Source organism: Salmo salar, chromosome ssa25, assembly GCF_905237065.1.
Source record: "Salmo salar chromosome ssa25, Ssal_v3.1, whole genome shotgun sequence".
NCBI lineage: Eukaryota > Metazoa > Chordata > Actinopteri > Salmoniformes > Salmonidae > Salmo > Salmo salar.
The window spans coordinates 40534703-40751439 of NC_059466.1; the positions used below are offsets into that span (position 1 = coordinate 40534703).

The 216737-nt window shown below is 43.4% G+C and overlaps 10 protein-coding genes, 1 long non-coding RNA gene and 1 other non-coding gene across 22 annotated transcripts; 8 read left to right on the plus strand and 4 right to left on the minus strand.

Annotated features, from left to right (window-relative positions):
• Window positions 1–1098: 1098 nt before the first annotated feature.
• Window positions 1099–16522, minus strand: zgc:92313 (serine protease). Its single transcript, XM_014174338.2, has 6 exons — window positions 16127–16522; window positions 14608–14720; window positions 14375–14454; window positions 3770–4041; window positions 1985–2145; window positions 1099–1909 (listed from the first exon to the last, which is right to left on the minus strand). Exons 1-6 carry the CDS (start codon window positions 16173–16175, stop codon window positions 1655–1657), a joined length of 930 nt encoding a protein of 309 aa, XP_014029813.1. The 5' UTR covers window positions 16176–16522; the 3' UTR covers window positions 1099–1654.
• Window positions 16523–21635: 5113 nt separating this feature from the next.
• LOC106586753 (cell surface A33 antigen) lies at window positions 21636–28433 on the plus strand. The gene is made up of 7 exons (XM_014174337.2): window positions 21636–21839; window positions 22535–22707; window positions 24199–24415; window positions 24703–24867; window positions 25038–25154; window positions 25538–25664; window positions 26448–28433. Exons 1-7 carry the CDS (start codon window positions 21815–21817, stop codon window positions 27301–27303), a joined length of 1680 nt encoding a protein of 559 aa, XP_014029812.2. The 5' UTR covers window positions 21636–21814; the 3' UTR covers window positions 27304–28433.
• A 327-nt stretch (window positions 28434–28760) lies between these two features.
• LOC106586752 (immunoglobulin-like domain-containing receptor 2) lies at window positions 28761–52860 on the plus strand. Of its 5 annotated transcripts, none has more exons than XM_014174335.2 (9): window positions 28761–28920; window positions 34373–34702; window positions 35642–35761; window positions 42825–42881; window positions 43667–43813; window positions 43916–44080; window positions 47222–47426; window positions 47642–48362; window positions 51705–52860. In XM_014174335.2, exons 1-9 carry the CDS (start codon window positions 28878–28880, stop codon window positions 51738–51740), a joined length of 1824 nt encoding a protein of 607 aa, XP_014029810.2. In that variant the 5' UTR covers window positions 28761–28877; the 3' UTR covers window positions 51741–52860. The 5 variants fall into 5 exon arrangements, with proteins under 5 accessions (XP_014029810.2, XP_014029811.2, XP_045563584.1 ...); XM_014174336.2 differs by having other exon boundaries at window positions 47225–47426; XM_045707628.1 differs by lacking the exon at window positions 43667–43813.
• Window positions 52861–55141: 2281 nt separating this feature from the next.
• ildr1b (immunoglobulin-like domain containing receptor 1b) lies at window positions 55142–65086 on the plus strand. 2 transcript variants are annotated; one of them, XM_045707488.1, is made up of 9 exons: window positions 55142–55443; window positions 57764–57934; window positions 58408–58557; window positions 58672–58791; window positions 62122–62268; window positions 62345–62467; window positions 62788–63701; window positions 64014–64074; window positions 64117–65086. In XM_045707488.1, exons 1-8 carry the CDS (start codon window positions 55320–55322, stop codon window positions 64050–64052), a joined length of 1788 nt encoding a protein of 595 aa, XP_045563444.1. In that variant the 5' UTR covers window positions 55142–55319; the 3' UTR covers window positions 64053–64074; window positions 64117–65086. The 2 variants fall into 2 exon arrangements, with proteins under 2 accessions (XP_045563444.1, XP_014029806.2); XM_014174331.2 differs by having other exon boundaries at window positions 64014–65086.
• Window positions 65087–69897: 4811 nt separating this feature from the next.
• On the plus strand, window positions 69898–100848 carry LOC106586750 (NADP-dependent malic enzyme, mitochondrial). 2 transcript variants are annotated; one of them, XM_014174329.2, is made up of 15 exons: window positions 69898–70087; window positions 70690–70910; window positions 88716–88846; window positions 90054–90203; window positions 91751–91826; window positions 91976–92137; window positions 92513–92616; window positions 92748–92857; window positions 93337–93434; window positions 93647–93760; window positions 95950–96055; window positions 97663–97805; window positions 98025–98198; window positions 98510–98608; window positions 98841–100848. In XM_014174329.2, exons 2-15 carry the CDS (start codon window positions 70695–70697, stop codon window positions 99000–99002), a joined length of 1845 nt encoding a protein of 614 aa, XP_014029804.2. In that variant the 5' UTR covers window positions 69898–70087; window positions 70690–70694; the 3' UTR covers window positions 99003–100848. The 2 variants fall into 2 exon arrangements, with proteins under 2 accessions (XP_014029804.2, XP_014029805.2); XM_014174330.2 differs by lacking the exons at window positions 69898–70087; window positions 70690–70910 and adding an exon at window positions 75000–75029.
• Window positions 100849–109512: 8664 nt separating this feature from the next.
• nxpe3 (neurexophilin and PC-esterase domain family, member 3) lies at window positions 109513–121864 on the minus strand. The gene is made up of 6 exons (XM_014174328.2): window positions 121578–121864; window positions 120451–120630; window positions 114621–115402; window positions 114403–114473; window positions 111597–111818; window positions 109513–111496 (listed from the first exon to the last, which is right to left on the minus strand). Exons 2-6 carry the CDS (start codon window positions 120598–120600, stop codon window positions 110946–110948), a joined length of 1776 nt encoding a protein of 591 aa, XP_014029803.2. The 5' UTR covers window positions 120601–120630; window positions 121578–121864; the 3' UTR covers window positions 109513–110945.
• A 2556-nt stretch (window positions 121865–124420) lies between these two features.
• LOC100195969 (centrosomal protein 97) lies at window positions 124421–133106 on the minus strand. Its single transcript, NM_001140998.1, is given in 4 exon segments — window positions 124421–125215; window positions 131626–131690; window positions 131887–132029; window positions 133036–133106. Coding segments are annotated over 4 exon segments (309 nt in total). The 5' UTR covers window positions 133094–133106; the 3' UTR covers window positions 124421–125172.
• A 155-nt stretch (window positions 133107–133261) lies between these two features.
• LOC106586748 (60S ribosomal protein L24) lies at window positions 133262–136340 on the plus strand. The gene is made up of 6 exons (XM_014174327.2): window positions 133262–133341; window positions 133468–133543; window positions 133872–133982; window positions 134520–134656; window positions 135009–135072; window positions 136189–136340. The coding sequence occupies exons 1-6, from the start codon at window positions 133337–133339 to the stop codon at window positions 136267–136269; spliced, it is 474 nt and encodes a 157-aa protein (XP_014029802.1). The 5' UTR covers window positions 133262–133336; the 3' UTR covers window positions 136270–136340.
• On the plus strand, window positions 134080–134259 carry LOC123730662 (small nucleolar RNA SNORA23). The gene has a single exon (XR_006762097.1). It is a non-coding gene; the product is annotated as a small nucleolar RNA SNORA23 (small nucleolar RNA).
• Window positions 136341–139186: 2846 nt separating the features above from the next.
• On the minus strand, window positions 139187–144825 carry LOC106586746 (mitochondrial pyruvate carrier 2). The gene is made up of 5 exons (XM_014174326.1): window positions 144410–144825; window positions 140991–141031; window positions 140792–140876; window positions 140569–140680; window positions 139187–140300 (listed from the first exon to the last, which is right to left on the minus strand). The coding sequence occupies exons 1-5, from the start codon at window positions 144501–144503 to the stop codon at window positions 140243–140245; spliced, it is 390 nt and encodes a 129-aa protein (XP_014029801.1). The 5' UTR covers window positions 144504–144825; the 3' UTR covers window positions 139187–140242.
• A 237-nt stretch (window positions 144826–145062) lies between these two features.
• On the plus strand, window positions 145063–205876 carry LOC106586745 (DDB1- and CUL4-associated factor 6). 5 transcript variants are annotated; one of them, XM_014174319.2, is made up of 21 exons: window positions 145063–145999; window positions 155736–155797; window positions 159659–159751; window positions 160954–161139; window positions 161355–161468; window positions 161890–162025; window positions 162862–163073; window positions 165392–165485; window positions 178826–178948; window positions 179139–179462; window positions 180441–180608; window positions 193810–193869; window positions 195570–195795; window positions 196108–196352; window positions 196539–196920; window positions 197074–197115; window positions 198802–198940; window positions 203709–203865; window positions 204163–204251; window positions 204756–204861; window positions 205459–205876. In XM_014174319.2, the coding sequence occupies exons 1-21, from the start codon at window positions 145912–145914 to the stop codon at window positions 205515–205517; spliced, it is 3105 nt and encodes a 1034-aa protein (XP_014029794.1). In that variant the 5' UTR covers window positions 145063–145911; the 3' UTR covers window positions 205518–205876. The 5 variants fall into 5 exon arrangements, with proteins under 5 accessions (XP_014029794.1, XP_014029795.1, XP_014029796.1 ...); XM_014174320.2 differs by having other exon boundaries at window positions 197086–197115; XM_014174321.2 differs by lacking the exon at window positions 197074–197115 and having other exon boundaries at window positions 205459–205875.
• On the plus strand, window positions 170624–172918 carry LOC106586747 (uncharacterized). Its single transcript, XR_001324245.2, has 2 exons — window positions 170624–171430; window positions 171999–172918. It is a non-coding gene; the product is annotated as an uncharacterized lncRNA (long non-coding RNA).
• Window positions 205877–216737: the final 10861 nt, after the last annotated feature.

Consider the following 216737-nt stretch of genomic DNA (forward strand, 5'->3'; position numbering starts at 1 on the left):
GGTGGAGGAGGAATAATGGTCTGGGGCTGTTTTTCATGGTTCGGGCTAGGCCGCTTAGTTCCAGTGAAGGGAAATCTTAATGCTACAGCATATAATGACATCCTAGACCATTCTGTGCTTTCAACTTTGTGGCAACAGATTGCGGAAGGCCCTTTCCTGTTTCAGCATGACAGTGCCCCCGTGCACAAAGCGAGGTCCATACAGAAATGGTTTGAGATCGGTGTGGAAGAACTTGACTGGCCTGCACAGAACCGGACCTCAACCCCATCGAACACCTTTGGGATAAATTGGAACGTCGACTGTGAGCCAGGCCTAATCGCCCAACGTCAGTGCCCGACCTCACGAATGCTCGTGGCTAAATGGAAGTAAGTCCCCGCATCAATGTTCCAACATCTAGTAGAAAGCCTTCCCAGAAGAATGGAGGCTGTTATAGCAACACAATGCCCATGATTTTGGAATGAGATAGTCGACGAGCAGGTGTCCACACACTACATGTCCAAAAGTATCAGACTTGGATGAGTTAGGGTGGGTAATGAAGAAAATGGGGAAAAAAAGAAAGAAAAAGCAATTGTGTAGTTGCCCATCTTTCATTAGCAGTTGCAATAAACAAAAAAAGAGGAATAGCTTCCAACTTATATTTTGCCCATGTAGGGATTTAAAGCTCTGAAAAATTAAAGCTGAAGTTTTCAAAAGACAGACAAGGAGCCGAGTAAATCTAATTTAGAAAAGGCCTTGATCGAATCTCATTTGTCTTTCCTTGATTCTTCTCATAGGGCATTGGAGGAGAAGTTCTGAGATACCTTCTCCTTCAATGACCCATGATGAGAGGATGTGAGGAGTCAAGGAAAGACCATAGAGATTCATCCAACTTCAGAAATGCATCCTTGCATCCTCATTCCCTTAATAATTACAGATCTATAACTTGGATGGATAGGTGTAATCTAGGTCACTACCCTACCTTCACTCACTCAGATGGAATTACTTAACAGAAGAAGGATGATGCATTTCTTAAGCATTCAAACAGTGCCCAGGTGACAGGAGGAGAACAAAGACAATGGAGATTCTAGAAAGCATGTAGTGACAATTCTTAGAAATTACTGACATTTAATCATTTATTTACATTCATTCAAAATATAAACTTAAAGCTTAATGTTACATTTTACATGACATGTTAAAATGTGTGCTAAAATAGATCGACAAACATATGGCTTTACATGTCATTAGTTATAAATACCCATAATATCACCCTGTTTTTTCTGCTGATTAGCGATATGTTATATATTCAGAATCACTTGTATTTGTGAGGAGTTGCATATACATATCTTACCATCATTAAAACGTAGTATAGTTTATTCTACCACAGGTTCGGCCCTTTCCTTTAAAGCAAAATTCCATGAAATTTGACACATTTACCTGGTTTTAAACGCAACTTGTCCCAGAAAAGTGGAAATTCTGCTTACTTGGGAAATAAGTGGCCATACTTTGAGTCAGTTTGGTCAAAAAGTTGTTTTGGCATGTTATTAATATGGTAAATAAAAATTAAAGCTGAATATTACCTAAAACAATAATCTACTACAGCCAAGTTAAGTGTAAAACAAGGTTCATGTCAAATTACATATAATGTCCCTTTAAGATCTGGCTCTTTTAGGAAGCCCTATCTAAGCAGCTGGCCCATCAGTAAAGTGGCCAGGGAGCTAGCCAGCACGGTGGAGCTGGCCCAGTTAGGACCGGCCCGTCCGTACAGACGGATCCCTGGTATGTTGCTTTGGATGAAGCTGGAGAAGGTGGACACCTTGGCGTAGACACCGGGGTGGTTGGCATGGGCACAGCCCAGGCCAAAACTCACCACCCCGGCCTGCACCCAGGTCCCGTTCACCATTTGGCAGACCAGGGGTCCTCCAGAGTCCCCCTGTGGAGAAAGAGGGAGATGGGTGAGAAAAAGCGTACGTTAGTCTACTATGACACACTGGTGAGGCGTACGTACCTGACATGAGTCCTTGCCCCCCTCTTGATAACCGGCACAAATCATGTCATAACGGATGTCCACTTTCTCCGATGGGCTAAGGTCATACATCATCTGACAGGAAGACGTCGAGATGATTGGCACCTGCACTTGCTGCAGTGTTCCCACTCCACCCAGAGAGACTGAGAGACGGCCAGGGAAGTTGAGGGAGAGTGAGTAGGTAGGTCAAATAAAAGGAGGGAGAGAATGCCTACACCAACAACACATTTGGGTTCACAATTGTACCTTTTCTGAGATTTCTGCCAAGCAAGGAGGGGAATTTATTTACACACAATTAAAACTTAGGACACCTACTCATTCCAGGGTATTTATTTTGACTATGTTGTCTACATTGTAGAATAATAGTGAAGACATCAAAACTATGGAATCATGTATGAACCAAAAAAGGGTTAAACAAATCCAAATATTTGAGATTTGAGATTCTTCAAAGTAGCCACCCATTGCATTTATGACAGCTTTGCACTCTCAACCAGCATCATGAGGTAGTCACCTGGAATGCATTTCAATTAACAGGTGTGCCTTGTTAAGGAAAGAAATTCCAGAAATGAATGTGTTTGAGACAGTTGTGTTATGGCAAGAACAACTCAAATTAGCAGAGAAAAATGACAGTCCATTACTTTAAGACATGGTCAGTCAATGCGGAAACTGGCTCTCATGAGGACCGCACCAGGAAAGGAAGACAGAGTTACCTCTCCTGCAGAGAATAAGTTCATTAGACTTACCAACCTCAAATTGCAGCCCAAATAAATGATTCAGAGTTCAAGTAACAGACATCAACTGTTCAGAGGAGACTGCATGAATCAGGCCTTCATCGTCGAATTGCTGCAACGAAACCACTACTTAAGGACACCAATGAGAAGAAGAGACTTGCTTGGGCCAAGAAACACAAGCAATTGACATTAGACCGGTGGAAATCTGTCCAAATTAGAGATTTTTGGTTCCAACCACCATGTCTTTGTGAGACGAGGAGTAGGTGAACGGATGATCTCTGCATGTGTGGTTCCACTGTGAAGCATGGAGGTGGTGGTGTGATGGTATTTTGCTGGTGACACTGTCAGTGATTTATTTCGAATTCAAGGCACACTTAACCAGTATGTCTACCACAGCATTCTGCAGTGATACGCCATCCCATCTGGTTTGCGCTTAGTGGGACTATCATTTGTTTTTCAACAGGATAATGACCCAACACATCTCCAGGCTGTGTAAGGGCTATTTGACCAAGAAGGAGAGTGATGAGTGCTGCATCAGATGACCTCGCCTCCACAGTCACCCGACCTCAACCCAATTGAGATGGTTTGGAGGAGTTAGAATGCTGGGTTAAGGAAAAGCAGCCAACAAGTGCTCAGCATTTGTGGAAACTCCTTCAAGACTGTTGGAAAATCATTCCAGGTGAAGCTGGTTGAGAGAATGCCAAGAGTGTGCAAAGCTGTCAAGGCAAACTTTGAAGAATATAAAATATATTTTGATTTGTTTAACACTTTTTTGGTTACTACATGATTCCATGTGTGTTACTTCCTAGTGTTGAAGTCTTCACTATTATTCAACAATGTAGAAAAGTGTAAAAATAAAAACGTTTGAATGAGTAGCTGTGAGTCAGTCACCGTGACAGGCTTAGACTACTGCACATGGCCCATTGACAGATAATCATGGGAGGACAGAGAGTTGACCACTGTGACAAAGAGGTTGAGGCTCCTTTAAGTGGAAGTTAGATTTTGCCGCTATATACGTAATGCCTTATTCTCTTACCCCCGTCGCGGATGTTTCCCCAGCCTGTGATGTAGCAGGGCAGGTCCCCGGGGAACAGTGTCCCAGCATCAGGAAGACAGACAGGATGGACAAACCCCGACCAGACGATGGGTCTCTGCAGCTGCACCAAGGCCATGTCCTGTCCCGAATTTGGGTCAGAGTAGCCGGACGGGATCACGACGCGCTCCACGAGGTGCGACATCTCGTTGGGGTTCCAGCTGTTGAGCCGGTGACGGCCAACATAGAGGATGTAGCCCGACACGTCTAACGGACTGGGAGAGGAGAGAGTTACAACACCTTACAGCTAACAACTGAAATGAGTCTTCTCATTTCCCTACCCACCCAGACATCACACACAGTTTAGAGGACGATACGTTTTCTGTTTTCCCTTCGATGTTTTAACAGTATTATGCTCCAATCCCAATTTAAGGCCCACTCAGTGATCTTCACAGCCGTTCTCCTAATTTGAATTATTGAATAGGCATTTATACCTGTTTATACATGCCAAAGTCAATCAATCAAGGTATTACTTTTATTTAAAACGTATTATGAGGCTAGACGCACCACCCACATTGTGCGGGGGCTCCCACTCCATTCACTGAGTGTGAAAGCCTTATAGCCGAGCTATCTTATGCAAGCATCTACAAAAACACTGGATCTTATGTATGTGTAGACAGGAGACGAAACTGGGTTAGGACAATAGGTGCCAAAGTGACAGGAAGTCACTCCAGGCATACGTTCTCTAACGGTTACCCCAAGTTGGAAAAGCAAGCGCATTTGACTGTCGGCCCAAATGATGCATGTCCTACCTCTACACACACAAAACAGGAACCTTTCTCCCAGAAACAGGCCCCAAAAAGAACAGCTCTATCACTGGTTTGCAGAATATGACATACTGCTGTCTCCAGTTAAGCTAAGAGGAACCAGTTAGCTTCTATCAGCTCTTAGCTGAGTGCCCAGACACCATGGGGTCATGCTATACAGAACAGTTAGAAAAGGCCTCTTATTAATGCACACACTTCTCTATCTTATAGGAGTTTGTTAAAGAAACTCTCAAGCTCGATGCCTAGGCTTAAAGAATGATATTTTAGTATACAAGCATTAGTAAAAGTTTAACAGAAAATGCCCTCACGGAACTCCCCCAAGATTCTCAAAAGTAGACACCAGCGGCGTTCAGTGCAATTCAAGATTAGGGAGGACAACTTGTATTTTCAGAAGCAAGGCCTCATTTCTATTACAGCATATTGGATGACTGTCATTCATATTCCATTTACCCAGCAGAAATGGAACGTCGATGGGTTAAGGCTACTACAGGATACTCAAATTTGCCATATACCATCATGAGGTTCCTACAACCTAGCCCACACATTTAAGTTTATAATGTACGTGCACAAGTAGAGAGAAATTGGAGTTAAGGTGACAGAGTGACACATTCAATACCGCCTTGCACACTTGTCTGCATCTAGATAATCTGGGGTGTATTCATTAGTCAAAACGAGTTTCAGTTAGGTCCCTCCCATTTAGTTTCCTTACGTTTAAGATTTTTTTTTGCTACAGAATAGGGAGAATGAATACACCCGTTATCGAAGTTCACCTTCATAACTTTGCTCATTGTATAATTCTTTCTAGCATCTACGCGCTCTCCTCTCACCCAATCCACATCAATGGGGCTGTAGAGGAGCGGGGGTCAAGTTCCTCAAGGTCCACATCACTAAGGAATTAACATTGTCCACATGCTTCAGGAGGTGGAAAAGATTTGGCACGGGCCCTGAGATCCTCCAAAAGTTCTACAGCTGCATCTTGACTGGCTGCATCACCGCTTGGTACAGCAACAGCAAGGCACCTGACCACAAAGCGCACTGAGTAGGGCTGGGAATTGCCAGGAACCTCACAATACTTAGGTGCCAATATGATTTGTATTGGAATTCTATATGTATTGCGATTCGATGTTCCAAACATATTGCTCACCACATGTCTGCTGCAGAGGGACAAGATAATTAGTTCTGATCAATCATGGAAATAAACATGATGAAAACAAAGTTGGCTCCCTCAGGATTGGTGGGTCCACTGCGGGACAATTGAGCTAATGCAATTAGCATGAGGTTGTAAGTAACAAGAACATTTCCCAGGACATAGACATATTGGATATACACTGCTCAAAAAAATAAAGGGAACACTTAAACAACACAATGTAACTCCAAGTCAATCACACTTCTGTGAAATCAAACTGTCCACTTAGGAAGCAACACTGATTGACAATACATTTCACATGCTGTTGTGCAAATGGAATAGACAACCGGTGGAAATTATAGGCAATTAGCAAGACACCCCCAATAAAGGAGTGGTTCTGCAGGTGGGAACCACAGACCACTTCTCAGTTCCTATGCTTCCTGGCTGATGTTTTGGTCACTTTTGAATGCTGGCGGTGCTTTCACTCTAGTGGTAGCATGACACGGAGTCTACAACCCACACAAGTGGCTCAGGTAGTGCAGCTCATCCAGGATGGCACATCAATGCGAGCTATGGCAAGAAGGTTTGCTGTGTCTGTCAGCGTAGTGTCCAGAGCATGGAGGCGCTACCAGGAGACAGGCCAGTACATCAGGAGACGTGGAGGAGGCCGTAGGAGGGCAACAACCCAGCAGCAGGACCGCTACCTCCGCCTTTGTGCAAGGAGGAGCAGGAGAAGCACTGCCAGAGCCCTGCAAAATGACCTCCAGCAGGCCACAAATGTGCATGTGTCTGCTCAAACGGTCAGAAACAGACTCCATGAGGGTGGTATGAGGGCCCGACGTCCACAGGTGGGGGTTGTGCTTACAGCACAACACCGTGCAGGACGTTTGGCATTTGCCAGAGAACACCAAGATTGGCAAATTCGCCACTGGCGTCCTGTGCTCTTCACAGATGAAAGCAGGTTCACACTGAGCACATGTGACAGACGTGACAGAGTCTGGAGATGCCGTGGAGAACGTTCTGCTGCCTGCAACATCCTCCAGCATGACCGGTTTGGCGGTGGTCAGTCATGGTGTGGGGTGGCATTTCTTTGGGGGGGCCGCACAGCCCTCCATGTGCTCGCCAGAGGTAGCCTGACTGCCATTAGGTACCGAGATGAGATCCTCAGACCCCTTGTGAGACCATATGCTGGTGCGGTTGGCCCTGGGTTCCTCCTAATGCAAGACAATGCTAGACCTCATGTGGCTGGAGTGTGTCAGCAGTTCCTGCAAGAGGAAGGCATTGATGCTATGGACTGGCCCGCCCGTTCCCCAGACCTGAATCCAATTGAGCACATCTGGGACATCATGTCTCGCTCCATCCACCAACGCCACGTTGCACCACAGACTGTCCAGGAGTTGGCGGATGCTTTAGTCCAGGTCTGGGAGGAGATCCCTCAGGAGACCATCCGCCACCTCATCAGGAGCATGCCCAGGCGTTGTAGGGAGGTCATACAGGCACGTGGAGGCCACACACACTATTGAGCCTCATTTTGACTTGTTTTAAGGACATTACATCAAAGTTGGATCAGCCTGTAGTGTGGTTTTCCACTTTAATTTTGAGTGGGACTCCAAATCCAGACCTCCATGGGTTGATAAATTGGATTTCCATTGATTGTTTTGTGTGATTTTGTTGTCAGCACATTCAACTATGTAAAGAAAAAAGTATTTAATAAGATTATTTCTTTCATTCAGATCTAGGATGTGTTGTTTAAGTGTTCGCTTTATTTTTTTGAGCAGTATATTTGTTTTTCTTTGTATTATCTTTTACCAGATCTAATGTGTTATTCTTCTACATTCTTTTAACATTTCCACAAACTCCTATGTGTTTCCTTTCAAATGGTACCAAGAATATGCATATCCTTGCTTCTTGGCCTGAGCTACAGGCAGTTAGATTTGGGTGTCATTTTATGCGAAAAATTTAAAAAAAGGAGCCGATCCTTAAGAGGTTTTAAGAAGATGGAGAACAAGCTATGAAGAAAAACACGAGTTTTAGTGCGATACAGCGTGTGGTGTAGTGGAGAGTATATGCCATATACCCACTTATTTTTCAGTGGGCATTGCATATACTCACTTCATAATCCCCAATGATATGTATTAGTGTAATGGAGGTATAAAACATATCAACTAATTAGGGCTGTTGGAACAGATTGGAATGTTTGGTGTAAAATGTAGAGAAACTATTATTTCTTCACATTTTAAGCGTGGCAATGTACACAGCAGTATTTCCTAAATGCAATTTGCGGGAACAGTTGTAAATAGCGCACCGCACATGCAAGCAGGACAGAGATGGACATATCATGGACAGAGAAGGACATATCATGGAAAAAGAGAAGGACTCTGAATACTATCTGAATGCACTCTGTCACTGTTTCTCATAGGAATTCACACAGGGCGCCTTTCATTCGCCGGGCGAAATTGTCAACATTTGAGTGTACCCACTTCTCCAGCACTGGGTACAACCAACTAGTCACAAAGAATATCCCAATATGTAGAGGCCTAACTGTATATATTTTTCTTCCCCATCACATCACTTTAAGCTACACACGACCGCAGCTCCCCGGGATAGCCGCGCAGATGAAATATTAATCCGCGCAGAGAAGCACGAGATTGAACTTCTCAACTTCCTAGAGCTTTCCCCCCGTAGTTAACACTGTCTACATTTCCCTTTACTGTGGGACTTATCGAATCCATGCAATTAGCCACTTTCAAAGCAACATACCGAAAAACACTATGCAAAAGATTTTGTTGTAGGCAGGACATATTGGAGTAGGATCCTATTGCATTGACAGGCACGACTCAGGGCCGTACTCTACACAGGCCAGTGCGCTGTAACCAATCAGAGCTGCAGTAGGCCTATATGCAAATAGACCATTGCCATATGGATCTGTGCCATTCACTTTGATCTGGACTGTGTTTACAGCATGAGCGGTTGTGAGTAGATGTGCATGTTGAGATCAAAGCGAGAGCTGCATGTAGCCACTTGTGCACATTTGTTCATATCATTTGCTAGTTAGTGAGTTGTTAGCCCAGTTATAGATAATTTGTAGTTAGCAATGGGGGAGTGGTTACTTCCTACAAGAGCTGAAAACATGTACATTTCTAGACATCTTTGAAAAGTGAGTCGGGTAAAGAGCTTTGTTTTAAAGGGGCCGTGTTGTATTTTAAAACAGGATTGAACAAGCTAAATAGCCAATAGGCAGAGGGTAGCATAATTTGTCTGATTCTCTGTAATAATGGTATGAGAATAATACATTTTATTTTGTAAAGTGGGTTCTTGCATCAAACATTCAGTCATTTCCTTGTCTGAAGGACAAGTGGTTAAACAGGTTCATGTCAAGCCCTGATGTTTTTTTCAAAAGTAGTTGTACATTGAACACCACACATTGGCTGCTACTGTAGGCTGACTGATAGAACAGCTATTTCTGTGTTAAAATGTTATGGGATGCATTTTCTCCATTGTTTTTGACGGTAGGCCACTGTTATGCCTACATTATGATCTCACAGCCTACTTGACCACTGTCAAACTAACTTAAAGTAGGTACAGCCTCAGTGTTCACAGTAAACACATGCTGGAAGTTGAGCAGAATTTTCACAACTTTCAAGTTCACACTCAGCAGACCTGCAATTTGCTCAGTGCTCCCAATTCTTTTTCCGAAGGAACATGTGTGAGTATGGCCCAGTGCATCACTGGGGCCCGAGCAACCTGCCATACAGGACCTCTATAACGAATTGTCAAAAAGACTCCAGCCACCCTTGCAAAATACTATTATTCTCTCTGCTACCGCACGGCAAATGGTACCAGTGCACCAAGTCCGGAATCAACAGGACCTTGAATAGCTTCTACCCCCAAACTATAAGACTGCTAAATAGCTAATCAAATGGCTACCCTTTTTTGGTACTAACTCTTGCAGTCTATACACACACAGCTGCCTATTATCTATCTTGTGGTCTAGTCACTTCACCCCTGCCTATATGTACATAGTTGCCTCTACCTCGGCTCGTACCCTGCATATCGACTCGGTACTGGTACTCCCTGTATACAGCCATGTTATTACCTCGTACCCCTGCATATCGACTCGGTACTCCCTGTATACAGCCATGTTATAACCTCGTACCCCTGCATATCGACTCGGTACTCCCTGTATACAGCCATGTTATTACCTCGTACACCTGCATATCGACTCGGTACTGGTACTCCCTGTATACAGCCATGTTATTACCTCGTACCCCTGCATATCGACTCGGTACTGGTACTCCCTGTATACAGCCATGTTATAACCTCGTACCCCTGCATATCGACTCGGTACTGGTACTCCCTGTATAGAGCCATGTTATAACCTCGTACCCCTGCATATCGACTCGGTACTCCCTGTATACAGCCATGTTATAACCTCGTACCCCTGCATATCGACTCGGTACTCCCTGTATACAGCCATGTTATAACCTCGTACCCCTGCATATCGACTCGGTACTCCCTGTATACAGCCATGTTATAACCTCGTAACCCCTGCATATCGACTCGGTACTGGTACTCCCTGTATACAGCCATGTTATTATTACCTCGTACCCCTGCATATCGACTCGGTACTGGTACTCCCTGTATACAGCCATGTTATATTACCTCGTACCCCCTGCATATCGACTCGGTACTGGTACTCCCTGTATACAGCCATGTTATTATTACCTCGTACCCCTGCATATCGACTCGGTACTGGTACTCCCTGTATACAGCCATGTTATTATTACCTCGTACCCCTGCATATCGACTCGGTACTGGTACTCCCTGTATACAGCCATGTTATTATTACCTCGTACCCCTGCATATCGACTCGGTACTGGTACTCCCTGTATACAGCCATGTTATTATTACCTCGTACCCCTGCATATCGACTCGGTACTGGTACTCCCTGTATACAGCCATGTTATTATTACCTCGTACCCCTGCATATCGACTCGGTACTGGTACTCCCTGTATACAGCCATGTTATTATTACCTCGTACCCCTGCATATCGACTCGGTACTGGTACTCCCTGTATACAGCCATGTTATTATTACCTCGTACCCCTGCATATCGACTCGGTACTGGTACTCCCTGTATACAGCCATGTTATTATTACCTCGTACCCCTGCATATCGACTCGGTACTGGTACTCCCTGTATACAGCCATGTTATTATTACCTCGTACCCCTGCATATCGACTCGGTACTGGTACTCCCTGTATACAGCCATGTTATTATTACCTCGTACCCCTGCATATCGACTCGGTACTGGTACTCCCTGTATACAGCCATGTTATTATTACCTCGTACCCCTGCATATCGACTCGGTACTGGTACTCCCTGTATACAGCCATGTTATTATTACCTCGTACCCCTGCATATCGACTCGGTACTGGTACTCCCTGTATACAGCCATGTTATTATTACCTCGTACCCCTGCATATCGACTCGGTACTGGTACTCCCTGTATACAGCCATGTTATTATTACCTCGTACCCCTGCATATCGACTCGGTACTGGTACTCCCTGTATACAGCCATGTTATTATTACCTCGTACCCCTGCATATCGACTCGGTACTGGTACTCCCTGTATACAGCCATGTTATTACCTCGTACCCCTGCATATCGACTCGGTACTGGTACTCCCTGTATACAGCCATGTTATTACCTCGTACCCCTGCATATCGACTCGGTACTGGTACTCCCTGTATACAGCCATGTTATTACCTCGTACCCCTGCATATCGACTCGGTACTCCCTGTATACAGCCATGTTATAACCTCGTACCCCTGCATATCGACTCAGTACTGGTACTCCCTGTATACAGCCATGTTATAACCTCGTACCACTGCACATCGACTCGGTACTGGTACTCCCTGTATAGAGCCATGGTATTGTCACTCGTTATTGTTCTTCACTATTTATTCCTTGCGTCACTATTCTAAAAAATATTGAATTCTGCATTGTTTGAAAAGGACCCTTAAGTAAGCATTTCACTGTTAGTCTACACCTGTTGTTTTACAAAGCATGTGACAAATACAATTTGATCTTTCCCTTCGCTTTTGGACTTCAGTGCACAACAGCTGTGTGACCAGGCGCAAAAACCTCTCTAAGCCAAACCTTCATACTATAACCGCTACACAGCCTAAATCGTTGTCACCATATTAACGTTATAGTCAAACTACGCGTTTGTAAATCCACAATCCAATCCAGGTGTACAATCACGCAGTATAGTGTAGCCTACAGCAAGTAGTTACACCGACAGGCCCCGTTGGCAATACATCTATAAAACCCAAAGCTTACCTTGACTTGAAAAAGTTGCAGTGTTGGCTAGCCTTAGCATGCTAGCTAACAAATAGCGTTCCTCTCCGAGTCAGGTTGCATTAGCTAAGTTAGTTTACCTTTCACTAAGAAAAACATGCAATGAAATATTGCTCTGCTGCTTCTCCTTAAATTAAGACATTTCTTGGTTCAAAACTCTTCAACTATCAGGATTCTACACTAACTTTTTCCACAGGTGGAACCAACTTCAGGTGGTGGCACCAACAGATGATTTGGTCGCACAAATCTATAACATCATTTGTTTTGGGTTTCCTGACAATTATATCTGGCACACAAGCCTAAGATCACCATGCGCAATGCCAAGCGTCGGCTGGAGCGGTGTAAAACGCGCTGCCATTGGACTCTGGAGCAGTGGAAACGCGTTATTTGGCATGATGAATCATGCTTCACTATCTGGCAGTCCGACGGACAAATCTGGGTTTGGCGGATGCCAGGAAAACGCTACCTTCCCGAATGCATAGTGCATAGTTTGAAGGAGGAAATGATGGTCTGGGCTAGGCCCCTTAGTTCCAGTGAAGGGAAATCTTAACGCTACAGCATACAATGACATCCTAGATCATTCTGTGCTTGCAACTTTGTGGCAACAGTTTGAGGAAGGCCCTTTCCCGTTTCAGCATGACAGTGCCCCCGTGCACAAAGCGAGGTCCATGCAGGAATGGTTTGTCGAGATCGTTGTGGAAGAACTTGACTGGCCTGCACAGAGCCCTGACCTCAACTCCATCGAACACCTTTGGGATGAATTGGAACGCTGACTGTGAGCCAGGCCTAATCGCCCAACATCAGTGCCTGACCTCACTAATGCTCGTGGCTGAATGGCAGCAAGTCCCCACAGCAATATTCCAACATCTAGTGGAAAGCCTTCCCAGAAGAGTGGAGGCTGTTAAAGCAGCAAAGGGGGGAACCAACTCCCTATTAATTCCCATGATTTTGGAACGTGAAGTTCGACGAGCAGGTGTGCACATACTTTGTCATGTAGTGCATGTCTGAATGCATTTATTTTTATTTAACTAGGCAAGTCAGTTAAGAACAAATTCTTATTTACAATGACTGCCTACCAAAAGGCAAAAGTCCTCATGCCACAGACTGCAATAATAAATAAATAAAAATATTTATGACAAAACACATCGACAAGAATAATGTCGGCATTGCCTGACTAAATAGACAGCAAGCTAGTCAGTCTTGCCATTTGAGATGTTGTAGTTATTGTATTATTTTTTAAATGAGAAAGCAACCCCTTCTAATGGAACACTTTGTATAGAAAACCAATTTGAAGCCAACATTTGATTTGGTCTTGCTCATAACAACCGCACATGATTTGACCGAAAGAGCATCAGACTAGCCCAACACCCTTACATTTTTAAGGTAGGCTTGTCCATGACAGTTGAATTTGCGATGAGCCATACAGTTAAGACTGAACTTCTTAAATACCTGGTTTTCATACTCCATTCTTGCCATAGCATTTACAGGTAGATATAACTTGAAACATCTTTCTCTCCATGCAACAACCAGCAATTTAAAAGCTGAGCATTCGATGCCCGAAAGATTATCCAGGTTATACGTGTGCGACAATTAAATCGACATAACAAACAACTTTGGGTATCCATCTTATTTTTTTTCAGCAATTATGTAGCCTAGATTAAAAATAGCATTATAATATTTTTGTTCACTTGCCCTAGCAGCCATCTTAGGGGGATGATCAACTGGCCCACAGCGTTTTCAAAAACTCCCCATGTATGTCGAGCCCTAACACAAACAGACAGGGGTATTCCCGTGCCGTCGTCGCCTCTTCCCGAAAGTTGGTATATTTTTTGTCAATTGCACATTACTGTTTGAATAAAAACATTTGCAAATAATTCCTGTGTATGTCTATGGAATAGGGTGAGAACCTATTAAAATCAATGTACTCTGAGGATGGAAAACAGCTATCCTCGGACAACACCATGGCCCTATCCTGGAAGGTGCTGTTCAGGCTACTGTAGACCATTGTACTCTGTACTGTACTGAACTGTAGACCAATGTACTCTGAGGATGGAAAACAGCTGTCCTCGGACAGCACCATGGCCCTATCCTGGAAGGTGCTGTTCAGGCTACTGTAGACCATTGCAAAAGGGTGTTTTAATCCGTTATTTGGTTTCATGTGACTATATTTAGTATAGTTCTATCTAAAAAGGATAGCTTTTTTAATGTTTCACTATTGTTTTTATGTAATTCACTGAGTAGGATGGTCCTCCCCTTCCTCCTCTGAGGAGCCTCCACTGGTGGACACTTACTTTGGGAAGCAGTGGGCAGCAGACAGCACCCACTCCTGAGTGATGATGGTGCCCCCACAGACATGGCCATCCTTCAGTGTCTAAAGACCAAGAGGGGGGAAAGAGGTTAAGGTGAATCATCAAGTCTTATTCCCCCCCTCCCCATTATGACCAACAAACGCACACACTAAAACCAGACAAACAAGTCTTCATGCATTTTGTTCATTCCATACCTTGACTCAGCGCTAACCTACCTGAATATCCACTTGCCACGGCCATGCCCCCATTGATGCATCTACTCCTCCCACAATCCTGCTACCCATGGGTGGTTGACCACACTCTTCCTGAGCATGGCAAACCATGACACCTGAGAACAGTAGACGAAAAGGGAATTAGACTAGTTGTTGAAAAAGTACCCAATTGTCATACTTGAGAAAGTAAAGATACCTTAATAGAAAATGACTCAAGTAAAAGTCACCCAGTATAATACTACTTGAGTAAACGTCAAAGTATGTTTTTAAATATCGAAAGTAAAAGTATAAATAATTTCAAATTCCTTATGTTAAGAAAACCAGATGGCACCATTTTTGTTTTTTTAATTTACAGATAGCCAGAGGCACACTCATACATCATTTACAAATGAAGAATTTGTCTTTAGAGATTCTTCTAGATCAGAGGCAGTAGGGATGACCAGAGATGTTCACTTGATACGCGTGTGACTAACAATTTTAGGTGTTAGGGAAAGTATGAAGTAAAAAGTACCTTATTTTCTTTAGGAATGTAGTTTAGTAAAAGTTGTCAAATATAAATTGTAAAGTCAAATTCAGATACTCAAAACAACTACTTAAGTATTACTTTAAAGTATACCATTACCAACAAAATATTGTAGTTTTGAAACTGCAGTCGACTGTGGTATTTTGGACCCAGTATTTGCAGCATATTGCAGTTATACTGCACTCTGACTGCCATATTTTTTGTAAGGGTTTTTACTTAAGTACTTTACACCACTTAGCAGGACAAGAAAATTGTCTAATTCATGCACTTATCAAGAGAACATCCCTGGTCATCCCTACTGCCTCTGATCTGGAATAATCACTAAAGACAAATTCTTAATTTGTAAATTATGTATGAGTGTGCCACTTACTTTTGATACTTAAGTATATTTAAGCAATTACATGTACTTTTGATACTTAGGTAAATGTAAAACCAAATACTTTTACTCAAGTAGTATTTTACTAGGCGACTTTCACTTTTGTCATTTTCTGTTAAGGTATTTTTACTTTGACTCAAGTATGACAGTTGGGTACTTTTTTCACCACTGCCTTTAAATTGATACATATGCCTACTTGAGGACTCTGTCGAGTAGGGATAGCCTAGGCCCAAAGTGCAGATACTAAGTTTGATAACAAAATAACCACACAAACAGAACCGTCATTCTGTTACCAAACTTAGTATGTGCACTGTTCTTCAAGTTGATGTTTTCGTGAAATTCTTTGTGGAAATTGTTAAAAGTAATCATTGTGCTTAGTTGCATGGGTCGCTTAACTTTGCAATCGAAGTGTTTGACACATTTATAGCAAAACATCTGAGTATCAGCGTCACTCCTGCCGTGGAAATGCCCGTAGTCAATGTTGCGGGAGTAGCCAAAACAAAGGTAACCAAATACAGAGGCCTGTTTTCTTTGTAACCCGCAAATGAGTCGATTGAAATTACACACAACTGACCTACTTCACTGACATGACCAGGTTATAGCATAAATATATGAAAACTCACCTGTGAAACACCAAAGAAGCCTAACATAAAAGTCTGAATTCTGTATCATTTTCGAGGGACACGAGACTTTCAGGTAGCCTCAAACTTCCCCCCAAAAACGGTAGTATTCTTGATTAGTCTTGTGTTCTAAATCAAATCGTCCGCACAGGAACTAATTTTCATGGAAACTCACTTTCCACAATAGCTGCGTTGAAATTCTTCAGAACGTGTGAATGGTTAAAAACACGTATGAAAATGTGTACAAATTAAATGTATGCCTTGCGAAAACAAAGATAACAATACGGTTACTGACAACCTCTTGGTTTATGCCTCCATTTAATACAAGGTTTGGAGAACCAGACCTGTGTACCAAGTCCGTCAGAAAATCTTGAACGCTGGGACAGGCATTTGATTGTCCCATTCGTTTATCACGTGAGCAAAGCACCTGTGATCCTACAGGGGAAGGTGTGGCAGGGGGTGTATTCCTTACGCCGATTCTGTTGCAAAATGTTTACAAAATGTTTGCAACAGAAATCGTTTATTCCAAACGGAAAACGTTTTGCAACAAAGAACGAGAGTTTCTATTGGACAAATTCAGGTAGGTCTCCTGTATTCAGACCCAGAGTTGGCTCTAGAAAATGTATCCTCCATATTTATTCCTCTGGCAGATTAACACACCCATTTTAAACAATTGAGAGCTCATTCAGATGAGAAATCAGGCCTGGGCCAAAGCAAGGAAAACTGACTCTGTAGTGGACTTGCAATCTTTCAAACAATTGAGAAACAGATGTACTATCTTGATTATGAAAGCAAAATAAAGCTACTTTTTAAGCGCCATCTTTGACTCTGCTGGTGATCCTTCTACATTCTGGAAAACAGTAAATGCACTGACAAGTACAAATTCAACTTCTTCCCTGTCTAAGCAAGTTCTGTCTGACTGGCATCATAACTGAGAAGAATGGGATAAGTGATTATTTTTTATAATATTTTTTATCTCTGTAGGGTTTCTATTTGAGAGAAACAATGGTTTAATTGACCCGGGTCAGTCAATCGACTACTCTTCCCTCTGCCAGCCTCTAGCTGACTCGACGGTTAACCTGTCAACTTCTAGTGAAGCTTTGTTTTCATTTCAACAATTTACTATATGTAATGTGCCAGATGAAAAAACCTGGCAATTATATCTGGTACTATCGCCAAGGTTTGGAAGGCGACCCATCTACTCCCCCTTCACAAAGGTGGTGACCCTTCTGAACTAAATAATTATTGCCCTATTTATAAACTTCCTTGCCTAAATAAAATATCAGAATCATTGATTAATTCTCCGCTAATATCTTTCTTATCTTTGAAATGTATTCTAAAATTACATCAGTCGAGTTTTAGACCAGGTCATAGCACTATCTCTGCTGCATCCCTAGATAATAAATGATGTGGTTAACTGTATGGATAAAAGGCAACATTGTGCTGTCCTCTTCATTGACCAGTCAAAGGCTTTCCATAGTGTTGATCACTCACTGCTAATTCAGAGGCTTTCCTCAATTGTAACTGGTTGAAAAATGACTTGACAGATAGAACTCAATGTGTATCTACTGATGGTATTAAATCAGGTTTCCTGGATATTAAGAAGTGTGTCCCGCAGGGGTTGATTCTGGGTCCTGTACTTCTTACTGGTTACAATATCGACTTGTCTGTAAAAAAAAAATGCAACCTGCACTTGTATGCTGATGATACTGTTGTGTATACTATTGTCCCCATGGTTGACCAGGCTCTATCTGAACTACAGTCTGCCTTCATTGTATTATGATACTGTTGTGTATACTATTGTCCCACGGTTGACCAGGCTCTATCTGAACTACAGTCTGCCTTCATTGTATTATGATACTGTTGTGTCTGTTATTGTCCCCATGGTTGACCAGGCTCTATCTGAACTACAGTCTGCCTTCATTGTATTATGATACTGTTGTGTCTGTTATTGTCCCCATGGTTGACCAGGCTCTATCTGAACTACAGTCTGCCTTCATTGTATTATGATACTGTTGTGTCTGTTATTGTCCCACGGTTGACCAGGCTCTATCTGAACTACAGTCTGCCTTCATTGTATTATGATACTGTTGTGTCTGTTATTGTCCCCATGGTTGACCAGGCTCTATCTGAACTACAGTCTGCCTTCATTGTATTATGATACTGTTGTGTCTGTTATTGTCCCACGGTTGACCAGGCTCTATCTGAACTACAGTCTGCCTTCATTGTATTATGATACTGTTGTGTCTGTTATTGTCCCACGGTTGACCAGGCTCTATCTGAACTACAGTCTGCCTTCATTGTATTATGATACTGTTGTGTCTGTTATTGTCCCATGGTTGACCAGGCTCTATCTGAACTACAGTCTGCCTTCATTGTAGTATGATACTGTTGTGTCTGTTATTGTCCCCATGGTTGACCAGGCTCTATCTGAACTACAGCCTGCCTTCATTGTATTATGATACTGTTGTGTCTGTTATTGTCCCATGGTTGACCAGGCTCTATCTGAACTACAGCCTGCCTTCATTGTGTAACAGAAAAACTTTATTGACCTGAAATTAGTATTGAATACAGGTAAAACTAAGTATAAGTTGTTCTCTAGAGCGCTTAAAAGTAACTCTGATGATTTTACCATATGTACTCTGGCTGGTGTCCATATTGATCATGTCCCTTCTTACAAATATCTGGGCATCTGGATAGATGAAAAGCTGTCTTTTAAAAATCATATTGATGAGCTAGTTAAGGATCGGCCCCTTTTTTTAAATTTTTGCCTAAAATGACGTACCCAAATCTAACTGCCTGTAGCTCAGGCCCTGAAGCAAGGATATGCATATTCTTGGTACCATTTGAAAGGAAATACTTTGAAGTTTTTGGAAATGTGAAAGGAATGTAGTTGAATGTAACACAATAGATAATACAAAGAAAAAAACCAACCATTCTTTTGTATTTTTTTGTACCAACATTTTTGAAATGCAAAAGAAAGGCAATAATGTTTTATTCCAGTCCAGGTGCAATTTAGATTTTGGCCACTATATGGCATCAGTGTATGTGGAACGTTTTAGACTGATCCAATGAACCATTGCATTTCTGTTCAACATTTTGTATCAAGACTGCCCAAATGTGCCTAATTTGTGTATTAATAACTTTTCATGTTCAAAATGGTGCACTCTCCTCAAACAATAGCATGGCATTATTTCACTGTAATAGCTACAGTAAATTGGACAGTGCAGTTAGATTAACAAGAATTTAAGCTTTCTGACTATATCAGATATGTCTATGTCCTGGGAAATGTTCATGTTATTAGCCTACATTAGCTCAACTGTCCCGTGGAAGGGACACCGATCCCGAAGAAGATTTATGTTAAGAAGCTGAGAATAAAAATGGGCTTGTTTTTCTAGAAATACATCCTGTCTTGTGCTACATACAGTGAGGGGAAAAAGTATTTGATCCCCTGCTGATTTTGTACGTTTGCCCACTGACAAAGAAATGATCAGTCTAATTTTAATGGTAGGTTTATTTGAACAGTGAGAGACAGAATAACAACAAATAAGTCCAGAAAAACGCATGTCAAAAATGTTATAAATTGATTTGCATTTTAATGAGGGAAATAAGTATTTGACCCCTCTGCAAAACATGGCTTGGTACTTGGTGGCAAAACCCTTGTTGGCAATCACAGAGGTCAGACGTTTCTTGTAGTAGGCCACCAGGTTTGCACACATCTCAGGAGGGATTTTGTCCCACTCCTCTTTGCAGATCTTCTCCAAGTCATTAATGTTTCGAGGCTGACGTTTGGCAACTCGAACCTTCAGCTCCCTCCACAGATTTTCTATGGGATTAAGGTCTGGAGACTGGCTAGGCCACTCCAGGACCTTAATGTGCTTCTTCTTGAGCCACTCCTTTGTTGCCTTGGCCATGTGTTTTGGGTCATTGTCATGCTGGAATACCCATCCACAACCCATTTTCAATGCCCTGGCTGAGGGAAGGAGGTTCTCACCCAAGATTTGACGGTACATGGCCCCGTCCATCGTCCCTTTGATGCGGTGAAGTTGTGCTGTCCCCTTAGCAGAAAAACACCCCCAAAGCATAATGTTTCCACCTCCATGTTTGACGGTGGGGATGGTGTTCTTGGGGTCATAGGCAGCATTCCTCCTCCTCCAAACACGGCGAGTTGAGTTGATGCCAAAGAGCTCCATTTTGGTCTCATCTGACCACAACACTTTCACCCAGTTGTCCTCTGAATCATTCAGATGTTCATTGGCAAACTTCAGACGGGCATGTATATGTGTTTTCTTGAGCAGGGGGACCTTGCGTGCGCTGTAGGATTTCAGTCCTTCACGGCGTAGTGTGTTTCCAATTGTTTTCTTGGTGACTATGGTCCCACCTGCCTTGAGGTCATTGACAAGATCCTCCCGTGTAGTTCTGGGCTGATTCCTCACCGTTCTCATGATCATTGCAACTCCACGAGGTGAGATCTTGCATGGAGCCCCAGGCCGAGGGAGATTGACAGTTCTTTTGTGTTTCTTCCATTTGCGAATAATCGTACCAACTGTTGTCACCTTCTCACCAAGCTGCTTGGCAATGGTCTTGTAGCCCATTCCAGCCTTGTGTAGGTCTACAATCTTGTCCCTGACATCCTTGGAGAGCTCTTTGGTCTTGGCCATGGTGGAGAGTTTGGAATCTGATTGGTTGATTGCTTCTGTGGACAGATGTCTTTTATACAGGTAACAAACTGAGATTAGGAGCACTGGACTTATTTGTTGTTATTCTGTCTCTCACTGTTCAAATAAACCTACCATTAAAATTATAGACTGATCATTTCTTTGTCAGTGGGCAAACGTACAAAATCAGCAGGGGATCAAATACTTTTTTCCCTCACTGTAGTAGAAAGCAGATTATTCAGTCGACATTCCTGTCGGTCCTAGACTATGGCGACATCACCTATATGAACGCAGCTGCCACTTCCTTAAAGCCATTAGATGCAGTTTATCATAGCGCACTGTGCTTTAGTACGAGCAACAATTTGAATACTCATCACTGCATTCTCTACCAGAAAGTTGGTTGGCCCTCTTTGATGTCACATAGGTTGATATATTGCTATGTTCTCATGTATAAAGCCCTTTTACAAAAAGTCCCACTGTACCTAACATCATTACTCAACTTTAGACATCTCTAGAAAATCCTTTGGTCTCTACTGAGTTAGGTAAATCAGCTTTTAGTTTTCCTCCACCTTATTTGTGGAACAATCTTCAAAATGTTCTTAAATGTGATGTTCTGGTGCCTCTAGGGTAATTCAGAAAGACGATTGAGGACCTTATTACTGATGAATGTGTTTGTTTTTTATGACCGTGTTTTTCTTTCTTTCTGCTTGCATTTTGTAGTTAGATTTGAGTTTTTTTTGGTAATTTAAGTAATTCAGGGCTCATCTGTAAAAGAGATCTTGGTCTCAGTATGACTCCCTGATAACATAAAGGTTAAAAAAATTAAAAGGTCCCTCCCGCTTTTTTTCCTTTTGCTTCCGTTTGGTTCTTAGATGGTAAACGGTTTCCGTTGCGAGACGTAATAAACACACCCCAGGTGCCTGCGGTTTGGTTTACCTGAGTGAGGTGCGCTTGGAGCACCAATATTGGACATTTGACACCTGAGAGGACTGCAACACTATTTCTGTGGGTGATTGAAAAGGGGACATCGACAATGATACTATTTTTCATACTTGCAGGTATGTGTAGCCATCTCGATTTCTTTTGTAATCTTTCAGTTATTAATTCCAAAACGGTCAACACCTTTTCCCCCAGACTACTGTAGGGGGGAAGTCACTGGCAATCAAATCATATGGATAGATTTACTACATCACAGCTGCTTTGCTTCGTCTATCCCTATCTTGTATGTCATGTTGCAGTTTCAACACCCTTGTTAATCATTAACCACATGAAAAGATAATACAAATATTCTCTCCCGGAACTAAGGGAAGAAATGTGCCATTTATTACATTTTCTAAATTTTCTATATCATGTATTTGATGGATTTAGGACGTTTGTTGTTCTTGTCCTGTGCTTGAAGGAGATTGTTTTGTTAGGGGTATTTTACTTTGAATAGGCCTAGTATGTCACGATTCAGTGTGTTGAATCAACGGCAAACATAATCACTTCCCCAAACCTGTCTAAGATATTTCCACTTTTGCTTGACAGGCTGTAGGTTCATCTTTAACTAGCAACTGTTTTAAAAAAAATGATGTCATAATTTATGTGTTCAGTATATTCTTGTCCAGTGTGTGTAATTCTTTGTCAGAATTTTACATTTCAAAATTCCATAGGCCTATACAATGATATGCAACTGGTATACAATACATTTGAAAGTGATTTAGAGAAATATGTGAGTATTGAGATGAATAGAATACATCTGATTTCTTTTTAGTTTTTTCCTCTGCCAGAGGCCTACAGGTGACCATTGGACAACCTACATATGAGGTTGCGCGAGGCGATGATGTCACCCTGGTGTGTAGTTTCATTCGTGCTGTACAATCCAACCCCTCCACGTTGGTTATCATCACATGGTCCATGGAGGCTGATAGCCCTGTTGATCCGAAGGTCAGTCAGAAGACAAGAGATGGCTCAATTTGATAAATGTAAAAGCTTTGCTACTATTGTTTCTACTGTTCTACTGTTTCTCGACAGACAGAAACACAAAGTTAAATGCTGAAATAAAGATCATTAGAAGGACAACAGATGGGTCAAGTAGAAGGTTTTCAGGTGCACATGATAAGCTAATATCGCCCTTAGAAGACTAAATACAGCCGACTTTTATTTAATCATTATTTTGAGAAGGAGTCATGCTGAGACCACAGTCTCTTTTAAAGACGGGCCTTATAAAAGAATATACACATCAATACACAACTAAAATCAAAACTGACATACAAAACACAAACATAGAAAACAAACATTCTTCAGTAAAAAGGTCCTCAATCAGCCGTCTGAATGGCCCTAGAGGCACCAAATCATCACATTTTAGAGAGTTTTGGAAATTATATCACAAGTAAGGTGCAAAAAAACCAACTAAAAGCAGATTTAGCTAACTTAGTGGAGATGGAAGGGAGCTCTAGAATTAGCCACCCCTGAGACCGGGTCTGGTAACCCGTACGTCTATGGGTTAATAATGAAGTAAGGTACGGCGGAAGTTTGTGTAAGAGGGCTTTATAAATAAAAAGAGTGCAATGCATCAATCTACAAGACTTCAAAGAGGACCAGCCTACTTTCTGATACAGAATGCAGTGATGTGTACTGAACCAATCGCCCGTAATAAAGCATAGTGTTCTATGATAAACTGCTGCCAATGGATTCAATACAATGGCAGCTGCATGCATATAGACGATATCGCCAAAATCTATAACCGGCATGAATGTTGACTAAATTATTTGTTTTCTGCCATGTAAGGAAAGGCATGCTCTATTCCAGCCTGGTCTCATAAACTAGACGTAACATTGTAAACTAAAATCTGTCACTCAGATTAGAGTGATATGTTACGTTTGGTATGGTTAAATAAGACAGAAGGTTACTTAAGGCAAACTTGAAAGGAGGATGGGTGTTTGGTTGGGGTGGATAGGTGGACGTGTAATGTGAACGTCTAGCAACCCAAAGGTAGTGTGTTTGAATCTCATAATGGACAACTTGAGCATTTTAGTAACTTTGCAACTACTTCCTACTTTTTAGCTACTTTGCAACTACTTAGCATGTTAACCAACCCTTTAACCTAACCCCTACCCTTTTGCCGAACTAACGTTAGCTCCCTAGCTAACATTAGCTTTAGCCACCTAGCCACATAACTAACGTTAGCCACAACAAATTGCATTTTGTAACATATCATATGAAATGGATGGTGGACATCCACAAATTAGTACATACCATACAAAAAGTAGCATATTTTACTAATTTGTGTCCCGGATTTACATTTACTATGTTACGTCTAGCCCATGTTACCTATTCCTATAAAGGAAGCCCTTTTGACCACTGAGTGTGTGCATTGCAGTGTGTAGGCTATGTGCAGAATGTGTTCAGTATTTTGTGTCTCCCTGATTCGTGTAGATTGTTATTACCACATTCTACTCTATCAACAATCAAGTGGACATCAAGCCTTCCTATAAGGAGCGAGCAGTGCTGACCCATGACATCACTGGAGGGCAGAGCACCCTGACCCTCAGCAAGGTGTCCATGCAGGAGAACAGGCTGTGGCAGTGCAGGGTGCAGATCCCTGGAGACGAGGAGGGGACGCCTTCCGCCACCACCGAACTAGTGGTTCTTGGTAAGACAGTGGTAGATGTTGACCTGTAGTCCATGTAGACAAATAGTAGTATGATAGTTTGAAGTCTGGTGTGGGTGAAAAGGTTTCATCTGTTTAAAGATGGAACGGATAACTTTAATTCTGTGTCTTGTCATGTCAAAGGAAAAGGAAAATACTGCTTAGATGTTCTCAAAGTTTTCTTCAGCAAGATGGCTCTCTAGGGTGTTCATTAGGACTCCACTGCCCTCTACTGGACTACTTATTTTTATTAAACCCCAATATGATGGGATGTCTGCTTCCCTCTCCAGTGGCTCCCTCTGTGCCCGTCATCAGAGTGCAGGGCGAAGCAGAGTACTGGAACAACATCAACCTGACATGTGTGTCTGAGGAGGGCTCCCCCGCCCCGACCTATAGCTGGAAAACAAACGATGTCAGGAATACTCCCAGAGTATTCCCACCGAGGACCACTGATAGTATGTTTTGTGTGTTTGTGTGTGTTTGGTGTTCATCTTTACTTCAAGCAAGCCATAGAATAATGGCAGGGCCGCAGAGGTTATTACCAAAACTTCCTAATTTGTTTATCAGTGTGTACGTGCAGCTCTCCTCTCTGAATTTTAACTTCCTGATTCCTCCATTCTTTCAGAGAATGGTGTTCTATCTCTGTTTAATATCTCCATGGAGACTTCCGGTTTCTTCATCTGCACCGCGACCAACCAGGTCCGCTCTGCCAGCTCAAACTTCACCCTCACTGTCATGCCCCGTGAGTATTGAGTATACCCTGTGGGTATTGAGTATACCCTGTGAGTATTGAGTATACCCTGTGAGTATTGAGTATACCCTGTGGGTATTGAGTATACCCTGTGAGTATTGAGTATACCCTGTGGGTATTGAGTATACCCTGTGGGTATTGAGTATACCCTGTGAGAATTGAGTATACCCTGTGAGTATTGAGTATTGCGCTTGCTATTTGTTTGGCGGTGAAATGGGGAAGGTATAGCGATGACTGAATCAAGGCATCTGCAACTCAAGTCACATTTATCAACAAGACTCCCAGGCTTGCCATCAAACTCCTTTTTCCTCATCCCTCTCTCTTCTTATTTTCCACCTCCTCCTGTTGTGACACTCTACTGCGTCCCTCTTTAGCCTCCATGAAGATCGGGTCCACAGCAGCCATCATTGGAGGGGTCCTAGCTGGGGTCCTGGTCCTGGGGATTGTCATATACTGCTGCAGGAAGAAGAGGAACAAATCTAAACAGGAGAATGTTCAAGGGTAAATAGCTGTTCTGCTCTTCTTTTTGGGTCAGGACGGTGTTGTGGACTTTTGGATGAGGGGTTTGTTGTGGTTGAAAGGATAAGGTTGGCCTGTTCTAGTTTCTGTACTTTTTTGTTGTTGTGTTTCTTTGTCTCTCTCTCATGTCTCTCTCTCATGTCTCTCGCTCATGTCTCTCGCTCATGTCTCTCGCTCATGTCTCTCGCTCATGTCTCTCTCTCTCACTCATGTCTCTCGCTCATGTCTCTCTCTCGCTCATGTCTGTCTCGCTCTCCAGCTCATGTCTGTCTCTCTCTTTCTCTCTTTCTAGCTCATGTCTCCCTGTTGTTCTCTAACTATCTCATGTCTCCCTGTCGACTCTCTCACATCTCCCTGTCATCTCTCTCTCTCTCTCTCTCGCTTTCTCTCTCTCTCTCTCTCTTTCATGTCTTCCTGTTGTCTCGCTCTTGCTCTGTCTGTCTGTCTGTCTGTCTGTCTGTCTGTCTGTCTGTCTGTCTGTCTGTCTGTCTGTCTGTCTGTCTGTCTGTCTGTCTGTCTGTCTGTCTGTCTGTCTCTGTCTCTGTCTCTGTCTCTGTCTCTGTCTCTGTCTTCTGTCTGTCTGTCTGTCTGTCTGTCTGTCTGTCTGTCTGTCTGTCTGTCTCTCTCTCTCTCTCTCTCTATCTCTCTCATGTCTGTCGTCTGTCTCTCTCGCATGTCTGTCGTCTCTCTCTCTCTCTCTCTCTCTCTCTCTCTCTCTCTCTCTCTCTCTCTCTCTCATGGCTGCCTGTCGTCTCTGTCTCTCAGAGTTCCAGAAGCGGTGAAGTTCCATGACACGCCCACACTCAAAGTTGGGGCAGGTTACCGGGACGACATTCCGGAAGACAGGACTGAGGGGAGCATCATGCTGCATGACCAATACGAGACGAAAGGGGAGATGGAGCACGATGACCAAAGTGTTAGAACAGATTGCAGTGATGGCCGTAAGGAGAAGTCTGATGACAACTGCAACAACTATGGAGATCAGCGCGATCGCTATGGTGGCAGCCGCGATCGCCTCGACGACCAGCGCGATCGCTATGGTGGCAGCCGTGATCGCCTTGACGACCAGCGTGTTCGATATGGTGGCAGTCGTGATCGCCTTGACGACCCACCTGTTCGCTTTAGTGGCAGCCGCGATCGCCTTGACAACCCGCCCGTTCGCTATGGTGGCAGTCGTGATCGCCTTGACGACCCGCCTGTTGTTCGCCATGGTGGCAGCCGTGATCGCCTTGACGACCCGCCTGTTCGCTATGGTGGCAGCCGTGATCGCCTTGACGACCCACCTGTTCGCTTTAGTGGCAGCCGCGATCGCCTTGACAACCCGCCCGTTCGCTATGGTGGCAGTCGTGATCGCCTTGACGACCCGCCTGTTGTTCGCCATGGTGGCAGCCGTGATCGCCTTGACGACCCGCCTGTTCGCTATGGTGGCAGCCGTGATCGCCTTGACGACCCGCCTGTTCGCTATGGTGGCAGCCGTGATCGCCTTGACGACCCGCCTGTTGTTCGCCATGGTGGCAGCCGTGATCGCCTCGACGACCCGCCTGTTGTTCGCCATGGTGGCAGCCGTGATCGCCTTGACGACCAGCATGATCGGTACAATGACCAGTACGACGAATCATAAGATTACCAACATGTCCTCACACTATTTCCAGGTTGTCCAAGGGAATTACAGCCATCCTCCCCAATGCTAATCTGCTGGTACACGGAGCCTACTTCAGTAGTATCCAATGCTGGTGCACTACCCTATAATCTCCCCTTTGATTCGAATGCCTCACAAACAATCATTAATGTTCTGCTATTTCCAGGCTGTTGCTAACTGCCCAAGGTGCTCAGTGATTTGGACATTTACTCAATCAAAATAATACCAGATCCTGGTGCACGTGATAACTGGAATTTGGAAAATACAAAAATGATTTTATTTGATAAACAAACTAGGCCTAGGCTTGGTCTTGGTATTTGATTAGCATCCCCATTAACTGTTGCAAAAGCAGCAGCTACTCTTCCTGGGGTTCACACAAAACATTAAACATAATACAGAACATTAATAGACAAGAACAGCTCAAGGACAGAAGTTAATTTGACAAGAACAGCTCAAAGAAAGAAGATAATATGATGAGATGAGACCAAATTCCAAACTGAAACATGGCCGATGGGTCACTTCTACATGGCCCTGTAAAGAGCTGAAAGGACTGGATCAAGATCTGTGTCTAGGTGGTGAAGGCCTCTCTTCAACAGCTACTGTGTCTTAGTCTCCTACATGAGGCTAACAGAAAGCTATTACCATGCTATTCAGAAGAACTCCTTTCAGATCTTTCAGGGAGGTTGATGAATTACCTTGTGGTTGGTGTGAACCAACTGGACCTAAATCAAATTTGACCATGAAAACAAGTGCCCTTGGGTTGTATGACCCCATGTGGTCAATATCTGTTGAGTATGTGTGTAATTATTGAATTGTTTTGACCCTGTGTTACATCTTTTAATTATTACTTTGTGGTGAAAGTAGGCTACATCAAATCATTTTTTTTATAACGCACTGATTTCCTGTTTTATTTGCTAGTAATTACTCCAATCAATAAATGAACTGTATGGTGTATGGCAATGAAGAAAATTATGTAATTACGACATTTTTATTAATTTAAATTAATCATATATATATATATATATATATATATATATATATATATATATATATATATATATATATATATATAAAACAAGATAATAAAGGGAAGAAGTGGAAGAAAAACTGAACTAAAGTCTCAGGATTATTTTTGTTTCGTTTCTTTATTCCACAGGATCACACCCGTTTTATTAATAAAATATATATTTTCTCCCTTTTAAAACCAGACTCTTCTACCTCATTCCATGGGTAAAATCACCAGTTGGAGCAGGTTTAAGATTTTTTTTTGGGGGGGGGGGGAGATTAGTTTAGATGTATTGTTTTGAATCCCAAATATATTTAAATATGTGCTTGTAATAGTATTATAGGTAAAATGGTGGTAAACCATGTTTGTTTGAATGTAGTTTTTGGTCTGGAGAGGGGGTTAAAGTGGTACCCTCCCCCTAGTCTCTGATTGACGCTTCGCCTCTCCCGGTGTTCTTATCAACACTCAGCGGACAAAGAATGAGTCAAACAACAGGCAGGAGGAAAATGAGGATTCATTCTCTCTGATTGCGAAACTTTTTATTCAAAAAATGAACTGGCTGCTAGATCGATGGATTATTTTGTGCTTAACAGGTATATGTTCGTTTTTGTGTGTGTTTGTTTCCTCACTCAACATGTTTTGTCATCTGTCTGAGAAAGCCATGGACGCAACAGGTTGATCTCACTAGCTCAGGGTTTATTCCAGCGTCTAACGGGTCTCTCCACCTCTCTACCTCTACCTCTCTGCCTTACCTAAAACCTCAATATGACTATTGGACTCTTTATTTAGATTTATATAAACAGACCTTCGGCTGGCCACTTGTTTTGGGGGGTTCGTCTGAATTGCTTTAATTTATTAGATGGAATATTTGCGGTAATGATAGGCTTTAGCTACTCTTGTTTTCGCTTTTATGTTTTGTCATAAATTACAGGAGGAATGTGTGGAGTAAGAAATATACTATAGTAAAATCACGGTTATATCATTTAAATAGGTGCTGTTATTCAGACAATATCCATGATATGCAGGCAGTCCAATGGGTCACATAGATATCTACTAGGCAGAGAATAATAACTTAATAACTTACTCTGAGGGTCTACTATGAAAAATTATTTGATATCAGTCTGATACAGAGAATATTTGTGGAGTGGTCTATGTTGTGTTAACCTAATTTTTCACCTTTCATTTGGTAAAGATTTTTCAGGAGAATTATACAAAACGATTCTGTGTCTAGTGTATAAACCCGACAGGAAGTCAAGTCAGTGGTGGAATGCCTGGCAGGAAAATGGTGTCAGTTGTTGGAGGAAAGGGTCTGATGTGGTCAGGAAGCATGGAGTGACTCAGAGATTTAATCAGGAAGAGCCCAGTAGACTTGAATGATAAACCTGAGTTTTGTGTAGTAGCCCCCTTATCAAGAAAACCCTTTTTAATGGTGTATGTTAGGTAGTTGCATGCCTTTTTGGTATTTTGTTGTTGTGAATATGAATTAGAGAAGAGTGTTATGTTGTTGTGAAATGAATCAGGACCATAGGTACAAATGTAGGCCTATGTCATCATTTTTTGTCACACTTGTGGGTGTTTTTAGAAGTTTACAAATGTGTTTTGGAGTGTCTGGTTTCATGCATGAACACTTTTTGTGTTCTCCAACAGAGAGATGCTGAGACAGGCTTACACCTTGGAGCAAAGGTTCCACAATACAGTGACAATGTTTTTCTTGGTTGTACGTGAACCCTGTGGTTACCAAGGTGTCTCACCCTGTCCATTCTCTCTGTCCCGATCTTCCCTCACTACACTGTAAGGACCTCTTCTAACGGTTTGGTTCAAATCTCTAACAGCTAATTGGCTGTTCACACCCGACTGGACCAGACAAGATTATTTCATTGGTTGGAGTCCTCCCATCCCCCTCCTCCATTCTACTGTCCACACAGGATTCTCCAGGATGGGGGGGTTTACTAATGCCAAACAATGGGCCAATGGGCCATGAACAAAAGGACAAAGGGAGGACCACAGCTACCCCGGGGAAGGGATTTAGGAGCACGGATCTTCTCCCTGCTGTCTCTCTCCTCACACTTTCTTTTTCTCCATCCGTCTCATATTCAAAATGAAAACAAACACAAACAAACAGAACTGTAACTTCTTTCTCACAATTTCAATTCAATTCAATTTGATAATATGGCATGATGTAACAATGTAGTTATTGCCAAAGCTTACTTTGGAAATGTACAATATTAAAATAATAATAATCAGTATGGTCAACGGGACAACAGTAACAACAATAACCAAGGGTCAAAATAACCATACATTCAACAATAACAATAAGCATACAGTAGAGTACATGTGCAGGTTGATTGGTCTGTCAGACACTGTCCCTCATCTTATGGCAGGCAGCAATGTAGTGCGCTGCCAACCCACAGCTCTCTGCGTCCTCCCCCAACAGGACGGGTAGCCTATTCTCATCAGAGATGTCTTTAAAACCTTGAATAAGTGTTTCAAATTTGAGGAAATAACACTCTAATTGTTTTGTCAAGAAATGCAGTTCTGTCTCAGGTTCTGCTGTGGTGCAGTGGTTGCACAGCCTTTCCTCTACAGGGAGCCAGGTTTTCCTGTGTCTACCCTTCTCAATGGCAAGGCTGTGCTCACTGAGCCTGTACTTTGTCAAGGTTTTTCGAAAGTTTTGATCAGTAACCATGGTCAAATAGTTTGCCACCGTGTACCATCGATTTAGGGCCGGATAGCACTGCATTATGCTTTGTGCTTGTGTTTCCCGATAATTAATGTAGTTTTGTTTAGACTGTGTTGTAATGTGGTTTATTCTGATTGATTGGATGTTCTGGTCCTGAGGCTTCAGTGTGTTAGTATAACAGGTTTGTGAACAGCTGGATGAGAGGACTTTTTTCTTTGCTCAGCTCTTTGCATTGCAGGGCTTGGTAATGATATGAGAGGGGGTCACTGTATTTCCTCTGTCCTCTTTCTCTCTCTCTCTCTCTCTCTCTCTCTCTCTGTCCTCTGCCCTCTCTCTCTCTCTCTCTCTCTCTCTCTCTGTCCTCTGTCTCTCTCTCTCTCTCTCTCTCTCTCTGTCCTCTGTCTCTCTCTCTCTCTCTCTCTCTCTGTCTCTGTCTCTCTCTCTCTCTCTCTCTCTCTCTCTCTGTCTCTCTCTGTCTCTGTCTCTGTCTCTGTCCTCTGTCTCTCTCTCTCTCTCTCTCTCTCTGTCTCTGTCTCTGTCTCTGTCTCTGTCTCTTTCTCATTTGTTTTGCTCTCTCCAGAGGTAACACATCTTCTTCAGACTCTGTAGGAGGAGTGGGTGAACCGTTGGAATAGGGTCAGATATTTATCTTCCATTAGTCACAACTTCTAAATGGAACTCTAGAACATTTGAAGGCCATCATCATGAGTCACCCTGGCTCCTCTTTAGTACATAGTGTAAAACGGCTTCCCTCCTTGTCTCATTCCCTTCATATGCACTAAACTGCTCCTAAGGAGAGAGCCACTGGGTAGAACCCTTTGTTGTGATTTCCTCTTTTCAAGGAAATGTTTGGAGTCAGTTCCTGCTGCATGCCCCACCCAGACCTAATGGGACTGGGAAATGTTTGGAGTCAGTTCCTGCTGCATGCCCCACCCAGACCTAATGGGACTGGGAAATGTTTGGAGTCAGTTCCTGCTGCATGCCCCACCCAGACCTAATGGGACTGGGAAATGTTTGGAGTCAGTTCCTGCTGCATGCCCCACCCAGACCTAATGGGACTGGGAAATGTTTGGAGTCTGTTCCTGCTGCATGCCCCACCCAGACCTAATGGGACTGGGAAATGTTTGGAGTCTGTTCCTGCTGCATGCCCCACCCAGACCTAATGGGACTGGGAAATGTTTGGAGTCTGTTCCTGCTGCATGCCCCACCCAGACCTAATGGGACTGGGAAATGTTTGGAGTCTGTTCCTGCTGCATGCCCCACCCAGACCTAATGGGACTGGGAAATGTTTGGAGTCTTGTCCTGCTGCATGCCCCACCCAGACCTAACGGGACTGGGAAATGTTTGGAGTCAGTTCCTGCTGCCTGCCCCACCCAGACCTAACGGGACTGGGAAATGTTTGGAGTCTGTTCCTGCTGCATGCCCCACCCAGACCTAATGGGACTGGGAAATGTTTGGAGTCAGTTCCTGCTGCATGCCCCACCCAGACCTAATGGGACTGGGAAATGTTTGGAGTCTGTTCCTGCTGCATGCCCCACCCAGACCTAATGGGACTGGGAAATGTTTGGAGTCAGTTCCTGCTGCATGCCCCACCCAGACCTAACGGGACTGGGAAATGTTTGGAGTCTTGTCCTGCTGCCTACCCCACCCAGACCTAACGGGACTGGGAAATGTTTGGAGTCAGTTCCTGCTGCCTACCCCACCCAGAACTAACGGGACAGGTTGGAGCTGTAGACTGATCTGTCACTGGCCCCCTCACTGTTCCTCTTTATTATGATAACCCCCTACCTCCCTACTGCAATCCTGCCCCCCACGCACGGCGGAATGTAGTCTCTGTGACCGCCCGTGTACAGGAGAGAGGAACCCCCATCCCATCTCTCTCTCATCCCCTTTAGATATTGTGCAAATCACCACTTGGTAATCTCCCAGTTGGAGACTGAGATGCAGTCATCATTACACACACACACACACACACACACACACACACACACACACACACACACACACACACACACACACACACACACACACACACACACAGACAGTAGCCAGTCCATCTCACGATCTTATATTCTCTCTGTTCTCAGCCTTTTATCTGAACCACTGAACATCAGGAGCATTCCACCTCTGCAGTCTGTCTCTGATCGGCTCTGTCCTCTCTGTGGTGTAGAAAACAAACAAACCCCCTCGTGAGTTTAGTGGTCTGGAATCCCCCTTAACCTTTTGGATGTGCAATTGGTATGTAAGGGAGAGTTGGTGTCACGCCCTGACCATAGAGAGCCCTTGGTTCTCTATGGTGTTGTAGGTCAGGGCGTGACTAGGGGGTGTTCTAGTCTTTTCATTTCTATGTTGGTGCTCTTGGTATGGTTCCCAATTAGAGGCAGCTGATGTTCGTTGTCTCTAATTGGGGATCATACTTAAGTTCTCCACTGTTCCCACCTGGGTTGTGGAATATTGTTTGTGTTAGTGTGTTTAGCACTATGGCTTTCACGTTCGTTTTATGTTTGTTTATGGTTTTGGTAGTTTGACTATATAATAAAGTATGTGGAATTCAACTCACGCTGCGCCTTGGTCCGCTCTGTACGACGATCGGGACAGTTGGACTGAAAAAATATGGGTAGAGGCTATATAATAATAATGATAATGATAATAATAATTATACATGGGACTTATATAGTACTTTTTAAAGAGCCAAAGATGCTTGGTTAAAGTGATGATGGACTGGGGCTTTGGAGAGCATTCAACTGTGAAGTCTAATCTCTCCTTGCCATTTGCATGTTTCACTGGCTTTTCAAAATATACTGTATGTTAAAGGCCTTATATGCAGACTGCTGTTAGTAAGCATTTCACTGTCAGTCCACACCTGTTGTTTATGAAGCATCTGACTAATAGAATTTGATTTGATTTTGATTTGGAAATGTAATTTGATATGTAGAATGGGACACATCACCGTGCCTTCGTACTCCTCCATCTATAGGTATGTGTAGTGGTCTCTGCCCTCTCTTATCCTGAACCACCTCGTGTGTTTTTAACCTTCCTGTCAAAATACAATCTGGAATTTTTTTGACTATTGGAATTAATAACTTCTACCCCTCTCTTTTCTCTCTCATTTTCTTCCATTGTGTGTGTGTGTGTGTGTGTGTGTGTGTGTGTGTGTGTGTGTGTGTGTGTGTGTGTGTGTGTGTGGTGTGTGTCCATGTCCGTGTGTGGTGTGTGTCCATGTCCGTGTTCGGTGTGTGTCCATGTCCGTGTTCGTTGTGTGTGTCCGTGTCCGTGTTCATTGTTTGTGTCCGTGTTCATTGTGTGTGCGTCTGTGTGTGTGTGTGTGTGTGTGTGTGTGTGTGTCCGTGTTCGTTGTGTGTCAGTCTGTGTGTGTGCTGGGGTGCAGGTGACCGTTCGGGAGGAGAGGCGTTTCGCCATGCTCTTCCAGTCCGTGGTACTCCAGTGCCAGTACCACACGCCCTCCACACAGACCCCTGTGGTGCAGTGGTGGTACAAGTCCTACTGCCGTGACCGCACACAAGACTCCTTCACCATCCCCGAGAGCCTGGGGGTCCATGGGTCCGAGCTGGGCGCCACGGCCCAACTAGAGTGCTCCGACAGCAGCCGCACCGTCCGCATCGTAGCCTCCGGCCAGGGTGCCTCCATGACGCTGGCTGAGCACTACAAGGGCCGAGATATTGCCATTGTCAACAGTACTGTGAATATTTCTAATGTGTGTGTGTGTCACTTGTCCCAGTCTCTAGACTGTGTGATCCGTCTCCCAACAGGAAATGTGACTGCTTGTGCTTGGCGTTTCCTGTTCCTCAAATAGTACTTCTCTTTCTGTCCCTCACAATACACCAGGCTCCACAACACACACACACACACACACACACACACACACACACACACACACACACACACACACACATTAAAGGGATATTTCACCCAAATTACACATTAGTTACCCTGTGAGCAGTATATGGGCAAAGTATGACAGCAATCCATGCTTTGGTTTCGTTTCCCTGGCACTTTCCAAATGCAAACATTTTAGCATTTTTGGTACAAATCCCATTCCAGTCATGGGACCCATTTTTCAAATCATCTATAAGTTACTTTGTTAAGATTCACAATACATTTGAGATTTTTGAGGGTGATTTCAACATGATGCGCAAAAAAATGCTAATATCGGTGCCATGACTCGAATGAGGTTTGTGCCACAAATCCTAAAATATTAGCATTTGGAAACAGTGCCAGGGAAACTAAACCAAAGCATGGATTGCTGTCATACCTTGCCCATAGACGGCTTACAAGGTAAGGAAACCAATGTGTAATTTGGGTGAAATATCCCCTTAACGACACTGGCCCCTGTTCACAATGGAGTGGCCCTCTCTTATCCTGAACCACCCCATTGAGCTCATAATCAAAAGGAAACACACACCTTTGTTCTGCCTTTCAAAGAGAGCACCAACCTTTTGTGTTCCTTTTAGCTTAACACCCTCCTGTTTCATAAATCATAATAGAAATCTGTAGGATGTATGAATGTGTCAAATGTCAATGTATCTTTGAGGATTGTTCAGTACATTGTTTGACTAAGGGTATATAATCCTATGACAGTATGCCGTTGTGTATCTGACCCTGTCCCTGTCCAGAGGCGGACCTGCGGATCGGGGACCTGCAGTGGGGCGACAGCGGCGTGTACTTCTGTAAGATAGTCATCGCTGACGACCTGGAGGGGAAGAACGAGGGCCAGGTGGAGTTACTGGTGCTGGGTGAGTGACCACAGGAAGTGAACCCCTCAGCACACAGGAAGTAAACATTCAACACAGGATGTCAAACCACCTCAACATCAAAGAGGAAGGGATAGAACGGAAATGAACATTCTGTTGATGCTATCTGTCCTACTTTTTTGAGGTCCTCTCTTTTTTTTCCCACCTTTATTTAACCAGGTAGGCTAGTTGAGAACAAGTTCTCATTTACAACTGCGACTTGGCCAAGATAAAGCAAAGCAGTGCGACACAAACAACAACACAGAGTTACACATGGAATAAACAAACATACAGTCAATAACACAATAGAAAAGTCTATATACAGTGTGTGCAAATGAGGTAAGATTAGGGAGGTAAGGCAATAAATAGGCCATAGTGGCGAAATAATTACAATTTAGCAATTAAACACTGGAGTGATAGATTGGATGTGCTATTTACAGATGGGCTATGTACAGGTGCAGTGATCTGTGAGCTGCTCTGACAGTTGATGCTTAAAGTTAATGAGCGAGATATGAGTCTCCAGCTTCAGTGATTTTTGCAATTTGTTCCAGTCATTGGCAACAGAGAACTGGAAGGAAAGGTGGCCAAAGTAGGAATTGGCTTTGGGGGTGACCAGTGAAATATACCTGCTGGAGCGCATGCTACGGGTGGGTGCTGCTATGGTGACCAGTGAGCTGAGATAAAGGCGGGGCTTTATATAGCAAAGACTTATTGATGACCTGGAGCTAGTGGGTTTGGCGATCAATATGAAGCGAGGGCCAGCCGACGAGAGCATACAGGTCGCAGTGGTGGGTAGTATATGGGGCTTTGGTGACAAAATGGATGGCACCGTGATAGACTGCATCCAATTTGCTGAGTAGAGTGTTGGAGGCTATTTTGTAAATGACATCGCCGAAGTCAAGGATCGGTAGGATAGTCAGTTTTACGAGGATATGTTTTGGAGCATGAGTGAAGGATTCTTTGTTGTGAAATAGGAAGCCGATTCTAGATTTAATTTTGGATTGGAGATGCTTAATGTGAGTCTGGAAGGAGAGTTTACAGTCTAACCAGACACCTAGGTAGTTGTCCACATATTCTAAGTCAGAACCGTCCAGAGTAGTGATGCTAGGCGGCGGGCAGGTGCGGGCAGCGATCGGTTAAAGAGCATGCATTTAGTTTTACTTGCATTTAAGAGCAGTTGGAGGCCACGGAAGGAGAGTTGTATGGCATTGAAGCTCATCTGGAGGTTAATTAACACAGTGTCCAAAGAAGGGCCAGAAGTATACAGAATGTGTTGTCTGCGTAGAGGTGGATCAGAGAATCACCAGCAGCAAGAGTGACATCATTGATATATACAGAGAAAAGAGTCGGCCCGAGAATTGAACCCTGTGGCACCCCCATAGAAACTGCCAGAGGTCTGGACAACAGGCCCTCCGATTTGACACACTGAACTCGTCTGAGAAGTAGTTGGTGAATCAGGCGAGGCAGTCATTTGAGAAACCAAGGCTGTTGAGTCTGCCGATAAGAATGCTTTGATTGACAGAGTCGAAGCCTTGGCCAGGTCGATGAATTCGGCTTTTAGCGATGGCGGTTATGATATCGTTTCGGACCTTGAGCATGGCTGAGGTGCACCCATGACCAGCTCAGAAACCAGATTGCATAGCGGAGAAGGTACAGTGGGATATGAAGTGGTCGGTGATCTGTTTGTTAACTTGGCTTTCGAAGACCTTAGAAAGGCAGGGGATGATAGATATAGGTCTGTAGCAGTTTGGGTCTAGAGTGTCTCCCCCTTTGAAGAGGGGGATGACCGCGGCAGCTTTCCAATCTTTGGGGATCTCAGACGATACGAAAGAGATGTTGAACAGGCTAATAATAGCGGTTGCAACAATTGTGGCGGATAATTTTAGAAAGAGAGGGTCCAGATTGTCTAGCCCAGCTGAGGGGTCCAGATTTTGCAGCTCTTTCAGAACATCAGCTCTCTGGATTTGGGTGAAGAAGAAATGGGGGAGGCTTGGGAAAGTTGCTGTGGGGGGTGCAGAACTGTTGACCATAGGGGTAGCCAGGTGGAAAGCATGGCCAGCCGTAGAAAAATGCTTATTGAAATTCTCAATTATTATCGTTGATTTATCGGTGCTGACAGTGTTTCCTAGTCTCAGTGCAGTGGGCAGCTGGGAGGAGGTACTCTTATTCTCCATGGACTTTACAGTGTCCCAGAATTTTGGGGAGTTTGTGCTACAGGATGCAAATTTCTGTTTGAAAAAGGATTGTCTGAAAGGATTTGGAAGTTGGGAGTTGTATTTATTGTCTTCTCTTACTTTCTGAACCTAACCACAGCACCTAGTGTAAGTAAGTGTTTGTTTGATATGGTTCGTAATGATGTGCTTTAATACAAATGTCCTGGCTCTAGAAGGCGTCTACATTCCAAAGTGCACTTACAACTGCTGCCATGACAACGCCGCTACTCTGCACGGTTCTGATCCTCTCTGAGAGGACCTGTTGTTTGGCTGAGCTTACCGTTGTAGAACAACAGACATAACCCTGACATAGCCATATATAAACCTTTATAACCTCAAATATAGTGTCAGTATAGGCCAGGTAGACATAGGCTACATAACAGAGAGCTCACAACATACAGTATCTATGTGGAATAAGGTAATTACACATACATTACACATACATTACAGACAGTAGTTCTAGTTAATTGCTGTGAGCTATGTAATCCACTTCTTAAGGTGTTTCCATGGAAACATTTTTTGGGGGGGCGAGACTAAAACATGTAAAGGGTCAGTGGTGTAGCATGTAAATGTTATTTTATTTAACCAAGCCAGTTAAGAACAAATTCTTATTTACAATGACGGCATACCGGGGAACAGTGGGTTAACTGACTTGTCCAGGGGCAGAATGACACATTTTTACCTTGTCAGCTCAGGGATTCGATCAAGCAACCTTTCAGTTACTGGCCCAATGCTCTAACCACTAGGCTACCTGCTACCTGCCACCCCTGATGGTCAGTGGTGTCGCATGTTAAGGGTCAGTGGTGTCGCATGTTAAGGGTCAGTGGTGTCGCATGTTAAGGGTCAGTGGTGTCGCATGTTAAGGGTCAGTGGTGTGGTGGGACAGCAGACGAGCTGACTTTGGCTTTGTACACACACCACCAGAGTTTGAGTTGTTGAACCCATTTTAATTCCTTCAGAGTTCGTCTGTTTATGTGTTAGAACCCTCCTCCTACTCCTCTCACCGAGTGGGGCCAGTCTCCCTTCTCTTTCTCAGGTTACTGTCTGCTGTATTTATATGACTGTTGAGGGCTAGGAGAGCTCAGTGCATAACACAAGGATGACTGTGCCAACATGGTGGGACTAAACGGTCTCCTTCTACATTCGTTCCTCTTTCTCTTCACTTCCCTCCTTTTCTCCTTCTGTTCTCTTTCTCTTCACTTCCCTCCTTTTCTCCTTCTCCTGTTCTCCCTTTCTCTCAGCTTCCCTCCTTTTCTCCTTCTCCTGTTCTCCCTTTCTCTCAGCTTCCCTCCCTCTCTCCTTCTCCTGTTCTCCCTTTCTCTCAGCTTCCCTCCCTCTCTCCTTCTCCTGTTCTCCCTTTCTCTCAGCTTCCCTCCCTCTCTCCTTCTGTTCTCTTTCTCTTCACTTCCCTCCCTCTCTCCTTCTCCTCTCCTCTCTTTCTCATAACTACATTTTTCACAGCTTTTTATTTTTTGGTATTCTACTCTGAAGCACCTCATTTTCCTCTACCCGTTCTTCCCCCTGTCTTCTAATCATTGTTTCTTCTCTCCTTCTCTCTCTCCCTTCCTCCTCTCATCCCTCACCTTCCCCTCTGAGGCACATAGTTTCTCCCCTCCCTCCCTTCCTGTCGTCACTAGTTACCACAACAACAAAGTCATAAACCTTGCCTTTTTCTACAATTTATCTTCTTAAAATGTGATTTTAAACTTAACCTTAACCCTAACCTTAACCCCAATGCTAACCTTATGCCTAACCCTAACCTTAACCACAATGCTAACCTTATGCCTAACCCTAACCTTAAATTAAGACCAAAAAGCAAATGTTTGTTTACATACATTTTTACGATATAGCCAATTTTGACTTTGTGGCTGTGGTAACTAGTGGAAACCCTCCGTCTCCTCCTTCAGCTCCTTCCCCTCTCAGAGGCACATAGTTTCTCCCCTCTCTCAGGTTACTGAGCTCAGCTGGGTTTATATGACTAAGTGCCAGAGCAGGGTGGTAGGATCTGTGTGTGTGTGTGTGTGTGTGTGTGTGTGTGTGTGTGTGTGTGTGTGTGTGTGTGTGTGTGTGTGTGTGTGTGTGTGTGTGTGTGTGTGTGTGTGTGTGTGTGTGTGTGTGTGTGTGTGTGTGTGTGTGTGTGTGTGTGTGTGTGTGTGTGTGTGTGTGTGTGTGTTTTATCAGACGAGAGGAGTGTGACATTTCTCTCCATGACTACTGCCTACTCAGCATGGGCTGGAGCCTGTCTGGCCGTGGGAGTTTAGTCTGCCCTGACATCTAGCAGACCTGTTGAACTAAAGAGGCCATTCACACTCAATTTAGTATTTATATGTAGGCCTACACAAACACACTTCATGTGTGTAAACCAGGTATTTTAGCATCCCCGTTGAACCTGTCTAAAGAGATAAACGTAGAGATTAGTTATCTTATTTTGCCGTTTGGGTGAGGGCATGGTCCCATTTCAACACCATTCTTTCTTTCTATTTATCCCTATATTTCTCTCTCTCTCCATTTCCCTTTATTCTTCTCTCACTCTCTGTCTTTATCTTCCTTAACCAGTCTGTCTCCTCCTCTGTGTGTCTCTCTCACTCTGTCTTTATCTCCCTTAACCATTCTGTCTCCTCCTCTGTGTGTCTCTCTCACTCTGTCTTTATCTCCCTTAACCATTCTGTCTCCTCCTCTGTGTCTCTCTCACTCTCTGTCTTTATCTCCCTTAACCATTCTGTCTCCTGTGTCTCTCTCACTCTGTCTTTATCTCCCTTAGCCATTCTGTCTCCTCCTCTGTGTGTCTCTCTCACTCTGTCTTTATCTCCCTTAGCCATTCTGTCTCTTGTGCCTCTCTCACTCTCTGTCTTTATCTCCCTTAACCATTCTGTCTCCTGTGTCTCTCTCACTCTGTCTTTATCTCCCTTAACCATTCTGTCTCCTCCTCTGTGTGTCTCTCTCACTCTGTCTTTATCTCCCTTAACCATTCTGTCTCCTGTGTCTCTCTCACTCTGTCTTCATCTCCCTTAACCATTCTGTCTCCTGTGTCTCTCTCACTCTGTCTTCATCTCCCTTAACCATTCTGTCTCCTCCTCTGTGTGTCTCTCTCATTCTGTCTTCATCTCCCTTAACCATTCTGTCTCTTCCTCTGTGTGTCTCTCTCACTCTGTCTTTATCTCCCTTAACCATTCTGTCTCCTGTGTCTCTCTCACTCTCTGTCTTTATCTCCCTTAACCATTCTGTCTCCTCCTCTGTGTCTCTCTCACTCTGTCTTTATCTCCCTTAACCATTCTGTCTCCTCCTCTGTGTGTCTCTCTCACTCTGTCTTTATCTCCCTTAACCATTCTGTCTCCTGTGTCTCTCTCACTCTGTCTTCATCTCCCTTAACCATTCTGTCTCCTGTGTCTCTCTCACTCTGTCTTCATCTCCCTTAACCATTCTGTCTCCTCCTCTGTGTCTCTCTCACTCTCTGTCTTTATCTCCCTTAACCATTCTGTCTCCTGTGTCTCTCTCACTCTGTCTTTATCTCCCTTAACCATTCTGTCTCCTCCTCTGTGTGTCTCTCTCACTCTGTCTTTATCTCCCTTAACCATTCTGTCTCCTGTGTCTCTCACTCTCTGTCTTTATCTCCCTTAACCATTCTGTCTCCTCCTCTGTGTCTCTCTCACTCTGTCTTTATCTCCCTTAACCATTCTGTCTCCTGTGTCTCTCTCACTCTCTGTCTTTATCTCCCTTAACCATTCTGTCTCCTCCTCTGTGTCTCTCTCATTCTGTCTTTATCTCCCTTAACCATTCTGTCTCCTGTGTCTCTCTCACTCTGTCTTCATCTCCCTTAACCATTCTGTCTCCTCCTCTGTGTGTCTCTCTCACTCTGTCTTTATCTCCCTTAACCATTCTGTCTCCTCCTCTGTGTGTCTCTCTCACTCTGTCTTTATCTCCCTTAACCATTCTGTCTCCTCCTCTGTGTGCCTCTCTCACTCTCTGTCTTTATCTCCCTTAACCACTATGTCTCTTCCTCTGTGTGCCACTCTCACTCTCACCGTTTAGCAGAAACAAAGCAGCCGTTGTTACCATGGCGATAGCGTTCGTCTGACCCTCTTTCCCCTATGAGCTCTAATGATTAATTGGTGTCCCAGAATGCTTCAGTGAAGTGTCTGTCCCCGTTACACTGGGCTCTGACCCCCCCCCCAGTCTGTGGTAGTGTGTGAAGTGTCTGACCACGTTACACTGGGCTCTGATCCCCCCCCCAGTCTGTGGTAGTGTGTGTGAAGTGTCTGTCCCCGTTACACTGGGCTCCGATCCCCCCCCCAGTCTGTGGTAGTGTGTGTGAAGTGTCTGTCCCCGTTACACTGGGCTCTGATCCCCCCCCCCAGTCTGTGGTAGTGTGTGTGAAGTGTCTGTCCCCGTTACACTGGGCTCTGATCCCCCCCAGTCTGTGGTAGTGTGTGTGAAGTGTCTGTCCCCATTACACTCGGTTCCCATTTTCCCATCCCCCCCAGTCTGTGGTAGTGTGTGTGAAGTGTCTGTCCCCATTACACTCGGTTCCCATTTTCCCATCCCCACTAGACTGGGGTAGTGGGTGTGGAGATCTATTAGCATGACACTTTGAACTTTGAACTTTGTCTTCACTCCTATTAACTTGAATCATGGGAAATGATTAATGATGATGATGATCACTTTGGCTTTAGAATCAGGTATTAAAGAATAGTTTGACTGTTCTCTTCCTTGACTTTTCTTTCAATTAATCTGTCTGGTTATCTCTATGCATGACTCTTAGTCAATAACTCCATCTGTTTGCCTCACCTTTGACCTCTGCCCACTGCTACTTCCTGTCTGCAGCGCCTCACCTCTTGCTCTCCTTCTCTCTGCAGGTAGGACAGGTGTGCGGGACGATCTCCTGCCTGAGTTTGATGTGGAGATTATGCCAGGTACGGCTGCCTGCTTCCTCACCCACTGGCTACTGTGTGTGTGTGTGTGTGTGTGTGTGTGTGTGTGTGTGTGTGTGTGTGTGTGTGTGTGTGTGTGTGTGTGTGTGTGTGTGTGTGTGTGTGTGTCTTTTCACCCCACCTGTTCCTTCCTTACCTGTTCCCTTCGGTGGCATCACCTGCTCTGCCTCTGCTCACCCTGTTCTCTCACTGTCCAATCAGCTTCTGGGAATCTTGAATGACTTAACAACTGCAGAGTAAAGGACAAATCAGCTCGTTGCCTCATCTTATATTCTGCCTCTGCACAGTCAAGCATTAACTCACTCTCACTGTCACAATAATATTCTTGCTACAGGACTTATTCACAAGAAACCCTACGCCCTCTCTCTTTTGAAGATGAGATCTCCCTCTGGAGAGGTCCACTTGGGATGTGTGTTTTCACAAGGGGCTGACTAAAGTGGCGTGTTTGACGTTTTTTGGTCACGGCCAGAGGAAGTTCATCATTAGTGTTGGGATGCTTTAGTGATGTGAGGCTGTGATAAGCCAGCAAGCCCTGCCTCTCTACACCCTGAACATTGGAGGGTTATTATTACCATAAATGTCAATGGTTTTTACGGATGTGGAGAGAGGACAGACATGCAGAAGATGTAACTGTAGTAAGTAACATGTAGTAACAAGATGTGTATCTCTACTGTTTGTGGGATCTGTAGTCTCATTGATCTGTGTCTGTGTTCCAGAGTGGGTGTTTGTGGGATCTGTAGTCTCATTGATCTGTGTCTGTGTTCCAGAGTGGGTGTTTGTGGGATCTGTAGTCCTGGGCAGTATCCTGTTCCTGTTGTTGATGGGGATCTGCTGGTGTCAGTGCTGCCCTCACTCTTGCTGCTGCTACCTCCGCTGCTGCTGCTGCCCCGATACCTGCTGCTGCCCACGTCACCGTGAGACACACACACACACACACACACACACACACACACACACACACGGTCTTACATTCACTAGCGGTCTTACACAGTCTTACATGTGTCTGTGTTTTCCAGTCTATGAGGCAGGAAAGATGGTGAAGAGGGCCCAGCCTCCCCAGGTTGTTGTGTACCCCCCTTACTGCATCTCTGGGGTCCCCACCATGGTCCCCTTCGCCACGCCATCCCTCACGGAACCTAAGATGGTCTCCCTCCCCTCAGTGGAGAACAACCTGGCTGGGGGTGAGTGACCCGCCCCACACCTGGGCTCGTCCTGTCCGACTGCAGGAACTGGACAAGCCACTGTGCATTGTGGGAAATGTAGTTTTGCATGCTATGTCATGGTAACAATAACTACCGTTTGTAGAGGGTCTTCTGAGTTAACTAACCCTCTTCTTATGTTGGTCCTCATCTTCTGTCCCAAACCTGGGTGGAGTTGTCGATGACCGTGTGTGTGTGTGTGTGTGTGTGTGTGTGTGCATACGTGTTTTTGTTTGTGTAAGTGTGTTTTCACTGTGCCCGTAGTGCCTTTGATCCTTGATATAAGTGTGTGCGTCCATGTCCACAGTACGCAGTGGCTATCGTCTCCAGCCCAATCACAGTATGAGGGTTCTGTACTACATAGAGAAGGAGCTGGGACAGTTTCCCTCTGCCAAGATGGTGTGTGTGTGTGTGTGTGTGTGTGTGGGGATGGGTTGGTGTGTGTGTGTGGGGGGATGGGTTGGTGTGTGTGTGGTGATGGGTTGGTGTGTGTGTGTGTGGGGGGGGGATGGGGGGTTGGTGTGTGTGTGTGTGTGTGGGGATGGGTTGGTGTGTGTGTGGGGGGGGTGGGTTTGGGTTGGTGTGTGTGTGGTGTGGGGATGGGTTGGTGTGTGTGTGTGGGGGATGGGTTGGTGTGTGTGTGGTGATGGGTTGGTGTGTGTGTGTGTGGGGGGGATGGGGGGTTGGTGTGTGTGTGTGTGTGTGGGGATGGGTTGGTGTGTGTGTGGGGGGTGGTGTGGGTTTGGGTTGGTGTGTGTGTGGTGTGGGGATGGGTTGGTGTGTGTGTGGGGGGGTGGTGTGGGTTTGGGTTGGTGTGTGTGTGGTGTGGGGATGGGTTGGTGTGTGTGTGTGGGGGATGGGTTGGTGTGTGTGTGGTGATGGGTTGGTGTGTGTGTGTGTGGGGGGGGATGGGGGGGTTGGTGTGTGTGTGTGTGTGTGGGGATGGGTTGGTGTGTGTGTGGGGGTGGTGTGGGTTTGGGTTGGTGTGTGTGTGGTGTGGGGATGGGTTGGTGTGTGTGTGTGGGGGGGGTGGTGGTGTGGGGATGGGTTGGTGTGTGTGTGTGTGTGTGTGTGTATGTCTGTGGGGATGGGTAGGTGTGTGTGTGTGGTGATGGGTTGGTGTGTGTGTGTGTGGGGATGGGGGGGGTTGGTGTGTGTTTGTGTGTATCATTGTTAGTAGAGGTTGGTTTCATCCTCATCAGAAACCTTTCATTACATTCTCTATTAAATATTCATTTCCCCATTTGTAACAAACCAACCCTGATTACACTAAAAGTCATCAATACCATCTGCTGAGAGAATCCATCTGTGTCGAATCAGTCAAATGTTGTTTGGTAACATTTGAAGGACTACCTATAAACTACTTATAAACCATCATAAAAAAATGTGATTAGCCATTTGTAAACTTCTTTCTGTCAACATTAGTAAGTACAAACTTGTTTTCTGTGTTATCGTAATGTTATAAAGTAGACTTTCATATAGTTATACCATGAGATCAGACCGACCGTTGGGGTGGGATGGTGATGTCTACAGAACACCTTTGGCCATGGATGAAGATTTACTGTCGTTGAAAGACATCAGTGCACCCTCTGGGAGGACAGCTCCCGCTCAACTCAGTCCAAGTTCTTCTCTGTCCTGGCACCCCAATGGTGGAACCAGCTTCCACCTGAAGCTAGGTCGGCAGAGTCCCTGCCCATCTTCCAAAAAACATCTGAAACCCTACCTCTTCAAAGAGTATCTTAAATAATCCTTCCCCTCACAACAACCCCCCCCAAAAAAAAACACTTAACCAGCACTTGACTCTACTGATAGCTACGATATTGAGGAACATTTACTTTCTCTGCCTGTGATATGTGGTTGTTCCACCGAGCTATCTTAAGATGAATGCACTAACTGTAAGTCCCTCTGGATAAGAGCATCTGTTAAATTGCAACAAAAAATATATATATATTCTTGTAAATTGACTGGACTGTTGCTTTTTCATCAGAAACTATAATATTGTATGGTTCTGTATTTCGCATGTTAAGTTCATTAACATACCAGTGGCAGTGTAAGAAGGTATCCATAGTACTTTCTTGTAAGCACACAGACATTTGTGGAGTGCAGTGTAAAGCATATTGTCATTCGAAATTCCAAGATAGCGGACGAAAGCTGGATGTGTTCCATGGAATCAATTCTCATTTTATGCATTCTGTTTCTATGTGACATATCGTCACTTCATAATTGGCTCAGATACCTTCTATAATGTCTCTTCCAAACTAAGAGCATGGAAAATAATCCTGCAGCAACAGGAAATGTAAATTATTGTGTGGATTATAATTAATGGACATTTCTGGCGTGGTTGATACATTTTTTGTTAGGAAAAATCAGTGGAAATTACAAACTTTAGAAGCCTTTTTAAACCTTGAATACTCTACAAGTTTTCATTTCCTGCTGGGTGATCAAATTCAGGCAGGTCACCCGTGATACTAGTCAGTATTCGACATCCATCCATGTCTGTGGACATCGGGAGATGATGTTGAAACCGGCCACTAGGGGGCAACAGTGAGCGCTGTTACCTTCAAATCGATTTGGGTTGTGGACGGGGATTCCTTTGGAATCTGCCTCTGATTCCAAAGGTTGAATGGTCAAATCCAGCGATAGAAAGTTGTTTTTAAAATGTTTGTTTTAAGCCAATCACAAACCTTAACCCTTAGCTTAACCATTCGAAGTTAATGCCTAACCTTAAAAAAATCGAAATTTGACTTAAACACTTAGAAATTTGACGTCTGGAACAACTTAGAAATGTGACGTTTGAGAAACATGGATGAACATCTCATTCTGATGTGAGACTGTGAGAACTTGTAATTAAGATCCTACATCTGTACGATGAGGGCCATCAGCAAAAGCATTTGCTTTGGAATTAACCAATCTATATTTACACAGATGTCTATGGCTATCAGATGTTTGCATTAGGGGTGATATTTGATGATGTGTCTGTGATTGGATTAGAAGTGTTGAAGCATAAACATGCTGTAAATAGAACACTGCTGCAAAGAAATGTGCTGTGGAAACAGTTAATTTATAACATTGAAAAAATGTCTTGAAAGCAGTAACATTCTCCATAGTGATGTGTTGTCCCAGCAGCCAGTAGCCTATCAGAGCTCAGCTCTCTGCATGAGGGATGGGACACGGATTTCCGGCAGACCTATCGGACAGTCCAGATGAAAGCTCTCCCACCCATCGCTGACCTCGATGACCAATCAGAGCTCATGGCAGCTCCTGTGCACAACAGTCGTCGACCCAGGCATTACCGTGGCAACCACACTGATGATGAGCAAGACAGCAGGTACCACTGAGTTTGAACTGTATCTAAAGTACTCACATTTTCTGACCCGGTGTGTGTGTGTGTGAGAGAGAGAATAGGATGTTGTATAGATATTGGATATTTCATTGCTGATTATATTGTATTCAACGTAGGACTAAAATGCTAGTTAACACTGTCTGTCTGCATTTGTGTATCTGTTATATACTCTGATTCCCCCTGTCTTCCCTGTTTTCCAGGTGGAACCCTCGCTCTGTGCACCTGGAAAGGAGGACATTGGGCTCCAGAGGGCGTACTGGCTCTCTGGATGAGCTGGAGGAATTTGCTATGTCCTATGGCCCCCGTGCCCGGAGGGGTGACCCCCGTGACCAGGACAGGGACTACGACCTGGAACTACGGGGGCGAGAGCACTACCCCCCGTACCGGGACCACAGCCCCTCACGCCGTTTCCACGGAGACAGGGATGATGACTGGCACCCCCGCCGCAGCCCGCCTCCGCAGAAGAAGAGGGACATGTGGGACGATCTTCCCTCTCGCCCCCACCAGCACACACAGGGGCGGAGGGGTTACGATGACGCCTTCCTCAACAACTTATTGGAGCGCAAGGCGAGGGGGAGAGCAGGAGAGAAGGGGGAGAGAGGAAAGGGGCGAGTTGACGAGGACAGTGACACTCCCTCCAAGGGCAGTTCAAAGGGCAAGGGCAGCGACGGTTTCTACAGCCGGTCACCTACCAACAGGCCCGAGGAGGATGACCCTTTGCCTCCATACTCAGAGCTAGAGATGGAAAGGTACCGGATGGTCAACCCAACCGCTGAACGTTACCGCATGGTCGAATCTCCCTCAGAACGATACAGCACCACTGACCAGGCCATGCAATCGTTCTCCTATACCCGTCCCCCTAAAGGACTGGCTCACACCATACAGGGGGGCAGAGAGGACAGGGACAACAACCGAAATATGGTGAGTTACCTGTAGGAGGGGCATGTTGAAGAACACCCTACCACTCTCAGGTTATCACAGCTACAAGAGCTCAGAGGTAGAAAGCCCAGTAGGTCTAACAGACCGCCAACTTTAAACCCATGATGGTTAGATCATCTTCATTTGTGGGTGTTGTTTTTTTTAACTATATTGAACAAAAATATAAGCTCAACGTGTAATGTGTTGGTCCCATGTTTCATGAGCTGAAATAAAAGATCCCAGAAATGTTCGATAAGCACAAAAAGCTTATTTTTCTGAAATGTTGTGCACAAATTTGTTTACATCCCTGTTAGTTAGTCAGCATTTCTCCTTTACCAAGATAATCAATCCAGCTGACAGGTGTGGCATATCAAGAAGCTTGTGCTGGGGACAGTAAAAGGCCACTCTAAAATGTGCAGTTTTGTCACACAATGCCACAGATGTCTCAAGTTGAGGGAGTGTGCAATTGGCATACTGACTGCAAGAATGTCCACCAGAGCTGTTGCCAGAGAACTGAATGTTAATTTCTCTACCATAAGCCGCCTCTAACGTTGTTTTAGAGAATTTGGCTGTACGTCCAACCGGCCTCAGAACCGCAGACCACATGTAACCATGCCAGCCCACATCCGGTTTCTTCACCTGCGGGATTGTCTGAGACCAGCGACCCGGACAGCTGATGAAACTGAGAAGTATTTCTGTCTGTAATAAAGCCCTTTTGTGGGGAAAAAGCGAATTCTGATTTGCTGGGCCTGGCTCTCCAGTGGGTGGGCCAACGCCCTCCCAGCACCAACCGTGGCTGCGCCCCTGCCCGTGAAATTCATAGATTAGGGGCTAATTCATTTAAATTGACAGATTTCCTTTTTTGAACTGTAATGCAGTAAAATTGTTGAAATTGTTACATGTTGCGTTTATATTTTTGTTCAGTATTTACAGTGCGTTTGGAAAGTATTCAGATCCCTTGACTTCTTCCACATTTTGTTACATTACAGCCTTATTCTAAAATGGATTAAAAAGTTTTCCCCCTCATTAACCTACACACAATACCCCATAATGACAAAGCAAAAACTTTATTTTAGCAACTAAAAAACAAAAACATCTGAAATGTCACATTTACATAAGTATTCAGACCCTTAACTCAAACAAACAATTATTTCAACACATACAACTAACTCACAAAAAATACAAAATGGAAATACATTATTAGTATACTTATACATTGCATTCAAGAAAGTATTCAGACCCTTCAATTTTTCCCCATTTTGTTACAGCCTTATTCTAAAATGGATTACATTGTTTTTCCCCCTCATCAATCTACACACACTATCCCATAATGACAAAGAAAAAATTGTTCTTCAGAAATTGACAAATGTATAAAAATAAAATTCAGAAATATCACATTAACTTAAGTATTTAGACCCTTTACTCAGTACTTTGTTGAAGCACCTTTGGCAGCGATTACAGCCTTGAGTCTTCTTGGGTATGATGCTGCAAGTTTGGCACACCTGTATTTGGGGAGATTCTCCCATTTCTCTCAGCAGATCCTCTCAAGCTCTGTCAGGTTGGATGGGTAGAGTCGCTGCACAGCTTTTTCAGGTCTCTCCAGATATATTCGATCGGGTTCAAGTCCGGGCTCTGGCTGGGCCACTCAAGGACATTGAGAGACTTGTCCCGAAACCAGTCCTGTGTTATCTTGGCTGTGTGCTTAGGGTCATTGTCCTGTTGGAAGGTAAATGTTCACCCCAGTCTGAGCTCCTGAGCACTCTGGGGTAAGTTTTCATCAAGGATTTCTCTGTACTTTGCTCCGTTCAACTTTCCCTCGATCCTGACTAGTCTCCCAGTCCCTGCCGCTGAAAAACATCCCCACAGCGTGACGCTGCCATCACCATGCTTCACCGTAAGGATGGTGCCAGGTTTCCTCCAGATGTGACGCTTGGAATTCAGGCCAAAGAGTTCAATCTTGGTTTCTCATGGTCTGAGAGTCCTTTAGGTGCCTTTTGGCAAACTCCAAGCTGGCTGTCATGTCCCTTTTACTGAGGAGTGGCTTCTTTCTGACCCCTCTACCATAAAGGCCTGATTGGTGGAGTGCTGCAGAAATGGTTATCCTTCTGGAAGGTTCTCCCATCTCCACAGAGGAACTCTGGAGCTCTGTCAGAGTGACCATCGGGTTCTTGGTCACCTCCCTGACCAAGGCCCTTCTCCCCCGATTGCTCAGTTTGGCCTGGCAGCCAACTCTAGGAAGAGACTTGCTGGTTCCAAACTTCTTCCACTTAAGAATGATGGAGGCCTCTATGTTCTTGAGGACCTTCAATGCTGTCTCTGAGCTCTACAGACAAGTCCTTTGGGGGCTTGATTTCCGCTCTGACATGCACTGTCAGCTGTGGAACCTTATAAAGACAGGTGTGTGCCTTTCCAAATCATGTCCAATTAATTGAATTTATCACAGGTGGACTTTCTACAATCTACAATCTCAAGGATGATCAATGGAAACCGGATGCACCTGAGCTCAATTTCGAGTCTCATAGCAAAGGGTCTGAATTCTTATGTAAATAAAGTATTTCAGTTTTTTGGTTTGTATACATTTGCAAACATTTCTAAAAACCCGTTTTCGCTTTTCCATTATGAGGCATTTTTTAAAATGTATTTAACCTTTGTTTAACTAGGCAAGTCAGTTAAGAACAATTCTTATTTACAATGACGGCCAAACCCTAACCCGGACCACACTGAGCCAATTGCGCACCGCCCTATGGGACTCCCTATCATGGCCGGTTGTGATACAGCCTGGAATCGAAACAGGGTCTGTAGTGACGCCTCTAGCACTGAGATGCAATGCCTTAGACCGCTGCACTACTCAGGAGCCATTATTGTGTGTAGATTGATGAGGAAAAACATTAATTTAATCAATTTTAGAATAAAGCTGTAACGTAACAAAATGTGGTAAAAGGGAAGGGGTCTGAATACATTCCAAATGCGCTGTATAAATCAAAACATTTTCTAACAGTATTTCATATTGATTGGTTGTTATGTGAAAAGAGAGGCGGAAAGCACTATTTTGATGTTGTAATTTAGATCAATATTTCGTAAATAATGTAGTCAAGAAAACATCCTCAAGTTTAATGCTTTATTTCAAAGGTAAAAGGTCAAATCTTAATACCAAAAATAATGCATGTTCTGTATGTGATTGTATCATGTTCTCGTGGTACTCACTCGCAGACATTACTAACAGAGCATGAGCTGCATGATTGCTGTGGATTCCCACATTGCCTCACTGACCAGGCCTGACTAATCGAGCATGAGTGGCATGATTGCATGGTCTCTAACATGGCTCTTGGTGTTTTTCTTTAACAGACCCCTGCTCTGAGCAGAGACTCTCTCATAGTGTGACACACCAGAGAGAACTCAAGCCTGTGCCTGCACAGCACTGCCAGCATTGAGAATCACACATCACTCACTTAAAACATCATGCATCAGCCTGGGAGTGACTAACTGATCACCCTCATCATCATCAACCTGAAGAGGCTTATCCAATAGAAGGTTTCCATCCACAGAAGGGAGGCACCTTGCATGGATCACGAGAAGACAATGGAACGTGCATTGTTTATGCATTGATTTAAGGAACATTTGGACACCATTTTGTTTGTATGTGTGTTGAGCATACATGCATTATATACACTCCATTTGAATGGGTATGTATGGCTGCAACGTGGGTGTGAAGCATTTGTGTGGATGTGTACTGTACTGTATGTCCATATTTAGGTTTATCTGTGAAACTCAAACCAAGCATTCCACAGAGCAGTCCCCCTCTCTCACCTATAAAGCACAGTGAAAGTTAGTTCCCGTGAAGTTACGCTGACAGCAATGATACGATTAGGGTTATTGGTAGGTATCGATCGATAGGTATTGATTAGGTGTGGAGGCAGAGCTAGGATAAGGGGTTAAAAAAAAGGAAAGCGGTCATTAAAGAAACTTCATATGATCAATTCATGTGTGTTAAGTTCAGGATTGTTTTCATCAATTCATGTGTGTTAAGTTCAGGATTGTTTTCATCAATTCATGTGTGTTAAGTTCAGGATTGTTTTCATCAATTCATGTGTGTTAATAAGTTCAGGATTGTTTTCATCAATTCTAAACAACTATATATGCCAACTTGCCATTATATTTGTAAGTCCAATGCTCCCCCATGTGTCATACATTTCATCAGACTATAAGAAACATATAATAGGTGTCAATTGTGCCATAAAAAAGACAACTCAGGTTCACCTTGTGTGTGTGTGTGTGTGTCATGTACTGTACCTACTGTAAATGTACTGTACCTACTGAGCTTGAATTTATATTACAGATTTGCAATTGCACTGTAATAGTATTCTTTATTAGCCCACAGTATTAATTGGACATGCCCTTATTGGCCACAGGTAACTGTGTTTTTAAACTGTGCCATTCAGCCATAGCATATGTTTGTATTTCACTTGTTTGACATTGATTTTGATATAAACACACTATCTTAGATTGTGCCATTGTGTGTGATTACTATGCCCTTTTATGATTGTTTACATTGGATATGGAGCATGTGTTTCTTATCGCTATCTATGTTAACCGCTTAATACACACACAGTGCTTGCTCATTACTTTATTTACACACACAAACACCACAGACGTAAACACCTCTTCCAAGCCTTTTCTGTCAATGGCCATTTATTTAGCACATTTTCACACATGCAGATGTGCTTTTACAACGATGTATACATCATTATCTCTTATTCCATAAGTCACATCAGTGACTGAAATGTCTGTCCCTTCTGAATGTGGGGCAGCACTGAGCACTGGTCACTACGCTGACCATGACAAGTAGGGTGAAACAGGAAATATAACAGGATTCTAAATTCCACCAGGATAGACCAAGATGCGTGTGTTCCAGGATGACATCACAATACCAGGAAGGAAGCTTTCGCTTCAGCATCTGGCCATGACAGGTGCAGAATACCTCTTCACTGTACGAATGGCGTACATTTAATTTATAAAGCACATTTTACAAGGTTTCTAAGCCTTTTACATTGGATCCAGAAGAGCTGTTGAGAGTGGAACTCAAGCTGGCCTGTTTTTGTGTTGAGTGAATAAAGCTTGATTGCATGTTGGAGAGAGAGTTGAAAAAACTATTAACACAAAAGCGCTCCAAGGCTTGTTTAACGTCACCACCCTTCAATGCTGGTACTTGGTCAAACTTTATTAAGCGACTGTCTACCACCAATATGAATACAGCCTTAGAACAGAACCACAACAACAGTATGAATACAGCCTTAGAATAGAACCACACCAACAGTATGAATACAGCCTTAGAATAGAACCACAACAACAGTATGAATACAGCCTTAGAATAGAACCACACCAACAGTATGAATACAGCCTTAGAATAGAACCACACCAACAGTATGAATACAGCCTTAGAATAGAACCACACCAACAGTATGAATACAGCCTTAGAATAGAACCACAACAACAGTATGAATACAGCCTTAGAATAGAACCACACCAACAGTATGAATACAGCCTTAGAACAGAACCACAACAACAGTATGAATACAGCCTTAGAATAGAACCACACCAACAGTCCCTGAACCCCCCAGCAACAATCAATCCTCTTTTCAGAGAAGGATGGTCTGCGACATTGCTGTGAACTCCTCTCCAGTCTCCACAGTGCTGTGGCTTGGGCCTTTTCTACCAGCATGTAGATATCCCAGTTCACATGGAAATCCTGCAGGCTCCAGTGTTTTGTGTGTCTAAGGACTGTTGACGTGGAATTTCCACACTGCTGAAAGTGCAAACAAGCTTGGCATTAAGAAACAAACCCTGGACAGACACTGAAGAAAGAGGACATAGCTGGGGCCACTTCATTGTAATTCGATATTGCAGAGCTGAATAGGCTGGCTGACAGTCCACAACTACTGCACAATATGCTGAATCATCCACCTAATGTTGTAAATGAAGTTCTGGTTGCGTCAACGGTTGCATAGTACTGGAGTTCTCAAAAGGCCAAACTCTGTATTTATTCAATTATCTGGATACATCCTTTAATGTAATTTGATTCACATGTGTCTAGATTATTCTAGATTGCCTTGCCTCAACCAGGGTACAAATACAAGCCTACAATATGTGCTGAGGAGTATTTCTGTCTGTAATAAAGCCCTTTTGTAGGGGAAAACTAATTCTGATTGGCTGGGCCTGGCTCCCCAGTGAGTGAGCTTGGCTGCCAAGTGGGTGGGCCTATGCCCTCCAAGGCCCACCTATGCCCTCCAAGGCCCACCCATGGCTGCACCCCTGCCCAGTCATGTGAAATCCATAGATTATGGCCTAATTTATTTATTTAATTTCAATTGACTGATTTCCTTATAAGAACTGTAACTCAGTAAAATCTTTGAAATTGTTGCATGTTGCGTTTATACATTAGATATAATCAGATGTGTGTACAAAGAAGACATACATCTGATGTGTGTACAGTCTGGTGTTGATCTTGACTTGACATTAGAAAGATCGCTACTTTTACTATTCTGGGCCTATAGGAACATATACCCGATTTTCTCAAGGCCCTCTGTGTATAAAGGCATTTCCAGAGGGGGTTTATCTTGTTAAGATAATCCATTTCAAATGTCCTAGTACGGCGAACTATTTGATACATTTAGGCGTTTATGTATTAAAAAGTCGTTTCCACGTGCACGAGCCTTCCATATCACTCCCAAGTTGTTTTGTCTTGCACCTGTTCCGGCTCGAGGTGGGGTCAGTGACGTCACCTGAAGCTGGGGGATGGGATTGGGAACGCACCGATGATCTCCGCCTGGGAAAGTTGCCTCGACACCTGTAGGAGAGTAGTTTCACCACAAAAACGAGGAACTTGAAGACTTATATTTACATAAAATGAAGAAAATGCGCTGATGAAGTGTTGCTTTGACAAATGTTGCATGGTTTTATCAAATGAATTGTTTGTATCGATTGACTAAAGGTTGGTCGTCTTTTAGAAGCTTCCGCGTTGGATTGGTGAAGAACAAAATGGGAAATATTATCTTGCTTGCGCTTCTGCTTGGTTTCCTGCCAACAGGTAAGGTTTTTAATCTAAAACCGCTTTAAGATACGACTCTAACGTGTATTGGGCTTTATTACTTACAAAACACAATTGAATTGTAAATTGTCTTAATTCTTTCAAAAATAAGCATGTTAGAATAAGTTAATAATCGACAAGTGTAAACATGACAAGGCCAACAAGTCGCGGTCACGTGACCGTAGGGTGTTTACAAGTTGCCAAGCAGATGGGTGTTCAGGACAGTTAATTTACAACGTTAAACGTTGCTATAAATTATTGTATCCGAGTACTAATATGCACTCCTGTATACAAATTAAACAGTTTGAAAAACAGTTTCTCTTAATCATTTGAATGCACACATTTTTTTTCTCTTTAAGTTTTACATTTACATCATTTAGCAGACGCTTTTATCCAGAGCAACTTACAAATTGGTGCATTCACCTTATGATATCCAGTGGAACAACCACTTTACAATAGTACATCTATATCTTTTTTGGGGGGGGGTTAGAAGGATTACTATATCCTATCCCAGGTATTCCTTAAAGAGGTGGGGTTTCAGGTGTCTCCGGAAGGTGGTGATTGACTCCGCTGTCCTGGCGTCGTGAGGGAGCTTGTTCCACCATTGGGGTGCCAGAGCAGCGAACAGTTTTGACTGGGCTGAGCGGGAACTGTGCTTCCTCAGAGGTAGGGAGGCGAGCAGGCCAGAGGTGGATGAACGCAGTGCCCTTGTTTGGGTGTAGGGACTGATCAGAGCCTGAAGGTACGGAGTTGCCGTTCCCCTCACAGCTCCGTAGCCAAGCACCATGGTCTTGTAGCAGATGCGAGCTTCAACAGGAAGCCAGTGGAGTGTGCGGAGGAGCGGGGTGACGTGAGAGAACTTGGGAAGGTTGAACACCAGACGGGCTGCGGCGTTCTGGATGAGTTGTAGGGGTTGAATGGCACAGGCAGGGAGCCCAGCCAACAGGGAGTTGCAGTAATCCAGATGGGAGATGACAAGTGCCTGGATTAGGACCTGCGCCGCTTCCTGTGTAAGGCAGGGTCGTACTCTGCGAATGTTGTATAGCATGAACCTACAGGATCGGGTCACCGCCTTGATGTTAGCGGAGAACGACAGGGTGTTGTCCAGGGTCACGCCGAGGCTCTTAGCACTCTGGGAGGAGGACACAATGGAGTTGTCCACCGTGATGGCGAGATCATGGAAAGGGCAGGCCTTCCCCGGGAGGAAGAGCAGCTCCGTCTTGCCGAAGTTCAGCTTGAGGTGGTGATCCGTCATCCACACTGATATGTCTGCCAGACATGCAGAGATGCGATTCGCCACCTGGTTATCAGAAGGGGGAAAGGAGAAGATTAATTGTGTGTCGTCTGCGTAGCAATGATAGGAGAGACCATGTGAGGATATGACAGAGCCAAGTGACTTGGTGTATAGCGAGAATAGGAGAGGGCCTAGAACAGAGCCCTGGGGGACACCAGTGGTGAGAGCGCATGGTGCGGAGACAGATTCTCGCCACGCCACCTGGTAGGAGCGACCTGTCAGGTAGGACGCAATCCAAGCGTGGGCCGCGCCGGGAGATGCCCAACTCGGAGAGGGTGGAGAGGAGGATCTGATGGTTCACAGTATCAAAGGCAGCAGATAGGTCTAGAAGGATGAGAGCAGAGGAGAGAGAGAGTTAGCTTTAGCAGTGCGGAGAGCCTCCGTGACACAGAGAAGAGCAGTCTCAGTTGAATGACCAGCCTTGAAACCTGACTGATTTGGATCGAGAAGGTCATTCTGAGAGAGATAGCAGCAGAGCTGGCCAAGGACGGCACGTTCAAGAGTTTTGGAGAGAAAAGAAAGAAGGGATACTGGTCTGTAGTTTTTGACATCGGAGGGATCGAGTGTAGGTTTTTTTCAGAAGGGGTGCAACTCTCGCTCTCTTGAAGATGGAAGGGACGTAGCCAGCGGTCAAGGATGAGTTGATGAGCGAGGTGAGGTAAGGGAGAAGGTCTCCGGAAATGGTCTGGAGAAGAGAGGAGGGGATAGGGTCAAGCGGGCAGGTTGTTGGGCGGCCGGCCGTCACAAGACGCAAGATTTAATCTGGAGAGAGAGGGGAGAAAGAGGTCAAAGCATAGGGTAGGGCAATGTGAGCAGGACCAGCGGTGTCGTTTGACTTAGCAAACGAGGATCGGATGTCGTCGACCTTCTTTTCAAAATGGTTGACAAAGTCATCTGCAGAGAGTGAGGAGGGGAGGGGGAGGAGGATTCAGGAGGGAGGAGAAGGTGGCAAAGAGCTTCCTAGTGTTGTTTTATTTATTTATTATTTTGTTGTATCTCATTCTTTCTCGCAACTCTGTCTTTCAGAGGTGTTTTCCATCCAGGTGTTTGTTCCTCAGACAGAGAGGAGTACGGCTCTCTTTGCCTCGGTCATCATACGCTGTGACTACTCCACCTCCGCCAATGCACAGGAAGTCCTGGTCACCTGGCGCTACAAGTCCTTCTGCAAGGACCCCGTGCTGGAATTCTACTCCACAGGTGAGATATTAAAGGACAGGTAAATGAGTGAGGGCTGCACGGACACTAGTGTAGCCCTCCTTCTGTCTTTCCGTTATCATAGTCTTCTTGTAATGGGGCTGTGGCGATTGTGATGTCATAAATGGAACTGCAGAGCTTGTGAGGTAACAACAGGGCTGTGGAGATTGATGTCATACTGCAGTGAAGTTTGTAATGTAATAATGGAACTGTGTAGTTTGATGTCATAAGGTGCTGTGGTGATTGTGATGTCATGCTTTGGAGAATGTGCTGTCATAATGGGAATATGATGATTTGGATGTCATAATGGAGCAGCAGCGATTGTGATGTCAGAATTGTATAGTGATGCCATAATGAGGCTTTGAAGATTGTATGATGTCATAGTGGTACTGTTGAGATTGGGACACCAATGCGATAATGGAGATGTTGGTGTATAGTGATGCCATCATAATACTTCCATTCTCCTCCTGCTGTAGCCTATCAGGCTGCTCTGCAGCTGGGCCAGGACCCAGCCAATGACTGTCCAGACCGCCAGCGCACCATTCGCACAGTCATCCAGAAGAAGGGAACCAATGAGGCCACCCTGGGCTCTGAGTATCGGGAGCGCAAGATATCCATCCAAAACAGTGAGTGTGACCCCAACATAATGAAAGAGATGATTTGTAAATGTTGCATTAAATGTTATCATGCACATGTACAGTAAGTGCTTGGGTGTGCGCGCGCCCCCCTGCCCTCCACAGAGGCCGACCTGGTTATGAATGAGGTGATGTGGTGGGATAACGGTGTGTACTTCTGCTCCATCGATGCACCGGGAGACACTACAGGAGACTCAGACCGCGAGGTCAAACTCATTGTTTACCGTAAGTGACTGCAACTGTTTTTTGCTTTTTCAGGATGCGTTTAACCATCCTCATTTTCACTTATGTATTTGCATGTCCCACCAATGCATTGCTCTCCTGGGGGAACCATGGGGTGCCTGTGGCGCATCATTAAAATGCGCCCTCAGGCTTGAGGACCAACTGTGCAGCTAATGTGTTACACAATAGTGGATCATGTTTCATTCTTCCATAACAATTTTTTATTTTTTTTTACACCCTTTTCCCCAAAAAATGTTGTGGTATCGAATTGTCCCATCGCTACAACTCCCATACGGACTCGGGAGAGGCGAAGGTTGAGAGCCGTGCGTCCTCCGAAACACAACCCAGCCAAGCTGCACTGCTTCTTGACACAATGCCCGCTTAACCCGAAAGCCAGCCGCACCAATGTGTCAGAGGAAACACTGTACACCTGGCGACCGTGTCAGCGTGCACTGCGCCTGGCCCGCCACAGGAGTTACTAGAGCGCGATGGGACAAGGACATGCCGGCCTAACCTGGATGACGCTGGGCCAATTGTGCGCCGCCTCATGGGTCTCCCAGTCATGGCCGGCTGCGACACAGCCTGGAATTGAGCCAGGATCTGTAGTGACACAGCTAGCACTGCGATGTAGTGCCGTCGACCACTGCGCCACTCGGGAGTTCCTTCCATAACGATGTTATCTTCCTCCAATTCATTCGAGGTTCATACAGTGAGGGGGAAAAGTATTTGATCCCCTGCTGATTTTGTACGTTTGCCCACTGACAAAGAAATGATCAGTCTATAATTTTAATGGTAGGTTTATTCGAACAGTGAGAGACAGAATAACAACAACAAAAATCCAGAAGAACGCATGTCAAAACTGTTATAAAATGATTTGCATTTTAATGAGGGAAATAAGTATTTGACCCATCTGCAAAACATGACTTAGTACTTGGTGGCAAAACCCTTGTTGGCAATCACAGAGGTCAGACGTTTGTTGTAGTTGGCCACCAGGTTTGCACACATCTCAGGAGGGATTTTGTCCCACTCCTCTTTGCAGATGTTCTCCAAGTCATTAAGGTTTCGAGGCTGACGTTTGGCAACTCGAACCTTCAGCTCCCTCCACAGATTTTCTATGGGATTAAGGTCTGGAGACTGGCTAGGCCACTCCAGGACCTTAATGTGCTTCTTCTTGAGCCACTCCTTTGTTGCCTTGGCCATGTGTTTTGGGTCATTGTCATGCTGGAATACCCATCCACGACCCATTTTCAATGCCCTGGCTGAGGGAAGGAGGTTCTCACCCAAGATTTGACGGTACATGGCCCTGTCCATCGTCCCTTTGATGCGGTGAAGTTGTCCTGTCCCCTTAGCAGAAAAACACCCCCAAAGCATAATGTTTCCACCTCCATGTTTGACGGTGGGGATGGTGTTCTTGGGGTCATAGGCAGCATTCCTCCTCCTCCAAACACGGCGAGTTGAGTTGATGCCAAAGAGCTCCATTTTGGTCTCATCTGACACAACACTTTCACCCAGTTGTCCTCTGAATCATTCAGATGTTCATTGGCAAACTTCAGACGGGCATGTATATGTTCTTTCTTGAACAGGGGGACCTTGCGGGCGCTGCAGGATTTCAGTCCTTCATGGCGTAGTGTGTTACCAATTGTTTTCTTGGTGACTATGGTCCCAGCTGCCTTGAGATCATTGACAAGATCCTCCTGTGTAGTTCTGGGCTGATTCCTCACCGTTCTCATGATCATTGCAACTCCACGAGGTGAGATCATGCGTGGAGCCCCAGGCCGAGGAAGATTGACAGTTCTTTTGTGTTTCTTCCATTTGCGAATAATCGCACCAACTGTTGTCACCTGCTCACCAAGCTGCTTGGCGATGGTATTGTAGCCCATTCCAGCCTTGTGTAGGTCTACAATCTTGTCCCTGACATCCTTGGAGAGCTCTTTGGTCTTGGCCATGGTGGAGAGTTTGGAATCTGATTGGTTGATTGCTTCTGTGGACAGATGTCTTTTATACAGGTAACAAGCTGAGATTAGGAGCACTCCCTTTAAGAGTGTGCTCCTAATCTCAGCTCGTTACCTGTATAAAAGACACCTGGGAGCCAGAAATCTTTCTGATTGAGAGGGGGTCACTACTTATTTCCCTCATTAAAATGCAAATCAATTTATAACATTTTTGACATGCGTTTTTCTGGATTTTTTTGTTGTTATTCTGTCTCTCACTGTTCAAATAAACCTACCATTAAAATTATAGACTGATAATTTCTTTGTCAGTGGGCAAACGTACAAAATCAGCAGGGGATCAAATACTTTTTTCCCTCACTGAATGTTCTCTATGTAAAACATGCATTCAACAAACTGTACACCACTTAATGGCCTATTTTGAATAAGAAATAATGTCACTCGCATTCTATCAGTGTAGAGACTTGGCGCTGTTGTCTGTGGCACTTTAAATACAATGTGAGTAACACAGCAAAAAAAATTACATTGGCCAATCCCAAATCAACTCCACTATTCACTTCTGTAGATCTGAAAGGATGGCATAGGTACAGTATAAACAAAATGATAGTATCTCCTAACACCGCATGCAGCGGAGGCACGCGTCAACACACAAATTGAAGTGAGCGGGGCGAAGGGAAGGGGTCAATTTGGGATTCTGCAAAAAATGTGGCAAAGAAATTAACTTCATATCCTGAATAGAAAGCCTTGTGTTTGGGTCACAAACACATTACTGAGTACCACTCTTTATATTTTCAAGCATGTTGGTGGCTTCATCATGTTATGGGTATGCTTGTCATCGGCAAGGACTAGGGAGTTTTTTTTTAGGATAAAACAAAACGGAATAGATCTAAGCACAGGCAAAATCCTAGAAGAAGACCTGGTTCAGTCTGCTTTCCAACAGACACTGGGCGACATTCACCTTTCAGCAGGACACAAGCCAAAGTTGCTTACCAAGACAACATTGAATGTTCCTTAATGGCCTAGTTACAGTTTTGACATAAATCAGCTTGAAAATCTATGTCAAGACTTGAAAATGGCTGTCTAGCACAGATCAACAACCAACTTGACAGAGTTTGAAGAATTTAAAAAATAATAATTTGCAAATATTGTACAATCCAGGTGTGTTAAGCTCTTAGACTTACCAAGAATGACTCAGTTGTAATCACTGTCATTTTCAATACATTTGCAAAAATGTTTTGGGGTATTGTGTGTGTAGATTGATGAGAGAAAAATAATAATTTTGAGTTCAGGCTGTAACACAACAAAATGTCACATGTCACTTGGGTATGAATACTTTCTGAAGTCACTGTATGTGTCCAGCATGACCTCTTGACCTCTGTTCCAGATTGGCTGACGGTGCTGTTCATCATCATTGGGGCTCTGCTGCTCATCATGCTGTTCTGTATCTGCTGTTGTCAGTGCTGCCCCCAGAAGTGCTGCTGCTACATCCGCTGTCCCTGCTGCCCACAGACCTGCTGCTGCCCTGAGAAAGGTACCACACACACACGATCGAGCGCGCGCACACACTCATAGTGATACTCTTATTCACACCTCTCCTCTCTCCCAAGTGGTGATGCAGCACAGGATGATACAAGAGGCCCAGAAGGCCATGGCCCCCTGGATGCACGGCCAGCCTATCTACGCACCCATCAGCAACCACTCCTCCCAGGGCAACCCAGTGATGTACTCAGGTCAGTCTTATAATGGTGCTAATGTTGTACCCTGCATGCTGTGTAACTATCTACTGAACTCAGGTCAATGTTATAATGTTGTACCCTCAAGGTTCTCCCAAAGAATGTAAGAGAGGTGATGTGCCACCTTGTGGACTGGCTGTGCCACTATGTCAATAGAGAAATAAAAAAATCTCTGACCCCCCCCCCTGGCTGTACTCAGCAGCACCACCTTAAAAAATCCTGGGGAGAACCCTGACCGTGCATGCTGTGAAACGATCTACTGGTCTCAGGTCAGTCTTATAACAGTGCTAATGCTGTGTGATTCGCTATGTCTCCAGCCTCCTTCTCCGATGGGTACCCTACCAAGCCCAACTTTGCCATGGCCCCGATGGGCCCCTCGCCCCTCCAGCAGCAGCCTCCCCCTATCCCCCAACACCAAATGCCCCAACACCAATACGGTATCTACCACGGTAACGGCAGCATGCACGGCGGGAGCGCGCACGGCACCAACCAGATGCTGGACTTCCTGGAGAGCCAGATGAGGGGGGTTCACAGCCAGATGCCCCCTCCCCCTCATCAGCACTTGTCCCCTCAGGCCCACCAGTACCAGCCCCAGGGAGGCCCCCAGGGGGTCCCCTTCACGGCCGGCCCCCCCAGCATGCTGTCTGCCCTGGATGAGATGGGGATGAGGGGGGTGGAGAGGAGAGTGATCACCTTGCCCCCTATTGTCCAGCGGCTCCCCAGTTTCTCCTCTCGCAGGGGTACTGGAGGGGGAGGAGGGACCAATGGCGCACCCAGAATATCCAGCCAATCCAGCGGCAGCACCAACCGCACTGGTGGTGGCGGCGGTGGGCGTTACAGTGACAACCGGCGTGACAAACACGACTCCACCCCTCCGCGGCAAGGCATCCTGCGTAGCTACAGCGATGAGTCAGACTGGGACGACCGGAGGGGAGGGCCGAAGAGGGAGGGGCAAGGCTCGGCCGGAAGGAGGACGGGGGGGTCTGGATCGGCGCCACGGTCCCGTAGTCGTGATGACATGATGGAGGAGCTGCGTCGGTCAGCCCTTGCCAGGCAAGACAGGAGCCACTCACCTCCTGCCCGTCGACAACGGTCCTGGAGCTCGGATGAGGAAGACAGCAGGAGGGGAGGGAAAAGGGGAGGCAAGGGGAAGCTGTGGCCAGAGAAACCCCCCAGCTACTCCTCCATCGAGATCCAGCAAGGCAACAAGAGGAACTACGACCGCTACTCAGTAAGAAACAAACACGAGTGCTGATGTACGACTCACACCCATATAACATTGTTTACTCACACATACAGATCAGGATCGTACTGTCCTGTAACAGACACTGCACTAACAGGATGGTGCACACACATCCACAGACATTCACATGCACTCATTTTACCACACAAATGTCAACACTACTGAACACCCTCTCTCTCTCTCCCCATCTCTCTCTCTCTCTCTCCCCATCTCTCTCTCTCTCCCCATCTCTCTCTCTCTCTCTCTCTCTCTCTCTCTCTCTCTCTCTCTCTCTCCCCCATCTCTTTCTTTCTCTTCCAGGATAAGAGCTCTCGTAGTGGTACCAGTGTGGTGATCTGAAACCTGTCTGTCTGTCTGTCTGTCTGTCTGTCTGTCTGTCTGTCTGTCTGTCTGTCTGTCTGTCTGTCTGTCTGTCTGTCTGTCTGTCTGTCTGAAACCTGCCTGCCTGTCTCCCTTTTCCTCAGTGTAAACTGATGGTTTGTGTCTCCACAAACTGTTTGTCTGTCGGTCTGTCTCCACTGTCTGTCGGTCTTTGGACGAGAAGTGACACAGTGGAAGAGAAGTTAAGAAAATTGGTTGTAAACCAAAAGGATTATTGAGCGTAATTCAGAGTCCAGAGACGCGATAGTCCGGCATCCCATTGTGACATAACTACGGGTCTCTGAGACCACTGCCCAAACGAGCATCTGCCCAAAGTTCCCAACCAACACGGCTCTGCGTATGTTAATTTGAATGTCTTGACAATTGGAGAAATTGCTTGAGCCACGCTGAGAAAAGTATGAAAGCTAATGTTCCAATATTCTAGATCACGCATACACGTTTTGGACTCTGATAGACGCTATAGAATGTATTGTAATAAGGTGACTCAGGTGCCTTTATACCTGTACAGGCGTAGAGGTTAAACAGTACTTATGTAATATTGTGCTATACTTTATATAGAATGGGATTGAAGGGCAAGGTGTATATGGAGGGAGGGAGGGAGGGAGGGAGGGAGGGCTAGAATACTGGAATCTTAAGGCACATATTTTACCTGTTGAAATCCATGTGAATGTTTTTATTTTAGAATACTTTTTTTACACAATTTACCTATGAGACAATGTAAAACACAGCACTATCACGTCAATTGTAAGAAATATAATTAGTTTTTTTATTGTACATTTCATCAAGTGTGTATCTGTTTTCTTATTTTAAATAGTTGTATACAATGTTTTGTTGTAGATTCTGTAGTGTGACTGTTTCTTGTTCAGTTTTCCTAAAGTGCCTCTCTGTTTACAGTTGTCTGTTGTATTTTAGTCGGTGGTGGGATAAATTATTCCGTTGGTCTTGTACTTGGGATTTTGTACTTGGGATTTAAATGAAGTCAATTGAAATTATCATTCATCTTGCTTTGAGTGGCATGTTCGAGAGTATGGTGAGTCTGTTCTACAGTACCAGTCAAAAGTTTGGACACCTACTCATTCCAGGGTTTTTCTTTTTACTATTTTCTACATTGTTGAATAATAGTGAAGACATCAAAATAAATATGGAATCATGCAGTAACCAAAAAAGTGTTAAACAAACCAAAATATATTTGAGATTCTTCAAAGTAGCCACCCTTTGCCTTGATGACAGCTTTGTACACTGTGGCATTCTCTCAACCAGCTTCACGAGGTAGTCACCTGGAATGCATTTCAATTAACAGGTATGCCTTGTTAATTTGTGGAATTTCTTTCCTTAATGCGTTTGAGCCAATCAGTTTTGTTGTGACAAGGTAGGGTTGGTATATGACAGATGGAGATGCTTTAGTTAAACAAAGTGTCTGCTAAGTGTGTAGACAATTGCATTTAAAAAAAACGAACACTTTTTAAATAAAATAGTTTTAGAGAACTTTATTTTTCATAAAAAAATGTATCTTCACTGGTTCCTCAGATGATATTATAAACTAATAATACACTGAACAAAAATATAAATGCAAAATGTAACGTGTTGGTTTCATGAGCTAAAATAAGATCCCAGAAATTTTCCAGACACACAAAAAACATATTTCTCTCAAATATTGGCCTCAAATTTGCAGTGGTGGAAAAAGTACCCAATTGTCATACTTGAGTAAAAGTAAAGATACCTTCATAGAAAATGACTCGAGTGAAAGTCACCCTAGAAAAATACTACTTGGCTTAAAGTCTAAAAGTATTTGTTTTTAAATATACGTAAGTAGTAAAAGTATAAATAAATTAAAATTGCTTATCATAATATCAGACGGCATGGTGTTCTTTTTTAACGGAGAGCCAGGGGCACACTACAACACGCAGACATTGTCAAACTAAGCGTTTAGTGAGTCCTCCAGATCAGAGGCCGTAGGGGTGACCAGGAATGTTCTCTTTCCTGTCCTGCTTAGTATTGAATATGTAACAAGTACTTTTGGGTGTCAGGGAAAATGTATGGAGTAAAAAGTACATTATTTTCTTTAGGAATGTAGTAAACTAAAACATAAAAAGTAAAGTACAGATACCTAAAAAACTTAAGTAGTACTTTAAAGTATTTTTATTTAAGTACTTCAAATCCAATTGTATTGGTCACATACACATGGTTAGCAGATGTTATTGCGAGTGTAGCAAAATGCTTATGCTTCTAGATCTGACAGGGCAGCATTATTTAACAGGTAATATCTAACAATTCCACAACAAACCCTAATATCTAACAAATTCCACAACACAACCTAATAAACACAATCTAGTGAAGGAATGGGATGAGAATAGATACAGTTGAACTTTACATACACTTAGGTTGGAATCATTAAAACTAGTTTTTCAACCACTCCACAAATTTCTTGTAAACAAAACTATAGTTTTGGCAAGTCTGTTCGGACTTCTACTTTGTGCATCACACAAGTACTTTTTCCAGCAATTGTTTACAGACAGATTATTTCACTTATAATTCACTGTATCACAATTCCAGTGGGTCAGAAGTTTACATACACAAAGTTGACTGTGCCTTTAAACAGCTTGGAAAATTCCAGAGAATGATGTCAAAGCAAATTGGAGTGGGTCTAGGGTGACAGGTAGGTGGTGTTAGGATCCTTGACTAGTCTTTCAAAGCACTTCATGATGACGGAAGTGCTATGGGGCGATAGACATTTTGTTCAGTTCACTTTACACCACTGCAAATTTGTTTACATCCATGTTGGTGAGCATTTCTCCTTTGCCAAGATATGCCACACCTGTGAGATGGATGGATTATCACAAAGCTGGTTAAACAGCATGATCATGACACAGACACCTTGTGCTGGGGACAATAAAAGGCCACTTGAAATGTGAAGTTTTGTCACACAACACAATGCCACAGATGTATGATGTTTTGAGGGAGTGTGCAATTGGCATGCTGACTACAGGAATGTCCACCAGAGCTGTTGCCAGATAATGAAATGTTCATTTCTCTATCTTAAGCCGCCTCAACGTCATTTTAGAGAATTTGGCAGTACATCCAACCAGCCTCACAACCACAGACCGTGTATGGTGTCGTGTGGGTGAACCGTGGCGATGGGTTTATGGTATGGGCACGCATAAGCTACGGACAACTAACACAATTGCATTTTATCGATGGCAATCTGAATGCACAGAGATACCGTGATGAGATCCTAAGGCCCATTGTCTTGCCATTCTTCCACCACCATCACCTCATGTTTCAGCATGATCAAATCAAAGTTTATTTGGCACGTGCGCTGAATACAACAGGTGTAGACCTTACAGTGAAATGCTTACTTACAGGCTCTAAACAACAGTGCAATTTTTAAGTTAATAATGCACAGCCCCTTTGACACTTCTCTGTAAACAAATTTGCAAATCAGCATTGAAAAAAGGCGCAAATTTAAATTTGTTCCACCTGAGCGAGTCTGACCACAAGTCAGAGACCACTATGATGACACATCAAATGGGTTTGATGGCTCGCGTGAAAAGAGCAGGAATAGGCTTTTGTAGGCTACAGTCCAAGCTATGTCTTCCACTGGTACGACTGCTGTCGGCATCCAAAGATTATCCAATTTGAATAAACACCTAGAGGTAAGGATGACAGCAGTGGTTTAGTCTACGGTGATACGGATATCACTTATTGATATCTACATAGCGCATTGATGTGAATCACACTGCTGTTCTCTCATTTAGCTATTTGCGACTTACGGATTGTGGTTGTGGATGAATGTTCACAAATCTAAACGTTCATTTGAACCCAATAATGGTTGAATTCAAGAAGTTGAAGCTGCCTATCAATCATTGTTTTTGAAACCAGTGGACAGCCAGTGACAGGGCTCTTGCAAAAGCTGCACAGGGTGGATCTCAGCCTATGGAATAAAAGTGGGGCTTTTATTGCTCAATCTAATACATGCTGATAAAACATTTTTTAGGCCTAATGGACACATGTTCAAACTCACGCTCTTTTGATAGACTTAAAGGGGCATTCTGTAGTTGCTTTTGGATGTATAAATCATATATCTCCCTTTGATTCTTGAAAAATGTAATTTATAAATGCCTCATGAGCTTAGTTCAACTGTCATACTCCATGAGAACCCAGAATAAGATCTTGTTTTTCTCCTATGTTTGTAAACATTATATAGCCTCATAAAATGGTTAAAACCATTTTGATATCATGGATGGTCAGTCCTTGCATCCATACTGTAGCTCTGTCTATTAATCTGAGACTGGTTACATTTCTCTAGGCCCATCCCTCAGCTTTTTACCAAAACAGAGGCGGGGAAACTGTTTTGTTCTTGTTTCATCTGTTGATTTGCCCTTTAAACGGCTGTATATTATCAAGATATCAAAGTTCCAACATGCAGCATATGGCATTCATTTTTCACATGTAAATAACACTTTTCAGTAGTGCTCAAAGCGTGCCATTCCATGAGCACAGCATTTATTTATCAACTGGAATCAATGAGCCCAATCAGTCCTCCATGACAACACGATCATAAACAACAGAGTAGGGCTGGCTAATAAATCCTTAGTTTTGGGGTTATTCTCAGGTAAAATAATTTGACTAATCTATACTTCCATATTTCCAAGTCCTTTTCTTGAAGATCAAGGGGTATAACATTTATTGGAATGACTGGAATTCTGATAGATTTTGGTTTTTAACGTAAAGATGTAATTTAATCATGTTATTATATGTAGTAGAAAGTGATGGGTTAGAAGAAGCCTACATAACCAACCCATATAGTAAAACTGAACATCCATATATGTTCAGCTATGTAAACTTTAACATTGATTTATCCTGCAATAGATGTGGTTCAATTGGTAACAAACGTTTTTGTCTTCAAATGCCTCTTAAGGGGAAAGTAATCTAAAAGTAACTGAATGTAATCATATTAGGTTACTGAGTTTGGGTAATCCAAAAGTTACATTACTAATTACAATTTTGGACCTGTAACTGTAAAGGATTACATTTAGAAAGTAACCTTCCCAACCCTGCTTGAGACATAATGTACATTAAATGCTAGTAGAGTTATTATATTTTCCCAGCAAATTCATTCTTTGTTCAGTACTTCTCTGCAGGGCGGTGCACTCCTTGGAACGTCTGCACTAATTCTCAATGTCTCTGGGTGTAACATAAATCTAAATCCGGAGGTTCTTATTGTAAGCAATAACATCTGGCTGGTGACTCAGCATTGCAGACTGGACCAGAAACTCCCTAGCAGGGCAATAAAGTACCATATATAATTGGGAAATATATTTTTGTCTAAGGGGGGAAAAATAACTTAACAGAGATGGATTTGACTGTCTTCTGTCATTTATTCTCAACATCTGTTTTTCACTCGCACTGCAGCGGTCTGTATGACCATAATTATGACGGCAAGATGTAGTGTGTTTTCACATTTATTTCACTTTTGTTTTATCTATTTCACTTGCTTTGGCAATGTAAACATACGTTTCCCATGCCAAGAAAGCCCATCAATTGAAATTGAATAAATAGCATCTATTTAATTCAGTTATGTGGACATGATCAAATACACTACTCCTACGCTAGTACTCTATTTAAAAAGGAAGAGCTACAACTATGGCAATGGTAAATACAGTACACAGAAACAGCGTAGAGCGCAGAGTGGGGGGTGGAAGGGAGAGTCCAGAATATTTTTGTGTGACAACGATCTTCCATGAGCAACATTTTGCTTAACACGATTGGTCGGCTGTGACGAAATGGGCGGTTCTACAGGAAGGCGAACGCCTACGGTCTCTGGGAAAGCGTCAACGTCAAATAAACTTGTATCAGCTGTTTAGACCGTTCTACTCACATCAACTGATTAAAACGTCAGCGACGAAGAGAGACCGTCGTCTGCTACCCCAAACCCTAAAAGGATTGAGATTTTTTCAGATAGGAACTCGAGGGCAGCGTCAAACCGTATTCAGGTAGCGAGCGACGCATTTTGTTTTGTAAATAAATCAATTTCTGTGTGCTGTTGTCTATATTTGGAGATGAAGCTATAACGTTACATTGCTCAACTATAGTAGGCCTACGTGGAACATAAACCTGCCCATTAGGATGGATACTGGTAAACACTGAATTTACAATGCCAGCATCATCGTGGCACCTGCTGTTTGTGTTTAAATATTTTGCCTCACCTCGCCATGAAGTGATATATTCGAGGCATAACGTCGTTAACTATATGTAGAGGGCAACCTTGCTGAACTTGATTAGGCTATGCATGTTGCATGCATGGAATTCTAGGTCGTCTGTCTTGTGATTTAGGACAGTCATCATCATCAACCGATATGTAACCATGGCAGCGCTTGACTTGGACTTGAACTCACCGTTGCTGAGTACAGGCATCTCAACATTTCTACTGCTTCATCTCCTGTTCCTCTTATAGCATATTAGCTCAAAAGTATTGTGGAGCTCCTGCACCTAAATATAAACAGTACTGGCACCCAAAATGAGTACCGGCACTTATACAGTCAAGCACTGTATGTAACCGGTGTCACAGCCACTCTCCCACCCTCTCTCTTCACAGGAAATATGAACTCCCTACCGGGAAGGAGTGTGTCACTGTGCAGAATCACCACAGTGGGCGCTATGAGGGTCCTCGTGGGTGCACCAGGTCACCCTGTCACGATGGCCCGTGCGACTAGCCTTGAGGCCGTCAGAGTGTGTCACTCGGGCTCGAGCTGCAAGGGCAGCGTCAACACCAAGAAGCGTGGTTATGACATTACCAGGAACCCACACCTGAACAAGGTAAAGCCCTGGATCAAGGTCCCCCAACTGGCGGCCGTGATTTTATTTGGCCCCCCAAGTTTTCTGAGCAAAAATGTTTTAATATTTATTTTAATAAAATTGTTGGACATAAAAAACTGTTAAAACACCAGCAGATCAGCTCCAAATGATTTTAATTTTGGAAATCTGTTCCAAAGTATTCCCACACATCATAGAGAGATATACACTGAGTGTACAAAATATTAAAGTGGAACTGACAGCGTTTTAATTACTTTGCAGATATTAAACAAACCGGTGTCACAGCCATAATATCAGTAAAAAATATAAAATTCCCAGTTTTATGCTACAAAACAAACTTTATCAGAGTTTTTTTAAAATTGTTTTTTTCACTCAAAATTCCATTACATACAGTAAGGAATTGTTGGAAAAATAAAGTGCATTTGGATAGTATTCAGACACCTTGACTTTTTAAAAATGTTGTTACGTTACAGCCTTATTCTAAAATGTATTAAATTGTTTTTTCCCCTCATCAATATACACACACACAATACTCCATAATGACAAAGCAAAAACAGGTTTTTAGAAATGTTTGCAAATGTATTAAAAATAAATAACTAAAATAATCAATTTACATAAGTATTCCTTTACTCAGTACTTTGTTGAAGCACCTTTGGCAGCGAATACAGCCTCAAGTCTTCTTGGGTATGACGCTACAAGCTTGGCACACCTGTATTTGGGGAGTTTCTCCCATTCTTCTCTGCAGATCCTCTCAAGATCTGTCAGGTTGGATGGGGAGCGTCGCTGCACAGCTATTTTCAGGTCTCTCCAGAGATGTTAGATCTGATTCAAGTCCGGGCTCTGGCTAGGCCACTCAAGGACATTCAGAGACTTGTCCCGAAGCCACTCCTGCGTTGTCTTGGCTGTGTGCTTAGGGTCATTGTCCTGTTGGAAGGTGAACCTTCGCCCCCAGTCTGAGGTCCTGAGCGCTCTGGAGCAGGTTTTCATCAATGATCTCTCTGTACTTTGTTCCGTTCATCTTTCCTTCAATCCTGACTAGTCTCCCAATGACTGCCGCTGAAAAACATCCCCACAGCGTGATGCTGCCACCACCATGCTTCACCGTAAGGATAGTGGCAGGTTTCCTCCAGATGTGACGCATAGCATTCAGGCCAAAAAGTTCATTCTTGGTTTCATCAGACCAGAAAATCTTGTTTCTCATGGTCTGCGAGTCCTTTAGGTGCCTTTCGGTAAACTCCAAGCAGGCTGTCGTGTGCCTTTTATTGAGGAGTGGCTTCTGTCTGGCCACTCTAACATAAAGGCCTGATTTTGTCATTTTTTTATTTCACTTTTATTTAACCAGGTATGCCAGTTGAGAACAAGTTCTCATTTACAACTGCGACCTGGCCAAGATAAAGCAAAGCAGTGCGACACAAACAACAACACAGAGTTACACATAGAATAAACCATCATACAGTCAATAACACAATAGAAAAATCTATATACAGTGTGTGCAAATGAGGTAAGATAAGGGAGGTAAGGCAATAAATAGGCCATAGTGGCGAAATAATTACAATTTAGCAATTAAACACAAGTAGAGATACTGGGGTGCAAAGGAGCAAAAAAATAAATAACAGTATAGGGATGAGGTAGTTGGATGGGCTGTTTACAGATGGGCTATGTACAGATGCAGTGATCTGTGAGCTGCTCTGACAGCTGGTGCTTAAAGTTAGAGAGGGAGGTATGAGTCTCCAGCTTCAGTGATTTTTGCAATTCGTTCCAGTCATTGGCAGCAGAGAACTGGAAGGAAAGGCAGCCAAAGGAGGAATTGGCTTTGGGGCTGACCAGTGAAATATACCTGCTGGAGCACTTGCTACGGGTGGGTGCCGCTATGGTGACCAGTGAGCTGAGATAAGGCGGGGCTTTACCTAGCAAATGACCTGGAGCCAGTGGGTTTGGTGACGAATATGAAGCGAGGGCCAGCCAACGAGAGCATACAGGTCACAGTGGTGGGTAGTATATGGGGATTTGGTGACAAAACGGATGGCACTGTGATAGACTGCATCCAATTTGCTGAGTAGAGTGTTGGAGGCTATTTTGTAAATGACATCGCCGAAGTGAAGGATCGGTAGGATAGTCAGTCTTATGAGGGTATGTTTGGCAGCATGAGTGAAGGATGTTTTGTTGCGAAATAGGAAGCCGATTGTAGATTACATTTTGTTGGTGTGCTGCAGAGATAGTTGTCCTTCGGGAAGGTTCTCCCATCTCCACAAAGGAACTCTGGAGCTCTGTCAGAGTGACCATCGGGTTCTTGGTCACCTCCAAGACCAAGGCCCTTCTCCCCCAATTGTTCAGTTTGGGTAGGTGGCCAGCTCTAGGAAGAGTCTTGGTGGTTCCAAACTTCTTACATTTAAGAATGATTGAGGCCACTGGGTTCTTGGGGACCTGTAATGCTGCAGAAATATTTTGGTATCCAACCCCAGATCTGTGCCTAGACACAATCCTGTCTCCGAGCTCTACGGACAATTCCTTCGACCTCATGGCTTGGTTTTTCCTCTGACATGCACTGTCAACTGTGGGACCTTATATAGACAGGTGTGTGCCTTTCCAAATCATGTCCAGTCAATTGAATTTACCACAGGTGGATTCCAATCAAGTTGTAGAAACATCTCAAGGATAATCAATGGAAACAGGATGCACCTGAGCTCAATTTCGAGTCTCATTGCAAAGGGTCTGAATGCTTATGTTAATAAGGTATTTATCTTTTCGCTTTGTCATTGTGGGCTATTGTGTGTAGATTGATGAGGTAAACATTTAATTTAATACATTTTAGAATAAGGCTGTAAACGAAGAAAATGTGAAGGGATCTGAATACTTTCCGAATGCATTGTAAATCAATCTGACACACACAGACAGACAGACAGACAGACAGACAGACAGACTAATCGAGTTAAAGTAAACCTGTCAGATAGCGTAGCAGTTACAGGCCTTAAAGTAAACTCCTTAAGGAAACAGCTGACTAGCGACCACAATTACACCAAAAATGTCTAAACCTGTTTTTGCTTTGTCATTATGGGGTTTTGTGTGTAGATTGATGAGGGGCATTTTTTATTGAATCAATTTTAGAATAAGGCTGTAAAGTAACAAAATGAGAAAACAATGTCCGAATGTACTGTAAATGGATGCAGTTCAATGATTAATATAATTCACCAATACATTTCTAATATTGCTGTCAGGTTGTAAATCAAAGCTGGCCTGGTACATTGTTTGTTACCTGCACCCTTTCGGGATGTACTGTTTCAGTTTCAATGACTCAATATGTTGAACAAAAACAGCCTACTGTAACTCAGGCTGGGAATGTCAATATAATCAAACTAGCGAAGGCAAAGATCACAAGTCAGTCATAACATGGCTAATAGAGTAGCACACGTGTCAAAACACAAGGCGTGACACATTTCTATCCGGCCCGCACAATGATTTGGGTTGTCAATTAATTTTGGCCCGCTACCATACCGTCCGCGTTGTGCTGCACTACAAGTCACAGCAAGACAAACGGTGCTGTATCATATCATCACTGAACAAATCTTCTACCAGACCTAAAGTTTAAACATGTTGTATGCTAAATGTCCTTGCCAAGTTTCAGTTCCAACAGGTTTTTACATTTTTTTATATAACTAAGCAAATCATTTTGGGCCAACCCCTAACCCGGACGATGCTGGGCCAATTGTGCGCTGCCCTATGGGACTCCCAATCACGGCCGGTTGTGATACAGCCTGGAATCGAATCTGTAGTGATGCCTCTAGCACTGAGATGCAGTGCCTTAGACCACTGCGCCACTCGGGAGCCCAAACATGAATTTCTTTCTTTGACTCTCGCTTCTCCCGGAGCACAAAAAACACAATTTAAATCCCCAGTCTGTGAGCTCTCTGAATTTGTAGAATCCTCGCTCTGGGTTTCCCTTGACGATCTGGATTTTGTAGATAGATTCCAAATTAAAGGTCCATGACAAAAGGAGACAAACAAAAAGCAAACTCACTGCGGAGTAACATATTCAAAACAATTCACAACAAATAAATTCCATTCGCAGAAAACCACTTGGCGTCCTCTCTCCCGGCTATCCTGAACGACATGGATATTCCAAAGGTATTAGTCTGTTCGTTGAAAAGAGTCACATCTTGTTTGAGAAGAGGATTTAAATCAAACTAAAATCAAATAAAAAAAGGTTCAATATCCCATTTTGTCTGGAACTATCAGACAACAGTGTAGACTACTCCAGCACCGCTGATATTCGGGTCATTGCTGTAGCATACAGAAAATGTTATCTTGTTCGTCAAAAAGTTAAAAGATAAAGGATTCACATGCAGACACACAAGCGAGTATAAATTAGTCAACAGTTGAGTCCTCGACTTTATGAAATTACAGCCTGATGTGTTCGCATCAGGTAATTCAACTTCAATTGTGCTGCTTTCATGTGTCCCGTTTACAACGCGCAACAGAGATATACATTTTACAGAAATGCCACAATCCTAGCTAGGCTACTAAAATGTGGCAGTCTGGCTTCGTTTAAAAAATTATAACCAAAAACCTAAACCTGCAACAAAACACCATGCAAAGGACAAACATGTAGGCCTTTTAAAACAACATTTGAGCAGTAGCCTAGGCTGGCTACTCAACTACAAGAGGTTTTGAGTGCACCTTACAGCAATGCTGCATTCATTATTTATTTAGCAAGCTGAAAACACAGAGTCTAACCTTAGCTAGCTAGCTACTAGGAGGATGTGATGTCATTGGAGTAGTGAGTGAGTGACCAACTTTTTCCCCTCATATCGTTTTTCGGTGGCTACTTCTTGAGATGCAGGTGTCATTTGGTTAGCTAGCAAGAAATGTGAATCGATTTTGCTAGCTAGCTATGCTGAACTTGAACGACTGTTATCCACAGTTAGTATATCTCTTAGTTGTCAATAAAATGTATTTGTTATCAATCAAATGGGTGGGCAGGCAAGTTCCCATTCAGTTGTCAAAACGTGGGCAAGCTGCAGAAGGACGAGCAGGCTACTATTCCCCATCGTTTATTAGTGTAAATTTTGACGACCAACTAGCTGAAAATGTTTGAGAGGTTTTATCAAATGTTCTCTTGTTAGACTTTAGCTCATCACGTTCTGGCTGGCATTAGCTAGTTGTTGATCTTGCTGTTGTTGATGTACATTGGCAACTGAGGGAGAGAGAGACTACCTTTTCATGGGTGTTTCATCAATAGGACTGTGAAGTTCCTGTAAGTAAGAGGGCTCCCGTGGTATTTACATGGACTGTGTATATGTGCCATTCAGAGGGTGAATGGGCAAGACAAAATATTTAAGTGCCTTTAAAAGGGGTATGGTAGTAGGTGCCAGGCGCACTGGTTTGTGTCAAGAACTGCAACGCTGCTGGGTTTTTCACACAACAGTTTCCCGTTTGTATCAAGAATGGTCCACCATCCAAAGGACATTCAGCCATCTTGACACAAACTGAATGAATAAAAAGCACCCTAAGGAAAAGCAAAGCTTTAAAGATGCACCAAAGACCTAGTACACAACCAGTCCAGAAACACACCGCAGTCATTTTGTTATGTAAGACATTGGTTTCAACACACAAATAAAAATCTCTGGAGAGTTCCCACTAATCAGTTCCCATTAATAAGTGCTTTAGGTTATGGGTGTGTCAAGGGTTGTCTGGTGTGGGAAATCATAGTAATTAGGTTATTCAATTATTGCATCTGTGCTCCTAGAGTGTGCGTCTCTCCTTTTCTTTTTCAAGTCATAGTAACAGACATTTATTTTATTTCACCTTTATTTAACCAGGTAGGCAATATGAGAACAAGTTCTCATTTACAATTGCGACCTGGCCAAGATAAAGCAAAGCAGTTCGACAACATACAACAACACAGAGTTACACATGGAGTAAAACAAATATACAGTCAATAATACAGTAGAAAAATAAGTCTATGTACAATGTGAGCAAATGAGGTGCGATAAGGGAGGTAAAGGCAAAAAAAGTCCATGGTGGCAAAGTAAATACAATATAGCATGTAAAACACTGGAATGGTAGATTTGTAGTAGAAGAAAGTGCAAAGTAGAAATAGAGATAACGGGGTGCAAATGAGCAAAATAAAATAAATAAATACAGTAGGGGAAGAGGTAGATGTTTGGGCTAAATTATAGATGGGCTATGTACAGGTGCAGTGATCTGTGAGCTGCTCTGATAGCTGGTGCTTAAAGCTAGTGAGGGAGATGAGTGTTTCCAGTTTCAGAGATTTTTGTAGTTCGTTCCAGTCATTGGCAGCAGAGAACTGGAAAGAGAGACGGCCAAAGGAGGAATTGGCTTTGGGGGTGACCAGAGAGATATACCTGCTGGAGCGCGTGCTACAGGTGGGTGCTGCTATGGTGACCAGTGAGCGGAGATAAGGGGGGACTTTACCTAGCAGGGTCTTGTAGATGACCTGGAGCCAGTGGGTTTGGTGACGAATATGAAGCGAGGGCCAGCCAACGAGAGCATACAGGTCACAGTGGTGGGTAGTATATGGGGATTTGGTGACAAAACGGATGGCACTGTGATAGTCTGCATCCAGTTTGTTGAATAGGGTATTGGAGGCTATTTTGTAAATGACATCGCCAAAGTCAAGGATCGGTAGGATGGTCAGTCTTATGAGGGTATGTTTGGCAGCATGAGTGAAGGATGCTTTGTTGCGAAATAGGAAACCAATTATTGATTTAACTTTGGATTGGAGATGTTTGATGTGAGTCTGGAAGGAGAGTTTACAGTCTAACCAGACACCTAGGTCTTTGTAGTTGTCCACATATTCTAAGTCAGAACCGTCCAGAGTAGTGATGCAGGACAGGCGGGCAGGTGCAGGCAGCGATCGGTTGAAGAGCATGCATTTAGTTTTACTTGTATTTAGGAGCAGTTGGAGGCCACGGAAGGAGAGTTGTATGGCATTGAAGCTCGTCTGGAGGGTTGTTAACACAGTGTCCAAAGAAGGGCCAGAAGTATACAGAATGGTGTCGTCTGCGTAGAGGTGGATCAGAGACTCACCAGCAGCAAGAGCGACATCATTGATGTATACAGAGAAAAGAGTTGGCCCAAGAATTGAACCCTGTGGCACCCCCATAGAGACTGCCAGAGGTCCGGACAACAGGCCCTCCGATTTGACACACTGAACTCTATCAGAGAAGTAGTTGGTGAACCAGGCGATGCAATCATTATAAAAACCAAGGCTATTGAGTCTGCCGATGACGATGTGGTGATTGATAGAGTCGAAAGCTTTGGCCAGGTCAATGAAAACGGCAGCACAGTATTGTTTCTTATCGATGGCGGTTACGATATCGTTTAGGACCTTGAGTGTGGCTGAGGTGCACCCATGACCAGCTCTGAAACCAGATTGCATAGCGGAGAAGGTGCGGTGGGATTCGAAATGGTCGGTAATCTGTTTGTTGACTTGGCTTTCGAAGACCTTAGAAAGGCCGGGTAGGATGGATATAGGTCTATAGCAATTTGGGTCAAGAGAGTCCCCTCCTTTCAAGAGGGGGATGACAGCAGCTGCTTTCCAATCTATGGGAATCTCAGATGACACGAAAGAGAGGTTGAACAGGCTAGTAATAGGGGTTGCAATAATTTCGGCAGATAATTTTTGAAAGAAAGGGTCCAGATTGTCTAGCCCGGCTGATTTGTAGGGGTCCAGATTTTGCAGCTCTTTCAGAACATCAGCTGAATGGATTTGGGAGAAGGAGAAATGGGGAAGGCTTGGGCGAGTAGCTGTGGGGGGTGCAGTGCTGTTGACTGCAGTAGGAGTAGCCAGGTGGAAAGCATGGCCAGCCATAGAAAAATGCTTATTGAAATTCTCAATTATAGTGGGTTTATCGGAGTTTCCTATCCTCAGTGCAGTGGGCAGTTGGGAGGAGGTGTTCTTATTCTCCATGGACTTTACAATGTCCCAGAACTTTTTTAAATTTGTGTTGCAGGAAGCACATTTCTGCTTGAAAAAGCTAGCCTTAGCTTTTCTAACTGCCTGTGTATATTGGTTTCTAACTTCGGTGAAAAGTTGCATATCACAGGGGCTGTTTGATGCTAATGCAGAACGCCATAGGATGTTTTTGTGTTGGTTAAGGGCAGTCAGGTCTGGGGAGATCCAAGGGCTATATCTGTTCCTGGTTCTAAATTTCTTGAATGGGGCATGCTTATTTAAGATGGTGAGGAAGGCATTTAAAAAAAATAACCAGGCATCCTCTACTGACGGGATGAGGTCAGTATCCTTCCAGGATACCAGGGCCAGGTCGATTAGAAAGGCCTGTTCACTGAAATGTTTCAGGGAGCGTTTGACAGTGATGAGTGGAGGTCGTTTGACCGTAGACCCATTACGGATGCAGGCAATGAGGCAGTGATCGCTGAGATCTTGGTTGAAAACAGCAGAGGTGTATTTAGAGGGCAAATTGGTTAGGATGATATCTATGAGGGTGCCAGTGTTTACAGCTTTGGGGTGGTACCTGGTGGGTTCATTAATAATTTGTGTGAGATTAAGGGCGTCAAGCTTGGATTGTAGGATGGCTGGGGTGTTAAGCATGTCCCAGTTTAGGTCACCTAGTAGCACGAGCTCTGAAGATAGATGGGGGGCAATCAGTTCACATATAGTGTTCAGAGCACAGCTGGGGGCCGAGGGTGGTCTATAGCAGGCGGCAACGGTGAGAGACTTGTTTTGAGAGATGGATTTTTAAAAGTAGAAGTTCAAATTGTTTGGGTACAGACCTGGATAGTAGGACAGAACTCTGCAGGCTATCTCTGCAGTAGATTGCAACACCGCCCCCTTTGGTCGTTCTATCTTGTCTGAAAGCGTTGTAGTTAGGGATGAAGATTTCAGAGTTTTTGGTGGACTTCCTAATCCAGGATTCAGACACGGCTAGGACATCCGGGTTGGCAGAGTGTGCTAAAACAAACTTAGGGAGGAGGATTCTAATGTTAACATGCATGAAACCAAGGCTATTACGGTTACAGAAGTCATCAAAAGAAAGAGCCTGGGGAGTAGGAGTGGAGCTAGGCACTGCAGGGCCTGGATTCACCTCTACATCACCAGAGGAACAGAGAAGTATGAGGGTAAGGGTATGGATAAAAGCTATAAGAATTGGTCGTCTGTGACGTCCGGAATAGAGAGAAAAAGGAGCAGGTTTCTGGGGGCGAAAAAATAGCTTCATGGTATAATGTACAGACAAAGGTATGGTAGGATGTGAGTACAGTGGAGGTAAACCTAGGCATTTAGTGATAATGAGAGAGATATTGTCTCTAGAAACATCATTGAAACCAGAAGATGTCATAGCATGTGTGGGTGGAGGAACTGAGAGGTTGGATAAGGTATAATGAGCCGGGCTAGAGGCTCTACAGTGAAATAAGCCAATAAACACTAACCAGAACAGCAATGGACAAGGCATATTGACATTAAGGAGAGGCATGCTTAGCCGAGTGATCAAAGGGTCCAGTGAGAGTTAGATAGCTAGCCGAGCCATAGGTAGCAAGCTGGTAGAAGATGGAGGAGGTCTGTTTTTAGCCACCTCGTGCGATTCCGTCTGTAGATTAGTGGGGTTCCGTGTGGTAGGGGGGACCAGTCCAATTGACAAAATAGTTAGTTATAGTGGCCCAAGAAAATTTTCCGATAGACCTATTCAGATAACAGCCGATAAGACGGCTAACGATTAGCGGGCCGCAGATGGGCATTCGGGTTACGTCGCGATGGAGGGGCCAGTTGGATAACTCCCTCGGGCAGATAACGTCGGTGGTCCAGTCGTGAAGGCCCGATGGGGCTCGATGGGGCAGTAAAACGGGTCCGGATAGGTGATTGTAGCCCAGGAGAGGCTGATGGAACTCTTCAGCTGGCTAGCTCCGGAATAGCCCAGGAGTGGCTGATGAAACGCTTCAGCTGGCTAGCTCCAGAATAATTTATGTTAACTCCGGGACCAACGTTGCCAATAGTCACTCAGGTAGCAGCTAGCTAGCTGCAAGATCCAGGTGTAAATGTCCAGAGCCTGTGGTAGAAATCCGGGGATATGGAGAGAGAATAGGTCCGGTAAGCTCTGGTCTGGGTCGCGCTGTACAAAAATTGGCGATAGCTTTTCGAGCTAATGGATAGCTGAGGACCGCTAACCGTGGCTAGCTGAACTACAACGTTAGCCAGTGAACTGGCTAACCTCTGGCTAACTTCTGTTGTGGATTTCAGATTTGAGGTAAATAATACTTTTATTTTTTAAATTGGTGAGGCGGGTTGCAGGAGAGTGTTTTGAGGTTGAGTTTTTAGAAAAAAAATATGTAAAAAGATATGCGAAGAAAATATGTAAATATATATATACACGGGACACGACAAGAGGAAGACAAAGGACGTCTGAACTGCTACGTCATCTTGGGAACAAGATGAATGTAGCGGGGATGGCAACTAGATTTAGTCGCTGGCCGATTCTTTTGGCAGCTGATGGTTAGGGGGGCGGAACATAATTATAATAATTTAGAACACTGCAAATTGACCTCAACTAAGCCTACAAAGAGATTGTATTTAAAATAACAATCATTTCATACCTTGATTACATTGAGACATATATTTATATATGTACAGTTGAAGTCGGAAGTTTACATACACTTAGGTTGGAGTCATTTAAACTCGTTTTTCAACCACTCCACAAATTTCTTGTAAACAAACTATAGTTTTGGCAAGTCGGTTAGGACATCTACTTTGTGCATGACAAGTCATTTTTCCAACAATTGTTTACAGACAGATTATTTCACTTATAATTCACTGTATCACCATACCAGTGGGTCAGAAGTTTGCATACACTAAGTTGACTGTGCTTTTAAACAGCTTGGATAATTCCAGAAAATGATGTCATGCCTTTAGAAGCTTCTGATAGGCTAATTGACATCATTTGAGTCAATTGGAGGTGTACCTGTGGATGTATTTCAAGACCTACCTTCAAACTCAGTGCCTCTTTGCTTGACATCATGGGAAAATCAAAAGAAATCAGCCAAGACCTCAGAACAAAAGTTGTAAACCTCCAAAAGTCTGGTTCATCCTTGGGAGCAATTTCCAAACGCCCGAAGGTACCACGTTCATCTGTACAAACAATAGTACGCAAGTATAAACACTATGGGACCACACAGCCGTCATACCGCTCAGGAAGGAGACGCGTTCTGTCTCCTAGAGATGAATGTACTTTGGTGCGAAAGTGGACCTTGTGAAGATGCTGGAGGAAACGGGTACAAAAGTATCTATATCCACAGTAAAACGAGTCCTTTATCGACATAACCTGAAAGGCCACTCAGTAAGGAAGAAGCCACTGCTCCAAAACCGCCATAGAAAAGCCAGACTACGTTTTGCAACTGCACATGGTGACAAAGATCGTACTTTTTTGAGAAATGTCCTCTGGTCTGATGAAACAAAAATAGAACTGTTTGGCCATAATGACCATCGTTATGTTTGGAGGAAAAAGGGAGAGGCTTGCAAGCCGAACACCATCCCAACCGTGAAGCACGGGGGTGGCAGCATCATGATGTGGGGGTGCTTTGCTGCAGGAGAGACTGGTGCACTTCACAAAATAAATGGCATCATGAAGGAGGTAAATTATGTGGATATATTGAAGCAACATCTCAAGACATCAGTCAGGATTAGGATTAGTCAAGCTTGGTCACAAATGGGTCTTCCAAATGGACAATGACCACAAGCATACTTCCAAAGTTGTGGCAAAATGGCTTAAGGACAACAAAGTCAAGGTATTGGAGTGGCCATCACAAAGCCCTGACCTCAATCCCATAGAAAATTTGTGGGCAGAACAGAAAAAGCGTGTGCGAGCAAGGAGGCCTACAAACCCGACTCAGTTACACCAGCTCTGTCAGGAGGAATGGGCCAAAATTCAGTTATTGTGGGAAGCTTGTGGAAGGCTACCCGAAACATTTGTCCCAAGTTAAACAATTTAAAGGCAATGCTACCAAATACTAATTGAGTGTATGTAAACTTCTGACCCACTGGGAATGTGATGAAAGAAATACAAGCTGAAATAAATAATTCTCTCTACTATTATTCAGACATTTCACAGTCATAAAATAAAGTGGTGATCCTAACTGACCTAAGACGGGGAATTTTTACTAGAATTAAACATCAGGAATTGTGAAAAACTAAGTTTAAATGTATGTGACTAAGGTGTATGTAAACATCCGACTTCAACTGTATATATTTTTTTTTGGGGGGGGATACTCGGGCTGAATTCCTGGTTATTTTCCGGGGGTGGGGGGGGCAAAACAAAACTTGTGCGCTTGTTGCCAACCCCTAACAAAGGTTGAAGAATGAAATGCAAATATGTTTCTGATCATGTTTGCCCTTGCAGATGTAAGTTCAAATGGGCCCTGGGTTCTCTGTAGCCTCTCTATAGGCTGTCTGTTAGAGCTGGGACGATAAACAGAAAGTTATCGACACTGACCCAACCGACCACTTATCGTGGACATTTTGCTGATATCGTTCATTGCAATAAACAACCAATAGAGACCTACTAGAACAATTTGAAGTTTGAACAGAAATACGTTTGCTAATATAGGTGATTGCTAATAGGACAATTGATAGGTACAACATTAAAAGTAGTAGTAGTTTTAAGGGTAATATTAGGCTCTCCATAGCCTCTCTATATCCTCTCCATAGCCTCTCTGTATCCTCTCTATATCCTCTCTATATCCTCTCTATAGGCTCTCTATTGGTTGTCTATATCCTCTCTGTATCCTCTCTATATCCTCTCTATATCCTCTCTATAGGCTCTCTATTGGTTGTCTATATCCTCTCTATATCCTCTCTATATCCTCTCCATAGCCTCTCTGTATCCTCTCTATATCCTCTCTATATCCTCTCTATAGGCTCTCTATTGGTTGTCTATATCCTCTCTATATCCTCTCTATATCCTCTCCATAGCCTCTCTATATCCTCTCTATATCCTCTCTATAGGCTCTCTATTGGTTGTCTATATCTTCTCTATATCCTCTCTATAGGCTCTCTATCGTCTCTCTATAGGCTCTCTATTGGCTCTCTATAGGCTATGTATAGGCCCTCTATGCCTCTCTATATCCTCTCTATATCCTCTCTATGCCTCTCTATATCCTCTCTATAGCCTCTCTATATCCTCTCTATGCCTCTCTATATCCTCTCTATAGCCTCTCTATATCCTCTCTATGCCTCTCTATATCCTCTTTATAGCCTCTCTATATCCTCTCCATGCCTCCCTATATCCTCTCTATATCCTCTCTATAGCCTCTATATCCTCTCTATGCCTCTCTATATCCTCTCTATAGCCTCTCTATATCCTCTCTATGCCTCTCTATATCCTCTCTATATCTTCTCTATGCCTCTCTATAGCCTCTCTATATCCTCTCTATAGCCTCTCTATAGCCTCTCTATAGCCTCTCTATAGCCTCTCTATACCCTCTCTATGCCTCTCTATAGCCTCTCAATAGGCTGTCTATAGCCTCTCTATAGGCTGTCTATAGCCTCTCTATAGCCTCTATAGCTCCTCTATATCCTCTCTATAGGCTCTCAATAGCCTCTCTATAGGCTGTCTATAACCTGGTGCTTATTGGGTCATGTAACACACACAGTAGGATAGTGCTTCAGGTTAGTAATCACAACTGGTATTATCTTTTAACGAGGTTAAATAAACTTAAGAAAGTTACATTGTTAGCTCTTGTAGATCTCAGTCCGGATGTTAAAGTCACTTCCATTAATCTTAACATTTGTAATTGTAGTTCTATAACTGAACTATGAACTATGTAGTCCATCAGCTCCTATACACACATTGTCCGGGGATTTCAGGTTATTGTGTTGATGCCAATAAGGCTAAACTGAACAGGAATTGTCCATTGTTAAATCTGCTATTCTGCACTTTCTGTGAGGGAAAAACCTCAAAACACCTGGTAGCCTTTTTACAGCATGTTTTGTACACCATGCATTTAAATTGTATAGTGCAGAGACCTTTATGTTAACCAGAACACAAGTGTTTTTAGTAGGATCTTTATCTGCATTCTACAGTACTCTTTCGCTCTCTTTCTCTCTCTCTCTCTGGAGGTCAGTGTAGACTGAAGGTGTAATTGCGGTTGCTGGTCAGCTGTTTCCTTAAGGAGTTTACTTTAGGGCCTGTAACTGCTACGCTATCTGACAGGTTTACTTTAACTCGATTAGTGTGTGTGTGTGTGTGTGTGTGTGTGTGTGTGTGTGTGTGTGTGTGTGTGTGTGTGTGTGTGTGTGTGTGTGTGTGTGTGTGTGTGTGTGTGTGTGTGTGTGTGTGTGTGTGTGTGTGTGTGTGTGTGTGTCAGATTGATTTACAGTGCATTCGGAAAGTATTCAGACCCCTTGACTTTTTCCACATTTTGTTACGTTACAGCCTTATTCTAAAATTGATTCAATTAAATGTTTTTCTCATCACTCAGTCAAATTTATTTATGAAGCCCTTTTTAAATCAGCCGATGTCACAAAGTGCTATACAGAACCGCCTAAAACCCCAAACAGCAAGCAATGCAGATGTAGAAGCACGGTAGCTAGGAAAAACTCCCTAGAAAGGCAGGAGGGTGCAACAGGTCATCACCTCAGGAGTAAATGTCATTTGGCTTTTCATTTTTTTTTACCTTTATTTAACTAGGCAAGTCAGTTAAGAACAAATTCTTATTTACAATGACGGCCTAGGAACAGTGGGTTAACTGCCTTGTTCAGGGGCAGAATGACAGATTTTTACCTTGTCAGCTCAGGGATTTGATCTAGCACCCTTTCGGTTACTGGCCCAATGCTCTAACCACTAGGCTACCTGCCGCCTCATAGCAGAGCATTCAGAGTTCGAGATAGCAGGTGCGGTAGAGAGAGAGTCAAACAGCAGGTCTGGGACAAGGTAGCACGTCCCGTGAACAGGTCAGCGTTCCATAGCCGCAGGCAGAACAGTTGAAACTGGAGAAGCAGCACGACCAGGTGAATTTGTGGCAGCAAGGAGTCATCAGGCCAGGTGGTCGTGAGGCATGGTCCCAGGGCTCAGGTCCTCCGGGACGGAGAGAGAGAGAATTAGAGGGAGTGTACTTAAATTCACATAAGACACCTGATAAGACAGGAGAATTACAACAGATATAACAGAATGACCCTAGCCCCCCGACACATAAACTATTGCAGCATAGATACTGGAGGCTGAAATAGGAGGGGTCTGGAGACACTGTGGCCCCATCCGACAATACCCCCGGACAGGGCCAACCAGGCAGGATATAACCCCACCCACTTTGCCAAAGCACAGCCCCCACACCACTAGAGGGATATCCGCAGTCCACCAACTTACTACCCTGAGAGAAGGCTGAGTATAGCCCACGACGATCTCCCCCACGGCAAGAACCCGAGGGTTCAATCTACACATAATAGCCCATGATGACAAAGCGAAAACAGAAATACCTTATTTACATAAGTATTCAGACCCTTTGCTATGAGACTCGAAATTGAGCTCAGGTGCATCCTGTTTCCATTGATCATCCTTGAGATGTTTCTACAACTTGAGTCCACCTGTGGTAAATTCAATTGATTGGACATGATTTGGAAAGGCACACACCTGTCTATATAAGGTCCCACAGTTGACAGTGCATGTCAGAGCAAAAACCAAGCCATGAGGTCAAAGGAATTGTCCGTAGAGCTCGGAGACAGGGTTGTGTCGATGCACAGATCTGGGGAAGGGTACAAAAAAGAATTCTGACGCATTGAAAGTCCCCATGAATACAGTGGCCTCAATCATTCTTAAATGGAAGAAGTTTGGAACCACCAAGACTCTTCCTAAAGCTAGCCGCCCGGCAAAACTGAGCAATCGGGGGAGAAGGGCCTTGGTCAGGTAGGTGACCAAGAACCCGATGGTCACTCTGACAGACCTCCAGAGTTCTTCTATGGAGATGGAAGAATCTTCAAGAAGAACATCCATCTCTACAACACTCCACCAATCAGGCCTTTAAGGTAGAGTGGCCAGACGGATGCCACTCCTCAGTAAAAGGCTCATGACAGCCCGCTTGGAGTTTGCCAAAAGGCACCTAAAAGACTCTCAGACCACGAGAAACAATCTCTGATCTGATGAAATCAAGATTGAACTCTTCGTCCTGAATGCCAAGCGTCACATCTGGAGGAAACCTGGCACCATCCCTATGGTGAAGTATGGTGGCAGCAACATCATGCTGTGTGGATGTTTTTCAACGACAGGTACTCGGAGACTAGTCAGGTTTGAGGAAAAGATGATCGGAGCAAAGTACAGAGAGATCCTTGATGAAAACCAGCTCCAGATTGTCAGGACCTCAGACTGGGGCGAAGGTTCACCTTACAACAGGACAACGACCCTAAGCACACAGCCAAGACAACGCAGGAGTGGCTTCGGGACAAGTATCTGAAAGTCCTTGAGTGGCCCAGCCAGAGCCCGGACTTAAACCTGATTGAATATCTCTGGTGAGACCTGAAAATAGCTGTGCAGTGATGCTCAAATACCAACCTGACAGAGGATCTGCAGAGAAGAATGGAAGAAACTCCCCAAATACAGGTGTGCCAAGCTTGTAGTGTCATACCCAAGAAGACTCAAGGCTGTAATCGCTGCCAAAGGTGATTCAACAAAGTACTGAGTAAAGGGTCTAAATACTTAAGGTAATGTGATATTTCTGAATTTTATTTTTATACATTTGTCAATTTCTGAAGAACAATTTTTTCTTTGTCATTATGGGATAGTGTGTGTAGATTGATGAGGGGGAAAAACAATGTAATCCATTTTAGAATAAGGCTGTAACAAAATGGGGAAAAATTGAAGGGTCTGAATACTTTCTTGAATGCAATGTATAAGTATACTAATAATGTATTTCCATTTTGTATTTTTTGTGAGTTAGTTGTATGTGTTGAAATAATTATGTTTGTTTGCACTATAATTTAGTTTGTGTGAAGCTAAATTGTAGAATGATAATGATCATTAATCTTATCAAACTCCCGCTTCATACCAACTCTAACGCAGTCCTATTCACCTTTCAGCGTATTGAATGATTTGACGATGGGTCACACCATCAAACAGTTCTTAGGTTCCTTAAACAATGCGCTCTCAAGTTCAGTTCATATTCCCCACACTGAAATGAGGAAGTGGATTAGGTTCCATTTGAAGGTTAACATCTCATAGTTGGAGAGTGTCACTGTGATTGACACATTCATAGGCGTTTATTATTAATGGAAACCAAACCACAGGTGCAAGTGTCACATTACACTATCACAACTTTACATAGTGACACTGGTATATTTACTGTAGCAAGTTGGTGAACAGTTTTTATTTTGTTATTTATTTCCATGACGGTCCTCTGGCTTTCAGAATAATTCTTTCCATTGAAGAAAGAAGAGGTAGAGCGAGTGTGTGAGAAAGAGGAAAGAAGATATTAGAAGGGAGTTCACAGGGGAGGGAATTCAGGCTCCTATCCCATTGGACAGAATAAATAGATGACCTCCACTCCCCCAAATGCTCAAACACACCTCTTCAGAATACTGACATGACAAAGTAGAGTGGCACTAACCACAACCAGATCAGCCCGCTGAGCAACCATAAGAATTTCCCTTCATGCAATAGGCCTAATAAAGGAATGCTAAAGACATGATCAGAACCACAACATAGCTAAAGCACCACAGCTTCTTTATCGAAAGACAATAATTGTAAATATCTGATAGCTGGGTGTTTATGTGAGCAACAGCTAGCTAGACCAATGCTACAACATTGGAGCGATCGATCCTAATGTTGGATGTGTGGTCCTCCATCCCCCCCGTAGGGCATGGCCTTCACCCTGCAGGAGCGCCTGCAGCTGGGCATCCACGGCCTGCTGCCCCCAGTCTTCCTCTCCCAGGACGTCCAGGTGCTCCGCATCATGAGGAGCTACGAGGGCCGCAACCCCCTCGACAAGTGAGCACACTCAGATACAAATAATACACTTACATATACAACAAACAAACACACAGGCACACAACACACAATGGCTAAAAATGCACATACAGACAGAAATACAGAAACTTTCCTACCCCTCATTATCACTAATCACTGCACGATCACCACTATTACTATTATCACTATCGTCACTATTGCTATGATCACTATCACTAAAAACTATCAACACTATCAACTCTATCATCATTATCACCACTATTGCTATCACATTTAGCACTATTACTATAATCACCATCATCACTATTACTATCACTATTACTAGCATCACTATCATCACTATCACTAATAACACTATCATCACTATTACTATCATCACTATCATCACTATTACTAGCATCACTATCACTAGCATCACTATCACTAATAACACTATTATCACTATTATTGTCATCACTATTACTATCATCACTATTACTAGCATCACTATTACTATAACTAATAACGCTATCGTCACTATCATCACTATAACTAATAACATTATCATCACTATTATTGTCAACAGTGTCACTAATAACATATTATCACTAACACAAAAAATTAGCAACACTATCAACTCTATCATCACTATTACTATTATCACTATCACCACTATTACTATTATCACTATCACCACTATTACTATTATCACTATCACCACTATTACTATTATCACTATAACCACTATTACTATCACATTCATCACTATTACTATAATCACCATCATCACTATTACTATCATCACTATCATTGCTATCACTAATAACACTATCATCACCATTACTATCATTACTATTAGTATCATCACTATCATCACGATTACTAGCATCACTATCACTAATAACTACCACTGTCATCAATATCACTATCATCACTATCGTTATCACTATCATCACTATCACTTCCAGCTCTGTTTCACCTTGTCCTACATTTCCTGTTGCTATCTCTCGCTCTCTCTATTTCTCTCTTTCTCTCTCGCCCTATCTCTATTTCTATTTCTCTCTCTCTCGCTCTCTCTATTTCTCTCTTTCTCTCTCGCCCTATCTCTATTTCTATTTCTCTCTCTCTCGCTCTCTCTCTATTTCTCTCTTTCTCTCTTGCCCTATCTCTATTTCTCTCTCTCTCGCTCTCTCTCTATTTCTCTCTCTATTTCTCTCTCTCTCTATTTCTCTCTCTCGCTCTCTCTCAGGTACATCTTGCTAATGACTTTGCAGGACAGGAATGAGAAGTTGTTTTACCGCCTGCTGACATCTGATGTAGAGGAGTTCATGCCCATCGTCTATACGCCTACAGTAGGGCTGGCCTGCCAACAGTACGGACTGGCCTTCAGGAGACCACGGTAGGCATGACACACTGACACACACACGTACAGACAACACACACACACTTACACACACATGTACAGACACACACACACACACACACACACACACACACACACACACACACACACACACACACACACACACACACACACACACACAGAGAGAGAGAGACAGGGCAATGTTGTGTGATAATAGTGGCTCAGTGGTTCTGAAGTGTTAGCATGCACAGTTGAAGTCAGAAGTTTGCAAACACTTAGGTTGGAGTCAGTAAAACTCATTTTTCACTGTATTTTCACGGCCGGATAAAAAACGTACCCGATTTAATCTGGTTATTACTCCTGCCCAGAAACTAGAATATGCATATAATTGTTTGATTTGGATAGAAAACACCCTAAAGTTTCTAAAACTGTTTGAATGGTGTCTGTGAGTATAACAGAACTCATATGGCAGGCCAAAACCTGAGAAGATTCTATACAGGAAGTGCCCTCTCTGACCATTTCTTGGCCTTCTATAGTCTCTTTATCGAAAACAGAGGATCTCTGCTGTAACGTGACATTTTCTAAGACTCCCGTAGGCTCTCAGAAGGCGCCAGAACAGGGAATGATGACTCTGCAGTCCCTGGGCGAAAAACAGTAGGGCTTTTGGATAGTGGTCGATCTGAGAACAATGACATGGGCGTGAAGAGTCCATTTTACATTTTCAGTCTTTGAACGAAAACAACGTCTCCGGTCGGAATATTATCGCTGTTTTACGAGAAAAATTGCATAAAAATTGATTTTAAACAGCGTTTGACATGCTTCGAAGTACGGTAATGGAATATTTAGAAATTTTTTGTCACGATATACGCCGGCGCGTCACTTTTCGCGAATTCAAAGTATATGTGGTTGTGAACATCACGGAGTGTTCTTTTGCTTTAGCAGGTCTTTTTTGTAACAATTCATCTCGTGTTTTTCCCAATACCAAATTAAGAGCTTCATCCACACATTGTGGCGAATAGCCTCTTCTTAGAAACATAGTGCGCATCTCCGCTGCTTTTGCTAGATAATCCTCTGTGGAGTGGCATATACGGCGCAGTCTGAAAAACTGGCTTCTAGGAAGTCCTCTTTTTAAGATGACTCTGTTTTTCATATGATGTACCCAATGATTAATGAAAACTTGATATGTCCTCATTGTGGTTTTATGGACGTGTTTAATGCGTCTTATTTATACACTTTTGTAGTGTTTGTGAAATGCATATTGTTATGTTTGGTAGCACTTATTTATTTTATTTTTCCTTTGCCTCCAACCCCTTTCCACGCGTGGAACTGATGTGGGTGGGGCTAGGTATACATAGAGGTGCTGTTTTCAGAAAATTCACAAAAGCTCTGATGAAGGCCGTTAGGCCGATACGTAAGCTTATTAAATATCAGTGATTCTATCAAGAGCAGTGTGCGGTTTCCTTTTTCCTTCATCCTGTTTCAACTTTTGCCATGCACCTGCAATAAGATTGCTCAGATGTGCGAGTGCCTTTTGAATTTTGATACGGTGTATGTAAACTTCTGACGTCAACTGTATCCCACAGAGGTCTCTTCATCACCATCCATGATAAAGGTCACATCGCCACCATGCTCAACTCCTGGCCTGAGGAGAACATCAAGGTGAGGAGTACCACACACACACACACACACAAGCTTTGCTTTACTGCATGGTACAGGATGTGGACAGGAGGGTGTAAACAGCATAAGGCTCTTAGCTGGAGACTAGAAGTTTCACCAGGTGAACCAAACCGTGTTTGTGTATTCCACAGGCCATTGTGGTGACGGACGGAGAGCGTATACTGGGTCTGGGGGACCTGGGAAGTTACGGCATGGGCATCCCCGTGGGCAAACTGGCCCTGTACACAGCCTGCGGAGGAGTGCCACCCCAACAGTGTCTGCCAGTGCTACTGGATGTGGGCACTGACAACCAGGTACTTCAACTGGGACACTCCATGAGGAAACACCCAGGCCTCCGTTGGCTAATATCATGGTCCTTATCATTTGACCCAGCCATATAGAAAAGGCAGTATCTTACCTAGTGAACTAAATGTGTTACTAGAAGTTGTTTGGAATTCAGGGCTCCACTATCACTTAGTTACTTCCCTTATTTCCCTAGAGGTCCTCATCCATAGGTTGGCATTTATTGAGATGACTCATATAGTGAGTCATATATTGAGGCAGCTCTGCAGAGTGGTCACTAGCTTGCACAGCCACACCACAAAGTCATAAAATCGGATTTTAAACCTAACCTTAACCCTGCTCCTTGTCGTAGAGTGTGAAGGTGATGATGTTTAATCTTTGATCAGGCGCTCCTGGAAGACCCCCTGTACATCGGTCTAAAGCACAAGAGGGTCAGAGGAAAAGAGTATGATGATCTCATCGATGAGTTCATGCAGGCAGTTACTGACAAGTGGGTAGTGTGTGTGTGTGTGTGTGTGTGTGTGTGTGTGTGTGTGTGTGTGTGTGTGTGTGTGTGTGTGTGTGTGTGTGTGGCTGTGTAATTTGACTATCTGACCGACCGTTCACTACTCTGCGCTGCAGGTACGGGATGAACTGTCTGATCCAGTTTGAGGACTTTGCCAACTCCAACGCCTTCCGCCTCCTCAACAAGTACCGCAACCACTACTGCACCTTCAACGATGACATCCAAGGTAATCTCTCTCTCCCTCTCTCTCTACTCCCACCCCCTACCCGCTAGACCGGGGTGGGCAATTTTTTTTACTCAAGGGCCATATCAGGATTTCAAAATTCAGCGGAGCACCACTCAGAATTTTTTTCCGGACTGATTTGTTAGTCAAAAGCAATTTGCGGGCCAGATAGAGGGCAGTAATTTGAAAACGTAAAAGTCCATTATAATTTCGACGTACTTTCTATTTAGTTTCAGACGTTCAAGAGTGACCTATAGTGTTTTTTAACCCAAAATAATAAATACAACTTCTTCTTTTTTTTTTGCAAACCTTGCAGTTATTGGGATTTGTAGGCTGTGTGGCTCACTGATGACCTCCTGATGACACATTATATAATTTTTTGTTTTGTTGAAAGATATATGTGCAAAACCATTCCGATCACAACTTTACAACCCATCCCTGGTGTTTGTCACCCTCTCTAACTCGCTCTCTCCCTCTCCCAGGGACAGCCTCAGTAGCAGTAGCTGGAGTCTTGGCTGCTCTGAAGATCACCAAGAACAAACTGTCAGACCATACCTTTGTGTTCCAGGGAGCAGGGGAGGTAAGAGGACAAACGTGCTGATCTGTGTTAATTATAAACTCTTTGTCCAAAACGTATTAACGTTTGGAAACCTCACTCTCTTGAATCAAGCCTTGAAGGTAACAAAAGCATGCATATGAAATGGATTTATAATCATCATGTTGTATGGCAATGATTGGTTAGATTGGTTGGCAGCAAGATGCATCATGGGACAATGTGTCTTTTTTGACCAGGCTGCACTGGGCATCGCCCACCTGCTGATCATGGCCATGGCGAAGGAGGGAGTGTCCGCCACAAACGCCGCAAAGAAGATCTGGATGGTCGACTCCAGGGGCCTCATCGTCAAGGTAATAACTGCAATACCATAATATCATAGCTAATCAATGTTCCCTCAAAACATTTTCGGCAATGAGCAAATTTCAGATCTGCTGAGCGCAATCTAGAAGAAAAAGAAACGCACACCTATTAAGGCGAGGTGCTGGCTAGCGGAGTAGAAAACTTGAAAATAAGGGAGAGCCGCACACTCTAGGAGCTCAGATGCAAAAATGTAATGTCCAACGTTTCCACAGCCAAGCTGTGTTCATCAGGGTATGATCACAAACACTGCGAGATGACTCGTTTATATAGTGTCAAAAGACACACAGGTGTCTGTAATCATGGCCAAGTGTGGCCTAATATCATTGGTTAATTCTCAAATATAAAAATGCCATAAAAAGAACAGCATACAAAAAAACAAATGGATAGCATACGATCATAGATTCATTTTAGACTACACAAGCTTACAAACAATTACAATGGCAAAGTCACAATAATCACAAGAATGGCTTAAGATCAAAGTCTATGTTGAGACCGAAGGGTGTAAGGGTCTTTAAATTAAAGATCCAGGCAGCCTCTCGTTTTAACAACAAATTATCAAGGTCACCCCCTCTCCTAGGGAAGGTGACATGTTCGATGCCAATATAACGCAGAGACGAAATCGAGTGGTTTGCTTCCAAAAAGTGGGCAACAACTGGGTAAGTCAAGTTTTTGCACCTAATGGTGCTACGATGCTCTGAGATACGTACTTTTAATTCACGCTTTGTTTTACCCACATCATTTTTACCACAAGGACAAGTTATAAGATAAATAACTGCCTTAGTGGAACACGTAATAACACCTTTGATTGGGATCGATTTCCCTGTTTGGGGGTGTTTGAAGGATCTACATTTATAGTGCCATTGCATTGAGCACAGCCATTACACTTGTAATTTCCATCCAGTAGGGGCGCAAATAGACTTTCAGGAATATCTTGGGGTGGTAAATCAGAGTGTACCAATTGGTCGCTGAGATTTCTGCCCCGCGAGAATACGACCAAGGGAAGGTCCGAAAACACATTATCGAGACTATCATCGTATTTTAGAATGTGCCAATGTTTGTGAACAATTCCCTTAATTTGTTCAGAGCGCTTTGAATAATGGGTAGTTAGAACGCAAGAATGCGTCTTTTTGCGAGACTGACCTTGAAAAAGGTCATGTCTCGTTTTGTTTTGAATTTTATCAATGGCAATAATAATCTGATCATTTCTGTACCCCCGCTCCTTGAACTTTCTTTGCGTCTCAGCCATATTTCTGTCGAAATCTGATTGTTTTTTGCAAATTCTTTTGATTCGACAGAATTGGCTGTAGGGCAAACTATTTTTCAAGGGAAGTGGGTGACAACTGTCAGCCCTCAACAAACTGTTACGATCAGTAGGTTTCCTGTAAAGATCAGTGTATAGAACATTATCCTCACACAAAATCAGAAGGTCAAGGAAACTGATTTGACGTGTATCAGATTGCATAGTAAATCTCAAATATTCAGAACAGGAGTTAAGAAAAGCATGGAATGCCTGGAGCTGTTTTGCATCACCCCTCCATAGTTTGCTGAGCGCAAACTTGAACATTGTTAAAATTCTGTGCAACTTCCAGCACATGTTTACTGTGAACACTGAGGCAGTACCAGCTTTAAGTTACAGTTTCAGACAGTGGTAAAGTAGGCTACTATGGCTATTTGATCATAACGTTAGGTTACCAGAGGGGCCTATCATTCAGCCTACAGTAGCAGCCAATGTGTGGTGTTCAATGTAGGCTGACATTCCATGAGACTTTTGAAAAAAACACGCAGGGCATAACATTAACCTGTTTATCCACTTGTCCTTGAGACAAGGAGGTGACTGAAAATATTGTTTGATGCAAGAAACCATTATACAAAATAAAATGCATTGTTATTCCCATTGCATTATTACAGAGCTTAGAGGGAACATTGCTCCTAATACACTTCAATAGCTTCAAAACACTGATCTGATAAGCATTCTCCTGAGCTGTCCATCTAGATATGTAGGATGCAACATCCTAGAGTTTCAGATAGAAATATCATATGTAGAACAGTCATGCTGCACTGTCATGTAGAATAGGGAATGTCAGTCATTTATATCAGCAACATTCACAACATTGCTCCCTTGTGAACTGGATCCAGTAGTATGTCAGATTTACTGATGTCATCATTATGCGACCCACAGGGCAGAGGAAACCTGAACCATGAGAAGGAGGAGTTTGCCCATGACCACGCCCACATCAAGACCCTGGAGGAGGTGGTGCACACCATCAAGCCCACTGCCATCATCGGTCAGTCCCTATGATCACCTACTGGCTCAGCTGTACTCACCTGTGTATCTAGGGCTCACCTGGGTTATGTACTAGGGCCTAAATAAGAAAACATTTTGAGTGCCACCTTTGTCTCAGAAAATGTCCCCCTATTTCGTGCCCACAGAACACGTCCCTGGTTTCTCTTGACCTTACTTTTTTTGTAGATGGTATTTTATTAGGATCCCCATTAGCTGTTGCAAAAGCAGCAGCTACTCTTCCTGGGGTTCACACAAAACATGAAACATAATACAGAACAGTAATAGACAAGAACAGCTCAAGGACAAAACTACATAGATTTTTTTGTAAAGGCACATGTAGCCTACATATCAATACATATATACAAACTATCTAGGTCAAATAGGGGAGAGGTGTTGTGCCCTGAGGTGTTGCTTTATCTGGTTTTTGAAACCAGGTTTACTGTTATTTTGAGCAATATGAGATGGAAGGAAGTTCCATGCAATAATGGCTCTATATGATACTGTACGTTTTCTTGAATTTGTTCTGGATTTGGGGACTGTGAAAAGACCCCTGGTGGCATGTCTAGTGGGTTAAGTGTGTATGTCAGAGCTGTGTGAAAGTTGACTATGCAAATATTTTGAATTTTCAACACATTGTCTATTTTTTTAAATAAGTGATGCAGTAAGTCTCTCCTCAACTCTTAGCCAAGAGAGACTGGCATGCGTAGTATTACACAACATGTTCTTCATAATGCCACTAAGCTCAGAAGCTGAATTGAAATGGACAGATAATCAACATTGCAGAGCATCTCAGGAACATATGTATGTTTTGTTCTCATTTTAATTGAACCTTTATTTAACTAGTCAAGTCAGTTAAGAACAAATTCTTATTTACAATGACGGCCTACCAAAAGGCAAAAGGCTTCCTGCGGGGACGGGGGCTGGGATTAAAAAAAAGCATATATATATATAGAAAAATATAGAAAAAAACACACATCACGACAAGAGAGACAACACAACACTACATAAAGAGAGACCTAAGACAACAACACAGCATGGTAGCAACACAACATGACAACAGCATGGTAGCAACACAACATAACAACATGGTGGCAGCACAAAACATGGTACAAACATTATTGGGCACAGACAACAGCACAAAGGGCAAGAAGGTAGAGACAACAATACATCACACAAAGCAGCCACAACTGTCAGTAAGAGTGCCCATGATTGAGTCTGAATGAAGAGTTTGAGATAAAACTGTCCAGTTTGAGTGTTTGTTGCAGCTCGTTCCAGTTGCTAGCTGCAGCGAACTGAGAAGAGGAGCGACCAAGGGATGTGTGTGCTTTGGGGACCTTTAACAGAATGTGACTGGCAGAACAGGTGTTGAATGTGGAGGATGAGGACTGCAGTAGATATCCCAGATAGGGGGGAGTGAGGCCTGATTATCTGTCTGTTTTTAAATAAGCATCAACCAGTGGGTCTTGCAACGGGTATATAGAGATATAGACCAGTTTACAGAGGAGTATAGAGTGCAGTGATGTGTCCTATAAGGAGCATTGGTGGCAAATCTGATGGCCGAATGGTAAAGAACATTACTCGTAATCAGTACTCTTTTCCTGTGTGCAGGAGTGGCAGCCATTGCAGGGGCGTTTACTGAAAACATTATCAAGGACATGGCGTCCTTCAACGAGAGGCCCATCATCTTTGCCCTGAGCAACCCCACCAGCAAGGCAGAGTGCACCGCCGAGCAGTGCTACCAACTCACCGAGGTACTGTGACTCTGACCCTAACCTAGAGAATGGAGATTCGCTCTCTGTTCCCTTGTTTGAGTGCCGCTGAATGTACGCTTACTAAATATTCTTGTTGTCATAGAAATAGAATGACCTGAAATAGAATGATTGCTCTCTCATGCTCTTTCTCTCTCTCTCTCTCTCTCTCTCTCATGCGCTCTCTCTCTCTCACTCTCTCCCTCTCTCCCTCTCTCCCAGGGGCGGGGCATCTTTGCGAGTGGCAGCCCTTTTAGTAAAGTGACCCTGGCTGATGGGCGCTCCTTCATCCCCGGCCAGGGGAACAACGCCTACGTGTTCCCTGGCGTGGCGCTTGGCGTCATCGCCTGCGGGGTGCGCCAAATCTCTGACGACATCTTCCTCACCACAGCTGAGGTAACTGTTTCTTTTATTTTGACATTTTCAACAAAAGACAAACTTTTGTAAAACATTTCAATGAAAGACAAATAAAGATCCCTAACTGCCGAGGTAAAGGGGAAGAGACTTGATCAAGAGAAATACACACACACACACACACAGTCACACACACACACATTTTTTTCAAGTTATTTTAATGTCACATCTCAATTTCTATTTTCCTTTATCTTCTCTTTCTGTCACCCATAATCCCCTTTCCCCTCCTCATTTATTCACGTATTTTTTTCATTTCCTGTTTCTCGCTCTCTGTCTCTCTCTCTTTTACTCAGGCGATAGCTGACATGGTAACAGAGGAGCACCTAGCCGAAGGGAGACTCTACCCTCCCCTCAACAGCATCAGAGAGGTGTCCTTTAAGATCGCTGTCAAGGTTGGAGACTGACACCTCCCCACAAACCATTATCAATACCAGCATTACATTACCAGTTCCCACCTCCACGCCGATTTGTTACTGCAGAGAAAGACACTTTCTCCATATCAATACATCAGCACTCTAACTCATTTCCCTTTCTCTCTACCAATCTCTCTACCAATCTCTCTACCAATCTCTACACCAATCTCTACACCAATCTCTCTAACCAATCTCTCTACCAATCTCTCAGGTTGTGGACTATGCGTACAGACACAACATCGCCTCCCTGTACCCGGAGCCCAAGGACAAGGAGGCGTTTGTGCTCTCCCACGTCTACAGCCCAGACTACGACTCCTTCATCCAGGACACCTACAACTGGCCCCAGGACGCCATGAAAGTCCAGAACGTGTGAACTCCATCTCCCATCAGCCACCTCTATCTCTGTTGTTCGATTGTGCTCAGTACAGCAGAAGGGAGCCACATATCAGAAAACGCGCCGCTGCCTCTTCTCTCCAGCACTCGCATATTTTCGCCAATCATCACTCAACACCTTCTGAAGTTAGGTCATCAATACGAGACACTCCTTTGCCCCTAGACACTCCCCAGTGCCCATAGAAATGTACATTGTAGTTGGAGATGACCAATGCTTAGCCAGCACAGAGATCCTTTGAGGGGTATTTTTGAAGGTTCATTATTTTGAAGCCTCCTTTGTCTTTTGTAATTTTTTTGTCATATCGACAACAGTGTATCCATACAGTCATACTGCCAGGTTATAGTGCCACATCATTTCATGTATAAATTGAGGCAACCCTCAAACTGTTCTATACATTCTATTTCTATGTTCCTTTATTCTAATCTGGAGACAGACTATTGACATCACCACAACACCATGTTATTCTATCTGTGTCCTGTGTCACCAAGGCCCTAATAACACACTCTATTGAGCTTTCTAGGCCTGGTCCAGTCTGTGTGGTCTAGCTTCAGTAACTAACAGGCTAAACTCTAAAATAAATTCCATAGAAGTATTACAAAAGGCTAGGTCTCTCAGGCATCTATTGTAGGCTGCATCTCAGGAGTCTTACCTGGCTTTCTTCCCTTGACTCCTTTACTTCATTTTTACGGCATCTGCAAAAGTGGACATTTGAAATCAAATTCCCATTAGGCATTCACTATATCGCCTTCACCTGTCCATTGTTTTTGAATCAGTCAGGATGAAAGGAGATGTGGGACGAGGACCCCAGTTTTAGACTATTAAGATGGGCCCCTTGTCTGGACATAAACGCACAAACCCTGATAGTGCCTGCCTCTGTTTGACCTTCTGACCTCACAATGTTATATCCTGCAGAGTCTTGTCTTTGGTTGGAGGATTCTATCAGATATTAGTAAGGAATGTTCACTACCTCCTCATTGATTTTCAAGCGTAACTCCATTATATTATTAAGTGGTATCTTGCTCCCTGTTGTCACTGCATACTTTAGGCTACACTCCTGCCAAAGCCTGGGTTAGGACAGGGCTAGATAGACAATCTATAGAATTCAAGCCTTGTACGGTAAGCATGCATATGAAATGGCTTGATTATCTTGTTGCATGGCAGTGATTGGTTAGATTGCTTGGCAGCAGGATGCATCATGGGACTATGTCTATTTTACCCAGGTTGCACTGGGTGTAACCCACTTGCTGATAATGACCATGGCACCACGGATGCCGCAAATACCAAAAAATATAAGGTTATAAGGGATATTTTATAAAAAATATATATAAATTAGGACTTTTAATTTATTTTCAAAAACACTGCCTGTTCATCTTATATTTTTCCTCTAGACTTTGTCACTGATTGCCTGTTGATAGGCGAGTGTCAGCAGAGTTTTAACAAGATGCATAGCTACATGGTTTTAGCCCCAATGTCACTACCAGTAGGAACTGACTTCAGGTCTGTGAGGTGCCGAAAGTTTATGTACAGAGGAATCTTTGGCAAGCACGGTGATTAGATATATGATTGCCTCTTTAAGTATGTTTTTTATGTAATGGAGGGGCTGCTTATTTGAGTGTTGTTTTGTATAAAGCTTTGCCTGTTTCGGTTTAGGTGTTTTTGCCAAAGGTAAGAACAGAAATAGGGTGAATCTTATCTTTCCTTTTCCCCCAGAGAATGCACTACGAGTGATGCACTACGAAATGAATTATATTTCAGTTTTTTAAGGAAAGACTAAATGTTTTTGAAGGGAATAAAATTCACTTTTAAGTGAATATTGTAAACAAAACTACTGAGTGTTTTATTGATGATTAACAATACGTGTGTGTGTGTCACGTGTGTGTGTCGTGTGTGTGTGTCACGTGTGTGTGTGTGTCATGTGTGTGTCACGTGTGTGTGTGTGTGTTGTGATGAAAGGGGATAGGAAGCAGTTGATGTCTACTAGTGATGTGCGGAATAACTCATAACCCGCAGGTTTAGGGTCATGAAATATTGTGGATGAAAGGTAGGTGGTGGGTGGTAGGCAGTTTGAGTAGAGAGAAAACAATACCTTATATCCAATCCATAAATATATCATTTTTGTGCAATTTACTGAACAAAAATATAAAGGTGTTGGGGTAGGTTCCTTGTTCCTTGTCAATCATTGGATTATTGCTGAAATCAGCAATCAGACAATATCTTCTTTAAGTAAATCAATCAAACCTTTACTAATGCAATTGCAGACAGAAGTTGACAACGGAAACAGCACGCATGTTTCAGAGTAAGAATAAAAAAGGTCAAAGTTGCTTTAATATGCTTGCAGTCAACCCATAGTGATGTAACTGCCTACGTCAACACCTTCTACTCATGACACCAAGCCCATGCATATACAGTTATACAAACTTGCAGGAGAAAACAATAGTTCAGTGTTTTCTAAGGGCTCAGCAGTAATTTTCCATTCCCGTGTGGCTTACAGTGGTATGTTTGACTCGTCTCTTATCTATTTACTCCCCTGCAGGGGTCTGTGTCTATGTATCTCTTTTAGCCTTGAGGCACTTTCTCACAGACACCCTGTTTTGACCGCTATGGCTCACACATCTGCTCAGACCGTTTCAATAAGAGGCAGAGACCAGAAAAGAACTGTGGAACAGTATTAAACCTTATAATGCATATATTGCTCATCTGTGGTCCAGGACCCTATACATGTAGTAGGGGAGGGTCTTATAGCCCTTCCCCTTCTATTAATACAACAAAAGCATAATCCATTATTATAATACATCAATCATTTGGTGCAGCCCCTAACATAACCCCAAGGTGACCCCCATCAAAGGCAACATGTAAAGTGTTGGTCCCATGTTTCATTAGCTGAAATAAAGGATCCCTGAAATGTTCCATACGTACAAAAATCTTATTTCTCTACATTTTTTGTGCACACGTTTGTTTACATCCCTTTTAGTGAGCATTTCTCTTGTGCCAAGATAATCTATCCACCTGACAGGTGTGGCATGTCAAGAAGCTGATTAAACAGCATGATCATTACACAGATGCACCTTGTGCTGTGGACAAAAGTTTTGAGGGAGCGTGCAATTGGCATGCTGACTTCAGGAATGCTTTGGTCATAGAACCCCTTGCCACCACGATTAGATCACATGACCAAATTAAAGGAATTATAATTAAGCAATAAGGCATGAGGGGGTGTGGTATATGGCCAATATACCACGGCTAAGGGCTGTTCTTAGCCACGACACAGTGCGGAGTGCCTGGATGCAGCCCTTAGCCGTGGTATATTGGCCATATACCACAAACCCCCGAGGTGCCTTATTGCTATTATAAACTGGTTACCAACGTAGTTAGAGCAGTAACAACAAATGTTTTGTCTGATATACCACGGCTTTCAGCCAATCAGCATTCAGGGCTCGAACCACCCAGTTTATAATTGGAAAAGAATACCATGATATATCATTATATGTGGGATGATGTCTAGCCCAATATCCAAGACTCCTCACACTCAATTCCAGTCCTCCTGTCATTGCTTGAAGAGTTTGGTAAACTATCTGGTTATAAAGTTAATTGGTCCAAGACAGAGATGATGCCTGTATCTATCTTTAACCCCAAGCCTTAACAAGACCAACTCAAATGGAAATGATCCTTGATGAATATTAAGTACTTAGGATTTTTCATACCCTGTACTGTACATGATTTGTATAAATTGATCAACATTCCAGTAATTGAAAAGGTTACCAATGACTTGAAAAGAATGGACTTCCTTCCTATTTCTCTTCTGGGCAGAATTCATGTAATCAAAATGTCAATATTACCCCATTTTTTTTATTTGTGTCAGAATCTTCCAATTTCACAACGAATCACTCAAAATGAGTTTGCAGATCCTGTATCCTCCATATAAGGCGGGTGGTCTGAATTTACCTAACCTAAAACTTTACTCTTATTGGGCAGCCCAACTTGCCCAAGTTAAGCAATGTTTTTCTCCCTTATTAAGTTATTGAGCTCCATTTTTATGGAATGGTCTGCCTACCCATGTGAGAGATGCAGACTCGGTCTCAACCTTTAAGTCTTTATTGAAGACTCATCTCTTCAGTAGGTCCTATGATTGAGTGTAGTCTGGCCCAGAAGTGTGAAGGAGAACGGAAAGACACTGGAGCAACGAACCGCCCTTGCTGTCTCTGCCTGGCCGGTTCCCCACTGGGATTCTCTACCTCTAACCCTATTACAGGGGCTGAGTCACTGGCTTACTGGTGATCTTCCATGCCGTCCCTAGGAGGGGTGCGTCACTTGAGTGGGTTGAGTCACTGACGTGGTCTTCCTGTCTGGGTTGGCGCCCCCCCTTGGGTTGTGCCGTGGCGGAGATCTTTGTGGGCTATACTCGGCCTTGTCTCAGGATGGTAAGTCGGTGGTTGAAGGTATCCCTCTAGTGGTGTGGAGGCTGTGCTTTGGCAAAGTGGGTGGGGGTATATCCTGCCTGTTTGGCCCTGTCCGGGGGTATCATTGGATGGGGCCACAGTGTCTCCTGACCACTCCTGTCTCAGCCTCCAGTATTTATGCTGCAGTAGTTTATGTGTCGGGGGGCTAGGGTCAGTCTGTTATATCTGGAGTATTTCTCCTGTCTTATCCGGTGTCCTGTATGCTCTCTCTAATTCTCTCTTTCTTTCTTTCTCTCTCTCGGAGGACCTGAGCCCGAGGACCATGCCTCAGGACTACCTGGCATGATGACTCCTTGCTGTCCCCAGTCCACCTGGCCGTGCTGCTGCTCCAGTTTCAACTGTTCTGCCTGCGGCTATGGAACCCTGACCTGTTCGCCGGACGTGCTACCTGTCCCAGACCTGCTGTTTTCAACTCTCTAGAGACAGCAGGAGCGGTAGAGATACTCTCAATGATCGGCTATGAAAAGCCAACTGACATTACTCCTGAGGTGCTGACCTGTTGCACCCTCGACAACTAATGTGATTATTATTATTTGACCATGCTGGTCATTTATGAACATTTGAACATCTTGGCCATGTTCTGTTATAATCTCCACCGGCACAACCAGAAGAGGACTGGCCACCCCTCATAGCCTCGTTCCTCTCTAGGTTTCTTCCTAGGTTTTGGCCTTTCTAGGGAGTTTTTCCTAGCCACCGTGCTTCTACACCTGCATTGCTTGCTGTTTGGGGTTTTAGGCTGGGTTTCTGTACAGCACTTTGAGATATCAGCTGATGTAAGAAGGGCTATATAAATACATTTTATTTTATTTTATTGGGCAAGGCTAGAACCCTTTGACATTTTACTATATGAGTTGAAATACCTGGCCTATTTTAGCCTGCAAGAGATAAAGAAGATTACGAATAACCCAGTCATTTTATGGAAAACAACTAATAAATGACTGGGTTACAATGCATCTCTCTCCCCCTTTGCTCCCATATGGAGAAATGCAAATCATTTTATAACATTTATGACATGCAATTTTCTGGATTTTTTTGTTGTTATTCTGTCTCTCACTGTTCAAATAAACCGACAATTAAAATTATAGACTGATCATTTCTTTGTCAGTGGGCAAACGTACAAAATCAGCAGGGGATCAAATACTTTTTTCCCTCACTGTATACTGACGAGGAGGCACACAAAGGTATGTAAATTGGTATTGGTTTGTCGCATAATGTTATGCAGATCACATGTAGGCTATAATCACATTTTTATTAATGGTATCTCTAAAACCTTATAAACTCAGCAAAAAAAGAAACGTCCATTTTTCAGGACCCTGTCTTTCAAAGATAATTCGTAAAAATCCAAATAACTTCACAGATCTTCATTGTAAAGGGTTTAAACACTGTTCCCTATGCTTGTTCAATGTACCATAATTAATGAACATGCACCTGTGGAACGGTCGTTAAGACACTAACAGATTACAGATGGTAGGCAATTAAGGTCACAGTTATGAAAACTTAGGACACTAAAGAGGCCTTTCTAGTGACTCTGAAAAACACCAAAATAAAGATACCCAGGGTCCCTGCTCATCTGCGTGAACGTGCCTTAGGCATGCTGCAAGGGGGCATGAGGACTGCAGATGTGGCCAGGGCAATAAATTGCAATGTCCGTACTGTGAGACGCCTAAGACAGCGCTACAGGGAGACAGGACGGACAGCTGATTGCCCTCGCAGTGGTAGACCACGTGTAACAACACCTGCACAGGATCGGTACATCTGAACATCACACCTGCGGGACAGGTACAGGATGGCAACAACAACTGCCCGAGTTACACCAGGAATGCACAATCCCTCCATCAGTGCTCAGGGTCCCTGCTCATCTGCGTGAACGGGCCTTAGGCATGCTGCAAGGGGGCATGAGGACTGCAGATGTGGCAATAGGCTGAGAGAGGCTGGACTGAGGGCTTGTAGGCCTGTAGTAAGGCAGGTCCTCACCAGACATCCCCGGCAACAACGTCGCCTATGGGCACAAACCCACCGTCGCTGGACCAGACAGGACTGGCAAAAAGTGCTCTTCACTGACGAGTCGCGGTTTTGTCTCACCAGGGGTGATGGTCGGATTCACGCTTATCGTCGAAGGAATGAGCGTTACACCGAGGCCTGTACTCTGGAGCGGGATCAATTTGGAGGTGGAGGGTCCATCATGGTCTGTCACAGCATCATCGGATTGAGCTTGTTGTCATGCAGGCAATCTCAACGCTGTGCGTTACAGGGAAGACATCCTCCTCCCTCATGTGGTACCCTTCCTGCAGGCTCATCCTGACATGACCCTCCAGCATGACAATGCCACCAGCCATACTGCTCGTTCTGTGCGTGATTTCCTGCAAGACAGGAATGTCAGTGTTTTGCCATGGCCAGCGAAGAGCCCAGATCTCAATCCCATTGAGCACATCTGGGACCTGTTGGATCGGAGGGTGAGGGCTAGGGCCATTCCCCCCAGAAATGTCCGGGAACTTACTGTTACTTTTGATTTTGACCCACCCTTTGTTCAGGGACACATTATTCATTTTCTGTTAGTCACATGTCTGTGGAACTTGTTCAGTTTATGTCTCAGTTGTTGAATCTTATGTTCATGCAAATATTTACACGTTAAGTTTGCTGAAAATAAACACAGTTGACAGTGAGAGGACTTTTCTGTTTTTGCTGATTCTAGGACTCAGTCACAGCAGCCATCTTCCTCCTCCCTGACCTCTTCAATGAAGATCCCAGAGATCTCTACATTATGGACAAGGTATGGGTATGAAAACCGTTGTCAAAAGTGAACAGTTCTTTCATTCACATTTACCACAAAAACCAAGGTTTGAATACTGTTGTGTGCACGTTTTGTTAATCATCTGTATAATTATAATTTTGTATTCAGACTTCACCATCCCTACACCACTGATGAATATAACTGGAAACCTTTTCGATCACCATGCAGTGTAAAATCATTCTGGCTATGGATACGAAGGATATCAGCACATTAACACGCCAGAGGATATACTGATTGAACTTGGAGCTCTGCTGGGGAGTTTACCTCATATATTAGATTGCAGAATTCTGCTTTGCCCTAAAATCATAATAAACATTGACAACTAAAATATTGTGTTATTCTTGTTGTTATGCTGATTAATAATAATAGTGGGGGTGGGGGTTAAAAAACAAACTCCAAAAGGTTATTCGAGGAACCATTAAAGGGGGTTCTTTGAAGAACACTTTTAGGCGTCATCCAGGTTAGGGGAGGGTTTGGCGGGACGGCTTTTCCTTGTCCCATCGCGCTCTAACGACTCCTTGTGGCGGGCCGAGCACCTGCAAGCTGACTTCAGTCGCCAGTTGCAAGGTGTTTCATCCGACACATTGGTGAGGCTGGCTTCCAGGTTAAGCGAGCAGTGTATCAAGAAGCAGTACGGCTTGGCAGGGTCGTGTTTTGGAGGACGCATGGCTCTTGACCTTCACCTCTCCTGAGTCCGTAGGGGAGTTGCAGCGATGGGACAAGACTGTAACATATCAATTGTATATCACGAAAAAGGGGTAAAAAATTCAAAATAAAAGTGAGCACAGCACAGCGGTGAGTCCAAAAATGTCTTGCTTGCTGCTGCATAAATTATGTAACATGCCAGGGAGATATGTATACTGTAGCTAAGAAAGTAATACTAACTGTATGTTGTGTAGAAAGCTGTTAGTGGCCCATGTGCCTCACCCTAATAACGTAGTGCCTTTCCCCCTCATAACTTAGGCTACTATTCTGAATTGGTGGTGCACATGTAGCCTATAGCCTGTTTTAGAGAAATGTAATCATTGAATATTGTAAGAGCTTTCATTGTCTGCTTATATGCCCTCTTTATTTATCCTATGGTTCTGACTTGTTGTACAGGGAGAATACTGTAAAAACGGCCCATGTTCTGAATTCCGGTCGCTGTACATTTTAAAAGTGCTGAACCAATAGTTATATTGACTACGTCCGTTTTAGCTCACTCAATAATGTCTTCATCGAAATTACGAAATTAATGAAAGATCTAAGACTGTATGGTTTCTGGCATTCCAAAAAGTTAATGCTTGTGTGTGTGTGTATGTGTGTGTGCGACCACACACCATTTGTGCAGACAGCAAAAAGTGCTTGCTTGTAAAATCTTCAAGTAACCGTTGACCTACTTCAGAGAAACGGCATTTAGGATATTTCCTGTTGTCTAGCACCTCACTAGAGGACTAGCATAAGCAGCTGTTGCTACAGAACAAGACAACCAAATTCACAGTTAGTCTGTACCCTTAACCCCAATTTCGTCTCGTTCTCCACACACGTACACATACCATGATCCCATGTTTTGCATCTGCTTGCATAAGATAGCTTGATTATATAACGCTTCGCATCGAGCCCTCGACCTTCCACCTCAGAGTGGAGGGTCGACCAGCTTCATTATTGCAATTCTTATTAATAAAGATTTATTGTTTGAGGAATTAACTAAGTTTCTCCTTATTGGTTAGAATTTCCACTACATGTTTTTTTTTTAAAGGCAGTAAATGAGGCTGAATGAACTGTGTCGCTGCCAGACAAGGCTCTGCTGATAGCCAGGTGTAGCGGTGGTAAGGATTAAGTCCATGGTGCTGAAAAGAAAGCTCTGATGTTGTGACAGCTTTAATGTAGGCCCCAACGATTTGTGGGCACCGTTTGTCAGAGTTAAAGAGCAATTAATGTATTGTTTAATGGCTTTGCTGGCATGCATCTAAAACATATTGTAACGACCCGGTATTGTGTTCTGTGTTTGTGGATGTGTTATGGTTCTCATGGCTAATAGCAGGGGTTAAATATGTCAGGACAGAGGGAAAGGTTGGGGGGGTATGATGGGTAATCCCGTGGGATTTGGAAATGCATAAATAGGGATTACTGTCTCATCTTCTTTCTTTTCTGTTCGGAGCCCGACATGGTATAATTGTGTACGTTCGGCATTTAGCGGCGTGGGCTGTGGCCTGAACAATAGCCCAGTTTAGGAATAAACCTGTGTTCTGACCTGTACACCTAGAGTCCGTCTCTTTTCCCTTTATGACCCAGCCGGGTCATTACAATATATATATATATATATATATATATTTGCCCCACCAAGATTTACATGCTAAAATCCCCACTGGATTACAGGATTTCTGTTAAGATCTTTGACCGTAAAAATGTGTTTTACCTTCTGGAAGGACATCTGCCGCTCGTTAATTGATGACACCTATGACCAAATGTTATCGTCTGAAGTAGAGAGAGGACACCAATGAGCAATTCATTAGATTAAATTAAGTTACATCTCTCTCCTCTGTTTGCTTACACTATTACTCCAACATAGCATTTGGTTTATTAATTGGTCCTCACTATTTTCTGAGAGATTGGAAAGAGTTGGGAAAGCGTTCCTCTTTGCTTCAGACACGACTGAGAGGAGGGCATCAGTCATGTTGATATTTAGCTAATTATTTTCCACAACAAAATGGTAGCACACATGCGATATTACTTTATCCCATGATGAATGAATGACAGGTACACGCTTGAATTCATCAGATGTACTTTAGGATTATGTATTGTGTTGTTATGGATGATGCCATAATGATTGCTTAGGATTCAAACCAATGAATCAAACAGCTACACAAGCAAGCACCACGCAGCTGCAGGTAACACGCGCAGGGTACACGAGCAAGCGGTGCACACGTACTAACTAAAAACAGACAGTTTTGAGCTATCTTGTATATGAATTATCCAATATTTGATATCAACGGCGGAAGTACAGTATGTGTCAAGTAGACAATTGCCTATATTTCTTGACTATCGAACAATTGCGATGGATTACTTGCTGAAGCTAGCTAAAGCTAGCTAAAGCTTAGCTAACTCCAAGCGTACATCAAGCTAGCTAACTATCTGGATATAAGAACATTTGTTAATGTGGGGGGGGGGGGGCAGGAATGAAAGTACTTGTTCAACGAAGACTGGTCGTAAGTTCTTCTCGTGGACTAGCTAGCTAGTCAGACCTTATATCTTCCTTCATAAATAAATCACCAATCACTTTATTGCAATTGTTCAATGGGAGATATATTTGAATTGTGGCAAGTTAACAGTTATGGTAACTGGTAGAAAGTGAGGTAACACTTGGCAATAGCGAAGCTTGACAAACGGTAACATGTTAAAGCATTCCAGCTGTGGTGTATGGCATAGGCAATAATACTGCTGTAACCGTTAGCTACAAAATGGCATCACTTTGAGACTGCCTAACAAGTCTTAAAAGGGTAAACAGTTACATGATAAAAGTTATTCCTATATTTAAATAATGTCACATTTTGATGTAAACTGTTTCAGAAGTACTTGAAAAATAACACTGGATAAGAAGAATAAAGCCAGTTCTGGAGGAAGGCTGTCTGCTGGTTGATGACCTTGCCGTTTCCATCAGCATCTGATTCAGGCCTGTAAACTTCTTGATGGATGACAAAAACCAGCAGACAAAGTCCTCAAGGGTTACGTTTTTTGAACATCCTTGGATATGGAATACATAGGAAAGCACATGATTTGGTACAGAACTGAGTTAACAAATATTCATCTGTTAGGTTGTAGGCTAAATCGTGGCGACATGCCTTGGGCATTTCCTAGAGGCCCACACTAAACCAAACAGATTAATTTGACATGACAGAGCTGGATTCACATTGAGGTTTGTAACCATAAGCCCATTGTTTGGTATTATTTTCCTCATATTCACTTTTGTCAAAGTACCTTTGACACTTTGCTCCTGTTTCTGTATAACCAAACATATTTGATATTTAGAGTGAGAATTAATTAATGCAAGTCTAACGTACAGGATTTGGCAAATGTGTCATTTTCCATGCATTTGTTATACTGCATTTCCCACTCTCAATCTCCCCTACTGCACTGCAATAGCCTATATTTACTTATTGCACTCTATGGCAGCTGATATTCCATTCAAGTGTATTGAACAGAATTAGTTGAAATCTGCAGCTTTTTTTTTAACAATCTGTGGGTCACAATTCAATAACATGGCTGTTTCCCATAAAACAAAACACTGAATGTCAAACTATTGCATAAACCTTTTCACACACACATTTCTTTAAATAACCCTTTGAAACAAGAACCCTTTGAACTGTTGGCCATTCAACTTTAAATACAGCAGGTGGGGTCAAAATCAGTAATCTGTTCATAGTTGACTGATTCAATCAGTCCCGTTGTTTATCTCCCCATCTCTCCTGGTTTATTTGTGAGTGTGAGATGGTTCATAAAAACACTAGGTCACTTCACAACAGCGGATCCCATATACAGGAAGCAGGTACACAGCAGATAGGGCTTAGGCTACATCAGGCCATGCTCGCAGTAAACAGGTGAGCTTTGTGATTACACTATAAGTAACTCTTGTAAACATAACCACACTCCCCATCTCACACTAATTTTTAATCTTCCATACTCTTTTCCTTTCCCGGGCTAGCTCTTCTCTGGGCATACGTAAGAGAGGATAGTGTCAATCATGTTCTTGACAATGACTGGAGGCGGGTGGAGAGCATGGGGGAGGTTGTGAGCAAGGGTCATCTCCCAGGCATCCACCAGCAAGACATCCAGACCCCTGAACATGGCCCTGAGCACCCCGTCCAGCTGTGCTGAGAACCAGTCACTATTGTACAGGCTCACCTCCGGGTCCAGGGCTTGGAGGTTGGCTGAACGCACCACTATCAGGGTCCCCGGAGCCCGGTCCAGAAGCCGCACCACTGCCCGTCGAATGTGGCGTAGTCTGCGTATGTAGACCTCTACAGGGAAGGTGCTAAAATGGGCCCAAACGCTGAGGACCACCACGGTATCTGGGCCTCCCGCCAGGCCGTCCAGCTCGTTAGCTACATAGCGCATCTCACTGGCAATGACAGTGGAGAAGCGTATTGGAGGACCGTGACAGCGGTACCTCAGCAGGATGTTGTGGGTGCTGTCCACTGCCATGAAGGGCCCCACATTCCTAGGACTGTGAAGGTTGAACTCCTTCAGCTCTGTGATAAAGAGGAAGTTGGACAAACAGAACAGAGTTATGAAGCACACGAGACAGTGCACAGTGAGAGATGTCATTGGGCTTTAGCAGACAGCACTCACCTGGGACAAAGGCGTTGAGGTACTCAAACCACTGTCTAGCAGTGGAATCTCCATACATGTACACCACCTTGCCCTTCAGACACTGAGTAATGGCAGAGGAGTCGTTAAACTGATGCATTGCGACACCACCCAGCGCCCGCCATGACCCTTGGAAGTAATACCCAGAGGGAGTGACCCTGATAGGCTCCGCTCTCACACTGCTGCTCTCCATCTCTGGTTTGTCTGAAAGAGGAGCCAGCATGATGCGCTAGCTAACATAACCTTACAAGTACAGTGCCTTCAAAGTATTCATACCACTTCACTTATTCCAGATTTTGTTGCGTTACAGCCTAAATTCAAAATGGGGAGGGGGTTCTCACCCATTTACACGGGCGGCAGGTAGCCAGATGGTTAGAGCGTTGGACTTGTAACCGAAATGTTGCAAGATCCCCGAGCTGACATGGTAAAAATCTGTCGTTCTGCCCCTGAACAAGGCACTGTTCCTAGGCCGTCATTGAAAATAAGAATCTGTTCTTAACTGACTTTCCTAGTTAAATAAATGGTCAAATAGAACACACAATACCTAATAACGACAAAGTGAAAATGTTTATAGAAGTGCTTGCAAATGTATTGAAAATTAAATACAGAAACATCTCATAACATAAGTATTCACACCCTTTTGTCAATAAATGTTACAATCACCTTTGGCAGTGATTACAGCTGTGAGTCTTTCTGGGTAAGTCTCTAAGAGCTTTGCATACCTGGATTGTATAATATTTGCAGATTATTCTTTAAGAAATGTGATTTGTTGTTGATCATTGCTAGTCAACCATTTACAGGTCTTGCCATAGATTTCCAAGTAGATTTAAGTCAAAACTGTAACTCGGCCACTTGTGAACATTCATTGTCTTCTTGGTAAGCACCTCCAGGGTAGATCTGGCCTTGTTTTAGGTTATTGTCCTACCTAAAGGTGAATTAATCTCAGTGTCTGGTTGAAAGATGACTGAACCAGGTTTTCCTCTAGGATTGTGCCTGTGCTTAGCTCCACTCTGTTTATTTTTTATCCTGTAACTCCCCAATTACAACCATACCCATAACATGAAGCAGCCACCACTATGCTTGAAAATATGAAGATTGGTACTCAGTCATTTGTTGTAGTGGATTTGCCCCAAACATAACACTTTGTATTCAGGACACAAAGTGTATTGCTTTGCCATGTTTTTTGCAGTATTACTTTAGTGCCTTGTTGCAAACAGGATGCATGTGCATTCTTCCTTCTTCTCACTCAGTCATCTTCAGTTTTCTCCTATCACACCCATTAAACTCTGTAACTGTTTTCAAATTACCATTGGCCTCATGGTGAAATCCTCAAGTGGTTTCCTTCCTCTCTGGACAACTGAGTTAGGAAGGACGTCGGTATCTTTGTAGTGACTGGGTGTATTGATATACCATTCAAAGTGGTATTAATAACTTCACCATGCTGAAAGGGATTTTGAATGTCTGCTTTTTTTCCCTCCTTTCTTTTTTTTAACCCATCTACCAATGGGTGCCCTTCTTTATGCCAGGAATTAGAAAACCTCCCTGGACTTTGTGGTTGAATCTGTGTTTGAAATTCAGAGTGAGTCCATCTAACGTGTGCCTTGTTAAGCACATTTTTACTCCTGAACTTACTTAGGCTTTCCATAACAAAAGGGGTTGAATACTTATTGACTCAAGACATTTCAGCTTTTGATTTATTCATTTATAGACATTTCAACAAAAAAAACTAATTCCACTTCGACATTATCGTGTGTCAGCCAGTGACAAAAAAAATCTCAATTTAATCCATTTTAAATTCAGGCTGTAACACAACAAAATGTGGAAAAAGTCAAGGGGTGTGAATATTTTCTGAAGGCACTGTAGATTGATACAAAACACACACAAATACTGCATACCCACAAATCCAGTACAAAACTGACTATAAACTGGGTGGTTCGAGCACTGAATGCTGATTGGCTGACAGCCGTGGTATATCAGACCGTATACCATAGGTATGACAAAACATGTGTTTTTACTGCTCTAATTACATTGGTAACCAGTTTATAATAGCAATCAATTAGGCACCTCGGGGGTTTGTGGTATATGGCCAATATACCACGGTTAAAAGCTGTATCCAGGCACTCCACGTTGCGTCGTGGTTAAGAACAGTCCTTAGCCGTGGTGTATTGGTCATATACCACACCCTCTCTGGCCTTATTGCTTAAGCATACCATGCAATAGCATGCAGATCAAAAACAACAGTGTCCCAAAACATAGCCCTGGGGTACCCCTTGTCTGTCAATAGTCAGCTTGGATAGTCACACAAGGGGTTCCCAGGGCTCTGTGCTGGTGCAGCTCTTTTTCCTCATTTGCATGCACCCACTTGGTATGCTGGTTTTTCGTTACACTTTCCAACAAATCCTAAACCTCCCACCTAGCCAGCAGATCCGACCTGCTTTCTTATAGCTGCACTAGGGTCGGACAGCATTCCTGTGTATATTAAGACACTGCGGAGCCGGTGCAAGATATGGCTCAGAAAATGTACCAAGTAGTCATTCAATCTTCTTGGTGTAACAGTTGGGATAATGGGACAGTTCAGTGTACAATGCATTTCTCATCCCTGGATTGAGGTACGTTTTCTGAGCCATATCTTGCGCCGGGCTCCGCAGTGTCTTAATATACACAAGAATGCTGTCCGACCCTAGTGTAGCTGTAAGAAAGCGGGTCAGATCTGCTGGCTACCTCCCACCCTACAAACAAGCACAGGGATGCACACTGGCATGTGTGCAGCATCCCCTTGCTGTCTTACCTTTCTTCTCAGGCTGCACAATGACACTGTCAGACCCGGAAGCATGAACACGGACTTTGATGTTTACACCACTGAGAAAAATCAATGAGACTTATTTTGTTAAAAAAAATCATACACCCGAAACAAACCTTGTAATTGTACATGTTACTAACTAAGGCACAACTACTACATAGGTCTAACATACAGTCCTCACATACTCTCATCTACCACTCACTAACCTCTGGAAGAGCAGTGACTCTTTGTTTGTGAGCAGGTGTTTTTGGTAGCCTCCTTTGGCGTGGTTGATCCGTGTGTCACAGCTAAGCAGTTTTGGCTTGTAGCAGTACCATGGTTCACCTGTGTGGGGGTCCGTGTAATTGCACAGCGGCTGCCGGGTGGTTGGCAGGCACAGGTTGCACACAGTGGTCTCAGACAGGAATCCAGAGCGGAACAGACTCTTGAAGAAGACGCGGTCGGGATGTTCCTCTCGTAACCGACGCAGCACAGCAACTGCCTCACTAGGATGGACCAGTGTCACCTCTACCCGTACAGACCCCTCCCATAGTAAAGGGAACACGGCTGAGTAGAGCCCATTCCGGTGGTCCAGCACCTGTCCTGCAACACCCGCCCCCAACTCTGGGGAATGCAGCCGGGCCAGCAGGAAGTCCCCACCATGACGCTTGGGACGCCCCTGGAAGTCATGCATATGGACTAGCGCCTCTAGCTGATCTCCCACACGCCACTCTCTCCCACCCCCTCCTGGCAGGATCACAAACAGACTGTGTGCAGGGTCGCTGGTCTGCCGCAGGGGTCTAGGTGTCAGCCGAGGCTGAGGCTCTGGCCACGCGATGGACTCCAGGAGGTAACGCTGCTCCAGAGCCTCCTCGGCTGAGGGCTCCAGGCCCAGGTGGCCACAGTAGCTCCGGTTGTGATCCACAGGAGGTTGTTCCTCTGTGGTGAAGGCTGAATGGATGTGGCTCTGGAACTGGTAGAGTGTCGACACTGTTTGGCAGTTGAGCTTCTGCAGAGGAGAAGAGGAAAGGTCACCAAGAGGGAGGGTAGTAATGGAGGATGGTGATTAAAAGACACGCCCCCCTCAGAGAGAAACACAGCTGCATGTGAGCTCTCACATTTTTCAACATGTTTTTTTCAAACGGATAGATTTGGAGTTAGATAAACTTGGATTTTTCAGCAAGTACATATGCAGGATGCTACCCTCCACAGCATGGCCTTCGCTCCAGATCAAAACTCCAAACTAATTTTGACCAAAATTAACCGGACAGATTACTGCTTCCAAGGTTATTTTTCCAAGCTATACGGAGGGTGCTCTAGCAAACAAACAGCAGGGACCTGAGGACACCGTCAAACCTGGAACTGAGTGACTAGTGTTTGGTCTGATGCTATTTTGAAAGCCAAGAAGAAAAAGAAAAAAGGAAAAGTACATTACAATGACATATTTTACTTTATGGGGACTGAATGTGGAGTTAAGGCTGCCAAGTTTGCAAGGACAGACCAGATACAAATTCAATTAGCACTGAGGTGTGAAGTAAAAGGTGTTGAGGCCTTTGGGCCCAACAAGTGTCAGGAGTCTTTGAAGCGTCCTCTGAAGCCCCCTCCTGCTGTTCAAAGACCATACACTGGCATTTTCTACAAGAAATCTGCCTCCAGAAATAAAAGCTTCTCCCAAGTGGGTGTGACACCTACTCCCGTTGCCTGCTGCTTGGATTCCACCTGGCGATCTGTTCACCGTCTGCCCTTGCCTGTCTCCCCCTGTCTGGTACAGGTACCCCCACCACACTCACCCCTCTCTCCCGAGCTTTCACTCGCCACCAGCACTCACGCACTGTTGGTGCAAGTGACAATGAACTTACAATGGCTAGCCCCAAGTCGTTTTATATATATAAAAAAATCTTCTTCTTGTGCACTCCTGCATACTTTGTTGACTACAAACTTTCTTTACCCATCTGTGGGACAGACTGTTTGTTCCCACACTCGGGACTTTGACTCTATTGGTTACATTGACTTTTGGCCTCCCATCCTATTCTAACCACCTCTCGTCAGCTTTGTATTCATGTTACCTGATGAAATTGCTTTACAATATGATATTTTTGCCATGTGATGCACATCCAGATGTCATAAATCAACACTGCAGAGGTCTCCCTGTTCTATGCCGTGCCTTGATTGTATTACTGTTGATGATATCTGGAAATGTGCATGTACACCGTGGCCCATCTACTGTTGCTAGGCCCAATTCTGACTTGTGCTCTAATATCTGCTTCACTGATTTCTGCTCTCGTAAAAGTCTGGGTTTTCTGCACGTTAACACTAGAAGATTATTACCTAAAATGGATCCATTGAAAGTGTGGGTTCACAGCTCCAATCCAGATGTGTTGGTCATTACTGAGACGTGTTTTTTATTTAACCAGGCAAGTCAGTTAAGAACAAATTCTTATTCACAATGACGGCCTAGGAACAGTGGGTTAACTGCCTTGTTCAGGGGCAGAATGACTGATTTTTACCTTGTCAGCTCTGAGATTCGATCTAGCAACCTCTTGGTTACTGGCCAACACTCTAACCAAGGAAGGAAGAGTGTTTTGAATACTGATGTTAACCTTTCTGGTTATAACCTTGTTCGGCAAGACAGATCTTCCAAAGGTGGGGGAGTGGCAATCTTTACCAAGGATCACCTTCAGTGCTCGGTTGTCTCCACCAAGTCTGTACCCAAACAATTTCATTTACTGGTTTTAAGAACTAAACTTTCAAATAGCTCTTTGTTGACTGTTGCTGGGTGCTATCGTCCTCCATCAGCACTGGCCTGTACCCTAAGCTCTCTCCTGGCCCCTTACACTAAGTCTGAATTTGTCCTGCTTGGTGACCTAAACTGGGACCTGCTTAAACCACCTGACCAAGTCCTAAAGCAATGGGACTCCCTAAATCTTTCTCAGATTATTACCAATTCCACAAGGTATGACTCCAAACACAGAGAAAAGGCTACTCTCCTCGATATTATCCTCACATAATCCTGATAGGTAGCAGTCTGGTGTTTTCTGTAATGACCTTAGTGATCACTGTTTTACAGACTGTGTTTGTAATGGCTGCTCAGTGAAACGACCTGTCGTGATTTGTCATAGACGCATGCTAAAAAACTTTAATGAGCAAGCCTTCCTTCATGAACTGGCCACTGTAAAATGGTATAGAATCAGCTTGTCGAAGACACTTGAACCTTCTTTTTTTATATTTTCAGTGGTATTGTTAATAAACACGCCCCCATAATGAAAATGAGAATTAAAAACAGGTTCAGCGACTGGTTCGACCGTGATCTTGCGGAGTTACTCCACCTCAAGAATTGCATTTGGCTAAAGGCTCGGCACACGCATACTCAGGCTGACTGGCTATTGTTCAGGCAAATGAGAAATAAGCGCACTCAGGCTATCGGGAAGGCCAAAGTTAGTGACTTTAAGGAGCACTTCTCTCTCACTGGGTCAAACACCAGGAAGTTCTGGAAAATGGATAAAGATCTGGAGAATAAACCCTCCTCCTCACAGCTGCCCATGTCCCTTAATGTTGATGTGGTTGTTACTGACAAGAAGCACATGGCTGAGCTCTTTAATCACCACTTCATTAAGTCAGGATTCCTATTTGACTCAGCCATGCCTCCTTGCCCGTCCAACATTTCCTCATCTCCCACCCCTTCTAATGCGACTATCCCTGATGCTTCTCCCTCTTTTCCCCCTGCCCCGGTACAAAGTTTCTCCCTGCAGGAAGTCACTGAGTCCGAGGTGCTAAAGGAGCTCTTTAAATTTGACCCCCAAAAAACATCTGGGTCAGATGGTTTAGAGCCTTTCTTCTTTAAGGTTGCTGCCCCCATCATCGCCAAGCCTGTCTCTCCTTTCTGGGGACGTTCCCATTGCTTGGAAGGCAGCCACGGTCGGTCCTTTATTTAAAGGGGGAGATCAAGCTGATCCTAACTGTTATAGGCCTAATTCTATTTTTCCCTGTTATTCAAAAGTGTTGGGAAAACTTGTCAATAATCAACTGACTGGATTTCTTGATGTCTATAGTATTCTCTCGGGTCTGCAATCTGGTTTCCGCTCAGGTTATGGATGCGTCACTGCAACCTTAAAAGGTCCTCAATGATGTCACCATTGCCCTTGATTCAAAGCAATATTGTGCTGCTATTTTTATTGACTTGGCCAAAGCTTTTGATACGGTAGACCATTCCATTCTTGTGGGCCGGCTTAGGAGTATTAGTGTCTCTGAGGGGTCTTTGGGCTGGTTTGCTAACTACCTCTCTCAAAGAGTGCAGTGTATAAAGTTTGAAAATCTGCTGTCTCAGCCACTGCCTGTCACCAAGGGAGTACACCAAGGCTTGATCCTAGGCCCCACGCTCTTCTCAATTTACATCAACAACATAGCTCAGAGCAGTAGGAAGCTCTCTCATCCATTTATATGCAGATGATACTCAGCTGGCCCCTCCCTAGATTTTGTGTAAAATGCTCTAAAACAAAGCTTTCTTAGTGTCCAACAATCTTTCTCTACACCTCCAAAATAAAGTTAATGTGGTTTGGTAAGAAAAATGCCCCTCCACCCACAGGTGTCATTACTACCTCTGAGGGTTTAGAGCTTGAGGTAGTCACCTCATACAAGTACTTGGGAGTATGGCTAGACGGTGCACTGTCCTTCTCTCAGCACATATCAAAGCTGCAGGCTAAAGTTAAATCTAGACTTGGTTTCCTCTATTGTAGTCGCTCCTCTTTTACCCCAGCTGCCAAACCAACCCTGATTCAGATGACCATCCTACACATGCTAGATTATGGAGACATAATTTACAGATCAGAACGGTAAGGGTGCTCTCGAGCGCCTAGATGTTCTTTACCATTCGGCCATCAGATTTGCCACCAATGCTCCTTATAGGACACATCACTGCACTCTATACTCCTCTGTAAACTTGTCATCTCTGTAGACCCGTCACAAGACCCACTGGTTGATGCTTATTTATAAAACCCTCTTAGGCCTCATTCCCCCCTATCTGGGATATCTACTGCAGTCCTCATCCTCCACATTCAACACCCGTTCTGCCAGTCACATTCTGTTAAAGGTCCCCAAAGCACACACATCCCTGGGTCGCTCCTCTTTTCAGTTTGCTGCAGCTAGCGACTGGAACGAGCTGCAACAAACACTCAAACTGGACAGTTTTATCTCAATCTCTTCATTCAAAGACTCAATCATGGACACTCTTACTGACCGTTGTGGCTGCTTTGTGTGATGTATTGTTATCTCTACCTTCTTGCCCTTTGTGCTGTTGTCTGCGCCCAATAATGTTTGTACCATGTTTTGTGTTGCTACCATGTTGTGTTGTCACCTTGTTGTTATGTTGCTACCTTGCTGTGTTGTCATGTGTTGCTGCCTTGCTATGTTGTTGTCTTAGGTCTCTCTTGTTGTGATGCGTGTTTTGTCCATTATTTATATTGTATTTATTTTTTATCCCAGGCCCCCGTTCCCGCAGGAGGCCTTCTGCCTTTTGGTAGGCCGCCATCATTGTAAATAAGAATTTGTTCTTAACTGACTTTCCTAGTTAAATAAAAGGTTAAATTAAACAAATGTGGGAGAAAGGAAGAAACATCAAAGCACATCTCACTGCTGAAGTGGTTGTTCAGCTTATAGGCCTATTGCTGTTCCATTTTGTTGACATTGTCCTTAATATAATTGCTAATGATAAACAACAAATTCATCACAAAGGGGAAAAGGAGTTAAGAAACAATAGAGGAGGTAGTGAAAAGTAAGGGAGTTGCTGAGCTTTGACTGGATGGTTTCATACAAGGAAAACAACAGTTCTCTCTCTCTCTCTGCTCCACAATAGAGCTAGAGTTCCTTAAGGCCCAGCTGAAAAAACTAACTGAGCCCCTCCGCACTTAGAAATAGGGAAGACAGAGTTGTGGTGATCCTTCAGAATGCTTTGTCCAACCCCCACCAATCTGAACCCTTCTAACCTAGTGAACGTAAAGCCCCACCCCAACCCTTACTAGAGCAACTCCAACAAACATACCTTTCCCCCCTTCCCCTCCTCACCTCAAGAGTGTGAATGTTGCGCAACAGGAAGATGATTCCTGACAGGGCCAGCAAAAGGAAGATAGGCGTGTATTTGGACAGGTTCTTCCAAACAGTGCCTCCTTTCTGCCTCCCATGATCAGGCCCAGTCTCACGGTCTGCTGTCACCATGGCAACGGTGTCATGCCACTACCAGTCCCCCTGATATAAGCAAAGTCATAAAGGAGTCAGAAGCCAACAGAGGGAAAGTGTTAGCATTTACATAGAGCATGGAACCCTAGGTTAACAATTCAGATTTCCTGTTTTATGAAGCACTCACATTGACCTCACTTTTCATTATAATCAATCTACAGTCAGAAAGGGAAAACACTTGCTGAGTCATACATCACTGAAATGTTAGCTCTGGGGTGGAGAATCCAGGTTCGTTTGAGGGAATATCTTGGTATTCCAAAGTTCAGTACACTACTCAAACCTACTAGCCAGCAGTATAGCTCACAAAGCACTTTACAGTTACTACCGCTGCAGCAATGTCCCGCCAGTAAGTTAATACTTTGTTCAGGCAAAAATATCTGTATCACGAGTGTGCTGCTATATTCTAAGATTTGTAATCCACTTGTTCTTGTCACATGACTGGAAGTCGGTGAATTGATTTGTTGATGTTGCATATTCGGGAACAGCCAGAGCCATAGGACTGCTAACTATGTCTATACGGGGCAGACCATGCAATGATTTACCCTTATGAGTCCATGCTAACTGCAGTTGGCTACATACTCTAGCATTGGTACTAACCTACCACCAGTGTCCGTGGATCATTTTCCCCAAACACATTTATCAGTAAAAAAAATAGACAGTGATGTCAACAGATGGAGGGCAGAACGGGCTGTCCACTTTAGATGCAGTGTTTGCTCAGCTGCAAGTCATAGCTGTATAGAGGAACGAATATAATTAGTTGGAAATTTATTAACCACCAAGCTAACAATTGTAGTATTCTTAGCAGCTAACGCTAGCTAAATGTGTGTAGCCAATACGATTTCTGTGTTGGCTCTTCTAGCTAGCCAGCCAGCCAGCTAGCAAGCTTGCTTATGCTTGCTTGCTACTTGTACATGCACATATCTGACGTGAGATTGCGAAATATGGCAAATGCTTACTTAGTTGAACTGAAAGTTGCGTTGCTTGAGATGATCTCACTGTCACACGATGTGCCTTTGTGCGGCTCTGCCAAACATACCATTTGCTGTGATTATACCAATCATATTCATGTTCACCACTGCGCGTATCTGCTCATTGTGTCGTTTTACGAATCTGTCAGATTTCAGAACGAGATTCATCCCTTTAAATTTTTGATGAAAACCAACATCGCCTTCCGGAGAAATGCAGTTACCCCAAGCAGTGCTGTAGATATGATAGAACGTCACCTCACGATCATATCAGTACAAAGCCCTCCCCTTTTTGGCTAGGCTTAAAGCACATATACTGGAAATCAAGTGTAGACTGTTATTTTTTTATACCTTAGTGGTGGAGACCACATGTTTTTTTGTTCTGTGAATTTATTTGACCCAGTGAATTTATTTGACCGCTATTTTGGTTGTTAGAATATACAAATTATGCCGTTGCTTTTATCCATGTAAACTAAACTGTAGGTTGGCTGGCCTGCAATGGATGTTATTCAATTATGTATAACATTACTGACTGCTGATCTATCTGGGTTATACTGTCACCATGGGGCATCAGTGAAAAGGCAGAATGAGTGCTTTCACAGACGGACCCAGAAAGTGAAAGTTCCCGTTATATTGATTTAATTCTCACACAGAAAAGGAAACGAGGCACATTGGGCGATGGTTTAGATGGAGTTGGGGTAATATACGTTTGGTGTTTAAGGGGTTTGGAATTGGCCTGAGGAGGGTTGTGGTCTGTGAAAGGGAGATAGATACAAGAAGAAAAGGGACAGATAAAATAAATACAGATACATAAAGTAAGCATGACAGACAAGGAAGCGTCAGGTGACCAAAGATGGAGGGTAAAAAAAAACATGCTTAGACAGGGGTCGAAAGAAATTAAGGTTAAGGTTAGATTAACGCCTCGATCACACCAACAGTGATTTGCATTTCGGTACACCAAAAGTACATTGATTTCCAGTAGAACGCTGCGTTTGCCTTGCAGCGTTGCGGAGGCAGTTGCAGTGCGTTCTGTGTGGTGCATATGTTGGGATTTATCGAACGTATTCGTCAAACTGTATGTGTAGACGGCTTGACAGAAATGGTAGCAGAAGGTGAATGTTGAACCTTTCCACACATATCCAGATGATGCTACTGTAGGTACCGTACCATTTTGCCCAAAAACAATGTCGGTGTGATCGAGGCTTGTTAGGTTTAGGTATACAAGTGACTTCAGAAAGTATTCACACCCCTTGACTTTTCCACATTTTGTTGTGTTACAGCCTTAATTTAAAATGGATTAAATTGAGATTTTGTGTCAATGGCCTACACACAATACCCCATAATGTCAAAGTGGAATTGTTTGTAGAAATGTTTACAAATTAATACAAAATGAAAAGCTGAAATGTCTTGAGTCAATAAGTATTGCACCCCTTTGTTATGGCAAGCCTAAATAAGTTCAGGAGTAAAAAATGTGCTTAACAAGTCACATATATTACATGAACTTATTCTGTGTGAAATAAGTGTTTAACATGATTTTTGAATGACGACCTCATCTCTGTACCCCACATACAATTATCTGTAAGGTTCCTCAGTTAGGTAGTGAATTTCAAACAGATTCAACCACAAAGACCAGGGAGGTTTTTCCAATGCTTTGCAAAGATGGGCACCTATTGGTATTTTTTTGTTGCAGATATTGAATATCCCTTTGAGTATGGTGAAGTCATTAATTACACTTTGGATGGTGTATCAATTCACCCAGTCACTACAAAGATACAGGCGTCCTTCCTAACTCATTTGCCAAAGAGGAAGGAATTTCACCATGAGGCCAATGGTGACTTTAAAACAGTTACAAAGTGTAAGGAATATGATAGGAGAAACCTGAGGAGGGATCAACAACATTGTAGTTACTCCACAATACTAACCTAAATGACAGAGTGAAAAGAAGGAAGCTTGTACAGAATAAAAATACTCCAAAACATGCATCTTGTTTGCAACAAGGCACTAAAGTAATACTGCAAAAATGTGGCAAAGTAATTCACTTTATGTCCTGAATACAAAGCATTATGTTTGGGACAAATCCAACACATCACTGAGTACTGCTCTTCATATTTTCAAGCATGGTGGTGGATGCATCATGTTATGGGTATGCTTGTCATAGGCAAGGACTACAGACGTTTTTAGGATAAAAATAAATGGAATAGAACCTAGCACAAGCAAAATCCTAGAGGAAAACCTGGTTCAGTCGGCTTTCCAACAGACACTGGGAGATTAATTCACCTTTCAGCAGGACAATAACCTAAAACACAAGGCCAAATATTGCTAACCAAGACAACATTGAATGTTCCTGAGTGGCCTAGTAAAAGTTTTGACTTAAATCGGTTTGAAAATCTATGGCAAGACTTAAAAATGGCTGTCTAGCAATGATCAACAACCAATTTGACAGAGCTTGAAGACGTTTAAAAAGAATAATGGGCAAATACTGTACAATCCAGGTGTGGGAAACTCTTACAGACTTATCCAGAAAGACTCACAGCGAAAATCGCTGCCAAAGGTGATTGTAACATGTGTTGACTCAGGGGTTTGAAAACTTATGAGAAATTTCTGTATTTCATTTTCAAAACATTTGCTAAAAAAAAATAATCTAAAAACATGTTTTCACTTTGTCATTATGCAGTATTGTGTGTAGATGGGTGAGAAAAATATATATTTAATCCATTTTGAATTCAGGCTGTAACAAAATGTGGAATAAGTCAAGTGAGTTGAATACTTTCTGAAGGAACTGTAGTTTCAGTGAGTTTAGGGAAAAGCCATACTCAATTTAACAAACCAATGTTAAAGAAAACATTTTATTGTGTAAACATAGAGCACCAGATTTTTTCAAATCTTTTTTACAATTTGCATTTAACCTGGAGATACATTTCAGTGTCTAGTACAAACCATTCTCAGCAACTAAACTACCTTCTCAGCAAGCTGTGATATTTACATTCACGCCAAATCATCTAGTCCAGACCTGGTCCTCTCACTCACCTGCAGGAATACAAGGATAGATTGAGGCATTTGAATACAGGAGAAATTGGAATTACATTTGGAGCCAAGCTGTCTAGCCTGAACTGTAGCCAATCTGTTTCTACTTAAAGGTAGATTGACATTGAAGAGATTTGGGACGACCGAGTAGCGGCACTTATATATGTGAATTGTAGTCTGATACTCCTGGAGAATCTTGTCTTCCGCCGTGCAATCCCTTAACATCTGGACACACCACGGATGACCATTAAATCACAGCAATATAAGATTGCGTGTCGGCCGCGTGGGGGTGCCGGGAGTTGGAACTGCCATTCCCGCGTTCCCCCAACGTCAGTGAAGCAAGCATTAGCCAAACTGACTGACAGATCATGACAATGAACAACGTAGCATTGTCCAAGAGAATTAAAGGGAGAAAAATCATCTGGGCTATACAAACATATCCACATCCTTGAGTCCATATACCACTCGTTATATGGATGTGAGTCAGTAAGTTCTTAGAGGCGCTGTTAGAGCCATCAATAACATTCATCAGCACAGGTGGACTGAGTTTATGGGCAGTCTCTTAGCTAATCCCAGAAGACCAGGAGAGGGATAGGCACTTCAGATTGGACCTCCCAGTGTGTGTTGCTGCTCTGTGTCTTCACTCTGGGTGGTGTTCTGAGTGTTGGAGTCAGGCTGTTCCATGTCGGCCGGTGAGAGGGGTGAGGGGGGCTGTGGTGTGCCTGTTCTGTCGCTGGCACCCCCCTCCTCCGCCTCTCTCTGTTGCACAGAGGACAGGTACTGCTCCAGCAGACTGCAGTCCTGACTGTCCCCCCCACCACCAGGAGCCAGGGACCCCCCCAAGGCCAGCGCCCGCACAGTCTCCATAGAGTTGCCCGTCCCACAGCTCAGGAAGGTGTCTTCCTGCCCCGCCTGCTGTTCACCTGTGAACTGGAAGCCCGAGTCCGGGAAGGAGAGGTCTGTGCAGGCCGGGTCTGCAGTGCTGAAGTCCACAGGCAGGGGGAGCTGAAGAGCTAGAGGGCCACAGAGCCCGGAGGTCAGGGCTGGAGCAGGAGATGACCCAGCCTGAGCCACACTGGCCAGCTGCCCCTCCACAGTACGCTGCCACTGCTGCATGGACTGAAGCTGCAGAGAGATGGGGAGAAGGAGTGAGAAAGGGTGTGTGAGCGTGAATCTGATTGATCCATGACCTTGTTTATCACTAATCTCAGTTAACCCAGAACTAAAGTCTTGTGTAATTGGTCAGATGCTTGATTTAGTTCTGGTTCAAGCCATAAGTGTTAAGAGATGAGATGAAGAGCTCCACCCTCTCTCTTTGCAAGTTGATTGGTCCAAAGCACCATAACTAATGCTGCTCGTGATCTCACGCATCCCGTTGTATCGTGACACCTTTACGGTACCATTTATGTTTACGTAGTCAGTCCACGAGAGAGTAGTGTATTACTGACCTGACCCCATAGGAAGTTCACAGCCTCCTCCTGTACCAGTCTCTGTAACCGCTCCTCTTCGTGGTGCTGGCGCACCCTGTACACAAACAACAAAGTATTAGTTGGAAGTACTTGACATATTAATTTGCCTGATATACATGATATTCAACATAAAAGGCTAGATACCTTCATCCTTCATAACTATCTGGCTGTGCCATTAGAAGTGTTGAAAGACTGAAGTTACCTGTTGCAGGGACAACATATCCCCCCCAAGGCATCCAATGTTCTAATAGCTAAAGCTATATTCTGATGCAATTGCACGCTCCCTCAGAACTTGAGACATCTGTGGCATTGTGTTGTGTGACAAAACTGCACATTTTAAGAGTGGCCTTTTATTGTCCCCAGCATAAGGGGGACCTGTGTAATGATAATGTAGTTTAATCAGCTTCTTGACATGCCACACCTGTCAGGTGGATGGATTATCTTGGCAAAGGAGAAGTGCTCACTAACAGGGAAGTAAACAAACTTGTGCACAACATTTGAGAGAAATAAGCTTTTTGTGCGTATGAAAAATGTCTGGGATCTTTTATTTCAGCTCATGAAACCAACACTTTACATGTTGCCTTTATATTTTTGTTCAGTATATATTCTGAAGCGTGGCTAAAGACAAGGCTCTTTGTGCACTGCTTACAAAAGGCTAAATGTCTGCTCTTTCTAGTGACAATGGTTTTGTATGGAGATTGTCTTGCCAGTTTCTCTAGAAATGACAGGAGGTTGGGGAGGACGGGCTTGTGGTAATGGCTGGAGAGGAATTAGTGTAATAGTATCAAATAGATGGTTTCCATGCGTTTGATGTCATTCCATTTGCGCCGTTCCAACCATTATTATGAGCCGTCATCTCCTCAGCAGCCTCCACTGCTAGAAACCTACTTCTCTAGCCTGACGTGGTGGTCCGTGTCGACATTCCAATTCTCTACCCTTCTTTGAGAAGTGTACACTCCCCTTCATGTATTTAAAAAGATAGGACTGGTGTGAGGAATATTGTGGAAACTCCCTCCAGCCATGTATGCACCAATCCAATGCTTTAAAATGCATGAGGGGGAGTGAACAAGTGCACACTTCTGGAGAAGGGCAGAGAATCAGAAAGCAGCCCTTGGATTGATTGGGGTCTCTTCCGTACCTCTCCAACTCTCCAGACAGGAAGATTATGTGCTCCTGCATCCTGCGCAGGCGGATCTCACACCGGACCTCTTTGGCCAGAGGGTGGCTACGCCGAGCCCACATTCCCCTCCACCATGCCTGGATCCTGACGGCTGCCCTGTCCGTCTCACAGTGGCCCAGCCTATCACATCTCACCACCGCTTCCTCTTCCTGCTTCGATCCCACCCTCACCTCTGCAGCAACGCAGTTTGAGTATGCTCCCTGGAGCGGAGCGCTGTCATTGGTCTGTGATTGGTCACCTGCCGTCACAGGTGTACTGGCGGTTGAGGTTAAGGCACAGGTGAGGTGGCTGTCAGCCGACACCCTTTCTCCCTTTACCTCCTTCTCCTTCACTCTATTCTCCTCCATCTCCATCTCCCTTTCCAAGGGTGCGTGTTGGGTCTTTTCAGGAGAGGTCTTTTTGGGACGGATGGGGTGTTCAGGCGCCAGTGAGTCAGGCTCAAATGTCTCAGTTTCGTCCTCGCTGTCAGAGTGGGCGGGGTCAGAGGTGACAGGTAGAAAGGTGGACTCAGAGGAGAGCAGACTGCCGGTGAGTTTATCTTCGTCCGTCTGGCTCTGAACGTCCTCCAGGTAGAGGCGGTCCTCCACACCCCTGGGGCCACGGAGAGGAGGTGCGCCCGCCTGGGAGGCTTCGCACCCCAGCCAGGTGTTTATCTGCAGGATCGCTGGCTCTGGACACACACACAGAAGAGAGAGGAAAATTGGAGATTTACACACTAGACACACACTGAGAGTTACAGAATTTACAGAAACAAAAAAACACAAAACAGGTAGAGTTCATCATCTGCTACCTGTCTGTCTGGCTGGTGGGGCAGTCACAGGCATTGTGGCTCTGTCTGACTCTCTGGCTTCCCCTAGTGGGGGCACATGACAGGGGCTGTGAGTGTCCACATCTAGCTGGGTGGGGCCGGGAGGGCTGGGGGAACCCCCTTGGGTCTGCTGCTGGAGCTGCCTCTGGTGGAACCTGTTGATATACACAGGACCCCTGGTTAAAGTAATGGGATTCAAAGGAGAGAGGATCCCTTAAAAGAAACATTGCGGTACTTAATTCTTTTTTTTTTTTAAGTTAAATGACCAAAACTAAGCAGAAAAGACACAGAGGCACATTGATCCAGTTTAGGGTCAGCTGGTTTGTAACAATGGGTTGGATTTATAGCTAGAGCTTTTTCCAAGTGATCACAGGGAGGAGAACATATCCACTGCCAGTGTGATAGTTGACCTCATCGAACAGCTGTTGGCCTCACAGCCCAGTTGTGGATGTATCGTCCTACCTCTGCCAGTTGTGGATGTATCGTCCTACCTCTGCCAGCTGTGGATGTATCGTCCTACCTCTGCCAGCTGTGGATGTATCGTCCTACCTCTGCCAGCTGTGGATGTATCGTCCTACCTCTGCCAGCTGTGGATGTATCGTCCTACCTCTGCCAGCTGTGGATGTATCGTCCTACCTCTGCCAGCTGTGGATGTATTGTCCTACCTCTGCCAGCTGTGGATGTATTGTCCTACCTCTGCTTGCTGAGGATCTTCTCCAGCTTGGCATCCTCGGCTGTCTCCAGGGTTGACGTGGAGGTCAAAGGGCACACGGTGGCAAGGTACTGGACCAGTTGCACGTGCTGACCTGGCCGGTACGAGCGACCTTTGCCCTGGCTGTACAGCCACTCCGCCTTCAACCTGAGATCGCAAACAATAGAGACATTATTGACCAGCAATGATAGTGATCATTACTCAACACTGATGTTATAACTGCATAGTACGACACAGCAACCTTGCAGTCACCAGCCCATTTCTCTACCCAGGGATTGACATTATGGTCTGAAAGGCACTCGCCCTTTGGGCAAGTCAGGAGTAGATTTTGGTTGCCTGAAGATTATGATCACTTGCCTGAAAATGTAACAAGCTATTTTCACCTACACACAAGGGAGGAACCAAAAAGGCCAGACTACTTGCATTTTGTTTGTTACCAGTAAAATAAAATCACCCGCCCAATGCGGCAACCTCAAAGCTGGCTCAACATGCTCGACTGCTCAGATTACTTGCACCGGGCAATAGGGCAAACCCCTCTTGAGGATACCTTAGGATAGGGGGCGCCGCAGCGCATTTTGAAAAAAAATCGTTCCCATTTTCAACGGCCTACTAATCAAACTCAGAAGCTAGGTCATGCATATACTTATTATATATGGATAGAAAACATTCTAAAGTTTCTAAAACTGTTTGAATGGTGTCTGTGAGTATAACAGAACTCAAATGGCAGTCAAAACCCCGAGACCGATTGAAACAGGAAGTGGAATTCAGAATTGTGGACTCGACTTCTCATCTTTCCCTATAAATCACACCGTTAACCATGGTTCAGTGAGCACTTCCTATTGCTTCCACTAGATGTCGCCAGTCTTTTCACAGTGGTTTGAGCCTTATACAGTCGAAACTCAGTGAATGAGACTCATTGGAAATTGGTCACAGGGGATGGGCCATCACCATTATGACGCCGGCGGCCATGTCTACCCCCACCTTTGGAAACGGTTTTAAAGGCAATGAAATCATCCCCCTCGAATCTTATTGGCTCTCTTGGTGTTACAGGCCTTGAAGATTAATGTTTTACAACGTTTGACATGTTTGAACGAACCTACAGGCGGGAGAATCTCATTTTATCCGGAACTTCAGCCCTGCGCTTGGAGAGAGCCCTAGGACGCGCTACCAACAGCAGGCTAATGGAACGTGAAGTATGGACTTTTTCGACCGAAAATACATCTGTTGTGGACCTGGGATGCTTTCTGATGAAGACAACTAAAGGTAGGCGATTATTGACAATATTATACAAGATGAGATGTGGCATGCGATTGTTCCAAGATGGCGCCGAGCTCTGTATATTAGCTCATTTTCTGAGTATCGCATCGCAAAGTGTGATTACCCAGTAAAGTTAATTTAAAATCTGGTATGACAGGTGTTCTCAAGAGATATTCATCTATAAATGTTAGATTGACAATATAAATGTAAAAAATCGTTATCGGATAGTAATTTAGGGAATTGTAGCATTGTTTACCGGGACGCATTTGAGGGGAAATTATTTAGTCAACGTCAGACGCCGATGTAAAATGCTGTTTTTATATATAAATATGACCTTTATTGAACAAAAGAATGCATGCATTGTATAACATGATGTCCTAGGTGTGTCATCTGATGAAGTTTGTAAAAGGTTAGTGCTGCATTTAGCTGTTTTTTGATTATATGTGATGCAAGTGGTTGGTCGGAAAATGGCTATGAAGCTGCTTTTTACGATGGACTCATCTAACATAATCTAATGATTTGCTTTTCCTGTAAAACCTTTTTTCGGACGACGGGATTCAGGAGAGGTGTATCTATAAAAAAAAAAAAAAAAATTATTATTATTTTTTATGCTAATTGGCGATATGATTTTTCGCTGGATTTTGATCCCGCTGACGGGATGAGACGCTGGAGAGGTTAATGTCAATCAATGCTACCCTCCTTTCCCTGCATAGTTAGCATTTTTAACTTCACTGGAGTTCTGGACCTGGTCTCACCCTTCTTTCTGTGACACCAAGTATCCGTCCAGGATCTTCAGGTTCAGGCACCAGCTCATGATGTACGGCCGGTAGTCGTATCCAGGCAACGAGGGGGTTGCCATGATGCAGGGGTTACTCATAATGGAGAGCTGTTCCAGGTCATGGAGGGGTGCCAGGTAGGAGACCTGTGGGAGGCAGAGAGAGAGAGAAAGAAATAGAGACAAGCAAGTGAGAGAGAAGTAGGAAAGAGATTATTGTTAAAAGCAGAGCAGGTGAGAGTGCAAAGAGAGAAAGTAGAGAGTGCAAAGGGACAAAAAAGCAGGGTCTTTACCTCATTGAGGTCTCTGATCTCATTCTCTGCCAAGGAGAGGATGGACAGATGGGCAGGCAAATGAGTGGGGACAGTCCGTAGCGTAGTAATGCTGTTACCATGAAGGAGAAGGGTCTGCAAGAGAAATAGCAGCCTGTCAATCAACACCACAGAAAAACTGTCCTGCTTAATGCTCCAGAATTCTATCTGCATCCCCATAACTCTGAAAAGTCATGAGGCAAGACCTGTTCTCACCTTTAAGGCTAACAGCTTGGTAAGATCACCAATGTTGGAGATGTTGTTGTCAGACACGTCCAAGTGTTGGAGAGCCACACAGCTGTTGAGCTGCTCAATGACCTGAGTGAAAAGTGGATATCCAAACTGCATGATCAGGAGACAAAATGAACACATTATGGAGGGAGTACATTGTCCACTTTCTTCCCCTCACCTTGATGTTGTTGCCTGACAGGTTGAGCCACTCCAGGTGTGGCAGGTCTCTCAGCCCTTCAATATAGCCAATACTGTTATTGGGCAGGTTCAGAACTCTCAGCTCGGTTAGACGACACACACCCATCATCCGCACCAGGCGGTTACCAGCAACTGATAGCTGCCCAGCACAGAACAGAGAGATGCAGAATAAGACTGCAAGACAATATAGAGGGAACTAATCCAATTCAATTTGGTGCATTGCAAGTTTGCAACAACTAGTAAATGCCCATTTACAAATAATCTGAGGAATTCAACAATGTTCAACAATTAAGTTGACCAGATTCCATCAAATGTGCTTGGATAGAAAGGTCTACCTGTTGGAGGCCTCGGCTCCTCTCCAGATGGTCCAGTTTCATGATGTGGTTCCGGTCCAGAATGAGTGTGTGTGTTTCATCAGAGCAGGTGAAACTGGGCTCCAGTTTCTGCAGACCCTGCGCTGACAGGTCCACCACTGGACCTAAAGGGGAAACAGAGACAAACATAAAAACATGGGCGTGGATGGATGTATAATCTATTATGCACATGTTGGTAGTATCACCATGAACACGAACGATACATAGAAACAGTATGAGCCATACAGCGGAGGACAACAGCAACTAGGGAGGCAAGCTTATAAATCTACTATGTACATACTGTAGACACAGCCTCAAGCAAGATACGGAAAAGGATCCAACTGAAACATGGAAGCCATCTTGGAGAACTGCAGTTGATCACTATCATACATTTTATTCATACTGGGCAGACTATTAGTCTGAGGGATGTTGATTCATTCACCTTCAGTCTGTTGATTGATTTGCTAATATAGCAGTACTTAAAGAACATAAATAAATTCTGGGTGTGAAAATCCAGCATGTTATTGGGATTATTGGTCAGACAGTGAAAACAATTTCAAATATGCAATGCAGCATAGCTCTACTGAAAACACTCCAGTCCTGAACGCATGACTTTGGACTATTAGATAATGAAAGGATGGGTAGCTAGCTACAGTCAGTAGTTCGAGCTAGCTAATGTAGGACAGAACCAATCATTGAAACATACGTATGTTCACTAAATCGTTGCCCTACAAAGTCAAACGTCACACAAAGGGAGCTGTCATGCACTCACCAGTTGTGTCAAAAGTAAAATCTGATACTCCCATTTCGCGCAGAATATACGAGGCTGCACCAAACTCGCTACGCCAGCCTGCTTGCCAAAGCACAACTGTCTTGTTAGAGACCTCCGGCGAAAACAACAGAAAAAACGCTTAGAATTGATTGGAATATGTAGTTCAAAAATGTCCGTTTGTCATTAAAGGACCACTATGCTTGGCTTAAAAAACAACAATTCGCTTTACTGCAGTGCAGGGCGCTGTTGATAATCAGGTGGGAAAGAGATCTCAATAGCTTTACACTTGATAGCAATCCCAATATGAAACGAAAAAAAAGCATGATGGTACAAACATATCTATAAAAAAAGAAAAATACCTTCATTTTGTTCAATTTGTTGATCGGGTCCTTTGGCTTGCCTTTCTATCATCGCCATACTTCCCGCTTGTGTCAACACCAAGCAACCGATCTAGTTGCTGATTGGTCAAATACTTTTTTATAAACAAAATTCATATTTGAAAATCAAAATACTGATCCTGACTGGATGTAATGAAAAAAATACATGATGTGTAAATAGAAATCCCTAGATTCTTTAAATAAATAATTATGAAATCTCACCTATAACTTCGTTTCCGTTTCCGCCATCTTTCTTTCCGGTTTTGTGTCCTCCTCAGCCATCATGAAGTGAGTTTACGGAATAATATCTATTGCCATCAAATGTTTAAATGAACACTTTTACCAATAAAAATGACCTATTTTACACAAGTACACGTTGATCATCTATTCATGATTTATCTTAATCTGCTGCAGGGTCGAGCTGTGCAGTTTCAGCGGGTATAAAATATACCCCGGCCATGGCGTCCGATACGCCAGGATAGACGGAAAGGTACGGCGAAATGGCTACTCTTCCTTCCTCTAATGCCTTTTAGTAATGTTTGGTTTCTCACGGTTAGCCGCAATAAGCCGTGGTCGACATTGTGTTAATTGTAACAGTAGAAGTGTTCATGTAGTGTTTGTACTCTGTTCTTGGTCTGTCCCGTGGACACTGACTATGCTAGAGCTTCAGCTAGCTAGGTAACGTTAGAATCCAATTTCTTTATCCACGTCAGGTATAACATTACAACTAGCTAGACATGTAAGTTACATATCAACGTTGCCGAATATACTACATCTCACTAATGTGTAGTTTAACACCCCCTATGTGTCTTTCCCAGGTTTTCCAGTTCCTGAATGCTAAGTGTGAGTCTGCCTTCCTGGCTAAGAGGAACCCCAGACAGATCAACTGGACTGTGCTGTATAGGCGCAAACACAAGAAGGGCCAATCTGTAAGTACCTAGCTAGTTATTGTCAATCATTTCCCCCCCCAAACGCAGATTATACAACCTTAGTTCTGACATGGTGTTCCTTTTTGTTTTTGGCTGGGGTGTGACGTGTGCGTGGTTGTCATCTGCGTTATGTACCGTCGCCAGGCTGTGTCTTACAGCTTGTCGGCAGTGCTCACTCAACACACCTGTGGCCATAGAGCCACTGGAGATCATAGTACTGGCTCTGTGAAGTCTTTGACTCCTTACCACTGGTCAGCCTCCATACTCTCCTACAAACGTTTATGTGAGAAAGATGTTAGGGGTTTGCAGTAATGTGAATACATCTGTGTGATTGTTACTGTTCATTTAGCAAGAAGCGGTACTGTCAATGACTTTTCATATAGGTCTAGTTCAGCTACACGAGTGACATTTAAATGTCTGTATTTCTTCTGTGTTGTGCCTATTGATACGCACCAACACTACCAAACTGCCCATAACTGATCCTGAATGTGGCCATGATGTTCCTGACTGCATGTTGTCTATTTCCTGTGCTAACAGGAAGAGGTGACAAAGAAGCGCACACGTCGTGCCGTGAAGTTCCAGAGGGCCATCACCGGCGCCTCCCTGGCTGAGATCATGGCCAAGAGGAACCAGAAGCCTGAGGTCCGCAAGGCCCAGCGTGAGCAGGCCATCAGGTGAGGACCCGACTCAACCCCACCAGAACCACGCTTCACCAGAAACGTTTCTTTAGATGTAAAATGGCAATGGCTGGCATGTTGGTGCCAAATAAGTGAACTGTCTACTGGGGCACTTATTGTGTGGTGTTCAAAAAGTAAGTTTCTGTCAAGTTTAACATGTGAAGCACATGTAGCTGCTGTTCACACTGTGACACTGTCACCTTACTGTGATACTGTTTTAAATGTAAGATGGAACGGTGAATTGTCAGTCAGGTTTCATTCACCCATCACTTGTTATTTCTGCAGTCTGGACTCGTGTCTTGTTTTGCTTGTGTGGAATGGGTCTAATTTATATCATTCTGGTCTCCAGAGCTGCCAAGGAGGCCAAGAAGGCAAAGCAGACAACCAAGAAGCCCTCTGCCGCTGGTGCTAAGGTAAGATGGATATATAGTCATGTTTATATGATGGTGTGAATCTGATTGTTCAGAAGCCTGTCAGAAAGTAAGAAACCTTTATGACCTGCATTTATAAAACACAGCAAGGATTCTCTTTTTTCATTTATCTGTGAAATTCGGATTTCTACATTTTTAAAGGGACAATCGGCAGTTGCGAAATACATTTTTGTACTTATAAATGGATGTTGTTACTTATTTCTTGAATATCACTTGTCATGAGTGTAGTTTAACTGCCGTACCTAATCAGAACCTAAAATATGTAATTTTACTCCAATTTTGGTAAACAAAGTATATAAAACACTATACAGCCTCAACATGGTTAAAACTCTAATTGTGTTATCATGGATGGTCAGTCCTGGCATCCATAGGTCTGTCTATGAATTTGAGTTGTTGGATTTTTTTCAGCCCATCCCTCAGCTTTTTACTGAAACGAACAGGCTGTAAGTGTTTCAACTGCTCATTGCCGCTTTAAAGGTACACTCAGGCTTACAAAGTAAAAATTGGCAGTATTGGGTCGACTTCCGCAACTAGGCGTATAGCAAGATGCTGCACGTTCTCCTCAGCAGTTGTCATGTTGCAGAAGAGGGAAGGGGGAAATGGCTTTTTAGTTACTCAATTGCATCCTCTTACATCGCTCTCTGCTCCCGAGTGGTGCAGCGGGTTAAGGCACTGCATCTGTGCTAGAGGCATCACTACGGACCCTGGTTCGATCCCGGGCTGTATCACAACTTGCTGTGATCGGGAGTCCCAAAGGGCGGTGCACAATTGGTCCAGCGTCGTCCAGGTTAGGTTAGGGGAGGGGTTGGCCGTGGTAGGCCATTATTGTAAAATAAGAATTTGGTCTTAAGTGACTTGCCGTGTTAAATCAAATATATTTGCATCACATTGCTGTTCTTGGACACCTCATATTGCTGAACATCTGCCTTAAATGGCACCTATGGCTTTAATTTATGCTTGGAATTCTAATGGTACCAAGTGGTTTATCAAGAGCTGTGATGAACTGCATAACCCTAGCACTGTGGTCAGGTACTGAATTGGATTCCAAAGGTGGTTAGTACTTTGTCTAATCTATGAGTACTTTGTCTCCCTCTGTAGGCCCCTGCCAAAGCTGCACCCAAACCCAAGGTGGCAAAGCAAATGAAGGTCAATGCACCTCGTGTTGGAGGAAAACGCTAAACCTTTTTGCTTTGTTGGTTGTGAAATAAACTTTATTGGTAAATAAAGATGTTTGGGCTGTGTGATCTCAAGTTTGTCGGTACTTTTGTTTTCTATATTTGTGTAATTGACAGTTGTCTGACCTGGTAAGGTCATACACCCTGAACTGTCTTTCCTTACTAGTGTTTTATGTTTCAATATCACGTGAATATGTACAGTGAAAAGCCTTTCTTGCAAGCTCTAAGCCCAACAATGTAATACTAAAAATAAGGTAGAATAAAAACACACGCTATACAAACAAGAACACAAAGTAAGCATACTAAATACAGGGTCGGTTCGAGTACGATTTATAATGTGCAGGGATACTGGATCGACGAGGTAGATGGTGCCTTCAGGAAGTATTTATACTGCTTGACTGACTCCACATTTTGTTACATCCTGAATTCAAAATTAATGTAAAGGTGTCACCCATCTACACACTGCCCCATAATGACAAAGTGAAAACATGTTTATATAAAAGTCTCTAAGCTCTTCAAGCGCAGTGAAATTGGTAGTTGATCGTTGCTAGACAGCCATTTACAAGTCTTGTCGTAGATATAAGTCAGAACTAACTCGGCTGCTCGTGAACATTCACTGTGTTCTTGGTAAGCAACACCTGTGTAGATTTGGCCTTGTGTTTTAGGTTGTCATACTGAAAGGTGAATTCTTCTCCCAAGGATTTTGCCTGTGCTTAGCTCCATTCAGTTTTCCTTTTCATCTCAACTCCCCAGTCCTTAACAATTTATAAGCATACCCATAACAGGATGCATGTTTTGGAATATTTTTTATTCTCTGTTCAGGTTTCCTTTTCACTCTGTCAATTAGGTTAGTATTGTGGAGTAACTACAATGTTGAGCCGCTATCAGGTTTCTCTTCAACTCTGTAACGGTTTCAAATTTGCCATTGGCCTCATGGTGAAATCCGTGAGCGGTTTCTTTCTCCATCAACTGAGTTAGGAAGGAGACGAGACGCCTGTATCTTTGTAGTGACTGGGTGTATTGATACATCATCCAAAGTGTAATTAACTTCATGCTCAAATGGATATTCAATGTCAGGTATTTTTTTCTTTTTTACCTATCTACCAATGGGTGCACTTCTTCACGAGACATTGGAAAACCTCCCTGGTCTTTGTTGTTAAATCTGTTTGAAATGCACTGCTCAACTGAAGACCTTACAGTTAATTTTGTGTGGGGTACAGAGATGAGGTAGTCATTCAAAAATCATGTTAAACACTATTATTCTACACAGAGTCCACGCAACATGAGACTTAAGTGATTTTTTTTTTTTACTCCTGAACTTTAGGCTTGCCATTTAATGGATTGAATACTTATTGACTCAAGACATTTCAGCTTTTCATTTTTATTAATTTGTAAACATCTGTAAAAAAACAAAACAATTCCACTTTGACATTATGGGGTATTGTGTGTAGGCCAGTGACACTCAATTTAATCCATTTTAAATTCAGGCTGTAACACAGTGTGGGAAAAGTCAAGGGCTGTGAATACTGTATGTATAGGGGAAGGTGACTAGGCAGCAGCATGTATGTATGTGAGTGGTTGTGTGTAGAGTCAGTATAAATGTATGTGTGTTGGAGTATTAGTGTACGTAGAGACTGCAAATATAAGAATACAATACAAAGGTCAACTCAGTCCATGTAGCCATTTTGTTAGCTTTTTAGTTAGGTATTTAGCAGTCTAATGGTATGGGGATAGAAGCTGTTCAGGAGCCTGTTGGTGTCAGACTTGATGCACCGGTAGTGCTTGCCGTGCGGAAGCAGAGAACATATGATCTAATGATTTTCCGGGCCTTTCTTTCACACCGCCTGATATACAGGTCTTGGATGGCACCGAGCTCGACCCCTTCACGTGTATGTGGACCATTTTAAGTTCTTAGTGATTTGGACACCAAGGAACTTGAAGCTCCGTCGATGTGGGCGGTCTTCCCCCCTCCCCCCCATTTTCATGTAGCACCGTGTTCAGGGTCAGCGTGGCGGAGATGTTGCCTACCCTCACCACCTGGGGTCGGCCCATCAGGAAGTCCAGGATCCAGTTGTAGAGGGAGGTGTTCAGTCCCAGGGTCCTAAGTATGGTGATGAGCTTGGAGGGGACAATGGTGTTGAATGCCGAGCTGTAGTCAATGAACAGCATTTTCACATAGGTATTCCTCCTATCTAGGTGGGTGAGGGCAGTGTGGAGTGCAATTGAGATTGCGTCGTCTATGGATCTGTTGGGGCGCTATGCAAATTGGAGTGGGTCTAGTGTCAACTGTCTGATTTAGTTGGTGTTAAGACTCAACTTCCACCTAGTACAGCCAGGGGAGTATGGGTCTCTGGTTCCTCGAGGTTTCTTCCTTCTGTGGAGTTTTTCCCTTAATAACACTGCTTCTACTGGCATTTTAGTTGTCTAGGTTACCGTAAAGCACAGGCTGCATTTACAAGCAGCCCAATTCTGAAGTTTTTACAAATCAGATCAGCACTGAAAAAGATCTGATTGGTCAGAAGACCAATTAGTGGAGAAAAAAAAGAAATCAGAATTGGGCTGCCTGTGTAAACACAGCCTTAGTGACATGTTGAAAAGGTGTTGCGTATACAAAGGTGGACCAATCAATTGTCAACTTGGTATTTTTCTTATTTTTGATCCAATCTTTAGCATGTAAAATTGTTTTTCACAGTATAATGGTCTAGTTGGAAGAACAAGTAAAAAAAAAAAAATATGCACATTTTGTAGAGGCATGAATGTTTCAGTTGGTTCCCACCCTTGTGGGACACTTGTGCCAAGTCACATATGCCTCAATTCACAAGTCAGGTCCAAACACATTTTCAACTCAAGAGATTCTGCATACTCTCCCTGTCCAAACAATCTTTATCTATCATACACTTTCTGCTCAGGAATGAAACTGCTTCAGAATATGCCAAGATTTTTAATTCAACAGTTAGAACAAATAAGGGCATATCCATTACATACAGACACTTTAGATATAACCTCGACATACATAAGTGCCTGTTCATGTTTCAGTAAATTATGGACCAATGTAATTTGCCAGTTATTGCTATATTATTTTAGAGATCAATGAACAAATTGACTTAAATTCTCATCTAGTTACAGTAACAGATTATGCGTCTCCCAACTACTGAGAACCAACCAATATGAGACGAGGACCTTGACTACAGGGCCAATACAGGTTGTCCTTCTTGGGTCCAAGTACCACACTAGATTTAGCCCCCAAGAATGCCACACAGGACGCATTACCAAAAGGTTCCTCATAATGTTCAGGGGCAAAAGGTGGTGATTTCCTATTACTTTTGGCATTTGAAAGTCTACAGTTAAAAGCTATATGAAATGTTTTTTTTTTACCTGATTTATTGGTTAAAGCATTTACAACACGTGGAAGGAACAGTCACATGGTATGCATGTACGGTTTAATAATCCTACTGATATAGAAATAGTTACCAAAATGATTGATGAAAATAGTTGAATAAGCATATGGGATGAATGTGACATCTCATTTTTAAATTTGGGGAGACATTCTTTTTAACCACATTCAACACAGATCCAAGACCTTCCTTGTTTGGAAACCACTCCATGAGGAATGATTACTCAAAGAAATAACAGAAAAAAAGCAACACTTCCCAAAAATTGAATGCTAAACATTAATCATGAACAAATTAAATACATTTGAGAACATAGTCATACAATTTGTTGCATGAATTAAAACTTAAAAATACTACATCTTGTGCGTAGATGACAAACATTTGAGTGTTTTGGTAAGGGTTAATATGCCATTATAACCCTGAAGAAATCCAGGCAAATGACATGATCTACAGCAAGGAAACATTGTTTTTTTTCTACTGTAAAATTGAGTGAGGATGGAAGAGGGATGGAGGGGCTTAGAGGGACTGGGTTTGTGCCGGTGATTAGCTCCCTTACGGTCCATGGAGATGGACTGGTGACATAATTCAAGACTCTGCTGGGGCAGCCTCCTCCTTTGCTAGTGCCTTCTTCCCTTGTTCATACCTGTATTGTGAAAGGGGATAAGGGAAGAGAGAGGAAAAGAAACTTGAGGTTTATGTACATTTATTCAAATACATTTGCCCTTATACGTCAAGGAAATAAAAGCTAAACACTAAAAAAAGAAAGTAAAAAACAGTTCTTATGAGCCTCCAGGTTGATTCCTAAAGAACTTACAAAGGACAGAAAAATGTATTGTGGCTGTTTATGGCGAAGCCAAATCTATAGGTCAGGTCTTCATTCTATTTCTGCACTCTAAGAGAGGTTCACTTACTGGAAGATCCTGTAGAGCTGGGATATTCCAGCACTACCCACAAATAAATTGACAGCAAAGAGGTTCCAGTTCTTTGGAATGATGACCAAAGAGTATCTGGACCAGGTCAGACCTGAGAAAGTGGGAAAAGTGATTAGTCAATGAGTGAAGTTGTTTATTTGACTGAAGGATTAATTTACACTATACCTGTCACTCACGGAATAATATAGGAACTCCACTATACCTGTGGCTGTCAGTACAGCAGACTGGGATACGCTCAGTTTCTCAGCTGGTCGACTCATATCTGCCAGACCAGCCCCGACCAGACCCTATAGAGATGAGTAGAGGCATGGGACTTGAAATTTGTTTCATTAGACAATGCCTTCAAACATGTTTACATTTAGATAAGGCAGTAGCTCAAGCTTAGGAAATTCAGCCCTTACCCATTTGAACATCGGGGCCCAGAAGAAAATAGTCTTTGGACCTGGAATTAGAGAAGACACAATCCATGAGAAAATTGATTACAGAACAGATTATAAAATATCCGACAATTCTCAGCAAATTCTCAGTTCAGGGCAGGGAAATCTTAAACACTTAATATGAGTGATGCTATTTTCATTGTTCTGCTATCTATCCCATTGGTAACCAAATAAAGGCTAAATGACCTCTCCTAAGTAACATCTCACACTCCATGAATAAGATGATACTCAGAGATTTGTTTTTTTTAACACCTGTAAGCTAGAGCAAAAAATGGCCTTAAATGATAACAAAAAGTAAAAAAAAAAAAAGTATTATTATTATTTATTTTTTTTACATAGTGGTGCAGCCAGTCCACACGGTGGCACAGTGCCCTTCTTTGGGGAGAACCCTGGCGTGGACAAAAAGCTTCCACATGCAATACGCTAAGAACACCATTGTCTGCTCTGAATCTAATCGACCATCTCCATCAGAAAACACTTGCCTCCGACTGCACAATGAGGAGGGAAGAGAACTCTGTTTTAACCAATCATCTTGCAGGGAGTTGGGCACCACCCCTCATGTGGTCAAAACTTTCTTCCCTTGTAGCTGTGTTCTGTTCTCCAATAGCAATGATAGAGTGCTGACAACTTTAGTCTGAACTTTAGTCTGCATTGAAAGATAAACATTATTGACTATAAAGGAAGAGTTCATGCAGTGATAAGTCAACAAGAATAAAATCAGGGCATTAGTCCTCCTAGCCAGCAATCATTGTCTTACACCAATTTAAGTTACAATTCAAGCATTAGGCTAATTATTTTTTCTCCACATATTTTTACCAACAAGAATAGATGTAAAAACAAGGGTTGGCTGTGTCAGCTGATGCCACATTCACATTATCAGTTTGAAGTGACTCAAGTCCTATTTTTTTGCATATCCGATTCTAATCTGTCCTTTTTCCTGCAGTCTGAACAGCTAAAAAGCACACGGAATCGGATACTTCAACACACATTTCAAACCACCTACGTAGGCGGTTTGAAGTCAGATATAAATCTGATTCCTGTTAATGCGACTTGTGTCTGAACGGTCAAATCCGATGGTTTCTAGATTTATTTGGCATATCGTGTTGCTTGCTAGTTCTGTTGACAGTTTGACAAGAACGTGGTAGCTCACTAGCTTGTTAATTGTTCACAAACAAATGAGTGAATGTGCTAGAAAGAAACAGCTACCTTAGGAGCTAGAAACAGAGCTGCCATGTCTATTGTCGCCATTTTGTACTTAGCTAGCTAGTTGACTGCTGTGGCTAGCTAAAACATACTTGTTTTGAAAGTTGGATTATCTTATCATTTGAGGCTATAAAAGTGTTTTTACACTGTGGTTTTAACAATTCAAAGTAACTGGGAAACGTCCATGACAGGTATTGTCGTCACCTAAGCTTGCTACATAACTTCTGAGTGATAGGAAGCACGAGCACCACCACCGATCAGCCTACACCACTGCACACACACCCGTCATTATTATGACAACTAGTGTAGCCATGTCAGCAAATGACTGCTGTCTGAACACACACAAATCCAATTTGGTCACTTGCTGTTTGGACAGTCAGTATTCCAAAATGGATAACATACTACATACATACACACATTATTTGAGCATTAAGGCCTGCAATGCGACACCATTCAAAAAATGCCATCTGTTTTTTTTGTCGATTGTGGTGGAAAAAGCAGTCTCAGGCGCCACTCCAGAATCTCCCATAAGTGTTCAATTGGGTTGAGATCTGATGACAGGCAGACCGACACACACTTTAAACCCCCTATGCTCCTTTGGCTGAGTTTACACAGGCAGCCCATTTCTGAAATTTGTTCCACTAATTGCTCTTTTGACCAATTACATCAGATCTTTTTCAGAGCAGATTTGATGGGTCAAAATACTAATTAGTGAAAAAGATCCAAATTGGGCTGGCTGCCTGTCTAAACACAGCCAAGATAATGGCCATCAGGGCATTATTATACATGACCCTAAGCATGATGGGATGTTAATGGCTTAATTAACTCAGAAACCACACCTGTGTGGAAGCACCTGCTTTCAATATACTTTGTATCCCATATTTACTCAAGTGTTTAGTTTAGTTTGGCAATTACCTGTAGGCCTACATAGGATGCTATGCAACAGGTTTGACGAGTGTTACAGGTTTGGCCAATCACATTTTTTTCTGCCAAAGGCACATACATGTAACTGCCAAAATAAAGGAAACACAAACTTAGTGTCTTAATAGGGGCCACCCCGAGCCGCTTCAATGCACCTTGGCATAGATTGTGTCTGGAACTCTATTGGGAGGAATGCAACACCATTCTTCCACAAGAAATTCCATAATTTGGTGTTTTGTTGATGGTGGTGCAAAATGCTGTCTCAGGCACCGCTCCAGAATCTCCCATAAGTGTTCAATTGGATTGAGACACACACACACTTCAAACCCCTCTTTCAAAGTCGCTGAGATCTGTTCTTCTAGCCATGGTAGCAACTGGGCATTTTTATACATGACCCTAAGCAGGATGGAATATTTTATTTGCTTAAATAGCTCAGGGACCACACCTGCTTACTTTGGATCCCTAAAATACCAAGATGTCCTTTATTTTGTCAGTTCCCTGTAGTACACTGCATTATATAGTGCAAATAGTGATTGTTGGCATCATTAATAAAAAACCCTTAAGGACAAATGTATGGGACGAATAACACATCCTATCACCTGTGCAGAATCGAGAGTCTGTCCTCTCACAAGATATATACAGGTTATAGAAAGGACAAGATTCTATAAGGACAAAGGTTAGTTAACAGCGGTAGCTAAATTTACTGGTGTAGGAGTGTTTAAAGACTGCAAATGTTTACAAGCAGGTCGCTCTCAACATTGATTTCCTAAAAACATGCAACTACTTATTCTGCAAGGAACCATGCAAATGTTAAATGAAATTGCTATGCTTAGCTTCCATTCGCTTTGCATGCAATCCCTCTCACTCACAAAACTCCACGCGACCACCTGCAACCAATGAGGTCTATGCTTGCAAACACGCCCATGTAGCCAGGTAGTGTACCATTAACTGCACAGTACTCAATGGGATAACTACTCTGCAAAACTGTTGTGCCATCTTTTTACAGATTTTGAGGCGCCGCCATGACATTTGTTTTGGTTAAAAACACAGAGCAGCGAGATTAGATAATAAAATATTGGTTGCACACATCAAACTATGTAGGAAGGGATTTTGACTAAATTCACTAACTAAACCATGGCCACTTCAGCAACAACAGCGGTCATCAATGTGTACCGTCCTCAATTTGGTCTAGACGCACGCTAGTTGCTGATAATCTATGGCTAACGCTGGCTGTCACAGTCTAATAGTATTTACATTACCTGCAGGGTGATTGTAGAGCGGTCGCAGTTTTGCTGGCAACATTAGCCCGATCTTATCCAGCAGTTTGTGATAGGAAACTCTCATCGCAGCCATGTTTGCAAAAGGCTAATGTAGCTGTCTAACGTTAACTACCCCTGACCTAGCAAGCTAGCTAGCTTGCTAAATACGTAGCTACGAAGGTAAATTAGTTCGACTTTGACACTTCAGTATTGGTATTGCCCGATATCTAATATTTGCAGCAATGTAGTCATAAAACGGTTCGGAAAAATGTCAAAGGCGCTGTCCTACTTTCGACCTTCTAATGCAAACCTATTGGCATGTAGCTAGCCTGCTATGCTACAACAGTGCTCATTCCTGGTGGCCTTGATTTGAGAGCTTTTACAAGGTGGTGACTTTTCTTCACAGCGCAACCTATCTAGCACAGTACCACAACAAGACGCTCCTAATTCCTATTGGTGTATTTGGGCCAATCCTCCGAACATGATTGGTGTACCAGAGACGAGCGGCACGTTCTACCAGACTCTACCATTTGTTCATCTGTCTACATAATCCAGTATTAATATGATGCCACTTTACTACAGCATCGCGCAATTATAACTATATCATATATAATAGCCTCAACTGGATTTTCAATTAATTGTTAGAGAGACTGGAATTTCTAAACCCAGAGACGCAACATCGCGAGACTTCCGGGAACGCTTGTGAAACAGACCGGAAAGACCAGGTCGGGGTTTGGGGTTGGAGAAGTGGAAAATATTCCATAGTTGTTCATTTACTCGAAATCGAAAGGCAAAACCTAGATTCGAGCCTATGTCTTAAGTAATTAAACATGGTATTACTCCAACCTAGTGATAGTGACAAACTGACACGTTTTAAATTTGTCAAAAACTATTTTATATAAAATGAGTGCCATTGAATTGACGGCCTGTACATGCGCAGTTCGGCGAGAGACGACCGTTTTACCATATGTTGTTTACAACTAAACCTTGTTCTATATGTGGTTATACGTACTTCTGCTCATGTGCTTAGCTAGGCGACGTCGCCATGACATCACCTACAAGAGTGTGAACGGCGATTTCAATTGGAGAGCAGTTTCTGTCTATCATCACACTGTACTGACTCGGTCTAGTCCTTGCGGGCTGCGTCATACTGCTGCAATGTTGACGGTCTCGATTAATATTATCAAGCATAGAAATGGGACGCACAGAACGCCCCGCACACCATCGTTGTTTCAACCAGGGAGTTAGACACAACAAGAGAGAGAAGTAGAGCCACCCAAATAACATCAGAGGAATAAAGCGACGGAAGAGAGGCTGCAAAATGAAGAGGGGGCGATAAACATAGCCGTATATAGCTTAGCACGCATGCTAACGTTGGCTTCTAATTAGCTAGCTACGTCGCAACGGTCACACAGAGAACAACATCAAAAGGCGATAGTCAGAAGAGAGGGTTTACAACTGTATTTCAATGGTATTTTTTAATAAAAGCAGGTTCGAGCATTATGTCCTGCTCTGGTAACCTGGTTTGGGATGTTAACAAGCGTTCCATTGGATATAATGACCCGAATGCTGTCAGGATCAACTACTTAGGTAAGAGCTCCTGCCTGTGTCCAAAATAATTTGCAATAACACACACAGCTACAGTGAACGTCGACCAGTTAGTTAGCTATGTTTTCGATTAGATTACTAACATGTGAAATACAAACTGACAACAATGCAGCGAACTTGTTTCCCCACTTCAGACACCAGTGGCGTTGATTTGTTTCGTTGCAATGATTGCTTGCCTTTCCGCGTGGGCAGCTTGCTATTTTGTAACAATACCCCTCTTGCCACAGCAAGCTAGCAATGCCTTTTTAGGTAGCTATAGCTAACTAGCACAATTGCTGATTTGTGCCAGTTCCCTTTGGTGAAAGTGGAGGTTATTAAAATAACTGTGGTTACATTTCATTTGTGAATTTAAATATCCGATTTTGATGTTTGATTGACCAATTCTTTCCTCACATAGGTTACAAGTTGTAGCTGGAGGAAATGTCTATATGCACCTGCTGTCTAGTCTACCCTTTGTCCTTACAAAATCAACAATAATGGCTGGTTATTTTAAGACTGTGTTTCTGCAGAATATAGAGAACGAGTTTCAGGCCAAGTCATCCGGAGTTTTGATTCTTGCAATTTGCCCAATTGCTAATGAAATTAGTAGAGCTGCCAAATCTCACGCAGTAGCCTAGAGACACGCATTTGAGCCTTTTATCACGCTCACTCGACACATCTTATCTTACACATCGAAAAGTAGTGGTTTTATTTTTCTAATTAATCCAGTATATTCAATGCGTTAACCTTTTAACTGTGCTGCAAATTGTTTAGAAATCGGAGCATCGACACTTGATATTTAATAACATCACGAGCGGAACCTATATTATTATTATTATTGGCCTGTCTTGCAACAGCACTGTGAACCGCGGCACATTAAAGCATATGATTGGTCTAGTTATGTAATGAATCAAGGTGATTGGATGCGCGTTTTAAAGAAAAAAAACCCTTAAGATTAGAGGAGCTGAATGGAGAGATTTTGTCAACAACATTATTTTGCTGTTACTCCCTATTGCAGAATGCAGACTTTTGACAGCATGTACTGAAGTCGATTTAATCCATATTTGTTTAGTCCCCCTCGTTTGGTGATTGGCATTTAGGCTGTGGCAACGAAAAGGCCGCAGACTGACCTACAGTATGTTTTAGCAGGGAAGTTTGGTGGGGTCGTTGGCATTAATACGTGTCACATATCAGTTTGCATACAATGTAGTAAAATAATAATAATGGAGTTAATAAAGCCTTATACACACATGGTCTCTTTTTTGATTTCTTGAGTAAGGCCGTTCCAAAATGCAGGTGTTCAGCCTAACTCAGTATTCTGTCACTCATTTTTTTTTAATGTATTCTTTATTTATAGGCAAGTCAGTTAAGAACAAATTCTTATTTACAATGACAGCCTAACCCAAACGATGCTGGGCCAGTTGTGCGTCGCCCTATGGGACTCCCGATCACGGCCGGTTGTGATACAGCCTGGATCTGTAGGGATGCAGTGACTTAGGAGCCACTCATGGGGACACTGTCACCGCAAAATCTAGGGGAGAGCTTGAAATTTCAAGCCCCTTGGGTGCTGCCATAGAGTTACAATGGAAGTGCCCATCCAAGAAGGCTCAAGGTCACTGGCCACAGATAAGTTGACGCCAAATCACATTATCTACCATTGCTTTGATTGGACTGATCATGTCAACATCATACTTTCAAAATCTTAGCTAGCAAGCTAGACAAGCAGTCATCATCATGAATCAAGCTGACAATCTACTGGCAAATACTTTTCAATCCTTGTCATATCAAGAGAAATTATAGATAAAATGTATCTGTGCTCATTGGCCATTGGAAATAAACATTACACAACAAATTCAACAATGAGCTGTTTTGGAAGGAATCATTGGCTAACTGCAAGTATTGCAAGTAATCACTAGCCTGATATTCAGTGGAGTGGGTGTGTGGTCCAAGTCTGGGTTTATGGGTCTCTTTTCTAAGCTTAAAAGGATACACATTCAACAATAGCCATGTTGTCAATTCAGCATGACTTCTGTCGCGTTCAAAACAACTAGGAAATCTCAGACTTCAGTGCATTCAAGACAACTGGGAACTCGGGAAAAAAAACTCTGACTGGGAAAGTACGTTTTGAACGGTCATCACACTCGGAATTCGAAGTCGGGAACTCGGGCCTCTTTCTAGAGCTCTGACTTGAAGATCACTGACGCCATGATTCACCCCTGTTTTTTTCCCCTGAGTTCCCAGTTGTCTTGAAAGCACCGTAAATCCAGAGAATGCCAGACTTTGATGAAAGTTTGATGACAAAATTTGCCCAAGAAGGACCGCCGCGTCACCTTCCTGCACAACAATCTGAATCCAAAAATGTCTTGCATAAATTAGGTAATATGCCAGGGAGATGTGTATATTGTATCTAAGAAAGTAATACTAAGTCTATGTTCTGTAGTAAGCTGTTAGTAGCCCATGTGCCTCACCCTCATAATTTAGTCTACTGTTCTGACTTGGTGGTGCACATGTAGCCTATAGCCTGTTTTAAAGAAATGTCATAATCAAATACTGTAAGAGCTTTCATTATCGGATTTATATGCCCCCTTTATTTATCCTACAGTTTTGATTTGTTGTACAGGGAGAATACTGTAAGAACGGCCCATGTTCTGAATTCTGTTGTTGTACATTTTAAAAGTGCTGAAGAAATATTTATATTTACGCCTTCCGTCCTAGCTCGCTCATGAATGTCTTAATCGAAATTACAGATTCCCTCTTATCTGCTTGTCGTCCCCTTATGCCATATTTGTACATTTCTATTGTCAGTAGAAACCACATTTGTTTAAGCAAGTCAGCCATATCAGCTTTGTTTTTTTAAAAGGCAGTAAATGAGGCTGAGTGAATTGTTTAGCTGGCAGACCAGGCTCCGCTAATGGCCAGGTGTAGCAGTGGTAAAGTGTTGGGACTCTGCTGTTGGGACATCTTTATGTAGGCCCTACCAGTTTGTGGGCGCTGTTTGTCACTGTTATAGTGCAATTCATGTATTGTTTAGTGTTGGGTAGTGGCTTTGCTGGCATGCATCAACATTTTTTAGGTTAATGTGTAATTTCTCTCTCATGTGGTGGTCATGGCTAAAGACGGCGCAAATTCCTACTATTTATGTGTCCAGGTTAAACATGGGACGTCCCTCATAAACAAACATTTGGTTAAATTCATGGTTATTGCAACATTTTCAAATCCATTAGAAGCGATTAATAGACAAAACAACAATGTAATTGACTGGCCAGAGATCAGGGCATTCATCAGCAAAGACGCAGTGCAAGCTGATAGTATTTTGGACAACCAAATTGAAGTCAAAATGATTGAAGTGTGTCAGCTGTATGGTGATTTGCAAGTTGGAAAAAGTGGGTGTGGTGTCAGTTTGTATCAGTTTGGTGTCAGAATGATATCTAATTGACTGATGGACGGTGACTTGCTGGCTGACTTTTGTCCATTTGCAATATGTTTAAACAGTGATAGACCATCACCAAATTGACATTCTGAAATATACACCAACGAGCGATGGAGAGGAACCAGAATCACTGCCCAGCCATCCCGAGTTTATCGGGCCAGTCAATTTCGCATTCCTGCAGTATTTTTGAGCATGTCAATTTTGTGATGGTAAATGCCCATTGAAACATGTTGCAAATGGACAGCTGTGCGCCTGGTGATTGGAACGGGTTACCAGGAGAACATTTTTTAAATCGTTTTTAATACCTTTAGGGGGGTGCAAGGGGTCCATGGTTGGGTAGGGAGCACCCCCCCACCCGTGCCCATCCAGCATGTCAAATTCATGATGGTAAATGCCCATTGAAACATATTGCAAATGGACAGTACATTTGCAATAAGATTCAACAGTGAAAAAACATCATCAAATGGACTTGATGAAATCAACACAACGATCTAGGTTGATTCATGGCTTAACATAGTGCTATTTATCATTTGGGCAGTGTAAATGCCATTTGGACATGGTTCACTGACTTTTAGGTTTGGAAACTGACTTTCTATGATCGTACATGGCAAATGGACATAACATCCTGACTTTGCACTTTCAATACTTTCATATTGCATTTGGACATTTCTTATTGCATTTGGCAATGGTTCACTGACTTTTGACTTCGACTTTTGACTTCCTATGAAATCATATTGCAAATGGACAAAACATATGCCCCTATGGACAAGTAAAAAAGAATAATTATGACAATAAAATATGACAAGTATGTTCATACAGATCTTATACATGTATAATTGACAGAAAAATCAAAAGGATTTTGAAAAACGGTCCAGAAAGCACTTTAAGGGGGTGATAAGTTTTAGATTTTTTTCTTCTTTACATTTTCAAAATTTGACCCTTGGCTCGCAATCTATTGGATTTTTGCTGTGTGAGACTTGGCATTTGCCATAAGGCATTTGCAATATATTTTGAATGAAACGGCGTCCAATTGAGTGGTATTGTACATCGTGTATATGTTTCGTACGGTGCCAATAATATTCCATTCATTTTTGTCCATTTCAGGGGGTTATTCCCTTACATATCCTTAATGAATGAGGAAGACCCCATACAGCAGCTAAGCTAATTGGGATCCATAATAAATACAAATAGTGGCCATGGTGTCTTGTGTATTTTCAAACCCATCCTTTTTTTCATTTTTTTTCCTTCTCAGTATCAAATGAAATGTTATTAGTCACATGCGCCGAATATAACAGGTGTAGACCTTACAATGATGCTTTCTTACGAGCCCCTAACCAACAATGCAGCACTCAGTCTAGTGTTGATATATACAGATAGAACATTCAACACATGCAGTGGACCCCATACACAATAGCTCTCCCTCCTTCCCATCCAGTTCTCTGCTCTGTGTGTAGAGCGGTTGTGTGTGTGTGTGTGTGTGGGACGGGGCCAGGAATTGAATAATTGATCATAATCTTTGACACCCTGCTGGATATCACAGAACTACAGCACAAACATCATCATTGCTTCCTTCCGCCCAGACACGGCTCTCCATTCATCTCAGTTACGTTTCATGAGTGACCGATTTAATTGAGACACAACATGAGCACATATTGGAGGATTCCGTAAGAAAAGCCCACAGCCAAAGCTGAGTGTTCAGCTTTGGCTGTGGCAATGCTGTTTGTTTTCTTTGACTCACTGGAAAATAATCCATTGATTCGGGGCAAATGGGCTACTCAAAATATAACTCAGAGAGACTCTGAAATGAATCTGCTTAAGTGGGAATTGTACTGGCAGGAGACCACTTTTGTGATAGCAAATTCATCAGGGACCCCCTCAAAATCAGAACACAACTCAGACTTTTAGAGTGCGATTAAAAATGGTATTGGTGACGGAATTCGGTATAGGCGACATGGACAGCCACCCAGGGCGGTATCTTGCCGGGGGCGGCACAGGGCGCCCGCACAAAACAAATCGGAACGGTGACATTTGCGCGATCGTCTTTCTATCGCTCATTTGCACGTCACGTCAATGATGTCATGTCACCGTGTGGGACTGTGGGTCAATTAACCTTGTCGGAGTGGGTGCCCTGATTCTAGTTTGTGAGCTAGGCAGGCTACTGTCTGGGAAGGTCTCCCACTCAGAAGTACGAGATGGGGAGGGGGGTGGGGGTAGGTTGACCTCAGGTCTCCCCACTGGAAGCCCGAGGTAGGGGGAGTGGGGGATTGTATCAAATAGCGCACCTCTAATTTTATACAGTACTAATGCAATTAGTAAAATCAGTCACACTACGAAATGCTACCAAATAAATCACAATTCATTCATAATACTGTGAATATATAGTTTCACAGACATATTGTTGAAATGTTTTCTGGTTTGTACGAATTCTTTAAGAATAATATAAAACCAGTGTGCACACCACCAAGGTGAATTGGTTTAGTCTTGACTCTTGGTTGACAGTGTTGGGGGATGGGTAATGTATTGGTGCTCGAGTGCCAAATCAACACATTTGTTACTATTTGTCTTTGTTAATTCTTTTTGATATTTATGAGTCTTATTTTTGTATATCTTTTTATATTTATATAGTTTTAAGTGTTGATAATTTATTTGTGTTCCAAATGTCTGAATAAAAATTTGTCAGTGCAGAATGGTGCTTTTTCTGGGGGGGGGGGGGGGCTAGAATCAGTGGCTAGAACCGCCACTGAGTGGCATACAAGGAGTTTATAAATGACTGCTGCAACGCATGGCTGGACTACCAAGTCTTGGGCCCTGGGAAATAACATTTTAAAGGCCCCCCTCTTTGTATCGGAGAGGAAATGTAATAGTGTTCAAGGTAATTTTACACATTTTGCCATGGGACAGAAGGGACAATTTTTGCTGTTTTTAATGCTTCGATTAAAGTGCATTTATGTTTTTATAAATGTTTTTGTGGGAATACAAGAAGTATTGAGTTGACAACTGGATCATTGATGGAGTACAGTGGATTCCTGTGAGCCTCCCTGTTGTATCTAAGGGTAGCCAATATTGTAAATAAGTAATATTACATTGTATTTTATTGCACCTTCTAAACTTGTTCCACGAACTCCTTGCCAAATTTGTTGAATCTGTTGTTACTAGCACATCTATCTATTTATAAGTAAATAAATGATATACATACACACATATTATTACCCTGCAGTACCCCATTTTGGGAACCACTGGTCTAGAGAAGATAACCTGGTCTCTTTCAACAGCTGCAGTGCCTGCAAGGAACAGAGTCCTATGAGTATGGAACACCAGACTACATGATCTTAAGAGTAAACAGTAGGCATATGACGGAGGCTACGGTTCAGTTATGGGATCATAAAAGTCAAAATGACCATAACGGTCCACTGTTACTATAATGACAACATGTATTGGGTTACTTAAACCCCTTTCCTCCTGATATTTCTTCATTGCCTGCAGCTCCGTAGTGTTTTTTTTTTTTTACAAACCTTCAGCTGTCTTCTACACGCCACTCTTCCTGGGGTTGGCTCTCCATTACACTGACTGGCATCCCAAGTGTGTGGGCAGGACTACACTGGTGTTTCTCTGGTAGTTTGGGTACTGGTTATGTGCACTTAACTCAGAGGACACTGACTTGAAACTGCTCAAGGCTTTTACTTTTTCCTTCACAAAAAGCTATGATGCCGCGATTAAAACATGACGTTGTTTTTATATGCCTAGGCTATTTTCTCAATAGAAAATCGAATTCAATGTTTTCAATGTTCTGTGCTTATGGTAGGCTATGGGATTTTCCCCTCCCGTCTGTTGTGTTGCCCTCAGCTAACATGGATTTGAACTATGCCCACTGTGTTCTTTTGTTGTGTTTCATTGTGTGATGTCACACTTGCTGGTGGAAAATAGTAATCAAGCTCCATAGAATCTTTCTGCCATTTTGTTATTCACCCTTCAAGAGGATTATGAAATACTATGCATATGATCCTTGGTATTTGTTCTGTCTCTTGCATGAGCATGCCAGATACTATGGAGGAACCGTTAGTGCATGTGGGAAAAGCATGCTCACGCGAGAGGAAACGCCAGGTGGGAACCTACCTTGTAGTTAATTGCGCTCACCTGGTGTCCGAGGTCTGAATCAGTCACTGATTTAGAAGGAGAGGATGAAAACCAGAAGTGTTTTTACCCTCCAGGACAGACGTTGAATAGCCCTGTTATAGGCTATATGCCATGCATGCTATCTGGGGCTACTGGTAAGCTTAATTAGCCTTTTCTATCTGTGGCCAAGTTAACCTAACTGTGATTTGTATTGAGTTGCGTTTGAGTGAGGATTTAGCAGGCCCAGGTGTGGGGCAGGTGGTTTATGGATTGGGCTAGCCTAGCACTGCATTTAGCTTAGCGCTACATTTATCTTGACTAGGCTGGGTGTGTTGGTAGAGCTGTCATTGTCAAATGACCGGAGAGACCCTAGCATGTAATCACACCAGTAAGAGGCTAAGTTTAGCACTGTGGAAGGGGGGCTAGTATTCCATTTGTGGAATATAAATCTCAGCAAAGGCCAGAAATATACTTCAAGGGAGAGTTGGGCCTAATCATAGAACATTTAAGGCTATTTTGCACAGTCTTCTTCACCCATGAGATTTAGTGAGATCAAATTACATGGTTTCAGCTAAATATGCTAATTCAATAATCATCATGTTACTTTCTCATGACCAAGGCCTATCAGCAAATGAATGAGGGGGAAGTGACATTTTGGGCTGTTGTCTTGCTCTTTTTGGATGTTTGACTTTAAATATCGGGAGGTTGAAAGACAAAGGAGGGAATATGGATACAATGGAGACATCTCTGCCTATTTTGTTGAATAGCTGTTTTGAGCTGTCTTCTCAAGTCTTCAATATTCCACTTCTCCAATGTTGAAAAAGCATTATATTGTTGTGGCCGAAGCTGTTACTTCCAGAACGTGTTTCAGTCGAATGGCAAGCTTTCAGGCTTGTTTTTGAGGACATCACTGACCTGGGAAGAGCTCTGTTGATTGAATCTATTCCTCAACACTCTCAAAATGGATTGGCTGTGAAAAGAATATGTTAGAGGGGTGTGGGTGTGTATGGCAACCTGGAATATTCATATAGTCAGGCACTTTGTTTTGATTTGAACAGCAATGCACTAGAACCCAGCTGTAGAACAAAAGCTGATATTGTGCCTTGAATGCACTTACTAACTTGGAGCTCGGACTTCAATACGATTACAGAGCATTGGCTTGTTTTGTTTGTTTATTTATTTATCATCTTACCTATTTATTTACCCCTGTCTCTCTCTTATTGAATGGGACAGTCCAATTTAATCTGGCCAGGCGGCCCCATACACGTAGTGTCATCGTTTATATGAGGGCAATTCCATGATAACGGAATTACGTTGAGACTCCAGATTTTTCAATTGAAAATGTATACCAAACAAAAACCATTGATTTCAAAGTGTAACAAATGATACAACTATATGCACTTTTAACAATTTCGACAGAATATTTATAAAAACATATATTTACAGGAAGAAGTGTGCGGATGTTGTGATAAGATATTGTGTAAAAAAATTCTTCACATTCATTGATCTGCACTGTGTGTTAGCTAGCTAGGCAGCCAGTTTTAGAGTAATGATTCCGTATATTTTTCTAATTAACTGCCAACATTCCACAGCCATACACTGGCTCAAATCACCTGATAGGACTAAGACAAGTTGTAAATGCAACAAGTAATGATATTGTGTCATATAATAGCACTCACAGCTTTACAAGAAAACACAATTTGAGTCATTTATGGTCCGTTTACATATATTTTACAGGCTATACAGAATTGATATAAAACCTGTATAAACTGTATTATATGTCAATATTTTAGGTTGACTATAGTTCCATTACACAATTGCTGATACATCACATGCCCTACTTTATGTTTCCTGCATAAGTAAAAGCAGGAAATGCATCACTTATGCCTTTTACTGCCATTCATTCCAATTAGACTGGTTTTGCATTTCTCCCTGACCAAGATGGCTGCCATTTTTGCCTCATTACTGAACTTTGAGGGTTAATGACATAACCCCTCTATCAATTTAATAGGAACTCCATGGTATGTTTGGCCATTTCTATGTAATTTACCCATGTTGATGATGCCCTTGTTGTTGACTTGAATTTCATCAATAAGTTTCAATGCTGACTGAAGTAGTCTAATGATGTATTTAAGTAACATATCGTGGTAACAATTTGTGACTTGCTAATAAGGTATTTCTTCTGTTTCTGCACAGGGAGAAGAGAATTTGTCCAGCGGCTGAAACTCGAAGCGACACTCAATGTTCACGATGGCTGTGTGAGTATGCGTTACCCACCGTGTGTGGCTGTGGTGTACATTGTGCACATAACTCTCCCTCCTTGCATCTTTAGAGCACGTCACCCTTCCCACTCGATCAGTCAGTGTGTGAAACCCTGTGTCAGACAGACAGAAAGCAGAGCTCAGTGTGAGTGTTGAGCTCTGGCCAGACTGCTCATACTCTGTGAAACCTGAGGCAGCCATACGGCCAGTCAAACGCCCTGTCAGACTGTCACACCCTGCCAGTCACTCCTTCTACCACTGCACAACCACTTTAAACTGCCTGATGCTGGTTTGGGTCAAGGATTCTGTCCTTCTCGTCCTGTCTGTTCAGTTGGTTGGAGGAAAATAAAGAGAGAAACGATAAATGATTAACAAAACTTCTGTATAGTACAAACAAAATGTCTTCCGTATGGAATCCCCTCGTACAACTTCCTGCCAGATTCCCTGCTTGTAGGCTACATTCAGATAATCGTCCGAGTGAGTTCTGTCAAATTGCGTATTCTCTCAGACCAGTAGCTTGGAAGAGTTTGTCATCGCTCCCACCTACCAAGTCCTTATCAGTGCATATGAAGGATGCAAAGGAGACGTAAGGAAGCCATTACATTTTTTTATGTCTATCCGCTTACTGAATCACCATCCACTCTCTGTCTCCGTGAGGACCTGTCTGTCTCATCTTGGATACCTGAAGCCACTTGAGTTGTCAACCCCTGTCTTCCATAAATAGGAAGTGATCGAGGAAGAATTGCCCTCCAACATGTGTTACTAGTGCCATTCTGACTCACAATGCCTATTAGGCTATTACGAGTGACATGATGTTACGTTAATACTGGTGGCCATTACTTTTCAGTTCCCCAAATCCCAGCATGACCTCAATTGCAGGAGATGTTGGAAGAGATTACATCTAGGCTTGATCTACTCTGTAGATAACATTACTGTACAGTACTGGCTCAAAGTAGTAGCATAATACATCATGTATTGTCATTTAGGCTGTTATTACACTTGACTAAAAGACCCAGTTCTTAAACAGCACCTTTCCCCTTGTTCCTACTCCTTGCTGTAGGCATATTCAGACCTGAATTTCTAAAGATTTAGGGGAAGCTTGTGACATCTTGCTGTGCACTTCTATCCACTTTCTATAGATCTGCATCACAAGTCCAGGGGCTTGGGGCTAAGGGAAAAAGCTACTGTAGAGTTTTGTTTCAGACTTATTCAGAATGAGGCTAGTCTGACTCTGAAGGGCCGGGGGGGGGGCGACTGACTGAGGGGCACACTGAGTGGTCTGGGTGGCATAAGGACTCTGACTTCGACACAGACACACAGTATTCCTAAAGAGTGCTATCAAGTAGGATCAGTATACAACACAACGGGCTGAATGAGTGCAGCAGGTGATGGGATAGGTCAGTATTCGGGTCAAGCTACAGTCTGCTTGAACAGAAAAGATGGTGGTTGTGGTCATAGTGATGATAATGATCTCCTCAGTTTCATGTTAGCAACAACCTCCACTTACCACAATGCTAAGCCTGAAGAAATTTTATATGCAAGATAAAAATATGATACTACCAATGATATGAACGCGACAGGTTTTTTCAGTGTATAGCATATTTATTACACAATCTAGGCCTACATTTTTACAATACTTTTGTGAAACATGAAATGTCCTTTTCTAAGGGGATACAGGTGAACAGCAGTGTAGCCTTTCCTAGCATGCCTGTGTTGTCCTGGCAACTACTGAAACACAGTGTTAGCAGAGTGGTGACTACAGGAAAACATGCACTCTGTCTTCTTACCCCCTTGGGAGAGACTTCAGCGTTCTTTATCAGTAACCTATAATTTGTTTCCCATGCATGACATCATGCCCCACATTTAGTGACCTCCCCTTTTGTGTCTGTCTATCTGTCTATTTCTAATATAAACCATCCAGCATAGCTCTAATTACAGCACGTGTGTTCTTTTAGCATGTAACAGACCACTCTTATTAAGCTAATGTATTTTCTCAGACAGTGATGCGAGCAGTTTCTCTGAAATGACAGCCGTTCTGTGAAAAATGCAATAACATTTACAGTGTTTATTAAAGCTGCTCGTCAAGGGAAGGACAGTAAATCATGACCGGGGATCAAATGGAGATTATATCACCCAGAAAGACTATTTGGGAATGGGGTGGAGGGGGTGGAGGGGGAGGAGGGGTCCAGTTGGATTTGGCAATGAAGAGGGATTGTGTGACCAACCTTGTTGCACACTGATGGGACTCGCCCTAGAAATAGAGGGAGGAGAGTGTATTAAACTCTGCTGTGGAACTTAATGAATTATTGATCTACGGTCGCGAAGACACAGCGCCTAGAGAAGGCCCGAAATGTGTGCTCTGTGTTGCAGATATAGAATGTTCCATTATACACTAAACAAAAATATAAACACAACATGCAACAATTTCAAAGATTTTTCTGAGTTACAGTTCATATAGGGACATCAGTCAATTTAAATAAATTCACTAGACCCTAATGTATGGATTGCACATGACTGGTCACAGATACCTTCAAAAAAGTAGGGGCGTGGATCAGAAAACCAGTCACTATCTGGTGTGACTACCATTTGCTTCATGCAGCGCGTCACATCTCCTTCACGTAGAGCTGTTCAGGCTGTTGATTGTGGACTGTGGAATGTTTTCCTACACCTTTTCAATGCTTGTGCGAAGTTGCTGGATATTGGCGGGAACTGGAACACGCTGTCGTACACGTTGATCCAGGTCAAGACCCTGTTGAGGACGACGAGCACGCAGATGAGCTTCCCTGAGGTTTCTGACAGTTTGTGGAGAAATTCTTCGGTTGTGCAAACCCACAGTTTCATCAGCTGTCCGGGTGGCTGGTTTCAGATGATCCCGCAGGTGAAGAAGCCGGATGTGGAGGTCCTGGGCTGGCGTGGTTACACGGCGTCTGCGGTTGTGAGGAAAGTTTGGACGTACTGCCAAATTCTCTAAAACGACGTTGGAGGCGGCTTAAGGTAGAGAAATGAACATTGAATTCTCTGGCAACAGCTCTGGGGGACATTCCTGCAGTCAGCATGCCAATTGCACACTCCCTCAACTTGAGACATCGGTGGCATTGTGTTGTTTGACAAAACTTCACATTTTAAAGTGGCCTTTTGTCCCCTTGATCAAGCTGTTTAATCAGCTTCTTGGTATGCCACACCTGTCAGGTGGGTGGATTATCTTGGCAAAGGAGAAATGCTCACTAACAGGGATATAAACAAATTTGTGCAAAAATCTGCACGAAAGAAGCTTTTTGTGCATATGGAACATTTCTGGGATCTTTTATTTCAGCCCATGAAACATGGGACCAACACTTTAAATGTTGCATTTTATGTTTTTGTTCAGAATAGTTTTTCTCATTTGGTGAACTTTCACCTGGTTTCTATTTGACCGAGGGACGGTGACGCTTTGATGTTACACCTTAGATTGGGTTAGGAATTACATTTACATTTTTACATTTTAGTCATTTAACAGACGCTCTTATCCAGAGCGACCTTACAATAGTGAATGCATACATTTCATACATTTTTTTTCTCGGTACTGGTCCCCCGTGGGAATCGAACTAGGCAAGTCAGTTAAGAACAAATTCTTATTTTCAATGACGGCCTAGGAACAGTGGGTTAATTGCCTTGTTCAGGGGCAGAACGACAGATTTGTACCTTGTCAGCTCGGGGATTCGAACTTGCAACCTTTCGGTTACTAGCCCAACGCTCTAACCATTAGGCTACCCTGCCGAATTCCACAGTTCTAGACAAAAAGCTGTTTTTATTATTATTATTATTATGATGATGTGCTGAGGCCAAGAGTGAACTCACACTGTATTTTGTCCCAATCAGGTCAATACAATATCCTGGAACGATACCGGGGAGTACATCTTGTCAGGGTCGGACGATACCAACCTGGTCATCACAAACCCATACAACAGAAAGGTAAGGTGTCAGTCAGATTTTAGTTAAAAAATAATTTTTGTTAAAAAAGATGTGATAATAAAACAGTGCAGGTAAAAAAAAAAAATTATGAAAAAAGTGTGCAGGTTAGGTTGGAAACACAAAACAGAAAACAGATTATTCATTCAAACATATGACCTTACATCACCAACATCCTGTTTTTATTATACAGTTACATGGTCGACCTGGGGTGAAATTATAATGGATTGGATGTGTAGATAGTGCTCATTATATGGAGGAGAACTTACCTACTGAAAGATCTTTATCGCCGATAAAGACGGACAGAGAAAAAAACTGACAGTGAGTAGACATCTATAAACCTCCCATCAGCTTAGTCAACAGTCAAAGAAATTGGCTGGTGAGAGATTCTGAAAATGAACAATTGCTGATCCAACCTCTCGGGTCTCTTGTGTTGAAGTGGAACATGACCTTGGTCAATTGGGTGCATTGGATTCTTGTAGGATTTTTTTCAGTGCCCAGCTATGCATCATGTATACCCTCTTCTATTTTACAATCTTGTCCAATAATTTACATTTGATAAGCATCTGTCAGCAGCACCACCCTGCATCCCACTGCTGGCTTGCCTCTGAAGCTAAGCAGGGTTGGTCCTAGATGGAAGACCAGATGCTGCTTGCTGTAAGTGGTGCTGGAGGGCTAGCAGGAGACACTATTTCAGGGCAGTGATTGGGGACATTGCCCTCTGTAGGGTGCAGTCTTTCGGATGGGACGTTAAACAGGTCTCCTGACTCTGTGGTCAGTAAAGATCCCATGGCACATCGTAAGAGTAGGGGTGTTAACCCTGGTGTCTTGGCTAAATTCCTAATCTGGCCCTCATACCATCACAGCCACCTCATCATCCCCAGCTTCTAATTGGCTCATTGATCTCCTATCCCTTGTAACTATTCCCCAGGTCGTTGCCGTAAATGAGAATGTTCTGTCAACTTACCTGGTAAAAGAAGTTGGACACAGTTCAACTGACCAGAATGTTTTTTGGTGATTTGAGTTGACATGGGAGAGTAGAACCAAGGTTTCCCTTTTAGTCAGAAGAGGGAGCAACTCATCCCAGGAGTCTTCAATGCAGATGAAGAGGATACCAAGAGATGGAGACACACCTATAGAACCGAACACAATCAAACACACCACTGCAACTCGCTACACACACTACTCTCTGGAACTCTCCTCAGGTTAAGGCAACCATACGGTCGGGTCACCGGGCGAACATCTTCAGTGCTAAGTTCATGCCTCAGACCAGTGACCAGCAGATCATCTCGTGCTCTGGGGATGGTATCATCTACTACACCCACACAGAGAAGAGCCCCGACATCAACAGGCAGTGCCAGTTCACCTGCCACTACGGAACAGCCTACGAGGTACTGTACACAAGAGTTTCTCAACTTGTTTGTACCAGATTTGTGTGCCTGATTTGAAAATAGGTTTAGGGAGCTACCCAAGTGTTTATTTTTTTTCTTCACATTTTCCTTTTTCACCTTCTCCCTCCCTTTTTCATTTCCTTCTCCTGTCCTCTGCCACCTCCTTCTTTCCCTTCCTCTCTTGCTGCACTCTCCTCCTCCTGTTCTCCTTTTAGATTATGACGGTACCCAACGACCCCTATACGTTCCTGTCGTGTGGGGAGGACGGCACCGTGCGCTGGTTTGACCTGCGCACGAAGACCAGCTGTACTAAAGAGGACTGCAAAGATGTAAGGAAGGAGGGGAAATAAATCAATGTTTATTTTTCTAAATCTAAATTTGTATTGATTTTGAACATAAAACCATCAAACAAAGAACAACAATCAAGACTTTTCTCTTACTTTTTATCTATTATTTGACCTGTGTTTTAATGTCGGCATATTCTGTATCACAACAGTCTGTGATTGGGAGTCCCATAGGGCGGCGCACAATTGGCCCAGCGTCATTTGGGTTTGGGTTTGGCCGTGGTAGGCCGTCATTGTAAATAAGAATTTGTTCTTAACTGACTTGCCTGGTTAAATAAAAATAAAAAATCTGCTTATTTTATATTGTTTTTAAATCATATCATATCACACCTTTTTTTCCAGTTTTTCAGATTTTTAGCCCACGGTGGTGGTGGTGGTGTTGTTTACTGTCTCTTCCTCTCACCAGGACATCCTGATCAACTGTCGGCGGGCGGCGACGTCTATCTCTATCAGTCCGCTGGTGCCCTATTATCTAGCGGTGGGCTGCTCCGACAGCTCCGTACGCATCTATGACAGACGCATGCTGGGGACCAGGGCTACGGGTAACAACCATCTCTGTCTTCTCATGTAGCTCTCCCGGTCTGTCTGTCTGTCTTTGTTGCCTGAATTTCCATCAGTAGATACAGTGAGCTCTATAAGTATTGGGACACTGCCACATTTTTTGGTTTGTTTTGGCTCTGTACTCCAGCACTTTGGATTTGAAATGATACAATGACTGAGGTTAAAGTGCTTTCATTTGAGGGTATTTTCATCCATATCGGGTGAACGTTTAGAAATGTTGTACATAGTCCCTACATTTTAGGGGAACAAAGGTAGTGCCCAATAGAAATGAATGGTAAATAATGTAGTGTCATTTTGGAGTCACTTTTATTGTAAGTAAAAATGGAATTTGTTTTCAAAAGCTTCTACATATAATGTGGATGCTACCATGATTATAGATAGCCCTGAATGTAGCGTCAATAATGCTGAGTGAGAAAGTTAGACGCATAATTATCATCCCCCCCCAGAAATGCTAACCTCCCCTGTTATTGTAATGTTGAGAGGTTAGCATGTCATGGGGGTAGGATTTTTGTGCGTTTTGAACTTTCTCACTCATCACTATTGACGATTCATTCAGGACTATCCGTAATCATGGTAGCATCCACATTATTGTTAGTGTTTAGAAACACATTCTAGGATAAGTTCGTCCTACCAAAGCCTTAACCCTTCGGGAAGAGAAATGCAAAACTGACCTTGGATCAGAGTCTGGAGCCAACTTGATCAAACAAGTGAATTTTGAGTTACGCTATTAATGACTTACTACAACTACTCACTCAACACTGCCCTATGTCATTCCCCATTGCTTGCCTTTGACTGTCTCACTAAACCCCCCCCCCAGGTAACTACATGGGCCGTGGAACGACGGGCATGTGTGTGCGCTTCGTTCCGGCCCACCTGTCCAACAAGTCGTGTCGTGTGACTTCACTCTGCTACAGCGGGGACGGACAGGAGGTGTTGGTCAGCTACTCTTCAGACTACGTCTACCTGTTTGACCCCAATAATGACCAGGCCCGAGAGCTGAAGGGTCCGTCCGAGGAGAGGAGGGAGGAGGTGAGAGGGCGGCAGAGGCACCGCCATTGTGATTTGAGCTAAATATGAGGTGTTTCTGTATGCAAACGGAAGTGACAAATTTGGTTTGGACAGTTCTCCATAAACAAAATATTTATCTTGTATAACCACACTGTTGTGTGCATATCATAAATGATCCTTGTTATTGTGCATACTTGCAGTGTCGGGGTTGAGTGTAGCTGGTTGAGTCTGTTACTGTTGGGTACCATCTGTGATGCGGTACAATGAAACGGCAGGCAGGCAGGGTGAGTGCTGGTCACAGAGATCCACACTGTGCTGCAGTGAGAACAGGCCTCAGGGGAGCACAGGGAAAAGACCACTGCACACAGTCAGGCTAGGATACGTGTGTGTGTGCACTGTGTATGCCCCTCTGTGAAAGTCTGTGTATACCAGGCGAGAATGACTGCCCCCTCTCATTGAAGCCACGGAAGTTCAAGGCCAACCGCGGTACTCGGGCATTTTTTGCAGAAAACTGGACCTCCCCATTATAGTGAATGGCGGTCTTCGTGGTCAATCTTGGCGTAAATTAAACAATGTTTACGAAGACAATCACGGTACTAATAATTGCTTCTAATACACCAGATGTATGTATTTCAACCGATTTATCGCACACAATAAGTTATAAGGATCATTTAGTTGATAGTGGCAGCCTGCAATATTCCGTTTGGCCTTCAAATTAGTTCCTCAATGAGAAGGTGCAGCACTGATCTATCCTGCAACTTCACTTCCTGGAGTAGCTCAAATTATATCTCTGTGAGCTCAAACTGCGCATGTTGTATCCATGAGAGGCCCTCTTAACCGATTTAATTTGGCTTAAGTGAGCTATTGCGTCTTCATAGGAATGAATGGTGTCACCTGGGCAATGACTTTTTCCATGTCACATATACAGTCATTGGTGTATATGTACTTCAGTGTTTTTTTCCCGTACACTCTCTGTATTAAGAACATTAATGGTCCATTTACATGAGTGATTGTGGGATTTTATCACGGTACCATGTTTGTTGTCCATATGGGACTTTGCTGGGAGCAGAAACAAACACATGGCTAGACAGACATACTGCAGGTCTCAAATGTAAGCTACTCCTGCACTCTCAAGCCAAGGTAATGTTGATTGTAAACAGACAGAGCTGGCTTTGTGTGGAGCAGCTCTCACAACGAAAGTGCTCTCAGGGCATCTCCTGTTAATGTGTTGTGTGGTGGAAGTGCTCTCAGGGCATCTCCTGTTAATGTGTTGTGTGGTGGAAGTGCTCTCAGGGCATCTCCTGTTAATGTGTTGTGTGGTGGAAGTGCTCTCAGGGCATCTCCTGTTAATGTGTTGTGTGGTGGAAGTGCTCTCAGGGCATCTCCTGTTAATGTGTTGTGTTGTGGCTGCTGGTGGTGCACTGAGACGACCGAATGACCCTGAGAGGTCAGGGGGAAGAGAGAGGAAGAGGAGAAAGAAAGTTTGAGCGGGATAATTCCATTTAATGGAGAGAAGGGGGGTGAGGGCAAGGGGGGGGGGGGGGGGCACACTAAATGCCAGCATAGAGGAAGGTGTGGGGGGGGTGTAAGAAATGTGCTGGATCACGGTCGGATAGTGTGTTCAGCGGTGTCTGGTTTCACCCAGCTCTGCTCCCACATGCCTTTCCAAATACAGTGCCTGGCGCAGGCAATATTCCGCCAACCACCCCACCAAAATAGACCAGGACGGGGACTGTAGGGCCTGCCAAGGAATTTGCCTCTCCTCTTTCTCTCTCTCTTCTGGGCCCTCCATCGCTCTCACCCCTTCCTCTTCCTCCTTTACCCATCATCTTGTTACCCTTGCGACCCTACTTGAGCTCGGGTTCGCTTTCTCCCCCCCTTCAGCCCTCTCACCATCTCACCTTTGTTGTTCTCTCTCTCCTTAGCTGCCCCACCTCTGTCTCTCTCTCTCTATGCAGTTGTCATTCTCTATCTATGGTATCAGTGGAATTTTTTCTCATTCTCCTCCACGTTCTAAATCTCTCTCTCCACTGAAGCTGGCTGTCCCCCTCTTGTTCTGTGCCCAGGGGAGGAGCAGAGGCACCTGTGTTGGGTGACCAGTTCCCTGGCTCTAAGCCTGTTGTCCTGTGTGTTGGAGACAGCCAGAGGAAAGTGTGTAGTGCAGAGAGAGGTGTGTGTGTGTACTAAATAGGACAGTAACAGGGACTGTAGTGCAGAGAGAGGAGTGTGTGGGGGGGGTACTAAATAGGACAGGGACTGTGCCATGTTTTGCATGCTATTTTTAACTGTGCTTAGACTTGACAGACTGTTTTTTTAATGTTTTGTGTGTGTGTCCATAGCTGCGGCAACCCCCAGTGAAGCGTCTTCGTTTACGAGGTGACTGGTCTGACACCGGTCCACGAGCTCGTCCTGAGAGCGAGAGAGAGCGGGATGGTAAGAGTACACAGAATCTCACACACACACATTTTCTCTCTTATTCCCTTTCTTCTCTATTGCCTCCTGTCTCTCCCTCTCCTTCCAAATTTCAATTCCATTAGTTTTTATTGGTAAAAAACAAACAATAACTCTCTCACGCTTTCTCTCTCACACTCACGCTTTGTCTTATTCACACACACCTATATATCAAATGTATTTATATAGCCCTTCTTAGATCAGCAGATATCTCAAAGTGCTGTACAGAAACCCAGCCTAAAACCCCTGTAGAAGCACGGTGGCTAGGAAAAACTCCCTAGAAAGGCCAAAACCTAGGAAGAAACCTAGAGAGGAACCAGGCTATGAGGGGTGGTCAGTCCTTTTCTGGCTGTGCTGGGTGGAGATTATAACAGAACATGGCCAAGATGTTCATAAATGACCAACATGGTCAAATAATAATAATCACAGTAGTTGTCGAGGGTGCAACAGGTCAGCACCTCAGGAGTAAATGTCAGTTGGCGTTTCATAGCAGATCATTGAGAGTATCTCTACCACTCCTCCTGTCTCTAGAGAGTTGAAAACAGCAGGTCTGGGACAGGTAGCACGTCTGGTGAATAGGTCAGGGTTCCATAGCCGCAGGCAGAACTGTTGAAACTGGAGCAGCAGCACGGCCAGGTGGACTGGGGACAGCAAGGAGTCATCATGCCAGGTAGTCCTGAGGCAGGGTCCTAGGGCTCAGGTCCTCCGAGCGAGAGAGAATTAGAGAGAGCATACTTAAATTCACACAGGACACCGGATAAGACAGGAGAAATACTCCAGATATAACAGACTGACCCTAGCCCCCCGACACATAAACTATTGCAGCATAAATACTGGAGGCTGAGACAGGAGTGGTCAGGAGACACTGTGGCCCCATCCGATGATACCCCCGGACAGGGCCAAACCGGCAGGATATAACCCCACCCACTTTGCCAAAGCACAGCCCCCACACCACTAGAGGGATATCACCAACTTACCATCCTGAGACAAGGCCGAGTATAGCCCACAAAGATCTCCGCCATTGCACAACCCAAGGGGGGCGCCAACCCAGACAGGAAGACCACGTCAGTGACTCAACCCACTCAAGTGACGCACCCCTCCTAGGGACGGCATGGAAGAGCACCAGTAAGCCAGTGACTCAGCCCCTGTAATAGGATTAGAGGCAGAGAATCCCAGTGGAGAGAGGGGAACCGGCCAGGCAGAGACGGCAAGGGCGGTTCGTTGCTCCAGTGCCTTTCCGTTCACCTTCACACTCCTGGGCCAGACTACACTCAATCATAGGACCTACTGAAGAGATGAGTCTTCAATAAAGACTTAAAGGGTGAGACTGAGTCTGCGTCTCTCACATGGCTAGGCAGACCATTCCATAAAAATTGAGCTCTATAGAAGAAAGCCCTACCTCCAGCTGTTTGCTTAGAAATTCTAGGGACAGTTAGGAGGCCTGCATCTTGTGACCGTAGTGTACATTTACCAGGTCATTTACCACCTTCACAAGTGCAGTGTCAGTACTATGATGGGGTCTAAAACCAGACTGAAGCATTTCGTATACCTTGTTTGTGTTCAGGAAGGCAGTGAGTTGCTGCGCAACAGATTTTTTTTTTAAATTGAGAGTATTGGGAAATTCGATATAGGCCAATAGTTTTTTTTTCATATTTTCTGGGTGAAGGTTTGGCTTTTTCAAGAGAGGCTTTATTACTGCCAGTTTTAATGAGTTTGGTACACATCCGGTGGATAGAGAGCCATTTATTATGTTCAACATAGGAGGGCCAAGCACAGGAAGCAGCTCTTTCAGTTGTTTAGTTGGAATAGGGTCCAGTATGCAGCTTGAAGGTTTAGAGGCCATGATTAATTTCATCATTGTGTCAAGAGATATAGTACTAAAACACTTTAGTGTCTCCCTTGATCCTAGGTCCTGGCAGAGTTGTGCAGACTCAGGACAACTGAGTTTTGGAGGAATACGCAGATTTAAAGAGGAGTCCGTAATTTGCTTTCTAATGATCATGATCTTTTCCTCAAAGAAGTTAAGGAATGTATTACTGCTGAAGTGAGGGCCATCCTCTCTTTGGGAATGCTGCTTTTTAGTTAGCTTTGCGACAGTATCAAAAATACATTTTGGATTGTTCTTATTTTCCTCAATTAAGTTGGAAAAATAGGATGATCGAGCAGCAGTGAGGGCTCTTCGATACTGCACGGTACTGTCTTTCCAAGCTAGTTGGAAGACTTCCAGTTTGGTGTGGCGCCATTTCCGTTCCAATTTTCTGGAAGCTTGCTTCAGAGCTCGGGTATTTTTTTGTATACCAGGGAGCTAGTTTTTATGACAAATGTTTTTAGGGGTGCGACTGCATCTAGGGTATTGCGCAAGGTTAAATTGAGTTCCTCAGTTAGGTGGTTAACTGATTTTTGTTCTCTGACGTCCTTGGGTAGGCAGAGGGAGTCTGGAAGGGCATCAAGGAATCTTTGGGTTGTCTGAGAATTTATAGCACGACTTTTGATGATCCTTGGTTGGGGTCTGAGCCGATTATTTGTTGCGATTGCAAACGTAATAAAATGGTGGTCCGATAGTCCAGGATTATGAGGAAAAACATTAAGATCCACAACATTTATTCCATGGGACAAAACTAGGTCCAGAGTATGACTGGCAGTGAGTATGTCCGGAGACATGTTGGAAAAAACCCACTGAGTCGATGATGGCTCCGAAAGCCTTTTGGAGTGGGTCTGTGGACTTTTCCATGTGAATATTAAAGTCACCAAAAATGTGAATATTATCTGCTATGAATACAATGTCCGATAGGAATTCAGGGAACTCAGTGAGGAAAGCTGTATATGGCCCAGGAGGCCTGTAAACAGTAGCTATAAAAAGTGATTGAGTAGGCTGCATAGATTTCATGACTAGAAGCTCAAAAGACGCAAACTGTGGGGGGGTTTTTGTAAATTGAAATGTGCAATCGTAAATGTTAGCAACACCTCCGCCTTTGCGGGATGCGCGGGGGATATGGTAACCAGGAGGTGAGGCCTCATTTAACACAGTAAATTCATCAGGCTTAAGCCATGTTTCAGTCAGGCCAATCACATCAAGATTATGATCAGTGATTAGTTAATTGACTATAACTGCCTTGGAAGTGAGGGATCTAACATATACATACACACACACACCCGGATAACTCTCTAATCTTCTCCATCTCCTCCAGCTCTAATCTTTCCCACAGAGCACTGCCTCTCATTGCTAACGGGGCCTATCTCTGTCCACGGGGATCTCGTTAGCTTTAGCTCTCACTGACGCACAGCTTATACCGGGCCCAGTTGAGACTATGATGAAGCTGTCTCTTGCTATCACAGACCTTTATCGATGTTAGGGTATTGTAGAATAAGGAGAAGGGAACTTTTTCCCCACCAGGTCAGCAGTTATAATGTCTGGATGATGCAGTGGATTGGTAGTCCGCTGTTGGCTATTGAGGGACTTATATGGCAAGCAATACCCTGATATCATTAACTCATTCTGGCCCAGGCAGCACTGTTCATACTGTCAGGGGAGTGACACAAGGATTCTCTAGACCAGGAGTCTCCAACATTTCTGTAGCATGAGGGCTACTTTAAAAGAATGAACAGGTGCGAGCTACTAAGCACATTCTTCTCTTCTCTTCTCCTCTCCCCTGCAACTCTTCCCTGGCTCCTTAGTGTACAAGAGAAAGTAGTGCACTGTTTTCTGTCAATATACCTGATAAAATAATGGTTAATAAACAACTAAGGGGGGCCCTTAACCTCCCTGGGCAAGGTAGTCAACAGCCAGTGGAATCGCGTGGCGCGAAATACAAATACCTCATAAATGCTAGAACTTCAATTTCTCAAACATATTACTATTTTACATCATTTTTAAAGACAAGACTCTCGTTAATCTAACCACACTGTCCGATTTCAAAAAGGCTTTACAGCGAAAGCAAAACATTAGATTATGTCAGGAGAGTACCCTGCCAAAAATAATCACACAGCCATTTTCAAAGCATGCATATATGTCACAAAAACCAAAACCACAGCTAAATGCAGCACTAACCTTTGATCTTCATCAGATGACACTCCTAGGATATTATGTTATACAATACATGCATGCATGTTTTGTTCAATCAAGTTCATATTTATCAAAACCCAGCTTTTTACATTAGCATGTGATGTTCAGAACTAGCATACCCACCGCAAACTTCCGGTGAATTTACTTAATTACTCACGATTAACGTTCACAAAATACATAACAATTTATTTTAAGAATTATAGATACAGAACTCCTTTATGCAATCGCGGTGTCAGATTTTAAAATAGCTTTTCGGCGAAAGCACATTTTGCAATATTCTGAGTAGATAGCCCGGCCATCACGGCTAGCTAATTTGACACCCACCAAGTTTGGCCCTCACCAAACTCAGATTTACTATAAGAAAAATTGGATTACCTTTGCTGTTCTTCCTCAAAATGCACTCCCAGGACTTCTACTTCAACAACAAATGTTGTTTTGGTTCGAAATAATCCATAGGGTTACGCGCGGGCGCATTTCGTGACAAAAAAAAAATCTAAATATTCCATTACCGTACTTCGAAGCATGTCAAACGCTGTTTAAAATCAATTTTTATGCGATTTTTCTTGTAAAATAGCGATAATATTCCAACCGGGCGACGTTATATTCATTCATAGACTGAAAGAAAAACATGGAGTCCTTTCGTGGACGCGCACTGCAGTGTCATTGTTCTCAGCCTGACCACTCACAAAAACTCCTGCTGTTTTTCTCCCAGAGACTGCAGAGACGTCATTCCACTTTATGGCGCCTTCTGAGAGCCAATGGAAGCCTTAGAAAATGTATTTTTGATAGAGATGCCCTAGAATTAGAACAAATTGTCAGACAGGGCACTTCCTGCATGGAATCTTCTCAGGTCTTTGCCTGCCATATGAGTTATGTTATACTCACAGACACCATTCAAACAGTTTTAGAAACTTTAGAGTGTTTTCTATCCAAATCTACTAATTATATGCATATTCTCGTTTCTGGGCAAGAGTAGTAACCAGATTAAATCAGGTACGTTTTTTATCCGGCTGTGCAAATACTGCCCCCCCCCCCCTTCTTTCCTCCAAATTGCTACTTTTTTTTCTCTTATTTTTCCTGGTTTTAGATTTATTTTGCTTTTCACACTAAAAATTACAATTGTTCATAGAAAAACAACGGAATTGGATGTTCTGAGTCCATGTCAAGGCATAAAACGGGGAATGGAAACGCTTTAGGAAGTACATCTAAGCAAAGAGATGTAGTCAGTCCACTAATACTAAACATGTGCATTTAACATCAAAACAAACCTATATTTAGTATTTTGATCGCCGATATGTTTTTTTTTAGTTATGGGGACGCCATTTTAAATTACCATAGTAACGACCGACGCCAGTGCGCCACTGGCAGGAATCATCAAATTGACTTTGCTTCTAATACACCATGAATGTACGTGGAGTGTGACTCGAAGGGCGTGTTAGGTGCGGACAACGAAGATGGCAACAACAAGTTGTAATTCAAACATGAACTGTATAGCGCCAGGCTGTATGAATTGGCTCCCAAAAAATGACTCTCGGTAAACTACCATCGGCTGCCCAAGGACGCACAACTTTTGAAGAAGTGGCTCCATGTCCGGAAGAGGAAGGACCTCCCAACTCGAGCTAGCAGGACCTGCAGACAGCATTTCGCTGAGGCAGACTCCGCGATGAAGGGCACTTAAGATGCAGCAACCGGGAGTTTCCGAATGGAAAGGAGTCATAAGCCTACGTTTAAGCCCTCTGCTTGCGCCTCCATTTGAAATTGAGGGTTATGATTTAAGGGTTACCGGCCGACCATCATCAACATCGCAGACTTTGGAGTCAAGCAAAAGCGACTGAACGGAGGAGGCAATGCAATGGAGCCAGAGGTAACGTTAACCAGGCATGTCTGTTGTTGACTAGGCTAGCGTTAGACGTCACTGGACAACTTTGTTGCAACTCTAGTTGAAGATAACTAGCTAACGTTAATTGCGTCTCAAGTGTTTTGTGTAACACCCTCACGGCAAATAACATTTGCAAGCGACTAACGTTAAACTGCAACTAAAATTGGAACACAGTTTATCAGTGTACCACTGTTATTAGATAACGTTAGTTACTGTAGCTAGCTTCCACCTCAGATAGTCAAGTACTGTAATACATTTTGTTGACAGATTTGTTTTTGTAATGTTTTGTTAGCTCCACCTCATTTAGCTAGACTGAAGTTGACATAGCTAATGTTTGCTGACAAATAAATAAATGTCCCTGTATTTGCTGTGTGTGTGTGTTGACATTGTACAAGACAGGTAGCTCGCAAATGGCTACCCAGACTATTTGCAAAGGTTTTCATCCTGGAGGAAATGCAGGAGGCAGAGGAGGTACATGCAAATGCTAGTTTATGCAGTGATTCTTGAATATAACTATAGCCTAATTGATGCCTTAATTGTTTTCTACCAACAGGAAAGAACAGTTAGTACAGCATACAAAACTGACCCCTGGGTGCCAGAGTGTTCCTGTGCTGTGGTGGAGAAGAGGTCCACGGGACCATCACTAAAGAGCTCGGGGCCCAGCTAAATTGCGCTCACGACCATCAGTATACAACCGAGTCCTGCCCATAAAAGCCACAGATTGAGCTGACGGAGAGTGAGATCAGTGAAGATCTTAACTCGCTGTATGAACCTGAGAGCTCAGAATCACAATGATAACAGTGCGAGCCGAGATATACTATCGATCACTTTGGGGGAGTGGGCTGGTGTTCCGAAAATGGAGAAGGAGCAGGCCATTCAACAGCTAATTCAAAGATACACCCATCCATAAAGGGAATCTGAGTGGAATTGTTTATCCACTGATTATTATTTTTATTTTTTAAAAACCTATTTAGTTGGATGCGCTACCTTGTCCCGGTCCTGCTGTTTCGACTCTCTCTCGACCTATGAATGCTTAGCTATGAAAAGCCAACTGGCATTTGCTCTGAGTTGTTGAACTGTTGCACCCTCTATAACCACTGTGGTAATTATTTTGATGATTTAAAAGGGTCTTTTGTAAATACATTTGATTGTTTGCTGTGCTGGATGTCTGAGTGATGGGACATTTTTATAGTATCTGTAACATATTTGGGTGTGTATTTAATCTGCATCTTAACTTCTTAAAGTGGCAATCAGCAGTAGAAACAGTCTCCCTGCTTCTCTTTCGGTAAAAAGCTGAGGGATGGGGCTGGAGAAATGTAACCACTCTCAAAAGCAAGGACTGACCATCCATGATATCAAAATTGTAATCCTTTTCTATGATCTGTTTTCACTACCATGTACCCAGTTCGCTTTGGATAAAGGCGTCTGCTAAATGGCATATATTATTAAAGTCTACTTTGACTCTGCCAACTAGCTGTCCAGTGTAGTTACCTTTCCTTTCCAATAGATGGCAGCCAAAACTAGTTGAAGTCAGTACTCTAGTGACAGGGACACGGGATAAGTGCGCACTGAAAGTAGTTTTTATCTTCAAAGCAAGTTTATCTGGTTACGCTTGAACTTGTTGTTATAGTGGACAAGCTAACTAATACTATTTTTACATAATGCGCAGGCATTAGGTCTATGTCTTAGGCCAGGCTAGATTTACGCTGCGGTCAAAGGCGCTGTATCTCAGTGCTAGAGGCGTCACTACAGACCCTGGTTTGATTCCAGGCAGTATCACAACAGGCCGTGATTGGGAGTCCCATAGGGCAGCGCACAATTGGCCCAGTGTTGTTAGGGTTTGGCTGGGGTAGGCAGGCATTGTAAATAAGAATTTGTTCTTAACTGACTTGCCTAGTTAAATAATGGTAAAATAAAAACATTATTCAATGCCTTTGCTTCTGGCTATGTGCTCCTTACACGAAACCCAAACCGGCTGCGCATGTGTGCCATCATGCATAAATGTTTTTTGTCCCCCCCCCCACACCAAACGCGATCATGACGCGCAGGTTTAAATATCAAAACAAACTCTGAACCAATTGTATTAATTTGGGGACAGGTCGAAAAGCATTAAATATTTATGGCAGTTCAGCTAGCTAGCTTGCACTTGCTAGCTTATTTGTCCTATTTAGCTAGCTTGCTGTTGCTAGCTAATTTGTCCTGGGATATAAACATTTAGTTATTTTACCTGAAATGCACAAGGTCCTCTAGTCCACCAATTAATCCACACATAAAACGGTCAGCCGAATCGTTTCTAGTCATCAAGCCTCCTTCCAGGCCTTTTCTTCTCTTAACTTTATATTGCGATTGGCAACTTTCATAAATTAGGTGCATTACCGCCACTGGCCTCGTTAGTCTTTCAATCACCCACGTGGGTATAACTAATGAGGCGATGGCACATGGGTACCTGTTTCTATAAACCAATGAGGAGATGGGAGAGACAGGAGTTGCAGCGTGACCTGCGTCAGAAATAGAACTGATTTCTATTTTAGCCCTTGGCAACGAAGACACTCGTTGGCGCGCGCGTGCAATAATTGAATAATATAGATTTAGAAATGTATTTTGCAACGCGAGCGGTGTAGTCAGCCTGTTATGGAAGAAACGACACACGCAGGGATGAGACGCCATACACCTCGTCCAGTTCTCCCTTGTGTCCACAGGGTGAACTGGCGATAAACTGCCAGCCTGTATGCTCTGCAAACAAAATCATAAGACAAGTTAATATGATACCAAAACTAAATCACAATGTATTTATAATGAGTACGCTCCATTATTGGTTAGAATGAGTTTTCATGAATCATGATGTTGTCTGCGATTTGAACTCCGGTCGTCTAATCAAAAGGTAAATGTGTTACCAACGTGCCAAACAGTGCTGGCGATAAACATCGTTAACCTCTCTGGTGTCATTGGGACGCTAGCGTCCCACCTCGACAACAGCCAGTGAAATTGCAGGGCGCCAAATTCAAACAACAGAAATCACATAATTAAAATTCCTCAAACATACAAGTATTATACACCATTTTAAAGATAAACTTCTTGTTAATCCAACCACAGTGTCCGATTTCAAAAAGGCTTTACAGCGAAAGCACACAATGCGATTATGTTAGGACAGCGCCTAGCCACAAGAAACTATACAGACATTTTCCAGCCAAGGAGAGGACTCACAAAAGTCAGAAATAGCGATTAAATGAATCACTAACCTTTGATCTTCATCTGGTGGCACTCCCAGGACTCCATGTTACACAATAAATGTTTGTTTTGTTCAATAAAGTCCCTTTTTATGTCCAAAAACCACAGTTTAAATTGGCGCGTTATGTTCAGTAATGCATTGTCTCAAATAACATCCGGTGAAATTGCAGAGAGCCAAATCAAATTACAGAAATACTCATAAACATTGATGAAAGATACAAGTGTTATACATAGGATTAAAGATAAACGTCTTGTTAATCGAGCCGCTGTGTCAGATTTTCAAAAGGCTTTATGGCGAAAGCACACCATGCGATTATGTTAGGACAGCGCCTAGCCACAAAACACCATACAGACATTTTCCAGCCAAGCAGAGGACTCACAAAAGTCAGAAATAGCGATTAAATTAATCACTTGCCTTTGATCTTCATCCGGTGGCACTCCCAGGACTACATGTTACACAAATGTTCGATAATGCCCCTCTTTATATCCAACAACCTCAGTTTTGTTGGTGCGTTTAGTTCAGTAATCCAAAGGCACAAAGCGTGCTCTCAACACCCAGACGAAAAGTCAAAAAAGTACATTAAAAGTTCATAGAAACATGTCAAACGATGTTTAAAATCAATCCTCAGGTTGTTTTTGTCATAAATAATCAATATTTCAACCAGACAAAAGCTTTGTCAATAGAAAAGGAGAAACAAGGAAGGCACGCTCCTGATCATGCGCTTGACTCATGTCTGGAAATTTCCACTATCCGCTCATTGAAAGTGCTGTATCTCCCTCATTTTTCAGAGTAAAAGCCTGAAACAATGCCTAAAGACTGGCGACATGTAGAAGAAGCCATAGAGATCGTGAACTGGGTCCTAAGTCTTTGTATGGTGGATAGGCTTTCAATGGAAAAACAGCCTTTCAAAATAATAGTACTTCCTGGATGGATTTTCCTCTGGTTTTTGCCTGCCATATCAGTTCTGTTATACTCACAGACATTATTTTAACAGTTTTGGAAACTTTAGAGTGTTTTCTATCAAAATCTACCAATTATATGCATATCTTAGCTTCTGGGCCTGAGTAGCAGGCAGTTTAATTTGGGCACGCTTTTCATCCAAAATTCCGAATGCTGCCCCCTACCCTAGTGAAGTTAAAGGATACTGATTATATACACTGCTCAAAAAAATAAAGGGAACACTTAAACAACACATCCTAGATCTGAATGAAAGAAATAATCTTATTAAATACTTTTTTCTTTACATAGTTGAATGTGCTGACAACAAAATCACACAAAAATAATCAATGGAAATCCAATTTATCAACCCATGGAGGTCTGGATTTGGAGTCCCACTCAAAATTAAAGTGGAAAACCACACTACAGGCTGATCCAACTTTGATGTAATGTCCTTAAAACAAGTCAAAATGAGGCTCAGTAGTGTGTGTGTGGCCTCCACGTGCCTGTATGACCTCCCTACAACGCCTGGGCATGCACCTGATGAGGTGGCGGATGGTTTCGTGAGGGATCTCCTCCAAGACCTGGACTAAAGCATCCGCCAACTCCTGGACAGTCTGTGGTGCAACGTGGCATTGGTGGATGGAGCGAGACATGATGTCCCAGATGTGCTCAGTTGGATTCAGGTCTGGGGAACGGGCGGGCCAGTCCATAGCATCAATGCCTTCCTCTTGCAGGAACTGCTGACACACTCCAGCCACATGAGGTCTAGCATTCTCTTGCATTAGGAGGAACCCAGGGCCAACCGCACCAGCATATGGTCTCACAAGGGGTCTGAGGATCTCATCTCGGTACCTAATGGCAGTCAGGCTACCTCTGGCGAGCACATGGAGGGCTGTGCGGCCCCCCAAAGAAATGCCACCCCACACCATGACTGACCCACCGCCAAACCGGTCATGCTGGAGGATGTTGCAGGCAGCAGAACGTTCTCCACGGTGTCTCCAGACTCTGTCACATGTGCTCAGTGTGAACCTGCTTTCATCTGTGAAGAGCACAGGGCGCCAGTGGTGAATTTGCCAATCTTGGTGTTCTCTGGCAAATGCCACACGTCCTGCACGGTGTTGGGCTGTAAGCACAACCCCCACCTGTGGACGTCGGGCCCTCATACCATCCTAATGGAGTCTGTTTCTGACCGTTTGAGCAGACACATGCACATTTGTGGCCTGCTGGAGGTCATTTTGCAGGGCTCTGGCAGTGCTCCTCCTGCTCCTTCTTGCACAAAGGCGGAGGTAGCGGTCATGCTGCTGGGTTGTTGCCCTCCTACGGCCTCCTCCACGTCTCCTGATGTACTGGCCTGTCTCCTGGTAGCGCCTCCATGCTCTGGACACTATGCTAACAGACACAGCAAACCTTCTTGCCACAGCTCGCATTGATGTGCTATCCTGGATGAGCTGCACTACCTGAGCCACTTGTGTGGGTTGTAGACTCCGTCTCATGCTACCACTAGAGTGAAAGCACCGCCAGCATTCAAAAGTGACCAAAACATCAGCCAGGAAGCATAGGAACTGAGAAGTGGTCTGTGGTCCCCACCTGCAGAACCACTCCTTTATTGGGGGTGTCTTGCTAATTGCCTATAATTTCCACCTGTTGTCTATTCCATTTGCACAACAGCATGTGAAATTTATTGTCAATCAGTGTTGCTTCCTAAGTGGACAGTTTGATTTCACAGAAGTGTGATTGACTTGGAGTTACATTGTGTTGTTTAAGTGTTCCCTTTATTTTTTTGAGCAGTATATATTGCGCTCCTACCCACTACTGATATTAACCTTTTAAACAATTTATAATCAAGCAAATTACACCAATTATTTAACTGGCATATCGGCTGCTGACTGGTCAAGTAACCTCTTCTACCAGGAAGTCCTTCATAACGATTAGTGACACGTCCAATAAATACATCACCATTCAGGCAGACTGACAGGAACCTCTGACTGGATGTAATACAGCCACCATCCAGACAGACTGACAGGAACCTCTGACTGGATGTAATACAGCCACCATCCAGACAGACTGACAGGAACCTCTGACTGGATGTAATACAGCCACCATCTGCTGGGATTTTGTGCTGTAGCGACCACCATCTCTTACATCTCACACACACTCATACTCTAGACATTATCTGGCAGCATCCCCACTTACACCAGTTTGTGTTTGCCTACGCCGATCCACTAGCTGAGGTGTTTCAGTCGGCATATCTGTGTTGTTACTGCTACGAGAACTATTTGATCTGGGGCAACGATCGGCTCGCCTAGTTAAAGGTTGAATAAATAAAATAAAAACGATCGTCTCAAACATGAACGGCTTCAGTAGGTTTATTGGCTCCCTAACTAACATTATTTCATTCTGTGTAATTAACTCATTCTCAGACTCTGAGCTTCTCGGTAATTTCAGACATTTTTGGGAGTTCCAAAATGTTCTCCTGCCAGTGATGCAACAATGCCAATATGTTGATTTACAGTTAGCTGGCGTTCTAGCTAGCTGGTGTTTCCATTCGCCTTTATTTCACATCAGAAAACACATCTTTTTAGGTCTGGAAGAAAACTAGCATTTAGATTTTCGAGTGTAATTCCCCCTTTTTTAATTGCGCATCTAGTGATTGAGGAATGTGCCAGTTTAGCAATGCTGCTCAAATTTCATAGCAAGTTTGCAAATAACTAATAATGGATACAAATGATATGCTTACTCATGATATACTTCTGCCAGGTAAGCCTACTTTGCAGTTAACATTTAATTGAGAGGGTTTTGGGGGAAGTATTTCTGTTAACCCACATGATTAACTGGCTAAACAGAGTGATGGAAATAATTAGCAGATATTGTGTTAGGTTTGGCTTTTTAAGCCAATAGTGGTTAACCAGGGGTGGGATAATGTTGATTAGATAGTAGCTGGGAGCTTTCTGTGTCTGATACTTGAGATTTGTTTATGACAGTTTGCGGTGGAGTATTGCATGTACTTTCAGAATTGTTTGGCGAGCTACTCATAGGTGGGCTGTGAGCTACTGGTAGCTCACAATCGACCTGTTGGTGACCCCTGCCCTAGACAGATGGTAAAGCGGGCAACAGTAACTTTGTGGGTTTTCAATGGAATGTTGTGCTGAGAAATGCCAGCCAGTCGTGTCATTCATGCTAACTCAGGCTCTGACCTTTCACCCCCCCCCCAGGAGAGCAGAGTCCCAACGTGTCGCTGATGCAGAGGATGTCGGACATGTTGTCCCGCTGGTTTGAGGAGGCCAGCGAGGCCCAGGGCAGCCGGGGGACCACGCGCCCTCAGACACGCCCTACAGGTGAGACACTGGGACAGGGTAGTGGTTGGCCCGTTGCCACATATCTATAATTAGACCTTATTTATTTGGGCTGCATCAGTGTTTTGTTTATGAAAGGCAAAAAATACAATTCAATACAACAGATTAGAACTTTATAAAAAGACATGCTTCAGAAAAAACAATAAACACATATTTCCTGCATCTCCTCCAGGCACTCTTCCTCGCATAGAGGGGGCCCCCACCATCCCAACACTCCCTACAATACCCCCTCCACAAGCCGTCAGAGCCTTAGAGGGCTCTGTGGAAATGGAGGCCTCCGCCGTCAACCCTGTACCTGTACCCCTCTCCAAGTCCACCTCCTTCTCAGGGTCATCGTCAACGGTTACAGCACATCCTCCGTCAACCTCCTCATCCATGGAAGGCTCGGTGCTTCCCTCATGCGCCCTCACCTCCTCCCCAGATTCAGAGCAGAGGAGTCAGGCAGACACTGCTGTGACCTCCACGCCAACACCCACCACAGAGGCCGCACTGTCCGGTAAGAGTCGCGTAGAGAGAACACACACATACACTGAGTACTTCAATCAAAACTGACATAATAGCTCTCCAGTCCACTAAGATACAATTTTTCCCATAAGAGGGCCGAGTAATTGTCATCGTATTTGATTTGAGGAGAGCCAACAGGTGATTCACAGTTAGAGTTCTAAAGGGAGTGTATATTACTGGAAACTTTATACGTTTACCAGGAAACTACCAGAATATTCAAGTATAAATTACCAAAGTTAGATTAGATTGTCATAGATATTCTGTTAATTACCTAAATTCATGAAGATTCCTCTGACTTTTGTAAATTACCGGTCACTTTCCAACCCTACTCACAGTAAACTGCCACTAGCAGGACATAACGTGTGTGTGTGTGTGTGTGTGTGTGTGTGTGTGTGTGTGTGTGTGTGTGTGTGTGTGTGTGTGTGTGTGTGTGTGTGTGTGTGTGTGTGCGCGCGCGCGCAGACTATGGGAGTGCGCGCGCAGACTATGGGAGTGTGTGTGGAAGCTGTACCACTCAAGCAGCTGCCTTACCCTCTCCTTCTACTGTTTCCTTTATTTTCCTTTATTGCCTCTCCTCGTCTTCCTCCTTGTCCCTCTCGTCTCTCCACCTCTGTCCCTCTCGTCTCTCCACCTCTGTCCCTCTCGTCTCTCCACCTCTCTGTCTCTCTGTCCCTCTCGTCTCTCTGTCCCTCTCGTCTCTCTGTCCCTCTCGTCTCTCTGTCCCTCTCGTCTCTCTGTCGTCTCTGTCGTCTCTCTGTCCCTCTCGTCCCTCCACCCCTCTGTCCCTCTTTCCCTCTGTCCCTCTCGTCCCTCTTCCCCTCTGTCCCTCTCGTCCCTCCACCCCTCTGTCCCTCTCGTCCCTCCTCCCCTCTGTACCTTTCATTTCTCCACCTCTCTGTCCCTCTCGTCTCTCCACCTCTCTCTCTCTCTGTCTCTCTCTGTCCCTCTCGTCTATCCACCTCTATGTTAGAGTACGGCCCTCATCGGCTGCCGGTAAGTTTAGTGTGTAGGCGCTTGCAGCGGCTGCTCCTGTTGGCCGACCCCCCAGGACAGAGTCAATCCTCTTCCTCCACCGCAGGCACTGAGAGCCAATCACAGGGGGCTGTTGCTGCTGCCACCAAGATGGCCCCCCCTACAGGTTACAGTCACTCCCCCATTGCTGACTATACATTTTCTATAACTGGGCTAATAACTCACTAACTAGCAAAGGATATGTACAAATGTGCACACGTGGCTGCATGCAGCTCTTGCTTTGATCTCAAAACAAGGGCAATTACTCATGACCGCTCATGCTGTAAAATCAATCCAGTTCAAAGTAAATGGCACAGATCCATATATGGCAATGGTCTATTTGCATATTGGCCTACTGCAGCTCTGATTGGTTATGGCGCACCGGTTTTTGTAGAGTACTGGCTGAATCGTGCGTGTCAATGTAATAAAATCATACTCCGATTCGTTCTGCCTACAACAAAATCTCTTGCATAGTTAGTTTTGTTTCGGTATGTTGCATTGAAAATTACTAATATTGCGTTGATTCGATCACAATTCCCACAGTAAAGAAAAATGTTGATAGTGTTCACTCAACTTTCTAGAGAAATTTCCCTGTTAAGTTCTTCTCTGCACCAGCTGATATTTCTTCTGCGCGGCAGTCACGGGGGAGCTGCGCACCCGCTCATGCACCATAATGACAAAGCAAAAACAGTTTTTTAGACATTTTTGCACATATATTAAAGATAAAAAACTGACATTTACATAAGTATTCAGACCCTTTACTCAATACTTAGTTGAAGCACTTTTGGCAGCGATTACAGCCTCAAATCTTCTTGGGTATGACCCTACATTCTTGGCACACCTGTATTTGGGGAGTTTCTCCCATTCTTCTCTGCAGATCCTCTCAAGTTCTGTCAGGTTGGATGGGGAGGGCCGCTGCACAACTATTTTCAAGTCTCTCCAGAGATGTTTAATCGGGTTCAGGTCCGGGCTCTGGCTCGGCCACTCAATGACATTGAGACCTGTCCCAAAGCCACTCCTGCATTGTCTTGACTGTGTGCTTAGGGTTGTTGTCCTGTTGGAAGGTGCACCTTCACCCCAGTCTGAGGTCCTGAGTGCTGTGGAGCAGGTTTTCAAGGATCTCTCTGTACTTTCCACCGTTCATCTTTCCCTCGATCCTGACCAGTCTACCAGTCCCTGCTGCTGAAAAACATCCCCACAGAATGATGCTACCACCACCGTGCCTCACTGTAGAGATGGTGCCAGGTTTTCCTCCAGGCGTGACGCTTGGTATTCAGGCCAAAGAGTTCAATCTGTGTTTCATCAGACCAGAGAATCTTGTTTCTGATGGTCTGAGAGTCCTTTAGGTCTGAGAGCTGTCATGGTGGTCTGAGAGCTGTCATGTGCCTTTTACTGAGGAGTGCCTTCACTCTACCATGACGGGCTGATTGGTGGAGTGCTGCAGAGATGGTTGTCTTTCTGGAAGGTTGTCTTTCTGGAAGGTTCTATCTCCACAGAGGAACTCTGGAGCTCTGTCAGAGTGACCATCGGGTTCTTGATGCTCACTCTGACAGAGCTCCAGAGTTCCTCTGGAGATGGGAGGACCTTCCAGAAGGACAACCATCTTCGGGTTCCCTGACCAAGGCCCTTCTCTCCCATTTGCTCAGTTTGGCCGGGTGGCAAGCTCTAGGAAGAGTCTTGGTGGTTCCAAACTTCCATTTAAGAATGATGGGAGGCCACTGCAGACATTTTTTGGTACCCTTCCACAGATCTGGGACACTGTAAAGTCCATGGAGAATAAGAGCACCACCTCCCATCTGCCCACTGCACTGAAGCTAGGAAACACTGTTACCACCGATAAATCCACAATCATTTCAATAAGCATTTTTCTCCGGCTGGCCATGCTTTCCACCTGGCTACCCCTACCCCGGTCAACAGCCCTGCACCCCTACCCCGGTCAACAGCCCTGCACCCCCCACAGCAACTTGCCCAAACCTCCCCCATTTCTCCTTCATCCAAATCCAGATAGCTGAGATCCCCAAAGATTGGAAAGCTGCCGCAGTCATCCCCCTCTTCGAAGGGGGAGACACTCTAGACCCAAACTGTTACAGACCTATATCTATCCTAACCTGCCTTTTATAAGGTCTTCAAAAGCCAAGTTACCGAACAGGTCACTGACCATTTCGAATCTCACCGTACCTTCTCCGCTATGCAATCTGGTTTCCGAGCTGGTCATGGGTGCACCTCAGCCACGCTCAAGGTCCTAAATGATATCATAACCGCCATCGATAAAAGACAATACTGTACAGCCGTATTCTTCGACCTGGCCAAGGCTTTCGACTCTCAATCACCACATTCTTATTGGCAGACTCAACAGCCTTGGTTTCTCAAATGACTGCCTCTCCTGGTTCACCAACTACTTCTCAGACAGAGTTTAGTGTGTCAAATCGGAGGGCCTGTTGTCCGGACCTCTGGCAGTGTCTATGGGGGTGCCACAGGGTTCAATTCTCGGGCCGACTCTTTTCTCTGTATGCATCAATAATGTCGCTCTTGCTGCTGGTGGTTCTCTGATCCACCTCTACGCAGACGACACCATTCTGTGTACTTCTGGCCCTTCTTTGGACGCTGTGTTAATTAACCTCCAGACGAGCTTCAATGCCATACAACTCTCCTTCTGTGGTCTCCAACTGCTCTTAAATGCAAGTAAAACTAAATGCATGCTCTTCAACCGATCGCTGCCCGCACCTGCCCGACCGTCTAGCATCACTACTTTGGACGGTGCTGACTTAGAATATGTGGACAACTACAAATACCTAGGTGTCTGCTTAGACTGTAATCTCTCCTTCCAGACTCACTTTAAGCATCTCCAATCCAAAATTAAATCTAGAATCGGCTTCCTATTTCACAACAAAGCATCCTTCACTCATGCTGCCAAACATATCCTCGTAAAACTGACTATCCTACCGATCCTTGACTTCGGTGACGTCATTTACAAAATAGCCTCCAACACTTTACTCAGCAAATTGGATGCTGTCTATCACAGTGCGATCCGTTTTGTCACCAAAGCCCCATATACTACCCACCACTGCGAACCTGTATGCTCTCGTTGGCTGGCCCTCGCTTCATATTCGTCGCCAAACCCACTGGCTTCAGGTCATCTACAGTGAGGGAAAAAAGTATTTGATCCCCTGCTGATTTTGTACGTTTGCCCACTGACAAAGAAATGATCAGTCTATAATTTTAATGGTAGGTTTATTTGAACAGTGAGAGACAGAATAACAACAAAATCCAAAAGTTGATTTGCTTTTTAATGAGGGAAATAAGTATTTGACCCCCTCTCAATCAGAAAGATTTCTGGCTCCCAGGTGTCTTTTATACAGGTAACGAGCTGAGGTTAGGAGCACACTCTTAAAGGGAGTGCTCCTAATCTCAGCTTGTTACCTGTATAAAAGACACCTGTCCACAGAAGCAATCAGTAAATCAGATTCCAAACTCTCCACCATGGCCAAGACCAAAGAGCTCTCCAAGGATGTCAGGGACAAGATTGTAGACCTACACAAGGCTGGAATGGGCTACAATACCATCGCCAAGCAGCTTGGTGAGAAGGTGACAACAGTTGGTGCGATTATTCGCAAATGGAAGAAACACAAAAGAACGGTCAATCTCCCTCGGCCTGGGGCTCCATGCAAGATCTCACCTCGTGGAGTTGCAATGATCATGAGAACGTTGAGGAATCAGCCCAGAAGTACACGGGAGGATCTTGCCAATGATCTCAAGGCAGCTGGGACCATAGTCACCAAGAAAACAATTGGTAACACACTACGCCGTGAAGGACTGAAATCCTGCAGCGCCCGCAAGTCCCCATGCTCAAGAAAGCACATATACAGTGGGGAGAACAAGTATTTGATACACTGCCGATTTTGCAGGTTTTCCTACTTACAAAGCATGTAGAGGTCTGTAATTTTTATCATAGGTACACTTCAACTGTGAGAGACGGAATCTAAAAAAATCCAGAAAATCACATTGTATGATTTTTAAGTAATTAATTTGCATTTTATTGCATGATATAAGTATTTGATACATCAGAAAAGCAGAACTTAATATTTGATACAGAAACCTTTGTGTGCAATTACAGAGATCATACATTTCCTGTAGTTCTTGACCAGGTTTGCACACACTGCAGCAGGGATTTTGGCCCACTCCTCCATACAGACCGTCTCCAGATTCTTCAGGTTTCGGGGCTGTCGCTGGGCAATACGGACTTTCAGCTCCCTCCAAAGCTTTTCTATTGGGTTCAGGTCTGAAGACTTGCTAGGCCACTCCAGGACCTTGAGATGCTTCTTACGGAGCCACTCCTTAGTTGCCCTGGCTGTGTGTTTCGGGTCGTTGTCATGCTGGAAAACCCAGCCACGACCCATCTTCAATGCTCTTACTGAGGGAAGGAGGTTGTTGGCCAAGATCTCGCGATACATGGCCCCATCCATCCTCCCCTCAATACGGTGCAGTCGTCCTGTCCTCTTTGCAGAAAAGCTTCCCCAAAGAATGATGTTTCCACCTCCATGCTTCACGGTTGGGATGGTATTCTTGGGGTTGTACTCATCCTTCTTCTTGCTCCAAACACGGCGAGTGGAGTTTAGACCAAAAAGCTCTATTTTTGTCTCATCAGACCACATGACCTTCTCCCATTCCTCCTCTGGATCATCCAGATGGTCATTGGCAAACTTCAGACGGGCCTGGACATGGTCCCGTGTGGCTCAGTTGGTAGAGCATGGTGTTTGCAACGCCAGGGTTGTGGGTTCGATTCCCACGGGGGACCAGTACGGAGAAGAAAGAAAAATTATGAAATGTATGCAATCGCTACTGTAAGTCGCTCTGGATAAGAGCGTCTGCTAAATGACTAAAATGTAAAATGACATGTGCTGGCTTGAGCAGGGGGACCTTGCGTGCGCTGCAGGATTGTAATCCATGACGGCGTAGTGTGTTACTAATGGTTTTCTTTGAGACTGTGGTCCCAGCTCTCTTCAGGTCATTGACCAGGTCCTGCCGTGTAGTTCTGGGCTGATCCCTCATCTTCCTCATGATCATTGATGCCCCACGAGGTGAGATCTTGCATGGAGCCCCAGACCGAGGGTGATTGACCGTCATCTTGAACTTCTTCCATTTTCTAATAATTGCGCCAACAGTTGTTGCCTTCTCACCAAGCTGCTTGCGTATTGTCCTGTAGCCCATCCCAGCCTTGTGCAGGTCTACAATTTTATCCCTGATGTCCTTACACAGCTCTCTGGTCTTGGCCATTGTGGAGAGGTTGGAGTCTGTTTGATTGAGTGTGTGGACAGGTGTCTTTTATACAGGTAACGAGTTCAAACAGGTGCAGTTAATACAGGTAATGAGTGGAGGACAGAAGGGCTTCTTAAAGAAAAACTAACATGTCTGTGAGAGCCGGAATACTTACTGGTTGGTAGGTGATCAAATACTTATGTCATGCAATAAAATGCAAATTAATTACTTAAAAATCATACAATGTGATTTTCTGGAATTTTGTTTTAGATTCCGTCTCTCACAGTTGAGGTGTACCTATGATAAAAATTACAGACCTCTACATGCTTTGTAAGTAGGAAACACTGCTGATTTTGCAGGTTATCAAATACTTGTTCTCCCCACTGTACATGCCCGTCTGAAGTTTGCCAATGAACATCTGAATGATTCAGAGGACAACTGGGTGAAAGTGTTGTGGTCAGATGAGACCAAAATGGAGCTCTTTGACATCAACTCAACTCGCCGTGTTTGGAGGAGGAGGAATGCTGCCTATGACCCCAAGAACACCATCCTCACCGTCAAACATGGAGGTGGAAACATTATGCATTGGGAGTGTTTTTCTGCTAAGGGGACAGGACAACTTCACCGCATCAAAGGGACGATGGATGGGGCCATGTACCGTCAAATCTTGGGTGAGAACCTCCTTCCCTCAGCTAGGGCATTGAAAATGGGTTGTGGATGGGTATTTCAGCATGACAATGACCAAAAACACACGGCCAAGGCAACAAAGGAGTGTCTCAAGAAGAAGCACATTAAGGTCCTGGAGTGGCCTAGCCAGTCTCCAAACCTTAATCCCATAGAAAATCTGTGGAGGGAGCTGAAGGTTCGAGTTGCCAAACGTCAGCCTCGAAACCTTAATGACTTGGAGAAGATTTGCAAAGAGGAGTGGGACAAAATCCCTCCTGAGATGTGTGCAAACCTGGTGGCCAACTACAAGAAACGTCTGACCTCTGTGATTGCCAACAAGGGTTTTGCCACCAAATACTAAGTCATGTTTTGCAGAGGGGTCAAATACTTATTTCCATCATTAAAATGCAAATCAATTTATAAAATTTTTGACATGCATTTTTTCTGGATTGTTTTGTTGTTATTCTGTCTCTCACTGTTCAAATAAACCTACCATTAAAATGATAGTCCGATCATTTCTTTGTCAGTGGGCAAACCGTACAAAATCAGCAGGGGATCAAATACTTTTTTCCCTCACTGTATAAGTCTTTGCTAGGTCAAGTCCCACCTTATCTCAGCTCACTGGTCACCATAGCAGCACCCACCCGTAGCACGTGCTCCAGCAGGTATATTTCACTGGTCATCCCCAAAGCCTATTCCTGAAGCTGGAGACTCATATCTCCCTCACGAACTTTAAGCACCAGCTGTCAGAGCAGCTCACAGATCACTGCACCTGTAGCCCATCCAACTACCTCATCCCCATATTGTTATTTTAAATTTTTGCTCCTTAGCACCCCAGTATCTCTACTTGCACATTCAACTTCTTCACTTCATTTGATCTGACATGCACTGTCAATTGTGGGACCATTCCAAATCATGTCCAATCAATTGAATTTACCACAGGTGGACTCCAATCAAGTTATAGAAACATCTCAAGCATGATCAATGGAAACAGGATGCACCTGAGCTCAATTTCGAGTCTCTTAGCAAAGGGTCTGAATACTTATGTAAATAAGGTATTTCTATTTTATTTGTAATACATTTGCAAAAAAATCTAAAACCTGTTTTCACTTTGTCACATTGATCTATTGATGAAGAAAACGATTCATTGAATCCGTTTTAGAATAAGGCTATAGGGGCCTCCCGAGTGGCGCAGTGGTCTAAGGCACTGCATCTTAGTGCTAGCTGTGCCACTAGAGATCCTGGTTTGAGTCCGGGCTCTGTCGCAGCCGGCCGCGACCGGGAGACCCACGGGGTGGTGCACAATTGGCCCAGCGTCGTCCGGATTAGGGGAGGGTTTGGCCAGCAGGGATGTCCTTGTCCCATCGCGCTCTAGCGACTCCTGTGGTGGGCCGGGCGCATGCTCGCTGACAGTGTTGCCAGGTTTACGGTGTTTCCTCCGACATATTGGTGTGGCTGGCATCCTGGTAAAGTGGGCATTGTGTCAAGAAGCAGTGCAGCTTGATTGGTTTGTGTTTTGGAGGACGCACGGCTCTCGACCTTCGCCTCTCCCGAGTCCGTATGGGAGTTGCAGCGATGAGAGAAGACTGTAACTACCAATTGGTACCACAAAATTGGGAAGGAAAGGGTAACACAAATGGAATAATAAATGTATTTAACCAGGTAGGCCAGTTGAGAACAAGTTCTCATTTACAACTGCGACCTGGCCAAGATAAAGCAAAGCAGTGCGACACAAACAACAACACAAGGTTACACATGGAACAAACAAACGTACAGTCAATAACACAATAGAAAAAAGTCTATATACAGTGTGTGCAAATGGCGTAAGGCAATTAATAGGCCATAGTAGCGAAGTAATTACAATTTTAGCAAATTAACACTGGAGTGATAGATGTACCGATGATGATGTGCAAGTAGAAATACTGGTGTGCAAAAAAGTAAAGAAAAACAATATGGGGATGAGGTACAGTTGAAGTCGGTAGTTTACATACACCTTAGCCAAATATATTTAAACTCAGTTTTTCACAATTCCTGACATTTAATCCTAGTAAAAATTCCCTGTCTTAGGTCAGTTAGGATCACCACTTTATTTGAAGAATGTGGAATGTCAGAATAATAGTGTAGAGTGATTTATTTCAGCTTTTATTTCTTTCATCACATTCCCAGTGGGTCAGAAGTTTACATACACTCAATTAGTATTTGGTAGCATTGCCTTTAAATTGTTTAACTTGGGTCAAACGTTTCGGGTAGTCTTCCACAAGCATCCCACTATAAGTTGGGTGAATTTTGGCCCATTCCTCCTGACAGAGCTGGTGTAACTGAGCCAGGTTTGTAGGCCTCCTTGCTCACTCACACTTTTTCAGTTCTGCCCACAAATGTTCTATGGGATTGAGGTCAGGGCTTTGTGATGGCCACTCCAAGTCCTTAACCTCTCTGGGAAATGTGGGACACACTATTCAACAGCCAGTGAAATAGCAGGGCGCCAAATTCAAAACAACAAAAATCTCATAATTCAAATATCTCAAACATACAACTATTTTACACCATTTTAAAGTTGAACTTCTCGTTAATCCAACCACATTGTCCGATTTCATAAAGGCTTTACGGCGAAAGCATAGCATTAGATTGTTAGGACCGCACCTAGACAAGAAAAACCACACAGCCATTTTCCAAGCAAGGAGAGGCGTCACAAAAAAGAGAAATACAGCTAAAAGTAATCACTAACCTTTGATAATCTTCATCAGATGGCACTCATAGGACTTCATGTTACACAATACATGTATGTTTTGCTCGATAAAGTTCATATTTATATCCAAAAACCCCATTTTACATTGGCGTGTAATGTTCAGAAATGTTTTGCCTCCCAAAACTTCCGGTGAATGAGAACATCAATTTACAGAAATACTCATCATAAACGTTGATAAAAAAGGTAACTGTTATTCAAAGAATTATAGACACACTTCTCCTTAATGCAACCGCTGTGTCAGATTTCAAAAAAACTTTACAGCGAAAGCACACTTTGCAATAATCTGAGTACAGCGCTCAGAGAATCCCAGTTCCCCAATAAATGTTCATTTGTTTCAATAAAGTCCATATATATGTCCAAATACCTCCTTTTTGTTTGCGCGTTCGGTAGAGTACTCCAAATGCACTGTCCTCGCGCAGTTAAGTTCAGACGAAAAGTCAAAAGTTATATTACTGTTCGTAGAAACATGTCAAATGATGTATAGAATCAATCTTGAGGATGTTTTTATCATAAATCTTCCATAATATTCCAACCGGATGATTCCTTTGTCTTCAAAAAAGAAAAGGAACACAGCTAACTCTCACGGGAGTGTGCGCCACTGAGCTCATGTCATTTTCTCACTCATCTACTTCCAGGAGCTCTTATTCTCTCCCCATTCACAGTAGAAGCATGAAGCAACGTTCTAAAGACTGTTGACATCGAGTGGAAGCCTTAGGAAGTGCAAAATGAAACCTAAGTCACTGTATACTGGATAGGGAATCACTTGAAAAACTACAAATCTTAGATTTCCCACTTCCTGGTTGGATTTGTCTCAGGTTTGTCCGTGCCATATGAGTTCTGTTATACTCACAGACATCATTCAAACAGTTTTAGAAACTTCAGAGTGTTTTCTGTCCAAATCTACTAATCATATGCACATCCTACCTTCTGGGCCCGAGTAGCAGGCAGTTTAATTTGGGCACGTCATTCATCTGAATTTCCGAATACTGCTCCCGTCACTAAAAAGTTAAGCAATTTTGCCACAACTTTGGAAGTATGCTTGAGGTCATTGTCCATTTGGAAGACCCATTTATGTCCAAGCTTTAACTTCCTGACTGATGTCTTGAGATGTTGCTTCAATATATCCACATACTTTTCCTGCCTCACGATGCCATCTATTTTGTGAAGTGCACCAGTCCCTCCTGCAGCAAAGCACCCCTACAACATGATGCTGCCACCCCCGTGCTTCACGGTTGGGATGGTGTTCTTCGGCTCGCAAGGCTCCCCCTTTTTCCTCCAAACATAACGATGGTCATTATGGCCAAACAGTTGTATTTTTGTTTCATCAGACCAGAGGACATTTCTCCAAAAAGTATGATCTTTGTCCCCATGTGCATTTGCAAACCGTAGTCTGGCTTTTTTATGGCGATTTTGGAGCAGTGGCTTCTTCCTTGCTGAGCGGCCTTTCAGGTTATGTCAATATAGGACTCGTTTTACTGTGGATATAGATACTTTTGTACCCGTTTCCTCCAGCATCTTCACATGGTCCTTTGCTGTTGTTCTGGGATTGATTTGTACTTTTCGCACCAAAGTACGTTCATCTCTAGGAGTCAGAACGCGTCACCTTCCTGAGTGGTATGATGGCTCCGTGGTCCCATGGTGTTTATACTTGCATACTACTGTTTGTACAGATGAACGTGGTACCTTCAGGCGTTTGGAAATTGCTCCCAAGGATGAACCAGACTTGTGGAGGTCTACAATTTATTTTCTGAGGTCTTGGCTGATTTCTTTTGATTTTCCCATGATGTCAAGCAAAGAGAGAGGCACTGAGTTTGAAGGTAGGCCTTGAAATGCATCCAGAGGTACAGCTCCAATTGACTCAAATGATTAGCCTATTAGTCAATTAGCCTATCAGAAGCTTCTAAAGTCATGACATAGTTTTCTGGAATTTTCCAAGCTGTTTTAAGGCACAGTCAACTTAATCTATGTAAATTTCTGACCCAGTGGAATTGTGATACAGTGAATTATAAGTGAAATAATCTGTCTGTAAACAATTGTTGGAACAATTACTTGTGTCATGCACGAAGTAGATGTCCTTACCGACTTGCCGAAACTATAGTTTGTTATCAAGAAATTCGTGGAGTGGTTGACAAATGACTTTTAATGACGCCAACCTTAGTGTATGTAAACTTCCGACTTCAAGTGTACATACAGTGCCGTGAAAAAGTATTTGCCCCCTTTCAGATTCTTTATTTTTTTATATATTTTTATACTGAATGTTATCAGATCTTCAACCAAAACCTAATTTTAGATAAAGGGAACCTGAGTTTACAAAGAAAATTGATACTTATTTTTATTTAATTAACAATGTTGTGCAACACCCAATTCCCCTTTGTGAAAAGTAGTTGCCCTTTACACTCAGTAACTGGTTGTGCCACCTTTAGCTGCAATGACTCCAACCAAATGCTTCCTGTAGTTGTTGATCAGTCTCTCACATTGCGGTGGGGGAATTTTAGCCCGCTCTTGCATGCAGAACTGCTTTAACTCCGCAACATTTTTGGGTTTTAAAGCATGAACTGCTCGTTTCAAATTCTTCCACAAGATCTCAATTGAGATTAGGTCGGGACTTTGACTAGGCCATTCCAAAACTTCAGATTTGTTGCTTGTTAACCATTTTCATGTAGACTTGATTGTGTGTTTTGGATCATTGTCATACCGTTGGTATGAGGTTCTTACTGTAGAATGCAGTGTTTGGTTTTCACCAGACATAATGGGACCCATTTCATCCAAAAAGTGGACTCAAGTTTACCAAGAAGCACCTGGATGATTATCAAGACTCTGGGAAGAATTTTCTATGGACAGATGAGTCAAACGTATATATTTTTGGATGACATGGGTCCCATTATGCCTGGGAAAAACCCAACACTACATTCCACAGTAAGAAGCTCTTACCAACGGTGAAGCGTGGTGGTGGTAGTGTGATGGTTTAGGGATGCTTTGCTGCCTCATGACCTGCACAACTTGCCTAACTAGAAGGAACCATGAATTCTGCTCTGTATCAGAGAATTCTACAGTTGAATGTCAGTCCATCCATCTGTGAGTTGAAGCTGATGCGCAGCTGGGTCATGCAGCAAGCAATCATCCAAAACGCACAATCAAGTCTACATGGAAATGGATAAAAAGCAACAAATCTGAAGTTTTGGAATGGCTTAGTCAAAGTCCAGACCTAATCTCAATTGAGATCTTGTGGCAGAATTTGAAACGAGCAGTTCATGCTTTAAAACCCACAAATGTTGCGGAGTTAAAGCAGTTCTGCATGCAAGAGCGGGCTAAAATTCCCCCACGGCAATGTGAGAGACTGATCAACATCTACAGGAAGCATTAGTTTAGAGTCATTGCAGCTAAAGGTGGCACAACCAGTTATTGAGTGTAAGGGGCAATTACTTTTTCACACAGGGGCATTGGGTGTTACATAACTTTATGAAATACATGAAATAAGTATGCAATTGTCGTGTTATTTGTTCACTCAGGTTCCCTTTATCTAATTTTAGGGTTTGGTTGAAAATTTGATAACACATTCAGTATCAAAAATATGTAAAAGTAGAGAAAATTTGAAAGGGGGCAAATACTTTTTCACAGCACTGTACAAACACAGACAGACATAATGTAAGTGGCTACAATGAGTCAGTTTTGTATGTTGTCTCCCATTTTTCATATGTATTGTTTGTTCCTGAACATGTAAGCTTCAGTATTGGCGCGAGGCCTCGTCAGGGCTGTGACATCTGGCTTTACTGTAGAGACTGATAAAGCTACTATGAACACACCAATTGGTTTTCATATAAATGGGAAATAACGATATTCATTCTCAATCCTTTACGATTCGCCTCACAAAACACTCGTAATGTGGACGTACGTAGCTTGAGTTGCAGTGGAATGCACTGGCATCAGACCATGTGACATTGTGGTAGGAATCAATTCATATATCAATCTATCTCTCAGTAACAACTTTTTTTGGAAGTCTATTCATCTAGTTTGAGGTGGAGTGAAAGGTTTGCCAAGGATGAATCTCTGCATGATGCCCTTTTTGAGGTCGCTGGCTACTGGTCACACAAGGTGACCGATGTTTGTGCATGACACAGGCCCTTGGTCAGTGTGGTTGGCCACTGGCACTACCCCATAGTCAACATAGTTGGTATCAGCTCAACAGACATGCAGTGAGTGGGTGTTCGTATTACTATGAGGTCCATCCTTGTTCCATGACTTACTTTCAAAAGGCTGAGTGAGACAACTTGAGATGCCTCAAAAAGTTGAACTACTGTGTAAATCTTCTGTTGTTATCAAACTATGAATTGCGCGTGTGATATCTTTTGTGTTTTAGCACTGTACGTGTGGCGCTAAGTCCAGTATGTGTTCCATCTCCCACAAGCTTTTTGTAGTGGAATTGCTGTTCTATTCCCATATCAATATCAACCTTGAGATGTTCTTCCCAGTGTTACAACAAACAACACTGTCTGTTCATTTAGCTGTGTTTAACTCTTTTTCCTGCTTGGCCATGGTCCACTTTAAGCTGCATTTTGACTTGAGCTTTGATCTTTGACCTCTGTGAGACCTGAGCATGATCGTATGAACCCTGGTGTGACCCTCTGTGCCCGTTGTTTAGTGAGTCTTATTTGTGTTCCAGATTCTCCCTCGTCTGTGGTTAACAAACAGCTGGGATCCATGACTCTGGATGAGCAGCAGGGTGCGTCTCCTTTCTCTCTCTCTCTCTCTCTCTCTCTCTCTCTCTCTCTCGCTCTCATTCTATCCCTATAGTCTCTTATCTCTCCTTTTTCTTTCTGTTCTTTTGTATCTCTGTCTTCCTCCGGCCTTTCTCTCTGTCGTCTGTGTGGCATAAAAAATGATATAATAATTTGCATGAGACTTCTGGCGTGCCTTCTTGTCCCGCCACCATCTTTACCATGAGACTTCCGGCTTGCCCCTCCACCAGCTTTACCTGAGTGCATGTTCACTAGACATGCATTCTCATCCCTTTTGGCCAACCGAGTCCCCAGGGCGGAGACTGGTGTTAGCTATTTTCTCCAAGGCTCTCTTGTTGCAACTGTAGCTTGAGATAATGTTAGGTAATTCCTCAGCCTTTAAGTATTGATTTTATTTTGGACCGGTAACATAATCCAGGGCCGTATTTATGAACAGACACACAGGGCACGTGCCCCTGGGCTCCAAACCTGGCCCTGACGCAATCTCGCTGTCCTCCTGGCTTTTCACTCAGTCACAGCCGTGCTGTAGATCATCTCACGCTCAAACTGTTCCCTCTCAATGCGATCGTCTCCTGTATTGGCTTCTTTTTTTTTTTACAGAACAACGCAAAAGGCCCTAGAATGACAGTGACATTCCAAACTGCTTTGTGATGAACTGTTGCGTGTGGTGGTAGTTCGAGAGGCTTGCATTTAACCCCTGTATCTTTGTGGTGTTCCCCTCTCACCTGTGTGACGTTTTGGTTCAAATCTGGGTCAAATACTAAAAGGGTGCGCTTCATTTAGCTTTGATTTAGCTTCACGCTCCCATTTCTTCTATTGTCACCATTGTGATGGGCAAGTTAAATCTAACCAAGTGCACCTCACGTTTTTTTAAAATGTATGAATCACTGTATGTATTGCTGCTGTGGATTGATGGTTAGCATTCCTCTCTTCCTCTATGTATGGATGAAACTTGAAACTTGTGTAACACAGTTAGTAGGAGGTGAGTGTACAATGCAGCACAGAGGCGTACAGCCTTTTTAAGCATTGCCATTGACCTACCTAAAATAACAATGCTGCATGTTACCATCGCATTAGATTGTCCTGTATATTAAAAACAAAACCGTGTACCTGTCTTATAAAATATAATCTATTTGACATGTTTTTAGCTAGCATAACTACAGACTACATTATGCAAAGTGCTGAAATGGAATACAAAGTGGTTTTATCTATTTGCTAAATTAATATTAGTCTCTACACACTATTTCAAAATCAACTAATCAATATTGTTTTGTCCCCAATTCTGAAATGTACTGTAACACCTAACATGGAAACACAACGATGAAGAACTCTGTTGAAAATGTATAGTTGCGAGTAGGATTGCAAAATTCCACACAATGTTCAATAAATTCCCTGGTTTTCCAGAAATTCTGGTTGAAGGATTTTGTATTTCCTGCTTATTGCCTCCTAATTCTGGGAATCTTCCAACCAGGATTTTGGAAAAACAACTGAATTTATTGAAAGTTCCTGGAATTTTTGCAACCGTAATCGCTATTGTGGTTTTTATTTTGGTAACCAGGCAAAACTATTGTCATATACTGTATATTATGCAATAATCTCTCTTTCTCCTTTTCTTCCTCTCATTCTCTCTATCTCTCTCTATCGGTCTCTGTCTCTCTGTGTGTGTGTGTGTTCTCCCGCTCAGGAGCATCAGAAGCTGTGAGTGTGAGTGCTGGAGCGAGTTCAGTCAAAGTGAAAACTCTGACTGCGTCTGCGTCTGCCAGTGTAACTGGAACCTCGTCTGGGGCACCCAGCAGCAGTACTGGACCTGGAGGTAGCCGAGCCAGCACGGCAGAACCCGTCCTGAGTCTACACTACAGCACTGAGGGAACCACCACCAGTACCATCAAACTGGACTTCACTGACGAGTGGTGAGCATGCGACTCCGACTACACTGCTTAGAAAGCCAGAAGCACAACTTCACACTATTCGAACTTTAGAAGGTGATTTTTACAGACCCAGATTAAGCCTGCTGCTGGACTAAAAGGCACGCTCAATGGAGATTCTTAATGGATAGCACAATACTGAACATCGAGGGAAACCGACCCTTGATGTTCCCAGATTTTTACTCACCAAATGAATATTCACAAATTGAAATCAAGTGTCTCATCTTGGTGATGTAAGGTTGTTCTTTGAGACCGACTCTTACCCTCTCTCCTTTGCCCACCCCCTGTTCTCTACAGGAGCCGCAGAGCTCCCAATTCCAGGGGCAGCGGAGCCTCCAGTTCCAGGGGCAGCGGAGCCTCCAGTTCCAGGGGCAGCGGAGCCTCCAGTTCCAGGGGCAGCGGAGCCTCCAGTTCCAGGGGCAGCGTAGCCTCCAGTTCCAGGGGCAGCGGAGCCTCCAGTGGAGAGCCCAAACCGTCAGAGGCAGCAGGGGCCGCCCAGACTAGGGAAGGGCCCTTGGCAGAGAGCTCTGCCTCAGAGCAGGGTGAGGACTGGAGTGGCCTAGTGGCCATGATTGTTAGTGTTACTGTCCTCTATGGGATTCCATGTGTAGCACTGATCAGGAAAGCGGCATTAGTTCCAGTAGTTCTGCTGTATTGCCGACACCTAGACAACTGAGCCTCATACTGACCACATCTCTCTTCCTTCCTCTCCCCTCCTTCAATACCAGTGGCTGTGTCAGAGCCCTCCGGCCAGAGCAGGTCTGCTGCTTCCCACACAGACCCAATGTGTGAGGCTGGGGGTGCCTCCTTCTCCAACACCCAGGGCTCCATGCAGGCCCAGGCCCCAGCACAAGCCTCCTCTGTGGGGGATAGTGTGACTGCCATGCCCCTGGAGAGGAGCCAGGGTGTGGGTGCAGAGGACACCACTGGGGGGTGCAGGAGAGAGGAGCCTGTGGGGGAGGGGGGGCATGGGGGTCCAGGGGGGCAGGGGGTTCCAACGGGACCGGGTGGACAGGGTCAACCCTCCCGTAGCCACCAGGACTCAGACGACAGTGATGACGACCCAATTCTTATCCCCTCTGCGAGGTACAGAGGAGGACAGGGACAGAGGTATGGACTGCAGCACTACAACACACACAGTATTTTGATATGTTGGTGTTGAGTATCCCATTTAATGTCACATCCTCTGTATATTGCCGTGAGGAAACCTTTTTTCTTGTTCTGTGTGGTCATGTACTGTTAATGATTCTGCTATAAACATAGATCTAATTTCAGAGGATCAGCGGTAGGAGATAGGATGATCAGGTAACGTCTGTGTGTCCACAACTATAATATCTAACCTGCAAGCAGTTGAAGAACTTTAACTTCCAAAACTACAGCTCCCATGAGTCCAAGCAACCCCCCCCTGAGACTCTAATGTAGTCTACAGGATGTGGTGTTTGTAGTTTTCACCAGCAGGATTAAGCCTTGTGGGTGTGATGGGCACTGTTGTGAAACACTATTTGTGTGAGCATGCATATGCATGTGTGTACCACCACCATTCACTAAGAGGAAAGCTATTAGCTACATTATCCCTGGTAGGTACATAGTGATGTCACGAGGGTAACAGGCAACACCAAAGATGCAACAACCAGTGAATGAATGAAACCCTACAAACCCTGGAGAAAAATGTAGATTATACCTATTGGTTATATAGCCAGCTTAGACTAAGCTTAGTACCTGACCTGCTCATTGTTTACTCACAATACAAGAGAGATAAGAGAAGGAGAGAGAGGAGATGGATGTTATCTACAGTGTGAAGTGAAATAAGGACATTGTCTTCTCTACAGTATGTGTAGGGTTGTTGAGGTTGTAGAGGACTAGTGACGGTCAGTTAGCGTGGCATGTGAGTAGTAGAGGACTAGTGACGGTCAGTTAGCGTGGCATGTGAGTAGTAGAGGACTAGTGACGGTCAGTTAGCGTGGCATGTGAGTAGTAGAGGACTAGTGACGGTCAGTTAGCGTGGCATGTGAGTAGTAGAGGACTAGTGCCACGGTCAGTTAGCGTGGCATGTGAGTAGTAGAGGACTAGTGACGGTCAGTTAGCGTGGCATGTGAGTAGTAGAGGACTAGTGGCGGTCAGTTAGCGTGGCATGTGAGTAGTAGAGGACTAGTGACGGTCAGTTAGCGTGGCATGTGAGTAGTAGAGGACTAGTGGCGGTCAGTTAGCGTGGCATGTGAGTAGTAGAGGACTAGTGGCGGTCAGTTAGCGTGGCATGTGAGTAGTAGAGGACTAGTGGCGGTCAGTTAGCGTGGCATGTGAGTAGTAGAGGACTAGTGACGGTCAGTTAGCGTGGCATGTGAGTAGTAGAGGACTAGTGACGGTCAGTTAGCGTGGCATGTGAGTAGTAGAGGACTAGTGACGGTCAGTTAGCGTGGCATGTGAGTAGTAGAGGACTAGTGACGGTCAGTTAGCGTGGCATGTGAGTAGTAGAGGACTAGTGACGGTCAGTTAGCGTGGCATGTGAGTAGTAGAGGACTAGTGACGGTCAGTTAGCGTGGCATGTGAGTAGTAGAGGACTAGTGACGGTCAGTTAGCGTGGCATGTGAGTAGTAGAGGACTAGTGACGGTCAGTTAGCGTGGCATGTGAGTAGTAGAGGACTAGTGACGGTCAGTTAGCGTGGCATGTGAGTAGTAGAGGACTAGTGACGGTCAGTTAGCGTGGCATGTGAGTAGTAGAGGACTAGTGACGGTCAGTTAGCGTGGCATGTGAGTAGTAGAGGACTAGTGACGGTCAGTTAGCGTGGCATGTGAGTAGTAGAGGACTAGTGACGGTCAGTTAGCGTGGCATGTGAGTAGTATTTGCAGCTTTGTTGCTGATTGTTTTGGTTTCTTCAGCATCATCGAGGGGTGAACCAGCATGACGCTCAGAATTTACTTTCCTCTCTGCAGGTATAGAGTGAAAGATTTGTACTGTCAGTACTGTGTATAACGTGTGCTTGTGTGTCACAGACGCTCAGCTGCAGCCCGTATCCAGGAACTGTTTCGTCGGAGGAAGGAGAGGAGAGAGATGGAGGAGAGCGAGACCCAGAATATCAGGAGACCCTCAGTCAAAATGGTCTACAAGGGCCACCGCAACTCCAGGACTATGGTACACTAATCTTCACTTCTCGACTTCGGTTACTTCTGGTCGCTCGTTTCCAGCTGACTCTAGATCAGCTTTCCCCTACGCCAACCCCTACTGAAAACATAATGCGAAGAGCAACAAACTAATCCTGGACCAGATGTAGAGAGGGATCCCAGCTGCTGAGCGAACTATCCTCCCGGTTTAATAGAACTAGATAAATATATATATACACACACACACACACACACACACACACACACACACACACACACACACACACACACACAGTGGCCGTTCTAGCTTGTAAACATTGATGTAATTTCAGAGGATCAGCGGTAGGAGATAGGCTGATCAGGTAACGTCTGTGTGTCCACAACTATAACATCAAACCTGTAAGCAGTTGAAGAACTTTAACTTCCAAAATTACAGCTCCCATGAGTCCAAGCAACCCCCCATGAGACTCTACTGTAGTCTACAGGATGTGGTGTTTGTAGTTTTCACCAGCAGGATTAAGCCTTGTGGGTGTGATGGGCACTGTTGTGAAACACTATTCATGTGAGCATGCATATGCATGTGTGTACCACCACCATCCACTAAGAGGAAAGCTATTAGCTACATTAGTAGTGATGTCACGAGGGTAACGGGCAACACCAAAGATGCAACAACCAGTGAATGAATGAAACCCTACAAACCCTGGAGAAAAATGTAGATTATACCTATTGGTTATATAGCCAGCTTAGACTAAACTTAGTACCTGACATACTAATTGTTTACTCACAACAAGCGAGTGATAAGAGGAGAGAGAGGAGATCGATGGCTCCCTGGGTGAAGTAGCCACCTTTTGCAGACATAACAGCCGAACACACTCGTGGCATTCTTTCTACAATGGAAATCAAATATTGTTCGTAAAGTTCTTCCCAACACTGTTGCAGAAGTTCCCACAAATGTGTTGCACTTGCAGGTTGCTTTGCTTTCACCCTTCTGCCCAGTTCATCCCAAACCAGCTCAATGGGGTTTAAGTCCGGTGACTGTGCTGGCCATTCCGTGATTTGAAGCCTACAGTCTTGTTCTTTTCTTCTAAGGTAGTTGTGACATAGCCTGGAGGTAGGTTTTGGGTCATTATCTTGCTGTAGGATGAACCCCTGACCAACTAAGCGTACACCAGAGGGTATTGCATGGCACTGCAAAATGCTGTGGTAGCCATTTTGGTCCAGGCTGCCACTCACTCTGTGCAAGCCGCTGACTCTGGATCCAGCAAAAGAGCCCCAGACCGTCACGCTTCCTCCTCCATGCTTGACAGTTGGTGTCACACACTGAGGAACCATCCTTTAGCCTACTCGATGGCGTACAAAAACCCTGCGTGATGAACCGAAGATTTCAAGTCTTCAGTAGTCCACTGGCGGTGCTTCATGTCCCAGACAAGTCTCTCTTTCTTATTTTGCTTTCTTACTGCCACTCGACTTGTCAAACCTGCAGCTCGAACTATTCTCTTCACAGTTGAAACTGAGACTTGTTTTCTTCAACCAGTGTTAAGCTGTGCTTGAAGTTGTTGTCCTGTGAGCTGCCTATCACGCAAGCTGTTGACTCTCAGAAATGTGTCTTCTGATTCTGTTGTGGCTTTGGGTCTGCCAGACCTCTTCCTGTCAGTTTCCAAGTGCCTTTTGATGGTATAGGAAGCTGTACCGACACCTTGGCTTTCTTTGCAATTTTTCTAAAGAAAAGACCTACGCTTTTAAGGGTTATAATGGTCTGTCTGTCTTCCTTTGTTAATTGCTTTTTTCTTGCCATTATGATAGCAATATACTACTTCCTGCAGTACAATACTGTCTAAATAATGCTTAAGAGTGTGTAGTAACACATTCTGTTCCGACATTGCTTTTGTACAGACAGAGGGTTTGTGAGCAATCAACAAAAGTTTGGATACCTGTAGGAATTGTTAGCATCTACTTCCAAGGCTTAATTTACTTCCATTGCTGCAGAACAGCTGTAAGTTGTTAACTTCGTGCGGATCAGTGGGACGATACCGTCCCATTTCGACACCTTCCGGTGAAATTGCAGAGCGCCAAATTCAAATTAAATTATTATAAATATTAAACTTTTATGAAATCACAAGTGCAATACATCAAAATAAAGCGTAACTTGTTGTTAATCCAGCCGCCGTGCCAGATTTCAAAAAGGCTTTACCGCGAAAGCAAACCATGCGATTATCTGAGTACAGCGCCCAGCACACAAATGCATAACAAATCATTTTCAACCAGGGAGTTGCGACACAAAAGTCAGAAATAGCGATATAATGTATGCCTTACCTTTGAAGATCTTCTTCTGTTGGCACTCCAAAAGGTCCCAGTTACATTACAAATAGCCCTTTTCTTCGATTAAGTCCTTCTTTATATCCATAAAAACTCAGTTTAGCTGGCGCGCTTCAGTCATTAATCCACTCGATTTCCCTCCTTCAAAATGCATACAAAATGAATCCCAAACGTTACCAATAAACTTATCCAAACAAGTCAATCAACGTTTATAATCAAACAATAGGTACCCTAATATGCAAATAAACGATAAAATTTAAGACGGAAAATCGTTATTGTCTTTACTGGAGATAAACAAAAAGAACGCGCTCTGTCGGCCATGCGCTTGGAAACACTACAGCCAAAATGGGAGCCACTTAGAAAAACTACAACTTCTCCCTCATTTTTGTTTAACATCTCTGGGCTAGGTGGGACGTGACCGTCCCACTCTATTCAACAGCCAGTGGAACAGCGTGGCGCGAAATACAAAAACCTCACAAATGCAATAATTTCAATCTTTCAAACATACGACTATTTTAGACCAGACTCTCGTTAATCTAACCACATTGTCCGATTTCAAAAAGGCTTTACAGCGAAAGCAAAACATTAGATTATGTTAGGAGAGTACATAGCCAAAAATAATCACACAGCCATTTTCCAAGCAAGCATATATGTCACAGAAACCCAAAACACAGCTAAATGAAGCACTAACCTTTGATCTTCATCAGATAACACTCCTAGGACATTATGTTATACAATACATGCATGTTTTGTTCAATCAAGTTCATATTTATATCAAAAAACAGCTTTTTACATTGGCGTGTGATGTTCAGAAAATGTATTCCCTCCGAAAACTTCCGGTGAATTGACTAAATTACTCATCATAAACATTGACAAAATACATAACAATTATTTTAAGAATTATAGATACAGAACTCCTTTATGCAATCGCTATGTCAGATTTTAAAATAGCTTTTCGGCAAAAGCACATTTTGCAATATTCTGAGTACATAGCTCAGCCATCACAGCTAGCTATTTTCACACCCACCAAGTTCAGGCACACTGAACTCAGAATTAGTATTAGAAAAATTGTATTACCTTTGCTGATCTTCGTCAGAATTCACTCCCAGGACTGCTACTTCCACAAGAAATGTTGTTTTTGTTCCAAATAATCCATAGTTATGTCCAAATACCTCCGTTTTGTTCGTGCGTTCAGGTCACTATCCAAAGGGTAGCGAGCGTATTTCGAGACAAAAACATTCAAAATGTTCCATTACCGTACTTAGAAGCATGTCAAACGCTGTTTAAAATACATTTTTATGGTATTTTTCTCATAAAATAGCGATAATATTCCAACCGGACAATAGTGTATTCATTCAAAGAGGAAAATAAAAAACAGCGTGAATGCGCATATCCAATCTCTTTGTCACCAAGCAGACCACTGAGAAACTGAGCTACTATACTCTGCCCAGAGACAGGAGACGCCTCAATCTGCTTTCTGAAGGCTTTAGAGAGCCAATGGAAGCCTTAGAAAGTGCTACGTAACCCCAGAGATACTGTAGTTTCGATAGAGAATCAAAGGAAGAACTACAAATTCTCAGACGGGCCACTTCCTGCTTGGAATTTTCTCAGGTTTTTGCCTGCCATATGAGTTCTGTTATACTCACAGACACCATTCAAACAGTTTTAGAAACTTCAGAGTGTTTTCTATCCAAATCTACTAATAATATGCATATTCTCGTTTCTGGGCAAGAGTAGTAACCAGTTTAAATCGGTTACGTTTTTTATCCGGCCGTGAAAATACTGCCCCCTAGCCCAGACAGGTTAAACCAGCCTGAAACTCTTTCTAAAGACTGTTGACATCTAGTGGAAGCCCTGGGAACTGCAATTTGGGAGGGTTTCGCCGTATAATAAAAATGCCAGCCATTGAAATCAGTGGTAGGCAGAATTTTTTTGGGGGGGATGGTTTGTCCTTGGGGTTTCGCCTGTTATACTCACAGACATTATTTGAACAGTTTTAGAAACTTTAGAGTGTTTTCTAGCCAAATCTACCAATTATATGCATATCCTAGCTTCTGGGCCTGAGTAGCAGGCAGTTTACTTTGGGCATGCTTTTCATCCGGATGTCAAAATACCACCCCCTATCCCAAAGAAGGTAATCCATTACTTGTTCCCTAAAGGCTTTAAAAAAAAAAATAATTACTCTGAAATGTATGTTATTTTTCAGTTTTTGTTTTTTTGGTAACCAAAACTTTTTTAACATTTTTTTGTTTTTTTTTACCTCTGGCAGTTTACTGCTTACCTTTGTACCATTTCAGGTTACTCACTGGACTTGGAACTGGGGGTGTTCTAAAACTTTTGACCGGTAACGTAAACTAGCTCACATTTGTACGGAATGGGGTTAGCGTACGTTAGTGTGCATATAATATATAAATACGTTTGAAGATGCTTTGAAAGCATTTATAGTTCCTTTATCTCCAGTTATTTCTGTGTGCTGTCTGTAGATCAAGGAGTCGTGTTTCTGGGGGAACAACTTTGTGATGAGTGGTTCAGACTGTGGCCACATCTTCATCTGGGACAGACACACGGGCGAACACCTGATGCTGCTGGAGGCCGACAATCACGTAGTCAACTGTCTCCAGCCGCACCCCTATGACCCCAGTGAGTTACTGTACACTCCATACACCTTCAACCACACCCCTACCCGCTTACAGCCGCACCTCTATGACCCCAGTGAGTTACACTTCTATATCTAGAGCCACACCTACAGTATACACCAACACCTCTGTAACCCCAGTGATTAACACACACCTACCCTAGTCTCACCTCTACACCTCAACCACACCCCGGTGAGCTTCTTAGCTACATTTTCAGCCTTGTATAAAGAGCCAATGATGTCACACCTACCACTTATTCGTCATACCCTATTGCCAACAGTTTGTCTCCTGTCTGTTCCAGTTCTTGCCTCATCAGGGATCGACTACGACATTAAGATCTGGTCACCTCTGGAGGCGTCACCGTCCTTTAACAGAGTCCTAGCTGATGAGGTATGTTTGCTAAACGATTGATTCAACGTTAGTGACAGACAGCGGGTAGTCTGGGGTTCACTTCTGTCTCACCAGTTGAGGGGGTTGGATTCCCCACTGTGTGAGACTTCCGCATAGAGTCTCTGGTCCTCGACAAGAGCTCTCACAACAGCTGACTGGAGATGCCTTGCCCCAGGAGACCTACCTATCCCTCCCTGCCATCCTCACCGTATCCTCCCTCATCACCCCCTCTCTCTTCTCCCTTTTTTCTCCCCTCCCTATTACCTTTTCTATTCCCGCTCCCACGTTACCCCTTTCCGTCCTCCCTTACCCTTCAACCTCTCTCACCAGTCCCACTCCCCACTTCCGAGTGTGATAGAAATCACATTCTCTTTGATCGTTCTGATTTACTGGTATCATTTGATACTTTTGATTTACTGGTATCATTTGATGCTTCTGATTTACTGGTATCATTTACTTTCTTTTACCTTCCTCTCTATCTCCCTCTTTCCCTTTCACTCTCAGGTGATCACGCGTAATGAGTTGATGCTTGAGGAGACCAGGAACACCATCACAGTCCCCGCCTCCTTCATGCTGCGAATGCTGGCCTCCCTTAATCACATAAGAACGGGTACACACACACTCAGTTACATTTTGCTAGTAGTTTTGTGATATTAACTTACTCTTTCGTGAGTTATTTTTATGGTGTTTTGGAAAGGCAGTTGACTAATGAACCAATAGAAAGTGCATGTGGAAGTATTTATGTAGTTCTTGATGTACTTTGGGACCCTTGAGCCTGCTCTGAGTAAGCCTCTTACCACTGTGAGATTTACTGGTTCACCCACTCAATTTCTAGCCTGGTTGAGTGGGTGTGGGTCTCTGTTCAGCTATTACATTCCACTCCTTGTACTCTGTAATTCCCACAAAATCCAGCTGTATATTCAATGTTGAGATTAACGAAAGGCCAGTCCCTTTGACAAATGACAGAGTACAAGGAGTGAAATGTGACTGGTACCCAGACTACTCAATTACCAGCAACCAGTTATGAAACTTACACTGTAGACCCCACAAGCTGGGTACTGTAGGAAATGGGTTTAGGGTTGCGTTCATCAGGCACAAAATGGAGAAAAAAAACTGACTGAAATAGGGAGGAACTACCTGGACTTGTCAAATAAGAAATGCTGATTTAATTATTTTTTTTTCACACACTCACTTTGTTTGTCCTCAGATCGCTTGGAGGGTGACCGCTCAGAAGGTTCTGGACAGGAGAACGAGGATGAGCAGTAGCTGCCCGGACACCATTTTATTTGAAAAAGAAAACACATTTTTTATTTTGCTCTAAAAAGCACTTGAAGATCTTGAGATTTGTACAAGTATTATGTAGAATATTTCCTTATCTGAGCATTAGGTACATTTTAGCTCTTCTTTTTTAAGATGACTTTCTTACTGGTGTGTCTGTATGAGAACTGCATTTGAGGAAAAAAGTATGTGAATGCAAGCGCAAAGCCAGACATATGCCAGACGTGTGTGTGTGTGTCTGTGTGTGTGTGTGTGTGTGTGTGTGTGTGTGTGTGTGTGTATGTACGTACGTATACAGTTAAAGTCGCAAGTTTACATACACCTTAGCCAAATGCATTTAAACTCAGTTTTTCACAATTCCTGACATTTAATCCTAGTAAAAATTTCCTGTCTTAGGTCAGTTAGGATCACCACTTTATTTTAAGAATGTGGAATGTCAGAATAATAGTTGAGAGAGTGATTTATTTCAGCTTTTATTTCTTTCATCACATTCCCAGTGGGTCAGAAGTTTACATACACTCAATTAGTATTTGGTAGCATTGCCTTTAAATTGTTTAACTTGGGTCAAACGTTTCGGGTAGCCTTCCACAAGCTTCCCAAAAATAAGTTGGGTGAATTTTGGCCCATTCCTCCTGACAGAGCTGGTGTAACTGAGTCAGGTTTGTTTTCTATAGGATTGAGGTCAGGACTTTGTGATGACCACTCCAATACCTTGACTTTGTTGTCCTTAAGCCATTTTGCCACAACTTTGGAAGTATGCTTGTGGTCATTGTCCATTTGGAAGACCCATTTGTGACCAAGCTTGACTAATCCTAATCCTGACTGATGTCTTGATGTTGCTTCAATATATCCACATACTTTTCCTGCCTCATGATGCCATCTATTTTGTGAAGTGCACCAGTCCTTCCTGCAGCAAAGTACCCCCACAACATGATGCTGCCACCCCCTGCTTCACAGTTGGGATGGTGTTCTTCGGCTTGCAAGCCTCCCCCTTTTTCCTCCGAAACATAACGATGGTCATTATGGCCAAAGAGTTCTATTTTTGTTTCATCAGACCAGAGGACATTTCTCCAAAAAGTACGATCTTTGTCCCCATGTGCAGTTGCAAACCGTAGTCTGGCTTTTTTATGGCGGTTTTGGAGCAGTGGCTTCTTCCTTGGTGAGCGGCCTTTCAGGTTATGTCAATATAGGACTCGTTTTACTGAGGATATAGATACTTTTGTACTCGTTTCCTCCAGCATCTTCACAAGGTCATTTGCTGTTGTTCTGGGATTTATTTGCACTTTTCGCACCAAAGTATGTTCATCTCTAGGAGACAGAATGCGTCACCTTCCTGAGCGGTATGACGGCTGCGTGGTCCCATTGTGTTTATACTTGCGTACTATTGTTTGTACAGATGAACGTGGTACCTTCAGGCATTTGGAAATTGCTCCAAAGGATGAACCAGACTTGTGGAGGTCTTGGCTGATTTCTTTTGATTTTCCCATGATGTCAAGCAAAGAGGCACTGAGTTTGAAGGTAGGCCTTGATATACATCCGCAGGTACACCTCCAATTGAATCAAAGGATGTCAATCAGCCTATCAGAAGCTTCTAAAGCCATGACATAATTTTCTGTAATTTTCCAAGCTGTTTAAAGGCACAGTCAACTTAGTGTATGTATACTTCTGACTTACTGGAATTGTGATACAGTGAAATAATCTGTCTGTAAACAATTGTTGGAAAAATGACTTGTCATGCACAAAGTAGATGTCCTAACAGACTTGCCAAAACTATAGTTTGTTAACAAGAAATTTGTGGTGGTTGAAAAACAAGTTTTAATGACTCCAACCTAAGTGTATGTAAACTTCCGACTTCAACTGTATATACGTGTATGTATATATATATGTGTGTGTGTGTATATATATGTGTGTGTGTATATATATATATATATATATATATATATATATATATATAAAATGTGTGAATATTATTTTGATGACTTGTGCGTGTGGACATTTAAAAGTGCAATATTATTTTTGTCAGGAGCAAATGAGCTTTGATCAGTGTTAAGGTGTGATTTCTTGTTTGTAGCGCAAGGCTGAGAATTCAAATGTTTATACTGTACTTGCAGTTATGCATGTAAACATAATTATGCTTTAAGTAAACCATTTTGTTGTTGAAAAGGTAGTTCCTCTTTTTGCTTGGTCTGTAAGTATGTCTCAAAGGTAGTTCTTTTGATGACAGTCATTACACAAGATGTAACTCTCATCTCGGCACTGTTGAAGGATCCATCCAACAGTTTAGGGATCCTGAATGTCGCTCAGGTCACAGGACAGAGGGCTTGTTTTGGTAGCTGTTGGCTGAAGCATTAACGCAGTATGGCCCCTGTTTACTCTATAATGCGACCCTTCCTTCTATACACTCACACATACTGACACGCATGTCTCTACCATGGCATTCTAAGACATTTAATTGGTTGCGGAGGATTGCAAGACATGGACATGATTCAACTGAATTTGGGAGGCATGTCAAACATTGTTTACCAGCAAACTAAAACACAGAAGGCTTCTGGTGTGTATAACAAAAAACTTTAATACAACAGTAAAAAAAAGTCAGTGGAAATTAAAAGTTGACAATACCTCAAATTCTGGAATATTGCTTTGCTCTTACAATGTAGTACCATACTCGGACAGTGACACACAGACAAACACAGATATAACTCTGTTTGGAAGTAAACCATACTAATACACACCCACATTAGCTAACAGGATCCACAGTTATTCTCTCAGGGTGAGAATTGGTGCTCTGATAAAGTGATTAAGAATGTATAACGTGTTCGATATGTGATAACCACAGGGTTTGAATATGGGACGGTAACCATAGCCTGGTCTCTGATCAGTATGTGCTTGAAAGCACACAGAGAAGTTAACTAAAGCAGCACTTTCAGATTTTGGATCAGGCTAGGTGTACCTCTGCAGAGATGTAGAGAGCCCGAATGTGTATTTGTATTTATTACCTATTATCTGTTGCCAAGGCTGCAGCTTCTCTTCCTGGGGTCTAGCAAAATTAAGGCAGTTTATACCATTTAAAAAAAATTATAATACATTCACAGATTTCACAACACACTGTGATCGTGTGTGTCCGTCTATGTTTGTCTTGCTTCACTGTCCTCGCTGTTCCATAAGGTGTATTTTTATATTGTTTTTCAATTTAATTTTACTGCTTGCATCAGTTTCTTAATGTGGAATAGAGTTCCATGTAGTCATTGCTCTAATGTTGTACTGTGCGCCTCCCATAGTGTGTTCTGGACTTGGGGACTGTGAAGAGACCTCTGGTGGCATGTCTTGTGGGGTATGCATGGGTGTTCAAGCTGTGCTCCAGTAGTTCAAACAGACAGCTCGGCACATTCAACATGTCAATACTTCTCACAAGTACATGTAGTGATGAGGTCAATCACTCCTCCACTTTGAGCCAGGAGAGATTGACATGCATATGATTAATGTTAGCTCTCTGTGTACATCCAAGGGTCAGCTGTGCTGTTCTGAGCCACCTGTTCTGAGCCAATTGCAATTTTCCTAAGTCCCTTTTTGTGGCACCTGACCACGCGACAACAGTAGTCCAGGTGCGACAAAACTAGGGCCTGTTGGACCTGCCTTGTTGATAGTGCTGCTAAGAAGGTAGAGCAGCGCTTTATTATGGACAGACTTTTCATCATCTTAGCTACTGTTGTATCAATATGTTTTGACCATGACAGTTTACAATCCCAGGGTTACTCCAAGCATTTTAGTCACCTCAACTTACTCAATTTCCACATGATTTATTTCAAGATTTAGTTGAGGTTTACGGTTTAGTGAATAATTTGTCCCAAATACAATGCATTTCGTTTTTGAAATATTTAGGACTAACTTATTCCTTGCCAACCACTCTGAAACTAACTGCAGCTCTTTGTTAAGTGTTGCAGTCATTTCAGTCACTGTAGTACCTGACGTGTATAGTGTTGAGTCATCCGCATACATAGACTCACTGGCTTTACTCAAAGCCAGTGGCATGTCGTTAGTAAAGATTGAAAAACATAAGGGACCAAGACATCTGCCCTGGGGAATATACAACATAGAAATCACTACAAAACTTATTGTATGACCTCTCATACATTTTATTAGGCCCAGCCTTTGGAACTTAGGTTTTCCTAGATATGACTACTATATAGTGAACACTACAGCCAATGGATCTGGATACTGCTTTCAAGCAAATTTCTGCAGCATTAGTAAAGATGTGATAAATACATGTTGATGATTTCATTCCTGTGCTGTTTGTAACTATGCTGGTAGGTTGACTGATAACCTGAACCAGGTTGCAGGCACTGGTTACAGTTTGAAGCTTTTTCTTAAGTCGGCAGCTTGATGAAAGCCAGTCAATATTTAAATCACCCAGAAAATATACCTCTGTTGACATCGCATACATTATCAAGCATTTCACACATACTATCCAAATACTGACTGTTAACACTTGGTCTATAGCAGCTTCCCACAAAAATGGGCTTTAGGTGAGGCAGATGAACCTGTAGCCATATTACTTATGCTCAATTTAACAAAATCAATGGGGGCCTGACTGTCTAGCTTTTATTTTGTTGATTGTAAATTCTTAGATTATAGACTACTATAAAAATATGTATGTCCATTATCTTTTCTACATACTTAATATTTGTTTTTTGTCGTTTAAGTTTACACTGAAAGTGTTTTTCTATCCCGAAAATGTATGTGCAACCCCCCAAAAATGTGAGTATATTTTTCTTTATGTCATCCCACCCGGACCCTTGTTGCGACCCACAAATGGGTCCCAACCCACAGTTTGGGGCGCTAACTAATGTAAGACAATGCTACTGCGCTGAACTTCACTCCTGTATTGTATTGTACTGCACTGTACTCTAGTGTACTCTGCTGTTCAAATTTGTGAAACATGAGGAGAATAACATTCACATTCATAATGATGCTTTTCTGTGTAGTACAGATCAGGGACCCATGATATAATTCCGTTACCCTAATTCTGTTACTGGGTATAAACCCATTTCACTTACTGTAGTTCAATAAACAAAATATTTTTTCAAACTCAAGGTGCCATGTCATAGCTGACACCCCATTCCTTCTGCATACATCTTTGAATCTTAATTCAGAGCAAATATCTGAGTTTTTGGAAAACATGGTCACATACAAACCTGTGGGAAATTTTACTGTAATTCTGTGAAATTTGAAATTATCAAAAGTAGTCCTTGTGCAGAGTTGTTTGGCATACATTTTAAAGTCAAACAACTGAGTCAAAGCCCTTAACAAGGTTAGTTAGGGTTGAAGCCTCCAGGGGTTGAATGTGTTATCCCAGACACTGACCCAGGGTCAGTTTTGCGTTTTCTCAAATGTTTTGGTCAGACTACAAACACACACAATCTCTCATTGTTTAGCTTGTGCATAAGCTATGTGCATAGTCTATGGGGAAGAAGAGAAGCCGGATTGTTGTCAGCTCAGTGAACTAGACAGACTGAATGGAGTGGTATGTTCCCATGTATGCATGTTGGGTCATTAATCTAATTACAGTAATGCAGAAGCACAAAATACTGTAATTTTGTTTGATTTACGTTTCTTTCTTGCTGCTATCAGGCTGTTGTTTCTTACATTAAAGGGATAAAATATGGCATGGCAATACACCACATCAGTCAGTGGCTTCATCAATAAGTGCATCGCTGACGTAGTCCCCACAGTGACCGTACGTACATACCATAACCAGAAGCCATGGATTACAGGCAACATCCGCACTGCGCTAAAGGGTAGAGCTGCCGCTTTCAAGGAGCGGGACTCTAACACGGAAGCTTATAAGAAATCCCGCTATGCCCTTTGACGAACCATCAAACAGGCAAAGCGTCAATACAGGACTAAGATTGAATCACACTACACTGGCTCCGATGCTCGTCGGATGTGGCAGGGTTTTGAAACTTTTAGGAACTACAAAGGGATGCACAGCTACGAGCTGCCCAGTGACACGAGCCTACCAGACGAGCTAAATTACTTCTATGCTCGCTTCGAGGCAAGTAACACTGAAGCATGCATGAGAGCATCAGCTGTTCCGGACGACTGTGTGATCACGCTTTCTGTAGCCGATGTGAGTAAGACCTTTAAACAGGTCAACATTCACAAGGCCGCAGGGCCAGACGGATTACCAGGATGTGTACTCTGAGCATGCGCTGACCAACTGGCAAGTGTCTTCACTGACATTTTCAACCTGTCCCTGACTAAGTCTGTAATACCAACATGTTTCAAGCAGACCACCATAGTCTCTGTGCCCAAGAACACTAAGGTAACCTGCCTAAATGACTACCGACCCGTAGCACTCACGTCTGTAGCCATGAAGTGCTTTGAAAGGCTGGTCATGGCTCACAACACCATTATCCCAGAAACCCTAGACCCACTCCAATTTGCATACCGCCCCAACAGATCCACAAATGATGCAATCTCTATTTCACTCAACACTGCCCTTTCCCAACTGGACAAATGGAACACCTATGTGAAAATGTTATTCATTGACTACAGCTCAGCATTCAACACCATAGTGCCCTCAAAGCTCATCAATAAGCTAAGAACCCTGGGACTAAACACCTCCCTCTGCAACTGGATCCTGGACTTCCTGACGGGCCGCCCCCAGGTGGTGAGGGTACGTAACAAAAAATCCACCATGCTGATCCTCAACGCGGGGGCCCCTCATGGGTGTGTGCTCAGTCCCCTCCTGTACTCCCTGTTCACTCATGACTGCATGGCCAGACATGACTCCAACACCATCATCAAGTTTGCCGATGACACAACAGTGGTAGGCCTGATCACCGACAACGATGAGACAGCCTATAGGGAGGAGGTCAGAGACCTGGCCGTGTGGTGCCAGGACAACAACCTCTCCCTCAATGATATCAAGACAAAGGAGATGATTGTGGACTACAGGAAAAGGAGTACCGAGCACGCCCCCATTCTCATCGACGGAGCTGCAGTGGAGCAGGTTGAGAGCTTCAAGTTCCTTGGTGTCCACATCACCAACAAACTGTCATGGTCCAAACACACCAAGACAGGCGTGAAGAGGGCATGACAAAGCCTATTCATCATCAGGAGACTGAAAAAATGTAGCATGGGTCCTCAGATCCTCAAAAGGTTCTCCAGCTGCACCATTGAGAGCATCCTGACTGGTTGCATCACTGCCTGGTATGGCAACTGCTCGGCCTACGACCGCAAGGCACTACAGAGGGTAGTGCGAACAGCCCAGTACCTCACTGGGGCAAAGCTTCCTGTCATCCAGGACCTCTATACTAGGTGGTGTCAGAGGAAGGCCCTAAAAATTGTCAGACTCCAGCCACCCTATTCATAGACTGTTCTCTCTGCTACTGCACGGCAAGCGGTACCGGAGCGCCAAGTGTAAAAGGTTTCTTAACAGCTTCTACCTCCAAGCCATAAGCTAATCAAGGGCTACTCAGACCCCTCTTTTACGCTGCTGCTACTGTCTGTTTATTATCCATGCATAGTCACTTTAACTCGACCTACATGTACATATTACCTCAATTACCTCGACTAACCGGTGCCCCCGCACATTGACTCTGTACCGGAACCCCCTGTAAATAGCCTCGCTATTGTTAGTTAACTGCTGCTGTTTAATTATTTGTTATTTTAATTTTCTGTTTTTTACTTAACACTTTTTTTTTCTCTTAACCAACAATGCTTTAAGAAGTTAAGGGCTTGTAAGTTAGCATTTCACTGTAAGGTCTACACTTGTTGTATTTGGCAGGTGACAAATAAAATTAGATTTGATATTTTGATTTATTTAACACTTTTTTGGTTACTACATGATTCCTTATGTTATTTCATAGTTTTGATGTATTCACTATAATTCTACGATGTAGAAAATAGTAAAAATAAAGAACCCCTGGAATGAGTAGGCGGGTCCAAACTTTTGAGTAGGACTGTATGTATTTGCTGCTGATGCTGACTATTTGGCAGTGAGCAGACTATTACTGACTGAGTGAGTGGTGGGGAGGGGAGTGTGTGTGAGAGCACTGGTTGACAGAGCGCTGCACCTATTTCCAACCCTTTTTCCATTTAACATATTAAAGCTCTAGAACTTATATAACATCGACAAAGCACTGGAAAATGACTTTAGGCGCACCAGAGGTTTTAGATATATAAGCTCAGAGGTGGTTTATAGTAAACTGTATTCTAATGTAGACTTTTCTTATGGAAAACTGTATCAAGCAAAGAGTTTTACGCATGCTCAGTTCTTGGGTCTCGAGCGCTGCGCGAATGGAAATTTGAAATGCCAGTTAAGGAACTCCCTTGCATGCTTCTGTTATCGGAAAAAGTCAACAATGAAACTGACATTAAATGTGGAGAATGATACATTTCAATCTGTTGGCCATTAAGTAGGCTATTCATTTCTATGCCATTGTAGACTGCTGTAGCCTACCATTTGATACAATAAATGTGTTGAAATTACGATATCGCTGGAGTTATTGCAAATCAATTTATACCACTTGTTTAGCCTACCTGGAGCTGGCAAACGGATTTAATAAATAGCCTGTAACTTCAGTTTGTTGTTGTAGCCTTGTTATGTAATTATTGATGGCCATATTTAGTTAATTAAATTGGAAGTTATCAATTGTGATCATGGTCATAGATCTATAGCAAATGTATCATTCTCCACATTGAATGTCATTGTGGACTTTTACCTGGAATGAGATGTTGGCCTATCAGGGGCTATAGGCTACTAGCTCAGCAAATCGTGGCAAAACTGAATTGCAATTATAAAGCCAGATTTTAGTCAGTAGCCTATGCCTATTGAAATAACAAGTCAATCTCGCAAGTAGGCCATTTATAATGGTGTGTAGTCTTAACATCTGGAACATAATAACTGAACATTTGCCATAAAATTGCCATACATTTTTTTTTAAGTTCTTCCAAGTGTTTTTTTTTTTTTTTTAGGGGGTAGAAATCATTCCTCCAAGTGCAAACTTCTGATTTCAACTGCATCTATAGTTATGCACATGTGCAAACGGGACATATTTACAATTATAAACTGGGTGGTTTGAGCCCTGAATGCTGATTTGGTTGAAAGCCGTGTTATGTCAGATCGTGTACCACGGGTGTGACAAAAAAATGCTTTTTACTGTTCTAATTAGGTTGGTAACCAGTTTATAATAGCAGTAAGGCACCTCTGGGGTTTGTGGTATATGGGCAATATACCACGGCAAACGGCTTGTGTCCTAAGAATAGCCCTTAGCCATGGTACAGTTGAAGTCAAATACATTTAAACTCAGTTCTTCACATTTCCTGACATTTACTCCTAATAAAAATTCCCTGTCTTAGGTCAGTTAGGATCACCACTTTATTTTAAGAATGTGGAATGTCAGAATAATAGTTGAGAGAGTGATTTATTTCAGCTTTTATTTCTTTCATCACATTCCCAGTGGGTCAGAAGTTTACATACACTCAATTAGTATTTGGTAGCATTGCCTTTAAATTGTTTAACTTGGGTCAAACGTTTCGGGTAGCCTTCCACAAGCTTCCCAAAAATAAGTTGGGTGAATTTTGGCCCATTCCTCCTGACAGAGCTGGTGTAACTGAGTCAGGTTTGTAGGCCTCCTTGCTCGCACACACTTTTTCAGTTCTGCCCACAAATTTTCTATGGGATTGAGGTCAGGGCTTTGTGATGACCACTCCAATACCTTGACTTTGTTGTCCTTAAGCCATTTTGCCACAACTTTGGAAGTGAGTTTGGGGTCATTGTCCATTTGGAAGTTAAAGCTTGGAAGACACTCTTATCCTGTAAGTGAGTGTTTTGTTTGAGAGTATTTGTTTGATATTCTTAGTTTTTGACGGAGAAATCTGATTTTGAATTCAAATAAGTTTTAATTTTTGAGTTTTTTCCCCCTTGCAGTTCTGCTGCTTGGGGTGAGTTTTTGAGACTTTTTCTGATTTCTTAATGACGGACAACATGGCAACGAATAATGGAACGGATAAAGACAAAGGCAATGCGCAAAAATTACCGAATGGTGGCTTGGTTAAAATACGGCAAGGAACGAACGGTGGTGGTTGGTGGAATTGATAGGAGAAGACAAGATAACGACGATGGAATTACTAAGATCAATTAAAGATGTGTGCGGAGAGTTGGTGGGGTGCAGAATTAAAGGAGAAAGGAAATATGAAGTCACGATGCGGGATGCAAAAGGAAAGAGCGTTTAATGGATGGGTTCAAGATCAAGAATACGAAAGTATGGCAAGAGACGTGATGGCAAACGAACTCATAGTCTCTTTCATGAATCTGCCAGTCTATATAGAGGACGGAGCTATAGTAGACAAATTGCGGAGCTGGGGTGTAGCGGCCGTCTCGGAAATCAGAAGGAGAGTGTGGCCGGGGACGGATATCGTAGATGGGACGAGATACTGTAAGGTCAAGTTCACAGACACCGTGCAGTCTTTGCCGTATTCCACTAAGTTTGAGACATTGGAGGGTGGCGAATATTTCAGGGTGATACATGACAAGCAGGTTAGGTTTGCCGCTTGTGTATCCAACCTGGACATATTTTAAAGGACTGCCCTGACTTTAGATGTTTTAAGTGCGGAAACCAGGGACACTATGCGAGGGAATGTGCTGGAGCGAGAGAGAGGGCCGTTTGCGCAGGATGTCGGAAGAGAACTGACGAGTGCAACTGTGCAGAGGTTGCAAATGAGGAGGAGAGCCAGACCTCTTTATGGAAGCTGATGAAGCATCGCGAGGAGAAGAAGAGGATGGGAAAGAGAACGTGGAGGAAAGTGGAGAGATGCAGAAGATGGAGCAGAAGACGGACGAAACAGGGAGCAGCATGGGTTCAGAGATGAGAAGAGGGAGTTTCCAGGAGGAGGGGGAGATCGAGCTGGGTGGAGGCACTGGGGACGCACAGATTTTGGGGGAAGGCTCAGCCCTTGCGAGTACATCGGGGGTGAAGATATGGAGGGGTTTGGATTTTGACGACGGTACCAGAGACGGAGAGAGATACGGGGAGCACACGGGGAGCACTTCGGGTGTGGGAGTAAGAGAAAATTGAGTTGGTTGGACGATATGGACTTGGAGGAAATATCTGATACGGAAGATGGGGAAAGATAGAAAGACTAAGGGAAAGATACAGGAAGAGGAAGATTGGGGGAGAGAAGAAGGAGGAGAGGAAAGAAACA

What these genes read in the sequence shown, in the direction of transcription:
- zgc:92313 (XM_014174338.2), bottom strand. Translation starts at nt 16,175, where the DNA reads ATGATACAGAATTCAGACTTTTATGTTAGGCTTCTTTGGTGTTTCACA. An exon ending in CGTGGCAAGTGGATATTCAG is followed by an intron (nt 14,455 to 14,607) that starts GTAGGTTAGCGC and finishes CTTGGTCTTTAG; the next exon opens with ACACTGAAGGATGGCCATGT. An exon ending in GGGGCAAGGACTCATGTCAG is followed by an intron (nt 1,910 to 1,984) that starts GTACGTACGCCT and finishes CTTTCTCCACAG; the next exon opens with GGGGACTCTGGAGGACCCCT.
- LOC106586753 (XM_014174337.2), top strand. Translation starts at nt 21,815, where the DNA reads ATGATACTATTTTTCATACTTGCAG. An exon ending in CCCACCGAGGACCACTGATA is followed by an intron (nt 24,868 to 25,037) that starts GTATGTTTTGTG and finishes CCATTCTTTCAG; the next exon opens with AGAATGGTGTTCTATCTCTG. An exon ending in AAACAGGAGAATGTTCAAGG is followed by an intron (nt 25,665 to 26,447) that starts GTAAATAGCTGT and finishes TCTGTCTCTCAG; the next exon opens with AGTTCCAGAAGCGGTGAAGT.
- LOC106586752 (XM_014174335.2), top strand. Translation starts at nt 28,878, where the DNA reads ATGAACTGGCTGCTAGATCGATGGATTATTTTGTGCTTAACAG. An exon ending in TGATGTGGAGATTATGCCAG is followed by an intron (nt 42,882 to 43,666) that starts GTACGGCTGCCT and finishes TCTGTGTTCCAG; the next exon opens with AGTGGGTGTTTGTGGGATCT. An exon ending in GGAGAACAACCTGGCTGGGG is followed by an intron (nt 44,081 to 47,221) that starts GTGAGTGACCCG and finishes GTGTTGTCCCAG; the next exon opens with CAGCCAGTAGCCTATCAGAG.
- ildr1b (XM_014174331.2), top strand. Translation starts at nt 55,320, where the DNA reads ATGAATTGTTTGTATCGATTGACTAAAGGTTGGTCGTCTTTTAGAAGC. An exon ending in CTGCTGCTGCCCTGAGAAAG is followed by an intron (nt 62,269 to 62,344) that starts GTACCACACACA and finishes CTCTCTCCCAAG; the next exon opens with TGGTGATGCAGCACAGGATG. An exon ending in GGAACTACGACCGCTACTCA is followed by an intron (nt 63,702 to 64,013) that starts GTAAGAAACAAA and finishes TTTCTCTTCCAG; the next exon opens with GATAAGAGCTCTCGTAGTGG.
- LOC106586750 (XM_014174329.2), top strand. Translation starts at nt 70,695, where the DNA reads ATGAACTCCCTACCGGGAAGGAGTGTGTCACTGTGCAGAATCACCACA. An exon ending in ATGTGGGCACTGACAACCAG is followed by an intron (nt 92,138 to 92,512) that starts GTACTTCAACTG and finishes ATCTTTGATCAG; the next exon opens with GCGCTCCTGGAAGACCCCCT. An exon ending in CCAGGGGCCTCATCGTCAAG is followed by an intron (nt 93,761 to 95,949) that starts GTAATAACTGCA and finishes TGCGACCCACAG; the next exon opens with GGCAGAGGAAACCTGAACCA.
- nxpe3 (XM_014174328.2), bottom strand. Translation starts at nt 120,600, where the DNA reads ATGGTGACAGCAGACCGTGAGACTGGGCCTGATCATGGGAGGCAGAAA. An exon ending in GCAACATTCACACTCTTGAG is followed by an intron (nt 115,403 to 120,450) that starts GTGAGGAGGGGA and finishes TCTCCTCTGCAG; the next exon opens with AAGCTCAACTGCCAAACAGT. An exon ending in GAGTCACTGCTCTTCCAGAG is followed by an intron (nt 114,474 to 114,620) that starts GTTAGTGAGTGG and finishes GATTTTTCTCAG; the next exon opens with TGGTGTAAACATCAAAGTCC.
- LOC106586748 (XM_014174327.2), top strand. An exon ending in AACACAAGAAGGGCCAATCT is followed by an intron (nt 133,983 to 134,519) that starts GTAAGTACCTAG and finishes CTGTGCTAACAG; the next exon opens with GAAGAGGTGACAAAGAAGCG. An exon ending in CAGCGTGAGCAGGCCATCAG is followed by an intron (nt 134,657 to 135,008) that starts GTGAGGACCCGA and finishes TCTGGTCTCCAG; the next exon opens with AGCTGCCAAGGAGGCCAAGA.
- LOC106586746 (XM_014174326.1), bottom strand. Translation starts at nt 144,503, where the DNA reads ATGGCTGCGATGAGAGTTTCCTATCACAAACTGCTGGATAAGATCGGG. An exon ending in GCTCTACAATCACCCTGCAG is followed by an intron (nt 141,032 to 144,409) that starts GTAATGTAAATA and finishes CTCTAATTCCAG; the next exon opens with GTCCAAAGACTATTTTCTTC. An exon ending in GGGCCCCGATGTTCAAATGG is followed by an intron (nt 140,877 to 140,990) that starts GTAAGGGCTGAA and finishes TCATCTCTATAG; the next exon opens with GGTCTGGTCGGGGCTGGTCT.
- LOC106586745 (XM_014174319.2), top strand. Translation starts at nt 145,912, where the DNA reads ATGTCCTGCTCTGGTAACCTGGTTTGGGATGTTAACAAGCGTTCCATT. An exon ending in ACTACGGAACAGCCTACGAG is followed by an intron (nt 161,140 to 161,354) that starts GTACTGTACACA and finishes TTCTCCTTTTAG; the next exon opens with ATTATGACGGTACCCAACGA. An exon ending in CTGGACTTCACTGACGAGTG is followed by an intron (nt 195,796 to 196,107) that starts GTGAGCATGCGA and finishes TGTTCTCTACAG; the next exon opens with GAGCCGCAGAGCTCCCAATT.